The sequence below is a fragment of the Actinia tenebrosa genome, unplaced genomic scaffold (assembly GCF_029948245.1).
Source record: "Actinia tenebrosa isolate PJP-AT-01 unplaced genomic scaffold, QUT_ActTen_1.0 PGA_scaffold0__85_contigs__length_37466705, whole genome shotgun sequence".
Lineage (NCBI taxonomy): Eukaryota > Metazoa > Cnidaria > Anthozoa > Actiniaria > Actiniidae > Actinia > Actinia tenebrosa.
Genome location: NW_028292569.1, coordinates 36,961,254 through 37,229,968, shown reverse-complemented (window position 1 = coordinate 37,229,968; position 268,715 = coordinate 36,961,254). Strand labels below are relative to the sequence as shown.

At 37.3% G+C, this 268,715-nt stretch overlaps 39 protein-coding genes and 4 long non-coding RNA genes across 59 annotated transcripts in view; 21 read left to right on the top strand and 22 right to left on the bottom strand.

The window, feature by feature from the left end:
* Positions 1 to 1,266: 1,266 nt before the first annotated feature.
* Positions 1,267 to 3,433, bottom strand: LOC116299984 (forkhead box protein B2). Its single transcript, XM_031708722.2, has one exon. The coding sequence runs from the start codon at positions 3,018 to 3,020 to the stop codon at positions 2,211 to 2,213; it is 810 nt and encodes a 269-aa protein (XP_031564582.1). The 5' UTR covers positions 3,021 to 3,433; the 3' UTR covers positions 1,267 to 2,210.
* Positions 3,434 to 10,539: 7,106 nt separating this feature from the next.
* Positions 10,540 to 13,625, top strand: LOC116299935 (uncharacterized). The gene is made up of 2 exons (XR_004197541.2): positions 10,540 to 11,543; positions 12,880 to 13,625. It is a non-coding gene; the product is annotated as an uncharacterized LOC116299935 (long non-coding RNA).
* Positions 13,626 to 13,685: 60 nt separating this feature from the next.
* LOC116299934 (acyl-coenzyme A thioesterase THEM4) lies at positions 13,686 to 16,725 on the bottom strand. The gene is made up of 4 exons (XM_031708658.2): positions 16,376 to 16,725; positions 15,413 to 15,711; positions 14,487 to 14,597; positions 13,686 to 13,879 (listed from the first exon to the last, which is right to left on the bottom strand). Exons 1-4 carry the CDS (start codon positions 16,592 to 16,594, stop codon positions 13,687 to 13,689), a joined length of 822 nt encoding a protein of 273 aa, XP_031564518.1. The 5' UTR covers positions 16,595 to 16,725; the 3' UTR covers position 13,686.
* Positions 16,726 to 16,852: 127 nt separating this feature from the next.
* LOC116299933 (cilia- and flagella-associated protein 161) lies at positions 16,853 to 20,271 on the top strand. The gene is made up of 8 exons (XM_031708657.2): positions 16,853 to 17,046; positions 17,290 to 17,379; positions 17,552 to 17,751; positions 18,106 to 18,187; positions 18,351 to 18,451; positions 18,673 to 18,730; positions 19,210 to 19,283; positions 19,742 to 20,271. The coding sequence occupies exons 1-8, from the start codon at positions 16,978 to 16,980 to the stop codon at positions 19,986 to 19,988; spliced, it is 921 nt and encodes a 306-aa protein (XP_031564517.1). The 5' UTR covers positions 16,853 to 16,977; the 3' UTR covers positions 19,989 to 20,271.
* Positions 20,272 to 21,058: 787 nt separating this feature from the next.
* On the bottom strand, positions 21,059 to 24,887 carry LOC116299931 (uncharacterized). Its single transcript, XM_031708656.2, has 9 exons — positions 24,410 to 24,887; positions 23,656 to 24,066; positions 23,141 to 23,345; positions 22,859 to 22,952; positions 22,565 to 22,612; positions 22,215 to 22,372; positions 21,959 to 22,031; positions 21,755 to 21,787; positions 21,059 to 21,505 (listed from the first exon to the last, which is right to left on the bottom strand). Exons 1-9 carry the CDS (start codon positions 24,774 to 24,776, stop codon positions 21,296 to 21,298), a joined length of 1,599 nt encoding a protein of 532 aa, XP_031564516.1. The 5' UTR covers positions 24,777 to 24,887; the 3' UTR covers positions 21,059 to 21,295.
* A 194-nt stretch (positions 24,888 to 25,081) lies between these two features.
* LOC116299915 (uncharacterized) lies at positions 25,082 to 28,770 on the bottom strand. The gene is made up of 8 exons (XM_031708632.1): positions 27,916 to 28,770; positions 27,144 to 27,284; positions 26,766 to 26,852; positions 26,547 to 26,678; positions 26,290 to 26,428; positions 26,024 to 26,218; positions 25,659 to 25,749; positions 25,082 to 25,275 (listed from the first exon to the last, which is right to left on the bottom strand). The coding sequence occupies exons 1-8, from the start codon at positions 28,645 to 28,647 to the stop codon at positions 25,149 to 25,151; spliced, it is 1,644 nt and encodes a 547-aa protein (XP_031564492.1). The 5' UTR covers positions 28,648 to 28,770; the 3' UTR covers positions 25,082 to 25,148.
* Positions 28,771 to 28,894: 124 nt separating this feature from the next.
* On the top strand, positions 28,895 to 33,823 carry LOC116299986 (protein prenyltransferase alpha subunit repeat-containing protein 1). The gene is made up of 8 exons (XM_031708725.2): positions 28,895 to 28,978; positions 29,714 to 29,907; positions 30,502 to 30,574; positions 31,069 to 31,173; positions 31,262 to 31,433; positions 32,109 to 32,218; positions 32,601 to 32,699; positions 33,160 to 33,823. Exons 1-8 carry the CDS (start codon positions 28,956 to 28,958, stop codon positions 33,560 to 33,562), a joined length of 1,179 nt encoding a protein of 392 aa, XP_031564585.2. The 5' UTR covers positions 28,895 to 28,955; the 3' UTR covers positions 33,563 to 33,823.
* Positions 33,824 to 44,641: 10,818 nt separating this feature from the next.
* LOC116299938 (solute carrier family 15 member 2) lies at positions 44,642 to 54,141 on the bottom strand. Of its 2 annotated transcripts, none has more exons than XM_031708663.2 (24): positions 53,982 to 54,141; positions 52,340 to 52,386; positions 52,087 to 52,171; positions 51,304 to 51,445; positions 50,871 to 50,957; positions 50,532 to 50,631; positions 49,915 to 50,005; positions 49,570 to 49,647; positions 49,101 to 49,183; positions 48,868 to 48,948; positions 48,700 to 48,789; positions 48,443 to 48,487; positions 48,323 to 48,358; positions 48,157 to 48,245; positions 47,932 to 48,013; positions 47,534 to 47,659; positions 47,172 to 47,333; positions 47,033 to 47,085; positions 46,659 to 46,796; positions 46,304 to 46,364; positions 45,822 to 45,893; positions 45,618 to 45,749; positions 45,439 to 45,546; positions 44,642 to 45,114 (listed from the first exon to the last, which is right to left on the bottom strand). In XM_031708663.2, exons 1-24 carry the CDS (start codon positions 54,052 to 54,054, stop codon positions 44,926 to 44,928), a joined length of 2,250 nt encoding a protein of 749 aa, XP_031564523.1. In that variant the 5' UTR covers positions 54,055 to 54,141; the 3' UTR covers positions 44,642 to 44,925. The 2 variants fall into 2 exon arrangements, with proteins under 2 accessions (XP_031564523.1, XP_031564525.1); XM_031708665.2 differs by lacking the exon at positions 53,982 to 54,141 and adding an exon at positions 53,251 to 53,975.
* A 221-nt stretch (positions 54,142 to 54,362) lies between these two features.
* On the bottom strand, positions 54,363 to 62,033 carry LOC116299939 (RNA polymerase II elongation factor ELL2). The gene is made up of 15 exons (XM_031708666.2): positions 61,815 to 62,033; positions 61,682 to 61,729; positions 60,167 to 60,414; positions 59,709 to 59,737; positions 59,237 to 59,366; positions 58,590 to 58,660; positions 58,085 to 58,134; positions 57,704 to 57,763; positions 57,204 to 57,250; positions 57,042 to 57,114; positions 56,331 to 56,535; positions 55,605 to 55,662; positions 55,344 to 55,515; positions 55,181 to 55,225; positions 54,363 to 54,925 (listed from the first exon to the last, which is right to left on the bottom strand). Exons 1-15 carry the CDS (start codon positions 61,947 to 61,949, stop codon positions 54,809 to 54,811), a joined length of 1,488 nt encoding a protein of 495 aa, XP_031564526.1. The 5' UTR covers positions 61,950 to 62,033; the 3' UTR covers positions 54,363 to 54,808.
* A 495-nt stretch (positions 62,034 to 62,528) lies between these two features.
* LOC116299950 (organic cation transporter protein) lies at positions 62,529 to 67,973 on the top strand. The gene is made up of 10 exons (XM_031708680.2): positions 62,529 to 62,688; positions 64,092 to 64,385; positions 65,008 to 65,154; positions 65,304 to 65,584; positions 65,864 to 66,112; positions 66,447 to 66,581; positions 66,705 to 66,784; positions 66,878 to 66,986; positions 67,287 to 67,359; positions 67,446 to 67,973. The coding sequence occupies exons 2-10, from the start codon at positions 64,095 to 64,097 to the stop codon at positions 67,674 to 67,676; spliced, it is 1,596 nt and encodes a 531-aa protein (XP_031564540.1). The 5' UTR covers positions 62,529 to 62,688; positions 64,092 to 64,094; the 3' UTR covers positions 67,677 to 67,973.
* A 78-nt stretch (positions 67,974 to 68,051) lies between these two features.
* Positions 68,052 to 68,768, top strand: LOC116299953 (bis(5'-nucleosyl)-tetraphosphatase [asymmetrical]-like). Its single transcript, XM_031708683.2, has one exon. It carries the CDS (start codon positions 68,052 to 68,054, stop codon positions 68,502 to 68,504), a length of 453 nt encoding a protein of 150 aa, XP_031564543.1. The 3' UTR covers positions 68,505 to 68,768.
* Positions 68,647 to 75,601, bottom strand: LOC116299948 (kinesin-like protein KIN-13). The gene is made up of 13 exons (XM_031708678.2): positions 75,209 to 75,601; positions 74,710 to 74,800; positions 74,117 to 74,375; positions 73,417 to 73,514; positions 72,971 to 73,189; positions 72,408 to 72,495; positions 71,793 to 72,023; positions 71,527 to 71,598; positions 71,166 to 71,275; positions 70,761 to 70,908; positions 69,727 to 70,529; positions 69,252 to 69,408; positions 68,647 to 68,873 (listed from the first exon to the last, which is right to left on the bottom strand). Exons 1-13 carry the CDS (start codon positions 75,456 to 75,458, stop codon positions 68,766 to 68,768), a joined length of 2,634 nt encoding a protein of 877 aa, XP_031564538.1. The 5' UTR covers positions 75,459 to 75,601; the 3' UTR covers positions 68,647 to 68,765.
* Positions 75,602 to 76,081: 480 nt separating this feature from the next.
* Positions 76,082 to 80,598, top strand: LOC116299949 (OTU domain-containing protein 7B-like). The gene is made up of 2 exons (XM_031708679.1): positions 76,082 to 76,562; positions 76,922 to 80,598. The coding sequence occupies exons 1-2, from the start codon at positions 76,160 to 76,162 to the stop codon at positions 78,694 to 78,696; spliced, it is 2,178 nt and encodes a 725-aa protein (XP_031564539.1). The 5' UTR covers positions 76,082 to 76,159; the 3' UTR covers positions 78,697 to 80,598.
* On the bottom strand, positions 79,840 to 90,531 carry LOC116299947 (regulator of nonsense transcripts 1). Its single transcript, XM_031708677.2, has 28 exons — positions 90,081 to 90,531; positions 89,234 to 89,323; positions 88,734 to 88,901; positions 88,561 to 88,602; positions 88,348 to 88,444; positions 88,162 to 88,203; positions 87,727 to 87,800; positions 87,530 to 87,617; positions 87,142 to 87,325; positions 86,832 to 86,940; positions 86,388 to 86,507; positions 86,120 to 86,207; positions 85,956 to 86,026; positions 85,785 to 85,860; positions 85,434 to 85,637; positions 85,159 to 85,302; positions 84,963 to 85,024; positions 84,640 to 84,791; positions 84,113 to 84,230; positions 83,697 to 83,853; positions 83,231 to 83,317; positions 83,084 to 83,139; positions 82,955 to 82,997; positions 82,490 to 82,621; positions 82,146 to 82,394; positions 81,886 to 81,999; positions 81,700 to 81,804; positions 79,840 to 81,621 (listed from the first exon to the last, which is right to left on the bottom strand). The coding sequence occupies exons 1-28, from the start codon at positions 90,410 to 90,412 to the stop codon at positions 81,475 to 81,477; spliced, it is 3,351 nt and encodes a 1,116-aa protein (XP_031564537.1). The 5' UTR covers positions 90,413 to 90,531; the 3' UTR covers positions 79,840 to 81,474.
* A 1,719-nt stretch (positions 90,532 to 92,250) lies between these two features.
* Positions 92,251 to 93,432, top strand: LOC116299952 (uncharacterized). The gene has a single exon (XM_031708682.1). It carries the CDS (start codon positions 92,418 to 92,420, stop codon positions 93,144 to 93,146), a length of 729 nt encoding a protein of 242 aa, XP_031564542.1. The 5' UTR covers positions 92,251 to 92,417; the 3' UTR covers positions 93,147 to 93,432.
* Positions 93,433 to 94,262: 830 nt separating this feature from the next.
* LOC116299951 (LIM and senescent cell antigen-like-containing domain protein 1) lies at positions 94,263 to 98,366 on the top strand. The gene is made up of 13 exons (XM_031708681.2): positions 94,263 to 94,500; positions 95,153 to 95,198; positions 95,307 to 95,373; positions 95,458 to 95,578; positions 95,674 to 95,714; positions 95,786 to 95,816; positions 96,094 to 96,174; positions 96,458 to 96,553; positions 96,629 to 96,683; positions 96,905 to 96,997; positions 97,163 to 97,211; positions 97,680 to 97,755; positions 98,057 to 98,366. Exons 1-13 carry the CDS (start codon positions 94,361 to 94,363, stop codon positions 98,178 to 98,180), a joined length of 1,020 nt encoding a protein of 339 aa, XP_031564541.2. The 5' UTR covers positions 94,263 to 94,360; the 3' UTR covers positions 98,181 to 98,366.
* A 937-nt stretch (positions 98,367 to 99,303) lies between these two features.
* Positions 99,304 to 105,502, top strand: LOC116299974 (uncharacterized). 2 transcript variants are annotated; one of them, XM_089025657.1, is made up of 8 exons: positions 99,304 to 99,384; positions 99,458 to 99,546; positions 100,057 to 100,160; positions 100,250 to 100,465; positions 102,571 to 102,744; positions 103,024 to 104,607; positions 104,774 to 104,950; positions 105,159 to 105,502. In XM_089025657.1, exons 1-8 carry the CDS (start codon positions 99,322 to 99,324, stop codon positions 105,443 to 105,445), a joined length of 2,694 nt encoding a protein of 897 aa, XP_088881783.1. In that variant the 5' UTR covers positions 99,304 to 99,321; the 3' UTR covers positions 105,446 to 105,502. The 2 variants fall into 2 exon arrangements, with proteins under 2 accessions (XP_088881783.1, XP_088881782.1); XM_089025656.1 differs by lacking the exons at positions 99,304 to 99,384; positions 99,458 to 99,546; positions 100,057 to 100,160 and adding an exon at positions 100,650 to 101,881 and having other exon boundaries at positions 100,339 to 100,465.
* A 359-nt stretch (positions 105,503 to 105,861) lies between these two features.
* Positions 105,862 to 122,290, top strand: LOC116299941 (uncharacterized). The gene is made up of 5 exons (XM_089026628.1): positions 105,862 to 105,971; positions 106,918 to 109,563; positions 109,642 to 109,655; positions 110,441 to 110,522; positions 116,482 to 122,290. Exons 2-5 carry the CDS (start codon positions 107,000 to 107,002, stop codon positions 116,789 to 116,791), a joined length of 2,970 nt encoding a protein of 989 aa, XP_088882754.1. The 5' UTR covers positions 105,862 to 105,971; positions 106,918 to 106,999; the 3' UTR covers positions 116,792 to 122,290.
* LOC116299973 (uncharacterized) lies at positions 110,885 to 116,548 on the top strand. The gene is made up of 4 exons (XM_089025658.1): positions 110,885 to 111,235; positions 114,708 to 114,725; positions 115,215 to 115,580; positions 115,719 to 116,548. Exons 1-4 carry the CDS (start codon positions 110,935 to 110,937, stop codon positions 116,405 to 116,407), a joined length of 1,374 nt encoding a protein of 457 aa, XP_088881784.1. The 5' UTR covers positions 110,885 to 110,934; the 3' UTR covers positions 116,408 to 116,548.
* LOC148914219 (uncharacterized) lies at positions 120,243 to 121,082 on the bottom strand. Its single transcript, XM_089025659.1, has 2 exons — positions 120,646 to 121,082; positions 120,243 to 120,556 (listed from the first exon to the last, which is right to left on the bottom strand). Exons 1-2 carry the CDS (start codon positions 121,080 to 121,082, stop codon positions 120,334 to 120,336), a joined length of 660 nt encoding a protein of 219 aa, XP_088881785.1. The 3' UTR covers positions 120,243 to 120,333.
* Positions 120,243 to 126,207, bottom strand: LOC116299966 (ubiquitin-like protein 7). The gene is made up of 9 exons (XM_031708702.2): positions 126,007 to 126,207; positions 125,805 to 125,918; positions 125,380 to 125,462; positions 124,904 to 124,988; positions 124,427 to 124,484; positions 123,840 to 123,996; positions 123,037 to 123,172; positions 122,285 to 122,448; positions 120,243 to 121,902 (listed from the first exon to the last, which is right to left on the bottom strand). The coding sequence occupies exons 1-9, from the start codon at positions 126,137 to 126,139 to the stop codon at positions 121,783 to 121,785; spliced, it is 1,050 nt and encodes a 349-aa protein (XP_031564562.1). The 5' UTR covers positions 126,140 to 126,207; the 3' UTR covers positions 120,243 to 121,782.
* Positions 126,208 to 126,379: 172 nt separating this feature from the next.
* On the top strand, positions 126,380 to 133,126 carry LOC116299970 (uncharacterized). Of its 2 annotated transcripts, XM_031708707.1 has the most exons (14): positions 126,380 to 126,547; positions 126,796 to 126,875; positions 127,795 to 127,871; positions 127,977 to 128,045; positions 128,445 to 129,235; positions 129,599 to 129,672; positions 130,063 to 130,123; positions 130,567 to 130,642; positions 130,727 to 130,765; positions 130,935 to 131,061; positions 131,184 to 131,232; positions 131,466 to 131,597; positions 131,900 to 132,004; positions 132,473 to 133,126. In XM_031708707.1, the coding sequence occupies exons 1-14, from the start codon at positions 126,464 to 126,466 to the stop codon at positions 132,668 to 132,670; spliced, it is 1,962 nt and encodes a 653-aa protein (XP_031564567.1). In that variant the 5' UTR covers positions 126,380 to 126,463; the 3' UTR covers positions 132,671 to 133,126. The 2 variants fall into 2 exon arrangements, with proteins under 2 accessions (XP_031564567.1, XP_031564568.1); XM_031708708.1 differs by lacking the exon at positions 126,380 to 126,547 and having other exon boundaries at positions 126,820 to 126,949.
* A 1,057-nt stretch (positions 133,127 to 134,183) lies between these two features.
* LOC116299963 (katanin p60 ATPase-containing subunit A-like 2) lies at positions 134,184 to 141,319 on the top strand. 2 transcript variants are annotated; one of them, XM_031708697.1, is made up of 16 exons: positions 134,184 to 134,320; positions 134,447 to 134,517; positions 134,910 to 135,006; positions 135,352 to 135,421; positions 135,892 to 135,937; positions 136,066 to 136,195; positions 136,765 to 136,902; positions 137,029 to 137,106; positions 137,521 to 137,697; positions 137,865 to 137,928; positions 138,014 to 138,132; positions 138,470 to 138,564; positions 138,643 to 138,753; positions 139,276 to 139,447; positions 140,025 to 140,127; positions 140,575 to 141,319. In XM_031708697.1, exons 1-16 carry the CDS (start codon positions 134,264 to 134,266, stop codon positions 140,727 to 140,729), a joined length of 1,683 nt encoding a protein of 560 aa, XP_031564557.1. In that variant the 5' UTR covers positions 134,184 to 134,263; the 3' UTR covers positions 140,730 to 141,319. The 2 variants fall into 2 exon arrangements, with proteins under 2 accessions (XP_031564557.1, XP_031564556.1); XM_031708696.1 differs by having other exon boundaries at positions 135,889 to 135,937.
* LOC116299964 (galactosylceramide sulfotransferase) lies at positions 141,267 to 144,406 on the bottom strand. The gene is made up of 2 exons (XM_031708698.2): positions 144,079 to 144,406; positions 141,267 to 143,098 (listed from the first exon to the last, which is right to left on the bottom strand). The coding sequence occupies exons 1-2, from the start codon at positions 144,192 to 144,194 to the stop codon at positions 141,796 to 141,798; spliced, it is 1,419 nt and encodes a 472-aa protein (XP_031564558.1). The 5' UTR covers positions 144,195 to 144,406; the 3' UTR covers positions 141,267 to 141,795.
* Positions 144,407 to 147,099: 2,693 nt separating this feature from the next.
* Positions 147,100 to 156,775, bottom strand: LOC116299958 (galactosylceramide sulfotransferase). 5 transcript variants are annotated; one of them, XR_016119003.1, is made up of 4 exons: positions 156,481 to 156,775; positions 153,475 to 154,808; positions 152,715 to 152,782; positions 149,721 to 149,763 (listed from the first exon to the last, which is right to left on the bottom strand). XR_016119003.1 is itself a non-coding variant. In XM_031708690.2 (2 exons), the coding sequence occupies exons 1-2, from the start codon at positions 150,459 to 150,461 to the stop codon at positions 148,707 to 148,709; spliced, it is 1,200 nt and encodes a 399-aa protein (XP_031564550.1). In that variant the 5' UTR covers positions 150,462 to 151,287; the 3' UTR covers positions 147,100 to 148,706. The 5 variants fall into 5 exon arrangements, 2 of the variants coding, with proteins under 2 accessions (XP_031564550.1, XP_031564549.1); XR_004197542.2 differs by lacking the exon at positions 152,715 to 152,782 and having other exon boundaries at positions 149,640 to 149,763; XR_004197543.2 differs by lacking the exon at positions 149,721 to 149,763 and having other exon boundaries at positions 152,485 to 152,782.
* A 2,587-nt stretch (positions 156,776 to 159,362) lies between these two features.
* LOC116299987 (galactose-3-O-sulfotransferase 3-like) lies at positions 159,363 to 162,145 on the top strand. Its single transcript, XM_031708726.2, is given in 2 exon segments — positions 159,363 to 160,626; positions 160,628 to 162,145. Coding segments are annotated over 2 exon segments (1,002 nt in total). The 5' UTR covers positions 159,363 to 159,933; the 3' UTR covers positions 160,937 to 162,145.
* A 1,634-nt stretch (positions 162,146 to 163,779) lies between these two features.
* LOC148914218 (galactosylceramide sulfotransferase-like) lies at positions 163,780 to 165,185 on the bottom strand. Its single transcript, XM_089025655.1, has one exon. It carries the CDS (start codon positions 165,088 to 165,090, stop codon positions 163,978 to 163,980), a length of 1,113 nt encoding a protein of 370 aa, XP_088881781.1. The 5' UTR covers positions 165,091 to 165,185; the 3' UTR covers positions 163,780 to 163,977.
* A 3,337-nt stretch (positions 165,186 to 168,522) lies between these two features.
* On the bottom strand, positions 168,523 to 174,114 carry LOC116299985 (sodium/potassium/calcium exchanger 4). Its single transcript, XM_031708724.2, has 7 exons — positions 173,885 to 174,114; positions 172,413 to 172,733; positions 171,942 to 172,045; positions 171,581 to 171,681; positions 170,750 to 171,018; positions 170,296 to 170,673; positions 168,523 to 169,823 (listed from the first exon to the last, which is right to left on the bottom strand). Exons 1-7 carry the CDS (start codon positions 174,009 to 174,011, stop codon positions 169,492 to 169,494), a joined length of 1,632 nt encoding a protein of 543 aa, XP_031564584.2. The 5' UTR covers positions 174,012 to 174,114; the 3' UTR covers positions 168,523 to 169,491.
* Positions 174,115 to 180,029: 5,915 nt separating this feature from the next.
* Positions 180,030 to 181,236, bottom strand: LOC148914216 (uncharacterized). Its single transcript, XR_016119001.1, has 2 exons — positions 180,856 to 181,236; positions 180,030 to 180,115 (listed from the first exon to the last, which is right to left on the bottom strand). It is a non-coding gene; the product is annotated as an uncharacterized LOC148914216 (long non-coding RNA).
* Positions 180,243 to 181,218, top strand: LOC148914217 (uncharacterized). Its single transcript, XR_016119002.1, has 2 exons — positions 180,243 to 180,409; positions 180,824 to 181,218. It is a non-coding gene; the product is annotated as an uncharacterized LOC148914217 (long non-coding RNA).
* A 12,558-nt stretch (positions 181,237 to 193,794) lies between the features above and the next one.
* Positions 193,795 to 207,267, bottom strand: LOC116299937 (uncharacterized). Of its 3 annotated transcripts, XM_031708660.2 has the most exons (3): positions 207,128 to 207,240; positions 204,090 to 204,241; positions 193,795 to 197,536 (listed from the first exon to the last, which is right to left on the bottom strand). In XM_031708660.2, exon 3 carries the CDS (start codon positions 197,329 to 197,331, stop codon positions 194,737 to 194,739), a length of 2,595 nt encoding a protein of 864 aa, XP_031564520.2. In that variant the 5' UTR covers positions 197,332 to 197,536; positions 204,090 to 204,241; positions 207,128 to 207,240; the 3' UTR covers positions 193,795 to 194,736. The 3 variants fall into 3 exon arrangements, with proteins under 3 accessions (XP_031564520.2, XP_031564522.2, XP_031564521.2); XM_031708662.2 differs by lacking the exon at positions 204,090 to 204,241 and having other exon boundaries at positions 207,128 to 207,267; XM_031708661.2 differs by lacking the exons at positions 204,090 to 204,241; positions 207,128 to 207,240 and adding an exon at positions 198,437 to 198,731.
* Positions 207,268 to 210,084: 2,817 nt separating this feature from the next.
* Positions 210,085 to 213,766, top strand: LOC116299982 (SKA complex subunit 1). The gene is made up of 7 exons (XM_031708720.2): positions 210,085 to 210,246; positions 210,490 to 210,614; positions 210,885 to 210,970; positions 211,798 to 211,953; positions 212,221 to 212,356; positions 212,812 to 212,845; positions 213,115 to 213,766. Exons 1-7 carry the CDS (start codon positions 210,165 to 210,167, stop codon positions 213,264 to 213,266), a joined length of 771 nt encoding a protein of 256 aa, XP_031564580.2. The 5' UTR covers positions 210,085 to 210,164; the 3' UTR covers positions 213,267 to 213,766.
* Positions 213,756 to 221,126, bottom strand: LOC116299980 (anoctamin-8). The gene is made up of 14 exons (XM_031708719.2): positions 221,002 to 221,126; positions 220,336 to 220,377; positions 219,847 to 220,073; positions 219,495 to 219,723; positions 219,290 to 219,406; positions 218,482 to 218,771; positions 217,939 to 218,218; positions 217,692 to 217,747; positions 217,524 to 217,598; positions 217,003 to 217,236; positions 216,683 to 216,874; positions 215,722 to 215,853; positions 215,245 to 215,355; positions 213,756 to 215,178 (listed from the first exon to the last, which is right to left on the bottom strand). The coding sequence occupies exons 1-14, from the start codon at positions 221,033 to 221,035 to the stop codon at positions 215,089 to 215,091; spliced, it is 2,109 nt and encodes a 702-aa protein (XP_031564579.1). The 5' UTR covers positions 221,036 to 221,126; the 3' UTR covers positions 213,756 to 215,088.
* A 5,108-nt stretch (positions 221,127 to 226,234) lies between these two features.
* On the top strand, positions 226,235 to 231,913 carry LOC116299978 (uncharacterized). The gene is made up of 8 exons (XM_089025654.1): positions 226,235 to 227,300; positions 228,475 to 228,643; positions 228,882 to 229,134; positions 229,267 to 229,494; positions 229,567 to 229,821; positions 229,908 to 230,090; positions 230,231 to 230,485; positions 230,989 to 231,913. Exons 1-8 carry the CDS (start codon positions 226,400 to 226,402, stop codon positions 231,196 to 231,198), a joined length of 2,454 nt encoding a protein of 817 aa, XP_088881780.1. The 5' UTR covers positions 226,235 to 226,399; the 3' UTR covers positions 231,199 to 231,913.
* Positions 231,914 to 232,172: 259 nt separating this feature from the next.
* LOC116299979 (secretory carrier-associated membrane protein 1) lies at positions 232,173 to 241,034 on the bottom strand. Of its 2 annotated transcripts, none has more exons than XM_031708718.2 (10): positions 240,883 to 241,034; positions 240,624 to 240,725; positions 239,577 to 239,669; positions 239,002 to 239,040; positions 238,696 to 238,762; positions 238,179 to 238,310; positions 237,337 to 237,496; positions 235,730 to 235,831; positions 234,963 to 235,080; positions 232,173 to 233,630 (listed from the first exon to the last, which is right to left on the bottom strand). In XM_031708718.2, exons 1-10 carry the CDS (start codon positions 240,925 to 240,927, stop codon positions 233,481 to 233,483), a joined length of 1,008 nt encoding a protein of 335 aa, XP_031564578.2. In that variant the 5' UTR covers positions 240,928 to 241,034; the 3' UTR covers positions 232,173 to 233,480. The 2 variants fall into 2 exon arrangements, with proteins under 2 accessions (XP_031564578.2, XP_031564577.2); XM_031708717.2 differs by lacking the exon at positions 237,337 to 237,496 and adding an exon at positions 236,762 to 236,936.
* Positions 241,035 to 241,207: 173 nt separating this feature from the next.
* Positions 241,208 to 253,755, bottom strand: LOC116299945 (uncharacterized). Of its 4 annotated transcripts, none has more exons than XM_089025652.1 (12): positions 253,689 to 253,755; positions 253,403 to 253,557; positions 253,203 to 253,332; positions 246,228 to 246,345; positions 245,971 to 246,096; positions 245,687 to 245,722; positions 244,958 to 245,091; positions 244,228 to 244,282; positions 243,798 to 243,984; positions 243,177 to 243,433; positions 242,538 to 242,650; positions 241,208 to 242,339 (listed from the first exon to the last, which is right to left on the bottom strand). In XM_089025652.1, the coding sequence occupies exons 3-12, from the start codon at positions 253,292 to 253,294 to the stop codon at positions 242,102 to 242,104; spliced, it is 1,356 nt and encodes a 451-aa protein (XP_088881778.1). In that variant the 5' UTR covers positions 253,295 to 253,332; positions 253,403 to 253,557; positions 253,689 to 253,755; the 3' UTR covers positions 241,208 to 242,101. The 4 variants fall into 4 exon arrangements, with proteins under 4 accessions (XP_088881778.1, XP_088881777.1, XP_088881779.1 ...); XM_089025651.1 differs by having other exon boundaries at positions 253,403 to 253,468; positions 253,613 to 253,726; XM_089025653.1 differs by lacking the exon at positions 253,689 to 253,755 and having other exon boundaries at positions 253,403 to 253,576.
* Positions 246,367 to 248,965, top strand: LOC148914215 (uncharacterized). The gene has a single exon (XM_089025649.1). The coding sequence runs from the start codon at positions 246,484 to 246,486 to the stop codon at positions 248,071 to 248,073; it is 1,590 nt and encodes a 529-aa protein (XP_088881775.1). The 5' UTR covers positions 246,367 to 246,483; the 3' UTR covers positions 248,074 to 248,965.
* On the bottom strand, positions 248,202 to 251,853 carry LOC148914214 (uncharacterized). The gene has a single exon (XM_089025648.1). The coding sequence runs from the start codon at positions 251,356 to 251,358 to the stop codon at positions 248,947 to 248,949; it is 2,412 nt and encodes an 803-aa protein (XP_088881774.1). The 5' UTR covers positions 251,359 to 251,853; the 3' UTR covers positions 248,202 to 248,946.
* Positions 253,756 to 253,773: 18 nt separating the features above from the next.
* LOC116299942 (uncharacterized) lies at positions 253,774 to 257,185 on the top strand. Its single transcript, XM_031708669.2, has 10 exons — positions 253,774 to 253,838; positions 254,000 to 254,074; positions 254,171 to 254,217; positions 254,395 to 254,449; positions 254,975 to 255,205; positions 255,437 to 255,627; positions 256,109 to 256,274; positions 256,438 to 256,551; positions 256,807 to 256,938; positions 257,047 to 257,185. Exons 1-10 carry the CDS (start codon positions 253,788 to 253,790, stop codon positions 257,176 to 257,178), a joined length of 1,194 nt encoding a protein of 397 aa, XP_031564529.1. The 5' UTR covers positions 253,774 to 253,787; the 3' UTR covers positions 257,179 to 257,185.
* On the bottom strand, positions 255,399 to 260,130 carry LOC116299943 (activated RNA polymerase II transcriptional coactivator p15). 2 transcript variants are annotated; one of them, XM_031708671.2, is made up of 5 exons: positions 259,970 to 260,130; positions 258,672 to 258,752; positions 258,019 to 258,127; positions 257,585 to 257,674; positions 255,399 to 256,734 (listed from the first exon to the last, which is right to left on the bottom strand). In XM_031708671.2, the coding sequence occupies exons 1-4, from the start codon at positions 260,042 to 260,044 to the stop codon at positions 257,595 to 257,597; spliced, it is 345 nt and encodes a 114-aa protein (XP_031564531.1). In that variant the 5' UTR covers positions 260,045 to 260,130; the 3' UTR covers positions 255,399 to 256,734; positions 257,585 to 257,594. The 2 variants fall into 2 exon arrangements, with proteins under 2 accessions (XP_031564531.1, XP_031564530.1); XM_031708670.2 differs by lacking the exon at positions 255,399 to 256,734 and adding an exon at positions 257,306 to 257,498.
* A 2,060-nt stretch (positions 260,131 to 262,190) lies between these two features.
* On the top strand, positions 262,191 to 263,823 carry LOC148914213 (uncharacterized). The gene is made up of 2 exons (XR_016119000.1): positions 262,191 to 262,266; positions 263,272 to 263,823. It is a non-coding gene; the product is annotated as an uncharacterized LOC148914213 (long non-coding RNA).
* Positions 263,824 to 263,989: 166 nt separating this feature from the next.
* LOC116299965 (DNA-directed RNA polymerase III subunit RPC7-like) lies at positions 263,990 to 266,646 on the bottom strand. The gene is made up of 7 exons (XM_031708699.2): positions 266,510 to 266,646; positions 266,160 to 266,289; positions 266,019 to 266,087; positions 265,646 to 265,714; positions 265,347 to 265,414; positions 264,787 to 264,915; positions 263,990 to 264,445 (listed from the first exon to the last, which is right to left on the bottom strand). The coding sequence occupies exons 1-7, from the start codon at positions 266,636 to 266,638 to the stop codon at positions 264,362 to 264,364; spliced, it is 678 nt and encodes a 225-aa protein (XP_031564559.1). The 5' UTR covers positions 266,639 to 266,646; the 3' UTR covers positions 263,990 to 264,361.
* A 227-nt stretch (positions 266,647 to 266,873) lies between these two features.
* LOC116299955 (pyroglutamyl-peptidase 1) overlaps positions 266,874 to 268,715 on the top strand; it is a 3,139-nt gene continuing 1,297 nt past the window's right edge. The window contains exons 1-5 of one of the 2 annotated variants that reach the window (XM_031708685.2): positions 266,874 to 266,916; positions 267,116 to 267,168; positions 267,368 to 267,484; positions 268,149 to 268,278; positions 268,591 to 268,696. In XM_031708685.2, coding sequence (XP_031564545.1) covers positions 266,883 to 266,916; positions 267,116 to 267,168; positions 267,368 to 267,484; positions 268,149 to 268,278; positions 268,591 to 268,696 — 440 coding nt within the window. In that variant the 5' untranslated portion in view covers positions 266,874 to 266,882. Of the gene's footprint in view, positions 266,917 to 267,115; positions 267,178 to 267,367; positions 267,485 to 268,148; positions 268,279 to 268,590; positions 268,697 to 268,715 lie in introns of both variants that reach the window. The other variant, XM_031708684.2, reaches the window with a different exon arrangement.

The window sequence follows — 268,715 nt, the reverse complement described above, 5'->3', positions numbered from 1 at the left end:
CCCTTTAAAAGCAGACCAAATGATTTGTTGCCAAGAATCAAGTTATTTTGTTGTTATAAGAAGAGTTTTTGATACTTTTCTCTAAGGGAAATGATTTTAAATATTTGTTGAAGAATCAAATGAGTTTGGTGGATACAGTTTGTAAGGAAAAATAAATATTGATTAAGTAATAGTTAGTTTTATGGTAAATAAATACACTCAGGTCACAAGGAACCAAATGCTTTTCAAATCGAATTTCAAACTAAAACATTGAAGTCTCTTTGAAAAGTGTCTTTGATTTAAACTCTCCTTGATAAATTTCTACGAGGCAAAGTAGTAATCCTAGCCAAAAACCAATAAAAGGAACCTCGAACCTTGCGCTGATAGTCTCCCACTGGTCGGCCGCTATCTGCAGATAAATTCTATGATATTAATTACGAGAAAAAACAATAAAAAGAAAGAAAATGAATTAAGAATTAACCTGAAAACACCTTCTTTTTCCAGCAAAATGATATGGAGTAGTGAACTAAAGTCATTTGTGTAGGACTTTTGTCGGAGGATAAGGAGAATGTAGCGCTTGAAGGAGTGATATTGGAGTGAAGATGTCAATAGATAAATCCCCCGAAACTGTGTTCTAATCCGAGTATCGCATATGCATGGTGAGCGGCATAAGTGTACCGAATAGCATGAGGCCGGATACGTGGATTGCTGGACTTATGAAATCCTTCAAACAAAGCCACAAGCAAACGAGATGTTCAGGCAGGGGGCCGTCAAACGTTGAGCCAAACGGCCCGTTGTCTTGCTCGCGCTAATCATTACTTTACTAGACATTCAACAGAGGAAAAAACTAGTTGTCAAAGCAACATCACTCTGGGTATCAAAAACATGACTTCATTTTGGAAATTATAATTCTTAGCGCAAAATTTTCAGAATTTTCACTACGCCATAATAACCATGAAGAGAAAAAAATGAGTTGCGAGAAAGGCAAGTTTTGCTTGTAATCGCAGGCGTAGGTCGTCAGAAATCATGCGCTTAAGTGTTTTTTAGCTGAGCTTTTCGGGTAGCTTTCAGTGAATAGTTCGAACAAACAAAATATATCTAAAAGGGATTGCTCGTATATACCGACATGACCCTGATAGAGGTGCATATATACGTACATATATATACATACCCGTACCGACTTCTTGTCTTGTTGAGTATTAAGTAGCTTGCCGCGAGTACCTTTGATCTCAGTATATCTCAAACCTTTGGGACGGAATATTTTAGTGTGTAAAACATACAAAGTAATGCTTTCAATGATATTTAATACAACGTTCCCTCAAGGTTATATTCATCTGTTCTCATTTCAAAAACCAACACTTACTGCACCATCGAGCACTAAGCCAAACACTATCCAAATACTGACGCGCTGAATCAACAATGATGATCTTAAAACCCATACAAGCTCTCAGCTTTGAGAACTCTATATATACTTCTTAAATCCCCTAAATATAACGTTTGAAAAAGCAGTCGAATCCCGTAATACCGGTGATACTCATGAGTCGGCAACAAGGTTCACCGCGACTTCTAACTATCACCAGTAGACTCTTATAACGCCTCACTGCATAAATGTTTCTATATTTTTAAAAATAAACTTTGAGTTGAGATATACAATTTGATAAGTATCTCTGTATATAACAGTGTTTGATAAATTTGTGGAACACTGTATTTTAGGGGACTGTTAATGTTTGATCTTTATGTAAACTGCTGGGTATATAACAGACGTGCAGTCAGCTATATAAAGTCATGGATAGTTCTTTGACATTATATTTACAATGAGTTTGTGATTGTCCTAAACCCAATACTTCAGGTTGTTTGGGTAATACAGACATCAAGTTATGGAACATGAACAGAAAATAAACTATTTACATCGGGATGAGATTTTCCCCACCAAATGTTTCAAGAACAAATCTCTGGGCTATTAGTTCAACAGAAATCAATTCCATGGCAATTACCTTGGCATGGAATAATGAGAAGAAATTGGTTGTTAATCGTTCGAATACACCATCATTCCAAGACATTTGAGGTGTGGAAATACATGTTCATTTGGAGTAGTTTTCGCGCCTTCTTATACCACAAATGAGGCGAGAATTAGGACTTATAGGCTGTCCTGATTGACGACATTATAGTGTGTTCATCACGCGATTTCCCAAATTTCACAACATGGTTCTATATCTATGTGCAGCATCGTGTTATGGAAACATGGGAGACGCAAACCCGTTAGAACTGACTTGAGAACAGAAAGGAATCATCTCCCCAAAACAAGCCAACTCAGGAGTGAACCTAGAGTAGCCGGCGAAGGGACTGATAATACAATCAAGTTCCTTGATGCGATCAGTTTGGTGGTGTGAACAAGGTTTGTTGCAGTATTTTGGAACAGGAGTCCATAAGTTGTTTTGATAATTCGATAGTACATTGGCGTTTGGAGTATTGATGCATGTAGGACAAGTAGGTAAGGAAGCAATAGGTGCTGCTGTTGCAGTACCGCATGATGGAACAGTCTCTCTATCAATTCCAATTAAGTTTTCAATAGCAAACGGGTGTTTAAAAGTTGACGCACTTGTAGACGAAGTCACTGGCGACTTGCTGCTGTCTTTGATGGTTGAATCGTCCTCGTCTCTTGTAACTGCAGAGATCATTCTTGCTAGTTTATGTGTCCTTTCTCGCTGTGATCTGAAGCGTTTTCTGCGTCTTAAGAAACTACCATTTTCGAACATTGTCCCACAGTCCGGGTGTAGAGCCCAAAGGCTTCCCTTGCCTGGCTGATCGGGACGGCGAGGGATCTTCACAAAACAATCGTTGAACGATAAGTTATGGCGCAAAGAGTTTTGCCATCTTTGGGTGTTTTCTCTGTAAAATGGAAAATGATCCATAATGAACTGATAGATCTCACATAAGGACAGCATCTTCTGTGGAGAACTTTGTATAGCCATTGCAGTGAGCGAGATGTAAGAGTAAGGAGGCTTAGCACTACCGTAACTGTTCCTCAAAGGTCTTGGCATCCTGGAGTATAATGTTGAGAGGAACAGAATTCTCTTACCCGGATCGTTAAATGCACTAGTGGATTTTTCTTCTAGAGTGTAGTCTTCTTAGCAGCTGGGTAGCTTTTGAAGGGTCTGCGAACGTGTGTATTTTAACTATCGAACTAAATAGCGCTTGTAAAACAGACCGACTGACTTCAAAAACTTCTTTTGTCTGGAGCCGCTTCTAGTGAGCCTTTGAAATTGTAGGCTTGTAGAGCAGTGTTGACATTACAAGAGGCCGCCTGTCGATGCCGATTAAATACAGAATACCTAATTATCACATGTCTATCAAACCGAAACTTAGCCAAATTACTCGTTAATTTCCTTATTGAAGTTTGGGTCCCAACAAAAGGCCGCTTTACGACAGTTTAAATAAAATATTCAAATGCTGTTGCGGTACTGTAGCCCGGTGGGGTATTCAAAGGAGCCGGTACTAGTCCGCGCTCGCGCGCTCCAAAACCACACATTTGTTGAAAATTGATTGCCGCTGCTAACTAATAAATATCTCGTCACACGGACCACTAAATCCGTTTTGTTTTATCGGGCCGCTTTGTAGAGAGCGTTCTTTGTTTACCAGTCCCTGACAAGGTTAATTAAAAAGAGAAGCATTGGGTTTGTATCGCTATTAATTGTTTAGAAGCAGGGCTATCAAGGCTGTTTGGTGTGACTGTTCACTTTGGAGTTACCCCAGGAAAGCCTGGCATCAGCCTTTTCTTGTTATCCTACGCTTTTTTCCTTCCAAGGCCTTTTCTTACGTTGCGGCAAATTTCCTGCCGGACGATCAGGACTTTTTGACGTTTATTACCTTTTACTTCCCCAACTGAGAAGGTTTTCTTATTGAACGGCGCTGATGGATGATTTTGTTGATATTCTAATCTCCAAATTGAGGTTTTGTCAAACATATTGGAACGCGGCTTGGTTATACAAAACTAGAAGGTGTTTACTCTACTCCTCCCATCTAGCCATCATAGTCCTAACGTGTCTGTAGTAAAAGATATTCATAAAGGTTGATTAGCGACGGCTTCGGCTCTTTTGGGCATAAGTAATGACCGAGAAAGGCGGTGTATGCCGACACAGACCGAAATTACTTAACCGATGCAAGACCCAAAATCACCGGCTAAGATGTTAGGAGCAATTGGTTCATTTAACCATCATTTACGCGATACCATCGCCATACTTTGACAGTTTAATTCCACATTTTTAATAATGCGAGGAACAGAATAACAAGAAGCCAGTGCAATTTTAGACTGGATTGTTTTTATGAAAGTTAAAACAAAACAAACCAACTGTTAAGTTCTAGAGAAAACAACACTTTACCGTAACACTTGACTTAAGGCGTCTATTACCTTTACTGCTAATACAAACAATCCCTTAATATTTACTTAACTTAATTGAAAAAGTCACTCTTTGATTCTTGTCACTTCACTACCGCAGAAGCAGAAGGCGAATTTCACAAACCGAATTCAAAATGAAATGGCAGTTTACTCCAAAAAGGTACACAGTTTGGAGTATAATGTTTACATCTTCACACTTTGAGATCCCACACGTTCAATAAAATACTTACGAATCCTTCAAGAGTACAAACAAACCGTACGTACTAACGAAGAATTCCAAGCTTTACGAAAAGGAAGCTATGAATGATTCAAACAAATCGGAAGCAAATTCGACAAAGTTTGTTCAAGACACAATGTAGATGAGTGAAGACAAGAAATTGGAAAATCACCAGTTAAACTCATTTCCAGCGGCGTTACGGGTGCTTGGCTCGTCGTGTCACTCAAAGCACTAATGTAAACAATTGTATTTTAGAGCTCGGATAAATTGCTTTATTAAACAAATGCGTGAATCAATTGTGTAAAACCAACATCCAAAATTATTGGCATGTACAGGTCGTTTTAAATTCACCGACTTTGGATGCTCTTCGTATGACGTCATTCAATCAATTCAATTTACTCGTTGTCATAGTGACATCTTGAGTCGTCTACGAATTGACCAGTCTAACATGGGGTTTGTGTTGTATGCACAACGCTTAACCTATTGTTCTCTAAACTTGTTAAATTTGACCTAGCGTGGTACCAGTTGGACTTACACGAAGTATACTGTGTATATAGAGGTTCAAAATACAACAGTTATGGCCGAAAATAAAGCGATTTAATTCGATTTAAATCATTTCTCATACGTACACTCCATATCTGAAAATCCCATGTAGTTTTTGATGGAAAATAAAGAGTTATATGAAATTATTATGAACGTGCTTAAAACCGCTTTTAAAAGTCTAACCGAGGTATTGAGAGGGCAGTGGACGTTTGAGAAAGTCAACAACTGAATGATTAGTATACAAGAATAACTCCATAAGCCTTTACTGTCTCATCATAGAAAGCTCTTGAGGCATAGCCTGTATATAAACGTATAGCACGGTGAATCATTGGGCCACCAAAGGAATACAGACAAATAGGATAATGGTTGTATAACATACGTATTCCTAGAAGACTACACGTAGTCTTGGTATTATCGTCATTCAATTCCGATGACCGTTCGTCGTATTATGACATTATTGATTAGAGACATGATATTGAAATCATTTGGACTGACCAAAGACAAGACAAGCGTGCGAACCAAAAAGAGCTAAAAAGGTCGAATAGATAAAGCACATATTTGTCGTGTAACGCGTGTTCATAAAATAGAATAGTGCTTTTCTAAGTCGAAACAGTAGCAATAATTTATAACAATGAACATGTGACTATGAATAAAAAGGCAGGTTTTTATCGAACAAAAAGAAAAAAAACAATTAAAATAAATGAATACGAGAGAAAACAAAACAAAGTGAACGAAAGAGAGTAAGAGAGATTTGCGTTGCATAGTCCTTATTGTTTGATGTTAGGAGATTCATTTAATAGCTTTCATATCCTGTGTAACAAATAATGTGGCTTGTTAGCATTCACTTTTATGAGTAGCTGGTGCTCGTAGTACAAACAATCTTTAGTAATCCCCACCACGTTCATAGCGCAGTCAGAGCAGTCAGCGTCCTGCTAAGAGAACATTTTGAGCTCAGCAGTAAAATATATAAAACAACTACGTATGTTTTTATTAGAAGACAAACACCAGTCGCAGCTGAGCTCGATTCCTTTGTGAATACCATTTAATCAAAACGCTACCCAATGAGAAAGATCCGCGGGTAAGATCTCGAACAATCGAATCAAATAACAAACTAAATATTTTGATAAAGGTCTAGTATTTTCTTACAATGCTTCGTCTGAGATGAGACCGGCGATTTCAAACAACTTTACAAAAATTGTTATTAATTTGAACCCAATATTTACTGCACAGTAGGTGAATGTCAATATTTATCACAAAGAACGCGGTTTTTGATTATTTTTGACTCGACCGCGAGAAAAAAACACGCGCTTAATAAAGATGAGATTGATGTTCGAAATGGGTTTGGCAGGGGATTCCAGAAAATATTCTAATGAAAAAACCTCAGCATATGTCTAGTTATCGATAATTAATTTAGACATCAATGTGTGAGCAAGCTAAGGCAAAACTAAGCTGGTCGGATATGATATTGTGGTTTAGGTAATATCAGTAAACAGGCTGGTTGATTATCGCGGATGGCTGACAACAGATACAAATATATCAAAATGCGCAACTGAAATTTCTTTTTTTTTTTTACTCAATAAAGTCGTGTTATAAAATGCACCAAAATTAATGATTGGATGTTTAAGGAGGTTTTTTATCTGTCAAAAGGATTGAATTTAGCGCAGCAGATACTGACGGGATCGTTTTGCGGAAGAATAAAACTCAATCTGTAGACAACTCACATCGATGCTAATAGTTGAATAAGGGCGAGCGCTATTAGTCTTTGATCGACCCTCAGCATTCATTATCGACCTTATTCAACCATGCAATACTCGTTCTAACCGATCATTTGACCTGCTCCTGACCACTTAGTAACTTATAAATAAAAGTTTTCTCTAAGCTATTCAGGTTATCGACAGTGAGGGGTGGGGTTGGGGTGTAGTTATGTAATTACCAGGCCACTATATTAGTTGGTGCGCATCCTTATAATCATCGATTAATCTTATCTAAATTCCAGCTACGAGCATGTATGATGTAATGCTATTTTAAACCTGGTATACACTTGATTTATAGAGATAGCAGGCGAGCATGCGCCACATGAAATGACACTGCTGGAGGATTTCTGTTGAATAGAGAGCCAATAGGCTTGAAACTAGCATCTCGTCATAATAATCTATGTGGTCTGTAGAATACTTTCACTTGTTATGACCATGATACATGATGCATGGCTCACATAATGCTCAACTTCTTCAACAATAATAGTAACACTAATATACGATTTATCATAGTGGTTATATGCAATATCATATATATATATATATATATTAAAGATTGGATTAAAGACGAGACATGTTCACTGTAACTCCGAGTTTCGTGCTTACGCACTCATCAGACAGACTTTAATGAAACATATTCCTATTACTGTGATATTTATATACAAGAGAACAATACTTCTTTTGTAAATAATCATTACACCTCTTGTATATAAATATCACAGTAATAGGAATATGTTTCATTAAAGTCTGTCTGATGAGTGCGTAAGCACGAAACTCGGAGTTACAGTGAACATGTCTCGTCTTTAATCCAATCTTTACTATATATCTATTGCTCTGCATCCCCACGCATCGAGCACTGTTTCAACAGTATAGATCACATTACATACTTTGTTATATATATATATATAAATTAGGTCCATTTGCGTGATTTGCGACTCTTTTGCCAATCAATAGTGGCACAAGATAGAACTCTTGGCTCTTGAACACACATAAAATTCATCTAAATTTTTGATGCTATAAGTTATCGAAATATTATTAACTAAGTTATTAAAATATTATTGAGTTATTAAAATATTATTAAGTTTTTAAAAATATTATTAAGTTATTAAAATATTATTAAGCTATTAAAATATTATTAAGTTATTAAAATATTATTGAGTTATTAAGATATTATTAAGCTATTAAAATATTATTGAGTTATTAAGATATTATTAAGCTATTAAAATATTATTGAGTTATTAAGATATTATTAAGCTATTAAAATATTATTGAGTTATTAAGATATTATTAAGCTATTAAAATATTATTGAGTTATTAAGATATTATTAAGCTATTAAAATATTAAGTTATTAAGATATTATTAAGCTATTAAAATATTATTGAGTTATTAAGATATTATTGAGTTATTAAAATATTGAGTTATTAAAATATTATTAAGCTATTAAAATATTATTAAGTTATTAAAATATTATTAAGTTATTAAATATTATTAAGCTATTAAAATATTATTGAGTTATTAAGATATTATTGAGTTATTAAAATATTATTAAGTTATTAAAATATTATTAAGTTATTAAAATATTATTAAGTTATTAAGATATTATTAAGCTATTAAAATATCATTGAGTTATTAAAATATTATTGAGTTATTAAAATATTATTGAGTTATTAAAACATTATTGAGTTATTAAAATATTATTGAGTTATTAAGATATTATTAAGTTATTAAAATATTATTGAGTTATTAAAATATTATTAAGTTATTAAAATATTATTAAGTTATTAAAATATTATTAAGTTATCAAAATATTATTAAGTTATTAAAATATTATTAAGTTATCAAAATATTATTAAGTTATTAAAATATTATTAAGTTATTAAAATATTATTGAGTTATTAAAATATTATTGAGTTATTAAAATATTATTGAGTTATTAAAATATTATTAAGTTATTAAAATATTATTAAGTTATTAAAATATTATTGAGTTATTAAAATGCTATTAAGTTATTTAAATATTATTGAGTTATTAAGATATTATTAAGTTATTAAAATATTATTGAGTTATTAAAATATTATTAAGTTATTAAAATATTATTAAGTTATTAAAATATTATTAAGTTATTAAAATATTATTAAGTTATTAAAATATTATTAAGTTATTAAAATATTATTAAGTTATTAAAATATTATTGAGTTATTAAAATATTATTAAGTTATTAAAATATTATTGAGTTATTAAAATATTATTGAGTTATTAAAATATTATTAAGTTATTAAAATATTATTAAGTTATTAAAATATTATTGAGTTATTAAAATATTATTGAGTTATTAAAATATTATTGAGTTATTAAAATATTATTAAGTTATTAAAATATTATTAAGTTATTAAAATATTATTGAGTTATTAAAATATTATTGAGTTATTAAAATATTATTGAGTTATTAAAATATTATTTATTAAAAGGTATCAGAAATATCCCATGCAGCTAAGCATTGCTCTACTTTACTGACCGACGCGACTCGAGTAAGAATAACAACTTAGAACTTTACTGCAACGGCATCTAGTGAACCATGAATGAGAAGTGAATTATCTAACCAACCCAAAATACTCTGTCAACTAACAAAAATGGCGCATTAGGTAAGGTAACACAAGTCCTGTTGATATTTACAACGTTGTTTAATTTAATTAATGGATGTACGCAAACTGATGATCAGAATGACGATATTCCGCAGGAAATGGCTCATTTACACCAGTCACGTGACTATCATTCAAGATTTTCCAGCCAGAATAATAGGTACTGAACTATACGTTGCTACTCGTTTCACCTAATGGTGAACGGAGTTGTTGGGTTAGTCTTAAAAATACATGAAATCATTGATCACTGAATGAGATATAAAGAGATGTGAACTGACTAACTTCTTTAGGGTAGCCATCCCAGGATACTCTGGATGCGAATACAAAATGGCGCACTAGGTAAGGCCACAAGCCCCGATTATCTCTATACTTTCAATATTTACTAGTCGTACGCCAATTGATACAGAATGACGATATTCCGATGGAAATAAACAAATAAGTAAATAAGTAAATTGAATAAATAAACGATAACATGATGATATTTCGACGAAAGCGGCTCACTTACATGACAGTCACGTGACTGCTATTTCATTCAAATCATAAGGCATAAGAACTAGGTGTGAACTTGAAGTCACAACATTCCAATTTCCTACTGGACCGCATAAGAATGACTCGGCCTACCACAGGTAGCCCGAGTAAGTATTTATAGCAACCCTATAAAATGAAAGTATTCGTAGCAACCACGTAAAGTAAGAGCTCAAAAAAACAAAAAAACAAAAAAAACTGAGATCCAGGACGGATCTGTTGAATTTAATAGTGAATTTTGGTTGTGCATGAAATAGCTAATCTTTAATCTTATCTCTGCGCGTCGGTGCTGACAGTTGGATAACAATACTCATAATCCGCCCACACCCAAAGGAAATGAACAAAATTTGGGGAAAACCGGTCGTAACTGGTTTCTAGGGGTGGGTCATAAAGTACACCCTTTTATGGCTCAATAGAAATGTTCTCAACTATGTCCGCTAATCCTTATAAGCAATATATAAACTACACTATGAATCCAATATATGCTTATTTTGTATGAATATCTCTTGCGCTTTGAACTGAAGCCTTTTGTCCTAATATTGACCACTTTAATGAGAGAAAAACGGTATTTCCGGTAAGTGTCGATCAAGGCACCTAAATAATAGCCTTCCGTCCGACGATTGTCTTTCGATTTTCCAAGGTATTACGGTATGTGGACTTAGTTTCTAACCTTTCCCGCCCTTCTTCTCTAAACCTTTTCATATTCACTCTTAAACGCTCTAATAATAATCCTTTCGATTTCTTTTCTTTACAAATTTCAATATTACGTAAAGCTGATACAATGTTATTGCTGCCTTAGCCCACGTTTGCGACTAATTTAGAGTTACGTGCTATGTTGTAGAAAAGGAATTAATTTTGTTTACGATACAACACCTAACCTTGGCCTTGTGTGTTATCGTCAGTAAATATTTGCTTTTTTGCACGAAGTTGAAGTGACGATACTAACTCGCCTGCAACATGTGCTTTTTTAAGGAGCCAGTTTTTGGTTCTAATTATAGAAAACACCGAAATAGCAATGTTCAGTACTATAAGGGGTGTTAGCATTCAGCATCAGCAGATATAACAACGATTACAGCATGCAAATAAGTAATGTCAAGTCAATAATCTATCCACCGCAAACATTCCTGCCCGGCCATGTCATTATATGTATTTCGCTTGCTTTAATATATTACATCATCATCGAGACCATATTCCATGTTTTTCAATAGTTTCAACCAATAGGATTCTAGATTTCTGTCCTATTTTTCTTCACTTCAATTCTTCAACTGTCACGTCATCGCGAGATCAGAATAAAAAAAACAACTTGAGCTACAAGATCAGGTTTCAATCAATTGTTCAGAAAATCCACAAAAACCGAGTTGGTTGACGTCTTTCACATTCAGAGTTTTGGTTGGTGTTGGAGACAGATCTGAATCCTGCGGCAGGCAGTCAGTGGCAATCGAGCGAATTAAAGTTCACTTGCAAAGTTAAGAAAAGAACGATTCTCAAGGTAAGGGTCACGCAGATGGCGTTTCGAGTGAATATCGCATACATTTAACACAGACGAGACAGAATTATCTAGAATGAGACTGAATACGTTCAAATCACCGCAGGATATACTAACTGTGAGAGTGTGGGTGGAAAATCGTCTACCATTCACCAATTCTCTACCTTCTATCGTGAATATTGGTTTTTAAATCATTATAATGTACGATAAACTGCAGTACAATTGTACAATTATCATAATAAGTGCCTTTAAACAAAAGCAAGAGAAATTTTCTTAGAGGATGTATCAAACAAAGCATCGGTGTGAAGAAACGACAAGGCTTCGACTCGTGTTGACAAAAATTCATGAAAAGCGAATGGAGAGAAGCAAGCAAAAATAATTCAGTCTAATATAATAAAAAAATACCAAAATATAGTTCATTGACTACGGCTGGGAATAAACGTAAATTAATGTAAAAATAGTTCTAATTGTGATACAAAAGAATAATATTTTTGTTACTGATCCTTCGATGAGAATAAATCCGAATCAACATTTTTTTCTCGTTTCTCGAACAACTTTTGTAATCGCTTGTTGGTACGGGAAATGAGGAGAGCGGAAGTGATTAGGACAACACCTAGATTGTACTTTGTATCTCGGTTAGTGAGTCGGTTAGTGATGATTATAGTTTTGACCTGTTTAGGGTCGATAAGAGGATTTATGAGAGGCTAATCTCGATATTCTAAACGGTAAATATTTCACTCCTTAACATTTGATTAGTGTTTTAAACCACAATGGCGTTAAATTTAAGGACTGACCTCTTGGTGGCGGAGTGACGTCATTTCCTTCATCCCCTAGTGTCGACCACAATTTCATAGATGGTTAATCTTGTTTTTGTGTCTATTTGGCGTCTGTTTATGGGATACAGAAAACAAGCCATTACACTTGACACAGAATAAAACACTACTCATAGCTATATCACCGACTAAAATCTTATATTAGAGTGCAAACAATATAACCGTGAAACTTTAGTAATAGTAAATAGCACAATTTCATGCAAATTCCATTGTTTTCTATTGTTTAATTAGCACTATTTTGTACTATTTAGTAATTAGTGTTTCACGGATTAATTAATTAATTTTTTTAATTAATCTAATGGTTACCACTTAAAGGTACATAATTATGAGATATCTATATATTATTACTTATAATAAATATGGCTGTACTAGGATAATACTAAGATTATATTGTAATCTATTATTATATTATGTATCACATTGTGTAGGTGTTGAACAGCAATATACATTATGATAAATATATATTAAGAAATCAAAATATTTATGAGAATTTTCTTATCCAACAGAGTAGAGCACCATGGGGTTTTCTCTGGTAAGGCGCAACAGCAGCAAGAGGAGGAGCTTCCGTCGCACAGAAAACAGAGATCGTAACAGTGAAACAAATTCAACCAGGTCAACATCGAGTCAAGCCAATAACACCAGTAATCGTGCCAGTAGAGAAATTGGAAGTGTTTTAAGAAGAATTGGCGATCAGCTCAATAATAGTCAACTGAGTCTTAACACTGCTCTATGACCGACAAAAAACATTGGACATAGCAAAACAAGTTTAATACTGTATTGTTTCTATCAGAACAGTAAGTTAATATCATCCTCAAGTTAGAAAATTGACAACTTCAGTAATTGATGTTTAAATGAAGAAGATGAATTGACTTGATGAAAGGAAAATTACCATCATCACAAGAACCACCAACAGTAATCAGAATAATTATTCTCGAACTAAAAACTATAGTAAAAATATTTCATACATTGATGAGGTTCTTAAGGATTATTATTTCACTCATTAAAGATTGTAAAAAACATTAATGATAAATATTTGATGTTTTGTTTCATATAAAAGATATGTTTCAGTTAAATGAAAAAACATACATAATTGATGATTAATGATAAAGAAAATGCACTCACAAAATCATACTTAATTTGTCCAAAAAACTATAAAGGAACATTCATGCAAGAAACCTTCCTATAGAAAGATCAAGTTTAAAAACTCTTAATGTAGTTTTGTAACAATTGAATAAATGTTTAGCTAAAAATTGATGATTGACGACTGTATTGTATTGACTATTTATAACTGTATTAAAGTATTATTGCCTTGACTACATATCACCATCTTCTTTTTTCCCCCCATCAGAGTCAGGTGGTGGACGGACTTGTACAAATAATGCTGTGGATGTAGCATATGTTATAGACCCATCAGGGTTCTTCATTTCTCCATAACCAAATACCTTCCTGCCTTCAACACGGTCTATTCTACCTTCCAGTAGAGCTGTAGTACCAATAGGTACTCCTCTGAAACAAAATAGTCCACAGTGTTAAACTTTAAGTCAGGGATATAATAAACATTTATCAAATTGAGCTGATCCTCACAGTATATGAAGCAACTTATGCATGTTCAAATTGAAGGACTCGGAAAAAATTCTGAGTCTTGAATGGGATTTGAACCCGCGCCCTGGCGATTTAAACATTTTAGGAGAATGCTTAGGAGGATTCAGTTTAAAGGTCAAGAAGGAAACAACAGAGTATCATGAAATATTTTAACCACCCTTCATCAAAACCTTTCCCTATTCCCTCGCCTTTCCTTCCTGAAGTAAGGACAAAATCTTAGTCCTCTACTGATTGATTAGTTTAAAAAATCAACAGTTTTTGAATGAGTCTGAGCAAAATATTGCAATTTTGCAACTGTTAGCATTCAGATATTGCCAATCTCAGAGATAGATAATGACAAATCATGACATTTTTAACACTCATTTTATCATTTAATTGACACATGCAAAGGAAAGGGGGAAAAATTATATATTTCTTGCGCCAAAACAAAAACATAATTTGTTTATAAACTTTTTTAATAAAGTTATCGATAGCAAGGGATTAGTAATAAACTGGAGCATTTATTACTTACTTTTTAAAGTTCACAGATAGGTTTGCAGTAACTGAAACATAACCACTACCATGGATGCATACACCAATGATACTGTCCATTACAGTTGATATAGCACCTCCATGTACGTACCTGAATGAAATGGGTTCATATAAACATGTTATATTGGCAGGTCAGTAGCAAGGTAAAAATATTGAGATGGGGCTATTCTAAAATGTCCTATGTATTAGTAACAGACCTAAAATTTTCAGCGTTCAAGGTATACAGTACGACAAAAATTTTTGGTGGGTGGCAAAGGCCCCCCCTGTAATGGGCCTGAATGGTATATCTAAGAATGGACCTCTTTGCCTTGGGTAAAATGTTTTCTCATTTCAAACCACATGTCATTACACAGAGTATTATTTCTTTGTTTACTGGTTGTAAATGAGAAGACACATGAACAAAGATAATAGTAAAACGAAGAATCTTATTCTTATGAATGACAAGTGGTCTGAAATGGGAAAACATCATGGTCAAGGTAAAGAGGTCTATTGCTTAGGAAACATTATATTTGGTACATATAGTTACACGTTTTTGGCATTGCATGTGAATAATAAAGTTTTTTATCTCTCCTTTGGTTTGAGGGTTTTTGCTGGGTTCTTCAGGATTTTATCCCTAGATCGGGCCAAAATTTGTTTCAGAATTCAATTTTTTTAGCAAAAGCAGGAGAAAAAACATAAATAGCACAAAAGGGTAATAAACTGACACAGAATGACAAAGTAAAGAGAGGCAGGAAAAATAGGAAAGGATATCATATAAATATTTTTGGTAGGAGTGGAGGAAATGAAGAAAAGTGAGAAGGAAAATAAATGACAGAAAGGAAAGAAGGATGAAAGGAAAAGAAGGAGGGGAGGAAGTAGAGTAAAATGTACACTCATATACAGTGTATATTGTAAGAGATGACGTACCCTTTTGGTCCTTCAGTATACGGTCCAAACTGAACAACTCCTTTGAGGCGTTCCTCTCTCTTATTCATAAACATACTGTATTCAAACAATTTTCCTTTCTGATCCCAAAGACATCTTGTGAATAGTCTATTTCCAGTTAAAGGTGGAGTTTTTCCTGGCACTTTTATCCATAATCCATTGCTTGCATCAGCTTCATTTTTTAACTTGTTAAACAGTTCTACAGATTCCTTAGTCCAGCCCTCATTTGGCACAGCTCTGTCATCTTCAATATCATAATCTACGACTGATTTTGTTCTGGCCTAAGAGAGAACCACCAATGTTAATATAAATATGGATTGGTGGGATAGGGGGATGGATGGATAGGCAGGATGGCTGGCTAGTTAGCTGGATGGATGGGTGGGATAGACAGAATAGATGGGATGTGGGATAAGTGCATTGGATAGCCCTATTGCATGTGACATCAAGGAGCTTGATTTGAAGGATAATACAAAAGAATTACAATCTCCTGAGGATTGCAAACCTATTGTTATGTCTTCCAAATTAAACTGCATTCTGATGTACTGCAAGGGGTCTATAGCGCAGTTTTTGTATGACTGTGAAAAGTTCACGGCACGAACAAGGTCCAGACACAGCAAGGGATACGCCAGACCAATTACATTGCACGAGAATTTACTCTCCATCCAATCAAATACCCGGAACACGGCATAAACACGGCGCGGACACGGTCACCCAAAGATCAAGGCATTTTTAGACCAATCATATTGTGTGTTAAAAAAATCAGCCAATTAAAATTCTAGAAAGTATCACGGTCACGGCACGTCACGCTTACGGCACTGAGCTTTTCACAGTGATACGAAAACTGCACTAGGTTGAAAAAGACCATGAGCGTAAATATGGATGGACAGATAAAAGATAAGACTGTAATGATGATATACAAAACCATTCCTTCAAAAAATTCCTTACCATTTCTTTTTGTTCCGTATTCATTTCACTTGAATTCAAAGCTGCATTACAAGTAAATGAAGCTTTTATGTTTGTTCTGTTTGATGAAGACAAGAAATGAGAAGATATTCTGCTTATTCTGCCAACACTTCGTCCTCCAGTGGAGAAGTTAGACATACGTCTACTAAATAATCTAAAAACCTCTTTGCGGGACGCTTTAAATACCCTTAGCCTATACATACGAAACACTAACTACTTCAGTACCAACTAATAACACTTAAGAATATAATTCCATCAACTTTTACCGGCTTTTTTAAGTCATAAAGTTCAAATATTACGTAAAGATCAACTTATTTACGAAATGTAAACGCGCGCACTGGATATCCATCGATAAATGTTCGTAACTCAATCGGGAAGTCAATAACCACTCGGTAGCTGTTGCTATGGTTATTATTTCATCCCAGGGCTCTCTCATTTAGAAGGTTACCATAGTAACAAGAGTAATAAAGAGTCAGAGATCGAAGCTCCAGCAACAAGATAAAGAAGGATCTCTTTTCTTTTGTAAATTGGCTCCTATTTTGCGCTTGTTTTATAAATTTTAGTATTCATAACTGTATTATAAGATGAGTGTAAGGACGTACAACCATTCTGTGCTGATTGGGAACTGGAATGAAGACATCTGCTTGGAAGAAGTAAGCCATTCAAATCAAATTCACTTCCTGCCGTTTTAATATATCTTTATCTTATTTTCCGACGACTTTCTTTAATAGTTATTGTTACTTCAGTTCTTTAGTATCAATATCTTATATTTTAAAAGGGTTTACAATACTTTGTGCTTTTGGTTTAGAAGTATTTCTAGTCATAACAATTTACATTGACTTGGCAGGGCGTCTGTAAACAAGTCGTTTTACCATTATTTTTGTTATAATCAACAGGACAAACTCAAAGATTTTCTCGACAAGAAAGAAAGAGGTGAATTGTTGATACAAAAAGCTAGTAATCTTCTCGGAAACATCTTAAAAAAGGTAAAAAAAACTTTCTTTTTATTTACACTTACTTGCATGGCAGCCATTTGTAATGGTGCCAATTTCTCTGTTTTCAGGGAGAGGGGGTGGGGGCATCCTTTATATCAAATCCACATTCCTTGTTATGTAAATCATATGACATTTTAATTATGCTTTATTATTTTCATTTCAGGTTGACCTGTCCATATCTCATGATGGATTTCTTCATTTTGGTGATGTGGTCTGTCTGTACAACCCAGCCCATCAAGTATTACTATCAGCAAACATGTCAGAGGCCAAGATGCAAGATGCTAAGTGTCTATCAGGGCCTTGTGAATTATCAGCTTCTAAATCGCTACAACCTTGTGTTAGAAACACTTTTATTATTCTAAGGTAACCAAGTCTTGCAGTGTTAACTTTCTGTCTTAGAAATGTTTCTTGTAATCTCATAAATTATTTGCGCTCCCAACCCCCTACAGTTTCCTTCCCTCCCCGAACCATAGGCGAGTGCTTCTCACACTTTTTGAGTGCTTCCTAAGTGCTTTATTACTGAATGGAGCACTGAAAAAGCTGTTTTTTGGGTTTATTATGTAGCAATTTTTCCCATTATTGAATTTATTTATTTAAAAAGAAAGATGACCGCAGGATCTAGCAGCACTTCACGCATGCAGATGGCGTCAGCACTGTGCTTATTATACAATAAATATGTATAATGCACTGTGTGATATAATGTATATTTCTAAACAGCCCTGATGCCAATCAAGAAGGTCAAGTATTGAGATACGGACAGCCATTCATCCTGAGCACACTGCCAGGTGTTGGTGGTGAGGTAAGGAATCTCTGAGCTGAGCAATTCTATGGTACATACATAGGCTCATTCATCAAATGTTTAGGTTTTTGGTAGCGATGGGATATCTTTGATATATACTGCATGGATAAGTTCATTTGGTTGTTGGGAGGATAAAGAGTTAATGGAAGACTTTACATTTCAGCTGAAGGTTCACAGTGACCGTGTTTCATTTAACAGAGCAGCAAAAAAGTCAAGGAAACAAGAGGTTAATCTCACAGAAAACACATCATTCACAGCACATTGGTGAGCACCAGTTATTTAGAAATTTGTGATTTTTAAGACACAATACCCTAGAATAATGATGAGAGGGTTGGGTTAAGGGTATATTGCACTGTTGAGCGGTTGAATATCTGTGATACAATACCCTGGAATGCTTTTAGGAAACTATGTCTATCTTTTATTTTGGGTCCGTTTTTTTTTGTCCCGTTTGTAGTATATAAATTTGTTACCATCTCTTTTTCCAGGAATTTCCTGTGTTTTAATCCTCAAGAGCGACTGGAAAGCGATGGTATGCCAGTGCCGGTATGTTATCCAATTTTTAGGCATATTTTAGTGCTGTAGTTCCGTGTCTAAGGGTTCTGATTGGTGGAGCTTTGTTGCGCGTCATGATTTCTTTAAGTTTCACAACCCCATGGTCTTTCACAGTCTTGCAAAAAATGTTGTATTCGCAAGCTATCTTACAAATCATATTTCAGTAATTTAAGTGTCCAAATCCACTATGAATGAGAACTAAAATCCAGCGATGCTGAATGTGGAGATGGAGATCAGCTGGGTTGTTTTCTGGGTCGATATAAAGCGCTACCAAGTCCTGTAAGCACATCATCGTAACTCAATGTGCAATATGCTACCTTCGTAGATACACTGTTGTTTTTTATTCCCAAGACTCAATCTTGCTCACTCCCAAGAGGTTTGACATGAGACCTGAATCATTATGCCCAAAGAAAAGGGTTCAGTCTTAACACATCTTTCAACATTTCTTTCACCGTTTGATTTTCACTCAGGCCAACCAAAGAATCCTTGTCAACCATTGTAAGACGAATCAACATCTAGCGTGCATGCCAGAATTCTCCTCGCGGTAAGCCTACATAATACTAATCTTTTACATATTTGCACGAGAATACACGTGAATTGGTTTGTTCGCTGTCTTCCAATCTCTCGCTCAGCTTGTGTGCTTAACGTTTTGAGCTGAAAATTGGGAGTAATGGAGTAAAGGTATGGTGTTACACGAGACGATTCGCAATGACGATTTTTCGCATAACATTGTTGCGCAAAAAATAGTCTTCGTGTAACATGGTGCACGGCTACGATTTTTGACGATATTTTGTTGCGGCAACATGTTGCAGGTTTTTAAACCACCTTCAAGCCACACAACATTGTTGCCATCGATTTGTATTGCCGCGCGCCCCATGTTATGTTACGCACTTTAATGCTACAATATTGCGCTAATGATCATCTCGTGTAATATCATCTTTAACCATTATGGAAAGCCGCCTGTTAGTACCTCTTTTTAACACTCTAACGATACGTCCACAGCACACCATTTGGCCGAGAGTTCGAGGTTGCATCCCACACTTTCTTTGACTCCCATCGAGCTGAAAAGCCTGTGAATCACTGGGTTGTACTAACACGAATGGTAGAAGATGCTGCAGAACAATACGAAGTAGAGAAAGAACAAATGATGAAACCAAGTCAAAACCTGGAAACATTTGACGAACCGCCTCAAGGTGGAGCTACGTATGCAACACAACCAGACAATCCCGCGCAAACCAATGGATCGTAGATATCTTTAATTTATATTATATAATTTGTTACCCAACTGAAGGGTTGAATCAAGAATGGAAGATTTATGACTGATTTATTTTCAAACCTTGTACAGCCTGTAAATTATTTGTATTAGTAAAATGTTTCAAAAAATCCTTCAGAAGTATTGAGTTTATTGTGTGGCCAAAGATTTGGTGACAAACACAATATGCACTTTGTAAAACAAGCAAAAATAATTGTCATGCAGCTGCGCAACGATTAAAATGATTGAATGATCAAAGCTAGAAGAACAATCAAGCTATGATCGATAACAAGCGAGTTTCTTGGCGCGTTAAGTTAGCATTGAACTACAAAGTTTGTGTCAAGAATGCGACGAGAAACGGAACGAAATTCCTCATTAAACGCAGGGACCATTTCTCATTTCTCGTCCCAATCAATTTGCAGCATCCCAACTGTTGTCCTGTAAGGAATTTTGACACGCCTTTCTATTTTCCATTCCAAGTGACCTTAATTTTGTGCCCAGTTTATCAAATTCCATTTTTCCAGCAAAAATATATAAGGGAATCAGTATCTCTCAGTTTTCATCCGTAACTCCTTCAAGACAATCTCTGCTGTCGTAGACTATGATTCGAAAAAATGGTTCAGTTGAACGTAATGGTACCCAATGAATTACAATTCAGAACATTGCATTAATGTTTAAGCGACTTAATCAAATTAGCTTGTTGATGGAAGTACATCTTGGGTTGGTAAGGGTCAAAGAGAAAGTGCAGGACCACAAGCTGGGGCAATTTAAGCACATCTGGGAGACCGATTAACAATAATGTAGGTTACTCCCCCACTTGGCTGACTTATCACTAGTAACTTTATAGATTAGGCAAGATTCCCCCAATGAAAACCACAAAACAAAGTATCGATGTCCTTCTTGATGCAGGCAAAACGATAGTAATGAAAAGATGTGATTGTAAGTTAGTGATGATGTACTGTATTATGAAGACTGTTAACAATCGCGTCTTGCGCTTGTCAACGATAACGGGAATGTTGTAAATACTTGATCTGCGCTTGAGTTTATTTAGTTTAAATTTCAATATATTAAGGACCTAGGATAGTTTATATAAGTCAACCAAACAAACTACCAACTTTACTGCCTCCGTAATAAATTAAAACACTTTTGCTATTTCGCTAATTTTTTTTTAATATAAGGAGTTTAAAAGTTACGATTGCAAGAAGATTGAGCAAGATTAAACTTGCCACACAGTAAACTCAAAGTCGTGTTACATTTAGTGCGCTCTTGAAGAAACGAAGCCAACTGAATAAAAATGCAAGTTTCTAAAGTTCTTCATGCTTTGTGGTATCTTGTCCAACTTCATTTTCATTTTCACTAACTTGGTTGTCTTTATCTTTCTCGTCGTACCCTTCTTGCTCATCTATCGGCAAAGAGGACCACTTTATGTACGGTTCCAAAGCTACTTTTATGTTTCCTTTAAGCTCTTCCTGGGACACGAGACCATCTGCGTCACTGTCCAATTTATTGAAAAACTAATAACAAATAAATACATAGTACGTTGTTTTTTGATGTGATCTTAAAAGATGTAAACTTAGTTTCAGAAGTCCAAATTGTCATTTATAGAATCACGCTCATGTGGCATCTATTATATGATAGTGAGAGGGCCGCCTAGTCTATCGTTGCGAATGACGCATTAATTCAGTAAATGAAAGTTAAAGGCCTGAAAATTCATTGGCATTCATGGCTAAACTAAGAACGGAGACAGAATAAGGACTTGTTACCTCAGTTGCAAACTTCTCTGTCCCATCCGCATCCTTTTAAAGAAGTGGAAGATGGAATAAATGAAATAATGAAGAAAGATAAAAAAGATTAGAAAATGAGAAAGTGAACGGATAAGACAGTTGATGCTCCAGTGAATTAGTGAAGGGAATAAACGAATGAAGAACAGTCAAGAAAATGAATTGACACACAAATCCGCAGAGTACCTTGGTGTAACGATCAATAAAAGCACTTCTTTCTATTTGGACGTCTTTTTGCACAAGATCATCGAGTATTGCTCTACGAAAAATAGGAGGTAGAATGAGAATTTTTAAATCATGACGGCTCGAAAATAATAGGATGGAATGCCAATGTTCTATGACTAAGTGGTGAGAAGGAACAGAGGAATGCGTATTTTTATATAAGTCATTGTACATGCTCGACAACATGAACTTATAACAGTACTCTCGTATATCAACCCACCTGATAGTTTCTATCCCAACATATCCATACTCATATTCTTCTGTGTTGGTAATATCAGTCCCTTCTGAGGCCAAGGTTAGCTTGCGCATCTCATCACGTGTCAAACTGACAACTTTTTTGAGGGCCATGATACCTTTTTCTTGCAGTTGATCAAACCACTTGGGAAGGAGATAACATATTAGGGGCATCACATGAAATGAAGGAAGGAAAGAAGGAAGGAAGGAAGGAAGGAAGGAAAGAAGGAAGAATGAATGAATGAAACAATGAACAAGTGAAAAAACGAAAGAACAAATGAACGAATAAATGAATGGCTGAAAAAAAAAAAGGAAGGACAGAAGTAACGAGCTCACCCATTCTGCATTATCCCTAATAAATTCCACATAATACAGCTTCTTTTCCTACAAAAAATTACAAAATCGATGACAATCTCAAATTCATGCACTAGAGTGAAATAACTTGCTATAAAGTGCTAGTTATTAATATTTAAATGAAATTTGAGCTAACAAACCTTTAATTATTTATTAATTAATGATGGATATTATTATCTTTAAAACATCTACTAGCAATTTTTTCTGCTCTTGTTTTTTTTACTAATATTCCATTATTGTTTAGAAATTGCTTATAAACCTTTACAAACATTTTACCTTTTCAACAGGTGATAATGGCATTTTTCCCATCTCCAAGGCCTCTTCTCTTGTTAATGTTTTCTTGTCACCAAAAAATAACTTGATAGCCTCTCTTAACATAAATTTGTCATAAAGATCTTAGTACAATATACTTTTGGATTGGGTGTCGTAAGGACCACAGAGCATCAAATTTGGTAAGGGGGGGTGAGGGGCTAGATTTGAAAATATACAATGCAAAACAGAGAAGTCACTTACACGGAAAACTGCACTGATTTTATGATTGAGTCACAAACTCCTCACCTTACAGTTTCTACATCTGTATTACCCATCGACAGATTACCATGTCCTGTGTACTTCCAGTCAATATCCATCTCACTAAGGGGGGTAGGGTGAAGAGTTTTGTTACAATCACTGAAGTCCAGGTCATCAACATGGTCAAAACGTGAGAATAACAAGGCTACTGCTAGATTGTGACTTCCAAAGGATGACACCTGGTGATAATAACCTAAAAGATAATAGTAAAAATACCTAACAAGTTTCAAAATGTTCTTGGTATAGTGACTTTTATGGTATCCCTGTGTTACCTCAGTATTTGTTTATTGGAGAGGAATTGAGAAAATAGTGTACCCTAACCCTCTTGAGCCTTATTTTTGATGAAGCCCCCATATCCCATCCTCCTCTCTCCCTGGTATAAAATGATTATCCTCTAACTCACTCACCCTCTGCTAATTTCTAAGTGCAAGTTATACTACTATAGAAGTGAGATTGATAATTTGCGTAACAACATAATGAGTCAACAATATTTAAAGACATACTTTTAGGAAGAAAGAGACAGTCACCAGCATAGATTGTCAAGTTAGACCATGGTACCTCTGATACCAAAGGGTTCTTTAGTAGGTCTACCTTATTTACATTAATCTTTGAGTACCCGCCGATCATCTGTGGAGGTTCCCATGCCTTATAGATCTTATCTTCATACTTGTATTCAATCATTTTCCATTGTTTTGTTCCATTGTACAGACAGTTAATTGCATTAAAAGCATCCTTATGTAGTATACTTGCAGTACCTCCACCACTCATCCAAATATCAACTTCAACAAGACGGTCCTTGAAAGTTCCACAGGTAAGTGGGGGTATAACGCTAACATACTTGTACAATGGTGATGGGAGCTCTGACACAATATATGCCCTGGACCCATTATTGTGGTAATTTTTGACAAAATTACCTAAAAAAATCACAAAATCTTTATCAGATGTAAGCTTGATTTGATTTGTCAGTGTTATACATTAGTATTTATCAATGGTGATTTAGGAGTTGTTTTTCATGATAACACAGTTACAGGTAGAATATAATTTTCGATAATTAGAGCCATTCTTCAACGTTTGCAACTAGTTTGATGATTGGCTTAATAAACAATAAATAGGATTAAAATGACAATAGATTGGTTTTGAAAACTATTAAACCAAAAGTTAATTAATAAGTTAACTTAACAAAAAAATCTCAAACTTTCAACGAGACTAACTCAATGTAAGCAATTTATACAACTTAAACAAAAAGAATCAAAATACCTATAGTATCCCGTCCTATTCCTTTAGCTCCTATAGGTATAGCACTGCTTTTTTCTTTCTTTCCTTCAAGTCGTACTTCAAGATCGCCATACTTTGTTGACAGAAATTCGTCCGTCCATTCAGTGAATGCTCTAGAGTATTTCGCGGCTCCACGTAAAATCAAAGGCCTTGAGGGCTTAACATATCTATTCCAGAACTCCTCTGGACTTGGCCATTCGTTTGTTTCATCTACGAGATCTGTCTCAGCCGGACGATGTGATCCTAAAGGCTGTAGATGACCTACAGGTATGTTTGAAGACTCGAGTCGAGTACTTAACAGGGAAAATACGATATGAAAACACAGGAAAACTCTGTAAACGCGATCCATGATCAAGGCGCCCAAGAGAAACACAAATGAATAAAATAACACGTATAAACTTGAAAATATTACATGACGATGAATTTAATTAAATTATTCCTTGTCAGGCTGCACCAGCTGTTATGTTGCATTGGGAAGGTACACAGGAAGCCCAGTACGAAGTAATAATGGTCTCCTTGTGTGTAGTCAAGTAGAAAATAAATAATGAGTAAATTCAAGTTCAAAATTCAAAAAGGACAAGAATAAAAAGAAAAACAAAAATTAAGAGAAAGATGATAAGAAAATAAACATACATGCATAACAAAAATCAAAAATTCAAATTCAAAATTTATTTTATTTATTCACATTGTATACAAAAAGCATTGATTTATTTAAATGATATCAGCCTTTATCCATGACCATGCTAGCCCAATGATCTGAACAAGGTTCTACGGCAGAGATAGAGCTCTGTGGAATACAGCTAGCTCCTGGTATTGAATCAGGAACAATATACATATCCCAACCATGTCTGTGGATAGAAAAGTATAAGCATTGATTAATGATGATTCTACGATCCACTTACCCACAGGTTGAATGCAATAATGGCCATCATTGACAGAAATAATCTTTAAGAATAAGCACAACCATCAGAAGAGCAAGCAGAAATAATAATTATTTTTTGAAGTTATTTGGAAGCAAAATTATAGAGATTTTTGTGTTCATTAAATCCTCCACTTTCGAGTTCTCTGTTGCTCAGGGTTAGCCTCAATTTTGCCTAAAATATTTATGCTCCAGAGAAGGTCCGTGGAATTCCAAAGTTGTTTTATTGTTAATTTTTTACTTTACCATTGGTATCTATAATATTTTAAAGTAGAGTTTAATTAAAATATGAAAAATGGGTTATTAAAATACCTGATGTGAACAAGAGAATCCAATCCATTATCTGCCTGAGTATAGTATCTGTAGAAATCTCTCATGGGATCGCTAGAGTCTGATGATGCAGCTTTATAAACAAAACAAAACAGAAGATGAGGAAATCCTCAGATGATGTTTGGCAAGTTGGAATATGGAAAACAGGCTATTTTACATATACAAAGACTACAAAGACTTTTACTTCATTTCCCATTTTTGTACTTGTATTAGGAAGAATTTCACTCATCAGGAAGATTCAGTCTGCACAGCTTGCCAAATTCATGAAAAAAGATTCCTTTTAATATGTTTGAAATTATCACTGTGGATGGCAATATTTCAAGTGAAAAAATGAAAGAAATCCTAACCTTGTGCCAGCTGTTTTCTTTGCTTCTTTTCCCTTCTCTCCTTTTCTTTTTCCTCCTCTTCCTCTGCCAGCATGACAACTAGTGTTTTCTCCTCTGATTCATATAATTCATGGTGTTTTTTCATGATTTTCTCCAAGAATGCAATTTTTTCATTGAAGTATTTGTTTTGCTCAGCCACTGGTTTTGGATAAACACCTGATAAAAATAGATAATATACATAACTACAATTCTTTGTTTCTATTACTGTTTTATTTTGCTCAATTTACCTTTGAGTTCTCCTTCTTGCTTCCTAAAATTTCTAAGCTTTGTGAGAGCCAGTAATAAATTCAGTGATTTGCTTGAATCAGTTTGTTTTCTTCTAATTTCTCCAAGCAGTCCTCCTGCCTCTTGTTTCATTGATGCAGCCTGAAACAAAAGTAAAGTAACCATTTAAAGTTTTTGTATTATGAATTTTCAATCAAAAAACATAAAATTTGGTGAATGTCTCAAAAGGTTTGTCCATACAAGAATAGTAGTAGTATACCTTATTTTTTGCTTGGTCCTTTGCTATCTCATTATCACGCCAATGATCAATCCTAAGATGCAATTCAAACTTCTTTTTTTCTGAATCCAATTTTTCTTGGGCCAAAACCTGCTTTTGTTTAGTTTGCCATTTCTATATACATTAAACAGGAAAATATAGAGAAAAATCAATACATTACAAAAGGCCTGGCATATTTCTGAAAAATACCATCAAACTTACTCTTTTTTTCCTTTTCTTTTGAAGTTCAGCATTAAGGTTGTCTATATCAACTTGAGAAAACTCTTTTTGTGTGTTAATGAGTTTTTCCTGTACAAATCATTTGGAAAATCATTAGATTTACATATGGACCCTGATTTGAACCCTGAACCCTGGGTTGGACATGTAGTCAGATGGCCTTATACCTTCTTGCGCAAGTAGAAATGATGAGGATGATGATAATGATGATGATGGTGATGACCTTGAATTATCAATCTCCAACCAAATAATAATTGAGTGTTTGCTATCTTAAATTGTTTTCAACTACGTTCAATAATTATGACTTTTATATTAGTAATTGTTATTAGTTATCATAGTCTTAAATATTTAGTTATGACTTACTTTAAGAATATTTAATTGCTGTATTTCTCTCTGCCATTCAGATTCACCACATTTAATCAAATCCATGAGCTTGTCTCGCTGTGACGTAAGTTCATCCAGTAGTTGTAACCATCTCTGAAGGATATCTCTAGTTTCACCCACCTTTTGATAATTATTAAAAATTGATTGCTTAGTTTGACAGCAATGCACACATTCATCAACCAAATAGACCCCTTCACAGTTCCCTGCGGCATCTTGAAAGGTAGCCATGCCTTTGCATCGCAGTGAGAGGAACGGTGAGCTTGCAATGATAGGGACCTGTGACTAATTGTCCAAGGTATTGAAAAAGGTCTCTACCATTACAAGCTCACCGTTCATCTCGCTTCAGTGCAAAGGCACAGCTACCTTTCAAGATGGCGCAGGGAACCATATAGGGGTATATTGAGAGGTTTCTGACCTATCATGGATCACCTGACATCCCCATATGTGATCATACATCATGAGGCTTCAGCTTATTTAGGAATGTAATCACAAACCATGCAGCTACTGTAATTTTGGTTCTGTTGCATATCAGCTAACCTGAATTTACACTAGTCAAGTCAATGCCTCTTAGCTAGGCCAGTCCTCATAACTGATCACAAGTTGATCAATCTGTTGCGGCCAGTTATCATGTTTGTCCATTGAGAAGCTGCTATTTTTGGCCATGAGTACATACACATCACTTTTCAAATTGACCAATATGCAAGTCAATTTTCTCACACATACTGGAATAAGGATAGCCTACAGTACATACCTTTATCTTGAGTTCCTTTTTTATGTCTTTATTAGTATATCCTCTTTCTTCTGCAAAATTATGAACCCATTTTTGGACTTCAGATTTAGAGACATCGTCCTGTTCTTTTACTTCTTGGTTAGGTGGTACCACAATACCACTTTGCGTCGGCATCAAACCTGGATAACTGCCGTAGCTTGCTTGAGGTAATGTTGGTGGTAACAGCGGTGGTGGTGGCATATACATGTTACCATGTGTGTCATACATTTGTGGAGGGTATTGCATACCTGGGTCCCTAAATTGTCTATCAGAATACATTTGGTTTGCCATTTGGTTTTGTGCATAACTTGAGGAAGCATTTGGGAAGGAGTTTGGCTGCATAGGATTACAAGTCCCTGGAGGCATCATTCCTGCAAACGGTGGGATATTCTGAGTAGGAGGCATGTGGAGGGAATTATTGTAAGGAGGTAAGCCTTGGCTTTGTCGATGTCCCTGTGAACTATCTTGTCCATGTGAAGAGGTGAGATGTGATGTACTATTTGCATTTAGATACGAAGGATTCATCTGCGTACTGTAAGCCTGGCTCATATCACAGCTAAAGTTCATATTTGTATTCTTATATCCTTCATTCGTATTCGCTTGTCCTGGATGGAAATGGTTTCTATCAACATCTAGTCTTGGTTTATCAAGTTGATGTCCATAAACACCACTTTTACCACGAAATTCATCACTACTATCCAATCTTTTTGACATGAAACCTGAACGAAGCGGCTCTCTTGTTTGTGATACATTATTTCTTGCGTTGAAATCTGTCCAGTTAATTTTTCTATTCGGTAAATTTGGGTTATTAACCCTTGGACTATAAAACCCTCCACCGTCCGCCATCTTGAAAATAACTGGCCAGGTTACATGATTGTTTCATTAGGGAGGGGTGGGTAGGGATAGTAAATGTTGGTTGAAATCTTGTCAAGGGAGGGGTGAGTAAAGAGTTATCCAACATGGCGAAAGGATGTGGCGATTTTGTCCACGAAGGGGAAAAATATTTCAATCTGTTGAATCAGATGTTTGTACAAGATCCAGAAATGTAAGTACATCAAACTTAATTGAATAAAGTATATTTAACTATTTAAAATCCTCTTCCAAGGACAGTAACTAATAGATTTAGGATTATTTTTGAACAAAAGCATTTCATAACTCGAGTAGTTTTTATATAAATAAAATTGTTTGATCTGTTCTGTTTTAATGATTCCTATTTCATTTTTTTCTCTCTTAAAAATATAAATAAGATTCTAGTAATCGTTTTGTGAGACTAATGCAGTAATCTGTTATCTGAGGCTACCAAAATTTTCACATTTAAGTCTACAGATACACGTAAAGATTTACATTGTGTGGTTTATTGGCATGGGTCGATATTATCTACCTGTCTCTTTTTATTATCAATTCTTTATGATTGTACAATTTCATTCTTTCACCACTTAAAGTTCGTTTATATAAATATAAAATTATAGAGTGCAAACAATATTAATCCATGAAACACTAATTACTAAATAGTACAAAATAGTGCTAATTAAACAACAGAAAACAATGGAATTTGCATGAAATTGTGCTATTTAGTATTACTAAAGTTTCACGGTTATATTGTTTGCACTCTACAACTTTTTTTTATAATTTTATCTCTATATTGTGTGGTTATTATACATGTTTTTTGTTAAAATGTCTGCACATTGTAGTGGTTATGAAGATATAGTTTTCTGTTTTTACCACTCCAATTCAAGACCTTGGTTGAAGATCAGCCTAAACTCCTAATATCTCATTTCAGTGAAGAAGTAGATATCATATTCTGCCCTCAATGTAAAGTAAATCAAGAAGAGAAAACCATTTGTGCCATGATCAATGAGAAGCATATTCTAGGAATACGATCATGGTGTGTGCAACCATTGTACATGTATGCATATAATAAATTATTAAGGGCAAGAAAACATAAGGGCATTACCTGTTATAATAGTTTATCTGGTAAGTGTATATATATGATGACATTGTTTAGTTCCAAGAATTATCTACCTCTCCCCCCCCCCCCCCCCCCCCCCACCCCATATCCCTGGAAATTCAAATTTTCTTCCATACAAACTCTGTAATTTTTGTTCTTTCTCTGAACCCCTTACGCTTCAGAAATTTCCTCTGTGGGGTGGGTATGGATAATTTCTGGAACTACATATTACACCTAGATGGATAGATACTGTAAAATTGATACACCATGATTGCATCATTATGAAAGGGAATGTATGTTTCAGGACTGTGACAAGATGTTTAGAAAGGGATGCAATTTACATGAATAGTCAAACTTTAGGGGGAGTGGTAGTAGTGACTTATTTATGGTGGGTGTTATGTATCGTGCAACCACACAACTGTCATGTTAGTTAAGTTAATAATGATCTTGGTGTCTTCCGTCATGGCCTTGTCTTTTGTGCTCTTAATCTCTAAGGAATTGACTTGCAAAATATATTGTGAATTTTATGTCCTACATGTGATCTTTCAAATCCCTAATTCCTGCAAGTTTGAATATAAATAGCATTTTGATCATTGCAACATGTCTTTTTTTCCTGCTAGCTACCGATATTCTACAGCTATCAAGAGCAGTATTGTTGCTTAGTGCTGAATGCTATACAGTATGGAATATGAGGTAACATATGCATATTTCAAAGATATATCCTTTCTCTCCAGGGACTTCAGACATTGAGGCCCAGTAGGGACTTTCAGTCCTATCACAGTTGTGCCTTTTATCCTGGTATGATTTTGAGCAGGGGTGATTTCAATTGAAAACAGTGACTTAAATTGAACTTCCTTGCTTTACCCTACCATGTATTAAGGTGCTCCAAATTGGTTGAGGGCACATACTTTATGAGAACATGCAGCATGCGCAGCACACTTTATATTTTATAATATTTATATCCAAAAATGTCATATCTAACTTGTACTTTGTAAAAGAAATAGAAAACTTGTTTGCTGTGCTATGTGTGCAGTTATGAAGCACTTGAGGATTTGCAGAACACCAAAGAAGTGTTGTGCTTCTCCTGACACTTCTCTCTTGTTTTGCCGCTTGCTGCTTGCTTTATAACTGCACACAGCTTGCTTGCATGTTTTGCATTTCTTCATTTCGTACTGGTTTCATTCCAGAAAGGAGCTGGTAATGACAAGTGTACTGAACATAGATGACGATCTTCAGTTATCATCTTTAATTTTGTCCAAACACCCCAGAAGTGCAGAGACATTCAGCCATCGGTATGTCTATTTGTTGGTCGTTAATAATATTTGTGGGTCATAAATATACAGCTATAATAACAAAATGGCTTGTGTATTTTTTCCATAGAAAATGGCTCATTGTTCAATATGTTAAACAGAAAGGCAGATCAAAATATATCCAGGAATGGCTTAGAAAAGAACTGTGTATCTGTCTTTACTGTGCTGATCATTATTCAGACAACTATGTTGCTTGGACACACAGAGGATGGATAACTGAAGAATTCATTGATTCTAAAAAGGTATTGAACCTTACCTGTACATGTTTTATCAATAACTCCTTGGAGTTCATCAATTGGTGGTAAAATGCTTGCTCCCCTCCTACTTCTGTGCTTCAAGGTTAGATTTCCAGTCACCCCATGTGAGCCGAGTTGTTTCTCTTTCTGACTCTGAGCGTTTCTGGCTTTACATTTTTCCTCCCTCCTCTCAAACCAACCACTCATTCAAACTGGTTATAGTTGTGCTCTGGGGTCATACATGAACTGTATAGCACCATTGCTGCAGTGGTAATAAGTCAAACAAAAAAATAAGTGTGTTCCCTGTTGCATGAGAAAAATATAACTGGGGTCAGTAGGACGAATTTTTTTTTTACTGATGCAAAAGTGGAAATGAGCTTACTGGGAACCCTAAGGTGCATTTGGGAATGAAAAAATATTAGGGTCGGCAAAAATCGGCAAAAAAATGGGATTGATCGCACAACAGGAAACACACTTGCTTTTTTTTTGTTTGGCCTAAGGGATAAACCTAGGTTTAGTTTTTTAATGTAGTAGTAGTTTTTAGATATTGGTTAATTTTTTTTTGAATTTGCATGACAACTGTGCTAGAGTAGTTTCATGTTCATCAGTGAGGAATATCATGTCATAATTATGTAAACTGCTGTGTGTTGTACCAATGGTTTGTCTATCAATAAATTCCAGAAATATTTGTCAGAGCTGCATGCGATGGAGAAATGGGTCCAAATGCATATTTCTGATCACTGTGGATTTCATTTTAGACAAAAGTTATTAACAAAGCTCAAAGAGATGAGGTAAGCTGCTGTCATTGATCTCTGTTGTTGTATTTGAGTGCATACCATATATCCATGAAAAATTTAACTTGAAAAATCATACAAATCAGTGCAAAGCTTTGTGGGTCTATGGTCTTCTGAGGTCTGCTGAACTTACTAAGACTAAGGTTAAGCGTCAAACTTCACATGAGCCAAACCTAATGATATCAAAGAAGACCACCTTGTTATCCATTGTTTCAATTAGGTTCAGCTCATGTGAAGTTTGATGTTTGACTTGGTCCTGATTTGTGCAAATTTGTGCAATTTCTTTTACAAAGTTTTTCATAGATATATTGTATGCACTTTATCTTCATTGTGGCATCAAGTTAGGAACTAAATTACTCCTTGTTTTGTTTTGATACAGCTCTGTTGAGGACATGGTTTTACTACTACTTGAAGAAATGGTGTTTGTAACAAATCTCCAGGACTCATTTCCTGGTCATGAGTGCACATGGTCTCACAGGTCTGTTTTACATGATTTTTTTCTTTATTTTTTGGTTCAGATCTAAATGTTGTATTGCATGGGCCTGTTTCGTTTCCATTGGTTCTCCATTCACAATGCCACACAGTTGCTGAGGCAAGTTGCAAAACATTGCACAACTGTCCCTGTGCAGAAAGCACTCAAACAAAAATTGTGTTGCAAGTTGTCAGATGCAACTGTCTACAATTAAGCCACTTTTTCTGGACTTTATCATTAATATTATTGGTTGTTATGTTTCCCATTACTGGTTATGCTTGAGAATAAAGATATTATGGATTTTATTCAAACAAGGAATCTCATTCCCGAGAGGATGAAACATGGCATAGAAAAAAGTCACACCTACCCCAGCTTGTCATAATCAGTTTTTTGCCTAGACTATAGCTATATTGCATTTATGACTTGCAAGAAAATGCTAATGTAAAAACTTCCTTTTTTGATTCAGACGATTCATTGTTGAGCACTGGCATCTTTGGTTTGGTTCGGTCCCTTTTTCATACCTCCAACAACTTGTTGCACTATCCAAACATTCAAGCCAACAAGAAGCCTCTCATAATGTAACATGTGTTCAACGTTGTTGGGCTCCCTGTGTCAAGTCCTTGAGTTCGCTTTGTGGGTCTGCTCTCAAAGTCAAGTCACTGTATGGGAAAGGTCAAGAAGACAGCCTTAGTTCTATGAAAAGCAATGCTATGGAATTCTTTCTGGTGGAATCCGAATTAGAATATTGTAAGCAGGTCCAGAAAAAATCAAGAAATGATGATCGGTTTGTATCCGGCTACGAAAAATGGCTTGTATTACGTTATGGGAAGGAAAATACTCATTCCCAAAACCCACTTCCTAAAAACTAATGAATGAAAGCTAGAATATAAATTACTATTGAAAAATAATCTATTTAATAGTTAAGTTATGGATGGCAAAATTAGTATACATTTTGAATGCCAATATTTAATATTATTATTGTAATTATCTTATTTTTTTACAATAAAATTTATTCATATATAAATATTTTGAATGTTGAAATTTTGAAACCAAATGTATTTAATTCATTCTGATGTTTGTTATAAGTAAAATGTTTTTTGACGTAATGAAATAAAGACTTTAGTGTGAAACCACGTCACATGAACTAATATCTAGCTATTTAGTATGGGATTATAACTGGAAAAAATGGAATGAAAGTATAAAGTACGGAAGTAGCTAAATTTAGTAAAATTGAAGCTTTTTACGACTATTATTAGCAGTGTTGACCAGCGTCTGTTCAAGGAAATTCATTTTTTCTCAGTTGTGAATTAAAACCTTTGTCACAAAACCCTTGATGGGCGAACAAACGATGCAGATGGCTCTTTCAGACTAGCAGAACCACGTTTTATAATGCCTTGGAATTAAACTTAAGAGTGGTTACTTGTTTCGGTGAACACCGAGAAAAAGATCCTAATTGTTCGACGAAAGAGGATGCTTAGTAAAGAATAAAGATCCATGAGAAAACGACATATTGCATTAAATATCATTGTCTAGAAACACTCAAAATACTTAGAACTTTGCTGATGTTCGTACTTCAGTTGCTAGACTGCGCCTTGGCAGTACACATGAATGTAATACTTATTTACGAGGCACACTGATGGAGTCTGGCTGACGAGTATAGTCTTGACAATGCTCAGCAAGTCTTAGTTCACTTGTGTTTTATCAGTAGTGTTCTTAAGATATGTTTGGTAATATCTTCGTAGTCTTGGCTTTCGTTGGTACTTGGTCTGTTTCTATTACAGCACCTGTTAATGATGAAACTACATTGGAAAATGGTTGGTATTGCATAAGACTTATTACACAACGATTACGACGGCTACAGTATGTAGCTATAAGTAGCTATATGACTAAACTATTTAGACAACCTCAAACAAATAAGATTACACAAAAATAAACAACCAAACAAACTGACAAAACAGCATTCAACGGCTAAAGCTACGCCGTAAAGATTCTTGTTTTTGTCGCAGCTTGTTTTATCGAGTGTTTTAAGTTAAATTTATCTTTTTATGATGAATCCTGTTTCTCCAGAATCAGATATTAAATATCACATGTTTATTAGATATTGGTTTTATAGATTCTAGCAAAAGGCCGTTCTCGCTCCATATTATTTTAACGTATATTTTAAACGACTTAAAGGCAGATCCCAGAAGTGTTACAGAATTACAGTAGTTGGTATGGAGATAAGAGTAGAGCCAACATCATCTCTGCCAACAAGAATCCAACCAGAAGATTTGTACCCAAATCTGCAGATTTCCTCGTCCTCTTTGATTCACTTGAATGATATTAAACCTACACCAATCTCAACAAACGGCCTATATAAGCGCACGTCATCAACGATGAATACTGTATCATCGTCAGAAGTAGCATATACTACTCGTACAGCGGGTTTTTCATCTTCTTCGAGTCAATCCACGGTCCGTGCCGATCCACAGTCCGATGGGAGGGACTCGACTCCCAGTCCAGCAAACCGCGCTAATCCACAGTCCGATGGGAGGCACCCTACTCCTAGTCCAGCCAACCGCGCTAATCCACAGTCCGATGGGAGCCATTCAACAGCTGCCAGTGGAGCACGAAAAACGAGGTCCTTGGACTTGCAGGATACCAACATCCGAAGAACAAAACGGTTTGTCAATGCCGAGAGTGAAAAACTGCCTACTTTTACACTAAGAGGTAAGTTGACCTAACAAACGCATAGGTGGGTTGTATCTAAGGAAAGGGAGATCCGGACGCATTTGTATTACTTAACATAACCGAACTGACTTTGAGCAAGATGTCCTCGGCATGTTACGACTTTTATGTATCGCGGCTTAAGGTGGCTGGACCCCCTCACGCTTGACCGCTACCTTCCACTTTTGGAACGCTAGTGCATAAACGTCTTTTATCCGATTGCAAATCTTTTTTGCACATGAGTCACATAAAGATTGAATTAATGTTTGATGCAATTTTTAGTGAGATCGGACGTCATAACACGTGATTATGATGAAATATTTGTTTTCGTTTAGAAAATAAATTTAGCCTTGCAGAGCGTTCAACACTAAAATGCTTCGTACCACATAATTATATACTAGATGCCTCCATTTGTGGGGATTTTTGAAAAAATCTATCTAGCTAATTATGAGATATTTGAGATTCTTTAAATATAGTGCATAATCTACTTCAAAACTAAACAATGGATTTCATACGGCCGAAATTAATATTTCAGAGCTATATATTCACAAAAGTCATTGCTCATTTGGTTTTTCTCTGTATCTAGTTTTAAAAGGAACATTTTGAAGGTAATCGACTTATGCGATTTTGTGAAAACGTATAGTGCAGAAGATGGGGTAAACATTTGATGCGCACTTTTCATCGCAGTTTTCTAGTCAATCTTACTAGATCTTCCATTATTCTAAAATTCGCTGATCATTTCTCTCAAAATTACGTCAGGATACAAATTAGAACTTAAACTAATATTAAACAAAATTGCAAGACTATTGAACTCATTTAAAGCGATCTAAAGCGAACGAGAAATACAGAAAACATTGATCGTTTCCCAACGATTTGATGCTCTGGGAATTCTATTGTTTGCTAATGATCATAACATCAAATTCTTTCGCACCATGCACGGTCTCATCTCGCTTGGCTGCTTTCCGATTTACTCCCGAAGTATGGTTCTTTATCTAAACTCAAAAGTCTTGCTCGCTTCTTTCTTGAAGTTTTAATTTGAGGCATGTTCGCCGATTCTATTCACTCACACTGACAAAGTACATCATGACAAACGTCCCACGTTTGAATAAAAAAAACAACTGTTTGTTACCAAACTTCGGGAGTAAATCGGAAAGCAGCCAAGCGAGATGAGACCGTGCATGGTGCGAAAGAATTTGATGTTATGATCATTAGCAAACAATAGAATTCCCAGAGCATCAAATCGTTGGGAAACGATCAATGTTTTCTGTATTTCTCGTTCGCTTTAGATCGCTTTAAATGAGTTCAATAGTCTTGCAATTTTGTTTAATATTAGTTTAAGTTCTAATTTGTATCCTGACGTAATTTGGAGAGAAATGATCAGCGAATTTTAGAATAATGGAAGATCTAGTAAGATTGACTAGAAAACTGCGATGAAAAGTGCGCATCAAATGTTTACCCCATCTTCTGCACTATACGTTTTCACAAAATCGCATAAGTCGATTACCTTCAAAATGTTCCTTTTAAAACTAGATACAGAGAAAAACCAAATGAGCAATGACTTTTGTGAATATATAGCTCTGAAATATTAATTTCGGCCGTATGAAATCCATTGTTTAGTTTTGAAGTAGATTATGCACTATATTTAAAGAATCTCAAATATCTCATAATTAGCTAGATAGATTTTTTCAAAAATCCCTACAGATGGAGGCATCTAGTATATAATTATGTGGTACGAAGCATTTTAGTGTTGAACGCTCTGCAAGGCAAAAATTATTTTCTAAACGAAATCAAATATTTCATCATAATCACGTGTTATGACGTCCGATCTCATAAAAAACTGCATCAAACATTAATTCAATCTTTATGTGACTTATGTGCAAAAAAGATTTGCAATCGGATAAAAGACGTTTATGCACTAGCGTTCCAAAAGTGGAAGGTAGCGGTCAAGCGTGAGGGGGTCGAGCCACCTTAAACCCATTGCGATGGAGTAACACCCTAGGATAAGGGGTGAGCCATAACGAAACTCTGCTAACATGTCAGTGTTGTCAACTCATTAAATTGAATCCGGCCGAGACACTAGCAAGTATTTGCCATTCACCATGACTTTGCTTTGATATTTCTATCAGATGTAATAGGTTGTGAAGACCCTTGTGAGTGTACGTGGTGTGGAAGGGATTTACTTCAGAACTGTACCTACAAGAACTTGAAAAACGTCCCGGATCAAATCCCACGTATCGCTACAGAAGTGTAAGTATATTGACCAAGCGCATTCCCATGTGACTAGGCTGATGTAGTCTTTAATGACTCTTAAATAGCTTCCATTCTCAACCAATCAAAATGTATCTGATGTACTCGCTATCCAATCACATTTAACTGCTTGTTTGAATACTATGACGTAGTGTGGTATCTTCCACTGTCGACCAATGAAAAAGTAGCTCATGCGCACACCGTCCAATCACAGCACAGCTTGTTTGAATACAGTGTCATAGGTACTAGCTTCCCTATTTGCCCCAGTTTATAAGTCTACTTTGTCTTTCTACAAGGTGGAAGCCGTGTTTGAGTGATGCATATGTGTCTGACATATTTTTTGCAGTGATCTTTCCAACAATGCGATGACTGACCTACCACCAGTCTGCGCCAGTTTCTACCTTGCCAAGGGACTCGAAGTTCTGTAAGTCAAACAGCTATTTTGTGTATAGTTTCTCATTACAAAGTATGCGATAAAATTTTAACGAATGGATTTGTTTTCCAGGAGTTTGAGAAACAACTTAATTTCGGGTATTTTTGAGCACCCCTTCTACGGTCTTTCTAAGTTGATCATTCTGTAAGTAGCCAACATTCTTCAAAGTGTTGAGGGGAATTATATGTAATGAGAGCTAACCCTTCTGGTATTCGTTTATTAAACACAGAAGACTGGATGGCAATCGCTTGACTGATGATAAAGTCGATATCAAAGCGTTTTCTGATATTCCTCACATCACCTTCTTGTAAGTATTTTGCTTGGGCTTCCTATGTTCCTTTCCTTGAGTCATTTTTCATTGACTATGGCATTTTGGCTGTTTTCAGATATTTTTCACGCAATCGCTTAACCAACGTAACAAAAGCAAGGTTCGGTCAACTAAGCAAGCTATTGTCATTGTAAGTAAATAAACTCCCACCGAAATTAATATATATTAAATATTATTAAATAAAGCAAATTTCGAAGACGTAAGACATATGGGTATAAATCATTTACCAGATATCTTGATCACAACCAAATCTCTACAATAGAAGACGAGGCATTCATCAACAACTCGCTGCTCAAGTCTCTGTAAGTAGTATGATCTCCTGTTGTATAGATCTGTTGTATGGTTGGATAGTAGTCACGTGATCAACTGACGTCATTAATGACAACTTTGACAGGAATCTTAACAACAATCGCCTTATTAACGTTACGTCATCGATGTTGAAAGGACTTCAAAATCTACATTCACTGTAAGTTGAGGTCTTTTATTTTTGCGTTTGACTGATGTTGGTATCACTGAACTATAGAGACTTTGTACCATCACGTGATGGCAGCCATGACAGGAGGCAGGAACAATTGAATGTGGTCTAATCTGATTTACATGAGAAAGAGTTAAGCTTCCCAGGGAAAAAGGACTCTATTGTTGTGCCTCCTGTCATGGCTACCATCACATGATTGCCTGCTTTGTGTCCAGCCAGCAGAAAATGCAACCACTAACCGAAATTTAAAAAAATAATTTTACTGATGCTGTTATCGTCAACAGATATTTGAGCTCCAACTTAATTGAATTCATTGATACAAACGTGCTGGAGGAGCTTCCTAATTTACGTGTTTTGTAAGTAGCCAACTGCTAGCATACTTGATAGCTTTGTTATCTTAAGCAAAACAGGAAAGTCTTTTCAATAATCAAGATGACGTTATTGATAAAACTTACCATTACGTATGTCTTTTCTTGTAACACCACTAACATCTGTCATTGCAGAGTTCTCCATAACAACAAAATTTCGCAACTTGGTAATTTTGTCTTCGGAAATCACGATGGAAAACTCACGAAGTTCTTGTAAGATTATTGCAATTTTAGTCTTATTTTTGGCACAGTTTATCTATAGGTATTGTTTTTAAAGCATCGACTTTTCTTTCAGTTGGTGGGTGGTGTCCGGTTTATCTGAGAACAGTAGTCGCCCTGTTGAGCATTCCCGTCTCCATGGAAATCACTTGCCTAATCAAACACAACCAGCATTCATTGTGTGAGTAAAACACAGTTGCAACAAACCTTGTGAATTCGTAGCAAATCAATCGCTGAATGCATAGTGTTCCTGGTTTATAACTGAAAAGACGCCATGTTGGAGAACAAAACATTAGGTCCAAAGGAGAAATTTCTTGTTGATCTGCCAACATGGCGGCAATGACGTCACATGTGCCAAGGAATTTCGGTCGCCATGTTGGAGTACACAACAATACAGACAATTATATGGTACGCCAACATGACGGCCATTATACAATCGTTCAATGAATTATTGATCGCTATCCTTCCTTCTTTCCTTCACAGGACATTGACAGGGAGACTAAGGGATGTTAAGTCCTACAACGAGTTCCAAGCAGATAACTGGCAGAAAAGTGGCTTCCAATGCACCAGCAGACACGGTACAGCAACATGCTCTCCATGTGGGCCTGGGTACTACCTAGGAGATGACTTGACGCCATACTGCAAACAATGCCCTCCAGGTATGACGTCAGCGTTACCATAGTAATAAACCATCGTCACATTGTGTTGATTGTAGACAAATTGATTGACCTAACAATGACTTACATGATTACATAGGGGGATTTTTCCAAGATCAATACGGTAGTCAAGGTCCCCGGTATACCTCGGGATGTAGACTGTGCCCGAGGGGATCGTATGTCGAGCCTAAAGATGCACCCGCCACCTCAGTGTCGTACTGCAAGCTTTGCCCAAAAGGTAAGCATTTGTTGTAAATAAACATCATTCATTTGGCTCTCATCATAAAGCAGATAAACAAGAATAACTCGTTTGTGCAATGCATGATGGTATTGAAAGGGGTTAAACCCGTCATTAGTCTTTTGACGTCATATTTTGTATATTTGTTCATTGTAATCTCAGGAACCAATACCTCTATGGTAGCTGGACATCGAGCGTGTCCATGTCGAAAAAATTACTATCGTACTGAAAGATTCGGTGCCTGTAAACCATGTCCTATTGGCCTGATATGTACTAATGACTCCTTGACTCTTGCGCCTGGGTACTTCTGGTCCTGGGACTTCCAAGGTGCGGACAGGGTCGAGTACCAGACGTTCGTAAAGAACCTGAATATCGAGGATGACACCTACAACGCGAGCATCAATACCTACACTGGTGAAATCCCTGAAGCAGTTCACTGTTCTATTAAAGGTGCATGTCTTGGTGGATTTGATCCTCAGTGTTCTAAAGGATATAGGGGACCACTGTGCAGGGCGTGTGACAACGGGTTCTCCTCACGTCAAGGTGTTTGTAAAGCATGTGCTGCAAGACCTCTCGGTATGATGTTGCTGGTAGTTGCTGCTCTCATTCTGTCTGTTATCATTTATTTTATGATGAAGACAAGTAAAGAAGATATTGAGTCAGGATGTGTGCTTATGGCCAGGTGAGCTCAATTTTAAACGGGTATAAACTCATAAATTTATAAAAAATAAATACTAGATCCAGGACGATTTTGGGTTGTTTGTATTATAGTTAATATTGATGGTATCTTCTGAAATTCTCCGATAAAGTGTGGAGAGCCAGGCGCAAATATATTCTTATATATATATTCTTTCAGGTTTAAGATCTACATTGGTTTCTATCAAATGCTGTCCGCAATATTTGAGCAAATATCGTTCTTACAACTCGCACCAGGTCTACTCGTGTTTTCAAGATTCGTTGACTTTCTCCAGGTAACTGATCAAAGCAGGGGCGGATCAAGGGGAAGGTTGCAGGGGTTGTGCATCTTCCAGATGGGCTGATATCTACTGCGTTATTGGTGATTCAGTTTGTGAACGCACTAAGCAGAAATGGTGCAGCCACTCTTAAACAAAAATACAGGGTCCGCTCCTGCAACGCTCGTTCGTTTAGTGTCCTATATCTTCTTCAACACCGGCACTTAAATAGACGTTTGTGAATGTCCTCATTATTGTGTTCTTGGGTGCATGTGACGTCTTAGCCGCAATTTTGGTTGACTTGGGCAAAAAAACTGGTTTTGGTCAACTAATATGGCGGCCACATCTTTTGTCCTTTCATTGTCGCGGAAAGGAATGCACGCCACCAAAACTGAACACATCTTAACGCACTGGGTATTTTGTCTCTTTGACTATAGCTTCGTGTCACATAGAGGTGCTTCAAGATGTTTATAGCCAATGTTGTTATATTGTTAATGGGAATAACCATGGCTCAGTGCCGGGTAAGAAATGTTCACTATCCTGTAACTTCTCCTTTCCTTTTACAGATTAACCTGGCATTTCTAGTGACGCAACCATGCCTGTATTCCAGTTACATGATTCGCGTGGGTCCCATTGGCCAGATGTTGCTAGCTCTTGCCCTTAACCTGTTCGTTGTGGTCATGGCGGTTCTGTATTTCTTTATTCGCTCCCCGGCTGTCAAATCAGAGGAAAACGATATCAAGGCTGATAGTTTGAGACAACGGTGCACCATGGTTACCTTCGTGCTGATTTATACTTTTTATCCTACTACTTGTCTGAAGGTTTGTTTACCTTGCTACTCGGACCTTTAATAATTCAGTTCTGGTAATGCTTACTCATGGGCCTTTCTGTTGTCAATTCTCGAAGCAGACGAGGCCTGAAACGTCTTTTGAGATGACAACTTTGAGATCTTATTTTATCTTCACCACTTGTCAGTACTCTAGACACCGAATCATTTTTCCTCTATCTATTGTTTTGTATCTTGTCTTATCTCGAATGTCTTGTATCAGTTGTCTCATATTGCTCGCCTTACTGTCTCATGTGGATGGTGTCATCTGGATTGTGGATTTTGGAGTGTCGTTTGTAATTTGTGTTACTGTCTCATACCTTTATCTCTAGTCATTGTCGCATGTCGATTGTCTTGTGTCGCATGTCGCTTTTTCGGAATCAGTGCCATTTATATGGCTTATCTCTTATCTTATTTTCCAGATTCTCCAGGTTTTCCCAAATGGCTGCGAGAAGGTGTGTTCAACGTCCCATCCTGTCCAAAAGTGTTGGCAGTTCCTGAACGTCGACCCAGACGTCCCATGCTATGAATACACTCACATCGTGTCCCTGGTGCTAGCTTGCCTGGCGCTTGTTTATGTCTTTGGGGTACCTGTGGTACTTGCTAACCTTATATGGAAAAGCACACGAACTAATAAGGTAACGAAAATTACACAGCTAGCCCAACATGTAAACACTTGAATATTAATCATTTCCGGTTCATTATTATTTTCAGGTTTGGGTCGAAAAACAAGAGATTCAAAGTCTGCAGAGTACGGCGTATATACGAACAAGGGCTTTTCTTCATCCGCCAAGACTACAGATTTAAAGGAAGGTTCTGGGAGGTGGTTGAGATGATTGAACGTACCCTTGTCATTGGTGGCCTGTCTGCCCTGGGCTTCAGGGAACGTGGGCTCATTGCTATGGTAACCATGGTTCTTTTTGTTTTCTTTGTGCCTGAAGTGTTGCTTGATGTCCGGCTGAAAAAGGATGAAAAATATCTGAAGGTAAAGTAAAATAAACCTATGGTACTAAATCTCAAGAATGAAATAAATATTAGCAGTAATAATACAAAAGAAAAGAAAAATCCTTTGTTTTAGCTTCCAAATTGAGATATTTCAATGCAACGAATAGTTTTTATAGCCGCCATATTGGTTGAATGTAACGAAGGAATTTGTCATGTTCATCCAACATGGCGGCCATGTCTTTCATCGATTTTTGTTGTTGGAACGTACAACCGATTGCGAAAGAGCAGCAGTCGACATTCTGCCATTTTGGATAAAGCTTTAGCTATTCAAGATATTTAATTTATATTAGGCAGGTGAATCGAACGAATTTGACTTTAGGCAACTGGTCAAGATGGCGGACATGTATAACCTGTGTACAATATATCGTTATTTCTGTCCCCAGATTGTCTGCAGGACGTGTTTACTGCTAAACATGATGTTCATACATACCTTTTACCTGAGAGTAGACAATGATCTAACCACAAGTGCCAGGGTTGCAGCTTTACTGATTATCATTATCAGTCTTGTTCCCTTTGGTCAAGTCACAGGTAGGTGGGACTGGGATTCCTGTGTCGTACCACAGGGAACCCGAGGGATTTATTATGCAATGCTTAAAAAGAACATGTACGCATGCGTTAGGAACTTTGACAAAACATAAAAATCCCTTCACCCTAAGAACTTTGTGTATAGAATACAATAAATTCTAAGTAGGTTGTGCCCAATTGTTTATGCCTTGCTTAGTTTTGATAAGGTCTGGTTACCAAGCTATCCAAGTCTGGTTGCCAAGGTAACCATCCAGGTTTGGTTGCCAAGGTAACAAGTCTTCTTTGAAACCTTATTTAGAATAGAATTGACCTGAACTCAGCCCAGGGTGGCTTCTTTTTTCTCCCTTCCAGTTCAACTTTTTCAAGCCAAAGGTAGAGCAATGATAGACACCATTATCCGTCCTGTTATTGCGGTTAAGCTCTGGGTGAAGAAATGTCTTGGACTCGTTGAAAACCAGGTACAAATTAACGATAAGCAGAAAAGTGTTTTACCGACTCCTGCCATGGAGCGGAACAGCAAGCCAGCAGATGAACAGAAGAAAAGCAACGTTACTAGCACTAAACTAGCGATAGATAAACCTTGGCTACTTACTGTGCCCAACACAGTAAAACAAATAAAAAAATAACACGACAGAGTCACCGGTGACATTAGCTAGAGACTATTGATAAGAGATAGAGAAGAGAAGAAAGTGGCATCTACAGCAGGACTGTAGTGAACTTATGCCAGGAATACGTGCGTTGTTTAGTGATATACATCAGGAACTACGTGCTCTACTCTTTGATATACCACAGTATGTCAATAACGTTCCCTAGGGAGGGGAGAGCATTAAGCTTCCTGGCTAGATTTCGCCCCCCTCCCTCTGGGGAACAACATACAGTAGACTTGTAAAGAATTAAAACTTTAACGAAGCAACAAAGCGCATTGAATTTCTACATGTATAAATTGATTATCATGATAAAAGCCCCGACAAAATACTATATATATTTATTATTATTTAGTTTTAATTCTACAAAATTCAGTGTCGATTTCAAGTTGTCGGTCAGCGGTTGCATCTAGTTGATTATTGCTTAATTTATTCTGTACGTCCGAGTGAGGACTGGGTCGGTTTTGACGTCAAACATTCCTTCATAAACCCAAGTTACTGTCAAGTTATGCAGAAAGAAAATTAAAAGAAAGAAAAAAAGAAAAGCTTAAAACGCTAAAAATGACAATCAAGCAATCACATAATGAATCGACTGGTTGGATATATGTTCTATATCTTGGTGTCTTCGTGGTCAGAGAATTTCTCTTCAAGCGGTATTTCACCGTTGGGTTCGTGGCTCAACACGTGTTCAGAGGCAGAGACCTCCTCTAGCGTGACGTACTTGTAGAAGTAGGACATGATACCGAAGATGATCATGATAACACCCATCAGACCACCGTAAAGAAACATTTCTTTCTCCTAAGGAAATAAAGAAAGCCAATCAGGTGTCACAAGCCAGTCAAGTGTCATTCAAGTATTGCAAGCCATTTAAGTGTCACAAGCCAGTCAAGTGTCATAAGCCAGTCAAGTGTTTCTCATGTCAGTTAGGTGTCAAGTCAATCAAATGTCACAAACCAGTGTGGTGTCACAAGCCATTTAAGTTTTACTCGGTCAAGTGTCACTAGCCAATCAAGTGCCGTGTGCCAACAACACGATTCAGGAGCTGCATACCGGTAATATTCAATTGTTGTAAAACATGTAACACGCGCGTCTATGAAGTTGCTATCAAGAAGTCATACGTACCACGCCCCTGACAGGTTTAGCAGAGGAAAGAATGACGACAATCAAGTCTCCAAAAGCCACTGTCAAAAGCCAAAACGACTGGAGAACGGACTTCATGGATGCAGGGGCCTGGGGGGAGATAAACATGAGGTCATTTCCGGTGCTTCCTATGCATCCTGTATACATGATTAAAGACTGACCTGCGAGTAAGCAAAGCCAAGACCGGTGACGGAGAACATGACCTCTGCTGCTGTAAGGACGATGTACTGAGGGACCTGCCACAGTCGAGACACAGATGTGCCTGGTGCGTCCTCGAAGATGTGTACATCAAACTATAAACACCATGGTATTAGATATACTGGACTGAGCGACAGGTATAGGGTGGTGATGACGTGTACACCTACCTTGCCATCCTTGGATGGACTGATGACGAGTGTGAAGGCACCAAAATTAGCCAACTTGAGTCTTTTAGAGGACTAAATAAAATACGATCAACTGATAGAATCATCCATTCATCTTATCATACCATTACTTATAATTATTACACTATCAATAATGTAATTATCATCATCGTAAAGAAATGATCAAACATTGATCATCATCATCATCATCATCATGATCACCGTCATCATCATCTACATCTTCATCACCATTACCACTATCATCGTCAGATTACCACCACCACCATCATCATCATCATCTACATCTTCATCACCATTACCACTATCATCGTCAGATTACCACCACCACCATCATCATCATCATCATCTACATCTCCATCACTATTACCACTATCATCATCAGATCATCTTATCATCACTATATTTAATCAATCCCATTCTGCAAAATTACTACTATCATCATCATCGAGATAAAAAGGAGCTACCTTGGGTTTGTATACAGTTGAAGTGTTGCCCTTGCGACCGATGAGCTCGCTGATTACATACCTAAGCAAAACGCATCAAAGACACTCATTATAAAAGCTCTTACGTAGTAATGAACAGGGTACTAGTATGCTGGTATATCGCACTCGGTCTGTTTCATGTAAAATCTGTTTTGATATGTATTTTGTTCTAAACGACGAACAAAAAAAAACAAGAAAAACTGGATACCAGGCTCAAAAAGACCAATTGCATAACCACAACAATCTTCCTACGTCGAGCGCAAACGTCAACTTAAAGCTCACAGCTACGCGCAAAGAGTAAATAACGAGAAAGAACCGGAGAAAGATGTTGACTTACTCTCCTGTAGGGATATCTTGATACTTGTCAGTCGACGAGGACATGTTCTTCAAGACTGTTGATTTTTTGTCATCGATGACATTATCAAGTTTGATGTCAACTTGTTCGGTCATCTTATCATTAGACGTGTACAGTATTCTGAAAACCAATAATTTAATATTATCCTGATTAAATCAATTAATACATGTCTGCATGACTACATGTCTGTGGCGTAATCTGCCAAATGAGTTTTGTCGTTACTTAGTGATTGTGTTACCTTCAGTAACGTGACTCAATGATTGTAACCAACTTGTTATATTGCGTTATCTTACATACCAAAGTTATCTTAACGTGACCCAATAAATTGTGTTACGAGTTAGATCGCGTTATCTTACCTGACACGACTGACAGCAGTCTCAATGTCTACTCCAGGGAGTTTCATCGTGTGCTGTAACAACAAACACAATCGATAAGTTTGTCACGCATGTGTTTGTCACGCACTAAAACGAGGTGTCGTGACATGCTATACATTACCTGTGACATGGTAGGCTCATTCTTGTCGTTGAAGCCGATTACAGCACTCACTACAGTTTGGTCTTCTAGAATCTTGGTTACTGTATCTTCAGTGATATTGCAGCTCATTGTAGTTATTCGAAAACTATTCATACCAAACTGTCCTTCATAGACTTGAGATCTCTAGAAGACGTGAATCATACGGTGAGCCAAGGTAGATAAGGTTGACAAGGAGTGTAAGAATGCATTTTCAAAGAAGGCAACAACAGCAAAAGAAGGGATTCTAAGATACCCATGTTTCCCTGACAAACCATCTATCTTTTTATGCCGTGGTGTTCGTGTTCAAGTCCTGGCTGTTGATTGGTTAATCCCGACATACATACCTCGCCATACTTGAGATCCACTCTAAAGAAGGAGGTAGGATTAATACTGACATCACATGGAATGGTGTTGATGAACTGGACGCTTGTGTGACCCGAAGATGGAATGGAAGGACCAACACCTACCGTCTAAACATGGAAGCAAAACATGGTGGACATTGTTAATAAGCTTATAGCCAGAGATTTGTAGATTGTCACCTTGTTATGACAATTTAATAAGTGTGCTACTTGATTGTGTGACCTTCGCGTGACTAGCTGCTTGATTGTGTGACCTTCGCGTGACTAGCTGCTTGACTGTGTTACTTTTGTGTGAATAACTGATGATTGTGTTACATTCGCGCGACCTGGTAAGATCGTGTAAAACTAGCGTGACTAAACACAAATACAAACTAAATACAAACCTGGATCTTGATTTGGACGAACGCACAGATGACAAAAGCCACGCCCGCAAGACCAAGACCTCCCGTCATTCGCTTCAAGGGACTGGAAACCAAACATATGACATACTGTTATTATGTCACTTCTTCGTTGCTAGGATACCAGACTATATGCAAGACTATACAAGACAATGAAACAAGACTAGACTACGATGTGGATACAGGGTGGAGAGAGAAGAAGACACTAACCTCAGGGGGAATTGACATCGTTCAAACATTGGGTAGATAACAGCATCATACAAAGGAATCAAGATCAGAACCAGGATAGGGTTGAGAGCCTGTGATCAATCCAAATATGATCATATTAGCATAGTTTAATCATTTAAATATCAAACTAGAACTACATGGTACTGACCTGAATCTGATCCGATCGTAGTGTACCAAGTGGACCCTGTGAAGAGGTGAGAGTAGGCAACGTTAGACTGTGAATAAACTATACATGAATACAATAACAAAGCAATAAAATCAAACGTACCAAATCGCCGTCCATCTGCTCTGCTTGAAGAGTCCAACTGGATCCCTGGAGAAAAAACAATATCGTTCAAAGGAGGGAAGGTTTGTAAGAGGAGACATTCTCTTGGTGGAGAGTGTGCATTGGAAGAGGTAAAGAGAATTAAGACGCAGGGAGAAGATGACGTTAACCTTGTTCCCAGGGCCCACTTAATCTCCCTCTTCCTTGGAAAGTGGACCCTGTGAACGAGGCTTGGAGGGAGGGAAGGTAACATGACGTACCTGTTGATGGAACAACGCCCAGAATACAGGTAGTGGTATATACATGACGAGAACACGCAACAACATGCGAACATCGTTGACTTCTTTTTGCTATAAAACAAGAAACAACACATTAAAGAAAGATGAACCCAAGCCTCGATCTTTGATCATGAACATCACCATCTTTACCTCATAAGTGTCCAGAGCATTGTCCAGCCAGTGAGTGGTGTTAGGAGGACCACTTCCAGATATCTTGTTTCCTAGTGCATGCTATGAAAACACAAGATATGGTTCCATGATACTATTACAAAAATGGGAGGGGGAGGGGTAAGTCCTTCTTTCCAGAAGTACTGTGGGGGAGGGGGGAAGGGAATTCTTCCTTAACAATTTGGAGTATTTGGATACGAAGTGTTTGTACTCACCCCAACTATTTTGATAACTTTGATGAACACATTCCCTGCTGGGTCTTTTAAGGTGTACATACGCTTCCCACCAATGAATGCCACTACGTGCAATAATATTAATAGACGACTGTTAGTAAATTCTCTTGATTCAAGTAGCACATATGACAGTGTTGTTGACTATATCTTCAGAAGTCGAAGGGAATCGCGAATGACATAGCTATAGGGATAGTGAACTAACCTCAAGCTCACCTCTGGGGTTCTAGGGTACGATTCACATGTGAGTAGAGTTTGTTAGGCCTCTCGCTTGATTCGAGGGCAGTTCTTACTCCATAAAACCTTACCAGCTATATTTCAATTATCTGTTAGTTATGGCCGTAGTTGGTTGAGTTTTTTTTATAATATGACATTTCCAAACCCTCTGGCTCTTTTTCCAGCAATCTGATTCACTAAGTAAAAAAAGACAGGAAAATGGCAGGAAACGACTTACAAAAAGCCACGATAATAAGAACAGTGTTGATGCCAAACACAGCGGGGTAGCAGTCCCTGCCATAACACTGTACATCAGCTAAAGAGAAAAAAGAAAGATGGCAATTGTCAGTACAGAATGTAAGACATATAGAAAGAGGTACACGGAAAACTTTTTGTTGTCAAAATGAAAACTACTACAAAAATTGATCTTCAATATATTTGAATGAAAAGTGAGTGAAGTGCCCAACAATGGGGTAAGACTAAGCCTCAGTAACCTAGCAACCATGACGTCATGCCACGCGCCACAGGGTGACCAACATGAGACAAAATAAAAATAAATCTTATAGCGGATTGTGGTACTCACTCCTGACTATCGGAATGAAGTACATGCAGAGGACAGCACCAACGTTGACGGAGGCATAAAACATAGCGAAGAACAGATCTAGAAGATGTTCCTGAAAGATTAAGGAGACAGTGAGTGGGTGTGTGGTAGTGGGAAGGAATAAGGAAGTAAGGAAGGTAGGGAGGGAAGGAAGGAATGAAGAAAGGGAAGGAGGATGACGGAGGTAGGGATGAAAGAATGAATGCAACAAGTGAAGAAGGACGGAGAGAGGGAAGGAGGACGGATGGAGTGAAGGAGGATGGTGGGAGGGAAGGAGTACGGAGAGAGGGAAGGAGGACGGAGGGAGGGAAGGAGTACGGAGAGAGGGAAGGAGGACGAAGGGAGGGAAGGAATACGGAGAGAGGGAAGGAGGACGAAGGGAGGGAAGGAATACGGAGAGAGGGAAGGAGGATGGAGGTAGGGAAGGAGGACGGATGGAGTGAAGGAGGATGGAGGGAGGGAAGGAGGATGGAGGGAGGGAAGGAGTACGGAGAGAGGGAAGGAGGACGGAGGGAGGGAGAGAGGAAGGCAGAGGGGGAGGATAGAAGGGTGTGGTAGTACAAGTATTCTTACTGTCAGAAATAGAGAACGGAACAAACCTGATCAGCGCGGAATTGATCACCACCAAACGCAGCTAAACATGGCTTGATGTTACCGCATGCAATGGCCATCAGGAACAGAGCAATCAGGGGACCAATACTACAAATGTATTTCTTTTCGTTAGTTCCTTCATCTACGAGGCTGGTATCCAGAGAGAAGATCGTGCGCACTTTAAATATCCCGGAATTTACATTTACACGAGGCGTACCCGAGTGTTTCTCTTGGCATGCGCGCGTTTTATATTGCTGTCATAAAATATTTTTGAGCGAAGTTGCGCGAGCCAATTATAAGCGCTCGTTATCCTTTAAATATTTTATAAATGATGGTATAGTACTTACGAAGATCGGTTGCCAATAGTGTCTGCACTAGTAGCGGTCAACAGCATCTCCGATAAAGAATAGACGAACAGAGTGTAGGCGATGGTCCTGGGAATAATACATTTTTTAATACATATAGATATATATTGTGCATGCAACTAATGTCAGAGTAATGATGGTTGTGATGATGTTGCTAGCCATGATGTTGTAATGATAGCATGAAGAGAATGGTAATGTTGGAAGACAGAGGTAGGAGATGGTGATGATGCGGGTCGTGATGATGATGATAATGGTAATTGATTCTGATAGTAATTGTCATGATTATGTCGTGGTATTGATAGAATGAAGAGAACGGTAATGTTGGAAGACAGTGGTAAAAGATGGTGATGATGAAGATGAGGACCATGATGTTCAAGGTTAATCCAAAGTTCATTTCATGTCCTTCAACCCTTACCTGTATTTACCAAGAAAGCTGTCAGCGATCATGGCGCCAATCACCCCAGTGAAGTAGCTTGTCATACTAAAGGCATGGTAGATGGTCTTCCCATCGGCCTTGTTGAACATCAGATCTTTGGTTAGGTACAGCACAAGCACAGCTGCAGAAAAAGCGGAACATTTTAAAGTTTTCCTTAGTCTGCTTTCTCCAGGGAATGAAGGGTGGTGTGTGGTGTAGCAGTAATACACTCACCCCTCACCTCTGGGTGTCTCAGGTTTATTTCCGGACTCGCCATCAAATGTGAGTAGAGTTAATTGTAGATCTCTTCCCTGATTCAGTTTTTTGAGGGGGGGGGGGGGGGGGGTTCTTTGGTTCCCCGCTCCATCCACAAGACCTAACATAATGAATTTCAGCGCAATCAATTCGATACGCGAGTTCGCCGTGTCCTGACTTAGATCAGCTCAGATGTTATTCAGGATTAGATCTGTGAGTTAGCCATGCCCTGACTTAGATCAGCCCAGAGGTTGTTTCAGGGTTCTATCTGTGAGTTAGCCATGCCCTGACTTAGATCAGCCCAGAGATTGTTTTAGGGTTCGATAAGTGAGTTTGCCATGCCCTGACTTAGATCAGCCCAGAGGTTGTTTCAGCCGGGTTCGATAAGTGAGTTTGCCATGCCCTGACTTACATCAGCCCTGAGGTCGTTTCTGGGTATCAGTAAAATTTGAAGATTTTATAAAATAATTTCATGAGTCGGAAAGGAAACCATTTTCATGCGAGAGTGCCTGAAAATGAGCCACTTACTTTTGATGCCATAATATGAGAAACGTTCTCCAAACTCGGTAACCAAAATAGGCCATGTTGCTCTTGGGAACTGCGTAAACCACGACTAAATACACGGGAAAATACGCCGTTAGTTTTGAACTATCATCATCAGGGCCCGCGGAGGCTTAGCCTAAACGGAGGTCCACCAAATTGGCACTTTGTTTTTGCGCAAGTTTAATGCATCCAGATTACCCCACCCCTGATATTTTGTATTTTGTATAAAGCTTCATACCTTGGTTCTGGCGCAACAGTTGCCTGTCTTTAGTTGATCTTCTTCAGCTATAAAACCAATGTCATTCAGCAAAATGATGATAATGAATAAAATAAACCAATTATTGAATTCGTTTACTCAGAAACTCCGGGTCAAAAGGACCGGTGAACTCTATAGAAACCGCCAAGCCTGGCCAAGCTGAGAGTATCCGGTCATCGATCTACTCAGTATTATAAACCTCATCCAGAACTTCTAACTTTGGACTTGACTGAGCGCCAACTTATTGATGTTTTAAAAACATCTTCAATTGTTGACGAAAAGCTTGAGCTTACGATCAAAATTGACAATATGTCTAGATATTTCAGCTGTAATCTTAGCCATAGTTCTGATCCTAAACCCATGATGTTAACCTTTGGTGACCTCTCGTTCTTAGTTACTGAATTACGATACTAAGATTATAGTAAATACCTTGGAACCCCGTTGTACTAGTTACAAGACGATCTTGTGATTGATCCGCCTGGTACAAACTAGTAGCGCGCACAACAGCGCGTATGCTATATTACTATTTCATACTGCTACCTTATCATTCATTCTGGGGTTTGATATCAATGAGTTAAAAAACTTTAATACCGCGTGACTCGTACTATTTACGGTACTCGTGAAAATTTGATTAGGATGTTAAGAACGATGATAAGAATTACAAACAATAAACTAGTAAAACCTTCTACAACCTTATTCGTTATTATACTGTATTGTGAGTTGGTAATACTATTTGCTTCTATCCCGTACCATACTCTAATATCAAGACAAATAACAGAGGCTTAACTACGCATACCACTGTAGCGACGCCTAAAGCCGGCAATCTGTCTTCGACTTATTGCTATGACATCAATGAAAATCACTATCTAAGGATCAGAAAAGAGTTCACCTACTTGCTGGCTCGTATTTGATTTTACTCTCCGTTCTATCTCGGGCAGCCATTTTCAGTCTTCTAGTGTTTTAGTTTGTTTAGTGAAGTACGGTACACGCCGCACACGCAGTTGGGAACTAAGCGCAATGTGTCATTACATCGAGTCTGGTTACAAATTCCATTTTTCTGGTGTTTGTCATCAATTGACGTTCAACAAAAGACTAATTGTAGAAATGAGCCAATAGGACGTCAGACAAAGCTCTCAGACGCAACATTGACTTTTGGTCCCCCTCGCTACAGCAACAAGACTAGCGTGGAAAATGAGCACGGCAGTAGATCGATATCAGTTTTACGCTATAATATGTTGCATTATTTTTGAAATAGAATAGAAAAATCGAAGGAAAAAAAAGGTTCGAATAACCACGATTTAAAAAAAAAGGCATCTTGGTTTGCAATCAATCAATCACTGCCTTCCTGTTTCGTCGCACATCCGGCCCAAGTTGCGCATATTAATTACCTCTGATACCCATCATTATAGTCTCAAACAACATTCAAAATACCATAAATAAAACAGATATAGGAGTTCAAGGAACATTAACCTCTGGTTTAAACTCAGTTTCAGCGAAAGCGTTTGATCAGAGTGATAACTTGAGTCGTGAGGTGCTTTGCCCGCCAGTGAATATGCTCTAGCGCACGTTTTAGCGTGTGTTTGTTTCAGTGTGTTCTAGCAGTCTAGCTGCTCGTTTGACTTACAGTTCCTTGTATTAGTCAGATAGTTTACTGATCCAGTAAGATCTTCGTCCATATCTCTTTTTTTGGAACCCATTTAACTTTTTTTTCTGTTTTATGACGAAGAGATTTCTATTGTTGAACAAGAAAGAACCAAAACCATCTTTGATTGTATAATCAGTCGTTTATACATGAGTGGACAATGATTGGTTCCTGTAAAAGAACTGTCGTTGTTCTAATGTTTACATAAAACATGTGCCATCGACAATCCAATCACTGACTTCTGGTTACCATGCTGACGTCCCTGCAATTTGTTTTTGCTCCCGTTGTTCGGACAAATGTTACGAAATATTATGTAGATAACTCGGTTAACCAGAACTACAAGTCTATTATTGAATAGGACCATTATTTCATTTAGCTTTTTTCATTTATTAACATTTAAATCTCTTTCATTCTAATATTAGGCCTGAAATTGAGAGAAAAATCTATTCTTGCTACAAGAGGATTGGGAGTTTATACCCGAAAATCGATGAATTAGAACAAGACTGTCCGACTTATCTCATAAACCAATTTCACAGTAATAATCTAATCCAATAAACAATATGACTGTTCTAGGCTCAATCAGTTTTGATTTCGGAGAAAGGCTAAGGTCTAAGAGGGGAGGGGAGGAGAGGAGGAAGTATTAGATCTCCTTCCCAGTTTCTCTCTTTCATCCTACCCGTTCTTTCTCCGGACTCAAAACATTCGCAAAAAGCATCACATAGCCAAAGAATTAGGAATTGTTCGAATAGTTATCAATATTTTGTAATTTTAACCCATAAATGCGATCCAATGTTTGATAAAGTACGAGGTCATGTAGCAGCAGTGTCTACCCGTTTATCATCATATTCTCGTATTAATCCTTTGATATAAGTTAGTTTACAGTGGAGATCCTTGACTCGTTTCTTGTCGCTTTCCCACGTGGGGTCCTAAAAACAAACCACAAACATACTCAATAGAGAGTAAACCAAATTCCGTGAAATACCACAAAAACATAATAGCACTAAACACATCTACATCATTTGTTTTCAATTGTTTCATTGCTGCTATTTTGTACTAATTAGTTAGTACTATTTCATGCCTGATATATGGTTTGCACCCTACCACACACGAGTACAGCAGCAGACAACAGGTGTGATATCACATAATGATATGACGTAATGATAATACAATCATACACTAACCTGTAGTTGTTTTTGATAAAGCTCTAAGACTTGCTTCTCGATTATCTGAAATGATTTATTAACGTGCTTGTAAGTAAAGAAAATAACAGAGAAAAAGAATCATGAATCCTGACCACAATTTCGGAAAAGAAAAAGGATGTTTCCTTCCAGCTTCCATACACACCTCTCTTTCTTCACTTTGTTCGGGACATTTCTTCAGGTTTTCCTTAAGTTCTTTGAACTTTTTGGCTACTGAGCTGATCTGGTTCTGTAGCCTTTGATATTCGTGATATTCAACTTGGAAGTCTCTTTTATACGAGCACCTTTGTTCATTATTGGTTATAGGACGATATTTCCTTTGTAAAATAAGAAAAAAACATCTGCAGTGAATAAAATGACACCTTGAAACTAGAAGAAAAGGAACAAGGTGAAAATATTTACTTACTTTTTATAGTCAGTCTGACATTCTTCAGAGTCATTTTCAGACATGAGTAAAAGTTTGACTGTTGAGTTTGCAAATATTTGGTTAAAAAAATACAATATGTTGCAGCACACTTGCTTCTTAAAATAAGTGTGCAAGGTTTACTGAAGATCAAACTATGGACCTCTTGCTTAGCAGGCAGCACACTAACCAACCAAGCCACACTTTCTCCTTAAAACAAGTGCGTGAGGTCACTGAGGATCAAACTATAGACCTCTTGTTTAGCAGGCAGCACACTAACCAACCAAGCCACACTTGCTCCTTAAAACAAGTGTGTGAGGTCACTGAGGATCAAACTATGGACCTCTTGCTTAGCAGGCAGCACACTAACCAACCAAGCCACACTTGCTCCTTAAAACAAGTGTGTGAGGTCACTGAGGATCAAACTATGGACCTCTTGCTTAGCAGGCAGCACACTAACCAACCAAGCCACACATGCTCCTTAAAACAAGTGTGTGAGGTCTACTGAAGATCAAACTATGGACCTCTTGTTTAGCAGGCAGCACACTAACCAATCAAGCCACACTTGCTCCTTAAAACAAGTGTGTGAGGTCACTGAGGATCAAACTATGGACCTCTTGTTTTGCAGGCAGCACACTAACCAATCAAGCCACAAGTGTGGAAAAGGTCATGTCAAGAGAATATCAACTAGTTCATATTCTCTTGGTCATGTACCATACAATAAAGTACCTGAAGATGAAGCATCTTTATTCTGTTGTTCACTCTTCTGTTCTAAAGGCTTGTTCCGAGAGGAATTTTGCTTGGATAAACTTATTGGTTTGTCTGTATCTTGAGCATGTTTTGCAACATTGTTATTGGAAACCACGTGAGATATCCGCTGCTTCTTAAGGGCAGGGTTACCATACTCAGTTGATTCAGACTGTCTCTTGTTACTCTGGATGAAGAAAAAATGACAGCATCAATGACTTCAAATCCTTCAAGTTTTGTCGATACCTTGAAACAACCTCTGGGCTGATCTAAGTCAGCACACAGCAAACTCACAGATTGAACCCTGAAACAACCTCTTGGCTAATCAAAGTCGGGGTACAGCTCTCTCAACTCTGACATTTTTCAAATTTCCATTTTGCTTGGTAGGTTATGCAGGGGGAAAAAGCTGGAGAACCAAGAGAAAAACTCTTGAATCAAGGGAGAGGCCTAATAAACATTACTCACATGCGATGCCCAGTCAAAAAGACACCCCCTTGGTATATGAATATACATGTCTTGACAATGGGGTCTTGTGTTAGTGGGGTTGTGTATGAGAGAGGTCTTATGTGGTTGTCAAGTTTTGTGGCAGGAGGTAAATTATGAGTGATGAGTTGTTGTGTGACGGATAGACTTACTGTGATAGAGGGTGTTGTGTGACATGCATTTGAGTTGTGCCTATGAATGTTAACTTACTTCTTTGGTTTTTACTTCATTTGATTCACTTTTCTGTAATGATTGCTCTTTGTCGGGCTTAGCATTTAATGAACTGTATATAAAAAAGACAAAAAATTCAAAAAATATATTTTGAAAAGAAAAATATTAAACATTTATTGCTGTGTTTGTTACATTTCTTACCTTTGTACAATTTTCCTTTCTATTTCACTATATGGCCAAGTATCAACCTATATCAAATAACAAGTTGCTTCAGTCAATAGATTGTCATTTCATCAACTGAATGCAAGAAATGCTAAGCAGGGAAAAGGCATAAGATTCGCAAAAGGTGTAGCCGAGGGCAGCTCTAGCTTCTTGAGTAGTTAAGCAATCTCCCAAGTCCATCCAGAACTGTATATACACACAACTAAGCATTGACCATTGCTTTTATAGCATAGCAAAACCGTAAAAAATATTTGTTCATCAAAAAAATTCAAATTTTGTTTTAACGAAATCCTCATTACATAGCACAGCGTGCCAGTGTGCACCATCTATTCCTGGATGCACGCTCGCCCACGCTAATTAACCAATCAGAGCATGCGTTATATCGTGGCTATGTCATAAAATCAACTGTTTGATTATTATCAAGTAATAACTCAGAAGAAAATGCAAGCATAATTTTATTTATTTATTTTTGTATTTACCTTAATTTCAGGATGTACTTTCTTTAGCAGGGTATATTGATTGTTATTGACTGATGTCACCTTGAATAAAAACAATGATGTTGATCAGTAAAGAGACTGCAGTCCACTTTTAACTATATGCAGAAGAAAAATGCAGAAAACATTGGGTTTTGAAGTCATCAGACCCATGGCAAAACCATACACCAAAAGTCCTGGCATGCAATGGTAATGAACTGAGTACTTTTCATAAAGGCTAATTTAAATAGTAGATATCTACATCTACTTTTATTTCTTCATAACACGTTGCAGTGAATAAATATAGTTAAAATAGATAAGATATATTTAAAAAACAAAAAATTATATTATATAAGAATAGCTGTGGTACTATATATAAATGAGTACCTGTTTTAGTATATTTGTTAATGCATTCTTGTCTTTTAAAGTAACTCCATCTACAAAATAAAGATCATTTAGTAATAAACTTCATGAAAGTCACTCTTATCTAATAGCTCAGCACAAGTGCTTATTATTCAACCAGGGACATGTAATACATATCACACATATAGTATATAGCCACACAAATGATACTAAATAGACTTATATAAACTTAAACTTATATTTTACAACCACCACTCTCCATAAGGGGCTCTTCCGTGAGGTTCCCTTGACGCGCACTACCATTACGTCCACTAATAGGTGGATGTAATGGTAATAAATATTGCCATTGTGATGTTATATATCAATCATTTGAGCAATAGGTTTTATCACTTTGCTCCATTGGATTATCCAATAAATTTTGGGTTGGCAATTTAAATAACAATCAATGCAACTAAAACAAATTTTCTCATTGTACACCCACCTATACAAAAAAGTATACATATAGGTAAAGTTAATATATGACCTGCACCTTTTTTAAGCCTGGTTATTAACTCTATCTTTTTGAAAGGTTTTACAGCCAAAAGATGAATTACTCTTTCCCTAAGAATAGAGACAAACATAATTAGCAATATAGAAAGCTGGTTTAGAAAGATTGGTGGTGTACACTAGATGAGATGACAGATAAATGGATGGATGGGTGGATGGGTGGATGAATGGATGGATGGATGGATGGATGGATGGACAGATGGATGGATGGATGGGTGGGTGGGTGGATGGATGGATGGACAGATAAATGGATGAATGGATGGATGGATGGATGGATGGCTGGCTGGATGGATGGGTGGGGTGAGAGAGGGAGGGATGGATGGAGGGATGGATGGATGGAGGGAGGGATGGATGGAGAGAGGGAGGGAGGGAGGGAGGGAGGGAGGGAGGGAGGGAGGGAGGGAGGGAGGGAGGGAGGGATGGATGGATGGAGGGAGGGATGGATGGATGGAGTAACTTATATCTACTCCTATTTCAAAAACTTGGGCTGTGAATTTAAATATGAATGAAAGGGATCATTTGTTTTGTCTTTTTCATTAGTAGCTTGCAACGAAATATCCCATTTCCTTCAAGCAATGACCTACACTGGCAAATCGTTTCAGATTTCAGATCTTCAACCAGCAATATTACCTGAGAGATTTACTCGGACCAATACTGGATGGTTTGGGATTATTTGATAATTTTGGTATACTCTGTATCTTTCTCTTCACTGACACTGGCGTTTTCAAGACTTGACGTGTGGTATTTCGAGTTGTTTTGGCTGGAATGATGAAAAAGAAGCACCAGTTTTAGATCATGAACCTTTTACCACAAGACTAAACATATATCATCTTCCTAAGTGAGGATCATCCCTGTTTCAGGGTTGCATTCACTGTAATAGACAGTGGCTAACAAACCATACAACCTGTTGACCTTGGAATTTAGAAGTTGAGTTTTGTAGAGAGAATGAAATGGGAGAAAACCCCTCGAAGCACAGGAGAGAACAAACTAGAAACTCTATTCCCTATGACATCAAGTTTGTGAATTGAACATGGATTGCATTGATGAGAGGTGAGCACTAATAGGGATATATTGTATATATAGCGATCAGTATTTCTCCTACCTTTTTTTGGCATATTGATCACTCTTGTGCTGTGAATTAGGGGAGGATAAAATCATTATTAAAAGTCACATCAATATTATATTTATATCAATCACAAGGTGGTTTTTAGTCTTGTAACTTTAGAGGTTATTAGCAGCACAATGACTTATGCATAGTATCAAACCATTTAATTCTTTTAATCTCAATAGTCCCTTTCCCGCCAACTTGAAAGGTAACCCTGCCTTTGAATCAAAGTGAGATGAACAGTGAGTTTGTAATGATAGAGACCTTTTTTAACACCTTGAACAATAATTTATTCACGTCTCTATCATTGCAAGCTCACTGTTTGTCTCACTTCAATGCACAGGCATGGCTACCTTTCAAGATAGGGCCAGAACTGAAGTTAAGGGGATTATTCATATGTTGATTTTTAAGGAGAAAAAAAATGAGAGGACCCAGAGATGACCCTTGTGGCATACCTGACTTCCTTTCTCTCTTTCTCAACCACCTTCATCTTGTCCTGTGTCATTTTATAACTATCATCTGTAGCATTAACATTTATTTTATGAGTGATACTGCCTAGGGACATGACAGCTTTACTTCTGCCTGGCTGTTGAATGCAGTCTAAACAACTTTGGCTGTTGGTCGATTGGAGCGTTGAACAGCTAAATGTAAACTGTCGCCTGTTGCTCTCCGGATCTTTCTCTGTACTTGGTATAGTGATTGTCTGGAAAATGAACAGTAAGAGTATTATTTATTAGTATTGTTTATTAGCTTAATTACGTCAGTGGGTATTGTATACTAGTGTATTGTATAAATACCGATTTACATGGTACAATTTTTCCTTGTAACTGTTGTACTTAACATGCTTACCCTAAGTCTTGGTTGCCTTTTGCAGCCCTAAGCAAGTTGTACAGTAAGTTTAAAAGAAACAATCCATATCGTCAGTATGCTGCACTCAACAGTCATGATGAAACATTGTACGATGTAAATCAGCCTTAAAGGTCCGGTTAACACAGATGTGTTGTGATATATTGCAGACTGTTTTTCTTATAATAACACAGGAAAAAGGCCAACCAGAATGCAGGAATTCGTTTCATATTTGTCAGTCTTCAAAATATCACATAAAACTGGTGATATGCACAAAGAAAATATTAAGTGTGGTATAAATGTACAGCTCAATAGCAATGTACAACTGCATGTATGGGCTCCCTAGGGTATTTATGCTAGTACAATCATACCATTTTATTTCATCAAAGTGGTAACTATGCATTTTGATTTGGTTGATATATTCAGAACAATGGAAAGCCTCTCAATGTAATGGCTTGTCATATTCTGACATTCTGTATTAAATTCAGCAACATAAGCTTTTTGTGAACACTGCTCTGTATTGTCATACTATAGAAGACAGTGAAGTTAAAGTAGTGTATCATAGGTTTTTCTTGCAGAACATTGTAGAATATTCTGTAGATGTATCATAGAATATTGAAGGATTTTACTAAAAATAGCCTAAAATTCCAATAAAGTTATTTATAATAACATGAAAAACAATATGGCCGGTTTTCAAGATATCTCAATACCAGTCAACACCGATAAAGATACTCGGCTCCCATTTTACCAAATCGAAGATCATCGTTTTGAGGCTCCAAAAAAAATCCAATACAGAATAGCAATATCACTATGTGGTTGCTAATTTTGTTGGTCTAAACATTGCCTTATGGAACAGTGGAAGCCCGACTTGAACAGCGCATGTATCTCATAAACAAGGGACCTTCATTCTAACCTTCCTTTACGTAACACCATTAGTTAAATAAGCAGACGAAGAAATAAAATAGAATAATCTCATTAAATTCATAGAGAGGTGGTAAATATGGTAATTCTTGGTCGAAATTCTAAGTTAAATACATGAGAAGTTCTATATATGATAAGAAGTGCTTGAATCAAGACTCTAAGGTTTTTTTTTGTATTTAGTGATAAAGAATAGAATGCCTTACCCCATTTTGGCCTGAAAACTTTATTAATGGAGTATTTTTTGAAGGTCCCTGAGAAAACAAAAGGTTTGTAAGTCAACCATTTGGATGTACATCACCATGCCACACTGAAACAAGGCATGAAAATTTATCAAACCTTTGCGTTTTTGAAGTCCTGTAAAGCTCGAAGGCACGAATCTGTTAGCTTGACTTGTACTATGACCTTATCCTGGTTAAAATGGTCTTGAGATACGAGTTTATAGCTGGTTTTAGGCTGAAGGTAGGTGGCCATCGCCACATCTTTTTTTTCTCGTTCTACTTTTCTCTTGATCAAACGTTCTTCTTGTTCGTTTCGTTCCTGCACAACATCCGCTTTACCCACCACGCATGCGCTAATATACATCACTCCTTATATGGACATGATAAAGAATACACCACCCGGCATTGCAACGAGGCTTGATTAATTTACTTCCGCCGGAAATGAAGTGTTCTTTCATATTTTGTCTCGACAGAGGTAGTCTAGGACTTTTTATCTAAAGAAGATAATGAAGTTTTGTAATGCTGTTAAGAGTAAAAATAAATAAAGGCTAAATGCTTATGTGGACAATTTCAGATCCGAGGGGAGAGGGGTAGGTTTTAGGTGCTCAGTATCCCCTTCCCTTGATATTTTCTTTCGCATCATTAATATTTTGGAACATTATTATTTTCATAAAGAACATTAGTTCAGTTTATGGGTTCCTCCGCTCAAAACTACTCCTGCTCTTCTATTTCCTCTCTCTTCCTAACTTTTGGTCCACCTCCTCCTCTCCCTCCCCTCCCCTGCGCTATGTTTTAGTGCGTGATAATCTCAACATCAAGGTCATCTCTGGACCATATTATGCATCACGCTGCCCATCACGAAGTACGCCCGAGTTTGTTTCTTACTGACCCTTACTCTGATTGTTAACGTTCGAAAGGCGTGCTACTGAGGTATCCTAACCAGTTTTGATCTCGTTGTATTTAACGTACAGTGCGTAAATCCACTCGCTAAAGTAAGTGAGAGTTTGATTTGTTTTGTGTTGTTTACTTTTTTTGGTTTGTTTTTGATCAGCGTAATAACAGAACTGATCTGGTGTTTCTTGAACTCTTCAGTACAAGATCATGCCTCACACCTCACGAGTTACTTTAGTCGTTCTTGTCGTATTTGCATCACTGACGATCATAAGCAGCAGTGACTACTTTCTCTTACGCTAGGTAAAGCACTTGGTGCTAATGGACAACACTAGAGCCGTATGACAGTGTACCTACGTTACTTTGCGTATGTCTGTGTTTCAAAATATCAGCCAGGGTGTAGCTTTGGGAAAAGTAGGTGAAGTGAAAGTCAGAAACTTTTCATAACAAGGCATAAAAGCACACATGAAAAGAGTAAGACTAGCAATCAAATCGTAGCAGTCTAATTAACCCTGCATAATGACTTTACTACGCTATGGCTACTCAGGCATGAACGGTGAACAAAATAACAAGATAGCGTATCTCATTACTGGGCCGGGAGCGTCTTCATCGTCAATAAACATTATTAGCAGATATAGTTAGTCCCAACTAGCAGTCGATCAAATTAAGCAAACCGTCCCTTGCGTGATCTTGCTCTACCGTTATTAAGACGGTTTTAATAACGTCCCGGGTCTCAAAAGTTTTGTGTCAGTCTGTTATCAGATGGAGGTTTGCTCAGTTAGTAGACCAGAAATTCTGACCCTCTGCTTTCGACCTTAGGCGTTGATCGACGGATCCAATGAAACGTTTAGAAGAACTCTGCAACATAATACGGTGTCTGGAGATGGCTAATGGTATTAATATCAGACTCGCACCGAGTCGCTTCTCTTCTCTTATTGATCTCACGTTGTGGTTGATGGGAAAGATTTAGTGAGTTCCCGGTGGAAAAAAGTTAGGCCCTGGCTAAACGAGGAAACATGTTTCCCTAAACGTTTCCTAAGGTGGCAAAACTGTCAGGAAACATCGGGAAACAATGTTTCCATGCGTCTTGGAAACATGAAATGTTTCTGCCGCACAGCAAAAACATTTTTTGCGTCTTGAAAGCAAAATTTGTTGCACGCAGCAATGTTTTCGCATGTGGCTAAACTGGGAAACATCAAGGAAACATGCCCGCGGTAAACATGTTTCCAGAAACATGTTTTCTAAATGTTTCCAAAGGTGGCAAAGCTGTTAGAATGTTGACTTTCGTGGCTAAACGAGGAAACATCGGGGAACATTGTTTTCATGCGTTTTGGAAGCAAAATTTTGCACCTTGAAGGTATGCAATATTTGTTGTCCGCGGCAACGTTTCGCATGAAGCTAAACTTGGAAACATGGGGTAAACATGCGCGCGGTAAACATGTTTCTGGAAACACGTTGTCTCGTTTAGCCAGGGCCTAAGTTACAAACTACGTTTATTTCTCAGACCATGTCGAAAGATCAAGAAATGGATGACCATTTTGACGCAAAACAGGATAAGGTCTATGATGATGTATTCAACCTCATCCCTTCGTTTGGCCGCTACCAGAAGATCGTGTACTTCACGACTTCATTCTTGAATTTCCTTTTGGGCCCGCAGTTTGGCCTGTTGGTGTTCGCTATGAGCAGCCCTCGTTTTCGCTGCACCACTCCCAATATAACGTGCGAAGTTAATAAATGCTGCCAGAACTGTACTTCTTATGCCTTTGATGAAGGGCAGTTCACGTCTATCGTTACCGAGGTAATTTATTTATCACTATTATCGCTGATCATTAATCAATTATTATGTGACTTGAACTCCCCTTCTCCAATCTGTCGTAGCGTGCAGGGCGGAACTTTGCCGCGGTCGAAAAAAAATCCAAATTTCAATTTTCTAAAAAAGTTTGATCGATATCAGGTCATGAAACAGACTGATGAAAGTTAGGACACGGCTAGCTCACAGAGGCGAACCCTGATAATGAACTAAACAACCATTGGGCTATCTAGGTCAGGGCACAGTTAACTCACACATCGAATGGCAATAGACCTCCTCGGCTCGAGCGTAATGTTGTCCCATTTCAGACCACGTGTCATTCCCTTGAGAATAATATTCTTTGTTTGAGCTGCAATCCATATTCATGTGTCTTCTCATGTGTAACCGAGCGCAAACCTAAAACAATAAAGAAATGATACTCTAGGGAATGACACGTGGTCTGATATGGGAAAACATTACGTGAGAGCCGAAGAGGTCTATTGGCTTTTGCGCAGGAAACCCGTACAACTCTATTCACATGTGAATGCCAAGTCCAGGACTACAAAATGAAAGCTAACAAACAAGCCACCTAGCTAAACAATCTCTTCATTCTATTTTGTCTTATTTGTAGTGGAACCTGATCTGTGATCGCGCCCATATTGCTGCCACCATTCAGTCGTGTTTCTTCGCGGGTATGCTGATAGGATCTATCATCGGTGGTTTGGTGTCTGATGCGTTTGGTCGACGAACCTGCATGTTTGGAAGCTGCGTCTTATTGGTTTGAATACTACCTTTTATATTATCTTTCTGAGGGGGGAGAGGGTTGGTAGATCTGGTTGGTCGGTCAGATATCTGTAATTCCTTGGGGGAGGGCTAGGAGAATGCAAGTATTTAATTTCTCTGTTGATTAGTATTCTTCATCCTCAGGTTGTGGTAGGAGTAGCCTCGTCGTTTGCAGATTGTCTTTCCCTTCTGGGTCTTCTTCGATTCTTCGTCGGGTTTTTCCTTGCTTCGTTCATGCTGTCCGCATATATCTATGCTATTGAACTGTTAGGCCCTAATCGTCGCGCCATGGGAGGTCAAATCAACCACGTATTTTGGTCGCCTGGATACTGTGTCACGGCGCTGTGGGCGTACTTTATTCGCGACTGGAGATACCTGGTTCTTGGCACAACATTACCACCTATTCTGTTTTTCCTCGCTTGGAAGTAAGTTGCGCCGAAGTTTTGTTTCGTTTTGTGGACATTACCGGCTGTCTTTTCGTTCCTCGGGTTAATTCATAACCTTCGATTTACATGTTACAATTTTTCCTTATCAATGTCGCGCAACATGCTGAGGACACGAACTGCTTCGTATAAATGAACCGTATAACTTGCTTACGACTGTAAATGGCAGCGAAAACTTGACTTAAGCATGTTGCGCACGATCCTGTTAATCGGAATTAACGACTTGGAAGATGGAAAAAAATATCAAATTTTATTTCTTAGAGTATTCCCTGAATCTGTTCGTTGGCTGATCGCTCATAATCGCCTTGATGACGCGCAGAAGACTCTGATGAAATGTGGTGGAAAGGACGGCAAGCCTTTGAATAAAGAAGATGTGAGGAATATCGTCGAAGAGATACGAAGAGACCAAGTGGAAAGAGAACAAAAGACTGAAGCCAAAAAATACTCGGTATTGGATCTCTTTCGGACACCGAAACTGCGTAAAAGATCGATCATTCTTGCTGTGAATTGGTAGGACTCTTTTGTAGACAAGACAAAATGTTATATTGTGGTTGTTTACGCATTTATATTAGTGCGCGAGTTAAAAAATTGCTTACATGCGCATTTAGTGAGTTCAATGTACGGTAAAGAGTGCGTGCGCTTGCCTGCTGGTTGCGCAGGCCTGGATTACGGTGGCCATTCTGTTCAGCGGCCCGCAGTCAGTTAATGCGCGTTCGTATAAGTGCTGCTTTTTCGATCCAATTTGATAGTTATTTACCTCAGTTTTCTCGCAATTCAAGCCACACAATTATCAAATTCCTTGGACTATAATATCTTTTGTTTCTGTCAACCCTTCGCACCACAGGTTTGTAGTTGCACTGGTTCACTTTGGGTTCTACCTGTATGTCAACGCCCTTGCAGGTAGTCTCTACATCAACTATGCCATCATGAACAGCATCTATGTCCCTCATCTCTTCTTGTGTTGGTTCTTAATGCAGAGGTACGTGTGTATATGGTAACCTATTAAGTGCAGTTCAATATCATTCTGTTGACGTCATCGTCAGCTCACGTGTTTCATGTCGCGGATTCTTACATTCAATTGTAAATTCTCTTTTGATTTTAGGTTTGGGAGGCGGCTTCCTTACACTTTTTATATGATCGGTACGGGTGTTTCAAGTCTCCTCATCTTAGCCGTACCAAAAGGTAAGACCTTCGGCGCACACCATCATTTGAGTTAACTCCCTTCATTAAGCTAGTTCTTCACCTTTTTACTGTTCTTATCTCTCATGTTCTCAGAATATCCCATTGCTGTAACCGTGCTGGCTTTGATCGGCAAGACTATGATAACCACTGAGTTCTCCAATGTGTATCTTTTCACTGCAGAACTCTATCCGACTCTTGTCAGGTGATTTGCATTACTTATACCTGTTGAACTTCTTATGTTCTTTTATGGTGCGTCACTGCCTTTGTCCACCTACTTCAGCCAACCTCGTACCCAGAGCCTGCGTTTTTCTTTGGAACGAGAATAGGATCCACAGGAATCCAGTAGCAAGAAGTGGATCAGACAGAGCCTTGTTCCTCGGTGCACACAGAGAAATGCAGGCTCTGGGAAAGAGATTGCCATTCATCAAAGTTGAAAGATTGCTAACGCATGTTATGTTTGAGTAACGCTGCTGACATTGTATACTTGTCTCTCGTCTGATAGGAATAGCGGGATTGGACTGGGCTCCATGAGTGCTCGTGTTGGTGGAATCATAGCCCCCTACATTGTCATGTTGGTAAGTTCTGTTTACCTTCATCCAGTAACATAAGAATAGAGACTCCTTATTCCATCAACTTTACCTAATTTCAATTCCTTATTTAGTCACAACTGCCAGGGTTGAGCTTGACTTTGCCAACTACCATATTTGGGGTGAGTGCAATGGTTGCTGGGATCCTGTCGCTATGGTTACCCGAGACTCTAAATGTCAAGCTGCCTCAGACGATCGAAGAAGTGGAAGCGACGAAAGAGATCTTTAAAGTACCCGGATGTTGTGGTACAAGTAAGTCTTTTGAACCAGAAACAATTTCATTGGAGCCTTCGAAAGACGCTTGAAACATCAGGATTGGTCAAGAAAACTGTAAACAAGGACATAGATTTAAATAATAATAAGTTTTTCTGTTAATGAATCTTGAAAAAGCCAGGCGTTCTTTGTGGGGTTTGGGGAGGCTTGGCGAACGCCTGGCTACGCAGGCTAGAAAAAGAGAGCATCTAAATTTAGCGAAGCAAGAACTAAGCAAGTGTTTCAGTTTCGTAACTGCAGTGTAAGTGTGCCCAGGTATCAAAAAATGTACAATGATAAAGACTAAAGAATATTCAAAACCTTTTAGATTAAACATGACTGATATTTAAGTGTGGGTTACCTGTGTTTTTTTTGCACCTCCTGTTGGGTTGCCTGTGTCTGATGTTGGGCTCCCTGTGTCAGTAGTAATGGCTTCCTCGGGTCAACAGCTTCGGGCAGCTGGTTTAGTCATTTATCGTTATTTACAAACCAAAGGCTATCCAGAATACCTTATCCTGCAGACATCGTATGGTTCACATCACTGGACACCACCAAAAGGACATGTAGATCCCGGAGAGTCAGATCTTCAAACAGCACTCCGAGAAACAGAAGAAGAAGCTGGTTACAAAGAGCAAGATTTAAACTTGAGTTCCATCAAGAAAACCTTGCATTACGATGTTCGTGGAGTTCCAAAGACTGTGGTTTACTGGCTAGCAGAACTTAAGGAGTATAATAACCCAGTTCGGCTATCGCAGGAACATCAGGACTTTAAGTGGTTGGGTTTTGGAGAAGCCCGTGATTTTCTTCATAGTAACATGATAGATGTTCTGCGAGATATCGATAGAGGCTTACGTGATCATCTGAATACGAGACATAAATAGATGATTTACGATATGTATGGTAATGAATGGTTTTTGGGCTATTGAAAATAGGTACTAATGCTTAAAGAAGGCATTCTTTTTGTGTAATATATAACCATGTGTTTAATATGTGGGCCGGTATTGGATGTGTTGACAAGAACGCCAAAATATGGGACATTTTTTAATAGTCATTCCTTTTTCTTTTTCTTTTCTTCGCTCTTATTTTACGAGTGAAATGAAATACAAGCATCTATCTTAAATAAATATTAAATACTGTTCAGGCTACTGCATTGTTGTCTTCCATTTCTTCAATTTTTCTTGTAGGTTTTCAATGCAAGCTTGTTTTTGGAGTAAAATCTCTTCCAGTTGAAAAGCATATTCCTTAAAATCCTGGTAATGAAAAAGGAAAGAAAGGTTGGTTATCCTATACATCAAAAATACATGGATAATATCACTTGGTATAATCAGCTAAATCAATGTCATTACCAGCCTACAGCGAAGGGTAAACACTGTCCATCATGTATTATCAACCAAATAATATACTATTAGTTGGTATAAATAAGCTGAATGAATATTTTCTCCAGACTTCGATATGCAAACATATACGATAATGCAAACGATAATGCAAACATTGCCTGTGCAAAGACTTCACAATCATCCAAGGTACTTGACAATTAATTTTGCAGTTAGCATGTAAATGTTCCATACAGTACTGGATATTTTGAAGAAATATTGAAGCTTATCAGCAGCATACTATTCTTATGGTACCTGTTTATTATTGTCTCTCTCTTTGAGTAAAATCATTTCCTCATGACATAACCCTGTAACCATAGCAAGCTGAGTATGATGTGCAGCAACTATTTGATCCTCTGTTATGACCCTGGGACTCACAGTTTGCTGAATGGGTTGCAGTGCTCTTTTACTTCTGGGAATTAATGGTAAACATGTCAAAAACCTTCAAACCCTCAAATGTTATCAAGGCCCTGAAACAACCTCTGGGATGATCAAAGTCAGGGCACAGCTAACTCACAGATAGAACCCTGAAACAACCTCTGGGATGGTCAAAGTCACAGAGAACCTGGAGAGAAACCCTCAAACCAAGGGCTGGAGACCTAGCAAACTTTGCTCAAGTGATGCCACAACTGGGAATTGAACTGAAACCTCAGAGGTGAGATTGAGAAGAGTGCACCACTGTTGTGCCCGCCCTTGATTCCCACAACATTTTGAACATTCCTTCAAATACCTTACAGAAGATGAAGTTGAACTTAATTGTTTATGATCAGGCAATATTTCTGTACTAGATGTTGTAGGTTTGCTGTTAAATAACTGTGCCAACTTGGCTTTGATTCCTCTGCTGTAACGATTATTTGGTGTTCCATCAGTCTTATTTGGCTCTAGTGTTCCTACACTGTCCACTGGTTTTTGTTCATTATGACTAATCTTTGGTTTTGCTGATGATATACTTTGTTTCGCTCTTTCTCCATAATGTGAAGATACTGGTACTGTTAACTGTTGATTCACGCTTGTTCTCAAAACATCAAGATTCTGTGATACTAAATTATGCGTAGATATGCTAAGATTTTCAGTTGGCTTTTCCGATAAACTACTTTGAGTATTTCTATTGCTTCTTTTATCTGACAGCCTTGACTTGATTTGTCTCTTTGGTTTTTCTTCCATAATATTTGATTCAATTGTCTCCTCATATTTTTCTTCTTTTGAAGTATTTTGATATTGTTCTTTGTGAACATACTGTAGTCTTCTTGTAGGTCTTGGCTTCTGCTCACGTGGTACATTAATGACAGCTGGTGATGTGTCTGGTCGGGGTTTTTCTAGTGTATTTCTTACAAATTTCGAAGGTAATGGTTCCAGGGACTTAATCAATGTAGATTGATTCCTGGCTTTTTTATTTTTGGTGTTCAATTGTGGTGTTTTTGGTTTATTTGTCGTAAGATTTCCAACTTGTAAAATATTGACATTCAACTTGTTGTTGGGAATCAAGTTGAAATGATCAGAGGATCTAGGTTTGACAAGCGATTTCTTGGAGGTCTGCAGAAAAAAAAAGATTAATGAATGACAGCTTTACATCTACATTTTCATGGACAAGTGATTAAGGCCTTTTCCGAATTTGCTTAAGTGACCACGAAACAATGGCTCCAAATTAAGATTGGACTCGATGTGTTCATACATTACAGTATTTTATGACAAGTCCAACATTGATTCCTAATAATGTCTAATAATTTGTAGCTACAAATGTCTCTTCAATGTTACCAGTGTTACCTGTTGCTCTTTTATCTTCATTAATGAGTTCATGTTTCTGGGAGAATATTTTTGATTTTCAATCCATTTCTCACTATCATTGCCATGGACAGTAACAGGTCTGGGAGATGTGTTGATTACAGCTTCATTTTTGTTTAGTTCTTTAACTCTGATACAAAACAAAAAGTTAATTAAGAAATATGCATGTTAAGAATTTGTTCCCTCAGCAAATAGTTAATAAGCTTCATTGAAAGAAGAAAATGCAACTGCTAAGTCCGTCCATTCGTCCATCCATCCATCCATCCATCCACCCACCCACCCTTCCGTCCGTCCATCCATCCCATTTCTTAGCAATAAGAATTCCCAAAAAGGAAAGTGCTTCCCCTCCTCAATCAGCAAATGGAGTGCTGAATCACATATTCCTACCTGTCAGAGTATCTGAGAGTATTGAGTGTGTTCTCTGATGATGAAGAACATGGTGAGATGTTTGCTATCATGCAGGTCTTGGTATTTCCAACAAACGAGTCCTTCAGCACCTGTAAAAATATGTTAGTCACTCACTAAGCAACTCATTTTACCAGTAGCCGGGTGTTAGTTTATGCTACACAAGGTAAGCAGCAGGCAATAGCTGCACATAAACAGCACAAACTCGGTGCAGCAGCCCTTTACTAATGAATTAATGAGTGAGTGGATTGAAACAATATTGTCACTAATGGACAATCCTCGACAGCCTGGGTGTGTCATGCCTTATCTTATACTGAATGTGAAAACTAGGCTGATCTCTTACCTGTGTAAGCTTGCTCTGCCTGAATGGTGTATGTCTTGAGTCTTGATCAAGGGCTCTTATGCATTCTTTAAGCTGTTTAAACAATAATAAAATTTCATAACCTCAGCAACAGGAGCACTGTATACAACTGTTATGAATTACCAACCAATGCTTATCATCACCAGTGTTGCTTAGCAACCAGTGTTTAGTGTTACTTTGCACCCTAAAAAGTTATTACGTATGAGATCAATAAGCTTCATATCATCACTTGTAGTGTAATAACTTACAGCAAGAAGACTTTGGTTTATTTCAGCACCTTCCATTCTCGTTTGTTTGTCCGAATCTGTCACATCAGCAGCACGTTCACTGCCGGCGAGATCAATAAACGAAAATCTGCCCAACGTCTCTCCATATTCACTATCCTTTAAGTCTAACTGGAGTATTGCATGGGATCTGGAGGAGTCGGCATTCACACCAGTTGATCCTGTACTTCTTGAGTTTCCTCCACTTTCTATCACCTGGTAGCAAAAAGTAAAAACAATTTACTTCATTCTATGAAGACGACAAGTTTTCACACTGCTTAAAAGATGCTTATTTTGTAAAATAAAGAGTGGTGTAGTGACCCGAGTAGTGCACTTATCTATCACCTCTGGGGTCTCTCGTTCAAATCCTGGACTCGCCATCACAAAGTAAGTGGATTTCATAAGCTTTCTTTCTTGAGTTGACAGCTTTTCTCTGGATTCTCCAGTTTCCTCCCTCTACGAAACCTAATCTGCTAAATTTCGATTGGATCTTTCAGTTAGCTGTGCCCTTACTTTGATCACCCCCCCCCCCCCCCCCCCCAGTCTGAGGTTTTTAGGGTTACACAAGTTTTTCTTTTCTAATCTTTATTGGTTCATTACCTCCATTAGCTCTTCTACATTGGTAACATGTTTTTCTGTGAGACCAACAATACAGACTTGATGTGCTGCATTCTCTCTGGCAAACAACCTTGACAGAAAAAATGTACTGTAATGTTTATCACTCAATAGTGAATCAAAATCCAGTTCTAAAAACTATTTATACCTTCTCCCCTCCTCCCCCAAGGGGAAGTGAAATTTCAAAGGGGTGAGAGGAAAGTGTTCCAATTCTTTATGATGCTATTCATTATTGGTAATTATTCAAGTTCATGTGAAAAATTGTACAAATAAATGTAGCATTAAAAAAAAGATCTTTATGATGTTAAATTAATGAGAGGTCCTTCGATTGATCCTTCTCTATGGGAAGTGAAGGATATTGACATTTTTCTTTCAAAAATGTAAAATTATGTAGAACATAAAAGCAACTTTTGCCTGCAGCTATATATTTTGAAACTATTGCAACTTATGTGATATTTATGTTGATAATAAAAGCATAAAGGCATGCTTTATCATTACAGCCTATTTTATCAACATTTAATATTTATTTATGCTATGAAAATATTTACTTTGATCTTTCGTTGAGTAAGTCAAACAGCTGTCCACAATAGATCTCATAGAAGCTCACCCAGAGTCCAAGGTCATTACCATGGTTACCAGAATATAGGATAGAGAAAATGTCGCTAGCAGCCAAAAGGTACAGCCCTGGTATGTTGTCAGTTCCTAGCATGGTGTATGTCTTACCACTACCAGTACAGCCATATGCAAAACACGTTGCTTTTATACCTCTGAGGCAAAAAGAATGAAAATTGAATAAATAGTGAATAGTTATTTGGAAACCAAAAATGAAGCTAAATAACCAAGGTTCTTTAGAATTCTTAGCTTTGTTATTGCGGATCAAAAAATGAAGTTAAATAACCAAGGTTCCCTTGTATTGTTAGCTTGGTTATTTCGGAACCAAAAATGAATGAATAATTGGATGAATGGATGGATGAAAGTAGACTATTACACTTACTTTGTGAAGATTTCATTCACAAGTGGTTTGCAGGTCTTTTCATATACTTGACGGTTTGTAGTGTTTTCATCGAAAACCTCATCAAATGCAAATGAAAACTGAAAAACCAAAAGAAGTATCAGTAACATGAACCTCTCCCCATCCCCAGAAGATATCAGGGACTGATATTTCTATTGACAGTAGGGACTGGAGGGAAAGGGCTAGGGCAAATGTTTTCTAATAATAAAGTTACTTTAAATTTTTTTTGGCAGTATAATTGTAGTGATTGTGGAAGTAGGGGTGAGGTTGGGTGAGGTTGGGGGGGGGGGGGGGTGGGGGTTGATGAGGGGATTGGGTATTTTCCAGAATAGGCCCTTTGCAGTTAACAGTCACGTGTCTGTACTGGACTGCAAAATTTTTGTTTTTATATTAAATTGGCGATTCTTTTTAGCTACTTGTAAAGAACTGAATATAATGATGTAAAACCGAAATACAGTTTTATTACGATCTCTCAAAACAGGTTGTAGAAAGTTTGTTTGCAGTCCAGTAAATTTCACCCATGGGAATCAAAATGTTCATTCATTTGCTCTCAGTGAATTAATCAGCACATGATTGCTTAGCTGCAAAGGGCCTATTACACAAATGACTTTACAAAGATTAAAATGATAATAGCATATAGTAGAACAAATATTTAGTTCATTATCCAATACTTTCTTTTTACCTTCTGTATATATTTAGTAAGATCTACAGCAACCTTTGGTGCACTGATAACGACCATGCTTTTACTGGGTACTGTGTCAACAACATCAGTTTCCCCAGACTCGACCTCTTCACCACCAAGAGGTCTCTTCCTCACACAAACTTTGATTTTAGAGTTTTCGCTATTGGCCCTTGGTCTGGATGGTGTTTTTGGTTTTACCTTGCTGGAAGGAATGCCATAACTAAAATCATGTGTGGTATATTCCCTAAGAATTGTACCGCTGAATAAGAAGAATCAAAGTAAATAATAAATACATATTGAAGAAAATGTCCAACAAGCTATAAAAATCATAAAAAGTTTGGAATTTAGTATGATCATCATTAGAGTGCTAACACTAAATCCGTGAAACAAATACTAATTTCTAGCACTAAATAGTGATAATTAAACAATAGAAAACAAAGGATTCTGTATGAAATAGTACTAATTAGTAGTCTATTTAATCTTCACGGTTTTAGTGCGTGCACTCTACCTCTAGCTACCTGAACTCTGTCTTGAACCACCCCTTTAATTTTACTGGCTAATTAAGCCACCCACTTTTACGAAAAATTACCAACCTAGGATGGGTTGATTCTGGTCTCAATGGCTGAGATTCTTTTCTTGATTTTATTTCTTGTTCCTTTGGTTTCTTTGTTACACTTTGTTGTCCTAAAGTTTAATATCAAGTATATAAATTGTTTACTAAAGAAAACCTTAAAAAAGATCAAAGTTTTTAATGAATAGAGATTGTCTTGAGTATGCTGTATGGTTTAAAAAAATATCTGTACCTCCCATCTGGGAGTGGTACTCAAAGGGGTGGGGTGTGAGAGGGTTTATATATGGATGGTACATTCTTTGCATAGGTGCAAGGGATTTTTATCACCCTTCCTCTGGGGGTAGGGATATTCGTTCGTAAGAGCAATGGAAATGAATTAGAATGAAAGTGAAAAAAAGGAAGAATGAAAGATTTAAAAAAAGGAAGAAAGAAAGAATAAAAATAGGGGTACTTTATATTTTCTCAAATAATTATACAAATAAATAACTCATCATTTTGGTTTTCGCTAGCTTCGTTCTCACCTGCAGAACTGCTTTCATTTGATACAACATCAGTATCTTTTCTATTAATGCTACTCTTGTCTTTGACATTTTGAATAAGATGAAACATTTTTCTTCTGTCCTGCATCGATGTTATCCCAAGAGCAGGATAATCCTGCATGGTTAGCGCCAGCAGACCACCAATATCATCGATACCAACAGAAGTAAAGGTGTTATAATATTTTTCCAGTGAGTAGTGTTGAAGCGTTTCCCTCAGACCGCTTCCCGCCATTACTGTTTACACTAACAACCTTCAACGTCTCTCCATGACAACTTGTTCATGCGATTTTTTTCATCTTTCAAAAATAACAACTGGTGCGCAAATAAATATACCCTCACTCTGGGTTCATTAGTTCATAATAATTTAGATATATAAATTTGTTAAAATACTGTAAGTTGTCTTTTTGTAAATAAAAAGAAAAATATCTTGACCGCTGGGGACTGGGATGAGTCTTAGTACCCAAGCCAACCCTGTCGGTTGATCCACAGGGCACCCATTATTAGTATCAACACACGATTAAAAGGTAAATAAAAAAAGATAATAAAGTTTCTGCATTTCTTTTATCTCTAGCGCTCTTTCTAGATCTATCGATAAGTATGATGTATATTAAATAATTGGTTTTAATTAGTGCTAAAAGTATTTATTAAGCAACGGAAAACATTAGGCATTGAACTATTTTGTACTATTAATTAAGTGCCAAGTAAATCAAGTAATGTTACACGGATCAAGTATGAGCAACCTAGTAAATATATAATTACTTTATTTTTCATTCGTCTTCAAAAATGTTTTTCTAAAATTGTTTGGGTTTCCTGTGTTCAACCCAGTTTGCGGTTAGTTACCAGGCTCCAGTGTAATCGAAAGAAAAGAATGAACAGCGTAAAAAGTGGTTCATTGAATCTTTATTTTAATTTTGATATTTCCTACACCACTCAATGGATACAACTCTGAGTCAATTCGTGGATAAGACCGGATGTGATCCTTCTTTCGCCAGAGATCTCCTTGAAGGAAAAGAATGGAACTTCGACGAAGCGTTGAAATCGTTTCAAGAATTTTCTCTGGGAGCATCAAATAAAGAAACGAGTCCGCAGCTGAAACAAAAGCTGACCAAACCTCAAAGAGGAATATCTGTTGTGAACTCTGATATCGTACAAAAGGCAAGAATTAAAGTACTAACAAGAGATAGCCATGTTAAAGATGGACAAAACGAGGGCATTGAGGAAATGGCTCGCTTCACTTTCGTGTTACCAGACATATCTTCTTATCCCAAGGATTTTGCAGACTTTTTGAGAGAAGACCTGATTGAAACGTCAGCGTTAGTTGCCCTGGAACAGTCAGGTAATTTAATGAAATACTTTAACTTAAAAACTATTCTCTTTTCGACCACATTCGTTTGGCATTTTGAATATCTGATTCATTCAATTTGCATATTCACTTTCACTTCTACTTGTGTATTAGAAGCTTACTACTTTAATTATTCATTGTTTTATTGTGTTGTGTGACTAGAAACGAGTCATTAAACCAAATTATATTACTTGGCGGTATTATTGTTATCTAAGGTTATCCCTATATAAAAGAGCAATTAATTTGAATAAAGAGCATTATATCTAACTAAAGGTTGATGAGTCAATTTTAGTTTCATAATATGAATCCAACCTACAAAAACCTTTACGATCTAACTTGTTGTTTATTTGTAGGTCACCTCAACTGGTGGTCTGATATTGGGATCTGCCAACGTCTTGTCCCACTTGCCACTGTTGGTGATGGTAATTGTCTCTTGCATGCAGCATCATTAGGGATGTGGGGATTCCATGATCGCCTGCTCACACTACGGAAAGCTCTCTTTAATACTCTCATTTGTGAATCAGCAAGCAGAGCAATCAAACGGCGCTGGAAATTGGAACAGTATCAGAGAAATATGGAAGCTGGTGGTTTGGTTTACACTGATGATGAGTGGGAAAAAGAATGGGAAGAAGTTCTACGACTTGCTTCTACTAACAGAAAAAAGCTGAACCAAAATCCAAAACTAAATAACCACCAATCCCTTCCATCAATTGACGAGGGAGGTGAAAAGGTACAACCAGTTAGTGTGAATAAATCAGGAGAACCAGCCAAAGAACATTTACCTCATCCAACACCTCAGCCATTTACTGAGGATAAAGAAAAGACTCTGAACAAGTGTGATGTCGCTGAATGTACTGAAGTCAAGACTAAAGAAGATGCAGAGGATAAAAAGGAAGAGATAAAACTTCATGACGAGAATGAAGAAGAAAGTGAAGGGGCTTTTGAAAGCCTTGAAGAAATCCATGTATTTGTTCTTGCACATGTTCTACGTCGCCCAATTATCATAATTGCTGACAAATACCTAAGAGACTTCAGTGGGGATCCTATTGCACCTATTCCTTTTGGAGGCATATTCCTTCCTTGTGAGTGTCCTCCGCAAACATGTCTCAAAACGCCACTCATTCTAGCCTTTGAATCTGCACATTTTTCTGCAGTAGTTGCCTCCGAAGGAAAAGCCAAACAAGAGAGTGTTGTTGCTGCTATTCCAGTAGTCAATCATGACTATCAGTTGCTTCCAATTCACTTTTCTGTGGATCCTGGTGAAAACTTTGAATGGTCAACTTTAGATAAGGAGACTGAGTTGCCATCAAAGTTGGTATTAAGTGCTGAAAAGAAACTTGAGTTACTAGGAAAATATTTAGACATAGTTAACATTAAAATACCAAACAGTGCTAAGGCAGCAAACCAAGGAAAAGTAGATGCTCAGCAGCCTCAAAAGGGCTCCCAAACAAATGAAAAGAAGAAGGAGGCAGTCAAGGAAGGAGATAAGGGAATTAATTCGTGGTTCAACAAGGTTGGAAATCTTGCTGGAAAAATCAAAGGAACTTGGGATTCTAACACTTTGTGTGCTGCCAAGCTGAAGACAGATCAGAAGCCAGAATACTATGATGAAATGATCAATAATTATATCGAGTCAGCAAAGAAAAGGTTTGAAGAAAGAAAGAAAACTCATGAAGCCAAGAAGTCTGAGCAAGGAAGCAGTCAGTCTGGCTCTTATCAATGTCCCACACCAGGGTGTCAGTTGTATGGTAGAGCTGATACTAACTATCTATGCTCTGGGTGTTACAGAACTCAGAAAAGTGCTTCAGAAGCTGCGCTTTACAAAAAGTCTTCAGGTAATGAAGCCCAAGGTGAAGGGAAATCAACCTTCAAGTCCTATCTTCCTCCAATATCAACATACCTTGATTATCCCAACTCTATTAATAACTATTCTAAAGAAGTGACGTCAACTAGAAACACTCCTTTAAGTACTCCTAAAGGAACGCCAGCACCACCCTCTTATGCACAAGCATGTCAAAGTAATGCAAAAGCTGGTAGTAGCAGGTGCTTGAGTGAAGGGTGTAGTTTTTGTGGGAGGCCAGATCAAAAAGGGTTTTGTTCTTCATGTTTTAAAAAGAAGGCACTCTGAGAAATACTTTGTTCATGAGCCTCACTCACTTTCTACAGATGGGGATGAAAATACACAGCCAGCATTAGACAGACAAGGTGCATTATGGTCTAGCTTGGGTAGACAGAACACAAACTTAACAAGCTTCCTAACCAATGAAAAAGCACTGCATAGACAAATAAATTGTCATAAAATTCAGCGAATTGCTTAGTAGCAAGCCTTTGATAATAATGGTTTTAAATCAGAAAATTTTGGACTTTTGCAGTCCAAAAAAATTCTTGGCATTTAGTATTTATGGATTCATACATGATGTAAATGTGATACGAGAAAAAGATTTAAAATAATTTATATAGAAAGTAGAATTTTAACAAGTGAAGATTGTATAGATTTGTTTGATCTTTACATCTAATGTAGCATTTATCAAAATGACAAAGCTTTGTATGATTTATATATTTTCTCTTTGTAAATAATTTAATTGAAAAAAAGTACCTCTGATTTTTGAATGAACGGCATGCCAAAATGTGTTACAAATGTTTAAAAATTGAAGACCTTTTTGAAAACATAAGTATGTGGACTGTATACTTTTTGCTTCATTGTTTTGCGGGTGGTGCAATCCTGATTTTTGGCCCATCATTTACATTACATAATTCGTCAAAGTGTCTAGGTATTAAATTTTTTTACTTCTGTAAACTCAAAAATTCAGTTGGGCTGACATTGTTGGCATGGAGATGCCTGGAGTGAAGAAACATGAACATAAACATAAATTATATATTAGAGGACAAGCGCTATAAGTGTGTAACATAAATACCACTAAATACTGCTAAATTATGCTAATCCTATTGTTTTCTATTGTTTAATTAGCACTATTTACTACTAAATAGTGCAAAGTGTTGCACACTTTTAGTGTTTGTACTCTAGTTAAGCTAAAGACGGAATTCCACCATCTTGAACCCCCTTCTGACCAGAGAATAGATACAATGGAGATTCAAGATAACATTGTTTTGAAATATGAATAGGACTCCACACTGTTGATTGCAAGCAAGAAAATGTTGCCTTAGTATCTCCAGAATCTTTAGCCTGAAGGAGTCACAATAGATATAACAAATGAGCAGCATAAATTAATTTCCGTGGGAGATAACCTGAAAAGATTCAAAAACACTTGAGTAATGATGTTAATTTTAATTTATTCATTTGAAAAGCTGAGGATTACAAATAAGATTAGACTAGATGAAAAAACAATGAAGGAACTGTAGGTTTATTACTCTTTCAATTATTATTACCAGTGGTGCATTTCGTTTTTAGTAAGTACATGAATCTTTCTTTTTGATGCAGCAGAAGTGAAAAATTAACCACGGCCAGATGTATTTGGTGTTTTTAAATCTGTCAATATACTTATTTTAGACTATCGTTACTTAGCACGACGTACAAAAGTATGACCAGCAATATTTTGTAAGTTAAGCTGACACATTTGGATGCAAAGCTGGTTGGTTTTACCAGATAAAGCATGTAAATGTGGCCATACTTTTGTGACCTGTGCTGTCAAAACCAAATCGAATTTTATTTAATCCTGAAACAAATTTGGGGCTGACCTAAGTCAGTTGGGATCATTTTGACAGATTTGGATTTGTAACTAGTTAATCTATCTAATAATGAAAATGTGTCCAATGGTAACTTGTTTTCCTATCCAAACTACCAGCATCTTCCAAGAAATGATGATTCTATCCATATTTTACAGCATTAATAACTATTATGCATTAGTGAGTTAACTAAGAAACCGTCAGCGATGTGAGTAGGGATACATGTTTGCAGTGAAGCAGATATTATGCAAGTGAGAAAACCCTGCATACAACATCTTGGCAAACAAGGTGTTTCAAGCAGAGAAATTATATTATTATTGATCATTAAATGTTATTCGCATTTATAGAGTACTGTATTGTTGTTTGTCTAATGGTGAGATCTGTAACCTCTGTAGTAAAGAGAGACGAGGTTTTACAAAATTCCATGACAACTGCCATGTTGGTGGGCAGAACATCATCCAACATGGCTGCCTTCATGTGACCGTGTAAAACATATAAAGTAAAAATGTTATTGAGTACATTGATGAAGTAGGCATCTGGTAGAGTTAAGTTTAACTCCAAAAACAATATCCATTTGACCTCTTTCCAAATTGACACTCAGCTATCTATCATTGTTCATGGCTTGATTGTGAAGCAGTTATAATCAACTTAAAATTTGAACTTGTGGTCATCACAAATCCTAACTATAAAAGGTTGGGAAGCAGAGCACTTTGCATACAAACACATCAATTTTCTAACAAACTTGGTAAGAAAAGGCAAAGCACATTGACTGAAAGTGTGCTGATTATTCTACTTATTTCAAATATGCACCTTTGAACTAACTGATGATATCTGTAGCATGATCATAAATGGACACTTTATGAGCTTCAAGTATTCTTTATCATGAACGTACAGAGGTTGAGTACTGTTCAAATAAGTGCCCATTTTAGTTTTAAAGGTACATGTTCAAGCCTTGTTACTGACAGTTATTGCTTCATTGCTATTATTGTTGTTATTTGCCTGTCTGTCTGATAAGATAGCATTCCATTTAGTGGTCAAGTACAACACAAGACAACTTGTGTCAACTTTACCACATCATTGTCATTTCCAGGAATTGTTATGGAGACATGCTGATGGAAACACTGCAGCATTCTTGTTACCATGACACAACCGGGAGGTTGTCATGGGTAAGGTCACTCTGATGGTAGTGAGCCACCTTACTGCTGCTTTTCAAGTAGCAGATTCAATACTGGGAGGCATAGTTTGGTTGAGAGGCATAATCTGGTTGAGAGTTCAGATATCCTCCTCTATCTCCTTGGTACGTGGAGTCTTGAGAAAGAACAGCATCTGCCTGGGACTTGAGGTTGAAGTCATCCCCCAGATAACTATCCTGAAATAGCAACGTACATCATGTTAGTATCAAGAACATGACAAAAATGTACAGTGTTTTAAAGCTAAAGAATATTACCTGTGAGAGATCTGGCTGGGATAAGGGCTGCGAGGCCAAAGGCTGACTGATAGCTGACATACCACCCTGGGTCAGAGGACCTTGAGACAGAGGCTGGGAGGCATCCTGTACACAGAGGAAAAAGGATACATTTAATATAACATAAAGGAATTCACTATCGATAAAAACAAATAAAGGAATACAAACCTGACTGGCTTGGCTAGCAGGTATATGCACTGGGTATGGAACACCTTGCTGCTGACGCTGCCCTCTGGGTCTTTGTTGTTGAGGAACACGGCCATGTGGCATCCTTCCTGACATCTGAGAGAGAAGATAAAGCAGATCTGAGTCTACTGAAAAAACTTGAGTTTAACCACCACTGCAAGTACAGCAGTGGCACTGCTTAACAGGGTCAAACTAAAAGCAATGCAATCAGGCTATGATTCGCAGCAGTGGCTTGTTCATACCTGTCCAAAGAAGGAGTGGTGAGGAGATGGGACAGGTGGAATAAACATGCCGACAGGAACAGGAATACTAGCAGCAGCAGCAGGTGAGATGGCCCTCTCAGCACCAATGTATCCTAAACGGTCATGGGTACGGTAATATTGGTCATGGAAGGCATTATGATCCATCCTGGGCATCTGCCTGTCATATACTCCTCCTGGTATAAGAGCCTCACGGGCATCAAACATGGTAGTTGTCATGAATCGTCCTCCCTGGGAATAATCAAGTAAAAATCATAGTGTGATTGTGTAACACCAAGAAAAGTAGTAAAGCCGAGACATTTATTTATACATGTAGTATAACTTACAGGATTAGTTCTGTTGACCAGTTTTCTAGGCTTGCTGAACTGTATCACACTTTCCTTCAAGTTATTCAGAGGACCTTCCACAAGGGCTTTGTTTTCTTTATAGTAGTTCAGTAGATGGTTCCACAGTGGTTGCTGGATTACAAAATAAAATAAATATATATATATAGAATTAGGAAAAATGTGTTTCAAATTTTTAAAGACCTTCAATCATGTTATTATTACACGTTCAATTTCATTATTGTGTAGTCCCAAAAATTATCCATACCCCCCATGGAGGAATTTTTTTAAGACACCCCCCTACCCCCCAGAAAATCCAATTTTCTTCCATACAAACTCTGTAATTTTTGTTCTTTCTCTGACCCCCCTACTCTTCGGAAATTCCTAACTCCTCTGTGGGGTGGGTATGGATAATTTCTGGGACTACACATCAGAAGACAAAAATCTGGTGGCATTATATCAACAAACCTTGGATAGAATTTTGGGGTTTCCAATGAGAATGATTCCATACCTAGAAATGTTAATGATACAATTAGATCCAACAGAAAATCTGGTGACTAAAATTCAAAATATGTACATGTTGCAAATGATTCTTACTTAGCTCTTGTCAATGCCACATTCAAACGACGTGGATCATTAAGAAAACCAATACCCTGCAAAGAGAAATATTGAGATATTAGAAACCTCACAAAGGCAATAATCTGACAAAGATATTTTTTTTCAGCACTACATGATTGTGATTACCTGATGCTCATTAGAACGCACACATGATAAAATGATGTAATCTTTTTCCCTGCCTTGGAAAGCATCCACACTTGCCACTTCTACTTCCTGGGGAATAAAATAGTGTGGTTTTCATGTGAGTAAGAAGCTTACAGCATGTACGCTATATTATACCATAAGGCATGGAATGGCTATATCATTCAAAACAAAGGCACTCCCACTTTTATTATGTCACAAGTTTTATACAACATAACATTAACATAAGACTTTCAAGGTATAGACCAAATGCAAAACTCGCACCGATGTGAAGGCTAAGTTGTGAACAAAGGGATCTGGCGTGATTCAAAGCAATCTGGTGTGATTCAAAAGTCATGAATCATTCCAGATCCCTTTGTTCACAACTTAAGCCTTATAATGGTGCAAGTTTTGCATTTGGTCTATTAGCATCTTGAAACTAAAATAAAACTGAGTAATAGTAGAGTCTTACCATGTATAGATTAGCATGAAGTGATCCACTAAACTGCATATACTGTACAAGGTATGCTCTCTGTCCTTCATAGGGTGTGATCACACCAATCTGTTCTGGTTTTATACCGGCTCTTAAGAATCTTGTGACAATCTTCTCTACATTTGCAGCCTCAGTTCTGTTCAACAAATAATAATCTATATAACCCTATTGTTTAATCATTCAAGGTTTGGCTGTTATAAAAACCTTTTGGCACCTATAAGTTAGAGTTTGGCTAACTTAGAGATTGAAGTGAGGAAAACTGAAGAACCTGGAGAAAAACCTTGAAAAACCCCAAAAACTGGTGTGAAGGGAGTGTACTGCTAATTTGTCTTGATAAGTACTTGGATTAGCTATAAGTTGTTTGCATGAGCATAGTGGTAAGTTAGCACATGTACCTATTGAGATATGATGTTCCTGATGAAGCAATCTCTTCCTGTCCCATCGTTGCGTAGAAGAACATTGGTTTGTCTGGGACAGGCCAAGGGAAATCAACACCAGTCTGAAGTCTTTCAGCTGTAAACAAAACATGACCATAATATTGTTACTGTATTTTGATATAACAAGCTTGTATCATATTTTAGTAAAATTACACAGGTGATTATTGTAAATCTCACGCGCTGATTGGTTGATAAACTCACACTATCACACGATAATCACCTCCAGCAATAATCCAAAATGGTGGCCAGCGGCTTATTATTGCTGTTACCGGGAAAATATGTCTTTTATTTTATTTATTTTCTTTTTTCTTTTTGAGAGAATCACCTGTGTATTTATACTAAGACGATTATCTGCCTCAGCCTCAGTGAATATCAGAGAATATTAACCTCGCCGCTCAAAGACTTGCGTCTCAGTAAATATTTCCCGTTATTCACTTCGCCTTTGGCGAATAATTGTTAAATACTATTATACAGATCATACTTACCGATAGTAACTCCATTTTGAAGTGTTCCATCATAGAAGAGATTGGATGGAAACTCACTAAGGACTGGGTGCATACGGTACTGGACTTGCAGACGTATGGGTCTAATACCTAACACAACAAGCCTCTCAAACAATGACTGTGACAGTCCAGCACTGATGAAAAATTAATGAATAAATAAAATTAATATCAATGAATTAATTAATAAAAACATATTGTAATATTTTATACCATCAATCCCTTTAGGGGGCTCTTCCATAATCCACATACACTACCACTACATTTACAAAGACTCTGTAAGGAAGAAAATACATAAACATGCTTACTTGGCTGCTTTCTTGCACATCACAACAGGACCAAGCTGACAGTGATCACCAACAAGAATGAGCTGTAAAAGATAAACAAGGAATTTAGAAAATCGGTGCTCATTAAAATTGAGAGGCTTTTTTAAACAAATGGCTCAAAAACCTTTAGTATGTCAACTATGCTCAAAAAGGATGAAGAAAGAAGCTAAAAAGTCACCTGTTTGCAACCAAGTACGACTGGTACCATGCACTCTGGTTCAGTAGCCTGTGTGGACTCATCAATTAGAACTGTCCTGAAACGGAACTTGGACAGTCTTGGATCACCAGCACCAACACAGGTAGTACAAATCACATCAGCATTCTGGGAAACAAACACAAAACATATATTATTCCAACCACTTAAACTGGCTATACAGCATAAAAAAATCCCCAAGATATAGCTTTTTTAGCCCTTCCATTTAGAAATTCAAATACTCTAAGTTGCCTGCTCACCTGAAGGAGCTCTCTTTCACAGTTCCTCTTTAGAGATCGATATCGCTTCTCATCAGTGGCTGACAGTTCTCCCAGTTCATCCTTGAGTTGCTGAAGCTTTTGTAGTTCAGGAACACTTTCATTGTTTCTTACTTGATTATGGAGAGCTAGGAAAGCAACTGGGGAATCAATGGCTTCACGGCTCTTAGCACAAAGACGAACGACCTGACAAACAATACAAGTATATTGTCAATTTACTGTGCTTACACAAAGGATATAAGATTCTCCCACCAGCTACCTTGTCTAAGAATTTACTGTCAAAAGATAAAGATAGAGAGGTTGAGGTTGGGGGAAAAGTAAATTTTTGTTCACCTTTAATCCTGTCTTGTGGATTTTCTCTGTAAGTTGATCAACAGCAATATTACTTGGTGCACAGACCAGGACTTGCCTGTTCAAAAGAAAACACATATGTGTATGAAATTAGTCAGTGGGTAAATAAGATAGACACAGTACTTCATGAACAGTACCAATAGGCAGACTTACCCATTGTTCTGTTTGGCCAAATGATAAACAATAGTTGCAGAGGTCACAGTCTTTCCTGTACCAGGGGGACCCTAAAAACAAAGTAATATTAAAACACTGATTCTTCACATGCACCAAGGATAAAAATAATCACCACCAATGATAAATAGAGTCATCTTATTCACCTGAATGAGGCTAAGAGGCCTTTGCAATACTGTCTTGACAGCATACACCTGGGAGTGGTTCAGTTCTGGTAAACCAGGGGCAGAGAACCTGTTTCACATAAAAACAACACAATGTAAATAATCTTATCCTTCTTTTTTACCATAAGAGAAATTACAAGGAAGTCTTAAAAATATAGTTTGACGACTGTATTACATGTGACAATAAATTCTTTGATGAATGAGAGTAGGAATAGAGTAGGGGTTCAAATATTAATTCTTTTTGGCTAACCTCTTAGGAAGTTGACATTTAACCATTTGTTCCTCGACATCATGCCCAAGAAGCTTGTGATAAACATATCCACTGACAGATGTCTCATCTACTGCAAAGGTCTTCATTCCAGCCTGCATCCTGAGATTAGTTATATTGAGAATTGATTAAAATACATCAAGAAACTGAAAAGATTTCTCAAAACTGTGAAGGACCTGTAGTAGGAATTTGCCATGCACCATGCAAATGGATATGCAGTAATCTTGAAAACTGCAATTAGGGCTGCATGTAAGATAACAGTTCTTAGATAACTCTTTGTGGTTAATACTTCTTTACCCTCTTTAATATTGGTTGTCAATTATGTACAAGGGTAGTTACTAATTCACTGTTTACAGTTAATACAAAATCTACTCTAATGCAAAAGGTATAAAGACAGTTGATATTATTATGATAATGTTGGATTACCTGTCAAATGATGTCGATTTCCATACAAAATCCACAACAAAGTTGTGTGTACATTCCACAGGGGCTCCAACATTGCTTCGCAATTCGATACCAACCTCCTCACCAAAGTCTTTTAAATGTCAAGGAAATACTTTTATTAAAAATAATAAGCCACAAAATAAACAACCAAACTATTGTTGCAATCTCTCAAAATACTTGCTTGCAAATCAATTTTTCAATTGACAGCACTTTTGACTATCATTAATCGTATGGAAAAGATAAAGATCAATAGCAGTCTTTACATATTTCTCTTTATGTATTGAAAGGATACTGTTAGGAACCTTGACGACATGTCCAACACCCTGCCATGGCTTGTGTAGTTCACCTAGGTACCTCAGGCGTAACTCGTCACCTGGCATCAACCTCATCTCATCATTAGTCTTGGGGAATGTAAAGAATGCAAGCCTCTTCTTGTTTAATCCTATATCCCAACGAACCACAATATCTCCTTGCGTCTACAGTGGATAAATTAAGTTAACACATGATCATTACTAAATACAAAAGTGGATCCATGTGGAGGGCATGGATTTTGAGTTAAAAAATAATAAGAATAAAGGGTAAAGGATGCCATCAGATGCCTTTCTAGGTAACAGCCAGCCTCCTTAGAATCATTCTGGATTTGCCACTAAAATATCTTTAGGAACATGAGGTGACATTACCTGTGATTCCTTGAGTCTTTTATCATAGTCAGCTTCTAGTTTAACCAGAGGTCCAAAGATGTTTTGGTACTGGTATGCATCTTCGTACCTTGGAAATCAATGTGGTTTCACTCAATATAATGATACAGTACAATTAATCTAAAGATACCTCTCCCTTACATGGGTAGGATAATGATTTTCATGACTAGGATATATACCTCAAGAGGACCTGTTGAGGTTCATCATCTACCCCAGGCTTGTCCAGATCTTCTAGCTTGGCTTCTGGGTTGTCCTATTAGTGATATAGATAAAGACAGTGTTAGTTATCTAATAACCACATCAAAAGTATTGAATTATAAAGGTAAAGTAATTCTATTTAATGTCGGTAGTTCCTTCACCTTCTCCATCAGAGTTCTGTTTTAAGAGTTTTCAAAGCTGAAGCTACATAGATTAGAAAATAGCCAAAACAGACATGGAGATCCTGATCATATATCAAACAATTAGACCTACAGCTCTGAAGGCCACAAACTAACCAACTAAGCTACACCTGCTTCTTGATCAAATAATCATTCAAATTCTATTAAAGATTTAGGGGTGAAAATAGCATGTACTGTACTGCAATGAGAATCTGATGTAAAGATAAAATTACTTACCTTCCACACTTCTTCCAGTTTGTTTATTTGTTGGGCAGAAATCTAGAAACAAATTAAAAGCAGATCTTAGATGTTGATGACTAAAAAATGAAAAATGATTCTCAACTTTTAGAGGATGCTTTCATCCTTGATTGTGACAAATATATATATATAAATGAAGGTAAATACATTGGAAGGTTATCTAACCTGTCTAGCCCTGAGTTGATCCTCATCTGGAGGTACTTTGACCAGCCACGACAGAAAGCAACGGTCATTAATGAGAGGTTGCCACTGACTTTGATCCCTGCAGATATATATATAGTGAGTTATTTATAGAAAAGTACCAAAATGTATGTACAATTATCTAGTGACCTTTTATTTTATTCAATCTATTGAATATTTTATCCAAACATTTCTTACCAGTTCATGTCTTTCAGACTGCTCTGTGTCGCACATGGTTGTCTGTAAAAACACAAAAATGCTTGATATGAGTGTCTATTTGACTGATAGATGTTTAATTTGCATTTCTTCTGACAAGAATTTTATTGTGAAGTAAATTTGATGGGAAACAAAAAAATAAACAAAACACTTACCGACATAGCAAGACTACAACAGAATCAGCTTTGGCAGGAATAAAACCAAGAAGAAAGACATTGCGGCAAGTGCAGTTGTAACATTCTAGAACAGTTTCTCCAAGGGGTCCATCTTTGTGCAGAGTAACCTCCTTGTGTTTAGCTCTTACAAGGTGGTTAATAATATGACTGGCAAATTGAAAAAAGGACATTTTTGAATCAAAATGTTAACATATATTCCAAAAATCAATGTCGGCCAAAGATTGGAAATCTGAGACCAAAATGAATTGTGGGATGTAAGCTGTGTATTTAAATATAGAGGAACATATATTTGTTTTATCTTTTTAATTTACATTTTGGGAAAAGTAATATATAGGTCACCACTTTCCAGCCATGTCCTGTGCTAGCAAACACTGGTCTTAGATTTCAAATTTCTGACAGACAATGTTTTTTGAGATAAGTGTATGCCATATATCAAATGTGATAAATTTTCTGCTTAGGTTGGCTATTTTTATCCTTACCTTCCAGAAGTATTCCCTCTTCCATTACAGAACCATTTTCTACACTGAATGCACTGCACCACTGAAGCTGGGTCATGGATGCCACAATAGCTAAAATCAAAAGAAAATTTCTTTAACCTGTAACCTACATATTCTACCAAGAATACCTCATTGTTTCATGGCACAAACATGATCGTGATAGTGGTGTGCTGAAGCATTTTCATTGGATGAATTGATGTCTTGCAGCAGTTTTAATGGATGTTGTCAACTCCAAACCATGATGATTCTGTATATTACTAGATTTGAGAGTACCTCCAGATGTCCATGTCCTCTCCATCCCTTCCCTCCCCTCTCCCCCTCCCCCCCCAACGCAAACCACCAAAGACTACACTTTGTTACATGTTGAATATTTTAAGCAAAATAAGATGCAAAGCAAGCAAAATAGAAGACAAAAAAGTGAACAAAGAATATGTAAGACAGCTTTTCCGGTACACTTCCCTTACGTAACCTTAACTTGTTTCCAGTAGGTGGGAAATCCCCTAACGAGTCTGGAGGGAGGGGTGGTATGTTAGGGAGAAATTAGCTTATATTAATGTAGCTTTTCAAAAAAACTTAGTAAAGAATGAGTATCTTACTGAAAAGTTGGTTAACAATCTAAACGTACGAAAAGACATAGCTACTATCAATTTTTTTCAAAACAATTTTTGCTTGATTGCAAAAAAATTCCAAAGCATTATGGGAGAATACTACGAAAGTAAAATGCTAAAGAAACTTTGAAGTATTAGCCAAAGCACTTAATTTACGCTTTATCAAACAATCTTCACTTGAAATTTTCAATTTTCATGCAACAGTTTTCGAAAAAACACACCTGCATGCGTGAGCCGGTAAGTCTTTGGGAAAGAAACTTTCGTCTTCGTCTTCTTCGAAGTTCAGTTCTCCAAGAGAGTTTGTCAGCTTAGAAGTGTCATCCTTCGTGTCTTCCAATGCAATTTCCTTCTTCTTGATTATATCTCCATTCAAGAGAGTTGTTTGGTTTTGTTCAGCGTCTGTTGGTTGTGACTGTGTTTGGGTTTGTGAAGGGACGGTAAAGTCGTGAAACTCGTATTCACTTCCCTGAGTGTCGGCACCAAAATCTGCTTCTTCTGTGTCTAGAAAAGTTAAGGTTTGTGAGGCTGGTCCATAAGAATCGACTGTACCCATTTCTCAGGAAAAATAGCGATGTTTTCTTCGTAATTTCAGAGCAAACGTAGAAACCGGAATAGTTTTTTAAAATCCTAAATAACGTGGCCAGCCAAGATGGCGTGTGTTTTTCGTGGACGGTTTCGCAATCCGCGACCCGAACACACGAGGGAAAAAACCCTTTCCGAAATTGTTCGGAAAACGTTCGGAAAAAGTTCGTATTTCATTAGCGAAACTTTGGGATGGGATCCCTGTGGTAAAATACATAAATTTGCGAAAATCAATATTAATTAATAAATTTATTAATCAAAACTCCTTTAACTCGCGATTATGACGATAACTAGTATGATTTCTTTACACGGAATCGAATCAAGAATTATAAGTTTTTATCAAAACGTAAACATTCAAGTAGTCAATGCAGTCGATGCGTAAAATTTCGGTTGCAGTTCACGAGCGCAAATAAGACTTTTAGCTGTTGTTACGCCATTTGTTTGAAACACAGCGAGTCCTGCAGCTTATGGCAATCTTGAAGTATTTCCATTTTTAAGTTAGACAAAAACCTATTCATCCAAAGTATTAGTTGCTCATAACAATGAAATCTCTGAAGTGGGTCGGTACCACACCTCCACTCGGCTCATTTGGACTATTAGTTAAGAAATCTAGCATTTTTGTGGTATTTGATTTCCCGCATACATGTATTTACTAGCGAGCAGCCATAGATCCACTTCACTCAGGAAATGTTTTCATTTTATGGTAAAGAAAGCCACTTGACTGTTACCCTAGATGAAAAAAAAAACATCTGTGTCACACCTCCTCTAGACAGGTACCTGTTACTGAACTATATTAATTAACAATGACTGAACTCAACTGATGCAATATCAGTTCTCACAGGTGGTTGCTATGGAGCTATTAAATATAGTGAAACGACTAAGAGAACAATGGACCCCTTCCTCATACCTGAAGTTGAAGTATTTAATAATAACTGACAGTCAGTCCAGCTGTCTTCGCTAGGGCATGTCCTAACACCACGCGCTGAAGTTACGCTTGATCAACTATGCAGTAACCGCTCTCCAAGCCCCCCTACCTTCACATGCAACAAATTTATTCGCCGAAAAATCGCAAAATGAACAACCTAACTCCTAAAATAGGAGCAGTATATAAACTGTCTTACTAAAATAGTCATCGTTACCATAGTAATTTTCATAAGTTTATCAATTTTAATAGATAGCTTCTGAAATAAAAGGACACAGAACTGTTACCTAATGCCAGCACGTGGCTTGATTTCGATGCTTGAATGAAGCTATTGTTTACATTCAACAAGTTCTCAGCCTGTAATAATTAGTATCTCAAATAAGGCACCCCAAGTAGGCGTTACCTTGACTTGTCCGTGTACCGACCAACATCTACCTTAACGTGAATTTATATCACCTTCAATCGATTTATAAAGCTAGCACAAATTGTCTTTGGCGATCCTTCAATTGATGTCATATCTGTAGTTCAGGGGGATTATAGTTTCAAAGTGAAGCCTCTAGGAATGGTTTGTTTACCTTTTTCACGCGTGGCTTGTTAAGAATAAATTAACTTCATTAAATTCATGCATTTAAATGAAAACAGTATTATGACTCCGCTTCGTGTTATCGTGATCGCCTTGTTCTTGCACTGGAAAACTTGTCGATGATGAATAGCACGAAAGTCTTTTTACATGGTAAAATAATTAGCCAAGAAAAACATAGCTGACATGAAATTTTATTTTATTTTGCCGGTAATATTACAGCACGTGGGTGATGAGTGCATAAATTACGCCGACTGGTCCAATCAGTTTACACGCCTACTATAAACGGAACCAACCTATTGTTCGCATTGAACAGAAAAAGTAGCGCAATGCAACGCATCTGCCATTAAGATCGCTTCTACCTTCTGGGCATGCAACAAGAGGAAAGAATAAGGATATTATCGTTGATCTCCTGAGACTTCTGAACGACTACAAACACACGAAGGATTTTGTCTTTTCATACGTTTTTCTACTATGGCTAATATATTTTCTGGTTCGAACTCCACCGCACTGGACACTATCGCCGCAGCTCGATGTTTACTAGATCTGTCCAAATCTTTTTTGCCAAAATCTCCTCCTGCTCGGAGACAAATCGAACACACCTCTGCACTGGTGATGGTCGCTAGAGTTTTAGTGTCTTTGGATCAAGAGTGCGATGGTTTGGATACACAGACCATACTGTCTTCACCCAATCCACCGATCATGACCGAGAAAGATTTGTTCAGCTATTCAAAAGAAGAAGGCCTTGCTCATAGCACTTGTCAGGAAAGAGATCGAGTTACGCATCGACTGAATTCCAAGTACGTTTACGCCACACCTTCTAGCAACGCTACCGAAGTGAAAACAAAACATCCGAGGCGAAATACTACGAGAAGATCTAAGGGAGACGTAAAGAAGATTCATTCCTGCCATTATGATGGCTGCAGTAAAACTTATGGGAAAAGCAGTCACCTTAAAGCCCATCTTCGAACCCACACTGGAGAAAGACCTTTCCAATGCACTTGGATTCGATGCGAAAAGAAATTTGCCCGATCGGATGAGCTTGCGCGCCACTACAGGACTCATACTGGCGAAAAAAGATACGTGTGTAAGATATGTAGCAAGAGGTTTATGCGAAGTGATCACCTTACCAAACACTGCAAGACACACTCAACTTCTTTCAAAGAAAACATGGCTAAGCCTACCAATCCAATGTTTTTCTAAACCCATAGTTAATATTAACTATGCTAAACCGGAACAAAAGTCAACGCAATATATTTAAACTGAACATACGCAAATTTATACCATAAAACATTTGTCAATCTTGATTATCTACCAATTTTGATCATGCAAGAAAATTCATAATTTTTATCATAATTTTAAGGCTTTGATCCAGCTGGCTGGAGCGATCGATGAAATGATGTTCTTATGATATTCAAATATGTAATTTTATAGTAATTATATGCCAAATAGATAAAGTGTTGCACTGCTTGTGCGAATGTTTCAGAAATTGTTCGCGTTTTCTTTTAGTCTTGAATATCGATGATGATTTTCCAATAAAGGGAGGTAACTTTGCATGGGGTCAACAGTATCTTGCTGGGAAAACCTGACAGGTGTCACACGACGCATTTCGCGAAGCGTGTAGCATGTTTCTTCGTGCGTGACCAAACAAAAATTCTCTTAAAAACTTGAGCTTTCGTGTGAGGGAGAAACATACGGTACTGACTACGGTACAGCGCGTACAGTACAATGACATGCCGTAACATAGAAATGACTATGCGTAGTTACGGGTACGGTAAGTCGAAACGGTACGGCTACGGGATTTTTCCCCACTCACACGAACTGATTAAGCCCAGACGTGGGAAGCGAATGGTTTGAACAAAGAGTTGAAAAAGTAAATATTGATCGAATTTTGTTCATTCATTTTTAGCGCGCTTGCTTCCTCTGTCACCACTAGGAGTGCGTGGGGATAGGCTATGATCTCATCTAAAGATTTGGTTCAGCTTTTTTCCAGTAATAACTTTTCCTATAATTTTTGGCCTTATTTTAATCTTCGGCGGGTTCTTTACTGATTGCGCACCGTCAAAGTTATGGGTGATTATATGCGGTGCAAATAATTGTCAGTACGTGGGTTAAATTTTCTGAGAAGGTAAAGTAGATAGGTGCGTGGCAAGTACGTACTGACTCCGTGGGACAAATATTGCCACATCATGCACCCCCCTGGATTCACACTCATCTCATATTTTACACGACTATTTCCCAAATACATTAACCCTTGCATATCGACCGGACGATAGTGGGCACGGTCGACTAGTCATCTGTGATCAGCTGAAATTGGGGTTCCTGTGGTAGTCTGAGGTAAGGAAGAATTACTTTGGACGAAGTCGTTTGTTGACTCAGTTTGTCTTCAAATCTGTTCGCTTCTTCTCGCTTGCTCGATGCCTGTCCAAGAAATAATGTCGGGACGGTCAAATATTGGCCTTAGTACAGCGATTTGTGCTGTTTGTCATGAAGGATTTGGCGTAGACGAGCGAATGGTCAACTCAAATGGACAAATCCTTCACGAAAGATGCTTCGTGTGAGTAAACTTGTATGACTTCTCTCTTGATTTTAGAACATCTTCTTCCTTCCTTGAACTTTCCTTTATCCTCTAAAAGTATATGAGTGCTCATAATATAAAATATTTAGGGCAATAAATGGCTTTTTAAACCTTTCTTTAGGTTTACAATGCGTTATTGGTAAAGAAGTAATGTATTGTCTATTTGATCTGATGGGAATAATAATAAAAGTTTTACTTCGCTAATAATTAGTGTGAAACCCTACATATTACGCATTTCTATCCCTCATTCGATGTATATATGTTTAGATTTACATCTCAAGAGAGAGAAAATAAATCGTATCTTCTCTTTTATGAACTAGTAGATGTACATCAAGTCACATATACAAGTTTATTAATATCTTAATAAATTTATTCATCATAATGATTTGTAACATATGAATAAGATGAATGAACTTCTAATGTTCTTAGGTCATTAAATCATTCAATAATTTTTCTGTCTTAAGCCAAAGAAAAACTAAAGTTTGTCATATGTTTTGGTGTCTGTATAAGTAAAGGAATTTCAAGCATTCACCACACCTTATCCTCTTGAGGTACAAACCCACTAGGGGAGAGCCCCTACGGTCAGTCATTTTTCCACTAATCTAAGTGATTTTCATCTCTTCTTATACAGTTGTGTTCAGTGTTTTCAGCCATTTCCTGATGGTTTATTCTATGAGGTAACGTTACTCACTTGTGATTATTTTAGCTCATGTTCTTTGCTTGGTAAATAAGAAATATGTTCAACTTCATTTTGTTAATATTATATTATTAATTTTTGTTATTAGTATGATGGAAGACGTTTCTGTGAGCATGATTTTCAGACCCTCTTTGCCCCATGCTGCAAGCAGTGCCGTAAGTATATGTTAAATTTGAAATGTACTGTAGTTTTATTTTATTTTGTTGCAAACTATATACTAATACTAAATTGTTTTATAGGTAAGTTTGTGATTGGTCGTGTGATCAAGGCCATGCAAGCCAATTGGCATCCAAATTGTTTTCTATGTGAAATATGTGGTGCTGGTCTTGCTGACTCTGGTTTTGTAAAGAATGCCGGAAGGTCAGTTTGTATTGAAGAAAGAAGTTCTAACATTGGTCATTCTTTGTTGAAATAAAGGCCTATATTTCCTGATTAAATAGATGATTCTCTTATAGGGCATTGTGCAAGAAGTGTAATGCTGATGAGAAGACTAAGAGTAAGTATTGATTCATTGTAAGAAGACCTCATCTAATCATCAGAAACTTATAAAGTATTGTTTGCTTTTAGAAACTGGTCGGTATGTGTGCAGGAAATGCCAGTAAGTCATAAACTAAAAGTAGTCTTTACCACCATTTGATATTTACTTTGGTTCATTCTGCCAAGTGAGGAATAGTAGTCTAATAGTAGTCTATGCCTTGGTGAGGGATGTTAGGAGTATTCGACTGGCTACTATTTCTTGCTTCACAAAAGGAACCCAAGCAAACATCAAACAATGAACAAGAAGAAAGGAATTGCTTGCAGTCTAGTATTCCTAAATTTAAAGGTTATATATTTTACTCTATATATTTCTAATGACAATGATTTCATTTTGTCAGCACTTATATCCCCGAGGGAGAACATATAATGTACATGGGGGAGCCTGTTCATCCTTGGCATTACAACTGCTTCTGTTGTGGGTAAGTGTAACTTTTCATCTACTGCCTTTCTCTTAATCCCAAAGTCTCGGCTTCTACAGCTTTCCATTTTTAAGTCTTGCTTATGTTGCATGCCCTTAAAAAGGGATCCAGTTTTCAAAAACAAAAAAAAAAAAAAAAAACACTTCTCTCTTCCTTCCTTTCTACTTCCTTTCAATTTCCATTTCCCCTTTTCCAGTGTCCTTGATAAAAACTTGTATCCTCTTGTTAAACATCCCATTAAGTGAATGATTTATAACTGTCATGGTCTGTTTGGTATTGACAGCAAGGAACTTGATCATCTTTGCCGTAAGAAAGATACTGAATTGTACTGCCTTCGTTGCCATGACATGATGGGAATGCCTATTTGTGGAGCATGCAGGTACGTCCTGGTGACAACCCTTCAGCCATTCAATAAATACATATAGACATCTAAACTCCCATTTGTACTGAACAGACGTCCTGTTGAAGATCGTGTGGTTCATGCTCTTGGAAAAGCCTGGCATGTCGAGGTAAAGAAAACATTACAACCTTTGTTTGTTATTTGATTTCTTCACACGTTCTTTTCTTTCTTTATTGTTCCTTCCTTTCCTTTTATTTTTTATATACTTCATCCTTTCCTGCTGTTCTCTCTTTCCTTCCTCTTTCTTTTCTTCCTTCCTTTCTTCTTTGTTTCTTTCTTCTTTATTTTCTTTCAAAACTTTTAACGTATTCATTCCTTGTTTTCCTTTAGCATTTCGTGTGCGCAAAATGCGAAAAACCATTCTATGGTCACCGTTACTACGAGCGCAAAGGTCTGGCGTACTGTGAAACACACTTCAATGAGGTTTGTACTAAAAACAAAATACTTAATTAATCCTTCTTTGACTGAACACATTGATAAACACCGGAGATGACAGGAAAAACAAATGCAAGGATATAACTTAGTCCCGAGTTCTAGGATAACAACAATGTCAATACAAATAGTGATCGTGTTCATCTTTTCCTCCAGTTGTACGGTGACATCTGTTTTGAATGCAACAAAGCTATCAGTGGTGATGGTGAGTAAAGAACTATTTGATTGATATAATTTATGTAAACTATAGTAACATGAACTTTGCAGACGCACCAGCCGAACTCTAGGGCTTTAGATCCAAACATTTTTAACTGGATGGACATCAATTGCGCACGCACCTTTCTTTCATAATTTTCAACAGTTCTGTACCGTGCCGTGCGTCGTGATGTTTCTCTAAACTAATTCAAATACATTGATCAAATCACTATTTCACGGCGGTAGTTGCTATACTGGGTAGAATAACCATGTAGAATGGCCTTCACGTCCCATTTATAGACGTTAGACATAGAGGGTAAAAGTTTATCGGTGCTTAGTTGCAACTGTCAAGTGTCAATCTCAATAAAGTCGATTCACTATTTATTAATATTATTTATCAATTATCATTATTATTATGATTTATTATTATTTATACTGTCGTAGCGAGTACTGATGGTTCGTTAATAATTCTTTTCAGTTGTGAATGCCCTGAACAAGTGCTGGTGTGTGCAGCATTTTACCTGCATTGGGTGCAGCATACCGCTCACTTTAAAGTAAGTATTGCTGATCTTCTCAATCGCGGTAATAGTCTGTGGGTGGACGGGGATTAACATGCGATGGACCAGTTTTACTTTCAAGGATTGATGCTTCCTGCTATCTATTGCGTTAAGCGCCAAGCACATGAACCATCTTTTGCTCAACGATCACCTTAACTTACCGCGATAAAGCTATACGTTGAACACAGTGCCCCATAATATCCCATAATCCTTTACGCATGACGCTTAAAGCATAGTGTAACATAAGTCTTGTTTAAACATTGATTAAACTCTTTCTGGGTTAACATTTTTTTTCTAGGAGTAAATTTCACGAGTTTGACAATCAGCCGCTCTGCAAGAAATGTTACGAGAAAATGCCTATGGAATTGAAAAAGAGGTTGAAGAGAGCAGAACAGCAAACCAGTCCCACCAAGAGAGCTTAAAATTCTTGCATATATAATAAATTTATAAATCTGTATTTTGTTATTTCTATAAGTATTTTTATACCAACTATGTAATAGAATTTGAATTAAGAATAGTAACAGAGTGCTTGTACCTTTTCTTGACAACCAATAAATGAGTGGTTGTGTAATCAGCAGTGAAAAATCATTAATAATTGATTAAATAGATCGATTGTCGTCTCCTTGATCACTCATTTTCCCATTATTTGTTCTGTTTCTGTTGACCAGAAAACTCAAAAGTCTTGATTGTGCCGGCTTTGAACCGGCATACTACTCACTCATTTCCATTTGGGATTATTTCAAAGGTTATCTGCTATGGAAACATGATTTTGGGTTTTTTACCTTTTGATTCATTAAAAAAGGACCATACTTCCAGACATCGAGTGCTGAACCGTCGTATGGCAGCGCGAAGCATTTACGGCTAAGCCGGAGATTTCGACTCCGACACCGCTATCCAGAGATTTACAGACTGATCAGGAAGCTCGGCCGAAGCCTAAGGGAGAAGTTAGTCGGCCCCTAGACCGTAGATAATTAACCCCTTGCTATGACCACCATAATCAAAAATCTTGGTTGTGAAGCTGATGGTTTTGAACGCATACTCATTCCTTTCCATGTGGGATGGGTTTATGAAAACTAAAAAGTGTATTATAGTCAAATGGACGACCTCTTATATATATTGCATCTCACTAGAAGTATATGATGTCGGCGAAACGTTGAGCGACAAGAAAAGTTTGCAATAAATGTGTTGGAAAATTCTGGGAAAATAGCGTAATATGAGAACGAAGATAAGAGAGGAACGAGTGGAACTAAAACTGCCAATTTAATTTAATTTTTTTTGAATGCAGTCACTGCTAGTTCCCAAACCCTTAGTATTTTAGCGACCCAGTTTTTGTTAGACTATGAATGGAATACAATCGATTTATTTGAAAACTGAATGAACCAAAGAACTAAAAGAAGGAATAAAGGTACTAGTTGAAGGATGGAGGGGATGAAGGAAAGAAGAAAGGAAAAGAAGAAAGAAAGGAAGGAAGGAATGAACGAAAAGTGGGAGGGAAGGAAGTTCCTTGGGTCAGCGGTTAATCCCCTACTTGTCAGATTCACTATCCACGTGCAGACGAACAACATGGCTGCTAAAGATCAAGACGTTGTCTTAAAAGTCACTTTAAATAAAATCCACAGGTTTATGGTAAGTATAACCTTGCTTAGCAGTTAAAAGTACCTCATAAGCATTTTATTTCACGTGTTGTTTATCGATACAGCTCGTAATAGCGAAGGAAAGTTCGATCGCAGATTTAAAGACAGAGATTACTAAAGTTTCTAGATTATTGTTGTCGTCTGCTGATCTGGGGTATGTAACATTATATATTGCTTTTTTCATCTACGACTATCCCTTGCTTGCCAGAGGCGTTTTTCTCTTGTTGTTTTGTATTTATCAGCTTCCTGGGTTGACGTTTAAGGAAGAATTTTGTCAATAATCATCAAGGTTTGCGTTTATTAGACGTGTTTACTCTGTGCAAGCGTGGTTCAGCTGTTTTGCTTAGACGATCCTCGTAAATAATTTTATGATGAATATTCAGACCTGTACGTACCTAAGAGACTGCCTTTTTCGCAGGAAATGGTTAAGTCTATATAAAACATGACCAAACAGAATTAAAATTTAAAAAATATTTTTTACCAACTTGTCAGATATGCAAACTTGCACTTTCAGTGCTTGGTGCTATAAATTTGGAAGCAAAACAAATGTTTACTTTGTGCTGTAAAAATATATATTTGAAAACCATTCTTCTGCAAGAGATATTTTATTCTTTTTTCAGCAGTGTTTTTGAACTTATTTAGATATCATTTTTCCATTTTGCAGAGAAATAATATCTGTGCAAAGCTGCGATAATCATGAGTTACCAGACATATACAAAGTTGGTCGTCTTCTTAAGGAAGGAGATAGTATTCTAGCATATTCAGCTGGTAAGTTATCAAAACCTTTTGCATGGGAAAGCCTGTTGAGACAGATGTCTCATTATTTTCACACTCACTATTCTTTTTTGTCATTGCAGGTCATGTATTAAACCATGCAGACTCTATTCTCGTTGAAGAAAATGCAGAAATGCTGAAAACCACTTCACAACATTCTCCACAGTATTCAGGAAGTCAAAAACCAACTCAAAATAAAAGTGACTTGACAGATATTTCCAAGGCTGTTGTGCAAGGAAATAGTATCAAGGAAACTGAAGATTTAGCTGAATGCTGTGAAAATGAGCAGGAATGTTCAAGTAAGAGAAATGAAAAAGAAGATATTGATAAAACAAATAATACTAGAAAAGAAAAAACTTTGCTAAAAACACAGAATGTTGAGCTTGCTTCAAGTGGCAATGCAGAACAAGAATGTGCAAATAGCAGGAAAGAAAAGAAAACTGTAAATAGTTTTGATGATAATCATGACACTTTTGAATGCAGGAAAGAGAAATCTAGAAACCAAACAGAGAATATAGAGAGCATATCAAATAAAGATGGAGAAAACAGCACTGAACAGAACTTAGAAACTACAGATAATATTGATGAACAGGAAAGTATGGAACAGTGTAAAGAGGCTGAAGATAAAAGCAGTGAAGGCAGGAGCCCAGAAAGATTGATGAAAGAACATAATCATGAAACGCCACTGAACAGCAATGAGGAAGATATGATGCAGTGTCAAGAAAATGAAGACAAAGATAGCATAAGTAAAAGTGGAAGAAAGAGAACAGTTTTCCAAGTGGAAAATTTTATTTCACAATCCCAAGAGGAAAATTGGCATATAAGAGTTAATTGTAATCAAAAGGAAATGTCAAGACCAACAGATAAGACTACCAGAAAAAGAGTTTTTAGTACACAAATGAAATCGCCACCTACCAGTAGTAACAGGCAAAGGATTGAGAAAACTCCAACAGTACAAGAGAAGATCGGTAGAAGAAAGCGAAAGCAATCAAGAACCCAGTCAATAGATGAGAGCCTGGCTGATGAAGATCAGAGACACAGATCCAGGGAAAGTGCCTCCACTGCCTCTCAGCATAGCAGTATTGTATCTGAAATAGTATTAAAGTCGCAGGCTTTTAAAGAAATGTTAGAATCAACAGGATGTTTTAGTCAAAGGCGCAAACAGGCTATTGAGAAGAGTGTTACTAAAGTGGCAACATGGCTGGTAAATAGTGATCAAGACATAGATGATGAGACCCATTCAATCCAAAGAATGAGTACCAAACTCTTGGATGAACCAGAAGAAACTCCTGCCAATCACTGTGTGATAGATTCCCTGGACATCAATGATAACGATATCACTTCTACTCCTGAAGTTTACCATGAAGATATGGGCAGAAAATATCCTATTATCGATGTGCTGCAAGACAGAGTGCTGTACTTTGATAGTGACCCCAGCGATGCAAGTACCAGCGGAGGGCTCATTAAAGAAACTTACATGAGCTCTTGTAAAGTTGTTATTCCTAAGCTCAATCTTACACAGCCAACAGTTGAAGGACTTAAGACTAGTTGTAGTGCTAGTCAACCACGAAGTGTTCCACCTGAAGTGGCGACTGCCATTGAAACTAATGCAGCAGAAAGAACTGAAGAAGAGCCAAGTACTGCAGTAGTGTGTGTGGCTGGTTGTCAAGACACAAATGAAGAGGAATGTTGTCATGGTAGCCAAGAAATCATTGGTACTGTACTGTACTATAATGCGTTTACCCCTCCTGGGTGGATGGCGTAATGCCTAACAGATTTTGCAATGGCAGCAGATAGATCTAATTAGAATTTAGAAGTTGGTTTTTGTGAAGGAAGGAAAAACCTGAGGGTCTAAATTGGTGAGAGTCAGTGCATTGGCAGCGCACGCCACCCATGCTTTCCCCACCTGTGCTTTCCTTCATCTTATCTTACTCAATGGCTGCACTGAAAATATTGGCTGTTTAATGATCATTATGTTAGGAATGTCATGAGACAACAGCAATGTACAAAAGGGCGACAGAACCACACTGTCATAGTTGTGTTTGTGAGGGTAAAGGTTAAGACAAGTATGTGTAGACATAGGGTCAAAATAGAGTTGTTTTTAGGTTGCTTCCTAGAACAATAAGAAGTAGAGGGCTGTAAAACTACACTCCTTTTTTTAAGGGATTGGTAAAGACAATATGCATAGATTTGATAATTTGAATGATTGTGTTATTGATGAGGTGTGGACCATTTTCTATAGAAAAACTAAAATTTAAAACAACAAGAATCTAATTTGGGGGGTAGGGGTAGTGTATCAACAGTCGGTGAAAAATTCCTGGGGGTAGGGGATGGGGAGAATGAAGACACTAAAGTCATACACTGAAGAAAGCTCTTTGAGTTATGGCAATGTTTTATGTTACAGGATCCTCGGGATCTGAGGAACTCTTTCCCGCCAGTCCTAAACTAAAGCACCTGACGTCATACACGAATGAAACGTTACCTAGCAACGCAAACGAGCCACTAGAACATGCTGGGAATGAAAAAGGAGATGAAGAGAGCTGCTTCTCAACAGAAATATTGGAAAGCGCAGAACAAGGTATCTCTCTCATTATGGAAATTATAACCAATTTCTGTCATATCTGCTGGAGGTTATGCGATCTTCTCAGAAGCAAGGCAGAAAAGGTGCAATTTTTAAAAGAAAAGGTCGAGCAAATGAAATGAAATATTGGGACCGCCATTTGATCAGGCAAGCCGATGGCTTCAGAACGAAAACCAAAGATTCAAAGGGAATTTTTCTAGCATTTTGACATTTATTGACAACCCATCTTATCAAGCTTACTATACATAATATAACGTTTCTTTGCTTTTTTTACAGCACGCGGTGAGCATCATTCCCCGCCAAAGAAACTTAAATTGCCTCCCAATGTTGAAGGTGCCACGACTAATGAAACAGAAGATAAAAATCAGGATTCACAAGTGGTCAAGAAAAGCCAAACATCGGTGGAGAAAATCTTAGAAGATGGTATTATTTCACAGTTAGAAAATGAGCAGATAATTTGTGAAGAAACAGTAGAAAAAAGCTACGGAAAGAAAAAGGCAACCGAACAGCAAAATATTGAAGACGCTGAAACTACAGAAGACTTCTCAACTGTACAAAAGAAACATCCAATAGCAGAAGAAGCTGGTTTGTCTTCACCCAAGAAAAAGAAAAAGAAAAGTCGAGAAACTGGAGAAACCAAGGTAACAAACAGTATTGATGGGTCATTTTTGAGCGAAAGTGGGATGAACTATACCTCAAGTTGTGAGAACCATTCCCAGAAGGATAAAATATCTAAACAGAGGAGAATACGGGATACAGTATATTCTGATGATAACAAAGCTGAAGAGGAGAGCGAACAGTCGATGAGCAAGGAAGGAAAGAAAAGAGATAAAAGAAACAGTTTGAAAGAAAAGTTAGCTGCAGTAACTTCCGAAAAGACCAAAGGGAGTAAAAGAAAAGATGTTAATAATAATGTTAATTACAAACAGCTAAATGAGAAACAATCAAAAAACTCTACCAATAAGAAAGTATTTACTCAAGAAAATTCCATTCAAGAAAATTCTGGAAAGCTTCCAAACATACAAACTTTCATTCCAGAAAGTACTGCAAGTTCTCCACGCAAAGAAACAGCAGCAAACACGGAACTTCCGATTCAAACATCTTTGGTAAGTTTACCAATTGGTGTTATTTCCAATTCTGAAAAGAAAGTAACGTCACCCAAACTTCACAAGAAGAGCAACTCTAAAAACAAGGATTTCCCCCAGGAAACTTTGCCTGGTGGATCACAACATGTCATTCATGCTGTTGATGACTTAGTGCAAAGTTGTAGTCAGAGCACTGTGACGACGTCTGAGGAAAATGCCTTTGAAAAGAAATCCAAGAAGAAAAAGAAAAAGGAAAGGAATAAAACAGTGGTTTCTGCAGAAGAAGTAAGCGAAGGAAAAGAAAAACGCAAAAAGAACGAAAGAAATGTTGATAAAGAAACGAAAATTTCTTCATTTGATTCTCGTGAATCAACGATTCTTTGCGTCGATGAGGAAGAGAATTCTGATGGAAAGAAGCGAAAAAAAGATAAAAAGAAGCGTGGAGACAAGGCTGTAGAAGATGAAAAGGTTGATATTCGTGAAAAAGATGTAACAAAGAAATCTAGTCAAACTAAAAAGATAAGTCGGGAAGAAGAATTTGAAGCAGCTAACAAACCGGTTAAACAAGTTGATAGACCTGTTTTAAAATCTTTAGATGAAACAGGAAAAGAGGAAGGGAAAACTCGTGACAAAACGAAGAAGGAAATAAAACGAAGAGAAAAGAATGAAAAGAATGATACGAATAAAGAGAAAGAAGACAGGGACGAAATACCCAAGAAAAAACGTAAAAAGGAACGAAAAGTATGCGAGGAAAATGGCAAAGCTTCACAAAATGGTAAGAATAAAAAGACAATAAAATTAATTTAGATGGCTTTAGTTTTCTTATAATGTATTGTAATATAATTCAGCATCTGGACCCCATCTTTTAACAAGGCCTTGAGCAGCCTCAGGCTATAAATTTTCTTTCTTTCTTTCTTTTTTTTTTTTTTACTTTTCCACAGGTTTGAGTGTCCCGGCTTCACATCATGACATGTTTACTAGTGGCTCAGAGAGTGAGATTAACACTCCTGTAACCGATGTCTTGTCATGGATCTCAAAAAAGATCAACCCCCAAACAACCAAGAAAAGTTCAACCAAGAAAACAAACAAATCCACGTTACTGGACTTAGTCCAAGACGGTAAATGATATAACAGCTTATTAAGTGACCAAATTCGTCGTTTTCAAGCGACAGCGCTAAGCGCGCAAAACAGTGTGGGCCAAAATGTTCGATCCCTGGCACAACGCTTTCGTGCGAGAAAGTGCTTTTACTTTTGTATCTTTCTTTTCACCTTTTCCTTTTCTATAGTTGAGACTTTACGACAAATTTTTTGCTCTCATTTTTACAGATCAAGAATTGCATTCCTCTAAATCAGTCTTCACACCAAGATCTTCATCAATGGACAGTCGCTCTCGGATATTTCACAAAACTCCTATAGGATTCACTAACACTGTACCTAGAGTATCAAAGAAATCAAATCCTACTGCTACAACAGTATCATCGAGTAGGCGAAAGAGAAAACTTAGTAACAGTCCACCACAAAGAAGAGAATTGACTCGACAAGAAAAGGAAATGCTTTCTGGTGGAGTGAAGAGGCTTGATGAATTACTGGACAATGATTCAGTCTGGGACTAGTGATATATGTACAGGATAGATTTTTAATATTCAATAAATTCGTTTGTTTATTTGTAATTTTTTCCATAGTATGGTCGTGTTTTTTAAAAGTCTGGTCCTAACTAGCGACATAAGCATAAGGATAAATATTTATTCTCCTCATGCCTAAGCTTATGCTTATGTCACTGAATTTCCCAGTGTATGAATACTCTTACGTTCATGCTTGTGCTTATGTGCTAGTGACGACCAGGTTTTACAACATCTTTGTTAATTCATCTCTCCTCTCCTCTCCTCTCCTCCGCTATACTCCTTTGCTTTCCATTGTTTGCATTGCCTTGCTATATGTTCTGCTCTGCTTTTCTCTCTTCTTCACTACTATTTTACCTAAGTTGTGATAGGATACGCCGAAAGGTCAAAATGAAACTCATCCTGATCAGTACGTAGCACTTCCGTAAGTAATTGGATACTCCTTTTCCAAGGATACGCGAACAAAGAGTCTTCTCCGCAAATAATTGACTTCAAAAGATGTAAAACCAAGAGGTAAAAGGTAAATATTGGAACAATCATTGGCTGCTATGACTTAATTAAGAGCTTAGCAAGTCATTTTAGGACTTAGACCGGCCGAAAGTGGAAATTAACGACTGGCAAACGTCCACATTGATCAGAGAAATAATGTAAACTCGAAACCATTACTGTTGTGTGTTAGTGTAGTACAGCCTCTTTTCCAGATCGTGAATCCCGTAACGATTATCCTTTACCTGTTTGCGTATTTTGTTTCTTACGATAAACATTTTACTAAATTCGCACTGAAATATGTGTCTGCTTTTAGGCAATCGCTGTAACTTTTGATCGAGTAACGTTACTTATTTTCTACGTTCAGTGGCTCATTTTAAGTTATTATTAATGGGTAATTAGTTGTGGTTTGTACAGGTCTTCTGTCCTATCAAAAGACAGCTGCAAACAAGGCAAATACATTTGCTTTATTCAAGTTGAGAAAGATTTCTCAGGGTTTAGAAGGCAAGAGTTCGCGTCTTCAATTTTGATAGTTTTTTGAGGGAGTCGCCAGGTTGCCAACAGATGCAAGTTTGTTTTGGCTACTTAGCAACAATCCCTGTCGTTCTTGACCTTATTCTAGAGTGTTCTCCTTTCTTGCGTATTTATACTTTATTCTATCTTACATACGGGGTCAAGCGTACTGTCTGCCTGATATAAAGTATTGCGTTGCATACAAAGACGCGGACACTATCAAGTATCAAGTATGAAAATGTTTGGTACCAAATTTTTCATCATGGTATTTTCCGTTTTTTGTAGATGACACGCGGTAATTAAAAGAAATAATCAAATTAAGAAAGGAAATATTTAGAATATATTTAAACTTGTAAGGGTAAATCTATAACGACTTCGAAACCTGGAAGTAAAAATATGAACAGCTAAGCATACGTATTCAACATCCCATGTAATTCTTTTTTTTTTCCACTTTTATTTTTTAACAGAAAACAGAAGAAATCAAGAAAATAAAATAAAACAAACTCAACTTTAATTTTTCCAAATTCGATAAAGCTTCTCAAGTGAAAAATGGAAAACGATCTAAAAAGCAACGCAGAAGAATGTAATGAAACCAATGATTCAGGCCAAAACGGGACAGCGATAACTTTAAGCAAATATCATGAGGCTAACATCAAATATCACGAAAAACAAGTCACAATAGCTTTGGAAAAGGGGGATAAAATGATGGAGAAAACTGCCTACAGAAACTTAGGTACGATTTATAGATCGTTAGGAAAGTATGAAGAAGCCGTTGAAAACTACGAAAAGTGTTTGATTACTGCCATAGAAGTGGGCGACAATAGAGGCAAAGGAAAAGACCTTGGTAATCTAGGAGCTGTAAACATAGAAATGGAAAAATACAAAAAGGGCATTGATTATTTCAAAGTCCAACTGACTATTGCAATAGAAATGAAAGATAGAAGAAGTAAAGAACGAGCCATTAGTAGTTTAGCCAACGCATATCAATTGTCGGGTAAATACAACGAGGCTGTTAAATATCACAAGATGTGCTTAAGCACTGCAGTGCGAAATGCTAATAAAGAGATGGAAGGGAAGATTTACGAAGACTTGGGTTTTGCTTACCAGAAAATGAGAAAGTACGACGAAGCAACTGGGTCTTACGAAGGGGCGCTATGTATTTACAAGGGAATAAGAGAGGAGTATGGCCAGGAAAGAATGAACAAGAACTTGGGAAGCCTTTGCCAGAAGATAGGCAAGTACAAAGAAGCGATTAACTATTATAAAAAAGTATTAAGAGTCGTAAAGAAAAGATACGATACAAAACGTGAAAGAGAGTTGTACGAAAACTTAGGAAATGCTTTCCAGTCGTTGGGGGAATATAATCGTGCTATTCTGTATCACGGGGAGAGCTTAAGAATTGCTGTTAAAGAGAATGATGAAGACTCAGAGGGGTCTGCCTACGAGAACTTGGGGAACTCGTATCGGTCACTTGGAAGATATAAGGAAGCCTTGAAGTACTACGAGATGTTCCTTGCTGTATGTAAGGAGAAAGAGAGCAAGAAAGATGAAGGACGTGCCTATGCATGCTTGGGAAGTGCGACTTATTTGCTGGCTAAACAAAACAACTCCAGTTCTACGTCCATTGTGAAGGAAAACAACAAGAAGGAAAGGAACAAAAGAAAAGGAAAACCTCTAGAAGAAACATCTTCGTCATCTTCAGCAGAAAGATATAGCAACGCCATTGACTATTACAAGACGTCTCTAGCCATAGCTGAAGAGGTAGGTGACAAGAGGAGCAAGACGAACGCATATGGAAACATAGGGCTGGCATATCATGCGCTTGGTAACCATGACGAGGCCATAAAAAACTTTGAAAAAGAGCTGGAACTGGCTAGAGAGATTAGAGATAAGAAGGCTGAAAGCCGCGCATGCGCAAACCTGGGAGCTGCTTGTCAATCGAGTGGAAATTTTAGAGAGACTATTCAGTATTACAAGATGTTTCTGAAGCTGGTAAGCGGAGACATGAGGAAAGAAGCCACGGCATATCAGAACATAGGAGTGGCTCATCAGCATCTGGGAAGATACAAGATAGCTTTTAAATACCATAAAAAACATCTTAGCATCGCAAAACAAATCGTTGATAGAAAGGACAGCAGTAATGGAGATGCTACACCGTACGAAGCCGATACCAACGCCATGGGAACATCGAGCATCGCTGCAAAACACCTGGACAAGAAGAGCGAAGAAGAAGCGTATAGAAACTTAGGAATTGCTTGTCAATCTCTTGGGAAATACTTGGAAGCCATTGATTATCATCAAAAACAGATGAAAATCGCGAAACAGATTCGAGACGAAGAAGGGAAAGAGAACGCTTATCGTGAATTAGCCAACGCTAACCAATCATATGGAAAATACGACGAAGCCATTAAACACCGCAAGATGTACCTGAGCATCGTCAAGCAAAACAATAACAAGATCGATGAAAAGATGAACGGAGAAGTGTATGAAGACTTGGGTGTTGCCCATGAAGCAATAACAAACCTCCCCGAGGCGATTGCGTGTTATAAAGATGCCTTACGTATGTATGAAGAGATAGGAGACAAAGTGGGCCAAAGGAGAATTGTGAAGAAACTGGGAAGCCTTCACCAAAAAGCTGGCAAGTACGAAGAAGCCGTGTTATATTATACCACAGGTTTAGAAATCGTCAAAGAGATGTGTGACAAAGAGACTGAGGAAGAACTGTATGGATATTTAGGAGTGTTGTATCAATGCATGAAAAAATACGAGGATGCAATAATATGCCACGAGAAAAGCTTAGAAATTGCCAAGAACGAGGAATGCGATGTTGCGCAAGCATGTGCGTACGATAACTTAGGAAATGTTCACAAGTGTCTTGGGAAGTATTCTGAAGCTTTGGGGTTCTACAAGAAGCACCTGAATATTGCTGAAAAGAATGGTAACATCAAAGCACAAGGACATGCCCTTGAGAATCTTGGGAATGTGTGCTGTTTGTTGGAAAGGTACCATGACGCTGTGAGACATCACAAAAACCACCTGCGTATCACTATAAGGATTGGTGACAAGAAAGGACAGCTACGAGCGAAAAGGAACTTAGATAACGTCTATAAGTTGCTTTAGGAATTCAGTGAATAGTTTTCATGTTTTTGTACATATTCTACTGAAACTCACTGAATTGGACTTTATCGTAGAATGCTAGTGAATAGTGAGGACTGAGGCGGAGTGTGTGGGAAGAGCTTGAGATTACACATACTCTTGCACAGAGACGATATAGATTTGTTTGTTTAAGTATATCTAGCTCTAGTGTTTCAGAAATGAATAGACCATAGATCAACTTGTTCTCAAGTGAGATTACGAACAAACATGGTGCATCGTAGTCTATAAGGCTTCGAGAAAAACTGGTGTCTTTTGTTCATTATGCCTTATACGTGTTGATTGTATTTTAAAATTTAAATCAAAGTTCTTTATTTTTAAAAACTCAAGTCTCAATAGGAATATAAATATAGAAGAAACTATATCTAAAATGTATATGTAGATATATATATATATACAACCGTTATTAAAAAAAGATATGAAAAAAGATATGAAAAAATCATGCAATAAATAGATAAAATAAATCGGATCAAGAATATATATACTAAACGTTAATAATAAAAGCTTATGAAAAATGCGTCTAATTTGTATTAAGTTATTTAACAGATGGCTCCAACCGCGGTCTACATCTAAATCTATTTTTTTAATATTGGAAAAAGTTTTCTTACAGTGAGGACACTCTAACCATGAACACTTTGTGCCTTTTTGCTACATTTTTTACTCCTTTTTTTAACATGCATCTCTGGAGTGAATCATTTAGAAATAAGTTGTCTTCTGATCACGTAGCATATTTGAGTTCAATCCTACTTTTTTAGAGGGTTTGAAGCAGTAAAAAGCTGAGAAAATAAAAATCTGAATAAAGTCAAGTGTTCATGGTTCGAGTGTCTTCACTGTAAGTGTTCTTGAACCTCTCTAGGCATAATAATGCAGATCTTAATATGGAAAATGAAACTTTGGCTCTAATCCTTAAAATGGTTTTGTATTGTTTTGTTTTTTTTTTGTCGTGTTGTTTGTATACAAGCTAGACCATAATGCACCACGTTCATCAAACTCAGAAAATACCTCTTAAATTCAGTGCTGACACACTACTAATAGTAAATCGCAATAATGCAGTGCAAAATGTATTGTTTTCTTTTCTTTTGTCAATGCTATTTAGTACAAAGCAGTGCTAAATGCATGATCTTGTTTCAAAAATTTAGTATTTGTTCTCTAGCTAGAAGGGTAAAAGTAGTATAGCTAACGATACAAGTTTGGCGTGTTCGATAGTTTAAATTTTATGCCCTTGGGCTTCCTGTGTTGTAGTTTCTTGGAAGAGTACCCCCTACATACATATTATGATAATGACTTCCGCTACCCTTGCTTGAAATACAGTTCATAACAAAATTATTAAGATGGAAAAAAACCGAATAGTTTTGTTTAATATCCTTAAAAAAAGAGCTAAAAGCATTCTTCAAAGTTTACTACATGGCAACAACAACCTGATTAGGGATCTAAGGGGATTACTTGAGGGGATTCCTGGTATTAGCAAGGAAGAACTTGAACGTGTCGAAACGGTCGACGATCTTTGGGACTTTTTAGTAAGGAAAGAGGTTATCAGTATGGACGATTTGCAAGTGCTGAAGAATGTTGCTAGATATATTAAGTCAAAAGAGTTGGAAGAGGAAGTAAAAAGCTATGAGTACGAGAGTTCTGGTAAGTTACAAATGACAGAACCAAACGACATGTTGATTTACAAGTAATGATGAAAAGGTAAATTATACACCGTGAAAAGATGAAAAAACTTACTAGTAAGTTTTTTCATCTTTTCACGGTGTATAATTTACCTTTTCATCATCACTGTTTCATTAGAAACACCGACGCAGCTCACACTAGTTTTTAGCTAGTTATATCTTCTGTTGATTTACAAGACAAATTTATACGATTTACATCTACATTTATTATTAATTGACAACGCTTTCGCATCAAGTCAATAATTTTTTTACATTTACGTCTATATTTACGTCTACGATTGTTGCGATTACCATTAATTTTGAGGTCAGACTAACAGTTTGGTTATTCTCAACCCGAGAAATTTTTTGCGAAGCTGAGTCAGTAATACTAGTAAATATTTAATATTACGTTTGTTGACTATGATTATATATATTTTGTTCCACGTACGGTTATGGAAAGTTTATAAGTTCTAAGGTTAATTATATCTCCATTGGCTTGTGGTCTGCTTGGCCCCGTTGACTGTGTGACTTTTACCGCTGAAGTCCTCTTAAAGGGCCACTTGGACGAAAATCGCTCCAAATTTAAAACTTTTTCATTCGAGCTGGAACTTTGCTGAAATAATCTTGAATACATTAAGAACCACCCACTGGAATATCTTTCTGATATTCGAAAGGGAAGGGCCAAAATTTTATTCGACTCAAGAAGACTGGCACGAGTACTTATGACGTCATTTACTCAACCCAAACCAAAACATTGGTGGGTAATGTATGTGCCATGTTCGTAAAACTCGGTTTATTTGGTTTATTCAGAAAATATATAATGTTTCATTCGGTTTCCTAACTACTATATGACCAAACAATGTCTAGGCGCTGAAATTTTTCAGTTTCAATAATACTGACGATCATAATTCGAAAATTTCAATACATCTCGGCACGCCAAGAATCACAACAAAGTATATAGGACGCATGGACGAGATTCCTAGCGGTTCCATCGCGCGAAGTGACTGAGATATTCGGGATTTATTCGAATCATTTTAAGGATAACAACTTTTAAAGGTATATTTACATACAAGGGCAAAGAGCAACCCCACAATTTGGGTCCGCGAGACATCCGACACAATGAAAGAAAAATCTACGAGCTGAGTGACAGACGCCGCTGTCGCGCGAGTAATAAATAAGAAACCTTTGACATGTTCTTTTACAAAGATGATATTAAATAATCGTATGTTTGTACCTATTCAATGCATAATAAACATTTTGAAGCAAATAATAACCGTTCTGTAGTAAATCAGCTAGGAGAATTACGAGCTCACATTCTAAATTATTCGGCACATAGATCTAAGTATATTGTCACAAATCTTTATATCACAACACAGAATTCAAAAGGCAATCGGTTTTTTTCATAACATCAATCACTATTAGATTACATTGAAACTTCAAATTTAAGATCTTTATATCATGGACAGTATGTAGCAAATACAAATAATGAAATGAACGTAAGGAATTTTTATGAAAACCTCTTCCCAAGCATTGCTTCTTCTTCTAGTTCGGCTTCATCTTCATACATTATAACTTATGGTTCTAACTCTTCAGGATTGACAAAGCGAGCGTCCAAAGGAGTTTCCATCATATTTGAAGAGGTATCAAAGGTTTAAAAAAGTCTGTTTAGATATTCTTTTCACGATAACGCGTTTAAAACATCAAATAAACTTCAGGTAATTTAACAAGAAATCTATAGTCAAAACGACGCTAACATGACGGTGTTAAGTAAATGACGTCACAGCGTAAAACTGCTGTACATAATGGCTGTGGCCACACTGGGGCGTTTAACTATAGTTCAGCCAATTCTAACAATTGTTAACTTCAAAACCAATGTGACCTCTCTTCTGTTTAATTAACTATTGTTAGTTGCTATGCTGGTCGTCAAGGTAAAACAATGGAACTTAAACCAAGTTAAACTAAGGTACAACCCATGGTATAGATTCTATTAAGAAAAAAATGACCAATTAGGTTCGGTTATTTTGTGTAAGTGGAATAAGTATGTCGCGCCAATAAAGGGACAATTAAATCAGTCCCTCCAAAACGTATACGTAGCACACGGTAGTCTGTGTTTTCCTTTAATTTCACATTTTTCTTTAAGGTATAGGTTTTTTGGACTTCTTGATATTCGAAATTGCTGTTGCCAATACGGATCATGTTCATACACACACTCATTTAGCATAGAATTGAACCAGAACTGAGGTCTTGGAAGGATCCACACTCTGCGAGTATCGGTTACGTCTTAGTAAAGGTGCGATAACTGAAATAGTAAGCAATCTAAATCGCCGTGATGACTGAATAACCCTTAAATAATAAAAAATTTCGTCCTTTTTCGTTTTTGCTTGAATAACAGGAGAATAATCCTCAAGATTCTTCTGTCAGCCATTTTCGTGTTTTGACTGATAAGTCACAGAAGTGTGAGTCGTTCTTGGTGTAACTATGGTTAAACCTCACATGTGTGACCTCAAAGTTGTTTAACCATATATGAAAGAGTATAACTATAGTTTGTATTACGTCATTTAACTAAGCTAAACTACTGCTAAACTATAGTTAAACGCCCAAGTGTGGCCACAGCCAATGACTCGTTGGCCGCGTGACAAAGAAATTAATAGACTCTTCCACAGTCTCTCGCTCGTCCGTTCCGTCTACACGCTTAGAGACTGTAACGGTACAATGACCGAAAGGACTTATGGGTCCCGAAAACTTGGACCCAGCGTGCTTTGGGAACCAAAATACTCGTCCACAGTCTCTCTCGTTTCAATATTTTCAAGATGGCGGCGAAAACGAGAGAGACTGTGGACGAGTATTTTGGTTCCCAAAGCACGCTGGGTCCAAGTTTTCGGGACCCATAAGTCCTTTCGGTCATCGTACCGTTATAGTCTCTAAGCGTGGAGACGGAACGGACGAGCGAGAGACTGTGGAAGAGTCTAAGAAATTAATGGCGGACGAAAATAAATCGTAAAATTTTGGCCCTTCCCTTTCGAATATTAGAAAGATATTTCAGTGAGAGGTTCTTAATGTGTTCAAGATTATTTCAGCAAAGTTCCAGCTCGAATGAAAGAGTTTTAATTTTGGAACGATTTTCGTCCAAGTGGCCTTTAACATGGGGAACAAAGCAGAAAGCCGTTCACGACTTAATGAGCAAATAATGAGAAATCGCTACAGATCACAAGCAGCGTTTATTTGGTTTCCCTGCAAATGGCTGCACGGCACGGAAATGATGACATTGAACCAATCACAGCGAGCAAGATCACTACTTATCCAATCAGAATGATCGGACACTGCACCGTCACGGTCACGCACGGCATGCTTTTAATAGTGACACGAAATCTCTTCTATAAATTAATGCCATGATTTTTTGACAAAATTCATTAAGAATGCATAATAATTTTATTCTATCTCTTTTGTCCTGACAGGAATTGCAAAAACTGCAAGTAAGAGAACAAGTATTTATAACATATACCTCATGACTGGAAATAATAATATTACATTTTGGTTTGTATGAACTGCAAAATTACTAAAAAAAATTCCAAGAATTTCAGGTCCTTAATGCCTTTCATCCTACCCCTCCCCCCCTCCTACCCGCCCCCTCCCCCTCCCCCTCCCCACTTTTCTGATAAATCATGAACTGTAGCTTGGGTGAAACTCTGTTCATGAGAAAGTAAAAATGAATAGAAACGAACGGACAAAAGGGGATGGGATAAGGAGCAGACCTGGATAGGCGCATTATAAACATTTCTTCTTCTTCTTCTTCTTCTTCTTCTTCTTCTTCTTCTTCTTCTTCTCATTAAATCATTATCATTAATTATCATTATCATTATCATTATTACTATTACCGTTACTATTATTATAATTATACTACTATGATAATTATTATATTCTTTATAATTTATCTTTCCATTTCTATATTTATGCATCTTCAGAATTGGTTATTAGATCAGTGTTATCTATTGGAACTGGACTACTTTTTCTTAGTTTCTGTGGCGAAAATGAGTCTGCAAAGCAGGATATTCAAAAAAAACTTGTCTTGCCTCCACTGACGAAACTTCATGAAGTGTACGAAGGCTCAGTTTGTTTCGTAATTGAAACAACGAGCCTATCATCGTTGAAACAGTTATGGAGGAGCTACAAGGACGGTTCCTTGAAGAAGAAATTCCAGAAAGTCATCAATGAGATTGACGAAGTAAGAAAAGTGACCCAAGGAACAGAGGTTGATGTGACAGTTGAGATTGATGAAGAGGAGTACCGTGAAGCATGCTGGGTACTGGTGCTGGCAGAAATTGAACAAGGTATGTGAGCTTATCATTTACCACCTGTTCTTTTATTCAAGAGCAAGGCTGTATTACCAATTGTGGTCAAAGACTTGGCCTTCACTTTATCTGATTATGAAGTTATATTATGTATATTTGTGTTAATCTGTATCGCAGCCGAAGTTGAACAAGACTCAAGTAAGAGTATCCAAAGACCGCGTCGTCATTCGTTGTCATGCGAACAAGATTTTTTGCCAACATGTGACAAAACACGATTCTCTTGGACAGCTTTGAAGGAAGCAGAAAACAAGCTGGCGAGAGAGACAAGACGAAGAATATATGTAGAGAAGGAAAACGAAAAGTTAAGGCAAGTGAAAAGAAGGTTAGAGGAGGAAAATGAAATTTTAAAACAAAATATGAAATCGTCGAAGGAAATTGAAATGTTATTAAGGAAAAAGATGGAGTGCGAGGAAAAACAGAGAATACAAGAAAAGGAGGAAGATGAATGGTTAAGGCAAGAGATGAAATTAGTAAAGGAGAGATATGAAAAGTTAAGGGAAAAGATGGAGTACGAGGCCGAAAAACATAGAATACAAGAAAAGGAGGAAGATGAATGGTTAAGGCAAGAGATAAAATTACAAAAGGAGAGATATGAAAAGTTAAGGGAAAAGATGGAGTACGAGGAAAAACATAGAATACAAGAAAAGGAGGAAGATGAATGGTTAAGGCAAGAGATAAAATTACAAAAGGAGAGATATGAAAAGTTAAGGGAAAAGATGGAGTACGAGGAAAAACATAGAATACAAGAAAAGAAGGCAAGAGCTGAAAGCTGCTTCGGAGAGGCTGCAGATTCCTGGAAAAGCTGAATGCTCAACTAAACAACGAAGATGAGTTGAAGACTGTGGTTAATCACTCCATCTTCATAACCTACAAGTTCCTGACAGCAGGCTCAACTGGCTGTTCTGAGTGTTTGTAATAGTGGCCGTGGGGAGATAACAATGGGGAGAGCTAACAGTCGAGCGTTTCTTGCTGCAGGAGCTCGTGCTGTGGTAGCATCGTTGTGGACCATTGATGACAATGCCACATTGAATTTCAAGATAAGCTTTTACACGTCCCTAAAGATGGGAGAAAGTGCAAGTAAAAGCCTCCAAATTGCCATAAATGACATTAAAGGAGAAGAATATTATGAAGACCCAAAGTACTGGGCTCCTTTCTTTCCTATCGGTGATGATGTCACCATCAGTGTATGAGAAATGAGAGAGAACCAAGATTACAGTGAACCAAAGTACTGGACTCCTTTCTTTCTTATTGGTGATGATGTCACCATCAGTGTATGAGAAATGAGAGAGAACCAATATTACAGTGAACCAAAGTACTGGACTCCTTTCTTTCTTATTGGTGATGATGTCACCATCGGTGTATGAGAAATGAGAGAGAACCAAGATTACAGTGAACTAAAGTACTGGGCTCCTTTCTTTCTTATCGGTGATGATGTCACCATCAGTTTATGAGAAATGAGAGAGAACCAAGATTACAGTGAACCAAAGTACTGGACTCCTTTCTTTCTTATTGGTGATGATGTCACCATCAGTGTATGAGAAATGAGAGAGCCAAGATTACAGTGAACTAAAGTACTGGACTCCTTTCTTTCTTATTGGTGATGATGTCACCATCAGTGTATGAGAAATGAGAGAGAACCAATATTACAGTGAACCAAAGTACTGGACTCCTTTCTTTCTTATTGGTGATGATGTCACCATCAGTGTATGAGAAATGAGAGAGCCAAGATTACAGTGAACCAAAGTACTGGACTCCTTTCTTTCTTATTGGTGATGATGTCACCATCAGTGTATGAGAAATGAGAGAGCCAAGATTACAGTGAACTAAAGTACTGGACTCCTTTCTTTCTTATTGGTGATGATGTCACCATCAGTGTATGAGAAATGAGAGAGAACCAAGATTACAGTGAACCAAAGTACTGGACTCCTTTCTTTCTTATTGGTGATGATGTCACCATCAGTGTATGAGAAATGAGAGAGCCAAGATTACAGTGAACCAAAGTACTGGACTCCTTTCTTTCTTATTGGTGATGATGTCACCATCAGTGTATGAGAAATGAGAGAGCCAAGATTACAGTGAACCAAAGTACTGGACTCCTTTCTTTCTTATTGGTGATGATGTCACCATCAGTGTATGAGAAATGAGAGAGCCAAGATTACAGTGAACTAAAGTACTGGACTCCTTTCTTTCTTATTGGTGATGATGTCACCATCAGTGTATGAGAAAGGAGAGAGAACCAAGATTACAGTGAACTAAAGTACTGGACTCCTTTCTTTCTTATTGGTGATGATGTCACCATCGGTGTATGAGAAATGAGAGAGAACCAAGATTACAGTGAACCAAAGTACTGGGCTCCTTTCTTTCTTATCGGTGATGATGTCACCATCAGTTTATGAGAAATGAGAGAGAACCAAGATTACAGTGAACCAAAGTACTGGACTCCTTTCTTTCTTATTGGTGATGATGTCACCATCAGTGTATGAGAAATGAGAGAGCCAAGATTACAGTGAACTAAAGTACTGGACTCCTTTCTTTCTTATTGGTGATGATGTCACCATCAGTGTATGAGAAATGAGAGAGCCAAGATTACAGTGAACTAAAGTACTGGACTCCTTTCTTTCTTATTGGTGATGATGTCACCATCAGTGTATGAGAAATGAGAGAGAACCAATATTACAGTGAACCAAAGTACTGGACTCCTTTCTTTCTTATTGGTGATGATGTCACCATCAGTGTATGAGAAATGAGAGAGAACCAAGATTACAGTGAACCAAAGTACTGGACTCCTTTCTTTCTTATTGGTGATGATGTCACCATCAGTGTATGAGAAATGAGAGAGAACCAATATTACAGTGAACCAAAGTACTGGACTCCTTTCTTTCTTATTGGTGATGATGTCACCATCGGTGTATGAGAAATGAGAGAGAACCAAGATTACAGTGAACCAAAGTACTGGGCTCCTTTCTTTCTTATCGGTGATGATGTCACCATCGGTTTATGAGAAATGAGAGAGAACCAAGATTACAGTGAACCAAAGTACTGGACTCCTTTCTTTCTTATTGGTGATGATGTCACCATTAGTGTATGAGAAATGAGAGAGCCAAGATTACAGTGAACCAAAGTACTGGACTCCTTTCTTTCTTATTGGTGATGATGTCACCATCAGTGTATGAGAAATGAGAGAGAACCAATATTACAGTGAACCAAAGTACTGGACTCCTTTCTTTCTTATTGGTGATGATGTCACCATCAGTGTATGAGAAATGAGAGAGAACCAAGATTACAGTGAACCAAAGTACTGGACTCCTTTCTTTCTTATTGGTGATGATGTCACCATCAGTGTATGAGAAATGAGAGAGAACCAATATTACAGTGAACCAAAGTACTGGACTCCTTTCTTTCTTATTGGTGATGATGTCACCATCGGTGTATGAGAAATGAGAGAGAACCAAGATTACAGTGAACCAAAGTACTGGGCTCCTTTCTTTCTTATCGGTGATGATGTCACCATCAGTTTATGAGAAATGAGAGAGAACCAAGATTACAGTGAACCAAAGTACTGGACTCCTTTCTTTCTTATTGGTGATGATGTCACCATTAGTGTATGAGAAATGAGAGAGCCAAGATTACAGTGAACCAAAGTACTGGACTCCTTTCTTTCTTATTGGTGATGATGTCACCATCAGTGTATGAGAAATGAGAGAGAACCAATATTACAGTGAACCAAAGTACTGGACTCCTTTCTTTCTTATTGGTGATGATGTCACCATCAGTGTATGAGAAATGAGAGAGCCAAGATTACAGTGAACCAAAGTACTGGACTCCTTTCTTTCTTATTGGTGATGATGTCACCATCAGTGTATGAGAAATGAGAGAGCCAAGATTACAGTGAACTAAAGTACTGGACTCCTTTCTTTCTTATTGGTGATGATGTCACCATCAGTGTATGAGAAAGGAGAGAGAACCAAGATTACAGTGAACTAAAGTACTGGACTCCTTTCTTTCTTATTGGTGATGATGTCACCATCAGTGTATGAGAAATGAGAGAGCCAAGACTATGTGCTAAGTCTAAAGGATCCTCCGGTTTGAACATAGGTTTTATATTTTTAGCATAGTTTTATCTTATATATCGGCATTGAAATACTACTCACCATCAGTGAAAAAAAGGTCTTCCAATAGTTCTAGAAGAACGAAAAGGACAGGTTTTTGTTGAAAACGTCAGAGTATGAGAAGTAGTGTACATAATGGGCCCATATTTATCACAAAAGAGACAAACGAATAGCAGCTATGTGTAAAGGACTTTTGTGAAATACCAATAATTTGTAGATGCAATGGATTTATGCATACATATTGTCTTGTATTTATTATTCTCATACTCATTAATTATTCATGAGGTAACTAGCCAATCGATTACCTCGTACCTGGTCACATGATGTATCTTGAAACTAGGTCAAGTGTCTTAAAGCCGGGGAGGGTTTTGATATCAGCAGGGAAGAGGTGGGGCTGATGAATTGGAACAAAAGAAATTAATTCAGTCGACCAACAACTGGATCAAAATTAATTCAGTCCAAGGACTGGAACAAAATTAATTCAGTCCAAGCATTGAATCAAGTCAATATATAGAAAGATGAAAACAGAAAATTTAATTCATCAAGCATTTATTTCAGAAGTTATTACCAATAAACTATAATCAATAATAGTTGCAAATATACTCAACACTTCGTTTAACAACTTACTTAGATATTAATGAAATTTCAAAACAATTTGCTATCGTAAACTTAGCATTTTCTATAAGTATAAATATCTTAGCTGTTGACTGGCCTAGTACTCCTTTCCTCCACATCGTCTCTTCCTCTTCTTCTGTAATCACCTCTTTTTCTTCCTTTCTATTAGTAACCCCTTCGGCGTGGACACTTTTCATCTCTGCATCCAGAATTTTTCTCAGTCCAGAAAAACTAAAAGAAAAACGTTCAGTTAGAATAATATAAGGTTTTATTCATGTGCAAAGTAAAGCAAATAAACAGAAAGTTTCTAATTAACTCACCACATGTTAGACTTGTCAAGCATATTGACGTCGTTTCGGTTTTTCGACTCTAGGTGGCGTTTAAGGCTAGCGATAAGCTGATAAAGCGTACGAGCAGGATATGGCGAACCTTTCTTGTTTGCTGCTTCTTCAACAAATTTGCCAAGCCAGAAGTTTAGGGATGGAACTGTCATAGTTTCCCATGCCTCAATATCCAAATTTTGAATGCTCTCTAGCGAGACATCCATGGAGGTAGACTCCAAACTTGCCACTTTGTTTTCTCTACTTTGCCTCCATTCTTCAAAAATATTCACAGCCCAGTTATTCTTGTAACGGGTTGAAATTGGCACAGCTTTTTGCAAAAGTTCTTCTTCTTGGGCTTGACTTTTCACTTTTCGAAAGCGTTTTAAAGGTAGAAGCTCCGCTTCTTCATCGCTGTCTCTTTGACGAGAAGCCATGTTGAAATGAATACATTCAGAGAAAAATAACTGCTATTTGCATAAGTAATTCAGATAGCATTTATCTTAAGAAATCCCAAAGGACGAAAGCAAAATAAAACCATTACAAAACAAAAGATTGTCATTATTACAACTAGGTGAATGGAGCGAAGATCATATACAATGAAATAAATACAAGATAAAAACAACATCCCTCATGAATAATTAATGAGTATGAGAAGTCATTTCAAATCCTCCAAATCGGACTGGACGGGATTTCAAAGTCCTTGCAATTAGTTCCAGTCCTCGGCTTCGCCTCGGACTGGAACTAATTGCGCGGACTTGAAATCCCGTCCTGTCCTCATTGTCGGATTTGAAATATTACTTCACATTCAAATGTATATACAGCTATTTTATAAAATGTTGAATGCTGCATACTGAATAGCGCAACACAGGTTTAGAATTATTGCTAAATTGTAAAAAAAACATTCTGTACTTACATAAAATACAGTCAGTATCTAAAATATGTACCTTAAATCTAAACTTGGCTTCCAAAAGACTGTTGTTATCTGCCACAATGACATAAGTTGCTATTCACTATTCACTATTAAGTATGCAGTATTCAACGTCTTTTGAAATAGTTGCATACATAGGTAATAGTTGTACAACAGTGTTAACAAAAAATAATTAAATTATAAGATCATTATTTGTAACATCAATATCATGTTCCACCAAAGATGAACTCAAGAGCAGCTTGTACGTTGCCTCCAGTTGCTCTGAGTGCTCGTAAACTAACTTCATCATCTGTGATGCCCATGTCGCGTAGTTGCTGAAGCTGGTTCTGAATCACATTATCATAACAGTATTAAAATAGGCAAATGTACTAACATACATGTCAAAAACCTACTCCACTTAAATCCACCAGTTGTGTCAAAATCAGTTGCAGCTCATAATTGTTTATTGCACCTTAGGGATATACCATATTTCAACAGCGTTAACTAACTGGAATAACCATGTTGGCTACACGGTGGCTTAATAAAGTTGACTATATTATAAAAATTGGATATTTTATAAAGATTCATATGGAAAAAAATGGGAGTTCTTTTTCAAATTGACACAACTGCTTGTTTAAAGGGAGGTTTGACTGATAAGAATTGGCTAGTTTTATCAAAATAAGAAAAACTACAAGTAGTTAGATTAAGAAATTATTAAAAATAATTTACCTGCAATTGAGCATTGCTTGGTGGTTCAGTGTTGGGTGAATTGCTAGTATTAACAGCAGCAGTTGCGGCAGCAGCAGCTGCACGACCAGACAGGGCAGTAGTTATTGCGTCAGTAAACATGTCTCTAGTAACCCGCTGTGGGGTTCCTGTACTTCTTGATGGCCCTGCACAAATAAGACACACAAATTGGGTATGAATACAAGGAGTACTGGTAGATAGTATTACTTTACTTAGAAACACTGGGTATTACCCTGAATTATTACTAAAGAATTGATGACATGCATTGAACCAAACGATGGCACAATTTTATCTAACCTTGAAAAAGCCTCTGGGCTGAACAATGTAAGGACATAGGTAACTCACAGATTAAACCCTGAAACAACCTCTGGGCTGATCTAAGTCAGGGCATGGCTAACTCACAGATCGAACCCTGAAACAAACTCTGGGCTGATCTAAGTCAGGGCATGGCTAACTCACAGATTAAACCCTGAAACAACCTCTGTTTTGATCAAAGTCAGGGCACGGCTAACTCACAGATTAAACCCTGAAACAACCTCTGGGCTGATCTAAGTCAGGGCATGGCTAACTCACAGATCAAACCCTGAAACAACCTCTGGGCTGATCTAAGTCAGGGCATCAAAAAATCAGAATTATTAAGTGTTTTAGTTCTGCAGAGGGAGGAAAACCAGGGAACCCAAAGAAAAACCCACAAATCAAGAGAGAGACCTGACAAAGTGTTGTGACTACTGTACCTTCTGTTGGTGATGACGAAGGTAGTCCTGCACTAGCCAGAGCAGATTGTAACATAGATGGTGTTACAGGCACAGGTCGACCAGATGCCTGAATGACTTCTTCTCTTGCTGCGATCATTTCTGCACGAGCCAACACCTATAGTTTAGTGGAAATTCAACATAAATTCTTTATTATATAAGTTATAGAGTTGAGGTATTTAGGGCACACTGGAATAATAGGGTTTTGGAACATCTATCTCACAAGAAGAGGCTTAATACTGTACCACAGTATTACTTTAAGGTTATGATCATTGAAGCTTGAACTAGAAAAGTACTTACTCCCCACATTTCCTCCCTCTGCAAAAATTAATCTTTTATACTCTAATTTCATCTTTTGGGGACCTTGACAATATTGTGTTCTAGTATAAATACACAGGTGATTATTGAAAATCTCGCGGGTTGATTGGTTGAGAAACTCACACTATCACACGATAATCACCTCCAACAATAATCCAAAATGGTGGCCAGCCACTTTGTTGCTGTTACCAGGAAAAAAGGTGTCTTTTATCTTTTTTTTTTATTTTGAAAGAATCACCTGTGTATTTATACTAAAACAATTATTCACCTCAGGCTCAGTGAATATTGAAAATAATAACCTCAACTTTGTTTCGGTTATTGTTCCCCGATATTCACTTCACCTTCAGTGAATAATTGTTAAGTAAAACCAGATTCTCCTCCCCCAACCATTCAAGGAAGTGAATTAAATATGGATAAAACTAAATTACATTTCCCACTGATAAATTGAATGCAATGAAAAGACTGACCCCTGGTTCTACATCAGGCATGTCTTCATCAGATTCATCAGCAGCAAGTATACTTCTAACATTCTGTAGTCCAGATCTACCCTGCCCTCCTTCTGTAGCTGTAGCAGCTGCGATGTATGATGCAGCTTCAACTAGACTTGGATGCTGTTGAACCACTCTAAAAGGGAAAACATCTTTCAAAATCATTATTTCACTATGGATCTGCATGTAGGCCTAGTCATCAATCATGTACAGTAGTTCCAGAAAATGACCATACTTTTACATGTGGGAGAATCCATCTTATGCTCTTCCCACAACTAAGCACCATAAAATCCCCATTATAAGCCCTGGGCTTAAACCATCATCCTTTTCCACTATTGCATCGCTATTTGCATTGCGTTTTGTATTGCGTTTTGCATTGCTATTTGCATCACTATTTGCATTGTTATTTGCAAGGATTTTAAAGTATTTTCCATGCCTCAGATTTTCCTTATTTTACAAATCTCGTAAGGAAATGTTCCTGGAACTACACACTGTGTCCATCAACAGCAAAAACAAAACAAAAATGATCGATTAATTCTTCTCTAAGATGCATGTTTAGTGCTTACTGTTCAATGTCAGCTGTTTCTATAACTTGTTGAAGAAGTTCTTGGTCTTGAAGGAGAGCTAACAACAAAACAGTAATCATTTGAATTCATTTCAAATTGAAACATTCCACTACAATCACTTCACAATATACTAATAATGTATCATGTTGAAGTATATTTTTTCTAAGCAAAGTCTTTCTATTAATTGAGTTCTATAGATTTGATTGGGAGAGAGCCTTCAATATAAACCCATATTGTTGGCTGAGAATTACCTCAGGATAGGAATCGCTATACAAAGCTTATTGCAATCTTGAGTTTCCAATACAAGTTTATATTGATGGTGTTGGTAGAAAATATATCCCGTATTGGCCTTTGTCTCTCAAATGCTCAATCACAGCACCTTAATGCCAATGGCATAGTACAGCTGTACTATGAGTTTTGATTATATAATAACTATATGAAATCTACCCTATTCTCAAAAATCAAAGCCTTTCTTACCCATAGCTGTGAGGTCCTTTGAAAGACCTGGAGTAGCTGCCACTAGCTGTTCCATCATCTCGGGATTGGTAAGAATTTTTTCAACCTAAAAATTTAATTAAAATGACCTTTCAATTTTATCAAGGTTATCTAAATCAACATGAAATTTAGCATGTCTGTTTTATGGGGGAGGGGGGGGGGGGGGAACTGGAAGAAAAGAAACTTGGAGAAAGCTCCTTGAATCAGGTTATAGAGGCAACAACCTCTACTCACTTGCCATGTGTCCTCCAGGATTTGAACCAGAGACCCTATAAGTGAGTGTGCTACCTCTATATAACCATAAGTCTTAATAATACAGGTGTTAAAATAACGATCGGACATCGGAACATGCTTGCCCAGAATTGCAACATGTCCGGTCAAATCTTTCTTTTTAAACCAGAAACGAAGTATAACTGAGCTAACACTAATTTAGCAGGTCATCAAGACTGGCAACTTACTGTGGTTCTGTAGGCTGGACTTTTAATGGCTGCTTCAAGAACTTGCATGACATTTTCTATGGAAGCACCACTACCTTCAGGTTCTAAAATAATACAGAATTAATTATCATATCTATTTTTTATATTCTCACTGATCTTTACCCAATTTCTTTTCCTTAATTCATCCATTTCTAATCTCTTACTATGTTTCTACCTTCATCCATTCATTCATCCCCCTCTCATTCCCTTCATCATGACATTCATCATTCCATCCCATCTGTCTGTCATTAATCCATCAATTAAGTATCTTTCATTCCTTCCTCCCTTCCCTCCATTCATTCATTTGTTTATAGTACTTTTATCACTCCATCCTATCCTTTCTCCCTTCTTTCAATATTTTCGTTTCCATAAGCCATGTAAAACCTACACGACTACAACAGACTTACCAGTTGGTTCTATTTGTGGAAATTTTCTCACGACATGGACAGTACAACCATCTTGTATCCCATAACTTGACAAGGCCATGTTATCTTTCATTAATTGTCCCCCATATATCAAATCTAGAGCAAATAAGATTAATCCTCTTTCAATTCTCAACATATAAGAATCCTACTCGACGTTAAGAAAGGACAGAGATTGCCGACTTACTTTGTTCTACTACGGGAATATTCATAACCTTTGAAGCTCTGTCTTTCAACTCACAAACCTTTTCACTCCATTCTATACCTTCCACTTGATGTTTTTGAAGACTAGTTGCCTCTTTTAAACGAATAAATGGCATATTTTTAACTTATGTTTTCAATATTTTGATTTTTCTATTTAAAAAAATTTTCTTATTCTGTAACCGCGCAACTGTAAAAGTCGAGGAGGACTGGGGCTACAAAATGATTGGATAATCTTAAATTTGCATAAATTTAAATAAAGATTCACAGGACCGCGCGGCTTCCATATTATAAAAGAAATAGCACTAGTATCCTATTGGTTGGAATAAAAGGGCGGCATTTCACCCTTTGATCAGATTCGAAATCATCACGTCATTTCATTTCAATTTTTCGAAAGAAATGAAGGAATTTGGTCATTGTTAGTTGAAGATCTTAACCTTATTATGATGGAAAAGCAGTTTGATGTTTCAGATGTTGTGTGGGCGAGAGCTAGAAAGCCAAAAATCGAGATATTTTGGCCTGCACAGGTAAGATTTATTGATCCAAATTTTTGTTTGGTCTGTAGAGTTTATTCAGGAAATAATATTGACAGCTTTGATTGATCTTAAGCTTATATTACTGCAATTTACCTCATCTCATTTACTTCATACGTGCATAAAAACAAAGCATTATTAAAGAAGCTATATAAAAATATACAAGTTTTACTAGTAAACTAACTATCAAAAGATTTAGGGTGAGATGCTGGAATATTAAGGTTTGTCTGGAATGTTTACAGGTCGTTGAAACTGAGAAAGCTTCAATAAGATCTAAAAAGAAAGTTATTGCAAGTGTGAAATTTCTTGGAGAAGACACATAGTAAGTGTTGAAAACAGTAGATGTTTGTGTCCAAGTTGCTGTCCATATACTCATCAGATTGACATGTGCCACATGTATGTATGCCATTCTAACAATATACACCATTCTTTGATAAGAGTTTATATAAGTTTATATTTTAAGTTATGAAGTTTATATAATCAAAAAGAAAAAAGAGGGGGTGTACAGTAATGTTAGTGCACTTTCATTCATAGATTCTGCATCACATGTGATGAGAGTTTTTTAAGTCTCCTTCAGGGTTTTCATGAACGGTTGGAAATCAGACAATGCTCAAGCTGAGCAAAATTCTTCAGCTCAAACTACCACAATTAAGTTATTTGTAAAATAGTAATGATGAAAAGGTAAATTATACACCGTGAAAAGATGAAAAAACTTACTGACGTTTCGGACGCTAGTCCTTCGTCGGAGCTCTTTTACTCCGACGAAGGACTAGCGTCCGAAACGTCAGTAAGTTTTTTCATCTTTTCACGGTGTATAATTTACCTTTTCATCATTACTGTTTCATTAGAAACACCGACGCAGCTCACACTAGTTTTTAGCTAGTTATATCTTTTTATTTGTAAAATGCTCACTTGGTCCCCAGGACTCTCTGGTAGTTCATGATCTTTTCCTATTATTTCAAAACTTAATGGAGACCTCATCCCTTGATTTGAGTACGTCACAGGGTTCTCTTAGGCCAAACAAAAAAATAAGTGTGTTTCCTGTTGCATGAGAAAAATTGGGGTCGATAGGTTGGATTTTTTTTACTGATACAACAGTGGAAATGAGCTTACTGGGAACCCTGTGGTGCATTTGGGAATGATAAAAATATTATGGTAGGCAAAAATCGGCAAGAAAATTAGGGTTGGTTGCGCAACAGGAAACACTTATTTTTTTGTTTGTCCTTATCATATTTTTACAGTGAAAATATTAAAGACGCCAAGGACATCATGGAGTGGGATTGTAAAGAGCAGCATGATCTAATCCACAGTGGAAGAGGTAACCTCATTGATGTATCTCTCACTGGATTTTTTTAGATTTATCTTTAGTACACATGTTTAATATGTCTGTCGTTAATAGCTATGTTTTCTTTTATTGATTTAGCCTCTATTAAAGCACCACAAAAGAAGATTTGTTTTAACAAGGGTATTGCTGAAGCAAGAAGATTGTTTGGTAAGATTTAATGAATCAGATATTTGCAATTTTCCTTCTACTGTACCTCATACACTCTCTTATTCACACACCCATGCTTCTAACCCCATCCCTTCTTTCCGACATTTGGTCCTTGCTCTCACTTCAAACTTCCTCACTCCGCTATCAAGTTACTTAGTTAGTTTTCGTACTCTTTATCGACTCACTCACTTGCCCACCAATTCACTGACTTAAATAATAAATAACATTGAGAGAACAATCAATCAAATAATTATGAGAGAGTCAAGGAGTCACTCTTACACTCTGATACTCTTTTTGCCTTGTTACTATATATTTTACTACTTCCTTAACTTAGTGGGTGAAGAGCTTTAAGTTCAATTAAACTGAATTCAATTTAATTTACATTTCATATTTTTTTAGCTGAGAATAAAGGAATTACGAGTGATGACAAAAACAAAACCCTTAATGAAGCAGCAACATCCAGCAAGGGAAAAAAGTCTAGTGAAATAAGTGTAAAACAAAATAACAAAACTGGTGCTCATGAAAGACTAAATATGAATGATTCGAAAGAGTTCAAAACAAACAGTGATGAGCCAAAGGTTAAACGTTCTAAAGGTATTATTTGTGAAAATTTGGTAAGAAGAACAAGTCCAAGAAAAGCACCAGTTAAGAAAGAGGAAGTACATGTAAATAAAAGAAATTCTGTGACTGCTAAAGAAGTTTCAAATGCAAAAGAAAGATCAACACAGTTTGTTGGGAAAGCTAATGAAAATATGAAGAATGAAATAGCTGCTAAGAACAGTCCAGTTTCAAAGAGAAAGAGAAAAAGACAAGAAGTTATAAAACAAAATAGATTTAGTGCTGCTACACTTGAAAGTACAAATGAAGAATTAAATGACTCTGAATCTCCAGTAAAATTATCGAAGAAACAAGGAAAAAATGATGCCAAGCAAAAAATAACTGAAAATAAGCAACAGACCAAAAACGTTGATAAAAGAACTTTTCCAAACGATGGCAAGGATGATAATTCTCATAGAATGGAGCAAGGAAATTCTAAAGAAAATAATGATGAAGGAGAATGGGAGTCTGATTCATGTTCAGATGAAGAACTTATGGAAGCAGCTTTGTCACCAAGCTCAAAGGACTTCAAATTTGAATTAAATGATGTGGTGTGGGCAAAGTTATACAGGGATCCATTTTGGCCTGCTCAGGTAGGATTTGGTATAGTGATTATGACCCTTTGGATATCACTCTGCTCTACCAATCAGGAATTAATTTGGCTTTCCTCTCAACCAATCAGCAGCTGGTTCTCTGCTCTCCATTAATCAGTAGTTAAGTACTTCTCTCAGCCAATCACCTGAACATATTTATTATCCAATTATACTCAGTAGAGTGCAAATTTTGCAAAAGAAGGCCTGAAGTGAGTTCAAATATCCTGCAATATTTGTACTCTAAGTTATTTTGTACCATTAAAAAACCAGTTCCTGACAAAGTACTGCAACTATCCACCTGTACTGCACCCTAAAAAGTCTGGTAAGATATTTATATTATACATCTGTTTAATTTTATTATAGGTCAAAAGAATTATTGGTAATAAGAAAGCCAAAAAGATCTATGTACAGTTTCTGGGATATGACAATAAATCCTGGTAAGATTGATTGTTGAAAATCATTTATTGATATGTGATTGAGTTATTGGGTACACAAATGTTAAGAGCAATCCAGTAAAAACAGAAAAAATTATAGATTTGCATAATTATGCTTCTAAGGTAAGAAAGGTAAAGGCCTTATTTAACGTTAGTGCTCCTTTAGCCTAGTAGCTGTTCTTCAAGGGAGCCGAAAGTGCACACATTAAACTACTTTCTCCATCAGTGCTCTGCTTTAGAGCATTCGAAGCCTAAGCTACACATATTAGAGAGAAGTCGAAACAAGTGACATCTAGCTTAGCAGGCAGTGCACTTACAAACTTAGCCACACTTGCCCCTGAAGGCTTTGAATGTCATACTTGCATATGTAAGGATTATGTGTTTTATTTTTAGCTTTTCATGTAAGAGAGTGGTTCCTTTTGCATGTGATTCTGAGAAGAGAGAGGAATTTGTGGTAAGAAAGACCATTTAATATAAGTTATTATTGATAAGTGATGATGGTCCATTAATATAAGTTATTGATGAGAAGAGATAACTAGCTAAAAACTAAGTTGTTGATGATAAGTGATGATGGTCCATTAATATAAGTTATTGATGAGAAGAGATAACTAGCTAAAAACTAAGTTGTTGATGATGGTGATGATGGTGATGAATGGAAATGATGAGGTGTAGACATGGTGATGATGGTGGTGACAATGACAATGGTAATGCTGATAAGCCATTTAAGATATATAGAGGATGATGGTGATGGTGAAAATGTTGGAGTTGATTCACTTAATATTATGATGAAGTTAGTGATGATGATAATAATGACAATGGAATAGGGTCAATAATACTCAATGATCTAGATTTCATAAATCCAAGTTAATAAATTTCATTTTTATGTTACTTTAATAGAAAGATGCTATGGAATTAGATCCTCAGAGATTTGATGAAGCCCTCGTCATGGCAGAAGACATGGTCAGAAGAAAAGGTACATTGATTGCACATGTTCCATCTTTATTTTGTTAACATCAAAATTCTAAACATATCTTTGACTGTTGTGTTTTCAAACCAGCCCTTGGTATCAAAGAGCAGAATGAAGAGGACAAAGAAGGTATTTAACATAAATGCTCATAAATCCATCCATCCATCCATCCATCCATCCATCCATCCATCTATCCACTTACCCTCCCATCCATTTATCATTCAGTCCATTAATCCACTCATCCATATATTCATTCATTCCATCTATTTATTTATTCTTTCACTTGTGCACTTTTCAGTTTGCAAGCTTGTTGATACTGATGATGTCGAAGAAAACAGCAATGACAGCAAAGTGGACACATCAAGTGTTACTGATGACAAACCTGAGAAAGAAACTATTGTCAGAAAATCCAGTCGAAATGTAAAGTAGGTATCATCAGCTGTCTTGAGACACACATAATCCTGCCACGTGTGACACTTCATTTTAGCCACTGAGTGTGTTTCATATATTTTTATCTAAAATAATCTCTGAAATTATTGGTTCACAGAAGACCATCTAAATACAAAGATATCCTGACATACATCAGGGAAGCAAAGGTTTGTGCTTTGTTACTTTAAAGGAAAACATTGTCAAACTAAATTTTCTAAGGCACGTGGCTATGGAGTGTCATGGAAACGCCTTGATTGACGTCCACCAAAACCTACTTCATCGCGATGACGATTCAGCGTGCCTGTGCTTTTGAGGAAGACTTTAATGAGATAGCTCTGATAAAGATAAATTTACCATGAACTTCATTACATGAAGATAATGTATTATTTTGTTTTTACAGCCTTTCCTAAAAGATATATTTGAAGAGAAGAAAGCATGCGAGAGGCATGAAATATTCAAAAAGGGTTCAGCAAAAGAAAAGAATTCCTTGAAACGTCGTTCAGGTTTTGGTCCCGTTGCTGACACCGACCTGGTAAGCTGCATGTCTCAGCGTCTGTCTTGTCATTTCCTTACATCAGGAACCTACTACTTGGAATCTTCTTGGCTTAATCAACACTAAATTTTACCATTTCTTGATTTGATTCTTCTTGATTTTCTTCAAGAAATATCAGCTGCGCTTTGCTCTCTCAACCCACTTTCCAATCATTGGAAATCGGAGTAAAGAATCTTAGGTTTAAAGTAATTACCAAGATTAAGTGTAGCATTGTAGCGTCCAAAGAGAAAAAGTGTAGCGTCAAATTTAACAAACTAACTTTCCCCCGCTTTTTATGACAGGAAGACGACATCATGGAGCTACTGCAGGACTTTTACAGAGAATTGGTTGGAAATAAAGAAGATTTTTCAGAGATAACCTACATCAGTGATGTATGGCTGCCAGAGGTAGGTAAACTAAATAATAATTAAACCTTTAATTATACAGCTTCTCATTAATCTCATATAGGTAACTGTCCAATTATTTTCATAATTGGACAGGTCTCTGTTGATATGGGATTTATTAGGCATCTATATAATTAATATTTCATAAGTGCTATGCGGTCCACATATTCTCATCTTTATATAATTAATAGGTAATGGGATTTCATGCTCCCCAATCAAGAAATAATTGGACTAGAAAAATTCCTCTGGCTGCCAAATTGGACTCGGCCTACGGCCTCATCCAATTTTGGAAGTCCTCGGAATTTTCCTCGTCCAATTATTTGTTAATTGGACAACATGGAGTCCTATTACATATACTAATTTGCTCATGGTGGGGAAACATGTACACAACGGAATCAAAAGAGAAACGATCAAAAGAGACAATACATTTTCATTTTTTCTTATTTATTGTTCTTGTATTTTTCCCTTCAGGCGATCATATACGCAGTACAAAAGATAGAAAGAGTGGACAGAAAAACTGCAGAATATTTGTTTCGACGAGGCTCCAGTCAGGGAACGCGCAGCCATCGTTTCACTCAACGGCTCAAAGCCAAAGCTCTAACCCAAGAAGAAAGAAAAGAGTCCGTACAAAGAGCAGAAAAAAGTTTTCGCATCTCATTGAATCTATAGTTTAAAATGTATATACGATTATTTTTTTAGCCAAGATTCGTTAGCATTATTGTAATGTTCAGCGCAAGTGATGCATGCATGGCACAAAATGACAGTTTTTTGTGCTCAATACAAAATAGCGCTAAACGGTTAGTTTAAAGTTGGTTTGAAGTGTAATTTTTGTCAAACTAGTTACGACTTTTAAAGTGCCCCTTATATTCTCTAACATATATTCTCTAACATCGCAGAGCGTTGTTATTGAACAAGGTCTCGAATTTGTACTTACATTCTTGTGTAAATATATATGCTGTAAATGAAAGTAAGGTTTTACTATGACTGACACCAAGAAATTGCTGACACTGAAAATTAGTTATTGTAAAACAATGACATCCTAAGTAATCAGTACAGATCTGACTTGTACGTGTACAGTAAAAAGCAATTAAAAAAATATTACCGTGAAATTCGGCTCAAAGTGTAGGTTAAGACTACTCGTGAGTCGTACATTAATGGAATGAACTTTCTTGAACTGAAGTGCTGGGATATTAGGCATAAGTGAGGGGCTAACAAAATTAAAAGAAAAAATCGAATTTTCGCTTCAATGCAGATGCTTTTAAATATTTGTACTGCCGAGATTTTCAGGAGCTTTTGTTCGCAGGCAAAAATACCCTAAAGTTAAGTAACGGTCAAGTGACTTTCACCTAATATTCTAGTTTTTAAAGTTCATTAATCTGGACCATACTTCCAGACTGAGTACTGCAAACTGCGCGGGTGGCACCGCGAAGAATATGATCGCGGCTATGCCAAAGATTCCGACATGTACAAATATAAAGTTGTCAGGATTCAACAGTTGTGATTTTCTCATCTTGTTAAAAACGTAGTAATTGCCACAAAACGGCTGAAAACGAGATGCATAAATGCGTGAGCTCACGCTTCATTGCGAACCTCATTTATATTTGTTTTTTATTGAAACAAAAATAACCAGGACCATACTTCCAGACAGCGAGTGCTGAACCGTCGTATGGACTTACGGCTACGCAGGAGGTTTCGACCCCGACACCGCTATCCCGGGAGGAATTACAGACTGATCAGGAAGCTCAGCCGAAGCCTAAGGGAGAGGTTAATTAGTCGGCCCCTAGACCATAGATGATCAACCCCTTGCTATGACCAGCAGATCTAGTAATTCGCTTGCGTCGCTGGTGACTTAACATCCATAGTAGCTCCTTTCCATGTGGGATGCGTTTTGAAAAACTTGATTGCGCAAAGAAACCCATAAAAGGGACATATAAAAGGGACATATAAAAGGGACATATAAAAGGGACATATAAAAGGGACATATAAAAGGGACATATAAAAGGGACATATAAAAGGGACATATAAAAGGGACATATAAAAGGGACATATAAAAGGGACATATAAAAGGGACATATAAAAGGGACATATAAAAGGGACATATAAAAGGGACATAAAAGTCAACAGCAGTTGGTTGTTGATGGGTTCTCTAGGTAAACCGCTGAGCAATACCGTGCCAGCGATCGTTTCAAAATGGCGTCTCCTCCTTGACAACAAGGATCTCAGTTTGACCCTCGTAATAAACGTCCTTTTCTCCGGTTTTCAATGAGCCAGGAGCTCAGTTATGTGCAGCTAAAGACTGCTAATGAAGCTAGACAAGCGGTAAAGAACAGATCTTTTTTTATTCGAATGAAAGTTGAGAAATTGTTTGTAAAGAATGTCTTTTATATTATTTCATTACTTAATCTTTTACTTGATCATGAATCCTTTCAAAACTGTTTTATGTAGGAAGAGGTTCGGCTTGAACACAGAAAAAGAACGTTACTTGTTCTTATTCTTCATTACCTCAGAGATGAAGGGTAAGTTGTTAAAATTGTCTAGCCCACGACTCGCTGTCGTTTTGTTTATCAATTAAAAAAAAACATTCCCATAATGAATTTATATGTTTTGTTTATATAAATATATTCAATAAACTATATATCTAACCGTGGATCTTATGATTTAACGAATTTGTTTGTGTATATTGACCTATTTTTGAACTAAAAAAATTGTTTAATGTGCATTTGGCAAAGCTTGTTTTTGAGGGTGGATGGTGGGTAGACGGTAGGGGTAGGGGTAGGGGTGGTGAGTCGGGATGGGTGTAGGGGGGGATGGGGATTGCAGCCAGGAGAGACACCCTTAAAGCACAGGCAAGAACCAACAAGTACAATACTGTATCATCCCAGCCTAAAGTACTTTGTTTTCTCCCCAGATATTTAGACGCAGCCAGAGTTTTGGAAAGAGAAGGAGGAACCGGACTGATGAAATATGAAGTGTGCGATAATGTTGACCTGCCAAATATCTTACAAGTAAGATACCACATACATGCAGGATAGCATCCTTCAGTATTGCATGAACTAGGCTACTGGAGATTGTTGGCTGAAAGTAGGGGTTTTGCTTTTGTCAATCAAAAGTGTATTGTAACAAGGACTTTAGAGAACACTAAAGAGGGGGGCTTTGATTTGAAAATATAGAGGATGTTAGCAAGAAGTGTGGAAGCCATAAAGCCCCCCCCTCCCCCTCCCCCTCCCCCTCCCGTTCCCCCTCCCACTCCCACTCCACTGTCCATTTATAAGAGATACATGGATTATAAAAAGAAAATTAATAGGAAGCTAGAATGTATCATAATTTCTGATTAATATGTTTGGTTACAGGAATATGAATCCTACTATTATGTTAAGTTTAACAAGCAACCAAAAATCATCAAGAAATCACTCAGCTCTGGTAAATGGACACTAGCTGTTCTAGTTCTAAAAACTTCCATACCTCCATGGAGAATGTCAGAATTTCCCTTTATTCCTAGAATAAGAATAAATAATAGGCTAATTACACCCCTCTTACACCAAATCCACCCCACCCCACCCCCAGTCATCCCCATCTCTTACAACCAATCCTCCCCACCCTACCCCCAGTCATCCCCATCTCTTATACCCAATCTTCCCCACCCCACCCCCAGTCATCACCATCACTTACACCCAATCCTCCCCACCCCATCCCCAGTCATCCCCAGTCGTCTCCATCTCTTATACCCAATCCTCTCCATCCTACCCCCAGTCATCCCCATCTCTTACACACAATTATTGTTCTTCACTATAACTTACCTCTTTGCACCCTGTTATGCATAAGGATATCCTTTTCAAGAAATTTTATCACTAGTATTTATACTTATATATATTTTAATTTTTTTCTAGCAGATTCAAATAAATGTTTGCCTCCAAAACTGAAAAGTTTAACAAAAAGGTATAAATTTCAAAATGTTTAGTTTACGAAGGGCCTTTTATTATATTTATTTTTTATGACTTTTTTATGTCATTGAACATGATGGATATGCTAGTATCCTAATAGTTCTCTTTGATTTTTAACCATAGTTCAAGGAATAATTCAGTGTCCTTGCCAAGCATCAGTAACACTAACGGAGAAAGTACACCACAGTCAGCAGGATCAGCATCAAAACGACCAAGCAGTGATGGAAAAAGAAAACCTAAACTAATAAAACAGGTCAACATGCTTGTCTTTTCTTCTTTTTTTATTTTTTATTTATTTTTGTCTGCTGTACTGTTTGTAATTAGTCGTTTAGGCACAATGTGTGAATTTTCCTTGGTGACCAAATCAATAAAAAAAAATGTCCTATGTGCTTTTTTGCACCGCTGTAAAATGATAATCAAATATAAGTAAACTCTTTACCACTGTTTTCATTGCCATGTTCTGATCGAGACAACAGTTGCGACATGGAAATTAGGATTTACACTACCATCAATCAAATAACCATAGGAGTAATTTTCCATGTACCTTCTCATGGTCCCTATTTGTTTATATGTACTCTAACGATTTATTTGATTGACAGCAATGTATTGCCCAATTTCCAAGTCACAAACGTTGTTTCGATCAGAGTGTAGCAAGAAAAGAGGGTAATATGCAATGCTGTAATAAATTATAAGTTTTGGGTCAAACATTAGGCTAGAATGCCAAGATAAACACTTTTGTGTTTAAGATGCTATTAGACTTCTGACACACTGCAGTGTTTTTTCTTGTTTATTATCTGACAGTGACTGTATTCAAAATTATAGAATTCTTCATCAGCTGTAAACTCACCTCCAGAAGTCACTCCACAAAGTTCATCAACCAGCTTGAATTTATCTGGAACATCAATAACTACACAAGGCAAAAATGCATTACCTAGCAACCAGGGCAACCAGCATGGAAAGGTCAGTGACAATAAATGCAGTTGGGGTGCCTGTGGTGACACAGGAATCGACACAGGAATCCCATCCCACTTATTTGAATGTCATCATTGCCTCTTCCTCTTTAAATTTGCTTTCTTTTTAATACAGCAAGTGATAGTGGATATGAGAGCCATGCTCAATAATGCTATTAAAGGGGATTACATGACTGCCGATAATGATCCTTCTGTAAGTAACTTATAAGAACTTGTGCTCTCCATAAAGAAAATACCCACACGTCCCCAACACAGGATATCTAGGATTTTCAAGTGGAAGGGAGGAGACGTGGAGGGTGTATTCTCTGTTTAGAGTTCTGGGGATAGAGATAAGAGGTACTCTAAACACCAGGATTGTTAGGGGATAGTCCCTACAGTAGGTGTGCTTGAGTTACATACTATCGGGAGGACTGATGGTGACATACTGTACTTAACCTATTCCTCTCTGGTACATGATGTCACTGCCCTCTACTCCCATCCTACGGTTCAACGTCCATAATAACTATGGTATCAAAATGTTAATAACTTCATCTTTTCCTTAAATGTACTGAACTAAGACCCATGGTTAGGGTCTATAATTAATATTTTATTATTTATATTTCAATAGAATCGCTTGTTGAAACCTGTTGGAGGATTTGCAGGGTTGACAGGTGAATGGAGAGACCTTGCTTCTGTTATTAGCCGGGATATCTATCTCCATGATCCTGATGTGCGATGGGATGATATTATTGGGCTTGACGCTGCTAAGAGATTGGTCAAAGAGGCTGTAGTTTATCCTATCAAGGTATAAAATGGAAGGATGGTATTATGGAACTTACTGAAAAATAGTTGAACTAGAGTTTGAATAACCAGAAGATTTCATAATTTTTTTCACTTATTGCACAAAATTCTGGATCATTCTGGAATGGATTTTGATGTATTCCTGAACCAGTATACTGTTTTCTATTTCAGTATCCACAGTTATTTAGTGGTATATTGTCACCATGGAAAGGTCTTTTGCTCTATGGTCCACCAGGTAATTTATTCACCTCTCTCATCGATGCTTATACTCAACATCAAAGTAGATATTTTATGGCTGTATGATAATCACCATTCTCTAGGTACTGGCAAGACCCTGCTAGCTAAAGCAGTAGCTACAGAATGCAACACGACTTTCTTCAACATATCGGCTTCTTCAATTGTCAGTAAATGGAGAGGAGATTCAGAGAAACTTGTTAGAGTGAGTAAATACAATAATATGCATCAGAAATTCCTCTCTCTGTCCATCCTGTCCTTCCTTCCTTCCTTCCTTCCTTCCTTCCTTCCTTCCTTCCTTCCTTCCTTCCTTCCTTCCTTCCTTCCTTCCTTCCTTCTTTCCTTCCTTCCTCCCCCCCTCCCTCTCTTCCTTCCTTCCTTCCTTCCTTCCTTCCTTCACTCCTTCTCTTCTTTCCTTCCCTCCCTCCCTCCCTTCTCTCCCTTCCTTATTTCCTTCCTTCCCGTTCACTAGCGACATATCACACATTATTTCTTGTTTATAAAAATGCACTTAATATCGACCAATCTTACTTCCATCGTAGGTTTTGTTTGAGCTGGCTCGATTCCATGCCCCATCAACAATTTTCCTAGATGAGCTTGAATCGCTAATGGGACAAAGAGGAGCGGGAGGGGGAGGGTAAGTACCAAATCTTGTTTTACCATATAAGGTTATCCACGGTACGTAATGAATTCACGTGATATGGTTTACTCGCAGGTCGGAACATGAAGGTAGTCGTCGCATGAAGACAGAATTACTCGTTCAGATGGATGGTCTTGCACGATCAGATGATCTGGTATTTTTATTAGCAGCTTCTAATTTACCCTGGTAAGATGACATGCAATTTGAAACAGATTTTATATAACTATGAATAAACGTGACCGTTACCGTGACGGTGCAGTATCCGAGCATTCTGATTGGGTAAGAAGTGATCTTGCGCGCTGTGATTTGTTCAACAAAAGTCGTTAGTTCCGTGACGTGACCGTGATCGTGACGGTGTAGTGTCCGATCATTCTGATTGGATAAGAAGTGATCTTGCTCGCTGTAATTGGTTCATATGGTGTCGTACTTGCCTTGCCTTGGCCGTAAAAAAGTAAATGTAAATGAACTTTGTTTAGGGAGCGTGACACAACTGAACTTGTTGGTATCTATTTTGAACGTCTCTGAATGAGACGGGACCGCCAGTTTGTTTGGTCATCCGTGGTTGCTGTGTCATGCATTGACTTGCGCACTCATCACGTATGACAACTACTCTATCTGTCTATGAAATGAACATTTATTCTTGTTTGTGCCATCAAAATTCATCTTTTCTCTGCTTCATTCTTGGTGTTTCTTTGTAAATTTTTCCAGGGAATTGGACCACGCAATGCTACGGAGACTGGAGAAGAGAATCCTGGTCGATTTACCCATCGCTGAAGCAAGGAAAGCCATGTTAAAGCAATATCTACCGCCTGTTATTGCTGCTACTGATGAAAATGGTGTTGATATACGTACAGAGATTGATTACGAGACTTTAGCGCAGGTGAGAATATTGAAGGTTAATGTAGTAGCCTGGGCGCGAGTCACGTGACTCTGGAGCACGGGACTCGAGAGCAGCCATGTTTGTTTGACAGTGTTGAGTTTGTTCAAGAATAAAGTACGAAATTATACTGTACTCGCGGGCTACTTCATAATAGTAATGAAACTTTTCGCTTGCGCTTATCAGCAGGCGTTACTATCACATGGTTATCATTTACATTAACTCTTGGATGATCACAAATAAAAGGGACGATAAAGGGAAAGGGTTAAGAAGGGTGGGTGGGTTGAGGGAGCTTTGGAGAAGGGTAGAGCACATCGGGTTGAGAAGAGGAGCCTTGGAAGATGGATAGATTATGCCAGGGTGGGTAGGGAGAGGTGGTATTGGGGTAGAATCAGGGGAGTCCTGGTTTGGTGGGAAGAGGGATCACCCAGGATGGGTGAGGGACGAAGGGGTCTTAGTGGATGGGAAAGTGCGGTAGAGTTGGGTGGAGGGAGCTGTTAATGTCACTGTTTGTCCCATACAGTATTGGTATGATAATAAAATCTTCATTTTCACTGACTAGATTATCGTTGTGTTTTAGAAAACTGATGGATATTCAGGCTCAGACATGAAACTGCTTTGTAAAGAAGCAGCCATGAGAAAAGTACGCAAAATATTCGACATCCTAGAAGGACATCATCCTGGTGAGTAGATCACAGATTATACGTTAAAATACCCACATAAAAGAAGTCAGTTGAAATGAATTTCTCAGACATCTGACAAAGGGGAAATCTTCCCCCACCCCCTCCCCCTACATTACTAAATAAAAGACGACCATAAAAGATAGCCCATTCACACCAAGGCTTAAACATGTTTTAAAGTGGTTTAACTAAACAGGTTTGGAAAACTATCTACGAACACTGCACTATATTTGGTGAAATAATGCATGTAAACTATCCTTTGTTTTGCTCTGACAATATTTTAGAAAGTTTCATTATATTGTAGGTTTCTCAATTTTTTTCCTAATGAAAACATAGTTTAACTAAACACGTTTAGGTGTGAATGGGGTAAGAGTCTCTGAAGTCAGAAAATCCAAGTTTGCAACAAATGTTGGTTTTACATCGATTGATAGCTTGTATTTGTATCTGTAGAAAATGTTGATGGTCGTGCGACACCTCTACCTAAACTGGAGATTGAACCAGTAACAAACGCTGACATGGAGGCAGCGCTGGCTCACACCAAACCCTCTGCACGGCAGTTACGCGATAAGTACAAAGAATGGCAAAAAGAATACGAATCTGTATAAATTATGTTATTCTACGGTGTAATATATTATAATCCTGTGAGTTCTATTGATGATTATGGCCAGAGAGGTTCATAATTATTAAAAGACTACTGATGTGCGAAAGCTATGATGATTGACATGTATTACATGTGAATCACGTGCTATGTCAAAGCGTTTTGGTCACGTGTGCATTAATTCCACTTTCAGATCACGTGAAAGTACAAAACTACCATGTTAACATGGGCGATAAACTTTATCACGTGACCATATTCACGTGATCTTCAGCTTAATCACGAGTCTATAGAAATAGGAGCAATTTCCCACTAGTGTGACTGTTGAAAGCCGGGTTTATAGTGATTTAAAAGCTAATCACGTGACTAGTCACGTGAACACGGTGTTATTACTCAGACCCCAACCCTCATCTTTTCCAACTCGGTCACTAAAGTCTTGTTTTGTAAAAAGAATGGTATTTAATCACGTGACCCATCACGTGAACATGGTGTTATTACTCAGACCCCTATCCTTATCTTTTCCAGTTCGGTCACTAAAGTCTTGTTTCGTAAAAAGAATGGTTTTATTTCATGAATAAATGTATAACTTCTATAAGCAAACTGGTGACCCTGGTTAGGTAACACGACTTTCTTACTTAAAGATACAGCGATTAGGTTTGCTGAGGGCGTTAAGTACACGAGCTTGCTTGACTATAGTGATGGTTTTCACGGCGGCCATGTTGGAGGAACTTAACAAAAGAATTGTCAATTAATTCTTTTGTTATATCCTCCAACATGGCCGCCGTTTCTTTTGTTATTTAATTCTCTTGGGAATGGTTGAAAACCATCAATTCTTACACTCCCGTTGTTATCCGGTGTGTTGGCAGCAACTGACGATATGAATGAGACCTGATAGTACTTCACAGAATCATTCAACAAATTTATTCTCAAGTATGAAGTATTAACTTATATAAAAACGTTCTCTTCTATGCTGTAGAAATATTCGGATTTTGAAAATATCCAGATCCTAGCTATCCCGACCCAATCCCGATCGTACCCCGATGCTACCCCGATGCTCTTCCGGTCCTATCCCTATCCTATCCCGAACCTACGTAATCAGCTGAACCATACCCAGATGTGCTCGGTACGTGTTCAAAGTCAGAAGCTAAGTTCCAATCATTTAAAGGATCATCTAAATATTCCTCTGGCTCCTCTATCTTCAACAACCTGTCGCTCATCTTTTTCCTGAAATATTTCACATAAGATATCTCATTTCTTTTCATATTTTCACATTTCGTTTTAAGTGTTGCTGGTATATCATTCCTTAAGGAATACCCTTTGACATAAACTCCTGTGTATGCTTCGTCTAAAAAACTTCCCTGCTCTAAGCATTTTCTAGATATTCTTGCATTTAGGCGTCGAAATATCTTTAGTTCTCTATAGAAAGCGCTTCCCTGGGATTTTATCTTCCTCCACAGTGTTTGGTTGAAGTACGTATAGAGAAGAGAATCCGCTCGATTCCAACTTTTAATGTCGTGCTTGACGACCTCGGCTAAATTGTCTCTCTTTTGCTGGTCCTGTCTTTCATTCAGCTTGAAGTACAAAATCTCTTCAAAAGACCAACACATGAGCCGCTTCAAGAGAATCAAAGACTCGTCAAAATGCTCCATAATCATGACCAAGTCAAACTCTTTGTCCAGGAAATTGAGGTAGTTGTCTATCGCAGATTGGTTCTGGAAGTACCTAAAGTCAAGTCCCAGATCGAACATCATTGGGTTTCGCAACAGATGTAAAGCAAGGGTCTTCTTCATGTGAGGATAGGTGTCTCTGAAAGATGGGGGGTACTTTAAGAATGTCCCTAGTGGATCCTTCTCCTCGTTAAATCCTAAAGGATTTGCAAAATGCATGAAGTTGAAGACTGATTCATACTGTTTAATGGGGTCTCTTAGTATTGTGATGTATTTGGATTTGTTCTTTGGGAATAACCAGTGCATGGGCTTCCTGTTGTATCTGGCGTGGTTACATAGTATATTAGCGTTCATTTTGTACAGCGGTGCTGTGTAGGACAGACGGAATCTAGTCGGCCATAGAAAAGTGAAAAGGTGCCTTTGTTTTGGCAGTACAAATGTTAGGTTCCACTTATCGCCATATCTATTAAGGATATTAGTAATCGTACTCCCACCAGTCTTGTGGGTCTTCAAAAACAACACGTGATCTACTCTCCGACATCTTTCAATATTTTTTCTTTTCCCATTTGTTTGTTTTTCAGTGGTTATGGGATTTTGCAGGGTATTTATCTTATCGGGTAAAAGTGTTGTTGCACTTTGTTGTTGTTGAGAAGAAGCTTGTTTTCCTATTTGGATGGGTAGTTCCAATGTTGATAATGTGTCTCGTGAAAACCTAAAAAATGAGTTACGACATAGATTAATAATCATGTTGGTCATAAATAAAAACGTAAAAAGAGAAGTTGATGTTGATAAGAATAATAGTATAAGAATGATATAATTCACGGTGTATAACATATATAATGGTGGTGATGATGATGTGATGATGGTTGATTAATTGTAGTGATGGTAAATGTGGGGATGATGAAGATGATGATGTCGTTGGTGATGACGAGGATGATGACAGTGATGACCATGGTGGCGATGGTGATAATGATAGTGATAGTGATTGATGATGGCGATAGTGATTGATGGCCGGATTCATGATGATAATAGTGTTAGATTATAATGATGATGGTGATTGATGATAATGATGGCGATTACGATAATAATTAATGATGGAGCTTGATGAAGATGGCAATAGTGATGATGTTTATACCGTCACTATACAAACACTGATGCATCTCATATCATGAATACTAGTTATGCAAATGGGTTTGAATGACATATGACAATAAATGGAATATCCCACAAAACGATTGTCAAATAATTCTCCGATTCCTTTCCACCACTGATGGATAATTGTGTTCAAATTGTTTTTCTCGTCAAACACCGACCTGTACTAATATTTCAGTATCGTTTCAATATTATTATCATAATCTCAAAATAATTATATGATCATTAAAGCAAAAGAATACTCCGAATCTTGTTTAATTGCTGAAATTATTCCATGGGTTGTATAACAAAGAGACCCCCCGGCCTTCGTTTTATGCTAGTATGCCAGTCTGCCTGTAGTAGCCACGAAGAACTGACTTAGAACTGTTGATTTTTCAATTGTTGAAAACCTTAAGATATTTGAATGTTTGTAGTGATTTTTTCACATGCCACCAAGGAAGATAGCCTGTTATAGGCGCATTCAATTGAATAAGGTCGACCCTGGTGAGTGATTACAGGGATAAACGAGCTAATTCATGTTATATAGTGAATACGACTTACCGCTGTTGATCCAAACAATTTCTTAGCGATCTTTCTCTAGTGTAGCTGACACTACAATACAAAATAATCGCTGCACAAATCAAGACGACAAAGATCGACCTTAAGTGGATAAACATACTGTTCACATGATCAATCGTCAGCTATGCGAACATCTTTGCCAACTTCGACAAATTCCTAAGTTTTTTATCCAGTGATTCGTCTCTTCTTGCATCCCAAAACAGCTCTTCTTCTTTCACTATGAGGCTGGCCAATAATCCATGGAATTCTTTAGAAATTGCTAAATTTGTAAAACTTGTATTAGCTTGTATTGTTCGTGTTTGTAGCGTGGTGAATTATTGATCATGTTCGCATTTTTGACTTGTTCCACAAGCAGATCTTCCACCTGCTTTTGATACTCCGGCTTTTTTCCTTGGAAATCCTACAGGTTTTTTTTTTTTTTTCTCACTTTTATTGATAAAAAATATTCCTATTTTTAGAGAACCTAGACTTAAGGCTTCTCGCTGATTTCATATTGGTTATCAGCTCAGTATTCCAAGTTGTATTATTTTTATAGCGATTATTTAGTAGTTTGAAGCAAAGACGGGTATCGCTCGAGGTGTCAGGCGTGTATCTACCTACCCTCAACTGCTAGTGGTATATTGTTGTTCTAGTAAAATGCTTTTAGTGAAAAATTGATTGAATAATTCGTTTTTCAGTTATATTTTTATATTTCTCAGTGTCTATGCATTTTCACTTGTTGAAGCATGTGAGATATTGGATTCCTTTACTCCGCGACATTGGATGACCAACGACAGAACCAACGACCAGTCTAAGTAACAAACACGTACGACACTTCACCCACATTGACAAGATACGGACAACTTTATATATAATATCCCACGAAAAAATAATTTTCAACTCAGTTATATTGAGCTGTTGCAGGTTTTGAAAGCATTTCAGAGTTGTCTAGTGAATGAAATTTTAGAAAAAAGCTTGAGAAACTTTAAAACTGTTTCAGTCGAAAACACAGCGAATGCGCTTTTTAGTAACGAACAATTTAATAATCCGCTATAAAAGCGCAAAGAGCCTTCTGGTTTCTTCGAATTTTTTTTATTGGCAATAGTCTTCTATGAATTTTCTGTTTACCCGAAAAAAACAGTGAATGAATTTTTGAGTTTCTTCGTAGAACCTTAACCTTGCAATAATAGTTGTTTGATGAATAAATGTAATTTTTCGACTTGTTTTGACATGATTCAAAATAAATACACTTCAAGTCAGACTTCAGTTCCATATAACGTTTCTTTTATATCTTTCTTTCATTTCCTCTTCAATATGGCTGCTATATCTTTTCCCTTCTGTTCGGCAATATCTTTTTATCTTATTTATTTCTAGAAAAAAATCGATTTTTTCGTAGCCAAGATTTTCTGGACTGTTGCTTTTCAGTTTCATTTTCCCTTACTGTTGAAAAGATTGCTCTGACAGTTAGCTCGCTAAAGTTAGTAATATGATATGATATAGCCTCCCATGCCAACCAGCTCTATGTTGAGTCCAAAAACCATCTAAGTATAAAAGGTCATACCTGATCTAAAACTGATATATTGATTGTAGACGCAGTATAATGGACCAAATGTGGAGTAGATAAGAGCATTGTGAGTGGTCGGCGTGGGGGAGGATAATCCTTTTCTCTCGCTCACTCAAAAGATAGATAGTTTTCTAAAAAGATACCGAAGGCACAAAACCGTCTCCTCAACTCATTGGAGAGGTATTTTCCAAGAACGAGCCGAGGGGACGCCTTCACTGTTATCAGATCTAAATCATTTTAAAATGAACTCCAAAATTAATCATAAAGAAGATTTTTCTGATAACTTCGCTTTGCTAGGGTCTAATTTGTTTTGTACGAAGTGTTTGCATTTCAATGAAGAATGGTTATTTTACGCGTTAGAATAATTTGCATATCTAAAGAGTTTTACCGAGCTGCGTGCATAATCGACAATTGTAAACCATTGGCGATCGATCAGTATCGATGTAACAACACTTGTCTGTATCTTACAGAATTGGACAAGATTTAGTAGTGGCGCTCGCTCGTCTTGACGAATGGTCTCAGCATCTTAGATGCAGATAATGCAATACTAATGATTTCAGAACCAAACTCTGCGAAGCAAGTTTATTTCAATCAGTGTTGATAGCTAATCATGCTTACAACTAAGAGAACATTTCCAAATTCTTCAAGTTGGCTCAATATGTTATATTGCACGATTTTTCTTTGCTCCTTTTCGTCTGTAGCACAGAATAGTACAATGAAATATTCTGCAATAATTTTGTTACCAACACCGTCAGTAAGAACACCGAGCAAGCAAAATCAAGGAATCGTAAATCATAACATTAAAAATCATGGCTCCTCTGATGTGAAAAGTATTTCATCTATATCTGAAGCAGCTACACCAATGCAAGGATTTCTATCGTTGTATGGACGCCTTTCTTCCGCGTCAATTGTATCAAGAACTCCAAAACAAAAACTAAACAGCTTTGTGTACATCACAAGTTATCCTTCGTTTTCTATTACTCCAACAATCACACATAACTGTGAATTTTCCCAATCATCTCAAGTACTTCAAAATCTCACGGCAACAGAAAATAACAGGAGCAAAAACAATGGTTCTGATATTTTGTTTAAGATTCATTCAATCAAGAATAAAAATTCTTCAAATTCAAAATCTCTAAACATGACGATAACAAAGATTTCAAGCTGTGTTAACGACGAATGCCGTAGTTACGTCACTCGTTGGGTCGATTTTTACCTAAACGTAAGTTTGTTTCTTGATTATTATTTTGCGTAATAATTTTTTAAAAAATAGTATTTATTTTATCAAGAAATCCAAAGTCTTTTAATATATAGCTTGTAGAGTTATAGATGTATTCAAACACTACGTTCTTATAATTTTTTAATGTTTTATTATTATTATTATTATTATTATTATTATTATCTTATAATTTATTTTTTTTTATTCTTTTATTTATTAATAATCTATTAACATACTTGTATTGAAATTCTACTGTGAAATATCGAAGTATCGGCATCAGATTGTTTATTTTAATGGTTGTAGTAGTGGTGTTGTAGCAGTGCTTTGATTCAAAGGTTTTGGTTGATTAGTCTTGGGTTAAGAACAACAGACTTTTGCTACTGAAAACAATACTGCACATTAGTTTAATAGTCCACTTCACAGTTCCTTGCGCCATCTTGAAAGGTACCCGTGCCTTTGCATCGTAGCGAGACGAACGGTGAGCATGCAATGATAGAGACCTTTTTTTAACACCTTGGACAATTATTCACATGTCTCTATCATTGCAAGCTAACCGTTCGTCTCGCTACGATGCAAAGGCATGGCTACCTTTCAAGATGGCACAAGGAACGGTGAAGGGGACTATTGGCCTGCAAAAGCCATTTGCTTGATCCAAGTGAACATTTCTGTGTTAACGCAAGGCACGTCGTTTGAAATCGATAAATACCACCCTGGAAAATGTTGCTTAATACTATCAAGTGCTTTGAAATGATGATATGAAATTACCGTCGTCAACTTTATCATCGCTTCGACACCATCAGTAACATAATCATCATCACTACCATCAAAATCATCATCAACATCATCAACATCACTATCATCATCATCACCATAATCAGCACATCATCAATAACAACATCACCATCATTATCATCATCATCATCAATAGTCACCACCATCATCATCATCATCACCACCATCATCACCATCATCACCACCATCATCATCACCACCATCATCATCATCATCACCATCATCATCACCATCATATATCAAGGTAAATTATTTATACCGTGAATTGTACAGTGCATAATTTACCCTTTTATCATTACTGTTTCATTAGAAGCACCGACGCAGCTCACACTAGTTTTTAGCTAGTTATCTCTTCATATATCAACATCATTATCATAAACATCATTATGATTTAACATCATTATCATCAACGTTATTGACATCATTATTTTTTCTTTGTTTCTGTTAGGTAGGTGGATGGATCATGCTAGCAGTGGTGCTAATAGGAGTCACATCACTCATCATTACACATATACTTGGCAGAAGATCAGTCAACTCCAATGAGATATCAAGGCTTCGAGGAAGAGATGTTCATGGTCCGCGATATCGGGCACACTGGATATAGAATCTAATTAATTATCTAGTTATCTATTTATTAATATTATTGATATTTGGTTTAGTTCACTCTGATCCCCCATAGAAGTGGATCCGTAATCCGGAGTTCAGTCATTCCAGATTCCGTTATGCGGCAATGTGAGCTTAGCTGAATTCGTTTAGTTACAAGGTATAAAAACGTTAAAACACGAGAGCTCATTTTCTCATAGACAAATCTCTCATTTACAACCTAGTTCATAGGGCTCACACTCTCCAATTTATGCAAGTCTTGGAAAGTTGGCTCCGGGAATGTAGCTAATGAGAGTGAGCGTTGCGTGACGACACTTTTAAACGTGAATCTTCTTAAAAACCTTATAGAAAAAAGTGAAATCAATCAAATATAATTGGCTTAAAAATCTTGTGCTGCTTCCTCATCCCGCCCTTCGAGGTACATTCCACCAATCTCCATACTCCTTACAACTTCTACATACTCAGCCTTGTTTCGTTCAATTTCTCTCGATGGTACTTTAAGTAATCAACTTCATTTAACACAAATTTTTGGCAATAATTTTTCAGTGCCTTGGTAACATTTGCTTTTACCTGGTATCCTCGGACATACTTTTTTCTATAAGCAAGTGTCTTTCTAGAACCTTTTTCTAGACAGACATCTTGGAGTTGCTTTAACTCTGAACGAAATATTTCTAAGTCTTCATAAAAATCCGGTCCCTCTGAATGAATTCTTTTCCAAAGTGTAGCATTAAAGTGAGAGTATAGCATATCATCCGCTTTGTTCCATCTTCGAATCTTACTTTTCAAGTCGTCAGTGATCACCTCTTTATTCCTTTCTATCTTATGTCGTTCCATTTGTTTGACGTATAAAATATCTTTCAAATCCCAACAAAATAACCGCTTCATAAGGACAAGGGATTCGTCAAAATGCTCCAAAATCAAGACCAAATCAAACTCGCTATCTAGAAAGTCGATGTAGTTTTTCACGGCTGTGATGTTTTTGTAATACTCCATCTCTAATCCCAGATCAAACGACTGTGGATTCCTAGCTAACCATGCTGTTCGAAAGCTTTTCTTTATCAGCTCTCGCAATTTTACCAAAGAAATATTTCGACTTAAAAAACGACCCATTGTCGTACGGCTCTCATTCTTTAGCTTTAAAACTTCATCCAAATTAAAAAAGTAAAAAACAGATTCATAGTTGGATAAAGGCTCCCTCAGGAGCGTGATGTACTTAGCTCTTGTTTTGGACAGTAAAATATTCATAGGTATCTTATTGAAGCGAGCATGGTTACAAAGGATGTTAGGGAAGTTATTTAAGGGTGCAATAAAGTTTAATTGGAACTTGTAAGGCCAGTAGAAGGTGTAGACCTCGTCTTGTGCTGGTATGACCACATTTAATTCTCTACTGTCGGCATATCGATTCATGATGTTCGTGAGTGTACTGCTGCCTGTTTTATGTGTCTTTAGGAACATGATGTCCTTAACTGGTCGAGTACATTGAACCTGAAGGTGATTGGACAGTAGACCACTGAAAAGAAAGACAATAGAAGGATAGTGACTGAGTAATGGTGGCTGAGGGGAGGCTGGGGTTCAACGTAGAAGCATTAAATGTAAATAGTGGGAAAATTCGGGATTGAAAGAGACGAAGATATGGATAGGATTGAAGGGAACGGTAAGATAAGGGAAGAAAGGAAGAAAAAGGACATCAAGAAATTGAAAGAGAAAAGATATCAAGGGAAGGGATGGAAAAAGGAGATGGAAAAATATTTTAAGAAAAGTTCAAAAATCCTATTTAGCATCAAGAAAAACAAAAAGGTAGTAATTTAAAAACCTCCAGTTGATAATCAAGTACCACTCATAATAATTAATAGAGTATTAAATTTTTTCAATGGATTTTCTTAGCTCTTAAGATGTGTTAATCATATCAATCTCGTTCTAAATGTTACCCTGGTCCCAGAGGCTCGACGTTTTTGGAGTATTAAATAAAGATAAATGAGCACCAAAATTGGTAACCAACTATCTATCGTGCAAAGTTAAATGGGTTTAACACACAAAATTGTAGACGAGGATTTTGATAACTTACGTCTTACAAAATGTCTGTCTCGGATGCCTGGACTTGTTCACCAAGTACAATTGTATTAACATTGTGACAGCACAAAAAAGGACAAGTAAACACAGTAGTAAAACCATCCTCTTGTTGGTAGTGTTCAACAGGATTGACATCATGCTCGGCTATTAGACCTAATGCCTGGCACCGTCAAGATCGTTCATATACAGATACTAATCATACAGACGTGTGCTACTTTGAGAGCTCTTTTCTCGAATGAAGTGTTGGCACAACACTAACGAGACGTCCACCCTCGGGCTGTTTTAAGAAAAGAGTGTTTTCTGAATAATCCGAATCTGAGAACATATACTGACATCAAAAAAGTATATTTATCCAGTAAAGCTTAGACATTTGTTGAATCACATTAGATCTAACATTTAACGGCAGAGTAAACAGGCCGTATTAGTAGCAGTTTTAGTTTAAGGAAACACAAAAAAAATTGATATTTGACTTCTAGATTTCACACAAAGAAGATTGAACTGGGCAAAGAACATACTGTATAACATAAGTCTTGTTAGTAGCACAGCGCGCAGGTGAAGTCATTAAGTTGAACAAAGACGAAGGCGAAAATACAGACGAAGACATACACTTTACGTTCAGCAGAAAATGTTCATAGCCCATCTCAGTAGATCTTTGTTATTGGGTTATTATTCTAACTTCAAGTGAAAAATAATAAAATCGGTTGGTATAACACTCGACAGGGTTAGAAGGAATGTTTGTCTGAGTCTGAAAGCTATTTTTACAATCTGTGTGCTCAAAAAAAAGGTTGAAGCGTTGCATGCTATGTTGCAGATTCTTACTAACGACTTGAAATGTTTAATACGCCATAAAATAATGTCAACTACACAGAGGAGAGTATGCAGGACTACACTAACAACACTACACAACACTTGTTGGTTACCAATTTTGGTGCTCATTTATCTTTATTTAATACTCCAGCTTTGAATTTTCTGTTGATCAGAATTTGCCAGTCGGTTTATTCACATGTATTCACATGTCAAACAAATGGAACGACATAAGATAGAAAGGAATAAAGAGGTGATCACTGACGACTTGAAAAGCAAGATTCGAAGTTGGAACAAAGCGGATGATATGCTTTACTCTCACTTTAATGCTACACTTTGGAAAAGAATTCATTCAGAGGGACCGGATTTTTATGAAGACTTAGAAATATTTCGTTTAGTGTTAAAGCAACTCCAAGATGCCTGTCTAGAAAAAGGTTCTAGAAAGACACTTGCTTATAGAAAAACGTATGTTCGAGGATACCTGGTAAAAGCAAATGTTACCAAAGCACTGAAAAATTATTGCCAAAAATTCGTGTTAAATGAAAATGATTATTTATAGTACCATCGAAAGAAATTGAACGAAACAAGGCCTGAGTATGTAGAAGTTGTAAGAAGTATGGAAATTGGTGCAACGTACTTCGAAGGGCGGGATGAGGAAGCAGCACAAGATTTTAAGCCAATTATGTTTGATTGACGGTTTCTAGGATTATACTTCAGTTGTGGTAGAGGATTTAATCTTGCTTGTTCATTGCTGTCATAAAATTGTTAATCGAACCAAACTCGCCAGCTGAGTGACCTTCCAGATCAACAAAGTTTGCAAATCAGGTCAGCTCCATCGCTTGATGAATGACTACGAGCAGCTTGCAGTCGAAACGTCGCGGTCCTTTCTAAAAATTACCCTCAGTCGTGAGACAAACGGATGAATATCATTTAGCGATAATGTCATCCCTGTTAAACATTACCAACAAGAGGATGGTTTTGCTACTGTTTTTACTTGTCTTTTTTTGTGCTGTCACAATGTTAATACAATTGTACTTGGTGAACAAGTCCAGGCATCCGAGACAGACATTTTGTAAAACGTAATTTAATTTCTACAAAATCCTAAAATTCTGTATTTTAAACCCATCTAACTTTGCCGGATAATTATTTAAGGTCTTTTGATAGAGTGCTCGCACTAAACCCGTGAAAAAAAAACAACTAATTTTCAGTACTAAATAGTTATAATCAAACAATAGAAAACAAAGGATTCTGTATGAATTACTACTGAATTAGTACCTAATAGTCTATTATTCACGGGTTTAGTGCGTGCACTCTTTTAGAATTCATACCAGTTTATTGCTCTTTGTTTGAGGTTTGTACTTATGTCTATTTTATTAAAATCAAAGTTTTCAACGCAAGAAAATAGAGAAAAATCGGAAATTGGAAAAAATAAAATTGCGCGCGATTCAAACTCCTTAAAGACCATATAGGGAAAATGAGTTAGCTTTAAGTGACTGGGAATTTCACGAACGCTGACCAAAAATACAGCTTTGTGAAAATTGGGTTTAGTGTGGAAATATTTTCGGTAGTTCCGGCAGACGCGTGTACCTTTTGTCGAAAGTCAAAGTTTCCCGCTCTCTTCTCACCAAAGAAGAGGCACTCTTTGCATTCTTGGCCTGAGGGAATTAAAGATTAAAGACTGGAATCACTGTTGCTCTTATTGGGTCAGAGGAATGGACACCCGGTTAGCGTCTTACAAATAAGGTTGTTATCAAAGTCTCCTCTATTTATACATCGGTACTACATACATTGATGTACATCGGTAAATGGATTTGAAACTATTAGGGATAATTGACAACATCTAAGATACTAAGTACATTCTTGAAAACTGTCCTGTCTGTTTCAAGAGATTATGAAAAAAGACACAAAGAGAAAGAATGAGAGAGACGGATTGATGGACAAAACGCAAAAAAAAAAACAACAAAAAACAAAGCATATTAAGGTATTTCTTTCCTTTTAATATGCGGTTAGAACGTCGAAATTACAAGTATAAATATGATATGAATATATGAAAATATTGTTTAACATTGTTTAACATTGTCTCGTTCGTTTAGAAAAGTAATGTTGCAAAATAGGAAAGAATTTATAAACGCATTTTCAAAAGCAAATTAACAAAAACCATTACTGCGATTTTTTAAATTTATTTCAACAGCTTGTCTTGTGAAATAGGTTTTTCGCTGCCGCCAGTCAACAACATAAAAAGTTACGACTGATTATCTTTGATTGAAGGCAGTGAAAACCCAAATTTCAGCGTGTACGGAGAATATTGAAAACCACAGTAAATGTACTATTCTAAAAAGAGACAAACCTTGAAGATGTTACCGTGGATCAAACTGTGGTCTAGATACTTCCCAAAGATGATTTGTTCGCATGCCTTATCAGCCTCTCTTGGCTAACTGTTGTACATTGATGTCCACATGAAGCCCTCATTTTTTTCATATTCGTATATGCAGCCCTTGGGCTACCTGTGGTTGATGCTTGGTGCTGGCTTCTCACTGCTCTGGATGATGGAGAAAGTCCTTTCCACTATCCCAGTTATTATCCAAATCATACAAGTAACTAAAATCTCCTTGATCATTGTAAACATTCAGCATCTGCTTTTGTCGTTCCATATTGTCTGTCATAAAGGAAAGTTCATTTTTGATCATATCACTACAATATTTTTTGGTCACAGGAGGCAGGTTATCCTTCAGTTTATATCCTTTCACATATTTTCCTGAATATGCCTTGGCTGGTGCTGAGGACTTGACGCATTTCTCAAACAACTCTTTCTGAAGCTTGCGAAAGCGCGCCAAATCTTCGTAGAATCCAGGTCCCTGAGCGGCTATCTTTTTCCATAGAGTTTTATTAAAAGCTTGATAAAGCATTCCATCTGCCTGGTTCCAGCTTCGAATATTTCGTTTGAGTTTTTCTGAAACATTTCGCTTGTCTTTGTTCTGTCTTTCATTCTGCTTTAAGTATACAACATCTTCTAACTCCCAACACAGAAGTCTTTTCAACAAAACGACCGATTCATCAAAATGTTCCATGATCATTACCAGAGTAAATTCGGACTCAAGAAACTGTATATATTTCCAAACAGCGGACATATCTTGGAAGTATACAAAATCAAGACCAAGATCAAAGAACATGGGATTTCTCAACAGACAAGAAGCCAACTTGCTATCCATCCTTGCCGAACGAAATGTCGATACATTTTGAAGATATTTTTCCAGTATTTCCATACTGTCCGATCCTGGGATATTCAGCCCTTCCCATAACTTCATGTAATTGAAAACCGATTCGTATTGTGCCACAGGATCGCGTAAGATTGTTATATACGCGGTGGTTTCCTTTGGGAAAAGAAAATGCATGGAAAGTCTATTGTATCTCGCATGGTTGCATAAAAGATCTGGTTTGTGATACGTCGGTACAACTGTTTCTATTTTCAACCGTTTAGGCCAGCCAAATGATATTTTGTTTTTTGGTAGAGCAAAAGTCAAGTCCTTTTTGATGCCATAGCGATTGATAATGTTAGTAACGGTACTGCTTCCGGTTTTGTGAGTCTTAAGAAAGAGAACTTTGTTTATGGGAGAACACTTTGTAGAAGTTGGTTTTTCTGGCATATCTTCTTGTCGTATTACTCTGTCCTCCTCTGTTTCACTGCGAGCAAAAGAAGAAAGGTAGTACGTATAGAGATATATTGAAAGGCATTATAAAAAATACTAAAAGCATAGCTTCTCCCAGATGTAAAAAACAAACGACAAACAAATAAATACCTGAATATATGAATAAAATTATGACTAACTAAATAACTAACTAAAAAAATGATTAAAAACAAAAATATAGAGAGATATATTTCCATTCACACAAGGCTATTTTCCTTATTCTAAAATACGACCAATCAAAAGCAAGAATAGTTAGGATCAACCAATCAGAATTCGAGAAAACACTAGAATGGCTTTCTGAGTTTTGAGACGAAGCTGGAGTTGAAAATGGCGGGACGCTTTTAATATTCTGATAGAAAAGAGAAAAGTCAAGCTTCTTTTCAAATAATTTCCTACAAGTGGAGCAAGATAAACCATTTTCGTAAAATGTTGGTGAACCTGTGGTCATGAATGAAAGACATTTTAATGGAAAATTGAACAAAAACGGTCGAACAAGACGTCGAAAAGAACTGAAATTATGTCAAGACGAAGCTCTTTTGTTCAATGAGGTAAGCCGTTTTAAAAACTTTTAAGTTTAAAGCACAAAAACAAGATACAAATGAATGGATTTATAATTTAACATAGATGCTTTCATTTAGTTCGTATTCAGTTCTTATTTTTCCCTTACTTGAGCATGAAGAATGGTGTTTGATTCAGAAGTCGTTTCCTTGAACTTTGACCAACTTGTCTTCTTCGTTGAGTCGAATCAATGAAGACAAAAACTTCGACTATGACAAACAGAATAACCAGTATGCAGCATACAAATAGAAGTCGCTTTGCATTTATTCTTCTCCGCGAATGATTCATGTTTTCAAAACTGAATAATCTTGACGACAAACTTCAACTGTGACAAACTCCTCTCTGAAAAAATCACCACCGCAGGCACAACTACGCAGACTCGAGGATTTTTCACAGGGGCCCAGGGGAGGGGTTATGCGGTAAGCTTAGGAAATCTAACGAAAACATATCACTGCAATAATTTTCTAAAGTTTCTGGTTAATTTTCTTATTAGGAGATCGTTTTTAGTCTGATCACTTTTAAATTGTTCAGAGTACGTAGTTGATTGAAGGCAAAGTGTTTTCCCGCCAATTTTGGGCTTCCTGTGCCCGCCAGAAATGTGAGTTAATGATTGACTTTAGAACAAACAAACATGCGTTCTCAACTCTGATGATCTCTACAATGCATATGTTTTACATGGTATCTTGTTGTTTTGTGTTTGTATTTATGATTTATATTTATAATTACAACTCCATAACCAAGCATAAGTTAGTTGAAGAGAAGAAAGGCAAAACAACTTTAATGTTCAGTTTGACGACCGTGTATGTTTTTATAAAACATTATACTGCATTTTTATCGACTCGTAAAGCTAATATAAACCGTTAATTTCACTCAATTTTGAAAAGAAAGAAGTAAAGGAAAATCAAAGTGTAGATTATTGTTCTTAAATTTATTTCCGAAGGTTAATTTGAATAAACAATTTATAGCACAACCATGAGTGATTGTAGTTTACATCAAAGAAGAAACGGTACAAACGAGCAAGTCAAATACCCTTGATGTGAGCAGACTAGTAAACAGAGTAATTATCTAGACTTCAGTGGAAAAATAAAAGTAAATTCAATCATAAATACCTTGAAATATGAGTTTGCCAGTGAATAAATGAAATCTGTCCTTTGGAAGACATTTGCCACAACGTTATAGCACCAGACACGATTAGTAGAACCAAAAATACATTCTGAATGGTGTGATTCAAAGTTGGCATGACAAGTATTGGTTTGCTATAGCTATAATGTACCAAGGAACACTCTTATTCCTAGATTTCATAGCACTATTTACAACAACAAAACGGAGAAAAATCGGTCTTTGTGTTATGATTATTGGCGTCTTTAAGATATATCTTGCAAATGGTTTACTTGAATATTTGGTGTCATCTTACATTAAGACACAGGGATCCCATAGATATGAATGCCATTAGTTTTGATCAGAGAAGCTATGATTTTTTATAGCAGCGCTGGCGTATTCTACTGTAGTATTGTTCTGTCATGGCTGACAAGTACGAGCTCGGAGGGGAAGAATGTTCATTTACCGCTCATGTACTCTTTTTTAATCTTTCCCAAAGTATTATACTTTAGGAAGGATTAAAGAAGACCACATTCTTCGCCTCCCAATGGCTCGTGCTTGTCAGCAACGATTTTAAAAATTTCAAATGAATTTTTTCAACTAACACCCCTTCCACCAGAAAAAAAAAACACTGAAATCAATGAAATCAAGATATTCGTTTTAATTAAGTAGTGTAACTAGTAATAGTTTATACAATGAAAAATATTTGAAAATATACATTATGCTCGGCTATTAGACCTAATGTCTAGCACTGTCAAGATCGTTCACTATACAGATAGCAAAAGTTTGAGCCAAACTTTGTGAATCGACTTGGTTGACTGCACTTTGCTCTCAGTAATCATAGTGGGTTTCAAGTCTATACATTATGACTACAGTAGCAGTAACTTCGTCTGAGCCAATAGCAAGGAAGACCACCAAGGAAATCCTTGTACGCATGCGTATTTTCAAGCTACCGACAACATTGGCTTTATCTGAGCCGTCATTCTTCTTGCTATGAAGGCTCAGAAAGTCAATGTTGTCGGAAGTAGCTTGTAAATGCGCATGCATAGAAGAATTTATTTTCTTCTTCCTTGCTATTGGCTTAGACAAAGTTACTGATCCAGTTGGCGGCATGATTTATAGACTTGGAACCCACCATGATTAGTGAGAGCTAATTGCAGTCAACCAAGTCGATCCACAAAGTTTGGCTCAATTTTTGCTATCTGTATATGAACGATCTTGACGGTGCCAGGCATTAGGTCTAATAGCCGAGCATGATGTCAATCTTGTTGAACACTACCAATAAGAGGAGGGTTTTACTACTGTTTTTACTTGTCCTTTTTTGTGCTGTCACAATGTTAATACAATTTTACTTGGTGAACAAGTCCAGGCATCCTCGAGAGATATTTTTTAAGACGTAAGTTAATTTCTTCAGATTATTGGGTTCGAAAACCTTGTGTACAATTTTGTACTTCAAATTTAAATTTTATTGTTGATCAGAATTTGCCAGTCGGTTTATTTTATGACAAGTATTTCAGTGAAGGTCCGTGGAAATTCAAAGTGTTTGTCAGTTGCTGCTGAAGTTGTGCATTCTTTACATTTGCCGTATTTTGATGCTGAAAAAGGCTAATCCTGAGTAAGTGATTCTAAAATCAAATAGCAGCAGATGATTTTAGGATTTAAAAAGAGGTAGAAATAGTAAAGTGATCGGTTAGGCCGGCACCACTTTAATCATACAGGCGTGTGCTAATTTGAGAGCTCTTTTCTCGAATGAAGTGTTGACACAACACTAACGAGACTTTTACCCTTGGGCTGTTTTAAAAAAAGAGTGTACGTTTTCTGAACAATCCAAATCTGAGACATCAAAAAAGTATATTTATCCAGTAATGTTTAGACATTTGTTGAATTTCTTGAATCACATTACATCTATTTGTACAGTTAACAGCAGAGTAAGCAGGCTGAAAGTAACAGTTTAATTTTAGAAAATACAAAACCGTTTTGAATTTCACAACAACAGATTGAACTAGGCAATGAACATGCTATATGACAGTAGTCTTGTTATTGTATATTATAGCTATTTCAAAAAAAGGTAAATGAAGGTTTTGTTGAAATGTTGCTGTTTCTTACTAAGCTTGAAATGTTTTATAGTCATGTAAATAATGTCAGCACAGTAGAAAATATGCAGGGAAAACTCGCAGACACAGTTCGAGAAAATTCCATATTTTTGTGACATTCACATCGCTCATAGTGCATTTCGAGCTTATGCAACTTGCAACAAAACCTTTACCAGCCTTTTTAAAATAGCTGTATATATGTTTGGATCTTGTCTTTAGTCTTTAAAAAAAATGGGCAGACTCTCCTAGCTTTTTTTTTTTCCAACTTTCTTTATTTCATCATAATTTATAAATAATTTACATTCATTCATTTATATTGATTTTGATATATAGGGGGAGAAGTTGCTCTCTATTATATGATATAAATATAGCCGTTGTACATGGAGTCTCCTATCTTCTCTTCGTCGATTTTCGAGGTCTTCTGTCCAGAACCATATACCATCTATTTTAGTCTTCATATTCATTTTTTTAATTTTTACTATAAGACTCGATCGTACAATTATACAAGAACACTCAAAGCATCACTTGTACCTATTCTAGTATAGGAAATGTACTTATATACTGCGATTCTATAGATTTATAGTACACTCGACAAAATAATAGTGTTGAAGCTAAGGCAATTAGGGGGATTTTTCTCAGGCCTCGAGACACTTTCTAGTACTCAGTTCATAAAAGTCAAACCGACATAAATTAAAACAATGGAAACTTATAAGGTATACTAGCTCTATTAGTATACTAATTATTTCACACTATGAGGAAAATCACTCTATTTGCCTCTTTATATATATATATTAGCCAATTTTATCCACAGAATTCTAATTTAGGACAATTAAAATGAATAAAATGTAAAAATCTTAGTATTTTTTAACATAATAGGCCCCTTCGCGTCACAGTGGTGCCTGCATTTAGAACGAGATTGATATGATTAACACATCTTAAGAGCTAGGAAAATCCATTGAAAACATTTAATACTCTATTAACTATTATGAGTGGTACTTGATTATCAACTGGAGGTTTTTAAATTACTACCTTTTTGTTTTTCTTGATGCTAAATAGGACTTTTGAACTTTTCTTAAAATATTTTTCCATCTCCTTTTTCCATCCCTTCCCTTGATACCTTTTCTCTTTCAATTTCTTGATGTCCTTTTTCTTCCTTTCTTCCCTTATCTTACCGTTCCCTTCAATCCTATCCATATCTTCGTCTCTTTCAATCCTGAATTTTCCCACTATTTACATTTAATGCTTCTACCTTGAACCCCCGTCTCCCCTCAGCCACCATTACTCAGTCACTATCCTTCTATTGTCTTTCTTTTCAGTGGTCTACTGTCCAACCACCTTCAGGTTCAATGTACTCGACCAGTTAAGGACATCATGTTCCTAAAGACACATAAAACAGGCAGCAGTACACTCACGAACATCATGAATCGATATGCCGACAGTAGAGAATTAAATGTGGTCATACCAGCACAAGACGAGGTCTACACCTTCTACTGGCCTTACAAGTTCCAATTAAACTTTATTGCACCCTTAAATAACTTCCCTAACATCCTTTGTAACCATGCTCGCTTCAATAAGATACCTATGAATATTTTACTGCCCAAAACAAGAGCTAAGTACATCACGCTCCTGAGAGAGCCTGTATCCAACTATGAATCTGTTTTTTACTTTTTTAATTTGGATGGTGTTTTAAGGCTAAAGAAAGAGAGCCGTACGACAATGGGTCGTTTTTTAAGTCGAAATATTTCTTTGGTAAAATTGCGAGAGCTGATAAAGAAAAGCTTTTATACAGCATCCGCGTTAGCTAGGAATCCACAGTCGTTTGATCTGGGATTAGAGATGGAGTATTACGAAAACATCACAGCCGTGAAAAACTACATCGACTTTCTAGATAGCGAGTTTGATTTGGTCTTGATTTTGGAGCATTTTGACGAATCCCTTGTCCTTATGAAGCGGTTATTTTGTTGGGATTTGAAAGATATTTTGTACGTCAAACAAATGGAACGACTAAAAATAGAAAGGAATAAAGAGGTGATCACTGACGACTTGAAAAGTAAGATTCGAAGATTGGAACAAAGCAGATGATATGCTATACTCTCACTTTAATGCTACACTTTGGAAAAGAATTCATTCAGAGGGACCGGATTTTTATGAAGACTTAGAAATATTTCGTTCAGAGTTAAAGCAACTCCAAGATGTCTGTCTAGAAAAAGGCTCTAGAAAGACACTTGCTTATAGAAAAAAGTATGTCCGAGGATACCAGGTAAAAGCAAATGTTACCAAGGCACTGAAAAATTATTGCCAAAAATTTGTGTTAAATGAAGTTGATTATTCAAAGTACCATCGAGAGAAATTGAAGAAACAATCCAAGGCTTAATTTGTAGAATTTCGTATGGAGTATGGAAATTGGTACAATGTACCTCTAAGGGCGGGTTGAGGAAGCAGCATAAGATTAGCCGATTATGTTTGATTGACGGTTTCTAGGATTATACTTCAGTTGTTCAGTTGTTCATTGCTGTCATAAAATTGTCAATCGAACCAAACTCGCCAGCTGAGTGACCTTCCAGAACAAACTCAAGGTCAACCAATCAGAATTGAGGATTTAACATCATATTTTGATTAGCATTTTCCACGATTCTGCCAAGAGAATCTGTGAATACGAATTCTTTTTTCTTTAAATTGATCTTAAAGGCTACTAGTTGAACTTATTTTGGGATTCTAGCTCAATAAACACGAGAAATCTACATTGTACTCAGCCCCTGTTACGAAAATGCTAAACAATAGTTGAGCTGCAATCCCTTTCAGTGGGGGAACGCAACGAACTCAGCTGGCGTATTAGCGATATGTGGCCTAGCCTAAGGTAACGTTATGGAAAGCGAGACTTCATCAAAATATATCTACTTTGTATAGGAAATCAAATGGGTTCCAGTGCAGTTTGAAAACAATCAGTGATCACTAGTGCAGATTATAATCAAGATTTTAAAATTGCGGTCTAACGGGAACCTGAAGCGCCTCACAGCGGCTGCGCAGGAGGCTAAAAATGTTTGATTCCTTTGTTTCTACAGAGCTCGAGAGCTGCGATTGGATAGTTGCGAAAAAATATCAAAAAAGCCTTGTGTTCATGGTTGGAGTGTCCGCATAGCCTGGAGCCGCCACGGAGGCTAGCGTTCAGACTGTAGATCACAGCGGGGAACCCACATTCCTGAGGATAAAGCTCATCATCTGGTGACATTGTCTATGACTGACATATTGGACATAGGGAACTAAGTGTAGTTATTTATCAATTGACACGGTCTTCTTTGTTGTTATTCACAAGACTTTATTTTTGCTATAGCCCTCTTTATAAATAATACTAATAATAATCGATCGGCTTTGAAAATTATCTGCTGAAAGTAAATTATACTGTTTGTTTGTCTGTGTTTCACCTTTGTCCTCGTTTTTATGACGCCATTTGCACGCTGCGCTATTGTCGGTAGATTAGTATTATGCCTCCAAATCGGGATAGGCTGTTGAACCGGGAGACAATTTCCCCTACACTTATACGAATAATTCAACAGGTTTAATGTCCCCCATTTTACTAAATAAATAAAATGAAAATAAAATAAATAAAATAAAATAGAATAACCCGCATGAGTGGTGTCTAATAACTATATATTGACCTCGCATTTATAATGAGCGATTCGGTTCAATTCATCAGCCCCGCTCACTAAGGATATTTTATTTTATTTTTTAAGATCTTTTTTATTTATTTTATGCTAGCCCGAACGTGACAAAACTTCAAGTTGCATTTTTTCATGATCAAGCAGTACTTTTTATACATCAAGTTGATTTTCATTACACCAAGACCCTTGCGTTCTATGTCTAGTCATTTGTTTCGCTTGTCTAGTCATTTGTTTCGCTTGTCTAGTCATTTGTTTTTGATATCAAGCGCAATGTTTAAGTTGACAAGCAGCCATCACAATCAAAAGTCATTTAGGTCTTGGCGATTTGCATAGAAAAGGGAACGCTGGAAGCACTCAGGAGAAGATTGATTTCGATCAGCTTGCGATCGATGAACGCGCTAGGTCTGGAAGCTAGTCGCAGGGCGGAAGGAGGGAGGGCGTTGAAACGGGCATGGGCACCGACTCTGCCTGTCAACAATGGCGGACCGTTTGTGGAGGAAGTTCGGCTGACAAGAAGATCTTTCAAAGGTAAATTTAGGCTTGTTTATCTTTGTTTTTAGCCAATAAAACAATTTTATTGGTGTTAGAGAACACCCAAAACATGATAAGAGTTTTCATTACGAAGAATTCGCTAGTTTTTGTACTCAAAGAACCATTTTTCATGATGTTTACGCTAAATTTTATATAGCAAATGCGGGCGCAGTTGCTAGTCTACATTTGAGATGTCAAAAAACCAATCTTGCTCAAATTTGCTTAGTCTGATTTTTTTCACATAAGTAGAACACTATATAAACATTTCAAAAAAATATAAACTAGGTTTTGGAAAACATTGTAATAAAACCAAAAATGCCCTGCGCCCGCATTTGCTATATAAAATCTAGCGTAAACACCATGAAAAATGGTTCTTTGAGTACCAAGAGAATATGAAGCTTCCCTTGAAGCCATACTGACTCGAGGCTGGATATCACCCAAGACAGACTATCGGCATGGCTCGTTTTAATACTATACCGCTATAAAATAAATGCGGACATACTTTAGCGCTTACTTTCGCGCTGTACGTGTTTCTGTTTGAAGTTGTTGTGTTGATTCTGATTCTACACTGAAAAGCATTACTGTAGAATGTTAAACCGAATGAAAAAAAGAATCACAGATTTTGCAGCAATAACTCCAGCCTCGAGTCAGTATGGCTTCAAAGTAAGCTTCATTCGTCTGTACAGAGCAAAGTCACTGCCTATTTTAAAAAGTAGTTGTTACTGTACTCAGTTTTCTCTGTTCTACTCTAGTCCTGTACTACTGTATAATTTAAAGTTTTAAAAACTACTAAAGTTGAGTTATAACTGAGCTCCAATAGCATCAGAAGTTTGCACTTAATTTGTTTAGTAGTTTCGTACTGATTAATAAAACACGTTTTTAACATATTTTTCAGTGACAGCCCGCTTAATATGGCCACGGCCCCGTTAAAACGGCCACTTTTGAATGTCCCTTCGGTGGCCGGATTAACGGGGTTCCACTGTACCGAGTACGGAGAATATCGAAAACCACAGTAAATGTATATTCTAAAAAGAGACAAACCTTGAAGATGTTACCGTGGATCAAACTGTGGTCTAGATACTTCCCAAAGATGATTTGTTTGCATGCCTTATCAGCCTCTCTTGGCTAACTGTGGTTCATTGATGTACACATGAAGCCCTCATTTTTTTCATATTCGTATATGCAGCCCTTGGGCTACCTGTGGTTGATGCTTGGTGCTGGCTTCTCACTGCTCTGGATGATGGAGAAAGTCCTTTCCACTATCCCAGTTATTATCCAAATCATACAAGTAACTAAAATCTCCTTGATCATTGTAAACATTCAGCATCTGCTTTTGTCGTTCCATATTGTCTGTCATAAAGGAAAGTTCATTTTTGATCATATCACTACAATATTTTTTGGTCACAGGAGGCAGGTTATCCTTCAGTTTATATCCTTTCACATATTTTCCTGAATATGCCTTGGCTGGTGCTGAGGACTTGACGCATTTCTCAAACAACTCTTTCTGAAGCTTGCGAAAGCGCGCCAAATCTTCGTAGAATCCAGGTCCCTGAGCGGCTATCTTTTTCCATAGAGTTTTATTAAAAGCTTGATAAAGCATTCCATCTGCCTGGTTCCAGCTTCGAATATTTTGTTTGAGTTTTTCTGAAACATTTCGCTTGTCTTTGTTCTGTCTTTCATTCTGCTTTAAGTATACAACATCTTCTAACTCCCAACACAGAAGTCTTTTCAACAAAACGACCGATTCATCAAAATGTTCCATGATCATTACCAGAGTAAATTCGGACTCAAGAAACTGTATATATTTCCAAACAGCGGACATATCTTGGAAGTATACAAAATCAAGACCAAGATCAAAGAACATGGGATTTCTCAACAGACAAGAAGCCAACTTGCTATCCATCCTTGCCGAACGAAATGTCGATACATTTTGAAGATATTTTTCCAGTATTTCCATACTGTCCGATCCTGGGATATTCAGCCCTTCCCATAACTTCATGTAATTGAAAACCGATTCGTATTGTGCCACAGGATCGCGTAAGATTGTTATATACGCGGTGGTTTCCTTTGGGAAAAGAAAATGCATGGAAAGTCTATTGTATCTCGCATGGTTGCATAAAAGATCTGGTTTGTGATACGTCGGTACAACTGTTTCTATTTTCAACCGTTTAGGCCAGCCAAATGATATTTTGTTTTTTGGTAGAGCAAAAGTCAAGTCCTTTTTGATGCCATAGCGATTGATAATGTTAGTAACGGTACTGCTTCCGGTTTTGTGAGTCTTAAGAAAGAGAACTTTGTTTATGGGAGAACACTTTGTAGAAGTTGGTTTTTCTGGCATATCTTCTTGTCGTATTACTCTGTCCTCCTCTGTTTCACTGCGAGCAAAAGAAGAAAGGTAGTACGTATAGAGATATATTGAAAGGCATTATAAAAAATACTAAAAGCATAGCTTCTCCCAGATGAAAAAAACAAACGACAAACAAATAAATACCTGAATATATGAATAAAATTATGACTAACTAAATAACTAACTAAAAAAATGATTAAAAACAAAAATATAGAGAGATATATTTCCATTCACACAAGGCTATTTTCCTTATTCTAAAATACGACCAATCAAAAGCAAGAATAGTTAGGATCAACCAATCAGAATTCGAGAAAACACTAGAATGGCTTTCTGAGTTTTGAGACGAAGCTGGAGTTGAAAATGGCGGGACGATTTTAATATTCTGATAGAAAAGAGAAAAGTCAAGCTTCTTTTCAAATAATTTCCTACAAGTGGAGCAAGATAAACCATTTTCGTAAAATGTTGGTGAACCTGTGGTCATGAATGAAAGACATTTTAATGGAAAATTGGACAAAAACGGTCGAACAAGACGTCGAAAAGAACTGAAATTATGTCAAGATGAAGCTCTAACGTTTTTTGTTCAATGAGGTAAGCCGTTTTAAAAACTTTTAAGTTTTAAAAGCACAAAAACAAGATACAAATGAATGGATTTATAATTTAACATAGATGCTTTCATTTAGTTCGTATTCAGTTCTTATTTTTCCCTTACTTGAGCATGAAGAACGGTGTTTGATTCAGAAGTCGTTTCCTTGAACTTTGACCAACTTGTCTTCTTCGTTGAGTTGAATCAATGAAGACAAAAACTTCGACCATGACAAACAAAATAACCAATATGCAGCATACAGATAGAAGTCGCTTAGCATTTATTCCTCTCCGCGAACGATTCATGTTTTCAAAGCTGAATAATCTTGACGGAAAACTTTAACTAACAAATTCCTCTCTGACAAAATCACCACCGCAGGGCACCACAGGCACAACTATGCAGACTCGAGGATTTTTCACAGGGGCCCAGGGGAGGGGTAATGCGGTAAGATTAGGACATCTAACGAAAACATATCACTACAACAATTTCCTAAAGTTTCTGGTTAATTTTCTTATTAGGAGATCGTTTTTAGTTTGATCACTTTTAAATTTTGTTCAGAGTACGTAGTTGATTGAAGGCAAAGTGTTTTCCCGCCAATTTTGGGCTTCCTGTGCCCGCCAGAAATGTGAGTTAATGATTGACTTTAGAACAAACAAACATGCATTCACAACTCTGATGATCTCTACGATGTTTTACATGGTATCTTGTTATTTTGTGTTTGTATTTATAATTTATATTAATAATTACAACTCCATAACCAAGCAGAGAGAGTTGAAGAGAAGAAGTAACTTGATAGCAGATTAACGTAACGTATCAGTGTAACGCACGTCCTAGTAAATGAGAGCACGTTACACTAATACGTTAAACTTGAATTATAAGCTGCTCTCGAGTTACTTACGTTAATCTGCTATCAAGTTACTGGCTAGTACGATTACCGGAAATTCAACGTATCAGCGTCTTGTTTCAAATCTCAACACAGGAAACCCAATTAAGCACTTACTGATTTTTTTTATTCATGAACAAATTCTAAACACAGGAAACCCAATAAAGCACTTATTGATTTTTTTAATCCATGTACAAATTCTAAAGCCGGGCTCCCTGTGGTAGAACCAAAAATACATTCTGAATGGTGTGATTCAAAGTTGGCATGACAAGTATTGGTTTGTTATAGCTATAATGTACCAAGGAACACTCTTATTCCTAGATTTCATAGCACTATTCACAACAAAAAAACGGAGAAAAATCGGTCTTTGTGTTATGATTATTGGCGTCTTTAAAATATATCTTGCAAATGGTTTGGATTAAATTTGGTGTCATCTTACATTAAGACACAGGGATCCCATAGATATGAATGCCATTAGTTTTGATCAGAGAAGCTATGATTTTTAATAGCAGCGCTGGCGTATTCTACTGTAGTATTGTTCTGTCATGGCTGACAAGTACGACCTCGGAGGGGAAGAATGTTCATTTACCGCTCATGTACTCCTTTTGAATCCTTCCCAAAGCATATTATACTTTAGGAAGGATTAAAGAAGACTACATTCTTTGCCTCCGAATGGCTCGTGCTTGTCAGCAACGATTTAAAACCCCTTCCACCAGAAAAAAAACCCACTGAAATCAATGAAATCAAGAGATTCGTTTTAATTACGTAGTATAACTAGTAATAGTTTATACAATGAAAAATATTTGAAAATATTTATGCAATAATTTGGTACGTATGAATAGAACACTTCGACTGATTTTGTCTTTCTCTAGTTAAAGGGGGAACTAGTACGAAAATCGTACGAAATTTAATTCGACTGAAACTTCAGTGTAATAATCTTTAAGGCTCTAATAATAGCTAGTTAAAGTTTTTTCTTGAAATTCCGCGATGGAAAGTATCATATTTTGACGTCAAACACTCAACACTAGATATTGTAAAAGGAAAAAATGTAATCAAGGAAAATTATTAGGAAAAAACATCCTAGAAATAAAAATTTAATGTAAAGCGCCTTTGATTATCTTCATATAGAAAAGGCGCTATATAAACTCATAAATCATCATCATCAAACTTAATTGCTAAACCTTCTTTAAATAACAAATTTAAGTGAAACTTCTTTATTTTGATTTGAGAAGTACTTTTTGTAGTAAACAACAGCATCAAATCTACTGTACTTTTCTAGTAAAAAACAGGTTTTGATCAAGTACAACTTTGTACATGCGTACTTGAAAAGAGCAGGGTTGTTTACTGTACAAACAATTACTTCCTAAGCCTTTTTTTGTTCTCTTGCTTAGGATTATTTCATGTGAAACGTTGAAATATTTCTAGCACGATTTGTTCTCAATTAGTCGAGCTAGCGAGCACCGTCGACCGATTTTTAGGATCAGCTCTCAGGAACTAAGTGCTCGTACTAGGCTTTTTCCTTAAGTCAACGCCTGTTTCAAGCTCTTACGTCATACGTGGCCTAACTGGTTCAATCTAGTTTGACCAAGTAAAAACCAGTTATGTGACGTATTGCTTTAGCATTAGTCCTTAAATACGAGCTCACTCAGGTGCAGTTCAGTCAGTAGTGTAGCCCGCAGAGCAGCAGAGAGTTAGAAGCAGAAGAGGCAGAAAGAGCAGAAGAAAAAGCAGAAGCAGAAGTAGAAATAAGAGTTAGCTTTCCCCACGTGACAATATCCCTCCATATACATTTCGTCGATAATAATTCAGTCTTGATTATTTTATTTCTATGGATTTCCAAAGGTCGTTTAAGGGATTTTTCTTAAACTACTTGTTATTTGAATGAGTCGTTTCCTCGATTCCCTCCGTAATCAACATGTGAGCTGAGCGTTGTGTGCATAGAATATTGACACTTAAATAGAAGTGATTTATTTATTTATTCTTATTTTATGAGTATGGAACTAGTGAATATTTTGATCATAAGGTTTTGAGCAATGCTTAGTGTTGAGTAAAATGTTTAGTATTGTCGCAATAGGAAATACAGCATAAAACAAGATTGCTGCTCATGTTGGAAATACCGATCCTGGGCAACCAGCCTGCTGCAACAGTGGATAGGGAAGATTGACAATGATGATGATAATGATGCTTTGCCTGCTGCATGGTTTCAACACTGCATAAATCTTGATTTAAATTCATTCTGTCTTTCCTCAAAAGCATCATATCAAATGTGTCCACTCCATCTTTGCGAAACATGAGGAAGATGACAGTGCAGCAGCACGTTTTTTTACTTGAGAGAAAGCACGACGTGCTCTGAAGTGCGTCAGTAATATATGACGTTAGCATGGGATATATGACGTCATCCATGATGTCATATGACGAAGAAAACTATAAATATACGGTCATCAAATGTTCTGTCAAAAAGGCTGTTTCTTTTTTTTTATATACTTTTTTACTTTTTGATTTGTTTCAGCGTGCATAGTAAATCATTGTTCGCGTTAATTTCTTGATTCTTGTGCCAAAACGTTGAGTGTCATAGTAGTGTTACTTCAATGGATATGATGCAAAAACATTGGCTTAGATCAACTACTTGATCCTCTCCATGGAAACGCCATGCTTGTTACCATGAGTAACATGGCAGTATCATTAATTGAATTTGACGTAGTTGTACGAGACTTTCATGACTAAACTGTTGCCATTTTATACTCAGTGCGATGCCATTGATAAAGCTATTTTTGTTCAGACTACAGAAAATCCTTTCCTACAGTGACTTCTATATATTACCTAACCATCTTGAAGCACCCACTTTTAAGCTTAAAGTTTCAAAATTATCTCAAATTCGTCTCTTGTTGATTTTCTTTGTCTTATGTGCCGGAAAAGAGTGGATATTTTAGACGTTAACGATGCACATTGGAGGGTTGAAATTCCCAAAGGCATTCATCTCTACTACCACAGAAATGATCATGAATACGAAGTAAAAGAACATATAGATCCAACCAACTTTCTTGTTGAGAGTCCACTTGTAGTAATATATTATAATGAGTGTGACAGCAATAGAACCAAGAATAAAGAAGCAGGAAATAAGCAAACCATGGCTGTTGATTACTACCGATGAATCATATTCCCAGACAGTTGTCTTGATGAGCCATGGTATGCCAAGACACAGAAGAATATCGAACACATTGCTTCCTACAGTGTGAGAGACAGCCATATCTCCATCACCTACAAGCAAGACACACCTCATTAATTGTTAGGTTGCATGTGACATCATAGCCTTCAAGTTAGTTTACTCTAACAAAATAGTTGATTTTTGTACCTTATGTCCACACTCCACCGCGTTGGTTGTAAAAAAAACTTACTCGTGGAAGAACGAGGGATGCGATGTTGAATAGGCATTTATAGCTTGCCCATCCTACCATTTCTCCCATACAATTCCGGCCTTATGAAATATTCAATTTTATATTTGAATGCATTTCTTCTATAGTCAACATTTAGTATGAGCCTTCTTATTAATATCGAGATACTCTTTCTATTACTGGTGTTCATTTTGACACAAGTGCTCGTTTTAAGGGGTAAGGTCACGTGATCTCTTACTCTAAGAGTCCAGAGGTGCAGAGGTGTTTATGTTCCTTCGTTGGGAAATCCTGGCTACGCCCCTTAGTTTTATTATCTTTTTGCTATTTTGCAACTTTACCTTTGCGGGCGACAAATAGACTGGATAAACAATCCGGGACACTGCTACCAAAAGCAACCAGTGACAACCCCATAACAGAGTCAGGTATGAGAAATGTATAGCCAATCACAGTTACCATCCAGACTAACATATATGACGTCACGCCAATCCAGCCAATGCACACGATGAACGAAAACCCAACCCATTTTTCGCACGATTTTTTCTTGACATCGGGAATTGAACAGTAGTAGGCTATGTTGATGGGAAGACCTAAAAACCAACAGACTCGTTTCCAGGCACCTTTAGGTGGAGAGAATGGTGAGCCAAGGGTGAGGTCTGGGACTTCGTGAGGGACGTGTTTTTCGTACTCATGATGGTGAGCCAGATGTTCTCCACTGTCTACAATATGATAAAACAACAACAAACTTATTGTCAAAGAAATTGTCGAAGAAAAAAAACGAGAATAGGCAATTACCTGAAATATTACTCTTTTTCTCATCGCCATCTTCAGTCTCCGTATCTTTTTTCTCTTTCTCTTCCACTCCATTTTCTTCATCCTCTTTTACTTTGATGTAGTTGCCTTTATTATCCCGGCCATTCTTGGCATGCTGTTCGTGAAGGTCAGATTTATACTCTGGGGTAGTGGTCTTAGTCACTTTGTATAGGTAAGCCTCGATGCGAGGATTGAAGTACATGATAACGAGGTACACAGAGTAGAAAGAAACCATAGCTGTTGCTTCAGACCTTACGAAAAAATATCCAAAAACATTAACAAAGAAGAATTAACATCGACCATCAAGCCTCATGCATTCCCTTGGCCTTGTTAAAAGTAGCCTCGCTTTCATGTGGCCACTATCATCCTTGGGAACCCAGGGGTAAAGTTCTGTCGCTCTGGGAGCGAGAAATGAGCGATAGAATTTTACACCTGGGTTCCCGAAGATGTTCCACCATGAGCTTTGGTCATTATGTATTTATTACTGTTTAGTAAAAACACACAGATGGTCATTGAAAATCTCGCGCGCTGATTGGTCGAGAAACTCACACTATCCCACGATAATCACCTCCAGCGATAATTCCAAAATGGCGGCCAGCCGCTTTGTTGATGTTACCGGAAAAAAATGTCTTAATCTTCTTCTTTTCCTTTTTTTTGAAAGAATCACCTGAGTATTTATACTAAAACGATTATTTGCCTCAGTGAATAGCAGAGAATATTTACCGAGACGCGAGCCTTAATTGTTAAATAAATGTTGAATGATTGTTAAATAAAGGGTTGAGCCACAGACATGATAATTATACTTATACCTACCAAACAACAACATTATCCATAAGGACCAACATAAGGCCAATCAAGCTTAATAGATAGAAAAAGCTATCCCGCACAAGAGGCCACCAAGCAAGATACAGAACCTGTGAACAAAAATAGTCCTCAAGTTTTTCTTCTTTCCCTTCTAAAAATACCAAAAATACATTCATTGAAGATCCCTTCAATCTCAGTGATAGTCATGTGGATACCTTGTACCCAGGCCCTTTTGGGTTTGTCGATAAAGGCCCAGGAACCTCGTCATATCAGGGGAAAAAAATTTTTGAATCAAGTCAAATGCTAGTAGTATAATGATAGAATATAAGTAACATGAATGTTAGGACATAAATATTAGATAGGTTTTTACCGTTCCAGCGCTTATACCACACACTCCAATCACGAACAACACGTTAAAGACCGCTGACCCTAGGATAGTGCCGACACCAATGTCTCCTTTTGTGATAAAAACACCTAGAAAATACAACACGTTAATAATGCTAGTAAGAAAATTTTTATTATTCATTCTTACCGAAAAGCAGGACAGTTTTGTCAAATTGTTCTGATAAAAACACCTAGATAATACAACATGTAACTAATAATACTAGTAAGAAAGATTTCATAATTTATTCTTACTGAAAAGCAGGATGACAGTTTTTGTCAATTTTTTTTTTTTTTTTTTTTTTTTTTTCGATTAGTTGGATGAGCAGCAGCGTTAACTAATTTCATCTTCACCAGTTTTGGTCGAACGGAATACGAAAATAAAAATACTCAAGTCACGAGAAAATTTAATTTCTAGCTTATTTTAGTTAATAGTATTTTTTGGGCCGGCATTATTTACCAATAACAGATGCAAATAATTCCGGCGCAGAGCTTCCAAGCGCCATGAAGGTTGCCCCAGCAACATCTGTCTGAAGTCCAAGACGATCACAGATAATTTCTAAGCACGGAACGAAGTAGTCATCACAAACGATTGCAATGGCCCAAAACATGTAAAATGACACGAGAAAGTTAACCAACACAGCGCCATGTTGTCTTTGCTTTTGGTTGAACATGTCATCCGGAAACTCTAGAATCGCTGGAGGTGTACAGTTGAGTTTTCGTGTCTTGTGGGCGAGAAGTCGCCTCGAGGGTAATTGAAACTCTTCCGCATCACTCCTTTCTAAATTAAGATGAATTAAAATGAATTATTTTCTTTTCCCACAAGCAAGATATCAATCAATAAACTTTATTTATCGACGGTAAACGGCTCTGATTTTTAGACATGCCTTGCTAACTTTATACCTTACCCAGGCAATCAAATTTCTCGCTTGAGCAGTTTTAAAATGACACTCGGGTAAAACATGTCATCTAAGCAAGAGTTTACTGTCTCAACCTTAATTGGCCTCCCCTGGTTGTTCACTGTGTGCTCATTAATGATTAGGCTCGTATATTTGATTATAGTATCAGTATTTCGGAAATGGAAAGCCCATTGAAACTGAGGTAAGATATAAGGTGAAGAAAATTGGATCTGTCAACAAGTTAACACCTGTTGATTCCTGATCAGAGGCCAGAATCAAAGACGTCCTCACGAGTAGGAAATCACTTAGACGTTGCTCAGAGGATACTATGTTACTTCTTGAAATTGCGCTGCTAAGCAGTGAACCTAACCATCTGAACTTGCATATTAAAAAAAAAAAAAAGAATTGGGAAATTATTGGTATCAAAAGAATGAATGCAAAAGTGTATATTCCTTAGTTGTGTATCGAGTATCTGTGAAGGCGAGAAGGGTATGAGCTAATGGTTAGAGTGACCTACAACCAGTTACCCTTGGGCCAGTTTGCCATAAAGTTGATATCTTTTTTTTAAATTGAAACGAATCTCTTATTGGAATTGCTACTGCTAAACCGTAGCTTTCAAGAAAATTGATTTAACTATTTTTACCATTGTTGACCAATAGAATCAATGTTATAAAACGTTGAGTCCGAAGGGTAAAAAAAGTAGAATTGACTTTCTAAGGGAATGTAAAAAAGAAATCGAACATACAAATCTTTACAAAATTCTGCTATATCTAGGGCTAGCTTTTTCTTATCGGTTATGACATTCCCCAGTGTGACGTACCCAGCCCGTACCCAGTTGATCGTAATACCAGTACTGGATCACATTGCAGTGATTATTTTTGTTATTTTTATCAGAAATCATAATATTTTGTAGAGACGTCTTTAGAAGACGCTTTATGAATAAGAAACACTCGGAAAGCATTGGGAAAGAATGGAGAGAAAATCAAGAGCAATCAAACTTCACGAAAACTTCAAACTTAATCCTTCATCTTACCTGCGGATTGTGTTGTCGTCTTGTCATTGGCAAAACTGCTGTATGTTGAGGCTACGACTACATATAGAGCTAGGATAACTATAGCAGTCAGTACTCGGTTCTTGAAGAACCTTTTTCGGCTCTTCATAACTCTGTAAGATAAAAAGTAATTAAAAGGAAGATAAAGTTACATTTGGATGGAGAACGGTACTCCACAGCTCTTCCTTACGGCCATCCTTCATGTGGTCTTCTTAGTGTCACTGGCTCAGATATTTAGAAAAACATTATTTATTCAAAGCCAACTACCTGTCATTCTTTTTAAATACCTGTCGTAAAGGTTATGGTTCTAGCAACACCTACTTACACTTGAATTATCATGGTATTCAGCCATAGACAAAAATAGACACACATATATACATTTGGTCGCAAGAAGTTGTCATATCAAAATAAAAAATAACAAAAAACCAATAAAAACTGATTAGAATTAGTTTTTTCATTTTGATTCAAAAGCCCTTGATGAAAATAACTGATCAAGAAACAAGGTCAAATATCAAAAACGTCAACGGTCTATACCTCCAAAACAGTGAAATACTGAAATACACCAGCTTTTTGCTTTAAAATGATTAACAACATTCGTTATTTTTATATCTGATAAAACACTCCTACTCGTTTTTTAAACACTACATAGAAAACTATTTATTCCCGTAATTTTCATGCAAGCCATTTTATCTCATATGGACGAACATCATTAATTCTCGCATATCTTGCGTCAAAATGATTTTAGATAGAGGAAATGATTTCAGGATAGAGTTACTTCTTATAGATATATAAACGGCATCACGATATTTTTCCAGATAGATGCTATGCTGCACAATTCATCTTCATATCCAACTAAAATTGTGCCGGGTCTAAAATGCAGTTAACGCGATTTCTTTAATAGAGTAGAACAGAAAAGAAAGCTCAAGAGGTTTAGATAATCGAAGAACATATCAACTTGCACCCTGTGGCCGGTTGCGATAATAATATTATTCAATATCGAATAATAATATCTGTTTTTTAGGGAGGATAATTTAAAGATAGGTAGGCAGGGGGGTAAGTTACTAGTAATCCCGCCTAGAGCTTAGATTTTTTTTCCGAGATAAATTTGCTTGGCAAAACACAATTCACATCTTTAGTAACTTTCTCCTGATGAAAGTTATAAAAGTCATCAGTTTCTTTAGCTTGAAAATTGACTTCAATCACAGAGTGATTCGCGTTAATAACGTTTTATTTGACCAAGATATGACGTGATGAAATCTCAAACGACCTGCTGATCCTGTGTTGAGCGAATGATTTCTGAAAAAATGAAAATATCGTCCAGACGCTGATCTATATATGATCGCCGGCGGTTCTTCCATTGCTTGGTACAGGAAATGTTGACTTATTGATACAAAGGAATATTTTTACGCTGAATTGCACCCGTACTTACAATTCAATAAACTGACACTAAAACTGATCATTTATTATGTCGCGGGGGAAGGGAGGGTGGGGGGTGATTTTAGAGGGGGGTTCAATTTTCAAAGAGGGAGTACATTTTTGCAATTTCAGAATATTGGGTGGGGGAGGTAGGGAGCGGAGGAGGTGGGGGGGGGGGGGGGGGGAAGTAAAGTCTTAGATTTTATCCTATCATGCAGCTCGGTAACTTTGAATTTGAGCTGCTGAGCAACACAACATATATTTTTCTAAATAAGGATGAAGAGGGGTACATTTTTTTACTTGACATATTTAGAGGGTACGAATCGTTTTTTAGCCTGTACCCCCCTCCCCCTGCTACATGTATAATAAACGCTCGGTCCCCTAATGCGAATTGTTTATCCTACGACACTAAGAGGGGGGGGGGGGGGGGAAGTTGACAGGAAAAAAAAGAGGTTAAGAGTGATTTTATTTGGCCCGTGAACCGAAGCAAATTTGTATCATTAGTGACCTGAAAAAGCCAATATAAAACAAAAGAAAACAATGGAAAATCCACACAATAATCGACTCAAGGATTAACAAGGATTATGACACCTTCGGTTTTGATTTATTTTCCCTCCAATAATTAATTTATTTTAAGGATTAGCAGATGATTTTTAGCAAAACTTTTGTTGAAAATGAAAGATCAATCTTATAGTTATTGAAATATATATATATATTTATTAAACATTTCCATCCGCGACGATTTTATCATTCATTAACTGTTTGCACCCTCCATTATCATACATTATCGTACTCGTCGCGCGGGAAAATCCACAATATAACAGTTACTTTGCATAATCACGTGATGGCTGGCAGCCATGACAAGGAGGCACAACAATAGAACTTTTTCATTAACTGTTTGCACCCTCCATTATCATACATTATCGTACTCGTCGCGCGGGAAAATCCACAATATAACAGTTACTTTGCATCATCACGTGATGGCTGGCAGCCATGACAAGGAGGCACAACAATAGAACCTTTTCCCCCAGATTCAATTGTTCCTGCCTCCTGTCATGGCTGCCATCACGTGATGGTGCAAAGACTCTTTTATACTGTGGATTTTCCCGCGCGACGAGTACGATGATAAAGAGTAAATAGGAATTTAGTATAAAATAGGATTAACAAGGATAATGACACTTTCGATTTTGATTTATTTTCCCTTCCAATAATGTCTTTTAAAATAACTAGCAAAACTTTTAAACTTAAACTTTTCAAAATCAAAATGAAAGATCAATAGATTTAACTTTTTTTTAACAATTGCTCAACCGCAAAGGTCTCTAGTACTCTTAAGTGTTTGCAGTCTACCATATCATACTCAGCCCAATGCCAACTTGCGGGAATTAACTTGCGATGTATATTTGAAGTGTCGTATTGATAATGAAATAATAATTTTTCGAAAGGCTCTCTTCATTCATGATAATTGTTATTTGACGGAAAATAAATAAGCGCATCATTCACGAGTTTAAAATTCCCATGCACATACCATATATTTGATAGTGTATATATACATACTATCAAATATGCTTTTGAGACTTTTGGGCTAGTTCGTGTGTATCCTCTGGAACAGAAAGCTATAGCGCATAAACACCATTTCTGCCAACATTAAACTGATTAATAAGCGGTAAGTTTGTCATTTAATACTACTTTTGATGATAATTGTAAATAAGCGCGTTAAATTTGAATCACAGTTCATGGTTGTCAGCGTAGTGCTTAAACCAGCCCCCTAATTTAATGGTTTCTACAAATATACGCTACTTGTTAAACACTTACCTTCAATTACCAGGGACTGACTAAATAGTTTAACCAGTTTAAGGTCGCTCAACAGTGATTCGGACCAGAAAGTTTGAATTGTGCGCCTCAATCACTCTTCATCTGCGGGTAATTATTTAGTGATTGGAGCCTAGAATTCCCCTGAGTAATTACAATCGTCATCGGAACAAAAAAGACATCTGATTGTAAACAATAGAACGAATCTATTGTGTTACTGCCTCATTCTATTGTTTTATAATCTAATAGGTTCTTTCGGCCGATTAGAACGGGAGCTAACCCACACAAACAAAGCATTAACTTGTACCGTGATGCGAAAATATCATTAAAAAGTACACCATACATCCGTGAAAAAGTTAGCTCACAAAATTGTACCAATCTAGTGCAAATTTGTGTAGGTCTACGGTCTAGGTCTAAAGCAAAGAGGCTTATTTACAAGCATACGCATGAGTAACTCATAAAAGCGGGCATGCGCAGACAAATCATGAAATCATTAAATCAAAATGACCATTTGAATACATATTATTCTGAAATTCATCATATTTTTTCTCAAAGATTCCAACTTTTCTAAGTCCGACAACTAATTTTTTCCCCATTTTCTTCCTGGATCCCTGTGGTTTGAGAAGGTGTGGCACTCAGGTTTATTACGCTTCCGCCCAGCAAGCATTCAAGCAATGTTTACAATATCATGCAGATTAACGTTAAACCATTGTTTTCTGTTTCATCGCTATTTTTGTTAAAAGGGCTGTGCAGAGGCTTTGCAAATTGCATTATTACAACTTGTCTCTAGTACAAAGAATAGGACAAAACAAAAAAGAATTAAATATTTTTGAACTTTTTTCCAAAAAAGTGATTTATAATCATCCATTTCTCTTTAAGGGAAGGTGAGGCACGGGCGGACATGCCCCCTAAATTTTATACTTTATCTGTGCATTCTCCCCACCCCCCCCCCCCCCCCCTCCCCCAATTCCTCATATTTACTTGCACAAAAACCAAGCTTGCAATTGGGCTTCCTGTGCTCAAACCTTTGACCTCTGAGGTGCTGATGCAAGAGAGCTTCTGAGTCTGGAATGCCAGATAGACTGTACTGTGAAGTGTTTTTTATCCATGATCACATGGTTATGACCCTTTCACACATGGCAGCCATGTTAACTGTCTGTTAACTGGAACAAAAGATTCTCCTGCATAGCCTCGTAATACATTTAGATGCTTCAAGATAAGGGTAAGATAGTAGGGTAGGGCACAGGTAGCCCACTCTATATGTGGGGATAGGGATAAACATGGTGCTGCATGATCGAGGTCCATCAGGTTTTGCCTTCTGGACAGCGAGTTCTTTAGACAGATAGTTGGTGAGTCCATCATAGTGGGTTTAAATTGCCAAAATATCTATTATTAGTGATCTGTGTACAGCTATTTCAAAACAAAAGTTGGTGAAGCATTTGTTGGTTGTTCCTTGTTGCATAACAAGTCCAAATTGCACTATAGTGATGTGAATACAATTAGGGAAAGGTCACAACGATATGAAATTTTCCTAAACTTTGTGTTTACTGGCACAATTTATTGTGTGCTTAAATAATTTACATTTGAACATAATACATTCTAAGCTTAGTATGAATAATGCAACAACACCTTAACAAACCTTTTAGTTTGAAATAGCTGTAAACCAAACTATTGCAACTAATCCTGCACTGTGATTGGCTACTAGTAAGGAAAAAATGTATCAGATCTGAAAACAGACTGAACTAGACGCCCTTATTGGCGTTTACTCGGGCTACCTATGTCGAAAACAAAGAAGGTGAGAAAGTAGTAGAAGTGTGAAAGTAAAGGGGCGCAATCGGAGAGGATGTGTTTATGTTGGTCAACCCCGAAAAAATGAGAGGGTCTCGCGGGAACCGTTGTTGCCAGGCGGTTTGCTTGGTAAAAAAGATAAAAGAATATTGAGCATTTTGTAGGGCTAATGCTTTGGCATTTTCGCTTCCTAATCCAAATGCTTCACGATTGATAGCAGATGGTAGTTGTATCTTACTTGACTGTTAGATCTCAGGCGTGAAAGGTTCTTTTCTCTTTTTGCAGTGTTCATATGCTGTTCTGCTTGTTGAGACAAACGTTGTTTCTTAAGGGCAGGATTCATGTTTGCATAGCTTAATTTGCGTTTCTCAGCATTAACCTTTTTTTGTGCATTTGATTTGTGTTTCCTTATGATACCTTGTCTTGCAGTGTTTGATAATTGAGTTGAGCAGGATATAAATAAAATATGGTAATCTAACTCATTTTGAAGTGTTTGTGTTGTTATACCAATCATTTTCTGTACTAAGGTGGATACACTGGTTACTTTTTCAAACATATCAAATTCCCCATTGTATAACACTATGAGATAAAAGTCGGTGGTCCGGCATTTATGGTGAAAAATGCAACAAATGCAAGAATTGGACAGCCATGCTAAAAATCCAGTATTGCCTTTTGTATTATTTGTTATTATCTTCTGTAGTCCTAATTTGCTTGTAGCAGATGTGCAGCACAATTTGACTTGTTTTTGTAAATTATTTTTAACACTTATATCTGCATCATATATCTGAAGGCTTGCTGGTAAATCATTGATTGTAAGGCACTCTTTGTTGAGGCTCCGAGTATAAAACATGTTTCCATGATCAGAAATTGATTCCAATGTATCTGAATTCCAATAGTTACAGGCTTTTAAAACAGAAAAACAAATACAATAAAATGATATAGCGCAGCAACGTTTCAAAATTATACCATTCATATAGGCATTGAAACTTGTATTATGACTGTTGTGGCTTTGTTGATCATCATCTGTGCCTTTACCAATCACTTCACTCTGTTCAGTTATGTGGGTTGGTATGTAACCGGCGGCAAGGCGCTCAGCTATGAATCAGATTGCAAGTGGTTTTGACAAAAGAATTTATTGAAAAATTCACACAACTTTACAATACATGAAAAAAAAAACGGGAACGAGATTACAGGATATCTCTAATGAAAACAAGAAAAATATTTACAATGAGATAAAATAAATTTGTAGCTTATCTAAATAGCTAAAAGTTATGAATAAAATACAGTTTTGCTAGATATAAATAAAAACGGAAATACGTATATTACGTCACAGGTAATTTGAATATTGCATACTGATTAGCAGTGTTTACAATACGCGAGTGAAAATTACTAGGTTGCAAAGTTTAATGTACAAGTCGGTAAACCGTTTAAAATGAACTAAACCAATGGAAAAAGCAATAGGAAAAATTGACTAGAGGTTAACTATGGCTTTAGGTAAGTATTTTAACCTTTGTTTATGACAAACTAAGAATTACACGGTTTACTGAACACGCGGTCGCGACAATGACCTTGAGTGTAGAGTTTAAGTAGCGAACAAATTAAAGGTTGGAAAGAAAAGGTCTTTTATCCCGCAGTTAAGGCTATTTATCGTAGTAAAAAGGTTAAACAAGCGAGTACGGCGGTAGCGATCCTATAGTAAACGTTTTAAAGAGTTTAAAAGACAAGATACACTCAGCGTGATTACTAAATTACTACTGCGTGAATAACTTTGTACTAAATTACGCGCTCATGCGACTAGCATTACAACAACATGAAACGAATGCTTAACAAATATATAAATAATCTAAGCTATAAAATATAACGACTAGTTAACGATATTAACATAGATTTGTCCTAAATCTATCCTAGGTATAAGTGTAAAAGGCTTCAAAGATTCATACCTTTACATCGTAGAGAATTCCTTGTCTTGATATGTGAAAATATCCGTAGACAACGCAACGTCTTCAAGAACTTTTACTACACTGATTTAAGCTTAGTTTGGGCCTATTTTTATGGAAAAACCTGCATTCTTAAGACCTTACACATCCTATGCAATGTTGCACGCCCTAGGCGCAAACAGGATGTCCCAAACACGAACTTACGTAAACAAGCGCCAAACCTAGGCATGACTCACTGTAATGTAATTACGTACGGAAATTATTTCTTGCTTACGCATTTTCCACGCAAACAGTTAACTAAAGAATTACATTCCTATGTGTACACGAGGCATTCCTAATTAAAAATATAGATTTATGACTAAATAATTACTGTCCAAAATAGTGTCTTTTGACTCAGCAGCAGTAAGGGGGACTCGCGAAGCGCCGGCATTGCCAAAAATCACAAATCGAAAAACACCAGGGGGGGGTGGGGTTTTTGGAACAGTGACGAGGCCCTGCAGGGGGTCTTGCGCGATCCGTCGGCAGCCGCGCGATAAGTCCTTACTGCTGCTGTGTTGGGTACCGTAAATGGAGGTTAAGATATTCCTTAGATATAGATGGACACCATCACGAGCATTCGTAATAAAACTGTGCGCCGACTGCGAACTCAGGTGTTGGATCGCCTGGATGCGGACTTTGCCTTCACAACATTTATGGAGGGAGATACAGATGAGACGATGACAGAAGAAAGAGCAGAAAGAATAATTAACTTAATGCCCGAAGGTGAATACCGTTTGGAGTTAACATTTATAAAGTATTTAGTAGAGTGTACAGAATCCCATTTTCCCGGCAACCACTTTCGGCTACCTTTTTTTGTGTTCCAAAAGATGTGCATTGCTGTCCCAAAAGATGTGCATTGCTGTCCCGAAAGATGTGCATTGCGTGTCCCAAAAGATGTGCATTGCTGTCCCGAAAGATGTGCATTGCGTGTCCCATAGAAGAGTGTATGGATTGTCAGTGCCTCAAAAGGTGTCGATCCGGATATCCCCCGTAGAATGTCGACAATAAGGTTGAATCTTTGTTAAGTATGTGTGGAAACTATTTCAAAGAGTGTCTTAGAATGTCGACAATAAGGTTAAATCTTTGTTAAGTATGTTAGAGTGTACAGAATCCCATTTTCCCGGCCGGCTACCTTTTTTTGTGTTCCAAAAGATGTGCATTGCTGTCCCAAAAGATGTCTGTGTCGTGGTTTGCGACGCTTCCCAAAATAGAAGAGTGTCAGTGCCTCGACACGACTACCTTTTTTTGTCCAAAAGAGTGTCTTTGCGTGTTCCAAAAGATGCGTATGTGTGTCCCCAAAAGATGTAGATCCATGTTCCAAAAGATGCGTATGTGTGTTCCAAAAGAGTGTCTCAGAATGTCGACAATAAGGTTAAATCTTTGTTAAGTATATATGGAAACTATTCCGAAGAGTGTCTTAACAAAGATTTAACCTTATTGTCGACATTCTGAGACACTCTTTGGAATAGTTTCCAGGTATCCTTAACAAAGATTTAACCTTATTGTCGACATTCTAAGACACTCTTTGGAATAGTTTGCCCGAAGAGAATGGAGGCCCCTTCTACCTTCTTTGTAGGGCCACGCGCAATGGTGCAGCTACGTAGCCCGGAATTCGAATGTTGCCTATTGTCTCCTGCGCTCTGTACAAGCCACCTACCACATCCAAAAGGATTTCTATCGTGCGCTGTTTTCCTAGCATGTATCCAGCTATGCCTATGGCTATGTACAGATACATGCTATATCTGTGGACAAACAGGTATCTACCATATGGATCCATAGGGTATTCCATGGACAAACATAGGGTATGTTCCGTATCTACCTACATATATGGCCACACCCAAGATACTATCCGAAGAGGAGATCGCAGACCTTTTGGAAGACAGGAAGAATGGAATGGGGCTACAAAAGGTAGCCAAGAAGTATGGTGTGGGTATTCCCAAAATACGCAGGATAGAGCAGGAAAACAATGCGACGCCTGCAATTCCAGAAACGCCACCTACGACAGATTTGCAGAAGCATTTTCTAGAGGTGCAGGATTCTTTTGCCATTGTTTTGGACGACCTAGGAAAAGCAAAGGAGGAATTGCTGGCCGAACTTGCAACCACAAAAAAAGAATTGCTAGACCGCGTGGACGATCTAGAAAAGCTTCGTGCGGAGCTGTCGTCCAAGATACAACCACCTGGTAGCGACGAGGATGGCTACTACAGCGAGGAAAACCTAGAGGACGAAGTGGAGGAAATATCCACGAAGATAGACTGGCAAATAGCCGGGAATATAGTATTTGCCATCTTTGGCATTGGAGCATTGCTTTGGGCGCGCATGCAGCAACCAGTGGAAAAGGTTGTCTACTACGAACGGCCACAGAGGCCTTCTAAGATTCCGGAGATGGAGTAGAAAGGGCGTCTACCAGATCGACACCCTTTGCGGAGACGTGCACTATTCTGTCTTTCTTCTTTGCTTTGGTAGTCTTTTCTCTGCCTATTTTGCAATACAAAGGCGCTGGAGATGTCCAGTCTATCTTTTGCTCGTCCAAGAAGTGTCCCCAGACCGGAGTGGTTGCATGTTCTACCGTGCAGCCCTCCAATACGCACTCCGAACATAGCTCGGAAAGGAACAGTATTGTCCTTTCTTTTTTTCTGTATGTGGCTTTTGCGTAGCGCCAGCATTGGTATTCGCCCGGCTGCATGCGCAAAGCCTGCGTACATTCTTTGTTCGGTGGCGCTGGAACTTCCAGTAGCTTTCCTGGATTCTGCGGCATTTTGTGGTCTATTTTTCTGGCCAACTCGTGGTATGTGTCCAAGCCTGGTCCTTCCGGTACGAAGACAGTTGCTATGCCATTTTTCCACTCTAGCAATATTTCTTCTCCTGGTATGGCAGTGCGTATGTTGCCGTTTGCTTCGAACTTTCCAGCTGCAAATGCCTCCAATAGGGCTTCCGTGGCCCATGCCACAGACGTTTCTCTATTCCTCCGCAATACTACTCGGTGCCCCCTTGCCGACCAGCCAGCATCCAAGTCTCTGGGGATCGCATATCCTAGTATTTTGTAGTCTCCTGCGGGTATTTGGTCCATCCTATGCACTTTGGCTCTGGGCGTCTCTGGACCAAACGAGCTTTCTTTTCCAAAGAACAATCTACGCAGATTGTCTGTTCTTTTGGAAATCCTATCCAATGTTTTCCTGTATTTCTCCAATTCTTTTTCTATTCTTTTTCTGTCCTCTTCCTTCTGCCGCAGGATGTTTTGCTTTTGTTCCGACAGCTCCGCGTGGTATCTCTGCGTGGCTTCTACCCACTCGTCGCCTTCCAAATCGTCTCGTATGTCTTCCAATCTTTGTTGTCGTTTCCTTTTGGATAGGAAGGAGATCCTGCGGTCCGTAGGTACTTCCAGTATTCCGAAGAGACTCTTTTCTACTCCTATTCTTTGCGCCTTCTTCGTACGCCATATCCACTCTACGTGTTCCGTCGGAGGCAGCATTGTGGCAATGGCAGGGGCATTTGTATGCACTCGGGTGGGGAATTTGGACTCCGCCAATACCGTAGGCGAGTTTTTTGTGTAGCAGCGCAGCGGAGCTATTTCCACAGGTTCCATACCAAGCACATCTATGCGAAATATGGGGCATTTGCGCAGGCCAAACTCTGCTATGGTCCAAAGTACACATCGTTCCCATTTGTCGTTGCCACGAACTCGCACTCCGGCTATGCGTCTGGTTTCCAAATTACAGTACCAAGCTAGGAATATTTCTTTCGTCTCCTCGCAGCAAATACACAAACACCTGTCCAAATGTTCGGCAAGTGCCAACCACATGTTTTTGGGTGGCTGTACTACGAATATGTCCTGCAAAGGTTCTAGTGTTTCCACGATAGCATTGGTGTGTTCTTTGGAGAAATCTTTGCCATAGATGGATATTTCCACTCTGGTGCATCCTCTTTTTTGCACGTCTGGGCGTAGGAATGTTCTACGCAAATGGTCGTTGGGGCAATCCACGTACTCTGCCAACTTTGCTCCTACTGGGTTTTGCACTTCTCCGGCCTCGAAGTTCGACACTATCTTGTTGTATATTTTGGTTCTCTTTCCGTCTTCCATCCAAGTACAAACATGGTTCCCGACGGCATGCGTATTGTCCAAAATGGTACCATTGCGCCAACCAACTTCTCCTTGTTCTTTGTAGCCCATTTGCCGCAGTCTGCGCACCAATGCAGCTCTGTCCAAAGTACCGGAGAAATCCTGTGTGTAGTCCACGGAGTAGATGCCATATCCTTGCCCATACAAAGCCATGGAGAATTTGCGTACGTTTTCCCCGACATCTTCTATTTGCAGCTCCGAAGTGTCTACTTTGGCCACGAAGTATCCAGCAGGATCTGTGTTGTGTATTCCATACCATTTGCCTTTGGCATTGGAGCGCTCTTCTATCTTTACGATGTTTTCTACGATCTTTCCCTGCTTGCAGGTATGTACGATACTCGTGGGCAGAAACCCACCAAATGCCACTGTTGCTGCCGTAGATATCTGCGCAACTATTGTCTTTGCATTTCTGCAGAGCAGCTTCTTGCCATACAAATTCTCTTCCGCAACGAAACCATATACGAATATGTCGTCTACGAATGGCGGCAATCCTTCCAGCGGCTGCAAACTGGTAGTACCTTCGTTGTTGCGTAGGTAGTCGCATTTGGATATGTCCGGCAGCAAGTTCCCGTCGCATGCATTGTCCAGCAGCAAATGCGCCAACACTCTGCTCTTTGCACGTATGCCCATTTCTTGCAATGTAACCGAAATACTCTTTTGGGAGTCCATGTCTATATCTAGGAGCAGAAGGTTTTTGGCTACTACTACGAATGTGGTCCTGGTTGGTCGCAAGTTGGAAGGGGAGGCGAATCGCCTCTACCTTCTATAGACACTCTTTGGAATAGTTTCCACACATACTTAACAAAGATTTAACCTTATTGTCGACATTCTAAGACACTCTTTGAAATAGTTTCCACACATACTTAACAAAGATTTAACCTTATTGTCGACATTCTAAGACACTCTTTGAAATAGTTTCCACACATACTTAACAAAGATTTAACCTTATTGTCGACATTCTACGGGGGATATCCGGATCGACACCTTTTGAGGCACTGACAATCCATACACTCTTCTATGGGACACGCAATGCACATCTTTCGGGACAGCAATGCACATCTTTTGGGACAGCAATGCACATCTTTTGGGACAGCAATGCACATCTTTTGGGACAGCAATGCACATCTTTTGGAACACAAAAAAAGGTAGCCGAAAGTGGTTGCCGGGAAAATGGGATTCTGTACACTCTACTAAAAGAACTCTCTAACCAGCTTTCCTACGCAGTTACCAGGATGGCGCATTGGCTTCAACTTTTTAACATCCGGCTTCTTGATCTCGTAAGCAGCATAAATAACTACGGTAACCGGGTAAGCAACCTCGTAGAACAGCATATCTATTCCTACCAATGCTCCCGGGCGTGTGTTTTCGTTTAAGACAAACAGGTCCTTCTTACCAGACGCCCTGATAGGATTGCGCCCCTTTTCTATCATCCACTCACCGTCTAAATACTTTATAAATGTTAACTCCAAACGGTATTCACCTTCGGGCATTAAGTTAATTATTCTTTCTGCTCTTTCTTCTGTCATCGTCTCATCTGTATCTCCCTCCATAAATGTTGTGAAGGCAAAGTCCGCATCCAGGCGATCCAACACCTGAGTTCGCAGTCGGCGCACAGTTTTATTACGAATGCTCGTGATGGTGTCCATCTATATCTAAGGAATATCTTAACCTCCATTTACGGTACCCAACACAGCAGCAGTAAGGACTTATCGCGCGGCTGCCGACGGATCGCGCAAGACCCCCTGCAGGGCCTCGTCACTGTTCCAAAAACCCCACCCCCCCTGGTGTTTTTCGATTTGTGATTTTTGGCAATGCCGGCGCTTCGCGAGTCCCCCTTACTGCTGCTGACTCTGTCACAGGTAGATTAAAGGTATTTTCACTTGCATTGTTTTGTTCACACATTTCTGTGATATGCACTCCCCTGAGTTCAAAAGAACCTGTTGAATTGTCATAAAAACTTTGGAAGTAATTTATTAAAGCATTAAAGTCATCGACATCTAGGAGTACACAAGTACCTTGAGGATGAGGGAGGCCATATGAATTCCGAGCATGAGAATCAAATATTCTAAATCTGCCATCACCATGACAATAAATAGCTACCTTACTACATTGAATAGTTAATAGAAATGAATGGTGATTTTCTCCAATTAAAATCTGCAAAGAATTACCTAAGGGCATACAGTAGAGGAAATCAACAGTACATGAGACATCATGTATATTACCAGTATAACTTGGACTGTATTCCATTTGGTAAGTGCTTTCTAGTACTGTTACTATACTGGGTAATTCTGTCAACAGTAAAAATTCTTGGTTGTATAATCTTGATAGGACAGAATATAACTCATTCCCAATATTCATGGTGTTTACTAGGTCTACTGAAGAACTTATTGCACTCCCATGGTTATATATCAATGCACATAGTGACATGGCAACACACTGACGACCAGCATTTGGACCAAATAATGCAATGTTACCTTGAGAATATGGAGCAGAAATTGTTTTGTTGGGATCAGTTACTGTGTATGGGCCAGGATTTTTTTCTACATCTCTGCTTAGGGTAAACTTACTGTGATTTATTCTGTGATTGAGACTCTTGTAAACATGGGGTAAACTGTTGGAAGCATGTTTCCTGGACTATAATTTTTCAATATTGGCTGACAACGACTATAACCAGCATTTATTGCTTTTTTGTGAAACTTTAATTTCTTAAGGAGGGATTTCCTGAATCGTAATTTCCTTCGACTGGGAAAAGAATTACCAGAAGCTTTGTTTCGTTTAGATCCTTTGTAGATTTTGCAATAACACTTCATTATTTCGTGATTCAAATGACATTTATTGACAAAGCAATGCATTCTAGATGTCATGGGTACATTTTTGAAAACATACTTACGAACCCTTTTCCGTATTTTTCTGCTTTTGTGCAAAAGGCGTGCGAGTTGTTCAACAGGGACTCTACTTGGTTCTCGATCACGCGAAGCAACACGAGGCTTGTGCTCAACACGGTACTGAGAAGTATAAAATTTGGCATAACGAGACCTGCAATCCTCTAATAAATATAATAGTTTATTGTGATCAACAAATACAGATAACTGTACAGCCTTTTCCAATAAATCACAGTCATTTTCCAAAGAGTATACCAAACTCTTAGTTGACTCATTTATGAAATGTACAATTAAAATCAACATCATGCACAACAGGCTCGCTACTAATAGTTGAACGAACGATAGAATGTTGAAGAAACTGTCCAAAATTGAGAACAAAAAGAAAAGAATACATAAAAAACTTATCCTCGATGAAAATGGCGTAAGTCCAATGCTTGTTGATTCGCGGAAGGCATGAAATGTTGTCTTGAAAGATTCCAATATGGCGTCCATCTTCAGCTTACATGGAATGTTTTCTTTGTCTCTATCATCTTCGAAGCAGTTATCAATGAAGTTCCTGCTTACTAAAGAGTTAGTGATTGTTTGTTCGTTTAAGTACGTTAGAGTAAGTTTGTACGTTTGTCCATTTGAGTTCATTTGAGTTTCATTTGAGTTCATTTGAGTTTCATTTGAGTTTCATTTGAGCTCACATTTCTGGTAATCTTTCTGGTATCTTTGGCATTCTTTTGGCATTTTGCATTGAGTTCGCGGACCGACCCGTTCCGAAAACGCTTGACATCTTTTAGTGTGGGTCTACCGCGAACGGCGTGTGTATTTTGAGTGTCCCAGAAGAAAAGGAATTCGCCATAACAAACCACCGACGAGGAGCAGAGAGCAAGAAAACCTCCGACCCAACATGTAGGTCACATGACTTGCACTCGCTTTCATGACTGTCTCGATGGCATACATATTCATCATGTAAAACCTCGACCATACGATAGACTGATACAAAACCGAAACCTAAACTCGGCCTACCTTACAGGTAGCCCGAGTAATAAAGGGCCACTTGGACGAAAATCGTTCCAAAATTAAAACTCTTTCATTCGAGCTGGAACTTTGCTGAAATAATCTTGAACACATTAAGAACCTCTCACTGAAATATCTTTCTAATATTCGAAAGGGAAGGGCCAAAATTTTACGATTTATTTTCGTCCGCCATTAATTTCTTTGTGTCACGGCCAACGAGTCATTATGTACAGCAGTTTTACGCTGTGACGTCATTTACTCAACACCGTCATGTTAGCGTCGTTTTGACTATACATTTCTTGTTAGATTACCTGAAGTTTATTTGATGTTTTAAACGCGTTATCGTGAAAAGAATCTCTAAACAGACTTTTTTTAAACCTTTGATACCTCTTCAAATATGATGGAAACTCCTTTGGACGCTCGCTTTGTCAATCCTGAAGAGTTAGAACCATAAGTTATAATGTATGAAGATGAAGCCGAACTAGAAGAAGAAGCAATGCTTGGGAAGAGGTTTTCATAAAAATTCCTTACTTTCATTTCAATATTTGTATTTGCTACATACTGTCCATGATATAAAGATCTTAAATTTGAAGTTTCAATGTAATCTAATAGTGATTGATGTTATGAAAACAACCGATTGCCTTTTGAATTCTGCGTTGTGATATAAAGATTTGTGACAATATACTTAGATCTACGTGCCGAATAATTTAGAATGTGAGCTCGTAATTCTCCTAGCTGATTTACTACAGAACGGTTATTATTTGCTTCAAAATGTTTATTATGCATTGAATAGGTACAAACATACGATTATCTAATATCATCTTTGTAATAGAACATGTCAAAGGTTTCTTATTTATTACTCGCGCGACAGCGGCGTCTGTCACTCAGCTCGTAGATTTTTCTTTCATTGTGTCGGATGTCTCGCGGACACAAATTGTGGGGTTGCTCTTTGCCCTCGTATGTAAATATGCCTTGAAAAATTGTTATCCTTAAAATGATTCGAATAAATACCGAATATCTCAGTCACTTCGCGCGATGGAACCGCTAGAATTTCGTCCATGCGTCCTACTTTGTTGTGATTCTTGGCGTGCCGAGATGTATTGAAATTTTCGAATTATGATCGTCAGTATTATTGAAACTGAAAAATTTCAGCGCCTAGACATTATTTGGTCATATAGTAGTTAGGAAACCGAATGAAACATTATATATTTTCTGAATAAACCAAATAAACCGAGTTTTACGAACATGGCACATACATTACCCACCAATGTTTTGGTTTGGGTTGAGTAAATGACGTCATAAGTACTCGTGCCAGTCTTCTTGAGTCGAATTCTGTGATTCAAAGAAATAATGGCGGACGAAAATAAATCGTAAAATTTTGGCCCTTTCCTTTCGAATATCAAAAAGATATTCCAGTGGGTGGTTCTTACTGTATTCTAGATTATTTCAGCAAAGTTCCAGCTCGAATGAAAGAATTTTAATTTTGGAGCGATTTTCGTCCAAGTGGCCCTTTAAAGACTGATCAAACACAACTCATCAACTTCTTAGACCTTTGGCTTGTATTTTGACACACTTACATAAGCTACATCAGTTAAGTAACTTACTATAAAAAACAAATAGTTGAACTAAATGATAAATAATCTAGTAGTAATAAATTATGCATTTGGTGTGTAATGAAATAGAGAGAATAAGAGAAAAATATCAAATGCCCTTGGCCCTAATTCATTCATGACTAACAGTATTAATCCTAAATATGAACAATGTTTCTCAAGAAAAGAGAAAAATTTTAAATTACAAATACATATTTATAAGTGACTGGTCAGAAAGAAAAGGGGAGGGTAGCTAGTCTATGAAAAACAGGGGTTGGACCATTTTTTTGAGCCTTAAATAAAGAAAGGGCATGAGAAAATAAGCTGGTTTTTTTTACTATAGGGCCCTACCTCATTGGGATTACTGCAGTTTTGATATTCTGTGAGCTCCGATATTTCAATGGCTTGTCGTGAAATTGCTTTTTCACTGCTTTTTCAGGTACCAACTGATTATTTTTGGTTGACGGCAGCAAAAAATCAAATTTCAGCATTCAAGTTGCAACTACCGAGAGCGCAGAATATTGAAATCCACAGTAAATTTTATGGTCCATCCCCCCTCCCCACCCCCTTTACATTTTTACCAGACCCTAAAGATAGCTTTCTTGTTCAAAAAATATGGTTGATTTCATATAAAAGACACATATTATTTTGTTCCAAGATTTTCAAGGCTCTATTTATAAATATAGATGACATTGTGGAGTTATTTCAAGGATCAAAATTCTTCTTCCAGGCAAGATTACCAATAAATATATTTTTTTGTAATATAAACTCACTACAGTTTTTAGCAGTTGTGATCACCATTCTTGCACACATTGATTGACACTAGAAATATAAACTTGCCAACCGTTGAACCAGCACCACATCAAGAATAGTTTGAAGATATTTTTTCATAGTTATTACAAAATAAAAAGTTCGAAGAGCCAATACTAGATGCAATAGGTGGAGAGTTGAAAATATCAAAACATTCGTAAGGTCATCGAGAGACGATGTTGTTCATGTAAACATGACATACTTGATAATAATGGCAACAAATGCTAAAACCAAAGTCATGTAAGCGGCAAATAGTTCGAAGTCGAATCTCTTGTCCTCAAAAGGCTCTGTTGAGTTCATTCCTGATAGCTATCTAAACGACATTTAGAATTCCCAAGCTCCTATTTGAAAAGATTCCTCTTCAAACATGCTGATATGTAATTGCATATTTAAGGACTTGACTGTATCCGCTCACACTTGATCAATCGCGAAATCGATTCATCGTTAAACAATTTCCAACCAAGAATGTTAATATTGAAAAGATGTCCAATATAACTTGCTTTAAGAATAGATTTTAACAGAATATCTGCTTCGGTATCTAATTATTACATGTCTATAGCTTCAATGGAGTGAATTTGACGGCACGAACCACTTTAAAACCTAAGGAAGGGAAGGGGGGGGGAGATACTGTTCCTTGCCACAGGTATCCCAAAGGTAATTAGTACGGTGGCCTATAAAGAACATGAAGCAAGTTAGACGAGTTGTTGCAAATAAGAAACGCAGTTGCTGCATGCTAGACGAGCTGCTGCGAATAAGAAAAGCAGTTGCTGCATGCTAGACGAGCTGCTTAAAAACGAATTGCTGCAAATGAATAAACAAGTTGCTGCAAATGACAAAAGAGTTGTTACAAATTAATAAGACACAAGTTGCTGCAAATAAGAAACGAGTTGCTGCAAATTAGAAACAAGCTGTTTCAAATAAGAAACTAGTTGAGATTCGCTTAACGTTTTCCTTCAACATTCAATTTGATTTAGTTGAGAATGATTGAAATTTAAAAACTGCCGGATATTCAATCCGTGCCAGTTAGTCTGACATTTTCTACTGAAGTGCCACAAAGAGAGTCGTCCACATTCTATGGCCGAGGACTATGGCCGAGGACTATGGCGAACAGAAACTACTGGGAAAAAGGGGCTGGGTACTTAATTGTGCGCGGAGACTGGTATTGCTAGCTCATATAAAAGAAACAATTGCAATTGCAATACAGTCATGTCGAAAATTGAAACCAAGTGGCTCTTGTTAGTAAACTTTTCCCAGGCTGCATTCCAAATCAGAAAAACAAAACTCAATTTTACCGATCGATATTATCGCTTATTTAACCGTTAATTCTGAATTGATGGGCAAAAAGGAATAGGTACAGTAACTCTTTCTAAAAAATATATCGACAAATTGATAATAATGAGCATTAAAAAAATATTATCTGGATACTATGGGGCTCGAACCCACCGACAGAAATTTTTAAAAAAAATCGACTCCACTTTGCCATACCCCCGAGACATCCGCAGAGCTGAGGCGTCGTATGGACTTCGGACCTGACGGCGATTAAATCCTTCTGCCCTTGGGTGTACGAATTACGCAAGAAAATGTTCTAGCCGAAGCATCAGGGGAGAGACCAGCCGGCCCCCAGACCATATCGGCTAATCCCTTGCATCTCTGCCACGCACGGAATCGGTTGAAAAAATACTGTTAAAAAGTCTAGTCTATTCGGTGCATTGTTTTCACGGCTATTGTTATGCTGATTCACCTGGAACCGTGGTCCAGTGGATAAAACATGGGCGTCAATAACATGACACAAGTCAAGTCCGGTTGAGCGAAATTAGTACCTGGATGGGTGACCAAAACATTATACCTACTTAACTTCTTTTTCAGATTTTTTTTGTTTTTGTTGTTGCTGTTGTTGTAACCTTCATTTAATTATACAATTCGTTTCAGTTGACAATCGGCACAATGCTTTTAAGATGCAGCAACTTATCTAACCGTTGAAGCAACTCGATCATTTTCTTATAGTGCCTGCAATGCAACTTGAGTCTAACATGCAGCAGTTGGGTCGTTTCTAAGTGTAGCACTAGATTCGTAATCGTCTAACTTGCTGCATTTATATATCCCTAATGGGCCATCGTCGCTAGCTTTCCCTGACCGCACTTTTAATTTGAAGCCGGAAAATTTAGTGCTTATCTTCCTTTCTAATATTTGCATCTATTTTTAAAAGGTATTCAAAGACCCAAGAATACTGAGCTGGAATGACTTGTGTTTTTTATTATTCCTCGTCAGGAACCGCACAGAGGTTAGTGTTGAGATTTTCAGTTTTACTTGAAGTCCACTGACAAAGCCAAAAACTTAAATGACCGATAATTCCTTTTGGTCTTCGAAAGATCTATTGCATACCTCTCTTTTTGCACATGCGCACTTAGTATTCCTCTTTTTTCCCTTCTAAATTGTTAAATAATGATATAATAATGTGTATCGGAAAACTCTTTTAATGTCAAGAAAAGAAAGACGATTCTAACCAGTATTTCTTTATTCTTTATTGAAATAATACAGAATGCTGTTTATCTGACAAGTTGTAATTTATGAAGAACAGTGAACTGAACTAATCTTGCTGATTATACACCGAATCAAAATATGGCGACCAATTTGAATAACTTTTGTTCCCGTGCATTGACTACCGACTGACAACCCTCTCATACATGTGAAAACACTTTTATGTTTCCACGTGAAAGCGAGGCTAGTCAGTCACTAGTCAGTGTCGAACAATAGTTATTCAAATTGGTCGCCATATTTGGATTCGGTGTATTACAGTATTTGCGCGATAATCTATGTACAGTTTAAAAATATCTTCGTTTACGGAATTGAAGCTCAGGTCTTATCCTACCCGCCCATTCAGCTTTTCTTGGTCTAGTTTTCCAACATAATATATGTCACCAAGTGTTTGATTCAAACAATGGCAAAAAATGCTAGTTGACCTTGACAAGAAAGTCAAGATCAATCAATAAGAGGCTTAGGAATAATTATATCATATGCATATTTACATGGTTTTACGAGCTATGCAATAAAATATATCTTTGATACAAGACGAAAATGTATTTTTACAGCAAAAAAGGCTGAGAGAACAAATTATTTTGCTGCTTAATTGTTTCCACTTTCCTTTTTTGTTTTTACTATTTTCTTTCAATAAGCATAAACTATCCTATATTTATATTCCTTAGTTTTTGGCTTTAAGTCTAGGTCTCTCATATAAAATATGATTAATGGAAGCTTATAATCCGTCTATACAAAATTTTTTATAATTTTGTTTCAAGGCGATGAGTCATCGATGTAAACCCTCATGCAACTTGTGTCGCAACGCTGTTGCGAGACAAGTTGCAGAGAAAATTGCTCCGTGTAATCACACCTTTTAGTTATTTAGAGTTCAAATTTATTCTTTCATGCGGCAACTTCACTTTTAACACTGTGATTCGTCGTCTTTTTTTGGACTAATCATAACATATTCATTCAGTTTTCCTGGTTCCCTCTCAGTTGTCCCCACCTTCATCACTGGTGCACTTCGTCTTGTTGCAAGAGAAGGACGAGTCTGTGAGACCGGTTGGCTTATTTTTGTACCACTTAAAGTCCAGGCCTTGGTCCTAAAGGTAGGCTCTAGTTGATCTTGTTCTTCTTTTTCTCCGTGGTAGAAGGGGTCGATGAACTGCGCCTGCGCCAATGAGCTGTCTTCTTCTTTCCTTTTGGATGATTTGATTGGATGGTTGGCGCGGTTTTCAACGGTTTGCCGAGGTAAACTTTTAATCCGCTTCCATAAGGACTTTCGTATCGAGGCAGATTTAATTCTCTTAAATTCTCCACTGTGATCGAATTCTTTTGGGACGTAGAATAAGGGCATGGAGGGGAACTTACGCATTCCTTTTTCCATAGTATTTGTTACTAGTTCTTCTTCAGTTTGCAAGCCATCGCTGGAATGATCATCTTCATTTTTGGAGTCCGTGAAGTACTGCGGAGGTAAATCAAACAAGACCTTGCCATCTAAACTATCAGCCGAATTTCTTTTTTCGCGAGTTCTTAAATCCTTTCTTTCTAATTCATTATCCGACAAAGTTATGTAGGCTAAATGGTCTTCGTCAAAGGCTGTTTTTGGGTGAGTTGCTGCCTTCCTGCGTACTACTTGTTCATGATAGGATTGTGGGAGTACTTTCTCGTTTTCGTCCTTTTTTATGTAGACAAAGTCAATTTTTAGGCCACTTTTTTCTTCTTCACTATCGCTTTTACTTTCTCTTTCTTTTGTTTTCTTTTTCTTTTGATCAGCTTGTCGTAGACATTCCGCAGCAAACGCATCAAGGGAAATGTCTTTGAATGTACCATTAGATTTTTTACTCTTGCTCTCCTGTGAATCCTTCGCTGTTGGTGGTTTAGGGGTGCGGTAACTCTTCATGGACCTTGGCTCTTTCATTTTAACAGCATCTTCAATTTCTTCCTTTATCCCAACAACTGGGTGGTTTTGTTTAGGAAATAGTTTTATATTTTCAGTCTGTTTTGTCTCGTTTGGAAAAGAACTATTGTCTTTTTTATCATAATATTTAGACTGTTGATTCCCCTGTTGACATTCACCTTCACCTTCATTTTGACTCGTTGACTCCAAAGAATAAACATGATTCCCTTCATTACCCATTTCCGATTCCAGATTAAGTTCTGGAGTCGTCGAAACCGCACACGTCTCCTCAGCCGATACACGTCCAATATTATTGTCACAGTTCATAGCATCCTTCGTTTTGCAACTCTCTGCCGTCCAATTACAACATAAATCTTCGGTTTCTGCTGATTTTCCATCGACGCTATCATAACTCTCTTCCAGTTCACTGTTCGTTTCATAATGTTTGGAGCTCCCTGAGCCAGCACTGCCGCTTGAAGATCCACACTTTTTTAAACGATACTCATTTTGTCGCACGCTTTGAGAACAATTGCAATCTATATCAACAGGTCTACCAAACACTGACCCCGTATATTTCAGCGACACTTTTCGACTTGCTCGCGTATTTGTAGCCTCGATTGACTCTCCTGTTTGAAATTCTTCGTCTGAACTCTTTCGGGAGCTGCGTCCGCCACAGCTTGAGACAAGTTCTTCCAAAGCATTTTGAAGTTCACGCATCTCTCTCGTCTCGTTTGATATCATTCGGTTGTCTCTTCTTAATGCAAGTATATCAGATAGGTCGTCACTCGAACTTGTAGATTCAAAGCTCCCTTGTCTTGAATCATGAAATCCCGCGGTTTTGTCAACCCACCTGTCAAGACGTGCTTTAACATCTCTAACAACCTTATCATGACTGCTTGATGTTTTTAACTTCTCATTGAGTCTATTAGCTCCATTAGAATCGATTTTAGCGCCCAATGTCTGAGCTCTCGCTCGATTGTTTGCTTTGCTTGAAGCTTGAGAGCTCCTTGAGTTGTTATGAATATTGTAATTAATGTCCACATCAGATGGGTAGCTTTCTACACTTCCTTCAGTATCTTGGCTGTTTGTTCTCGTTACACGACATTTTGAAGGAGTAGGTTTTGATTTTGACCTCAATGTCTCAGAGTTCTGAATTATTTCAATCAATGAACTCTCAGACTTGCTGCAACTTCTTCTTAAGGTTCCGGCACTTCCAACGGTATTTTTCTCTCTCTGTGGCCTACTCGTTTCATCTCTAGACGCTCGCCTCCGCCTTGGCTCCAAAAGAACTTCTTGCTGCAAATTCATCTTCTTTGCTTCCTCGGATGTTTTCCTACAGCTTTGATCGATTGTATGCAAGTAGTTTTCAGAATCAGGCATCACAACTGGAGTACTTCTTGATCTAACATGGACTGGTACTATCTTAGTCTGGCAGTTTTGACGATCGTTCATATCCGGCGGATTAGGCTTGTACATTGTTTGAGATACATCAGAGTTGCGGCGACTTCTCTTGCGTTCGCGTATAGATAGACTTGCCCGGTTGACCCATTTCTGCAATCCACCGTATAGATTCGACGAAATGGCTGGCATATTTTTCTCCTTGACTGAGGCTGCCATTTATGTCAAGAGTGAACAAACATTTATTTGTCAAGAGCACTGGAGTTCATGAAATTTGAATTTATTACTTGCTGCAATGAGTACACAAGTTCTCGCAAACTCTCGCACAAATTGCCCACAATTCTTGATTCCTTTTTCTTCTTCTTGGGGAATTTTCTTAGTAAATCATCTTTTCTATCTTCGCTTGGAATCAGCTTTCTTTATTCTACAATAATAAGGAATAAACGACAATTAACTCGGTGAGATTGCTACTTATTAGATATTTATTTAGTGTCAACAAGGATTAAAGCAATTAGGAAATATCGAGGTGTTCAGCGCTCAATATCTGTGTTTGTTAGAAGCGTGCATGTTATGCGCGATATATATTTATTATACTTAAACTCGTAATAAATTATGAAAAATCCGGCCTTGACTGGCGTGATGTCAGAACGTGATGCTAGATCTATTTTCTTCTGACGTAAGCTTCCAAAATTCCATTGTTCGAGATCAACCAGCTAAAACTATTAGATCATTGCTGAGTTATTAAGCTTCAAAATTAATCACGTCTTTTTTAACAGCGATTGGTTGGCTTCCTTACCAAAACCAAACAATTCAAGAAACGTTATCTTCGAAATATTTCTTCCTTTGTGACAAAAATAACACATGCAGCGAGTCACCAATCGTGTAGACTACCCAAAACTTAAACGCGTTGTTTTCATGGTTGAATATCAGTTAAGAATGATTTAAAACCCTACGCTTTTAAATGAAAGTAAGTCAAGGTCAGTGAGAGTGCTGGAGACGAAAACACTTAAAATATTACTCGAATGAAACTCAAAACGAAATAAAGAAAAAAACTAATTGTTTTTTTATTTTGTGAAGTGATAGTTTATGTTTGCCTCGGTCAGAATGAAGAGAAAAACAGGAGAAGCGTGTATGTACATTTCTTTAGACCGTGACAAAAATATGCGAAAACTTATAGTAGAAGACAATAAAGAGCCACGTTACCACTCATTCTGTAAGAAATTCAGAATTTCACAATAACTATTCAAGAGGAAGAAACAACGAACGAGAGGCCCTTCAACTCCTAATGAGTTTAAAATCATGAATGTTCTCGATATTTTCATACCTTGTAGACCATTTCAGCAGTAGAAATGAAAACAAACCACGACATTCACTTGTCTAAGGTCCACTACTTGTCTTGATTTCCTTGGTTACTTGTTTAGACTACCTTACAGCACACACACGAGATCTACCAGTAATTCATCCAGTCACGAGTGTAGATAAGGTACTGTACAGCTATTGTACCGAAAACCGTTATGGCCAGTGTCTATGATATCTGCATTATTGACACTAGTACTATAGTATTCATGTACTCAAATCTAACTCAAGTCTTGGAGAACATGACATTCAGTCGGTTCTACTCATCTAATAGAGTAGAATGCCGTGTTATATTTATAGTAGTGAATAGTTTTGAAGTTCGAAATGTTTAGCATTTCCGTTAGCCGGTGTTCTGTCATGTGAAGGATTGTTATTGGATATTTATTTCATCACGTACACTGTCTTGTTCCACTTTTTTGAACCTATTTCGTGGGCGTTGCTTTGGTTAACTCGATTTACTGCGTAACAATCATATGAGGGAGTATCACACTAACTCTATAGAGATAGATTAGTAAGGTGTTAGTCAGTTGTAAACTACGTTTGTTTGACGATCCTGTAAATCAGTGGGTTTCAAACAGAACTGCTTTTCATATTCGAAGCATTATGTAATAATCATATGAGTGAGTCGTATACATGCTAACATGCTGATACTTCGCGCTGCTATCTTTTTTCTACTTTGCAAAGTAGTACACTTTTTTGCATCTAAAGCACTGAACGAAACCGTAAACGTTAAACAAAAAGATAAGTGCAAACTAGTGTTTATACCACTATCCGTGAAAAAGGGAACAAATTTGTACGAGATTGTAAAAATTAGTGCAAAGTTTTGTAGATCTACTGAACTTAATAATTTGTACAAATATGTAAAATTTCTTGCAAAGTTTTTCACTGATATATGGTAAATACTCCACTTATTAACTCAGCAGAGAAGTGATTAATCTTATTTTGAAGTTTTTTTAAGTGATTTATGACTGATACGTAGGATGAATAGACTATATCGGAAAGGCGTCACTCGAACATCAGGAACTGAACTGAACAGGTACAAGTTTAAGTGAATTTGTTTTTAATCAGAAAAAATGGTAGCAGTTTTACAGGGAAGTCTTTTTTACAAGCTCAGTCTTTGTCTACTGTTGAATAGCTGGTCAGTAGTCAAGCTAACGATTTTCAAAACACTCAAGGAATGGTGTTACATCTAGTTTCACCAAATTCACCCCACGTGGTTTAGTACGTCGTCGGATAAATCACGATGACATAGCGATTAATCATTCAAGTGACATGAACGACATTATTAACGTCAGAAATTGAGAATTGTCAAGATTTTATTGCATGGTATAGTATTGCTCGTTTTGGTTAAGAATACTGTTCAGGCGATGAGGCGCCATTGTTTTTGTTTTCAAAAAAGTCTACCGATAATTATAATGCCATTTACAATTATGATGAAAAACACGACTCGTCTTCAACACTAGAGTAAGTTTGAAAGATAAAAAAAAAGGAGTAAAATAACTAATAAGATAAAAAGGTTAAGAATAAACTATGAATCGAAACAAGAAGACTACTCTAACGAAGTATAAACTTTACTAGGTAAGAGAAGTAACAAGCTGAGTCGTGTGTTGTGGAATAGAGATGCGGTGCGCAATGCAAAGAAAATGTTTCGGATCTATTGGAACCAAAGTTAAATTAAGTAGAATATCCATACATCTAACAAATCTCCCCGGCATTCGATCACTAATAATCATGATGAAGTGCAGAGAATGTTTAAAAAACTTTTTCGTTTGAAGCAGAATAATAATATCCGCCACCCGGTTAGCTCAGTTGGTAAGAGCGTCGGTCTGTTGTGCGGGAGGTCGTGGTTCAAGCCTCGGCCGGACCAACACTCAGGGTCTTAAAATAACTGAGGAGAAGGTGCTGCCTTTGTAATAATATCTGCAAATGGTTAGACCTTCAAGTCTTCTCGGACAAGGACTTTAAACCGTAGGCCCTGTCTTCTAACCCTTCCTAACCTACAGTAAAAATGGGGGACATAAAAGAACCACTGAGGACGTAAAAAGAAACCCTGGCAGTGACCACCCTCAGTGCCTACACTTCATACTAACCATCTCTCATGCTTGTAAATTGCAAAAAGCAATCTGTCATTCACAACTCCATGTAAAGCGCCTTTGATTATATCCACATATTAAAGGGCGCTATATAAATCATAAATCATAATCATAATATCAACTGACTGTTTAACTCTACGCCTGCATCTACCTAAGATTCTTAACTTGTGAACTAAGAAACTCCTTATATACAACCTGAGTAAACGTACACACCCACTCTAGAATGATTTTCACATGACCGTGAAAGAAAATAGACCATTTAGTTTGTAATAGTTGATAAAGAACAAAAGAAAATCATTGGTTTAGAGTCTACTACTAACTATTAGTTTGCCTATTCTTTCACGATCATATGAAAATCACTCTAGTACTAGAGGAGTATAAGGATCTCTTCGTATTACTGGCACATGTTTCCATGACAACACGGTATAATAGTAGTGACGTCCTATCTTACTTTCTATTCTTTTCTTTTTGTTATTTTGTTTTTGTTTGTTTTTGTTTGTTTTGTTTGTTTTGTTTGTTTTGTTTTGTTTTGCTCTCTTACTTTTGCTGTTTTTTATTTATTCATTCGTTCATCCTTCTTTTTAAATCTATTTCTCCTTCTGCATGCAACTTACTACCAGACAAACAATATTCAAAAATATGTATATATATTTTCCAAAAAACCTTTTCTTTGACGACAACGTGGATGACATTCACGAGTACACTCGAAAGCTGCTTGTTGTAGAAGTGGGTAAAGTAAGTGTTTTTAGGGCCCACAATTGCAAATTCAATCATATTCATGATATCTACTCCTACCCAGTCCTTCAAAAGGTGGATCACTCCGAGTATTGTTGCTTCTTATTTACCTTGATAACGTTCAAACAACAGCTAACTTTTAATTTAAGGATAGTGCGCATATCAGTGCTAGACTATATCCATATTTGTTAATCTATATTCACTTCAGAAAGGCATGGTTGCATAAGTCTTATTATACTCAAGGCGCACAGGTAGTTTATTTGAATTGTACGCGCATTCCTATGAAAGATAGAATATATAGCAAGTAATTTCTTGTGTCCTATGCTGTGCACTTTTCTGGGGTGATGTAGAAGTGATGTAGAAAACTTAAAATAGAAACATGAAGTCTGCCTAACAAAGATTTGTATTTATTTTACTCTATTAATATATATTATTCTAATAAGGTTTCTCTGGGGAGACATATGATGACAGTCCTAACAGTAGAAGATTAGCTTTTTAATGTAACCAGACCAAGAGGTAAATGTAAACAACAGGTTTTCGAGTGCTCGCACTAAACCCGTGAAACGAATACCTAATTTTTAGTACTAAATAGTGATAATCAAACAAAGGATTCTGTATGAAATAGTACTAATTAGTACTAAATATTGTTCACGGGTTTATTGGGTGCACTCTATCGTGTTGCGCGCATTGCTTTTACATATGTTTGCAAGATTAGAACATTACCGGCCTGACCCGATAACACTCAAGTATGATGAGGTTATAATTGAATCAATTACTAATAATATCAGGCAATTCCTCTCAGTACTAGTGTTTAGTATGATTGTTATGTGTGCTGAGAGACTTATGTTGAATCAGTGGACTTGTTCATATTCCTCTTTTACACCGGAGAAAAACTAACGGTCATAACATTTGTAACCGTACTTGTTGTATTCAAAACACCAACACAGTCCCAACTAGTAACCATTAGTCATTCTTATTCACTTGTGGTACTCAACACACCAACACAGTCCCATCTAGTAACCACTAGTCATTCTTATTCACTTGTTGTATTCAACACACCAACACAGTCCCATCTAGTAACCACTAGTCATTCTTATTCACTTGTTGTATTCAACACACCAACACAGTCCCAACTAATAACCACTAGTCGTTATCAGCTTTTAATATTCTTACACAAGTGAATATAATAAATCAGGCGCTCTCATTGGTTACAATTTACGTCTTATGCTGCTATATATAGCGCGCACGCGAACGCCTGTTTGTTGATTTGTCCCGCTTGCAGAGATAAATAACATTAAAAAAAACAACTCTCTCTCTCTCTCCATTATTTATTATATTCACTTGTGTTAAAAATACTCAAACAAATATTCCTTTTATTGACGTTATGTGACACGAAAAACTAACTTGTTACAGTGAAAATACGTAAAGTAGTAAAGAAGTGACGATTATAATGAAAACTAACACAATGCAGGCCTAAGGGTATTTCAAAGGAATTTAGCAATATAATGAAAAAACAATCGAAGTGTGTGCAGAACCCTTAAGAATTCCGCTATATAAATAAGCTCGAAGCGTGGGCAATTACTATACTCTGGTTCGCAATGACATCAAATGCTGTATTTACTTCTTTCACGACGACTCGATTAACTCTAACTAAAACTTATGAAATATCAGATTAAGAGCCAATTTTAATTTTGAACTCCAAAAACAATATAGCCCTTTATATTGTTTTTGTTTAGTAATATATGCAAAATAAGAATAAATTTATCTTCCTGCATGGCTAATCAAGGCAATATTGACAAGATGCCGAAGCTAATGTCGGCGCCATCATGGCGGGGACAGATTTTTACTTATCTGAAACACAGATACATAAGAATTCCACAAAATGAAAGTCATTTCCACAACTAAAGATGGTCTCCTTATTTTCAAATTTACTTAGTGATACGATATTTTTGAGGCACACTTGAAGATTATTGTCTCTTACGGTTCGCTAGGGAAAAATTCCGAAAAATGTCAAAATATGCTGTTCTTGCATATTTTTTTTTTGTGGTTTTACTCATAAATTCAAACTTGTGCATAACCTAACTATTCTTTTTCCAGATAAATGGCTAAATCATCAAAACTTTAAAAAATATTTAGAACTTTGCTCGCGATATATACTTTTCTATATTATCTTTTCAGGACTGATTCTAATGCTCGAAGTTTGGTAGTTTTGCCATTAAATATAGGAAGTTTACAAGGTAGTAATGCATAAGCAAGAGGTCTAATCTTTAAACTTATAGTTTATTATGTTAACTGTGTGAGTTTTGTTTGTAACTAACTGCACCATTCCATAGCGTGATAGAGAAAAAAGCTTTGTGATTGGAAAACAAAAGCTACAAAGTATATCAACAAGACCGCAAAGTGTTTAATCCTCTTCATATAAGATCAAGACAGGCAGGGGGGTGGGAGAAATCTTAAGAGACAGAATATCTGCAATCACTTTGATACACTTTGAACAAAAGTTGTGCTCAGCATAAAAGAGGTTGCATCTGTGATAGTGCGGATTATTAACTGCAACACGCAAAGATAATCTGTTTGGATCATAGACACAATTGATCGTAACACAACCACAACGGGATTTCATTTGCGTTAATTCGTGGGAAAATTATTCTTACTTAAAAATTTAAAAACCTCTAATTTTCTTCAATTTCCGCACGAATGAAAATCAAAGCCTGCAGATCGAAAATTCGCCGCAAAATGTTGCAAAAACTCATCAGTAAATCATTGATCATGAAATAAGATTACTCTACTTACCATAGTTTAATTTTGTTGATGTTCTTTGCTGAATTATCTATAGAATCCTCGTATTGTTTTGTTTCCTTAACTTTTTTCTCATCCTGCAAGTGTCCACATCGACTGAACCGATCCGATGTCAGATGTTAACACTGTTGTGATTTATGTAGGATCTATAAATATATTAATACGTCATATGTCATAAAGGGTACCTCTTAGCCTCGTTCCTATGTGCAAATCTGAAGTCTCTAATCCCTACGAAGTTGTTTATCAAACCAGAATTACTCTATACAATGCATTACTCATAGCTTAAATCGAAACTGATAACAAATTAAATAGTGATAAAGATTTTTTTTAGAAAATTTTAAAGACCTCAATCTCGCGCCTTGAAGGATTGTTGTGTTGTGTCTGTTCTCGTTCGTTGCGAGAATATTAATTGCATTCAATATCAAGGGCTTCAAACTCTTATTTGTCATTTTTTGAAATATTGAATTGTTAGTGTTTAAGGCAACTCCTAAATAAGACCTCAGTCTAGAGTCAATCATGAAAATCCCTAAAAATTAACTTAGAAATTCGTCTTCAACTCAATCTGAATATTTCAGATGGCTCTATATCATGCTTCATTGATTTAGCAGCGTATTCATCATGAATATCAATATATCATCTTCAGAGTTCTTTTGTCTTGGCAATAAGTTATGCCATATCGGTTGACACACGACCTTTTCAGAATAGCCCCAGGCTAAAATAGACTTCAAGATTCCAAAACTACGTTGAATTCTTTGTTACTGTTAGATCGCGCTTTTGATTTCAAAATCGCTAAATAGCGTCAAATCAAAGCAAAAAAAGCCATTGGTGTTATATAAGTTTTGACCATAAAATTGAATTATGGTTTACAGCCCAATCCCTGAAATCTTTGGTCGAAAAATTATTGGACACGCGTCTAAGGGGGATGATTTGACACAGCACACGTATTGCACGAAGTAACTTATTATTAGAAATTGCAGTCGGTCAGATAGTATGCAAGAGTGGCTATAACCTTCACGTTCTGTTTAAGCTTGAAGTCTAAGTGTGCACTGAAAAAAATTACGATTGGGATGCCTGTGTCTGTCGGGAACTTTTTTTTAGCAAATTCAGTGCCTCGGTAGTGTCCAATTAGTTCGTTTCTGTGTGTTTAGCTTGTCCTATGAACATACCCATAATGCATTGGTGTGTTATCTCTCATTCACCAGGCAAATAATAAACCATTTTATCAATCTTCAGAATGCGAAAATGTCGGTGTATAATACTTATAATGAGTGTTACACTGTCAACTTTTGGGGCGATAAGTATCCCCTTTCTGTCTAGAGTAGATAACAAAGACATTAAATCATTTGGGGTCAATTACTAGAGGCTAAAGCCCGACATGTTACAACTTGTAACTTCACTTGCACTATTCTTGAACTGTTATAACGCTATTTTTATCGTTTCATTGGTTTAAACTTCCTTCCATGAAACAGGAATCATATTTGAACTGCACTACTGCCATTCTTACTCTACTAAGTAACTGTTAGCTCTCGCTACTCAACTAACGTAGCCAGTCAAGACTATGTAGGATTAGGTAGACCCTCCATGTTAAGGGATAAAAAAAACGACTTGCTAAGCAAAACCATTTAGGATAAAGCTGCAGCGGAAATAAAGTCGTTTATGCGTCATTAAAAATAGTAACGTTTAGTTCAAGCGCACTGAAGTTACAGTATTGTTGTGCTAAACTAGCTCTGCTAAATTGGATGTTTTCTGTATAAATATTGATTTAAATAAACCATAATCATAATAACAATGAAATGAAACTAGTTTTTAATTTCCAAATCAATCATGCGAGTTAAAAAAAAAAAAAATTTTTGCCGTGTAGCATCCGCGTGAAACTTTTCTCGCAACGCTGTTGCACAACAGTCCCAGCTAAAAAATTCAACGTGTAATAAGGTCTCTATATTACAATTTATTCCTCGTATTAATTTGCTGTTGTCACTAAGTGGCAAGATTCTGATTCTTTATCTAACGGCTGTGTAGCTGTCTAACGACGTGGTGGTAAAGCTTGTCTCTGCATGTTCTTGCTGAGTAGAAGAATTCGTTCTAATCAACAGGAAGTTTAGATTTACGCTAGATACACATTGAGGTATCTTTTAGGTTCCAAGAAAGAGAGAGAGAGAAAGCGGGAATAAAATGGGAGAAAGGAAGGTATTAGTAATTTGAAATAAAGGAAAAATGAAATAAAATCTTGAGAAGTTTAAGAGGAAATGGCAAGGCCGAAGAGGAACCAAATAGAAGAGAAAATTGGACTAATAAGAAAAAAGAAAGTGTGCTTAGTCATGCAACAGCAATATGGAAAGCACAAAAAACAAACCCGACAAATGACAGCTAGACGAATATTTCATCAATGCTAGTGAGCAATATATTGCAATGAGCATCTACCGCATTGAGTTGTGGATTGATACATCAATCGTATCAGTTTTCTGATATTTAAGTCGCTGGCATTAAACATTCTCTAGTTACATCGTGCCATTACAAATCTCAAACCACGGATTCACGCATCATTGACAAACAACCAGAAACATATTAATATTTACTAATAACCTCTGCTAAGATCGATATATTTTAAATCTGTATGCGCAAAACGCGATCAGGTAGTTAAGAAAAGTTAAGGTCTTAGGCAATCATTATTGATAGTGTTATATTACTAACTGTGCATTCCTGCACAGTGGGTCATTTACTGCTCTGTTATTATCTTACAGCTACGAAACAAAACCCAAAAGAACTAAGCAAAACATACAAGTTTTAAGCTCCTAGTTTCTATAAACGATTCTTCTGCTAAAGTACATTTGTTGAGGGAGGCCTGAAGTGAATGTGCTTATGTAGTGTAACTTTAACGGCTTTAATAATGTCATTAACGCACGCTGCAGAAAACTGCAGAGTTTGATTGCATTCTATCAACCCGTGCTCTAACCACTCGATATACAAACCAACCCCAATATATCATATTATTTGTTCATTGTACAAATATATAACAGGTCTAGTAAGCTTACCTTGCAGTGAGACGGTCGTGATTTAGCTGTTTCCCTCGCTAAGAAATGTAATATTCGCTATCAGACTTTGGATTTATATGCGACCCAGGCGCGCTGGTCTGCTATTGGCTGACGATATCACTCAAGCATCTCGGATATTTCCAGTTGTTTTCATTTGATACTACAGACTGACATTCCATTGGACATTGGTTTGTCAGTAACCCGTGATAAGCCCTTTGCGTTCTTGACTGACGATCTTACAATATGCTGACATATTATAGTATTCTCGTCGTACGGTCTTGATTCAGCTGATTTTTGAAATCGTAAAAATAATGTTTTCTGTACTTTAAAGTTCAGGGAGTTTTTGATAAGGGATCCCAAAAATGCTTTATCACAAAGATTTGCATTATTTCCTTTATTAAAATAATAGAAAATACCGCTTATAAATCGCCACCAAATGGGGAAAAAATACATACTTCTTATACATTTACTATATGGGAAATCATCTAGTAAGCACGTGACACACCCAGTGAACACTTACAAGATAACAGTTACAATAGGCTTATATCTTTATTGACACGCAATTCCTGGTCAAAGTAAGTCCAGAGCGTCCAAGGAAAACCGATAGATTTTTTTTTTTAAACTTGGACACTCTGATTTTTTTTGGCTTCTGTTTCGGCTACAATTTTTTCTAATTTGTCTTGATTACCGAGTTTCCGATCGTGGGACAGTCCTGCAACTCTTTGGAGGATACGTGCACGACAGAATGGGATTAAAGGGTGTCCAGAATGAGGCCTATCACATGAGTGGTATTCAATACTGACATCAAAATGGCTTGACAAAAGCGCTAAGCAAACCTTACACAACAGTTTACATGTAATGCTCTTAACTGAAAACCTGCCAAGGATTTTGTTCTTTTGTCTAGACTCAATTCACGTCACGTACTTCGGTGGATCTTAAGAGAGAATTTTTTTGGTATTCGTATTTCTTGAAGAAAGCCTGTCGTACAAGGCTAAAATCTTGTTATTCAGAAAGTTTAACTCGTTTGGAAGTGGAGATGACCGATGAAAGTGGAATCAAAGTGTTAACCCAAAGCAAACATTTTATTCGAAAACGAGGTTTAGGCCTTCATTTGCTTATTTCCCATATATTTTCTATAAAAAAAGCCTGACAAAGCAACATTCTAACACAAATCCAACAAAACATCTTTGTACAATTGAAAATACCGCTTCAAACAAGCATTTTATCATAGTACATCAGTTTCTAACTGTTTAAGAAAGGTTTTGAGTGTTAACCCAAAAAGAAAACTGGGATCAAGACTCATACGGAAGTCTAGTTTTTGGCGCTTTTTGCCATTATTGCTCATTATTTCCTCTTAACATGCTAAGAGCCTGGCATGCTAAACAAGATCATGCCATGGAAATGCAAACTGAAGTCAGTCATCAAGCCAACTCGATGATGTAATAAAATGTAGTGCGTTGGTACGTGTCTATAAGAAACCAACCAACGCATTGAGCGATGTGAAGGAAGCATCATCAAGGTGTCTGTAATACCCTGACGAATAGTCTGCGATCACCGGCAGGAATAATAATAAAATCTGACCTGATTTTCTTCACGAGAATATAATCTTCAATAATTAAGGCTTGCACTTATTTTCTTGCTTTTAAATTGTTTACCTACAGATTCTAGTTATTATTAGATTCTATTCTTATCCCTCTACCCGTAAAAAGCGTTGCGGTTTCCAAGTCCCATGACATATTTATCATATGACAATAAAACCCAACCAGAATCGTAGTGAAACTAAATCAGTATGGTATGCGATGATGTAATGAAGGCGTATCTCGTCAAGTAGCCACATGATCGTTGTTTCGCCCAACCAGGGTCACACGCGCTGCAGGTCGACAGTCTCTCGACTAGCAACAATCTGGTCTGTGCGTCTCGGAGAGGTCGATCGACTAGGAGCAAGTCTATGTCGCGTTCTGCACCGCCTTTAGTTGCATAGCGGTCACTCACTTTAAATAAAAGTTTGATTCTAAATGATTTTTGTGGACAAACGCGCATGGACTACCCTGCTAAGAAGTCTGGTTTTTAATTTTAGAGATCGGATTGTTCAGATTGTAGCATTCTCGACTTTCACATCCCCATAATCCTTTGCGTCTTTGGGGGGTAACCAGAGGGTAAAAACTCACTTATTTTGCTGAAGGCTGATCAGACAATGTTGAAAATACCTTGTTTGGTATCCATAGATAAAATGAAGAAGTAAAAAACAGAAAAAGATAGAAGCTTGAAGACGTTTAAGGTAAATTCTAAACATTGTTTCGTAAGTCAATACATTTTCTGTAAGACCAAAACTCTTGATGATCTGTACACGCAAAAATAACTTGGAATAAACTGATAATCAGTATTGTACAGATAAAAGCAGGTATAGTATAAATTCAATTAAGAAACTTTTCAATTTGGGACAGTATTTTGATTGGTTACCCCCCAAAAACGCAAGGCATTATGGGGATGTGAAAGTCGAGAATACACTTAACATACAGATTGTTCTTATTGATTGATTAATGTAGGACCATACTTCCAGACATCGAGTGCTGAACCGTCGTATGGCAGCGCGAAGCATTTACTGCTACGTCGGAGATTTCGACCCCGACACCGCTATCCCTGGATTTACAGACTGATCAGGGAGCTCGGCCGAAGCCTAAGGGAGAGGTTAGTCGGCCCCTAGACCATAGATGATTAACCCCCTGCTATGACCAGCATACCCAATGAATAGAAAGAGTATCTAATAACTTAGCTACCATGGTCACTCTATTCCATTTGGGATGCGTTTTGAAAAGCTAGCCGTGACAAATTTACGCATAAACTTGAGGTATAAATATGATTGAGGAGGAAGCACAGTTATTTTATCGTTTTTTATTAATTACACTTTTACAAGAGACATTTTTTACGTCCATTAAAAGGATAAGAGCAAAGGGAAGCAAATACCTACTCGCCCCAGTTCTTTTCCGAGGTGGTCATTGCAGGCGCTGTCCAGCGGTGTTTTGGCGGTCAAATCAAAATGGCTTCTTTACTTGAAGTGGTTCAACATTTTACTCATAAAACAGGCAACCTAAAACAATGTATGGACTTACGAAATGCAGGTATATATACACTAGACGATGGAATATTGTTCTATTTAGCCTTCTCACTGATAAAAAGATAGTATGAACCTGAATTTTTCTTTTTTAATTGATATTGTACGTCGAAGTTAACCTCGTCAAATACTATGTAATAGAAGTTTTAAACCGTTTTAAATCATTTTTACAATTATAGGAAGGCAGAGAAATTTAGCAATATTAAAGGATCAACAGTGTCATCTTGTTTCATATTTTTTGTTCTTGCAGCAAATTCATCAACTTGTTTATCTGACTTGAAGTCCATTAATAACGAAGTTACAGAGATCGAGCAAATACTGTCAGAGATGAGGGAACAACTGGTGACAGAAAAACAAAATCTTGATAGAGGAAAGGTAGTCTTTACAGTGATCTGACCATTATTTACGTAGGAGGGGGGGGGGGGGGGGGGGGGAGGGAAGGCAAGTCCAGGTATCTTCCTATTTCAGTTGTAGAGGAATATTAAATGATATAGTATAGAATGTTATTGTCCTTCTTTCCCTTGAATGAAATTTAGCTACACTTCATCTATTTTTCCTGCCATCCGTCCTTAAATTACTGAATCCTCATACTTGGAGATACTTGGATATAAACTAATTTATTGCTTAATCATTGATAATATTCAGGCTCTAGTAGAAATGGTACAGGAGTACAGAGATAACATCAAGCATATTGCAAACAATTTGCCATCTCATTTACCAAATACCAAGAGGTAAAAGTATTTATAATATGAAATTATATCATGTAGTATATAGAGTAAATTTGAAAGAGAAAATTTGTGCCCTAGATTGGATTCAAACCCGGGGGGGTACTCCAGAACTTGGGTAGGGGTGTTCCGCTGGGATTCTGAAAGGGGTACCCTGTTTATGACAAAAAAAAATCAAATTTGTAGACCCTGTTAATGACAAAAGATATAATTTATTGCACTGAGTTTCAATTATCATGTCATCTTACGTATGGTTTTTTTACGACCATGATAACCAGTTTTGGTCAATACAAAAGTAGAAACCCTGAATATGACAAGAAACTCAGGAAGAACTTGGACCTTGAGTGAACATACCCTGTTTATGACAAGATGCTCGAAAAACCATACCCTGTTTAGCGGATCATCCCTATATAGTCCATATATTGGAGTACACCCCCCCTCCAGGGATTCAAACCCACAGCCTCAGTATTCTAGTCCAATGTGTTAACCAACTACACCACAAGGAAACAAAGTTGAACTCTATGTACAGTAGTAAGTGATTTGTCTGTACCGCAAGTTTTTCCAGGCTTTTCTCTTTCGGATTTACATTAGAGTTGGGGAAGCCCAGAACTTCTAATTATTTAGCCTTTTATTTCCTTATACATTACAGTATAGTTTGTTGGGGAGACTTATTCAGATTGGTTAATGTTTTCCCATTACAAATCATTTCTTGATCATCATTTTCTTTTTCTACCTGTAGAACATTAATATGCCTCAATCAAAGCATTATTAAACATCAAAACCTTTAGTTCAAACAAAATATTTGTCATTTATCAAGTTCATTAATTATTTAGAGAAGCTTCAAACAAGGAACAGTCTACCAAGCACTCAATACCAATCAACCAAGAACAGCATTCCATCAAACGAGCTAAAGTGACCAGCCGTAATGGAGACATAGAGGTCCCACAGATACCATACTTAACAGTGGATGAGTTTGGAACTGTACCAAAGTAAGAAAAATAGATGGTATATTTAAAAAAAATGTGAACATATGTATTCTGCAATAATCTTCCAAGCTATTTCCTTATAGTCTTCTTGTCTTTCCCCTTCTTCTTCTTCCTCCTTTTTAGTTGACAATTCTTATGTTCTCTGCTGAGCTGTGGTTTTGCTAACAAGTCATCTTGTCTTCATGTATATTTTATGTAACCACAGATGCATTAAAGCCCTTCTATCTGTTAATGTAATGTGTCTTAACTTCATTAATACTGTTGCCATAGATACATCAAAGGAAGGATTAATTATCAACAAGTGAATGATGCAATAGATGAAATCAACAAAGTCATCAAAGCCAAGTATAAGATTCTTAACCTGCCGAGGTCTGCAATGGGAGAGCCAATCATGAAGAAATATAAGGTATATTCTAATATTCTGTTACTGTGAATATGAAATATATATTTTAAGATATTGGTATAACAGCGAATACAGGAAGGGCCCACAAATTCTGTGTGTTTGTTTAGTGGGGTATGAATGTGTTTGTTTGTTTGTTTGTTTGTTTGTTTGATATACAGTGCTACTGACCTCTAAAGCAGACTCCTTAGTGAGCAGACACCATTTATTCAGTGGACAGCTTAGGTGTCCACTTAATAGAGGTACCACGAAACTGTACTTATGTTTATGCTTCCCTCTATCACCTTCTATTCTGCCATGTACGCTTGTCTACTAATCTGAGAAAGGTTGTAGAATCTATTAGGTTGCCCTAACCATTTGACAAGGTCCCTACACAATAACAAATTAGAATTTATAAATTGCTTATTGTAGATTGAAGAACACTGCTCTTTTTTAATCAATGGTTTTTTTTTGGGTTGCAGGCTTTCAAAGAAGCAGAGACAGAGGAAACAAAAGGTAATAAATTCATACCATGCAACTCTATAAACCCCTTGCTTTGATTTTCTAGAGGAATTGTTTTGTGGGACAAGCCAATAGGCTGTCTTTTCTTATGCAAAAAAAAACCATTGTTTTGTTCCCCAGAACAATTTCTCTCAGAACTCAGTGCAAGTGGTCTATAGACAGCAATTCTAATATGCTGATTAGATAGATTAGTGAATAGATAGTTATTTTTATTCTCAGACTAAAGGATCTTAGAAAACCAAGCATTATTTTTTAATTTTTAGGACATTATTTCTTCATTGAAAATGATGTGAAGAATTATTCCAACCTGAAGCTTGATAAAGCAGGGAGAGCCATTCTGACCATCATGCGTCACTGCGGTCAACTTAAGGAGCTGCGCAGTGGAGGACTAATAAGATATGCTATAAAACAATAATCTAATGAACTATTAACCCTTGTTGAATATTTCCTGTCGTATAACATAGGTGTTAAAAAACCTCTTGGGAGTAGAGGTGAGGAGGAATGGCAAATTTTGATAATATGTATCCATACTGTAGAAACTAGACACTGATGCTAGTGACTTTCATGATATTAATAGTTTCAGGGCTTAAGATAACAGCTGGTAATCAGAAAAGGTCAGAAATAAGGTACTGACTGAGCTAAACCTAATTTGGCCTGTGATTGTGGCTGGTGACTGATTGGCCATCATTTTGAGGCCTGTAGTTTTCTGTATAGTAGTCATAGCAACTCATTATTTTTGCCTTTTTATCTAATTTTCCTTTTCTTTCTTTCCATTTTATTGGAATCTTTCCACTCATTTCTTGTGTAAACGGTTGCCTTTTATTTCCCCATTCAATTATCATGTATTTCCCATTCATTTCAATCCCATGTTGTTTTAGAGAGTATTAGTAAACAGTAAAGCAACTGAATAGTGCAAAGGTTTTTACTTAATATTTCACGAATTTCTAACAATTATTGCAAATAACTGTACAATTCAATGTAAATACTACTTGTTTATAAAAAGAAAGCATAAAAAACACTGTGTTTTTAAGTTTGACACTACGAAACATGGCGATGAATGGTATGACTACCATTTGAAATACTCTATATTGTTTTAGTCTTTTGTTAACTTAGTCTCTTGGAGCTTTGTAGTACTCTTGTACAATAATAGTGGATACCTGTGACACTGGAATCCTACTGTAAGTCAGTCTAGTGTTTTGTGTAAGGTTTCAGTAGAAGATTGTCAAAGTATTCTATAGATCATTCAGTCAAGCTGCTGAAATTGCTAAAGGCTGAGCACGACTCCTAAACCTTTAAGAAATACTTTCAGTATATCTTGTTTCTTTTTCTATTTTCATTTTTAAATTTACTTATTTTATTGTTTTTCCAATTTTTGTTTGTCAAAATTGGTCGTCAAAAGTTCAAATTTGTATGTTTTTGTTCATGTATTAAATCCTTGTGCGATATTCATTATTTCAAACATCATTCAGTTGGACTTGTTTATTCTTTGCTAGCAACTTGTCCCTTGTGGAAAATTTTTTTTTCCTGCAGGAGAAATATTCCTTTCCTTTTATTGTCTGTTGTACTGTCAGAATATTAGGTTTTCTTGTCTTCTTCTTGTCTTGATATCATTAGTTTAGTTTGTTGATTTGTCTTTCACAGGGACAGCATGAGGAAGGATCAGGTGGGGCAACACCCCAATGATTTCCTCATCTTGCAGTGACTTGAACTTTATTTTCTTTAGCCCTACCACTATTTAGGTTGCTCTGCTGTCCCAGATTCGTAGTACATGTTGTAACGTTGTCATGATGAGCAGTTACTCTCAGTGTCTCATTTTCTTGGTTTTCTTTCGTCAAAAAAATTATACATTTTCATTTGTAAGTCAATTGTAAGTAGTTATTGTAACACTTGTCCCTAGGTATTACCATCATCGCCGTCATTCTCACAATTGCCAGTAGTGCTAATTCATTCCTTTCTAAAAACATCCTATGTAAATAATAAGTGCATACATCCAACCAACAGTTCTGATTTCATTTATCCCATTTTTCTATTTCCCATTTTAGGAATAATACTTTTACTCCTGTGCAATCTGTGCTTGAATTTTTTTTGGACATCCATTTGGTACATTTTACAAACGTATCATTCTTCTTTGTCCATTGTGCTGCTATTCTGTTCATTCACACAAAGTATTCTGTGATACATGGAGAGTCATCACTTTGGTCTGTGGTTTGATCACATGATCGCCTGCCCATGCGCAGTCAGAGCTCTGTGTTGGCTTGTGCCTCAGTTGGTCCTTCCTGTGTTGGCGAGGCTGGGGGAGTCTGTGGAGCAGCAGGTGCTGGTTTTCCCTGAGAAAAGGACCAGTTTGATTAGTTTTATTAACCTTGACAACAACAGCAGCAGCATCGACATACCTTGAGAGCTTCTCTTCTCTTGAATTCAACCTTAGCAATCTCAGTCTCCACCCATTCTGGGATGTCAGGGATGGCGTAGGCTACAGCTACTTTGATGCCAATCACGAGGTGCTGAGGAAAGACAATGTGAATGTTATACAAATATCTGGTCTTGGATCTCTGGGATGCTTTTGATGTACTGTAGATACTGTAAAAAATGTCCTTTCTTCCCTCTTTCATTTTCTGCCTTTCCTTTTCCCATTTTGTCCCTTTACGATTCATCCTTTTTGTTTCCTCAATTGTGTATTATTTCGCTATTATATCTAATGAAGAAATAGAAAACGCGGTGCATGCTGTGTGCAGTTATAAAGCACACAGGGGTTGGCAGAACACTAGAGAAGTGTTAGGAGTAGCACGACGCACTCTCAACCAATCAGAACGCGAGATTTTTTAGATTTATTTCATAATTATTGGTATATAGCAGACATGTTTGTTTACCTCCAGGAATACAATGAGTAGAATAGTTTCTGCAGTAGTCATGTTGGGGAACATCCTCTGGATAGAACCGCCTGTACCAAGTAAAGCCAGGTTCACCATCACTGCGACAACGCCCATCACCTCCATCGCATCCTGCACAAGACAACAGAAAACCAGATAGTCAAGAAGTTGATAACAATAAACACAGCCAAACGTCTTTTAGTGGTAGGATTTGTTGCTGAATAGTGCGGTTAGTAAATTTTACTCCTGAAGGGAGTCAGAATGACCATGTTCCAGTCTACACCATCGCATAATAAAGACTAGCAGTAGCAGTCCGAGTGTTGCGTTCCTCACAACTGCCGAAATCGTGAGACAAATGATTAAGTATGATCTTTGAAATTCTTGTTTTTTTGATAATGTTTTATTTTTATCTGGATATCACAATGTTTTAAGGCACATCAGCGAAGTTCTTTTTAAAACAAACTGCAGTCTTACCACGGTTGTTTAATTTACTGCTTTATCTTTATCAGAATGTCGTACCAGCTACCATGTACGTGCTGTATGTCAGTACCCTATGTTTCCCACTCATACGACAACCATTCTCATGGCAAGCCATTTCAGTGTTACAGCATTTCGTACTGTGTACATGCTGCAAGTAAGTACCGTATGTTTCCCACTCATACGACAACCATTCTCATGGCAATCCATTTCAGTGTTACAGCATTTCGTACCGTGTACATGCTGTAAGTAAGTACCGTATGTTCTCACTCATACGACAAGCCATTTTCACTGGCAATCCATTTCAATGTTACAGCATTTCGTACCGTGTACATGCTGCAAGTAAGTACCGTATGTTTCCCACTCATACGACAACCATTCTCATGGCAAGCCATTTCAGTGTTACAGCATTTCGTACCGTGTACATGCTGCAAGTAAGTACCGTATGTTTCCCGTTGTATTTATCAGTACAATGTTATCTTACCTGCCATGTACCAATGTTCTCTACCTTCTCTCCAAAAGGTCTCCTCAGGTTGGTGCAGAGTTTGAAGGCATCGCTGCGGATTTCGATGACGTTGTTCAAAAGAGCACAGAGAGCAGCCAATGGGAAGGCAGACGAGAACAAGACGACGTAACCAAACTGGATGAACATCTCAAGGTAATCTTCGAATGTATCCTTTAAAAATAAGTGAAAAGTGTTATCAATGGAGCATAGCAGTGTTGGTTATCGCATTGAAATTTATCAAAAACAACCTAGCTTCGTGTTAATTTGGGGGGAGGGGGGTATGGGTTAGTTCCTCCTACCTCGTACTCTGGCATATTACTTTCAATCTCAGCCTGATTCATCAAAGGAGTATCAAGTTCCTTTGGTTTATCGCCAGTTTTCTTGTCAGCTGGTTGGTTCTTGGCCAGCTCCTTCTTTTCCTTTTCCATCTTCTTCTTTTGTTTCCATTCCTTCACTTTTTGCTTGACGAAAGGTACTAATGCTTCTTTCACGTTACCAACAACTTGTTTGGTGATCAGTAGAGCGGCTAGTGTCTGGAATATACACGTTTATTTATCGGTCAGAATCAAGGGTAATAATCAAGACCTTATGTGATGGATATGATTGATGTTCAGCCAATCAAAATGCTAGTACACGGCACTGTCGCGGTCATGGCACGGTATGGTGACGTATTATGACGTCAACTATCCCGTGGTTGATGAACATGAAATTTGACATGTGTGACGTAATAAGGACTTGTGACGTATATATGACGTCAAACATCACGTGGCTGGTGGCTAGTAACAGATATTGATGTATGCTATTGAGTCGGTGTACTTACATTCTTGAGTCTTGGGAAGTCTCGTACATAGAAGGCAATGTAGAAGAGAGACAGGAAAGCGTTGAAAAACTGGAACTATAAAAGGATAATATAATAGAGCAAGGGTTAGAGACCATCACTGCAGTAGGATAGGGATAAGTGATCATCAAGTAGTCCATGGTCACTCACCGATACCAGCTTGATAATCAGATGGTTTTCGTAGTTCTCTTGTAAGCGATAGTTCTCTGAAAATATTAAGCAGTTGACGTGACTTAACTGTAGGAAAAAGGACACCAAACGAAGTCTCCATTTTATCAAACCCTGAAACAACCTTGAAATAATCAAGTCAGGGCACGGATAGCTCACAGATTGAATTGGAATTAGCCGGGTGATTGGTTTTGTAAAGGGAAAGACATGTATGGCACGCGTAACCCACCTTTATCATTGAGGAAGTAAGCCAGTTTCTTGTAGTTATCATCCAATTGTCCAATACACACAGCCAGAAGAACTTTGGGTGCGAACTTCAGTGGTTTTGGTGGGTTTTCCATTTTGTCAACCCATCGTTGGAACTCGAAACAGAACAACATAGAGACGACGACGACACCAAGTGATACAAGGATAGCAGGAAGAGATACACAATAGCGGAAGATATTTCGCTTGATGGAAGGATAGTGAGGCTCTAGACTACCTGTTATCTCGCTACGCTTGAACTCACCCTATAAAAAGAAAAAGAAAATTGCTGGGTTTCAATCAGTTGATAAAAGTAATTGAAGCTCATTTTCTGCTGCAAGTGGTGGACAAACACTGACCACCATGTGCTGTCAACCAGAAAGAATTCTATTGAAAACTCGTGATTCAGCTGATGAACATCCCGTACGAGACAGGGAATGACATCAAGTGAAACCTATTAGTCCACCGTATGACGTCATCTTGGCGATGACGTCATTAAAGACATTTTTTTCTAAAGACATTTTCATACCCTAAATAGAGGTCTTGGGTCTTTGAGTGCTTCGGATGGCATGTCCAAGGTACCCCATTTGTAGGCCAGTTCAGCACTTCTTCGTTTCCATGCCTCCAGGAAGAGCGTTGCCCAAACGATGTTGAAGATATTGCAAGCCAGCATGCACCAGTCACGTGTCACCTCACTGCGCATGCTTAGAATGAATGTCACGATTCCAAGGAACGCGGGCGCAATGAGCCATTTTGTGTACATACCAAGCCAGGCAAAGTACATTGCGATCTTGACTCCAAAGTATTTACAAATGTCATCTGTGATTAAGAGGTTAATCAAGGATACGTGGTGAGATAAGATACCTCTTTTTTTCTAGCAATACTAATGATGATGGTTTTGATGATTTTGGGGTGGTATGGTGTACGCTGCTAACGCGTCGTCTTTCACCGCTGTGAGTACAACGGGTCGGGTCGCTGGTTGGAGCCCTGCGGACGCTATAAGTGAATCGAGTTTATTTGATGCTGTTCTCTCCTATGCTACGAGGGTTTTTCTCCGGGTTCTCCGGTTTTCCTCCCTCCATAAAAATCGACATGTGAGTTGAGAGTTGCGCGTATAAAATTGCAACGTTGTGGTAGTGTGTGTGAGTGGACTCGGAGATATTAGTAGTCTCAAATCCGAGTATAAATAACAAGATTATTATTATTACTTTATTTATGATTACATGTTGACTGTGGAAATAATGGTGCATGTGATGATGATGATGATGATGATGATGACTCTACTGCTGCTAAGGATGATAATGATAGTGATTGATATTCTTGACTGATTCTGTTACCTATAGGTTGTGGTTTGAAGAATGCTTTGACCCAGGTTTTCCTCAGTTTGACCAAGTCATCCTCGTTATGAAGAGGGAAGAGCTTGTCAATCACTCCTTCTGACAACAGCTTAGGGACTGGAAATGAAAAAAAACTAGTCGTTAGAAACAGCCCCAGACTACTCACGTCCACAGGGTACCCAGTACCTCTATCACGGTAACTTACCAATCTGCATGCCTTCACAGAACTTTATTTTTCCCAGTTCGTCACCGTCAACAGCCCTCAAGGTGTTGATCATCTCGAGAACAATGGTCTGTTTGTCTCCCGAGGTGAAGAAGGTGGTCGGATCATCATGGTTCTCGAACTGTTCCTTTTCATCAACCTTAAACTCCACCATACCTCCGCCAATCAGCTTCTTCCTAAAGCCCAGTTCCTCAGCCCAATTCTGATAAACCTGACCGGGAGAGAAAAAATGTCAAGAAATGACTTCATGAGGCGGCTGCGCTCCTCTTGGTCTCCACCAACGCATGCGTTTTAGAGTTTTACCGCTGAACGAAATATTCAGTGTAATACTGACCTCGTAGGAAGCTGATAGGTAGAAGGCATAAACAGGGGTATGCGCCATTTGTCGAACATGTACATCTATTTCCGGTACGCGGGCTCGTAATCGGGACAGCAGCCACATCACTACATAATCCTCGGTGTCCTTAGGGAAAGTTAGGATGACGTCACATGTCTGAGATGGCGTCGAGTGTTCCCAGAGTTTGGACGACAGCACAAACTTTCCAGCCTTTTGCCAGTTATCTGTAAGAAAAAAAGAGTTTAGTTTAGCGGGTGAGAAGATTTGACAAAAGAGTTAAGGGACTGAAAAGAAGTTATTGCTAAATTCATATACAGTTTCTCTTATATTCTTGGCCTTTTACACTCCTCCCTTTCTGTGTAGCAGGCATACACTGTCGGCTTAATATAATTTACCGATATGCAATATTGCATCAAAACCTAGGTTGGATAATAAGTATGAGATTTGAGTTTTATAAGCATTTTTTTTCCCGCGAAGCAAACTTACTTTGTGAGTCGGTAGAGAACACATCTTTTGCTGTGGTTTTTGCTGTTGATAGAGCAAGAGTATTCATTAAACTTTCGTTAGAAGAGAGAAATAAACGAAGACAAACGGATAAGCTACGTGTGCGAGCATGACAAACCCTGTTTCAAGTTCACAGCGCACAGCGCGCTTCTCGATGTCTTTTCCATCAGGATATTTTAGAGACTGCAAGGTATGTTTTCACTAAGCACTTAAGCTCTTCAAACAAAGCTTTTTTTCTGGGAAACTGCAGACATTGTCAAATACAAATACAACTCCACCAGTTTGATATAGCCAAGAAAAACAAGTCGCTAGTATAGAAAACGATACCGTATGTCAAGCGAATGGAAGTTGAAACTATTGTTGAAATTATTCATAAGATGTTTGGAAATTTTGTGTAGCTTTTTTGGCATTTCTGGACTGTTTTTCCAGTAGAGCTTCGATTATTAGCAAATTTTATAAAACAAAATGACGAACAAAGCATAGAATTTATAAGTTTATGAAATTGCAAAAAGAAAACAAAATGCATAAGTGAATTGCAAATGATTTTTCACCGTTCCTGTTTGGCTTTGGTGATGATTTCAAGATTTCACTGCGCTCTCGGAATTTCTAAAGAGAAAAATCATTTTTCATTCAAATGCAAATTTTTACCTTTTGCGCTTGTTCTTCTCTCTGGAATTGGCATTTTGAACGACAAAAAGAGGAGATTTCCCTCCAGCGTCCTTAAAAACACACCTTTCTAAGCTTTAAAAAAGTGGCTTGCTTGCTGGAGCTGGTTTTGCTACCTGCTAAGCCAGGCGGGTAGACGCGTAAAATGCTTGACTATGATAGGTTAATTGTTATTCTCTGATTGGTTGATATGATCGAGGGAAGCAGGTTACGGGTGGCTGTTTACTGGGGCAACTTCCCCAGATTTTTATGGATTAAAACAAAAACATCAGATAAAACCACGACCCTACTTCAATAACAGAGATTTAACTTATCAATGAAGGTCTGAATTTTTTAAGCTAAAATATTTTTCTAAAATCTTGTTTTATTCTAATAGAATCCGTAGACTAGAATCCTTCAAAAAATTTGTTTCAGATTTTAATCTATTAACAAAAACGAGATAAAACCACGACCCTAAATCAATAATGGAGATTTTCCACATCGATGAAAGTCTGAGTTTTATTCGCAAAAAAAGTTTCTAAAATATCAAATTTATTCCATTCCAAAGAATTTTTGTTTCATTTAACCAATTTTGCTGCTCTTTCTTAAATTATGATAATTTGGAAGTCAAACAATACAAGTGAATGACACCTTACTGGCTTCTCTCTATCTGACATATTATTATCGTCTTTTAATAATGACTCATAAAACAAATCCGCGAGACAAGTGTTTATTTACAGGAAGTGAGATGAATCACGTCTAAGTTCCTACCGCTGTAATCAAACAACCAACAACAATACAGAAAAAAAAAGCCAGTGTTATGGATAAACGCGCGTGAATCAGAAACGCGTACTTTTACGAAATAGACCTCTTCGGCTTTGGCGTAATCAGTTTTCCCATTCCAGATTACGTGTCATTGTCTATAGTATTATTTCTTTGTTTAATGTTTGCACATGAGAAGACACATGAATATGGATATAAACCATACGAGGAATCTTATTCTCAAGAGAATGACACGTGGTTTGAAATGGGAAAATATTACCGCTCAAGGTAAAGAGGTATATTGTTCAAGTAATATACACTCCTTTTTGCTCGTATGCCATAGAGAATTGATCTAAAAAAGCAGCAGAACACCCCCATTTTGCGTTTCCTCTGAGTACTAGAGCGCCTGGCATGCCCCAGGGTATATCCCTGGGTAGGAAAGTAGAAGACGAGGGGGGATGGGACAGGAGAAAGGTTGGTATGGACTTCACTGCGGAGCCCCTACACAGGGTTACCATACGTGAAAGAACTCTAATTAACGTTCAGGCATACAAGCATTAGCAACGACACTGTTATATGCACATATGAATTAGACGTTAATATATAAGCACCAGTGATGTTAATATATTTTGTAGTAGTACAAAGTGTTTTTAACATTCATTACTTCGTACATCCCATTCATAAATTTTTCCTAAGGAACTAGACCGTGTCCTTGATGTAACTAAGTACAATAGTTATTTTTACTCTGAAAATTTTGAAGCAATGTTACCAGGACAAATGTAAATCACGGTAATTCGTTCTGCACTAGAAACATGACAACCCATAAAGGTTTAAACTCTCTTATAAACTATCAATTAAACCACAAATCAATAAATAATATTTAGTATAACCTACCCCAGGTCCAGAGATGTTTCGGCTGTTGTTTAGTTATTGACCAAACCGTTTGAACTCTCTTCATTTATCCACTTCAATTCATCCAATAATATTATCTTCATTTAGTTGATTATTTTCTTCTCCGCAGTTTATTAAACCCTTTTCCTTTTTAATTTTGTTCCTAACTTTATTTTAAACATTTGTTCCTTAACACATCCATTTTGTAGCCCTGTCTTTATCTTCTATTAAAAATAAATTACAGACGTTGTTTCGGTTATAATTTCAAAAATGCAAATTTTTCTTCTCGTTTCTAGGAGATCAACACTCGTCTTGGGAATGTTGAAAATCAACAAAATAAAAACCCCAGTTGTGTGTGTATGTTTAGAACAAGGAGCAAAAAATGAATTCTTAAGTAAAAAAATTAAAAAAAACAATATATTTTTGCATTACATATTTCTTAAATAACATTAATTTTATTCCCATTATTTTAAAACTTCTTAACTTTATTGCTATTATTATCGAAAACTTCCATCAGACTAACTTAAAGAAATGTTACATTTTCAATATCAGTCATTTTCGTGCGTTTCCACGCCTTTTTCCAAGATATGAATCATTTATGACGACTTAAAAATCATTCATTTTCGAGCATTTTTATCCAAAAAGCATGGACTATAGCCCATGGTTTTGATGAAAAATGGACCATTTTCACACCTTTTTGCTAAACTATGAATTATTTATGACAAATGAAAAATCAGTCATTTTTGGGCATTTTTAGTCAAAAAGCATGGACTATAGCCCATGGTTTTGATGAAAAATGGGCCATTTTCACACCTTTTGCAAAACTATGAATTATTTATGACAAATGAAAAATCAGTCATTTTTGGGCATTTTTGGCCAAAAAGCATGGACTATAGCCCATGGTTTTGATCGATTTTGGGTCATTTTCACACCTTTTGAAAAAACATGAATTATTCATGAAACTTGAAAAATGGGTGTTTTTGGCCAAAAAGCATGGACTATAGCCCATGGTTTTGATCGATTTTGGGTCATTTTCACACCTTTTGAAAAAACATGAATTATTTATGAAACTTGAAAAATGGGTGTTTTTGGCCAAAAAGCATGGACTATAGCCCATGGTTTTGATCGATTTTGGGTCATTTTCACACCTTTTGAAAAAACATGAATTATTTATGAAACTTGAAAAATGGGTGTTTTTGGCCAAAAAGCATGGACTATAGCCCATGGTTTTGATAAAAAATGGGCCATTTTCACACCTTTTGAAAAACCTATGAATTATTTATGAGTATATAAAAATCAGTCATTTTTGGCCAAAAAGCATGGACTATAGCCCATGGTTTTGATCGATTTTGGGTCATTTTTACACCTTTTGAAAAAACATGAATTATTTATGAAACTTGAAGAATGGGTGTTTTTGGACAAAAAGCATGGACTATAGCCCATGGTTTTGATGGATTTTGGGTCATTTTCACACCTTTTGAAAAAACATGAATTATTTATAAAACTTGAAAAATGGGTGTTTTTGGCCAAAAAGCATGGACTATAGCCCATGGTTTTGATCAATTTTGGGTCAATTTCACACCTTTTGAAAAAACATGAATTATTTATGAAACTTGAAAAATGGGTGTTTTTGGCCAAAAAGCATGGACTATAGCCCATGGTTTTGATCGATTTTGGGTCATTTTCACACCTTTTGAAAAAACATGAATTATTTATGAAACTTGAAAAATGGGTGTTTTTGGCCAAAAAGCATGGACTATAGCCCATGGTTTTGATGAAAAATGGGCCATTTTCACACCTTTTGCAAAACCTATGAATTATTTATGAGGATATAAAAATCAGTCATTTTTGGCCAAAAAGCATGGACTATAGCCCATGGTTTTGATGAAAAATGGGCCATTTTCACACCTTTTGCAAAACCTATGAATTATTTATGAGGATATAAAAATCAGTCATTTTTGGCCAAAAAGCATGGACTATAGCCCATGGTTTTGATGAAAAAAATGGGCCATTTTCACACCTATTGGGCTATCGGGCTATTTTGCTATAGGGCTGTTGATCTGTTGGGCTGTGGGGTTGTGGGGCTGTGGGGCTGTGGGGCTGTGGGGCTGTGGGGCTGTGGGGCTGTGTGGCTGTGGGGTTTTGGGGCTGTGGGGTGTTGGGGCTGTGGGGTTGTGGGGCTGTGGGGATGTGGGGCTGTGGGGCTGTGGGGATGTGGGGCTGTGGGGCTGTGGGGTGTTGGGGCTGTGGGGCTGTGGGTCTGTGTGGCTGTGGGGTGTTGGGGCTGTGGGGCTGTGGGGATGTGGGGCTGTGGGGTGTTGGGGCTGTGGGGCTGTGGGGCTGTGGGTCTGTGGGGTTTTGGGGCTGTGGGGCTGTGGGGCTGTGGGGCTGTGGGGCTGTGGGGCTGTTGGGTTTTGTACAATTTTTCGCCAAATCAATAGGAATCTCGTATGAATTAATTAAACTTTGGTGTCAAAAGTTAACTTCTTTCGGGGGGTGGCACGTGTCTCCTGTTTTCCCCTCTCTACGCTAGGTCATTCCTTACATGTGTCAGGGACCAATCAGCATACTCTGAGCCCCATTGTGTTATATGTTTTCCTGACATTTTAGCTCTATTTTGGGTTATTGAAAAACTCATGAAATATTAATCTACAATATCAAGAATCGCGTCCCAGGAGGTTAGAGTTTGGATAGAAATTGTATGAATCAGTATGACTCAACCTTAGAGACTCCAGGGGAGTTGATCTTGAAGTCGTTCAGAAATCCTAATATTTTTCTTACTTTGTGCACGCAACGCGAGCCAAATTGAAAAAAGTTAAATCGTCAACGGTGTTAATTTCAGACTCTTTCTATGTTATAATTAATATCAATATCAAAAAGAGGCAAGTCTGACGAGAATAAAAACCTCAATAATGATGTAAAATTGAGAAAAATTCCGTTGCTAGCGGCAGGTGTTCGACGGTTAAGATCTTAATCATTATTATACTTCGTAACGTACGTTACGTATCTTGTTGTTTTGCAAGAAAAGTCTTCGAAACACAAAATTAATACAATTTCTTAACAAATGAAAATGATTAAATGGTTTATAGAAGGAAAAAAAACTTCCATGGAATTTTTATTTTACAGTTCAATTAATTTTTCTTAACGTTGAAGTGAGTAAAATGTTCTCAACTGCACCTTGTTTTTCGTAAATAAGTGAACTGAAACTACCTAGTTAATTTGAAAGAAAGTTAAATAGCACCTGTCGTAAATCTTTATTGAAATCATCAATATAATTGCTAATAAGAGTTATTCTTGTTTCAAGGAATTTCTTTCACTAAGAGTGGTCATAAGCCTTCGATTAGGCATTCATTAAAGACTATTTTTTGGGGACTGAGGCAATAATCTTCGGACTTGGCTTCTAACTGAATTATACTTAGAGTGGTAGTTAATAAAATACGTGTCAAACTGTGTCAATTCCTTATTATTAACATGAGGATTTTTGATTAGCTAATTAAGTCAGTCCGTTATCATTATAACCAGCATTATATTTACTATTGTTTAAAGCTGATAATAATTCATGAGGTAAGATGCAGGAGTGAAACCATTTACGGTCGGTCAGTGGGTCGCCAGTATCAGCAGTGTTACCAAGTGTACTCCTATTTAAAGGCTAGAAAAATGTTTTGAAATTAATCTTTCACTCTATCTTATAGCTCAAGGTTCCGTTTATCTTGCGTATGTCTAAACGGTAGATGATTTTATCGCTAGAATGGCACAGACATCTGAAAGTGTACGAAGTACGGAGTTGGAGAACTTGACTCGTTCGGATGAACCGACGTTAGAGGAGAGTGAATTTCCATCGGTTGGGGTAGCAAGCAATCCAGATAAACACAATTCGTCGGGCAAATCTACGAAAATCCTTATAGTTTTGATCGTTTTGTTTAGTATAGCATGTCTTCTTATTGGAATTGCCTTGATTATCAAAGCAAATGCAAAATGCAAGAAGATGAATAAGGAAAGTACGGATCTTTTCACTTCGAAAACATGCGCTCCGTCACAAGAAGCCAAAAGAGTCAAACTCTTCGAGTTGTTCAGGAATGTGCAGAGAACATTCTTTGATTTACACCCAAATACAATCGGCCTAGATGCCCTTGCAAGCTTGGAGAAGATCAAGAGAAAATACAAAGCATATGACTCTCGACCAGAAGCAATCAAAAATCGAACCGATTCTGCAAACACGCTGTTGAATGACATTGCTAATATGGACACAAAAGTGTCAAAACTAAAACCTCGAGAGAAAAAACTTTTATCGCAGATTAAGTTTTATCTAAAACACGTATTTGGCCAGCCTTATGATGGAGATTATTACACCGGGGGATGGATGATGGGGCCGAACTTCTTCTGTTGGCAACCGATGTGTAGTTTGGGACAGGAATTGAACGGTCACTTGCCTCTGTTCGCACCCGAGAAGGCAGAAGATATCAAACAACTGGAGAGGATTTTTGACGGCTACAAGGATACGATCTACCAGTACATCGATAACTTAAAACTAGGAATCGAAGCAGGAATGGTTCGGTCGGTAGAAGAATGTAACGCAGGGCTCAATTCATTCAAAGAAATCTTCCGAGAAATTTATTTCTCCAACGGCACAGGGTATGTCATCGAATTTAGTTGAACGAAGCGATATTACTAATACTTGTTGTTAATTACCTATTTATCGATGTTTTGGTCGGGTTCGTATTGTAAACCCCTTTTACCCCGTTTGATAAACTTGATTTGTGATTGAATAGTTGAGAATACTGGTCTCGTTAGGAATTCCAGTTTCGAAGAAAGGAGCCTGGTGTTTGGCGTACAGGTGTCGAATTCGTCTTCAGCTTTAACCAAATGTTTGCATCTAAACTAAAACGCCCTATGCCACGGTTCATTTTTATTTCAATAAGTTTTTATGTTAATTGGAAGCTAAAACTTTCATTTTTTCTCTTGTTTTCTTTCGGGGAAATTTTATTCAGTGATCGTCACTTTTCGTGACGCTTCTGCCAAAGTTATATTTTCATAGTAATAACCAAATCAGATACTGAATTGATTTGTCCATTTACAACGTTCATTTTAAAGTCAATCCGTTGTGGCTAAGCCTCAACATTTTGTAGATCAACCGCAATTACTACTACTACTTAATTATTCTCTTCGCTTTGCTCTCAAAGAACACAATTATGACATAATCCCAAGCAATAATAGATAGATCTTTATGCGAGCGAGTCGTATTACAATGTAAATGTTTAATGAGTTGTACCAAACACACTCGTATTGGTGAATATATCAACTATTGACTTCATTGATAACAATATTTACTAGACGTTTTGTTTGGGTTTTCTTCTCGTGTTGTCATAAGCTTATATATTTTTTGATTCTTCGTTCCCGAGTAGGGATGGGTGGAGCGACATCGCATAATCAAGTTTCTGTCAGTCCGGTCAAATGTGTGGCAAAAAAAAAAAAAAGTTTTGTAAAATAAAATGACTTAAAAATTTATAAATTTGAGAAGAAATTTATGCCGAACGATCAGGCAAAACAGGAAAGTAACACTTTCTTTTTTAATCTGCTTATACACTCGATGTAGCATACACTTAACATATAGAATTTCTTTTTGTTTAAAACATCAAAGGACTGCCGACAAATTAACTTGTGCCGAATGGCATCATGGAAGAGTTGTCCACCGTTTTCGTAATAATATCCCATGCTTCTATGCAAGAAAAGTTTACCAATTTTATCGGTTTTTGGAACAATTCGTTTTGGTTTTTTTATCCTCGTTTTGTGGTTATTAAACAGGATATTTTGTTGTTGTTGTAGGGGTGTTGAAGGAGTCGTTTGGCAAGATCGTTACGGAACCTACATTTTTCAGAAAACTGTCCAACGAGACGAGGAAGAAGTTGCTCAATCATACTGGAAAAACTGCAGAAGAAACGATCAAAAACTCTATCGTTGATAATTTTGGCATCCCCATGAAAAAACTACTAAGGTATGTTGACACTTGGCTGGGACGACTGTAGTGTCACCGAAGTCCAGTGTGTGTGGTTTCTATGCACGTCCCTATTTCAAATGACTGTAACACCACGCGGCACGGTGCACGAAACGTTCACAGTGCAGGACAGACAAAATCCTCTGACCCCGAGCTATTGCACGAGAGAACACTACTCGGCCAATGAAGACGCAAATGCAAATGTATGCCTTAATTTTGATGATTTTTGTCCTTCCAGCTTTCTCGAGAAGGAATATTCTCGCCACTGCGTCCCCAGTAATGTGTCCAGCGGTCTTAGCAACAGGCCACTGTCTCACGTTTACGTTGATGGGGTAGCAACAAAGCCAACCAACAAGAGGCTGCCTACAGGCGAAGAACTGAATGGTACCAACACGTACACCGCCATCATGTCCTATTTCACCACTACAGATATCACGCCAAAAGAAGTGTATGACAAGGGATGGGAGATAGTCAAGAAAACATATCCACAGGTATGACTACTGTCAGGGATAGGGAGGGGAATGTTGACTAGATATGGTAGATACAATGACTACTGTGAGGGGTGGGGACGGGAATGCTATACATGCGATTGTAAGATGACCATATTGTTAACATTTTCACAGGCAGTCACCGTCGCCAAGCAAGTAACTGGTATCAATGATACCAAAATGGCGGTTTCGCAGTTCCGCGCCAAATTGAAATCACAGAGCATGTATTTCAATGATGCACCGCTGCCCAAAAACGAGTCGGGCCCTGATGCGTATGTGAAGTGTAGCTCAGTTGAAGGCGCAAAGAAACACTGCCCTGTACGATGGAGAACTTTACAAAAATGGTTCAAATCTTCCCGTGAGGTGAGTATGTTTGAAGTGATATTTGTCGATGAGTAGATCGATTTTTACATATGATTTAATTCTTTTTCAAAGATTATGAGCATATTGGATCCAAAGACCATCGGTATGTTTTCCTTCACGGGTCAGAAACACACAACACCAAACTGTCCGGTAACACTTGCCCCAGACTTCAACCCTTCATCAGCAGCTCAGAGCTACGAAAACAGTGACCCTAACTGCACCAGGCCCTGCTCGTATAACGTGCCTTTTTTCCTGACGAATATGGGCCCATCATTCAGTGAGTGGTCAGTGAATGCGCATGAAGCAAGACCAGGTCATCATACACAGGTTTGTACCCATAATTCCATACGAGACGATCTCGTTACCAGTCTGCCTCTGAATTTTACAAACATAAACTATCTTGATCTTGACAGGGCCAGGGTTATCAAGAGCACTTTCTCGATACGTGTGGTGGGATAGGTACTTGGCTTAATCAGGTGGCGAGGTTTGATGCATTCTCTGAAGGCTGGGGTTTGTATGCAGAGTCCATGATTGGTGAAGATACTGATACTTATGAAGGAAGACCGCTGATGAAGTACGGCTGGCTCAAGTGGCAGGTTAGACTAATTCTTCTCTACTGAGAAACGTTTACTTTGGATGATATGTGAACGAAACACGAAATAATGTTTTGATAACTTTGAATAGTTGAAGATTACGACTATACGACTTAATTGGGCCAACCTTTTTTCTAATATAGATTTGGCGCGCACTTCGCCTGGTCGTTGACGCTGGTCTTCACTCAAGAGGACTAACAAGGCAACAGGCACTGGATCTCTTTGACAAGTACGCCTGGGATGACTCGGATATCCGAGAGAAAGAGCTTACTCGATATCAGAGCGGCCCTGGTCAGGCTACAGCCTATATGATTGGACAGCTGACTATTACTAAACTGAGACGATATGCTACCGACAAGCTGGGGGAAAAGTTTGTTCTGAAGGACTTTCATTACCAGGTAACTGTTTTAAGTTTTGATATTTCATGAAAAAAATATAGTAGAAGTGGAGAACTGCCGTATAAATGTAAGAGGGTCTTCGGCGCGCTCAAGTATGCAGAACATTATGCGCGCATACAATGGAAAACGCAGAGACAATCGCAATGGATCGATCCATGCGCACAAATGGAATTCGAAAAGAAATAAATAATAAAAAAGAAATTTAAAGAGAGTAGGTTTGCCTGTGTGCGTGCTTTAACGTTTACTACCGCTGCTTGCTTTAGTTTCATAGAAGTTGACGAAAAAATGTACGTTCTCAAATTATTGATTTCTATATAGAGCCCTTGCAGCACGTCGGAATGCAGTTCAATTTGGAGGACATTGCAATAGGTTTCCAATTCTCTTGAGATTGAAATTCTTTTGTTTTAGTCCTCCAAATTGAGCTGCTTTAACGTCACATGCAAGGGGTCTATTAGAAGTCATATTTGTGTCTCTGTCTTACCTTGTAATCATTATATTTCTAGGTTCTTTCCCAGGGTAGCGCGCCTCTCAGTTTCCTCATCAACCATATCGAGCATTACGTCAAATGTAAACTGAATACCAATGAGCCTGGCTGTGAATACATTCTCTCGCCACTTTCTCCATCGAGTAAGCACATCTCCTATGTTAGAACCTTGGAAGGAAATTCGGTCCATCTACCACACTTTCCTTACAGATCCAGAGGGTACTTGTAGACGGCAAAAAGAACGAAGAAAATTAGATCATTAAAAACAAACTAGCGATCGCACTTATAGATGACGTTAGTTAACCAAGGTAGTTAAACTCGGTTGTAAGCGATATTGGACATATTGCATATTGAAAGTCTTTTGATTAAGTGTGGCTGATACTTCTAAGTTCCTTTGATGCGCGCAAATGACACCGAGTATCGAGAGGGACCCAGATGACATCTCAATTCGTTTTTAGCACAATGACTTAATTATGAAATTTGTAGCAACAAGTTTACTCACTTTTGAGAATGATGCCTGATGGCGTCGAAACGTCAAGAAATTTGAATAAACTTATCGCGACAAATATCATAATTAAAACTTGAAAAACAATGACTTAGGCACACATACACCCAACTGAGGGTCCTCCTCAGCTAGTCGTGGCAGATCACTTCATTTCGATCTCAAACTTTAGATAAATTATATATATAATACTATGATGCGCGTACTAACTCGATACCAGCACAGCTGATGAACCTGCGTCGATGATCAAGACTTTAAAATGTGTGAGTGAACACCAAGTCTGTTGCGCAGCCCGTTCTTCCCGCGCAGGTTTACTCGCAGCTCTAATGGTTGTTGAGCATGCGTAGCGTCTCAGGCTCTAATCGGTAGTGTATAGGTAGACAGGTAATAAATCTGTTAACGACTCTTTCACGAACACGTCAAATAAAGTTTTTAAATTCCACGGTCTCGAATGATTATCGATTATGTGAAAATAACTTTGCTAACTTTGATGGCATGCACTCGGTATCTTATCGGAACTTCATCGGAATTCTTTACTGGAACTGTGATTGGATGCGTTCTTTTGATTGGCAGTTTTGACAAGCCATTTAAAAGTCAAGGTAGACTACTAAGGGCTTTCTATACAGCCATTAAAACTACAAAACATCGAGAACTAAATCATGTTAGAAACAAATCAGTCATGAAAACACAAGAGAACAAAGTATATGATACCAACATCAAAACTATTTTTTTCGTATTGAAAACAATTACAAAAACGTTTACAAAACATTCCGCTAATATTGAACTCATGCATAATTAGTTCAAAAATTATCTTATCAACAATTGGAATTCTTTTCTGGATTTCAAAGAGGAATATAACGTCAAATACAAGACATTTTTGACATAATTTACGAACGCCAGGATGGGTTAAGGCAAGCAAAATGCGTACAACCTAAGCGCTGGATCGCACGGGTTTCAGTTTCCATCTCAGTCGCAGAGGTACTGATGGTTTATAGACAACATACAGAAACCCACAGGCATCATACTGCGTTTCTAAGTTGCGCTACTTTTAAAAAATGTTGCTTTGCGCAGCATAAATAAGGAACCACGATTCGCATTTTATGACACCATGAAATGAATATACTCTAAAACTCTACTAAATCTACGTTCTTTCCTCTTTCAAAGCAAGAAAAGAATTCCAGTTTTCCAGTTTACTAATATAACCGTATTTCTTAATTTAATGCATTATTTTCAAATACTTTTTGTAATGCCCAGTGGATGGAGTCTTTCAAGTATGTGTTTAGTAAAGAAGCCAGAGTAAACTCGTAGAAGAACTACCCTTGCCTCACGATACGACCATACGTTCTATCAGCGTTCACTCGGGTGTATTATCATATAAAGTTTGTCTATTATTTATAGTGAGGATAATCCCATTTTAGTATTTTTATATTGTAAAAGGAGTAGAATCACTTGTCTACGAAATCCTTCGCTGTAACCTAAGCAGCGGAATCAAGAATGAGTACCTGTTAGTGCGAGTAGCTGAACCTAGAGTCTATATTATCGTCAAATCTTTATTCTATTTGGTATCATATGATTCTTATACAAGTATTACTGACATGCCCTCCTGTTGTCCTCTCTGTCACTTGAATCGACGTGGCTTTACAGGAAAAGAATTCCTGACTTTGAATAGCTTTTGCATGAGCTAGTCTTCAGTACGAAAACTTGTAAATCTATACTCTAAACAAGTGATTCGTTTGGTTGCCATTACCAACTTATGTTTCACCAAAACAACCCTCTGGTACAACGAAGGCATGTTTTTGTTTATATTTTGATTTGATTCAAATTATCAGAAAATTTCTTTGTTTGTGTGACCAGGAACAAAGATAATAAGAAAGGTTTTGTCTACCAATGGCTACAGTTAAGACACTGTATTTTAAATCCAATACAGGATTTGAGCCTAGGAAAATATCATCATTGACTATGGTCTGATAAGGATGTTAACTACTTAGTACAGACAAATGATTGACAAATTATTTCTTATCAGACATAGCTCCTGAGATTCCTTGTACAGCAGCTTCTGTTGCGGCAGCCTGGACGTGGGGGTTGGTTGCCACACCCCTTGTGAATTCACCCTGGGCTTTTTCAAAGCTGGCACCAGCCATACGATAGATCCTGTGCATCTGAGGCAAAAAAATAATGATTTTGTTTAAAAAATAGGCAGTCAAAGCCTGCATGTGGCTACTGCCATTTTCAACACCATGAAGATTTCATGACTGGTGACGTCATATGTCACATGATTGAGAGATGTGTCAGCAGTGTTCAGCAAAGTATGTCTGTCCAAGTTTGACTCACATTGATCACATGTTATAGAGCAATTACAGTTTTTATGTGGTCATGTGACTGGTGACGTCATGTCACATGATTGGCACTGTGTGTAAGCAATATCCGGCAATGTCTGTCTATCCAAAATTGACTGACAGTGGTCAAGTATTTGCAGAGTTATTACAGTTTATGTGTAGTCACGTCATTGATGACGTCATGTCACATGATTGGCACCCATGTTTAAGCAATGTCCGGCAATGTATGTCTATCCAAAATTGACTGACAGTGGTCAAGTATTTGTAGAGTTATCACAGTTTTAATGTAGTCACGTGATTGATGACGTCATATGTCACATGATTGGCATCTGTGTGTAACCAATGTCCGGCAATGTATGTCTGTCCAAGTTTGAATGACATTGGTGAAATATTTGTAGAGTTATTACAGTTTTTATGTAGTCACATCACAACAACGATCTGATTGGCTCCGAACAATATCCGAAAGTATATCGGACTAAAATCGGTATTTGATTTGTGCTTCCTTTGGTGTTTCACTCACGCACTCAACACAATGACATTATGGCTACGTTTTTATCGAAGCAGTAGCCACAAAAAATGACTGGATAACCAACCATAAGAAGCAACAAGTGTGAACTCTAAAGGGAAGGAAAACTAAGAAAACCCTTTGAAGCACAGGAGAAAATCAAAGAACAACTCTACTCACATACTGATGGTTTTCAACCATTCCCAAGAGAATTAAATAACAAAAGACACGGCGGCCATGTTGGAGGATATAACAAGAGAATTCATTGCCAATTCTTTTGTTAAAGTTCTCCAACAAGGCCGACGTGAAAACCATCAATAACATTGACCCCAGTGGGGCTTGAACCTAGGTTGCAGTGGTGAGAGGTGAGCGAGCTTACCCCTATTTCACCTGGTACCTTTCACCTGTGCTATATTTACAGCAAACAGCCATTATTCCCTGTGAGAGGCTCTTCCATTAGGTTCGCTTTACACACACTACCACTTCATTCATTATTTATGACACACAACGCTCAACTTGCATTTTGTTTTTATGAAGCGAGAAAAACTGGAGAACCTGAAGAACAACCCTTGTGGCACAGGAGAGAATAAAAACATGCTGACCATGTTTGGCTCCAGAGCAAATCCTCACAAATATATCTATTTTTTTACCTTAATTAGCAAGAAGATATCAATAAGAACTCCAATGAGGAAGAAACCAGCACAGATATACATCATTGCACCCAGAGAGTTGTTTTCGTGGATTGCTGCAGTAGCATTGATAAACCCACTAGGAAAAAAAGATAGAATTAAAAAAGAAAATTGAATGAATGAAAGATGAATGAATGAAGGAGCGAAGGAACAAATAAATGAGAAATAAGTAATCATCATTAGTGAGGGTAGCAAATTTTTTTTTTTACAAACCTGTGCCTTCATTCCATGATGAAATGGGAAAAAAAAGTCGATTTTCATTGAGGGAGAAAATTCAACCAAAGGACTCATGAAAAGAACCAACAAAAATGAGAGAGAACTGTGGGATATTATATATAGATTTATTCCAGGTTAGAATTTAATAGAAGCTTTGCACCATCACGTGACGTCAGCCAAGTTAGATGGCAGGAACAATACAATGGTTTACATGAAAAAGAATTCAATAGCTTGTTTGCATGATGGTATCATTGGCCTCTACTACCAGACTCCCTTGCACACTTTCTTGTGTCCAGTTAATTAGCGCGAATTGTCTGACTATTCTCATTAGGGAACACAAATTTGTGAAGCATCTTGGTAATGGGAGTCAAAGGACACCATCATGCAAACTTCCTATTCACAAGAGCAAAGGGATGTTATTGTTCTGCCATCTAACCACTGGCAGTCTAATCTGCTTTATGGGGCCCAGTACGTGATGGTGTAAAGCCTCTATTCCAGGAATTAACACTGACCATGCTCCACCTGCAGGAACTCCCAGAGAATAATAAATGTTTATTCCTATGTGCAGAAAGAAGATGAGGAAGAATATCACGTAGCTAAATGAGCTGTCATTCCTACAAGAAAAGAAATGCAATGTAATGATGATAATAATAATAATAATAATAATAATAATAAATTAAATAATTGGAAATTAGAAGTTGATTTTTGCATAGGGAGGAAAGCGGGTGAAGCACAGGAAAGAACCAACAAACTCAACTCACATGTTGAGCTCATCTGACCTGAATCCGGGTCACATTGGTGAGAGGCAATTAAGAGCTCTCACTGCTACGCCACCCATGCTTTCCATGAAGTTCCCATGCAGTTGGTAGAGAGACCTTTAGATCCGACGACAAGTACAAATGTTTAACTTTTAAAGAGAGGCACTATCGTTTTGTAGTCATGATAGCGTATGTAGATTGAAATTTTAGATTGTAAAAATCGGAAATCGACTACAATTTAGCGTTAACCACGTGCACAGGACCAATTTTATAAATCTAAAGGTCGCTGGTATGTTATACATGTAGGAAACATGTTGGTGGTAGGCTAACTCATTGTTAGCTGCCACCTGGTAGGTGTTGGATTGTTGGTAGATTGATTATAAGTTGGTGATACTATACCACCAACTGTGTAGGTTGACTGCTGGTCCTTGGTCGTGGGTTGAAGGGTTGAGAGTAGTTTGGTGGTGAAAGTAGATAGTGCAGGGCTTAAAATTTCAGCAAGTAGATTTGGAACTCTCTGTCTTGCCAATCATTTTGACCAGTAATGTTGAACTTTAAGCTGTGCAATACTGAGATAATTGGTAAATCACAAGTTCCATATCTAAGATAGGTTATAGATCCAGGATGTAGTCAGCAAACCACCATTGCCAGTGCTGTATGCTGGATAGGAAAGTGTGGGTGATTGGGACCCTTACACCAAATGCAATGACTTTGACAAGTATTATTACAAAGTTGACAAACCATGCCTTTTATCTTTTACTGATTCATTCATCCCTTCTAACTTACTTCAAGGCTTTATATGCAGGCCTGTACCAGCACAGAAATGAGGCAGGGATATTTATGAGAAGGTATGCAATAGAGATGCCAAATGTCTCGCCATCTGCATAACTATCTTTAGTGGGTTTTTCAATCATCAGTGCAAGGGCAGATAGAAAATTGAAAAACATCACAAAACAGTATGCTGAAATACAAGGAGGAAAACCCCTTTTACTGATACCATTTTGAATTGTTAACAGATAAACTTGTTAGCAACATAGCAAGCATCGATACAAATCTGCTACAATTACGTACTTAAACCAATAAAAATGATTAAAACAAATGCTGTTACCATCAACTGCTATTCTCAATTTTTAAATATTTTCATGCAATTTAGATCTGCTTGGATGATTAATATTTTATAAGTGGTGAAGTTTTAAAGTTTAGCAAGAAGTGACATCCCTTTTATTTTAAAACAGTGCTTTTTGTGAAATCATTCCTTAAAAAATGGCCAAAAATAATTATTTACTGCTAAGTAAATAAATAATTACTGCTTGCTATCTTACCCCAAGAGTATCTGTCCATTTAACCATAAAATAACTTACTTTAGTGCCTTATAAGCAGGTCGGTACCAACACAAAAAGGAAAGAGGGACATTTGCTAATAAGTAGAGTATTGAGAGCCCAAATGTTTCACCATTGTCAATCCCCTCAACCAGAAGTGCAAACGCACATAAGAAATTATAACACATGACAAATGAATAAGCTGAAAAACAAATGCAATAAACAAAAAATAACTTTAGTCTTGCTGTGAGTATAACAGGCAAAAAAAAAAAAAAAAAAAAAAAGAAAGAAAATGTGTTACTTACATTAAGCATACGAACACAAATAATGTTACAATATTAAAGAATTAGCTTTTAGTGTCACACAAACAACAGCTGTTAAATATTAGATTTATGATAAATGAAAAGAAAATTAATGTAGCTGGTAATAAACAGACATTAAAACAAGAATATTTTTCATCCTTAAAACCAGGTGATTTTGCTTTTATCACCCCTAATGAATTAGCCAATCAATGTAGTAGAGAGAATAAGAGAAAAATATCAAATGCCCTTGGCAGGAGTCGAACCCACTTCTTCGGTATTCTAGTCCGATGTGTTAACCACTACACTACAAGGACCAACCATGCTGAAAACACAGCTGGAATATGAAATGATATTTTTCTCTTATTCTCTCTACTTCATTATACACACCGAATGAATAATTTATTATCTAATTTAATTTTTAAATATTTTAAATATTAAAATATCCTCTATTTATTGCTGTATTGGCGGAAAATATTTCATTTTGACAAGAGATAATAGAAAATACTTGCAAATTTTCGCTGTGCAAAAAAAAAAAAAAACAAACAAAAAACACCTGAGTTGAAGTGTGTTCAAAGTCCTTACCTTGCCATCTTAGAAAGAGAAGTCGGCATGTCTTCTGGTATCCTATTGGGATGTCTACTTGAATATCATGATAGAAACAAGGCTTGCATTTACACCACTTTGGAAAAGGTGGAAAATTGTTTTCTCTGTAACCTGAACATATTACAATATTAATGATATGTTACCCCTTTTCTTCCCAGGATTCCTAGCAAGGTACTCATTCCAGCCACCTTCACCCATCTTGGATTTTCCCAGTTATATGACATGTATTTTTAAGAACCAGTTCATTCTCAATAACCGGATCTATTTTTTATTGCAAACAACAACGACCTAAATTATAGAGATTATGAATACCAAAGAGGTATGTTTTAAATACATCCAGGGTAGCTCAAATGAAAATTGGTCTACATATATATATAAGTCCATGGGAGAAAAAAGGATTAAGTTAAAAAAAATTGTTTTCATATTTAGAACTGGATACTAGTGATTACTGCATGTGAAAATTACTTAATTAAGTCCTTTTGTATCATAACAATACCTGTAAATTGCATGCGCTGTAGTTCTTGTTCTTTTCTTTGTAGTTCTGCAGCTTTTCTCTCCAAATCCTGGGCAGAGAGGAAGAAAACAATTTTTCTAGAACTACATGTGCAAAGTTCAAGTTAAATACACAAATGATGATAGTAAAAAAAGAAAAGATGAAAAATCTATCTATTTAATTAATATAAATCCTGGGCAGAGAGGAAGAAAACAATTTTTCTAGAACTACATGTACAAATTTCAAGTTAAATACATGAATGATGATAGTAAAAAAAAGATGATAAATCTATCTATTTAATTAATATACCTCTTGTCTTTTCTTTAGGTTCTCTTGTTCTTCAACAACCTACAACCAAATGACAATATTGAAACATGAGCTTTCAGAATTCCAATGAGACTACATAGGCACAGACAACGCAGTTAGGTGTGACCTTTTCTTTTGCAAAAGGTGTTTTTTTATTTCATATCACAGGTCCTTTCCTTGAGTATTATTTCTATATTTTCTTATAAGAGTTGAAAAGATATATTAAATAACATTACATTATAGAGTACAAAAACTAAAAGTGTGCAACACTTTGCACTATTTAGTAGTAAATAGTGCTAATTAAACAATAGAAAACAATAGGATTAGCATAATTTAGCAGTATTCAGTGGTATTTATGTTACACACTTATAGTGCTTGTACTCTAGTATTTTTGAGTATAATTTTTTTTGAGAATATTATGCCAAAGAAAACCCTCGAATATGCAGTTCATTTCCCAATGTTTCTCTGTTTATATGAAAGCACTGAGCAACTCTATACGTATTGTTTGTTTATTCAGAATAACTGTATCAACAAACCCAATAAGTTACTGCACATATGACTTTAAGTATCGTACTTACAGAGTATGGAGGTGGTTCTTGCCTTGTTTCTATGATAGCTGGCTGTGTGGTGGGTTTTGGTATAGGAGCTATAACTGGGGCTGGAATTGTTGACTGTTATAAAAATAACATAAATATAACTTATAATATAATAAATGCAATAAAAACACCATTAGAATAACACCTGTTTAATCCAAAACTAAAGATAAATATATTAAATATGGTTAGTTTGCTATCATTTTTTTCAGAAACAGGTATTTTATTTTAGATGTACACTATCAATAAAAGGAAATATCACCTAAATTCTCAAAGAATTAATGAGAAATACCACTTGCATTTAATTATTTAATCTGACCAATGAGAGAAGGAGGAGTGGTATTAAGCCACTTTCATCAAATGCAAGAGGTATTGATTCTTTGAGAACTAGTTAAGGTGGTATTTCCTACACAAATTTTCTTGATCTTTTCATAGTTGAATTGACTCTGATTAACTGTAGAAGTAAATTGTTTTCAATTAAGATAACTAACTTTATATTAACTATTGTAATAATAATGGAAGAGAAAACGTGCACTTTATAATAGGGAAGTCAAGGTGACAGGATTAACATTGTAACATGAACAATAAACATTGAGTAGGGAAGACAAAACAGTAAGAAAATAGAACAGAAAAAAGAAAATGAATGAAAATTTGTTTCCCAGTAACTTAAAAATTTCTCATTTCATAATATTTTATAATATAGCTATAAAATCGTGAATATAAAAATAAATGAATAAATCGTAAAATACATAAATCTTAAATAAATTCAAAATTTAAGCTTAATGTTTATGTGAGAGAGTTTGTGTGGACAAATTCTTGATCTATGGGATCTGTATGGCTTCAAATATAGTATCTAAAAATGTCATCTATTCAAGGCGAGATCATATCATTCAAACCAACGTTGACAGATGTCTTTGAGAAAGCCATTACTTGGAGATATTATAAAATATTTCATATAAATGCCGTTAAAATATTACAATATGATACGAAGTGAACACAATATGAGTGAAGGTGAAAGCAAGACAAGCTCACCTTTGTGGAAGGTCCTTTACTTGGTTGGTTTTCGTCAGCGAAAGGATTAAAATCCTCTATTCCTCTGGCAGCATTACTAGTCATAGAGGCAACAGAAGGATCCTACGAGAAATTCAAGCAAAAAGAGTCGAAAATACCGCTAAAGACTACAAAGTAAATCAAGTTTTCTCTAATAACCATTCTGGCTTGTGTTCAAATATCTGTTCAAAACGACGTAAACTACAAAATATAAAACCAGTTTTTCCATGCGATCACTTACCGCAAATGGATTTTCTGAATCATCAGTATACGGTTTATTAGCCATATTTTATATTTTGAGTATGATCTTTAGAATAATCGTTGTTTTAAGGCATAAAATTGTCTTTTTTTTGCCCGATACGTGTCTCGCCACCAAAATTATTTCACATCCGGATACACATTGCGCATGAGTCAACTATCGCTTTGTCATGTGATCTTACCATGACGTAATATCAAATTATAAGATCTTGAGTAAGACTAATATGAAAAAAAAAACGCTTTAGTAAGAAAAAGTCAAGACGTGATATTATAATACCTATTCGTAAGAACTAAAAAAGGAGACGATACGGATTTGAGAATGATTTATTTATTACAGAGAATTTTATAGTCGTACATATTGGGAACAGTTGTACTTTGTTATGAGTTCTTAGCGGAGTGAACGCACTAAACCCGTGAAACAAATACTAACTTTTAGTACTAAATGGTGATAAATAAACAATAGAAAACAAAGGATTCTGTATGAAATAGTACTTAATAGTACTAATGTTCACGGATTTAGTGCGTGCACTCTATTAACATCAATTTAAAATTAAATATTCAGAGACCATTAATATTGCCCATATTCATCCATGTGTTGGATGTCGTCTTTTTTTAGAAATGTAGTTAAGGGTTGCTTGTATAAACAATTGTCACTTCTTCTTGAAGAAAAGAGACAAAGAAGAAAAGACAGACAGACAGAAAGAAAGTGTTGAAAACAAGAAACAAAGAAAGAAAGAAAGAAAAAAATAACAAGAAATGTTACTGTTCTATAACTAACTACCCGTTCACCAAAAGCAATTTTCTTATCTCATTATCTCTCTTTGTTGATCCATAAAATTGAACGAAAGCTTTTTTGAACAAGAACTACTCTAAGTGGGCTCCCTGTGGTTTACACATAAGGCATGTGAATGATTTGAAATCATTTCCGAGAGATTTTACTGAATAATGTAAAACGCGACCACAACGTGACCGCCATCTTATAACAAATAACAAATTTCGGGTTTCGAATTCAACCAACATGGCGGCCGATAAAAACCAAACAATATATCATGCAAGGTTTCAAGGTCTGTGTGGAGGCGTGGATCCCTCCCAAACATTAGCCATGTTGGATGACATGACAAAAAAACCCGACCAAATCCTTTCTTAAAGTCATCCAACATGGCGGCTAGCTATGACGTCACACGCATCCCAAAAACAGTCTATTAGGGCATGTCGTTGTTGACAAGTCGAGCTTGACAGAGCTCAAGCCAGTCAGTGGAAGTCCATTTGCTCTCATAGTCCACCACTTTATCAATGATATACAGAGTGTCAATTTGGATGTTGTTATTTCTGTTCGATGTGTCGTTCCACCACGCTCCTATCTCCGTGTTATCACTCTTTCCATTAAAACCAGAAGTTCCATCTTGTTTTTTATCCAAAACTCCATTTACAAATATCTGCCTGAAATTCCAAAGCAAAAGCTAGTTATAACATATATCTACTGTATTCGAAAGCATCGCTATTGTTTTCGTTAGGGGGAGGGGACGGGGAACAAAATTAGGACTTTCTATAAAAGATACCCGATGCACTTATTGCACCCCTCTACACTAACATTCACAGATACGTTATTGATGAAAATATACGATGAAACTGAAATACCTCGTTCCTGTTGGAGAAGCCTTTTTCCAGGTCCACGTTATCTGATACCACTGGTCAAAGTTCAGTATCGCATCTCCAATCATATCATTTGAGTAAAACCCATGCAAAACGCGCTGTGAATCGGAAAAGATTTCCGCTTTGAGTGGATGTTATTTTAGTGAAATAATAAAGTTTTTGCATGTTAAGGAGCATGACAAGGAATTCCCAGCTAGTAGAGTCTATCTCCCTCGTTGGCAATTTCTCTCCAAGAACCAAGAACCGCCAACGAGGGAGACTCTTCTACCAAGGAAAAGACAAGGATGATGTTTTGTACAGTAACCATGACGACAGAGGCGTGTCCTAGTGTTTGTTTGAATCGACTCTTCGATTTTTCGGATATCGGAAAGACCTGTCATATGACGCAGGGCGAACAGCGCACGGCAAACAACGTACAACACACGGCAATTGACGCACGACACGCAGCGAACTGCCAACAACACGCGGCGACCGGCCAACAACACGCGGCGACCGGCCCGCGACATGAGGCGAACGACGCACGAAGCGTAGTGGTACCGGTCGGGCGTGGCTTAGTGCACCTGTATAATCAGTTCATAACACAAGTCCATTAACTGGTTATGGACTTTTGGTCATAATAAATACCTTAGATCTTATGCCCAGGTGAAATCCTTTGCCATTTTGTTGCCCGCCAGCACCAATAACTGGAATTTCCTTCTGGGAATTTAACCCTTGGTCAGTAAATTTGATTAGTGCCATGACAGACCATTCATTTCCGGACCAGAAATCCACAGGGATCCCAATGAGGTTGATATGTTTTCTTCCTTTTAGTCGAATTGCTTTACTCATCGCGCTAGGTAGGTACTCGGGCACTGTATTGTTAGATGCATGATCTTCAAAAGCTGTTAAAAAACAATAATTAACATCTAAAGCATGCACAAGCTTGCGGTGATGGTGGTGTACCGGGTGATGATAGTGGGGCATCCTGTGCTGGACGTTCATCTCATCCTAGGTCTCCTAGGTTACTAGTGATATTTCTAGTCCCTATTTATAATTTATAAGCCAGAAATAAGCAATAAGCACGTTTCTTCTCCTCACACTTTCCAGGGCCCGGTTGTACGAAGCCTGGATAGCGCTACCCAACGAATAAATCTTATCCAGTGGATAAATTTATTGGATAACAGCATCGACTTATCCACTGGATAAGGATTTACCCGCCGGATAGCGCTATCCAGGCTTCGTACAACCGGACCCAGAATAGCATACCTGCGGTGAGATTAACGCTCGTGGCGACACTCCCCGGGCTAAGATTCACTCTGAGGTTATCGTTAAATTGGAAAAGAGCACCAAACTTTGATATCTTAAAGGTTTCTAAATCTATTCTAGGTACGCTTGAGTTGTCACAGATGTCTTCCTTTAAGGCCAAACTCTTCCATCCCGTTGGAGTACAGACCTTAAAAAGATATTCGAACATATCAGTATACGAGTTACGTGTGTAAAAAATCTGTTATATACCAGGACACTGACCAAGACATGACTCTCGCGCGCGAGAGGGCAGTGGACATTACGGGCTAACCAATCATATCGCTAGAAAGCAGGAAGACATTCTAGAAACACGATACTTGATGTCAGTCGTGCACCGAACGTCACTCACGCAAGTCAATACTATAGTATACTGCTGAACAGATCTACCTACCTGGACGTTATAGTTAGAGTATTTTATTTGTCCGTAGTCTTTCGTTTCGTTGCAGCTGGGAATGAAAAGCACGACGCATTTTACTTAACATTTCGACAGATCTAACTTTCGACAGACCTTTATGTCATTTAGATAAACGTATAATATAATTGCGCAAAATATATACATTTTTTTCAATCTTTTATGATACCAAAATAATCTCGATCTACATAAAAGTTCATCTATTGGGGGAATTATTATTGGCGCTTCTTTTATTTTCGTTGATAGATTTAACTGGGACCATATATTCAGACATCGAGGGCTGAAGCGTCGCATGGCAACGCGAAGCATTTACGGCTACGCCGGAGATTTTGGCCCCGACACCGCTATCCCTGGATTTACAGGTTAGTTAGTGGTTACTCGGTTCTTAGACCATAGATGATTAACCACTTGCTATGACCAGCACACCCGAAATATTACCTGTGTCGCTAATGGCTTAGCTCACATGGTCGCGTTTTTTCGTGTCAGACGCGCTTTGAAAAGCAATCCGTGCTTATATACGTATATGTATAATATATATATGTATAAACAGACTTGGGGTACAAGTCAAGTCAAAACTGAAGGTAATCCTGGCATGGTAGCGTTGACCAGATAAACTGATGGATGAGCAAATTGTTTTGATGGAGAGCGGAGGAGCAAGATTGAGAAGTAAAGGGCGCAAAAAGCAAAATAAATCGTATGATTGCTTTACCTCTTGTTCAATGTTGAATTATCGACCTTTGCCATTGGTCCTGGAGGTCCCGGAGGGCCCTGAGGCCCCTGAGTCCCTTGAGGCCCCTGTGGACCCTGACCTCCTTTAGGACCCATGGTACCATTTACTCCATCCTTGGTTAAAAAAAAAAAAAAAAAAAAAAAAAAAAGACTCACTGAAGGGTAGTAAAAATTAATAGTTCTTCACATATTTAACTTCGAAGAACTCAAGTCCTATCTGCCATGGGTAGATCCGTTAGTCTCCTTCGCAGCCGACACCAGTTTCGGTCTGAAGGTCGGTTGACATTGAGTACAGCACAAGACAGAAAAGAGAGACAACTTCCGGAGTTTCTTTCTGCGCAAGCTCGAGTTTCCACTCAACGATCCTAGAGTCAGCCACAGGGATACCACTTTAGATTTATGTTCATTCACCTATCAATTTCATATAAAGTGGCCTCTTTGTGAGCCGGCCAGCTAGTCTTCAATGGCATTTTTACTTGCATCGACTGTGAACGTGCGCGGTAGGAATGACATGAAACCCGATTGCGATTCGGTTCTTCCTTTTGTTTGTTTGTTTGTTTTTTTTGTTGTAAATATATCTAATTTCAACATGTTAAAACTGTCAGTTTGAAGGACTTTTTAGGTTTCCCTTTTTAACCGTAGAATACAAATTTGCACTGCAAGCACTTATTAACTGGAAGGAGCAGACCTGGATCAAAATATGTCTTACCTTTCCATTCTTCCCCGGCCTACCTGGAGGTCCTTGCTGAAAATATATTATATAATTATGAATATTCAAAGGTAAATTTCGACAAATTAAATTTGAAAAGAGGTTGAAGAAGAGTAAACTGCGCGTGCGCACGACGACGGCGAAGGGAAAGGCTAAAAAACAGATACACGATACCCAGACCAACCCCTGCGATCGTATTGCTTCCTCTCTGAATCCAACTTTCAACAAAAAGCGCATCTTCCCTAAAATAACGACTATACACAATTAACATGGAGCTTGCTTACTAATCCATCTGAACCACCATGTCCAGGTTCTCCTTTATCACCTTTGTCTCCCATGGGACCAGGAGGACCAGGATTACCCGGCTCTCCTTTCGGCCCTTGTACTGTGCTGCTGCTGCTGTTAGTATTCTGCAGTTGGAAAAGAAGATGCTTTTAGAAGAAATTTTAACTGGGATTCAAGAAGAAGAAGAAGATGATGATAATAATGATAATGGCAACGAAGATGAACTATAGGTCTTTACATCCCGAAAAATTCTCACCAAGACTAGAGAGCCAATCCGGACTTGGTGACCTGCATCAGGCTCAAAAACAATATCTCCATCTTCTCCCGCCTTAAGAACGAGACTGCCATCTTTGGTTTCGATCTTAGGGGGTCTTCTGCAAGAGATAGATATATTCTTGGCTTTCACCCACGTGACACCGGTCTTGACAACGGTTGCTATCCGCCATCTTTGTGCCCCTCGATAGTAAACAAACAGACGCGACAGAGAGATATGTGTGAACTTTTCACTGAACATGGTGCATTGTATCGTAGTTGGTTGCGGTTCAAAGAGCGGTAAGAAAAAAGTTTCCTTTTCTTCAATACCTAAAGTGATATCGAATCAAGGCGAAGAGCACGAAGAGTTGACACGAGAGCGGAGAAGGCTTTGGATTTCGGCCATCAGTCGAGGCGATACTGACGCGAAGAGGGTTCTTGAAACCGAACGTGTTTGTGGTCTTCACTTTGTCTCTGGAAAGCCTGCAAAAGTCTGGGACAGATATAATATTGATTGGGTTCCAACTATTAACCTTGGAAAAAAGGAAAGTCAGGAAGAAGATCTGAAGGAAGCAGCGAAAGCTAAGACAGAACGAGCTGAAAGGGCAAGAGAGCGCAGGAAGCGAATCATAGAACATCAGCAACTTGGAGTCGAGAGGAAAAAGAAGGACTTGAATCAAACTGGGAATGCTGTCCAAGATATCGAGTTTTCTACCGAAACACAGAGTAATTCATGTTTTAATATTGAGCCTTCTTGCAGCAGTGCGAATGATGAGCGTGAAGAAATACTCGACAAGAGCACCCAGACACCCGTAGTGACTTTCAAGGACGAGTCAACACAGATGGACTTAGACTTAACTTATTTTGAAGGTTCACAGAACGCTGACACACAGACAGATGAATTTGAATACATGTTTTTAAAATCTGCATATCAAGCTCCGGACAGAGAATTCTTCGATACAGCTGATAAAGTTCGATTTTACACAGGACTACCTTCCTATGAAGTCCTGATGGTGGTGTTTGAGCATGTCGCGCCACATGTTCAACGGAAATCTACAGTTCTTAATAGATTTCAAGAATTTGTGCTGGTACTGATGAAGCTGAGACTAAACGTTCCCTTTCAAGACCTAGCGTATCGTTTCGTGGTGTCCCTGTCAATTGTATCAAGAATATTTACCTCTTGGATATTGGCAATGGATTCTAGGTTGTCCTGCTTTATCCATTGGCCTGAAAGGGAACAGTTGTGGAAAACTATGCCAATGTGCTTTCAATATACATTTAGGCGCAAAGTAACTGTCATAATCGATTGCTTTGAAGTTTTTATTGAAAAACCAACAAATCTTATGGCCAGAGCTCAAACGTTCTCATCTTATAAGCACCACAACACCATAAAGATCCTTATTGGTATCACTCCCCAAGGTACAATTTGGTTTGTTTCTGAAGCTTGGGGTGGCCGCACCTCAGATAAATATTTAACTGAGAATTGTGGATTCTTAGATAAGTTGACCCCAGGGGATACAGTCATGGCTGATCGGGGATTTACCATCACAGAAAGTGTTGGTTTAAAGCATGGAAAACTGGTAATTCCAGCATTTACCAAAGGGAAAGCCCAGTTAGATCCCATTGACGTTGAACATTCAAGGGGGATAGCCAGTGTTAGGATACACGTCGAAAAAGTGATTGGTCTACTGCGGCGAAAATACACTATTCTGGAAGGAACACTGCCCACAAACTTTGTAAGCAGCAACCAGAATGGGTCACCTGAATTCCAGGTACCAATCGTTGACCGCATTTTAAGGGTTTGCTCTGCACTTGTTAATTTTTGTCCTTCCATAGTGCCATTTGAGTAGTACATTTTTCATAAAAAGCAGGGGTGGTAACAATGTTTAAAGTTTTTTCTATAATAACATTATACCAGGAGAAATCATTATTACATTGCGACAGGCACAAAACACTAAAATCACAATTACTATTTCACTAGAAATAAAGCAACAATTTTATTCACGTTCTTCAACAAGTCCAAATATGGAGGGGACAAACAATCTTAAAAATTAAATTTTGATATGAAAAAGGGCATGAAGGAAAAAGAAAGTGAAAATAACTCTTTACCTATGGCCTAATTTTTCATCTGAGATTATGTGCTAAGAAGATAACTGTGGCTAACACATGAATACTGATTTTGATTCAACTAACAATTTTTTAGCCAGAGAGAAATTGAAAAATATTATGCCAAAGGTAAACAGAGGTCTAATAATATTCAATAGCAACTGAAATGTTTATTAATTAATTTTATTGCTAGAAATATTGCTCTATGTATGACTCATTGTCATGTTACTGTTTCTTCCCTGATACACCATTTCCCTGAACATGGGTTCCTGCTTATTTTAATATTGTCACTAGATTTCATAATAAGAGATGTAGATTGAATCTCGAAAGAAAAGATTTTAATATGTTGGTGTATTTCTCAAAGCAGAATTAATCTGTTTTGACTGAGCCTAAAGTAAGAAGCTGATAATGCTGGACAGTTCAGACACAAACATTTTTACATTTTATTCACTGAGTTCCAATGAAAAGATGTCTGATTTAAATCGCTTAAATGAAGTATTTATTTTGATTATCAGCTTTTTGCTTTTGGTTATTTATTAAAAATTATTTATTATAATATTTATGTCATATTACTGACTATTACTTATCACTAATAATTTTCTTTGCTAAAGAATGAATTAAAAAGTTGGAAACATGCTTATTTGTCCACCTTTAAGGGAAGCTAATAAATGGGGACGCATTTTAGCAACATCAAAAGTTACATGACTGGGGTTAGTACCAAAAGCCAAACACGTAGCAAAAGCAACTGAAAAAACTCCGCAGTCGCTACCATTACTTTGTTGCTGAACTGGTACAAATTCTAAATTAACTAGTCTTCCACCGATTAAGTCATTTGCTTGCTCCTCTATTTCCTGGCTAATTGCATGATGGTAGAGACTATCATAAAGATTTACAACACCAGGTAAGCATCCTATACTGCTAATACATACCCAGTGATCAGTCCCTGTATGCAAAATCTGAATAAATTCTCCCGAAACTACATCAAAGTTCCTTGCTCTTCCTAGGGTTGGGCGCTGAAATCCCTCAATTGACTGGTTTACATTCTGCAATAATACTTGGGTAGCTTGAATTATATCACCATTAAGCCATCCAGCAGGATCACTGATGAGGTCATAATCAGCATTGTTTAGTGTTGCAAGGGCACTATACTTGTCAACAACACCGGTTGTAACCTGTGTGATTTCAATATCATCTTCACTGTCACTATTACAATCATCTGTTTGTGATTCTGAAGTTTCTGGTGATGGTGAATTGCTTGGCTTGGCAGAGGTTGTCTTTGAAGAAGTAGAAGTGGTAGGTGTGGATGATTTGTTTTCTTTAGCTTTACAGGCACCACACACCCACGTTGACTGGTGATTCTTTGGCATTCTTTTCAATCCCAAACAGCTAAGATGAAAAAAATGACCATTTGTACAGTTGGCATTGTGGCACTCAACCAGTTTATCACTTATGAGTGCCTTTGCATTACAAACACGAATAGCATTGCATTGCATTGCAGCTTGGTTGACAGTAGATGGTTTCGGCTTGGCTTTTGAAGCCCCAATTCCTCTCTTAAACTGTGGCAGCCTGCTGCAGTGAGGACAATACCATCTTTTAGGTATGGACTTCCCACCTACAGCCAAACATTCTATGTGAAATTGGCCATAAGGACAGTCAGCATTACTGCAGGAGACCATCTCATCACTGCACTGTCCTCTACAAAAGCAGACTGCTTGATCACCTGGAACTTTAATGATAACATTGCACTTTCTTGTGTACCACCATCCCAAGATCTCAGGGAGTATGCCAATCCTCCAAAATGCTTCAAGCTTTTTCACGACAGTTTTGAAGTGGTGGGGGTCTGGGTAAATTCTCTCACACACAATGTGTGCATTTCCATCTGAATCCACAGCACAAACAACAAAGTCAGCATATTTTCTTTCTGGCAGAGTAAACAACTGTTGTTGAACCTGTAAGTAATAATTGTGGCTCTTCTTTAGCTTCATTAGGCCATTTACCACCTCAAGACAAGAGTTTTTTTGTAGAACATACTGCTTAAAGTCACAGTTGGGGATGGAAATGGGACATTTCACCTCTCCACATCCCAATCCGCAGCAATTGCAAGAAACTAAAAAGTCTGGGGTTGCATGGATGAAAGGAAATTCCCTGTTGATGAACAAACCACATCTCTTAAGTTCAAAGTTAATATGCTTTGTTTTCATTAAGCTTTCATATGCATTAATGGCATACTGTTCGTACTTGATGCCATGTCGAATGGCCTTGTTATCCAGCTCGTACAAGTGGTGGTAGCAGATAGATTGGATCAGTGACTGGGAGGGCTGAGCTAGGTTGGTGTTGTAGGCAGCACCACATACAGAGGCTCCAATTCTGCCAGCACGATGTCTAAAAAAACCTGGGCCCTTAGCTTGATCTCTTGTGTCTTGCTCAACCGCTTTTATCTCCTCGTCTGAAATGTTCAGCTTGACATCTAAGCACTTTCGCAACAGTTCTAGATAATCTAGATCTAAATTACAAGGCTCGTAAAGATCACATAAAACTGGAACATTCCGACTTTTGGAAATGAAATGGTCAGCGAAGGGGTCGATTAAACTTAACAAAGCAGCTTTTGTTTGGCAGTTGTAGAGTTTTGTGTAAAATTCCTCCTTTTCCGCTGCTGAAACTTGGGCTGAAGGGTTCGGGTCTCGTCCAGGTCCAGCTTGATTTTTACGAGACTGTCCTAAATTTTCATCATTCAATTTATCAATGTTACTGTCTAGAATCTCTTTGAGTTTTTTCGCAGAAGAGAAATCTATGTCCTTGGCCCTTGCGTAAGATACTTGGTTGACATACGTGGGAAGAAGCCACGTGCACTTAACTTGGGTACAGGCTAATTTCCCGTTGATTCTTGTCCAACATTCGATGTAAAATAAGACGCTGGCAACATGCGAACAAGATTCTGCTAGGCCTGCTTTACAACCCAAACAATGAGCAGAAAAAATCGTACCATCCTTGCCGGCAATGATCCAAATATCGGCCAGAGGGTCATTCATGCGTTGGGAATGGCGAACTTTCGCCACGACCACATGCTTGCTTGAGATAATTCGTCCTCTTACTGAAGCCACAAATCCAGACACCACTTGATTATATGCTTCCAAACTCTTGTAATTTTTAAACTGATCGTTCGTATAATAGCTCGTCTGCAAAACCAAGTAACTAAACAAAACATTCAGGATCAAACTGCTCACTTGGTATGGTGACTGGATCAACGCCTACTGCCTCGATCTTCTTCAAATAACGTTCCTTTACATGACTTTCAAGACCTGATCCATATTTCGAGAGCACTGGCACAGCCATTTTCCAAAGTTTTGAGACGTCATTTGGCTCTGAAGCGAGCTAAAACTCTAAACACTATAAAAATGGCCTACTATTATCACAACATTTCACACTCGGAGGGGCACAAAGATGGCGGACGCCCATATTTGGATAGGTCGAAATAGGTCAGTGACGTCACGTGAAAGCCAAGAATTGACACTTCAGACCAGGGGCGTATAGTGGAAGGGGGAGGGGGCAGTTTAACACATTTTCCCTGATGATACGTGTTTAGCCCGAAAGCTCGCAATAAATATTAAAAAACAAGGCTGTTCACACCTCATTCACCTATGTAGCACTTTTCCCTGTCAAATTTAGAGGTATAAAAATTACGGCGCCGAGATGCGAGGTAAAAAATAGTAACTTGCAGTCATACCCTCGCCCTTCCTCGCTAGTTACGCACCCTAAGTATACTGATTGATAGATACGGTCCAGACATATATTATAAAGTGGCCCTTGACTGCTAAGCTGGAGACGTTTAATGCTAAGATTCTAACCGGATCCCCTTTTTATCCTGGCTACAAAATATTCACTGGATAACGATTGATTCGTCGAATAGCGCTATCCACCCTTCGTACAACCGGATTCAGGGATATAGCCGTTGACTTCCACTCCAACGAGGATGAGTGTGGCCTACTTAAAATTTATAGGACGGCCCGGCCCTAAGCACGCTCGCAAAGGAGGATACGATGCATGATTTGTTTTGACAAGGATATCTATTTTCTGATCAAGCACAGTAATCTATTTCAATTGGCTGTCATTAAAGATTAAGTAAACAGATACTTCCTTAGAATAGTTCGGAGTATCTGATGTGTGGTCGGTTATATAAACAGTGCTATCTCCCTTAATTAATCTATGTAATTTTTGTACTTCTACTACATTTCTCTACAAGAGTAACAATAGTTCCGATCCAAAAAACTATTAATTATAAAATGTATTAGCGGAAGTATTTCGTAAACTTAACGATTATTTCCAGATCACAAGCTTCAGTGCTTTTCACCGACATCGGATTGGAAGGTCAACTTCATTCTTGGCAAATAAATCATTAGTTTAAAGACGACATATTTAATCTTCGGCATTTACGGAGGGGTTTTAAGAACGCTAAAATATTGCCTCAGGCTTGAAAATACAATATTAATATCATGTTTATGATATTGGTGGCTGGCTTGAACTGCTATTGACTACTATACAGCTTTGTCAATGCTGCAGACATCTTTCGCTTTCTTACATATCATAAATAATTTATTTGAAATGAAGTTAACTTAAACCGTTAACCTAGCTTTGGCTTTTTCAGCTTTTTTGTTCATATATCGGGAATCTTATAAGCTGATGAACAAAAATACGAAGAGTGACTCAATTCATGCATCATTTTGGCGCGGTTTTATATACTTGGGTCGACATTGTGTCGTTTTATTTTCGCTGCACTCACACGTGATCTTCTAGCTGCCTTTAAACACAGTACAAGCAACCTAAACTAAATGAATTCGAAGAACTGTGTTATGAATGAAAATAAATGTCTTCTTACCTGGAATTTTCCTGAGCGCTTTGTCCTCGACTGATAAATATAAACAGAATCACGAGCATAGGAAAGCATGTTCGAGGATTCAAATACTTCATCGTTGATGGTTGAGCTTTACTGTTTTTGTTGTAAATATCTGTGAATAGTTTGGATTATTTTTGATGTTGGAAGTTGAAATTTTCAAAGCACTAGGAATAAAGTCATACCAGTTTGTGACTGTCACCGCTTTTCGAAGCCGCCACAGGGAAAGCACAGATCTTTTATGATGCGGGCTGCGGATTAGGTGACATGTGTTATTGACATCAAAAGTTAAAACTGTTGACAAGTGACAATCGCCAACACTTAGCCACGAGCTGTCAGTCTGTCAGTAATAATCATATCGAGAAAACGGAAAAAAGGTGAAAATGGATATATACCTTAAAAACAACGGAGCAACAACAACAATATCACAAAATGAAAATGAAATAAACCCTGTACTTTTGAAATACGCACACAATTCCGCCTCGCGCAGCTCCCGACGTCGAGCGCGCTCAAAGATGTCTGTTCTGAAACAATATTTACGGGATTCCTGTGGTTATGACGGAAAACAAGATGGCGGCGTCAAGTTCTTCCTATGGAGAAGTTTTATACAGAACAGGACAAGTGAGAAATATATTTTCATGCGATTCTAGTATTAGTTACTATAGATAAGATAATAAGATTTATTCAGTACTATTCTTTCTTTGGTAGCTTCCACGTTTTTAGGTAAAACCGTAAATAAATCTGACTTTTCAAAACATCTAACGGTTTTCCCATCTCGTTAGGAATCTGATGCATCAGATATTTGGGACGATACAGCATTGATAGAGGCATATGATAGAGCCGTTAACATTATGAAGGTACCTTTCTTTAGATTTATTATTTGCATAATCACTGACATTTTTGACATCACACTAGTAGACATTAAACACTAAACAAAAACATTTATTCTATAGGATGGAAATTTTAAGAATGGTGGAAGCAAAGGGAAAGGAAAGAACAGGTAAAACAGCAGTCGTTGACACCCTGTGAACCATGGTATAACCTGGGGTGTCATCATAGTATCCTTTTCAACCCTCCACTCTGTCGTCAGGGACAGATCAGAGGTCACTCAAAACTGTTTAGGTTCACAGGCCCCAGATATTTTATTTCTCATTCTTTATTTCTTATTTTAATGAAGAAATAAAAAGAAAAATAAGGCAAAAGCTGCAGAAAACCAAGATTCATCTTCAAAGGTATGATAGCAACAGACACTACATCTAATCAGGCTCCTAACCACTTGGCTGTGTTTTCTCATTTCAGTCCCTTCAGTTCCCAAGTATTATTCGTTTGTTGACTAATAATTTTTGAATAGATATTCAATGTGGATAACATATGCTCCAACAATGTGTAGTTCCAAAAATTATCCATACCCCATGCCCCCCCTCCCCCCCACAGAAAATTTTTTAAAGACACCCCCTCTACCTTTCGAAATTCCAATTTTCTTCCATACAAACTCTGTAATTTTTGCTCTTTCTCTGACCCCCCTACCCTTCGGAAATTTCAAATTCCTCTGTGGGGTGGGTATGAATAATTTCTGGGACTACACAATGTTAAGCGAAAGACATGTGGTCTTATTTTATTATCTAAATTGTTCAATTCCAATATAACTTTATAGTATCACACGAGTAGATTTTGAAAAAACTCCCCTGAAAGCACCTATAAACACTGTCTGCTTGAGAGAAACAAAGCTTAAATATTAAACCGTTTATATTTTTTAGTGGCAGGTTGGTGACAGCTGCCGAGCTGCGTACTCAGAAGATGGGGAGATATATGAAGCATTCATAATATCTATAAACAGTGAGGAGACTTGTGTTGTGAAGTATAATGGATATGGTAATGTCGAAGAACAGTATTTAAAGGATCTTATGCAGCCTTTGGAAAACAAAAGTAACAAGGCATCAAAAGATATTGACCAGGGATACTATACAGTAGACTCACCTCACTATCCAGTAAGTGATAACTAGGGTAGAAAAAAAGTGTGTTTACAATTAAAAAAAATTTTTTTAAAACAATACATTTTCCCATGCATGCACTAGGATAATGTAAGCCTTACATCAGGATACCTGACCATGGGCAAAGATAGAAAACACTGCCTGCTTGCAAAGCCAATCAGAATGCACAATTTTTAGGATACTAGACAAGGAACAAAATAATAAAGTTTAATATGACATTGCTTTCAGCCAAGGACAGAAACAGCGACAAGCATGAATTGGTCATCATCTCAGACCCCACGTCATTCTAACGATCAGTGGAGAGTGAGTGATATTTGTCTTGCACCAGAACATCCAAGTGGTCACTGGCATGAGGCAGTAATCAACTCCTTCCCTACACCTTATACCTGCCAAGTTACCTTCCTTAGATCAAGAAAAAGGTAGATAGTTTTCCAACACTTGATACCCCTGTATTTAAATTAAATGTTTTGGGAATAAAACTATTGGTAGAGTGCATACCAAATATCTGTGAAAACCTTCGTAAAATAATGCACAAATTAGTAAGTTCAGTAGGTAGATTACAATAGGCTGTAAACCTACAAAACTTTGCATTAAAGTTTTGTTAGTTAACTTTTTCACGGATCTATGGTATGCACTCTAACTTGTAAGACATTAATTACCACATAAACTGTGGTGGTTAAGCAGCATTGTTTCATGGTCTTGTTGGAGCTATTTTTATGGTACTGCAACCTCTGGGACTTTAAAATCTCAAACGTTTACTGTGGTAAATTTAATTTTAAGAAGTTGAATCCCAAATGAAATTATCTAAAATATAGAATGTGCTGCATATTAAGTTCTGAGTTGCAGAGCCACTCAGTGAGTGTTGGTGGCCTTTACTGACATTTTTTTCTGTTTTTCCAGCCAACAAGTTGATAAATCACAACTATACCACAGCAATGATACTCAGTCTCATCATGATCATCTGCCGCCTCCGCCTCATCATCATCATCCTTACAGACCTCCAGGGCCTCCACAGTGGTATCAACATTCAAACATACCTTGGCCAGGACATCCACCCCATGTGACTGTAAGTATGCCGACATTATGTATGACTCAGCATCAGAACACAAAGATACCTTTCATCAGAATTTACAGTAATTTGTTTTGGGAAGGCAGGAACTATGGGAAACTATTGATATTCATTGACGTAAATCTCGTATTTTATACTTTTCTATTCTGTTTTATCTTAGAGTAGTTACACAAGTTTTAGCATGTTTCCACCATCCAGACCCCGGCCGCCTCCACCACCACCAATGTTGCCTCATCTAGGGATGTTTCCTCCTTTTCCACCAAATATCAATTTTGTAAGTACATTGTAGATAATGAGAATGATTTTCCACATGTTGAAAACTGTACAGCACACACATGTTGTATAAGTGGTATACCCAACAACACTGAAAAGGCTTCCCTTTGTAGTATTGCACTTCATCCAATCACAATTCTGCCCATCAAAAATGATTGTAGACTGTAATGTAGCTATGAATTTCCTGCAAAGGGTGATCTGTATGTAAATGAGGAGAGCTATAAAATACATGTAATGAATATTTTTGACACCACAGCAACGACCTACCCCTCCCATACCTCCTGTTCCACCACGCCCAATGGTGAATGCTGCTGGACAAGAAGATGAAGCCCTTGCCAGCATGCTGATGTCATGGTATTTAAGTGGATATTACACAGGTTATTACCAGGTATGTACGAGATGCATGAATTTCATTAAGATTACTTATCTAGACAAATAAAATAAATTAAGTACAAATTACCTATACTAAAACGTATACTGCATCTTTTCCTTCTAGGGTTCGCACGGTTCCAAAGAAAGACCAAAAGATAAATCTCAAGCACAACCAGACACAACTAACACACAGGAACCCCAACAACATGCAGAACAACAAGCCCCTCCATTGAACAGTCAGGATAAAGCTCATTGAATCTAAAATTATTCCTCATGACTCAATTCTTCATTTATAAGTGTGTGTAGTTGTCTTTCCTCACACATCTCCACTATTTTTTTCCAAATTTGTAAGTCTTTCTTTACCAAACAAAAAATCTTCAAAATTCTTGGAAGTCTTTTGTAATATTCAATAAAAATGAACTGTTTTACAAAGATATCTTTACTAGTTTTGTTGAAATTGTAAGTAGTAGTATTTATGATTAACGTTTTAGGTTCAATTTATTCTAGAGATACATTTTTGTGTTATTGAAAAACCAAACAAAAGGTATTTTGAATGCAAAATGATTTTGAGTTTATCTGCAAGAAAAACAATACATAACTGTAAAATGAAATTTTCAATTACTTTTGGGGAAGTTCTTTAGTACAAAGACTGAAATATGTACCTATTGCTACTTAAAAGCTTGATATGGCTTCATCTATGTCATCCATGAGTTCTTTGAGTTTCTCCCACTGTTCCAATTGGAGAGAAATACCTAAGAAACAGGTAAAGGCATTCAGAATTCAGTATGACAAAACGTTTGTGGGAAAAAAAAAATTGTCTTGGCTACGTGTGTCTGACTTCAAGGGCACTGATAACACAGGTAGTCCAATACTAAAATTTAACACAGGGACCAGGTAATATAGAGTGTTTTCACTCACGTGACAAGGCAGCCATATTGGTTTACCAAACAATAGAAACTTTCTGCACAGTTTTTGCATAAATATATAGTTCAAATCCCTGAGGAAAGAAAATGTATTTTTGGTCCACCAACATGGCCGCTGTGACATCACATGAAAATGCTCTAATAGAATGGATACAAAAGTTTGGCATTTTTACCTTTCTTTCCCGGCTTTAGATCTCCACTCTTGTCTTCATAGAATTCTCTGATATCAACGAGAACCTTTCCTTTGAACTCTCTAACGGAAACTTGGCGATTTCTGGAAATCTTTAAGGAAAATAAAGTACTTTGAAATCAGTTCAAAACACTACTGTATTTATTACAGCAGTGACAAGCCCAGGATGACTTGAAGGGGGTGACTGTTAACCTATAAAGGCATCACACACCATCCTTTTGAGGTCATTGCATATACTTTATTCTTATTATTTTTCATCTCCAAAGCCTGATCATCTAATTTAACCCCCCTGGGTCCACCCTCTCACACCCACCCTCCATATCTAAAATGCTGTCTTTTGAGGATTAAAGTTTCTTCTAAAACTCATGAATATTTAATGAGGAGAAAACAAAGCAAACTACCACTACTGTGACTTTTTCTTTGATTTTTCCAAGAAATATTCCGATGAGTTTGAGAAGTAATTTGAAACACTTGAGAAAGTTCTTCCTCCGATTTCCAAACACCTCAAAGTCAGTTAAAAAAACGCGGCTGTGCCTTGTTTTTTCAACTCACTTTTCAGTGTTTGGAAATTAGAGGAAGAAATCTCTTGCGTGTTTGAAATATTACTTGAAGTCAAGCAAAATGTCAGAAACTTACAGGGAAAACATAATTACCATCATCTTGTTTTGCTTCAGATACAGCACTAGATTTGGCTTTCTTTTGTTTTTTCGTCTCTTGCTGAAATGATAGAATTACCAACATAAAAATGAGCTCCAAGTTTAATTATGCAGAAATGAGAATTTTGAAAAAGGAAAAATAAAACACTTTCTAACATTGTTTCTTGAAATAAATTCAAATTCAAAAACATCATTGTCGACTGGCTCAAGGGTGGTTCAAGGCTGTGATTGAACCTAAAGGGAGTATGGATAGAAATCACTAAAGATTTGAAATAATTATTCCCACTACATAATTACTAACATGATAATAATGGTGAGCCACAATGCATTAAATGTATGTCTTTGGGTGAGGCAAAAGGAAAAAAAATTCATTATATCTTGTTAGTTGTATTTAGTTCAAGACTTTCACTGATTTTGAAAATGTTAAAAGTCTATGTATTTCAAAGGTCCGGCAAAGGTCTGTTCTTTAACCTGAGGCATATCTATTCAGATATGTGGTCACAGGCCAAGGTCCTAGAGACGGGCCGGCCTGGGTCAACCTCTTCAGTGGTTTCTATCCCTACTTCCTCTCATTCCAGTAGTGTAGCTTAAGACAACAACAGCCTTTTTTGAATTGAGTGTATCTCCAACAGCATTATGAATCCATGTACTGTAACTCCTAGTACCCTGTATTCTCATATTCTTGGCTTCAGTTAGATGTTCGCAAAGTTCTTCATCTTAGTACTAGTTCACATGTACTGAATAAAGCAGGATCACGTGCGCCGAATGAAGAACTTTTCTAATTTCTTTCCTGCTCTTTTTAATTTATGCTTGTCCTTCTTTATCAAAGTTTAAAAAATTTGAAATAAAGAAATACATGCTGTTATTGGCATGAAATGCAAATAAAAATACTGCAAGATGGACAAATCAACCTCTCATGACTTCAAAGTCATTTTTCTTGCGTTGTTTGTGACTTAGTGAGTCTTAGAGTTGACTTGGAGCAAGTCTATGCTCCAATACCATTTTTTCCCTGGGGGAGGGGGGTAAGCACCAAAACGTCTTCCCTCGGAGAAGAAGTTTTTGATGACTTTTTAACTAAATTTTTCAGCAGTACTAAACGAAACTAAGCATCAAATAATATTATCCTTTTCGTAATGTTTCTATGACCGTTGGTTGTCTTCTTGGGCACTGATTTCGCGACTCATGGCAGACATTTTGTTCAAGCATCAAAGCGCCATGCGCTACAGTCACAGATATTTTCGCTTTCAACAGCTTTTCTACTGGAGCAGTTTTTCTTACCTCGACTTCCTCTTCTTCTTCAGAATTATCGCTACCAGATTCCACTATCTCTTTTGACTTGGGACGTTTAGACATGGTTTATTTGAATGGAGAAGTTCTTGTCGAAAAACAAATCAGTTGTCGTACGATTCCCGCGAAAAATAACAAGATACGCGTTACCAGTTCTCCTTACCGAAATCTGTACCACAGGAAGCCCAATCAATAATGAACAGGGTAGAAAGTGCTATTTTAATAAAGTAAATTTATTTATCTCAAGGAAGGGCTTGGTTTTGGGGAAAAATATTTTTACGACTGTGTTTTTTCATGGGTTCGATTCCCGTTGAAGCCTGAAATCATTTTTTCAGGTCTTTCTTTACAGCGTTCGCTTAGATCGCTTATTCACTGTGATGATCAACACATCTAAGTATTATACTGTCAAAAAACAAAGAAAAAAAGAAAAAGTTCTCCAAAGCTGAACAGAGAGGAAAGAAAAGTCTAAATATCGTAGGATGCCTGGAAACGAACTCTGCTCGCAGTGACTTGTGGGTTCAATTTTGGAATCAAACTGGACCGAGCACCTAGAGATTCATGCGAGACGAGTTCCTTTACCAGTCTTCCTGAACTTCGGAAAGATTTAAGTGCTACTCTGACGAAAATCACTCAAACTTGGATTCAACTGAAACTTCCTAAGAATACTCTTTAAAGGTCCAATAATCACTGTATGAAGTGTTTTCTCGATATTCAGGACGAAAGTATGATATTTTTACGATTATTTTTTGGAGTCTGTGACGTCATACACTCAACATCGAACATCGCTCCATACATTTCTTTGTAGTTTATGATCACAATATCAGTAGTAAAGGGGGAAAGAAATACCCAAACACCCCAAAATATAAATTATAGTCACAAGTAATGTGAAATAAGCACATTAGCCACCCTTTGGGCTTCATAGGAATAAAATAAATTAAGGATTTATATACAAAGAAATATATGTAGCAATGTTTGATGTTGAGTGTATGACGTCACCGATAACAGATCTTCGTGTGTCTTAATCCAAGTAGATATTTTTTTCGTCCCTCGGATCGGTATATAAAAGAAAATAAAGAACACTGAAATATTCTAAAGGGGAATGTCGCAGATTCTTAAATATGATTCCAATTTTTTTGCTCTCTCTCTTTTCTTTCGTTTTCTTTGACATTGTTTTGTATTGTTTTAAAGTAAGAATTATAAATGTTGTAAAAAAATATTGTGAAAATTAAAAAAAAAAAAAAAAAAAAAAGATTCCAAATGCCACATGATGTCAGTCATTTGTAAGAAGTGCATCGATCCGATCTGTGATTGTGGAAAATGCATCTAATCTCCGAGTGGCTGGCTACACTGCCGTCGATAGTTGGTTGTCTTTCGCGCACGACGTTTTCGCACGTGTTTTTTTGATTAAATTCAACTGAGTATCAGAATGACTGATAACGTTGTATCAGAACTGACCTACTAGACTTGATGGCCCTTTACTGGCCGAACTCTTCATACTTCAGAGAGGGTCTACTGACGTAAAGTTCTAATGTTTGTTACTGAATGGCGACAACCAGATCATAAATAAAATAACTCAGTTATTTTTAAAAGAGCTTTTTTTCTTTTGATCGTTAATTTAAAAATGTCAAGGAAATTTGAGTCTTGGCTTTTCAAGACCATGTCGAAACAATTTTAAGCCCCCCCCCCCCCCCTCCCACCGACAAAACAAAAACGAGAGAAAAAAAAAAAAAAAAAAAGAGAAGAGAAGAGAAGAGAAGAGGAAAAAAAGCTAAGGAAAAAATAAACATGACAAAGAGAAAAGCAAAACAAAGTAGACAAAACTGATAAATTATTATCAGTTATGAAACAATGTACAACCAGTTTGTCAGCTCTACATAGACTTGACAAGACAAAACATTACGGTGCACCAGTAAAATACTAACGACCATCTGTCATTACCAATCACACCGATAACACATCGTCGGGAGTCGTGAATCCACGTATTTCAGTTTTTCGTATCTCGGATAGGGCTATAAAAGAAAATAAAGCACGCTGAAATATTCTAAGGGGAGTATTGTAGTTTCAAAAATTTCAGTCATTTGTGAGAAGTGCACACGGTCTAAATCTGTGATTGGCTGATATGGAAAGTGCATCTAATCTCTGATTGGCTGATGTGACTGGTGCATCCAATCGTTGATTGGCTTATGTTCATTACCAAATGCACTCTTTAATAGTCATTTGTGGTGTTAACAATCATTCATAGATTAAAGACCATTGCAATCATCAACAAAGCCTACAAGCGTCCAGAGGTAAAACCTTTTTTTCTATCAATTTTTTTAATCAAGTCGTATTTTTTAGTTGTTTACTTTTGACAATCTGTCTTACCACTCCAAGGTAAAATCTTTTATTTGCTTATTTTCTTTTTCTATTTATATTGATACTGATGTTCCTTTTTGTTGCTCTTCTTTTGTTTCACGTTCATTTACTACTTTTTCTTCTGTCGATCATTATGGTGTGATGCCCTTCAAGCTAGACGTTACCCATTTAAACGGCTTCTTAACTCCTTTTACTTATCAAGTATGTATAAAATTCCTAGTAAAGTGAACTCAAGGAGCTTTGGAAATTGAAGTTCTTACAAGCGTTGGAGCAGAAATCAAAGCTGAAATTTAGATCATCTTTCCAGATCGGGGAGACGACTCTATAAAAAAAATCCAGTGAGATTTAAGTAAAATGAAAAAAATAAATAATTATTTTTAATTTGTTTTTTCCTATTCACTCTCCAGATCCGATACAAATCGGTGTTACTCTATCAAAACATATGACAATTAATTGAATAAAGAATACTTATATTTATAAAATATTTATCGGTTTAATTTGTTCTTTTTCTATTTTCATTTTTTTATCTATTCATTTTTCTCCCTGTTTTTCATCACGAAATTATATTGAATATAAAACAACGCAAAAGGAATTTTATTTCAATCCGTCAAATTATCCATTTATTGTTAATCATCATAACCTGAGAACAATGGGCCACCATACACAGACCAAAACGAAACAAAATTCGTTTTGGAAACTGGACGTTTATCAGAAAAAACCTAACTAGTAAATTTAACGCTTTAACTTATTTATGCTCTATAGTCATGGAATAAAGTGCACGGCAATCTCCCTATTTGGAGGCTTTCTTATTAATTCGTTCGTTTATTTCTTCCTCGTTTCTTTCCTTCTTTTCGCTTTCTTAATTATACTGGTCTTATACCCGGATCTTGAATTTTTAACACGACGAACATAAAACTCTCTCTCTATCTCTTTTGCAGGATACATTAAAGTCAAGATGCAGCTTCCAATTCCTGTTTTCTTGCTTCTTCTTTCCTTGATTTGCGTAATCCATGCCAGGCATAGCGATTCCCCGAATGAGAACCGAATACTGGTTTGCCAGCAGTACTGTGAATATTGCGTCACAACATATGGCAAGGATCAATTCGATGACCGCTTGTGCTTGGACGATTGTAGAGACACGAATGGAGCAAACAAAGATGAAAATTGCAAATACGAAAAGTATCATAAAAAACGAAAGATTAAAAAGTTGTCCAATGCAACTGAGGAAAGAAAAGTCTAAATATCGAAGGGAGTCTGGTAAAAAACTCAGCTCGCAGTGACCTATGGGGTCATTTTTGGAATCAAGCTGGACCGAGCACCGAATTTTCATCCCCATAGTAGCATGCGATACGAGTACCTTTACCAGTCTTCCTCTGAACTTTGGAAAGACTAAGAATTGCACAATAATGATAATGTAAAGCCAAGGGCTCTCAGTTAAATTATCATATATGATCAATAAAAAGACCATTAAAAAAGCTTCAGTAATGAAATTTTGAAAAAAACTATATGCATCCTTTTCTTTTTCAGTAATCAAGAGAGCCCGAAAAAAAACTCATTATAAATACATTCAAGCTGATATAAAATCTGATATAAAAATAATATATGAATACGAATATTATGCTACTATAAATACAAGGTAGATATTTAAGGTATATAAATAATCTATTCATAGTGAATAAGTAAAGGTGTGAAATAGATATGTTGGATATAAATACCACACACTTCGAAAGCACTCCATTTACCCCTTTTAGTGTGGGATGGGCTAGATAGTAAGGATGGCATTGTCTCTTGAATGGATGCATGGAACATGGGTTTTCACAAAAATATCTGTAGCTCTATCTGTAATGCTCTCCATTGCCACTCTGTTACATCTCTTTTACTGAGGTTATCACTAACAGAACAGGTCATAAAAACTCTCCTATATTCACGTTGCCCCATCCTGCAAATTCATCATCATCCAGTAGAATAGATAACTTTATAGCTCCTTATTCTATTCACCTCTGATAGAACTTCATCCCATACGATACTTTAGTAAATAGGTCCTTCATCCATGTCATCATCTTCTGCAAGATCTTCATCATCATCAAAATGTGAAACAAGATAGTCATTTTCCTACAATGGAAAAAAAATAAAGCTAGAAATAGTTCCAAATTATTGTTTTTTGCTGACAATTATACCCTATGGCTTGTTCTTAAATAAAAAATGGGGCCAAAATAATGGATTTTCATCCTAGCACTGAAGCTTGTTGGAACTTTGCATCGATATGGCTTATCCTAGGCACTTTTAATTTAATATTATTTGTTGTGGTATCTCTTAGGGGTTAAAAATCATTCAGCCACGCCCTTTCTAAAAAACTTCCAGTATGTCTTAGGGGTCTTTTTGAAAATTTCCGACAAGCATCCCCGGTACTTTTTTCCTGGAGTTCCTCCCCGGGCTTAACACCCAAATCTTACCTCCTCTTGTTCTTCTTCATCATATTCCTCCTCTTCGTCAACATCATCATCACTAGCTTCACCTTCCTTGCTCTCTCCTGGTTTATTCTCCTGAGACTGTTTGTCAGTTGTTCCTTCTTTCTCAAGCTCCTTCAGATAAGAAATCATTAAAGCATTTATCAGGAATTCATCACATTCATGATTGATTGAGGTAAAAAAATTAATGGAATATCAATATCATTTCAATCACTGTGTTGAGTATCCCCTCTCCTCGCCCCTCACTAGATCAGCCTCTAAATACCCAACTGCTTGCACTAGTTAGCTGAATATGTGTTATCTTATAGCACAATTTTCCAGTAGAATTTTAATGTTTTCCAATTTCATATAACATTTCATTCCCTAGAGTAACATCTCTTTGTTAACAGCTGTGCATGAGAAAACACATGAATATGGATGCTACTGACATCAAGGATGATACATGGTCTAAAATGGGAAAACATTGCATCCAAGGTAAAGAGGTCTATTTTGTACCATGCGCATGCCACAATATCTTTTCAATATTATCAAGGAATTCAACACACCTCTAATTTTTCCAAATCTACTGAGGATTTTTCTGAGGATTTTCTGCTCTTTCTCATGTTTGGTTTCACTGATTAAATGAATAAAAACAATTACTGAAAGACTTGCCATTGGATAGAGCTTTTATACAACATATCATGGTAACTCAAGTGTGAACATTTGAGCCTCAATAACTGTTGTCAGTACCAGTGGTATACTGGCAAATCCTTTATCTACTTATTATTCATTAGAAGGTCAGTCAAAAGGATGCATGTTAGGCAACTCTTAGTGGTTTTTTTATTTTATTTTCTGCAATACTTACATACTCCAGAGTGCCGTAATTTGGGTCGTCCTATTCTGATCTTCAATTCAGAGGGGATATAAGACCAGTCTATTAAAAAAAAATGTAATGTATTTTTTTGATAAAATACCCATCTAAGAGTGTTTGTCTCTCGTCGGTAAGGTAACAGTAAAGTAACAGTTAGGTGATGGTAAGTATACTGTAAGATAAACTGTATAGTAATGGTAAGTGGTTGGCCAACAGAGTTACTGACCACTTACCATATGGTGAAGATTGTTCACTGCCAAGTGTATATACAATTAGTTCATATATTATCACAGTTTGCCCCTCCAAATAAAGTATACAAATTATGCTACAGACAGTTCATGAGAAAAATAAATGTACTGCAATTTACCTGGTTCCCACTTGAATTTCAAATTATCTTGTGGTTTTTCCTTGTATCTATCAGAATACCTTTCAATATCTAAAAACGAGGCTTTGATAAGTAATGCTTCTGGAGTAACATAAGCTCTTGATATAAGTTTTATGATCATACCTTTATTGATGATTTTTGGCTTTACATAGTAAGGAGATGTATTCAGCATGTATTTGATATCCTGTTTCAGTTGCAACATGGTTTCATCTGCCTCTGTCTTCCTTAGAGGGAGCGGTATTTTTTCTAGTGGCTATAATACACAAACAATGATGAGCTAGAGGAGTAAATATCCTTGAGTTGTGTAACTGCTTATCAGAAGTCTAGCTGTCTGTCTGTCTGTCAGTCAGTCAGTCAGTCAGTCAGTCAGTCAGTTTGTCTGTCTGTCTGTCTGTCAGAAAATGAAAGAAATTGCTAGCTTTTTCAAACTTGAAAAATAGGTCATAAATTAGACTTTTGCTTGAATGTCTTACAGGAAAAAGTGGAGGTGGTTGTAGTATTGAAGCAGGTAAAGCATCTCCTCCTCTACCAAACCCAATGGATCCGATATCAAAGGTAAAACCACGACCTTTACCGCGACCTCTTCCACCACGACCCGCCATTTTGAATAGTGAGAACAACACAGGTAACCCAACACTATGAATACAACTACATCTGTTGAATGAAAACTTGGCTTGACCATTTCGAAACAATAAAAATCTGTCTTTTCTGTCTCTTAAAAATGTGAACATATTCTTATAACGAAAACTATATAACTTTTATTTTTCGATTTTAAATTATTATAATTATTTATGTTTCGTATTTACGTAGTGGGTTACCTGTGGTAAATATTTGCGAAGTTTCAAAATGGCGAACAGGAAGCCCACTGTTTTAGTCACAGGTAAAAGATCTCTTTATTCTTCGACGTATTCTAACCTCTCGATTTATATTCATAACAGCAGATACACCTAATGATTCAAGATCTACTAAGTAATCTTCTGTGAGAAAGAATTTCTGTATCCCTCTTATTTGAGCCTAAAATTATCTAATTGTTAATTTTGATCGATTTTTTTGTGTGGATTTTAATATATGATATAAAGGTTTTGGTCCCTTTGGTCCTCACAAAGTTAATTCTAGTATGCAGGCTGTAAAGGTATGTCAGGTATTAACTGAATTTTTATTATTATTTAATTTCAAGTTAATTTTTTCATAACTTTTATTTATTTTTTCTAAAATTTGTCAATTTTAATAACGTAAAGTTTGAAAAGCTGTTTGTTATCAAATTCTTGATCTTCAGCCTTTTTCCTTGCATTACATTCGATTATTCAAATTTAAATCTCTTTGTTTTGTAGGCACTCGCAGCATCAGACATAACAAAATATGTTAATCTAGTCACTGAAGAGATTCCAGTAATATATGAATATGTTGAGAAAAATATACCAAACTTGTGGAAAAAGCATCGCCCCCAGGTTAATATTGGAAATATGAATTTTGGTTGAACAACAACATTAACTTTAGAACTATTTCTTTCAACCAAAAATTGATTGTTCAATAGATCACTGTTATAAACTGGTTGGTAGACTGATCATGCTTATCAACTATTGATTGTGATCAATCAGTTGTAGAGGCTTTGCATCATCACTCTCATGTAAGTCAGACTAAATCAATTGTTCCTCCTCCTGTCATGGCAACCATGACATGATGATGCAAAAGCCTCTATACAATCTAGCCTGAGCTTATTAGGGTTAAAGGGGGAAACTAAGGGAATTTGATATTTTGAGAAGCCATAGCCAAATTGTCATCTCTATAGGGAGGCTTATTTTCATGGTGTCCAAGTCATTTGAATTTCCATCCTGGGGAGTATTGAGTAGCCCTCCCTCTCTGCAGGTTATCTCTTGTTCTGTCTTTTTAATTGACTGGGCTTCCTGTGGAAGGTATCAGAAGAGAGACACAGGTAGCCCACCAATAGGGAAATTTAGAAGGGAAAGGTGCTGGGCATAGAGCATGAGTGATCAAAAACCCTACCCAGTTAGTAGTGTGCAATGTCGCATTCCTCCAAAACAACACAACCTCGAGCTCCCCCCTGACCTCTAGGTATAAGTTAAGCATTAATGGATGTTTACAAATCTACAGTTGTGCATCCATGCTGGAGTTAATGGGTTATCCAAGACAGTTTTACTTGAAAAATGTGCTCACAATGATGGGTATCAGAGAATGTGTGATGTTGACCAGAAATTCCATAAAACAAACCATTGCATTCCAGGTAAGAAAATATTGTCAGATATGACAGAGTAACAGACAGTCAATGGTCCATGTTTGGTCAAAATAAGCAACAAGTGTCTGAAGAAACACTTCTCAGGCTGGTCCTCTTGACTGGTCTGCAATGACTGGCCACATTCTTAAGTAACTCCGAATAAGGAATTTCTGAAAGGGGTGCATTATCATTGTAATTTGGATCAACAAATGACATACAAAAACTCCTCCAACAAAAAAAGGAGAATTGGAGGTGTCAAAGAAATATTTTTATAACCAACTGATAGAATAGTCTAATTGATAATTCATGTATGCAATATAGGTGCACCTAATGTGATGCATACAGATGTGGACTTGGAAGCCATTTGTGCCAAAGCAAGACAAGTTGGCAGTCCATGTGAAATCTGCTTGTCTGATGATGCTGGAAGGTATGCAGTGGTAATTACT

Coding starts and splice junctions, on each gene's coding strand:
- LOC116299942 (XM_031708669.2), top strand. CDS start 253,788: ATGGCGGCGTCAAGTTCTTCCTATGGAGAAGTTTTATACAGAACAGGA. Junction 254,075..254,170: donor GAGCCGTTAACATTATGAAG/GTACCTTTCTTT, acceptor TTTATTCTATAG/GATGGAAATTTTAAGAATGG. Junction 256,939..257,046: donor ATTACACAGGTTATTACCAG/GTATGTACGAGA, acceptor TTTTCCTTCTAG/GGTTCGCACGGTTCCAAAGA.
- LOC116299985 (XM_031708724.2), bottom strand. CDS start 174,011: ATGAAGAGCCGAAAAAGGTTCTTCAAGAACCGAGTACTGACTGCTATA. Junction 172,734..173,884: donor GACGACAACACAATCCGCAG/GTAAGATGAAGG, acceptor ATCTTAATTTAG/AAAGGAGTGATGCGGAAGAG. Junction 169,824..170,295: donor TCTATTTGTCGCCCGCAAAG/GTAAAGTTGCAA, acceptor TCTTGCTTGTAG/GTGATGGAGATATGGCTGTC.
- LOC148914215 (XM_089025649.1), top strand. CDS start 246,484: ATGGTGCATTGTATCGTAGTTGGTTGCGGTTCAAAGAGCGGTAAGAAA.
- LOC116299965 (XM_031708699.2), bottom strand. CDS start 266,638: ATGGCGGGTCGTGGTGGAAGAGGTCGCGGTAAAGGTCGTGGTTTTACC. Junction 265,415..265,645: donor ATTACGGCACTCTGGAGTAT/GTAAGTATTGCA, acceptor TCATTTAATCAG/TGAAACCAAACATGAGAAAG. Junction 264,916..265,346: donor TAGATTTGGAAAAATTAGAG/GTGTGTTGAATT, acceptor TCTTATCTGAAG/GAGCTTGAGAAAGAAGGAAC.
- LOC116299986 (XM_031708725.2), top strand. CDS start 28,956: ATGTTTGTACAAGATCCAGAAAT. Junction 29,908..30,501: donor CTGTTATAATAGTTTATCTG/GTAAGTGTATAT, acceptor TTTTCCTGCTAG/CTACCGATATTCTACAGCTA. Junction 32,219..32,600: donor ACAAAGCTCAAAGAGATGAG/GTAAGCTGCTGT, acceptor GTTTTGATACAG/CTCTGTTGAGGACATGGTTT.
- LOC116299952 (XM_031708682.1), top strand. CDS start 92,418: ATGGCTAATATATTTTCTGGTTCGAACTCCACCGCACTGGACACTATC.
- LOC116299915 (XM_031708632.1), bottom strand. CDS start 28,647: ATGTCAAAAAGATTGGATAGTAGTGATGAATTTCGTGGTAAAAGTGGT. Junction 26,219..26,289: donor GCAAGAAGGAGAACTCAAAG/GTAAATTGAGCA, acceptor TATTTTTATCAG/GTGTTTATCCAAAACCAGTG. Junction 25,276..25,658: donor GATTCTCTTGTTCACATCAG/GTATTTTAATAA, acceptor TTCTATCCACAG/ACATGGTTGGGATATGTATA.
- LOC116299947 (XM_031708677.2), bottom strand. CDS start 90,412: ATGGGTACAGTCGATTCTTATGGACCAGCCTCACAAACCTTAACTTTT. Junction 86,508..86,831: donor AAATCGACATCATTTGACAG/GTAATCCAACAT, acceptor AACTAATCTCAG/GATGCAGGCTGGAATGAAGA. Junction 82,000..82,145: donor ACCACTCCTTCTTTGGACAG/GTATGAACAAGC, acceptor CTTCTCTCTCAG/ATGTCAGGAAGGATGCCACA.
- LOC116299984 (XM_031708722.2), bottom strand. CDS start 3,020: ATGCCAAGACCTTTGAGGAACAGTTACGGTAGTGCTAAGCCTCCTTAC.
- LOC116299951 (XM_031708681.2), top strand. CDS start 94,361: ATGCCTGTCCAAGAAATAATGTCGGGACGGTCAAATATTGGCCTTAGT. Junction 96,998..97,162: donor GTGAAACACACTTCAATGAG/GTTTGTACTAAA, acceptor CTTTTCCTCCAG/TTGTACGGTGACATCTGTTT. Junction 97,212..97,679: donor CAAAGCTATCAGTGGTGATG/GTGAGTAAAGAA, acceptor AATTCTTTTCAG/TTGTGAATGCCCTGAACAAG.
- LOC116299953 (XM_031708683.2), top strand. CDS start 68,052: ATGGCTTCCTCGGGTCAACAGCTTCGGGCAGCTGGTTTAGTCATTTAT.
- LOC116299970 (XM_031708707.1), top strand. CDS start 126,464: ATGATGGAAAAGCAGTTTGATGTTTCAGATGTTGTGTGGGCGAGAGCT. Junction 128,046..128,444: donor TGAAGCAAGAAGATTGTTTG/GTAAGATTTAAT, acceptor ATATTTTTTTAG/CTGAGAATAAAGGAATTACG. Junction 129,236..129,598: donor ATCCATTTTGGCCTGCTCAG/GTAGGATTTGGT, acceptor ATTTTATTATAG/GTCAAAAGAATTATTGGTAA.
- LOC116299950 (XM_031708680.2), top strand. CDS start 64,095: ATGTCGAAAGATCAAGAAATGGATGACCATTTTGACGCAAAACAGGAT. Junction 64,386..65,007: donor TCACGTCTATCGTTACCGAG/GTAATTTATTTA, acceptor TCTTATTTGTAG/TGGAACCTGATCTGTGATCG. Junction 66,987..67,286: donor CTCTATCCGACTCTTGTCAG/GTGATTTGCATT, acceptor CTCGTCTGATAG/GAATAGCGGGATTGGACTGG.
- LOC116299979 (XM_031708717.2), bottom strand. CDS start 240,927: ATGGCTAATAAACCGTATACTGATGATTCAGAAAATCCATTTGCG. Junction 238,763..239,001: donor ACCTAAAGAAAAGACAAGAG/GTATATTAATTA, acceptor CTCTCTGCCCAG/GATTTGGAGAGAAAAGCTGC. Junction 238,311..238,695: donor ACAGCGCATGCAATTTACAG/GTATTGTTATGA, acceptor TAATATGTTCAG/GTTACAGAGAAAACAATTTT.
- LOC116299949 (XM_031708679.1), top strand. CDS start 76,160: ATGGATACAACTCTGAGTCAATTCGTGGATAAGACCGGATGTGATCCT. Junction 76,563..76,921: donor AGTTGCCCTGGAACAGTCAG/GTAATTTAATGA, acceptor GTTTATTTGTAG/GTCACCTCAACTGGTGGTCT.
- LOC116299966 (XM_031708702.2), bottom strand. CDS start 126,139: ATGCCATTTATTCGTTTAAAAGAGGCAACTAGTCTTCAAAAACATCAA. Junction 124,485..124,903: donor AAAGGACCTCACAGCTATGG/GTAAGAAAGGCT, acceptor TTTTGTTGTTAG/CTCTCCTTCAAGACCAAGAA. Junction 121,903..122,284: donor CAAGCAATGCTCAATTGCAG/GTAAATTATTTT, acceptor AATGTGATTCAG/AACCAGCTTCAGCAACTACG.
- LOC116299938 (XM_031708663.2), bottom strand. CDS start 54,054: ATGGGTTCCAAAAAAAGAGATATGGACGAAGATCTTACTGGATCAGTA. Junction 51,446..52,086: donor CTCATATTATGGCATCAAAA/GTAAGTGGCTCA, acceptor CTTTTTCTGCAG/CTGTGCTTGTGCTGTACCTA. Junction 46,365..46,658: donor CAAGATATCCCTACAGGAGA/GTAAGTCAACAT, acceptor CGTTTTGCTTAG/GTATGTAATCAGCGAGCTCA.
- LOC116299934 (XM_031708658.2), bottom strand. CDS start 16,594: ATGTATAGGCTAAGGGTATTTAAAGCGTCCCGCAAAGAGGTTTTTAGA. Junction 15,712..16,375: donor ATACGGAACAAAAAGAAATG/GTAAGGAATTTT, acceptor GTTCTCTCTTAG/GCCAGAACAAAATCAGTCGT. Junction 13,880..14,486: donor CTATCTGTGAACTTTAAAAA/GTAAGTAATAAA, acceptor ATTTTGTTTCAG/AGGAGTACCTATTGGTACTA.
- LOC116299943 (XM_031708671.2), bottom strand. CDS start 260,044: ATGTCTAAACGTCCCAAGTCAAAAGAGATAGTGGAATCTGGTAGCGAT. Junction 258,753..259,969: donor AAGAAGAAGAGGAAGTCGAG/GTAAGAAAAACT, acceptor CTATCATTTCAG/CAAGAGACGAAAAAACAAAA. Junction 258,128..258,671: donor ATGGTAATTATGTTTTCCCT/GTAAGTTTCTGA, acceptor TTTTCCTTAAAG/ATTTCCAGAAATCGCCAAGT.
- LOC148914219 (XM_089025659.1), bottom strand. CDS start 121,082: ATGGCTTCTCGTCAAAGAGACAGCGATGAAGAAGCGGAGCTTCTACCT. Junction 120,557..120,645: donor CTTGACAAGTCTAACATGTG/GTGAGTTAATTA, acceptor TTTTTCTTTTAG/TTTTTCTGGACTGAGAAAAA.
- LOC116299964 (XM_031708698.2), bottom strand. CDS start 144,194: ATGTTTATCCACTTAAGGTCGATCTTTGTCGTCTTGATTTGTGCAGCG. Junction 143,099..144,078: donor AATTGTTTGGATCAACAGCG/GTAAGTCGTATT, acceptor CTCATTTTTTAG/GTTTTCACGAGACACATTAT.
- LOC148914214 (XM_089025648.1), bottom strand. CDS start 251,358: ATGAATGACCCTCTGGCCGATATTTGGATCATTGCCGGCAAGGATGGT.
- LOC116299982 (XM_031708720.2), top strand. CDS start 210,165: ATGGCTTCTTTACTTGAAGTGGTTCAACATTTTACTCATAAAACAGGC. Junction 210,971..211,797: donor CATTTACCAAATACCAAGAG/GTAAAAGTATTT, acceptor TTAATTATTTAG/AGAAGCTTCAAACAAGGAAC. Junction 212,846..213,114: donor AGAGACAGAGGAAACAAAAG/GTAATAAATTCA, acceptor TTTAATTTTTAG/GACATTATTTCTTCATTGAA.
- LOC148914218 (XM_089025655.1), bottom strand. CDS start 165,090: ATGCCAGAAAAACCAACTTCTACAAAGTGTTCTCCCATAAACAAAGTT.
- LOC116299931 (XM_031708656.2), bottom strand. CDS start 24,776: ATGGATCGCGTTTACAGAGTTTTCCTGTGTTTTCATATCGTATTTTCC. Junction 22,953..23,140: donor ACAGATGTAGAAACTGTAAG/GTGAGGAGTTTG, acceptor ATTTATGTTAAG/AGAGGCTATCAAGTTATTTT. Junction 22,032..22,214: donor GTTGGGATAGAAACTATCAG/GTGGGTTGATAT, acceptor TATTTTTCGTAG/AGCAATACTCGATGATCTTG.
- LOC116299974 (XM_089025656.1), top strand. Junction 101,882..102,570: donor TGGTAGCCAAGAAATCATTG/GTACTGTACTGT, acceptor TTTATGTTACAG/GATCCTCGGGATCTGAGGAA. Junction 104,608..104,773: donor TGGCAAAGCTTCACAAAATG/GTAAGAATAAAA, acceptor ACTTTTCCACAG/GTTTGAGTGTCCCGGCTTCA.
- LOC116299941 (XM_089026628.1), top strand. CDS start 107,000: ATGGAAAACGATCTAAAAAGCAACGCAGAAGAATGTAATGAAACCAAT. Junction 110,523..116,481: donor CTAATCCTTAAAATGGTTTT/GTATTGTTTTGT, acceptor TACAAGTTCCTG/ACAGCAGGCTCAACTGGCTG.
- LOC116299945 (XM_089025652.1), bottom strand. CDS start 253,294: ATGAAGTATTTGAATCCTCGAACATGCTTTCCTATGCTCGTGATTCTG. Junction 243,985..244,227: donor ACTCTAACTATAACGTCCAG/GTAGGTAGATCT, acceptor TATCTTTTTAAG/GTCTGTACTCCAACGGGATG. Junction 243,434..243,797: donor GAGCGTTAATCTCACCGCAG/GTATGCTATTCT, acceptor GTTTTTTAACAG/CTTTTGAAGATCATGCATCT.
- LOC116299963 (XM_031708696.1), top strand. CDS start 134,264: ATGAGCCAGGAGCTCAGTTATGTGCAGCTAAAGACTGCTAATGAAGCT. Junction 136,903..137,028: donor AGGGCAACCAGCATGGAAAG/GTCAGTGACAAT, acceptor TTTTTAATACAG/CAAGTGATAGTGGATATGAG. Junction 138,133..138,469: donor ATTCAGAGAAACTTGTTAGA/GTGAGTAAATAC, acceptor CTTCCATCGTAG/GTTTTGTTTGAGCTGGCTCG.
- LOC116299958 (XM_031708689.2), bottom strand. CDS start 156,611: ATGCCAACTTTGAATCACACCATTCAGAATGTATTTTTGGTTCTACTA. Junction 154,809..156,480: donor TGGCAAACTCATATTTCAAG/GTATTTATGATT, acceptor TTTTGCTCGCAG/TGAAACAGAGGAGGACAGAG.
- LOC116299978 (XM_089025654.1), top strand. CDS start 226,400: ATGGCACAGACATCTGAAAGTGTACGAAGTACGGAGTTGGAGAACTTG. Junction 229,135..229,266: donor TCAAGAAAACATATCCACAG/GTATGACTACTG, acceptor ACATTTTCACAG/GCAGTCACCGTCGCCAAGCA. Junction 229,495..229,566: donor GGTTCAAATCTTCCCGTGAG/GTGAGTATGTTT, acceptor TCTTTTTCAAAG/ATTATGAGCATATTGGATCC.
- LOC116299939 (XM_031708666.2), bottom strand. CDS start 61,949: ATGGCCACCTACCTTCAGCCTAAAACCAGCTATAAACTCGTATCTCAA. Junction 58,135..58,589: donor AATAACCAGGCTTAAAAAAG/GTGCAGGTCATA, acceptor TTTATTTTGTAG/ATGGAGTTACTTTAAAAGAC. Junction 54,926..55,180: donor TTTATCAAAAACAACTACAG/GTTAGTGTATGA, acceptor GTTTGTTTTTAG/GACCCCACGTGGGAAAGCGA.
- LOC116299973 (XM_089025658.1), top strand. CDS start 110,935: ATGGAAAAAAACCGAATAGTTTTGTTTAATATCCTTAAAAAAAGAGCT. Junction 115,581..115,718: donor GCTGGCAGAAATTGAACAAG/GTATGTGAGCTT, acceptor TCTGTATCGCAG/CCGAAGTTGAACAAGACTCA.
- LOC116299933 (XM_031708657.2), top strand. CDS start 16,978: ATGAGTGTAAGGACGTACAACCATTCTGTGCTGATTGGGAACTGGAAT. Junction 17,380..17,551: donor TCGGAAACATCTTAAAAAAG/GTAAAAAAAACT, acceptor TTTTCATTTCAG/GTTGACCTGTCCATATCTCA. Junction 18,452..18,672: donor ACATCATTCACAGCACATTG/GTGAGCACCAGT, acceptor CTCTTTTTCCAG/GAATTTCCTGTGTTTTAATC.
- LOC116299948 (XM_031708678.2), bottom strand. CDS start 75,458: ATGGCGGGAAGCGGTCTGAGGGAAACGCTTCAACACTACTCACTGGAA. Junction 71,599..71,792: donor TAAACCAAAGTCTTCTTGCT/GTAAGTTATTAC, acceptor TTGTTTAAACAG/CTTAAAGAATGCATAAGAGC. Junction 70,909..71,165: donor ACTCTCAGATACTCTGACAG/GTAGGAATATGT, acceptor GTTTTGTATCAG/AGTTAAAGAACTAAACAAAA.
- LOC116299937 (XM_031708662.2), bottom strand. CDS start 197,331: ATGGCAGCCTCAGTCAAGGAGAAAAATATGCCAGCCATTTCGTCGAAT.
- LOC116299980 (XM_031708719.2), bottom strand. CDS start 221,035: ATGCCAATTCCAGAGAGAAGAACAAGCGCAAAAG. Junction 217,748..217,938: donor TTACTTCCTCAATGATAAAG/GTGGGTTACGCG, acceptor TAATATTTTCAG/AGAACTATCGCTTACAAGAG. Junction 217,237..217,523: donor ACTTCCCAAGACTCAAGAAT/GTAAGTACACCG, acceptor TGTATATTCCAG/ACACTAGCCGCTCTACTGAT.